We start from the raw sequence: 288,358 nt of genomic DNA, 5'->3' as shown, positions 1-288,358 counted from the left end.
AGTTATCATAGAAAACTCTGATCGCTAAAATGCAGAATGAAAAATACACTAGTTTTTGATGTAATCAGTTGGTTTGTTAGAGATCATAATATGATATAAGACATCAACATCCTTCAATATGGCCGAATAATATCTTTTCAAACTTAACTTCTCGGCTTAAAATTCACGAAGCCTGAAAACGCCAACATAAATAACACTTCTATTTCTACGTATTAGAAAACAATTGTCGTCAACAGAACAGTTTTTTTGCTGATTTTTTTGTTTGTTCTTCTTCTCATAACGTATAATGAAGAGACTTTAGGCTTAATGAATTCGACTGCGTTAACTGGAGATTGTTGGAGTTTTATTGATTTAACTAGTAAACGAACGATCACCTGGGTGAATCGTGGCTCTAAATACAATTTTTTACAGTGGTGCTGTTCTGTATAACAGAACATCTTATCCAAGTCACGCCTATCTAAAGACAGGCGTAGCTTAGTGATTATCTTATTGATTGTTTGTAGGTTTAAGTTGCGATGTGTCACTGAATCACACCCCATACTTTTAGCTATGGTTGCTTTTAATTCTTACAGTCATACCTCCTTATCTGGTTAAGAATGGTTTCGTTGCTGCAAGCAGTGTTGCCCTTCCCATAGTCAGTAATTTTAAAATAGAATCATAGAATCTTTTGTGGGTTACTCTGTCCCTAAAACACTACAACTACAACATAGTAGTAGCTGAAATGAAAGTTAGGGATGGAGGAAAAGGTCTTTTTGCACCTGACCCTCCAGGTTATCTAAAATCCAACATACCCAAATACCCACAAAGAAGAAATTTCGCTTAACCCTTCTGAAAGTTGTCGTTTAAGTTTAAAATTCTTCTATTAAAGTTAATGAATATTCAAGTAAATAGGGTAACAAGTACATAAATTACGATCAAAGAAACTTGAGAAAGCTTGGAATTTTCGGAAACGTGGGCCTTCCTTTTCAACAATGAATTTAGGAATCTCATTCCCAGCTGAACCCTCACCTAAAGAAAAAAAATACAAAAACATCTTATTTCTTCTCGAAATCGATTGGATTTTAGGTTCTGTTAGGAAATCAAGATGTATATAATATAATTTTAACTTTTTGTTTCAGTTTTCATTCATGACTACAATCCACATGCGCAAATCATTAGGCAAATACATTACTTAGGCTAGTAGCCTCAATAATGTAGGGGATTTGAAAATTTATCTAAGTTGCGACTTTTTTTATTTTTATGCCATCCAGAACCACTGTAATGTATCTACGAACTTATGCTTCTAAAAACCGGGTTTCGATATTCCCAGTGAAAGAATATAGATATCCCATTATGTAAGTTTGTGCTTAATTTCAAAGAAATAAAGACAGGTGTTATTTGTTGGTCTTCGGATTAAGTTGGAAATAATAGAAAAATCAGGTAAAAAAGTGAGTTGGGTTTAACACCACTTCGATCCGTAAATAACTTTTAAAATTAAATAAACGGTTATTTAACATCGGTTTCCAAATGAATAATTTGTTCCAACAACAACCATTATGGTGTGAACGCTTTTGACAAGCTGTCGAAGCATGATTATAATAAATTATATTTGTCATGAGACATAAGTATTAGACCTACTATATTTTTAAACACTACATTCTTTATCTATTCAGTTAGGAATTTTCTAGAATCAGTAAAGTGTATGATAATAGTTTCTAATCAGACTACATTCGCCATATCCATTGCCGACAACATTGTTTCACGTAATCCAGAGTTCTTCAGGTCAACTGGGATAGAATCACGTTATCAAAATGAATAATTGAATAATAAAGGAAATATATGTTTTATCATTGGCTAATATCACAAATGTATTCATTTTTTTCTTATGAGCTGTGACGTACATACACTGAATACTTTTGTTATTTGAAATCACCCTAGGGAAAGGTTATTTTATATTTAAATCTTCGTACCAGTTCGAACATTTGACGTCACCATCTAGTTGACCTCTGGTAAAATTACTTTTTCTGTTGACTTTATTTTCTATCTTTTGTTCATTCTTTTTCTTCCAAATTATTTGTAAAATTCGTATTTTAATGTGTTAAAAGATCTTTGGGCTTGCAAAAATGCAACAACAATAACAAACAAAAAAAAAACCAAAACAAAGAAGTAACGATTACCATTTTCTATGACACTTACAGGTTGTTGTTAACAATTTGCCTCCCTGTTTTAATGGACCGTTCTTCTTGTGTGTATATAATTAGGAGTTAAAACGTACGCTATGAAGCGTAGAGATACTCTTAATCAAATTAAACCGTTGAGGAATTTTTATTTTTATTACGAAATTTATATATGTATGTATGTATGTGTGTGTATTAAACCCAAAGTAATTAAAACATTTATAAGTCGCAGCTGTCACTAAATGGGCAAGTCGTATCGCTTGTCAGGTCGTGAATAATTTGCACTCGCTATGCTTTCTGTTTAGCGGTTACGACACACTACTTTCAAAAGCGTTCAGTCAAGTTATTGATTGAACGTAGAATGCATCAGCACATTCCTAGTGAAAGCAATTAGTAGTTTGAATTCAGAAACAATGGCCCTCTTCGATGTCATCATCATCAGAAATGAGAAGGTTTCTTTATATCTATTAGGCGTTTGTGCTTGAGAAGCCAACTTACCACGATTAGGGCTCTGGGCTTTCTTAATCGCCCATTAAATTACTTCAGTTTCCAGTTAGTGCCCATGTACCTTGGAGTTCTCTCCACTGCATTGTTATTACAGATTAAAATACCTTATTTTCTCTTTCATAAGCTTACAATGCCACCTCTTGTCAACAGTCTATAAAGCTGAAACATTCAATTTAATCAGCTACAGTTCAGCAAGTGAATTACGTCAACAAGATACGTTAATTTAATATTTCACAATACTGTCAATTCGAATAAATGGATAATTTCCATATTATTCGAATTGACAGTATTGTAAAATATTAAATTGACGTATCTTGTTGACGTAATCTGTAATAACCTTTGTTCGCCTCATGGTGTTCTGCAATTCTCTAATATTTTACGTTAATCTACATTTAACATCCAGAAACGTAAACGATTTTTTAAAACAAATCTTACAAAGATCAATTTATATGGAATGAAAAGAGAAGACCATACTTTAAAAAACAAAACAGAAAAAAGAAATATTTTTTAAAAGATTAGCTATCCAGATTGTTTGTTACTTTCGAAATAAACTAAATCGTCCTTTCATAAATTGCGAACCGTTAAAAAACAACAACGTATAAATAACTTATCTTTCTATACTTATCAGAGTCTCAGTACGTACTAATACACAATTTTTATATGATATTAACTCTCACTTCTTAGAAGTTCCAAAGAAAATTAACAATTAATTCAAAACTAAGGAAGGTTATAACAAAGTTACTAGTTGGTAAAATAAATCTAGAAGATTAAAATTACAACTTCATCAATAGTGTTGAAGATTCATGAAAGGCAAAACTAAAATACAATAGTTTAGAACGTTAGTTATCAATCTGTGGTCCAAATAGTACCCAGATTTCCTTTAAGAGACTCATGGAAAGGTTATACAATCATAAAAAGGAAGTTGCTTCAGAGATTTAATTATAAAACCGATGGCTGAAACTTTACCGTTTCTGATATAGAAATTGGTAAAGAAGGAATATGTAGTTCGTGTACACAGAGAATATCTCAAGTAGAAGCCCTCTATAGCTAAAACATTACTTAACAGAACATTCATTACGATATTCCCCGGAAATTGTCAAGTGATCAGCAGATGAAAAAATTTCAGAACCATTGGTTTATAAGTTTTAAAAAGGTTGGCTTTTCGCACCAAATTTTTAAAGGTTAATTTATTACAAACTATTATTGTTTAGCGGAGAAAAATAAATATTTCTTTAATGATTATCGGTAAAAGTATTTTTGTAACGTATATATATATGTGTGTATTTGATTATTAACTTTATTATTATTGTCTTAAAGATTAGTAGGCTTAACACTTTTTGAAAGAACCACTTTTGAATAACAGGTTTATGAGGCGTTTTCGAACTCGAAGTGTCTAAAGTACGAAACTATACTAAAATCCAAAATTTCAAAAGAATTTCTGAGGTTTGAGTTAAGCCTACAGAAGACCGCACTCAGCTTGCTATTAGGGTTAGGAATGTAATAAAACAATTAAATTAAATGTAACTCTATAGGACTAACTTGATTTATGTTTTTACTTTGAAGAGTGTCAGGATACGTATGACTGTATTTGTGTATTTATCTTTTTGCAATAAATCATATCATTTATATGATAATAAATCCATATGTGCGTATGTATAGTGTAGTCCTCTGGCGAGAAAAATTCTGAGTAGCATTAAACGCCATGACTATCATTCTTATGTCTCCGAACTAAACAAAATTTTATATCGAAGATGGGATCTGGTATTTGTTAGCATTATTGTTTTAAGAATAAGTCCACAGTAGATTTTTTTTGCAGCATCTGTGGGGACTGATATTAGCTACTCTTAGAGTTTTAGAGACAGAATTGTCCATATCATGTGTTTTTAATATGGAAACAATCAGACGTATGAACTTCTTCCATACTGAGATATAGAACTTCGATTATTACCTGGAAAGATTAGAACGCAATGACAGTAAAAATTAGGGCTATTAACCGTATTTCGTCCGAATACATTAAAACATTTACAAACACATTATTTTATCAGCTTCCAGTTGAGAAAAACATATCGATTTGAAAACAGTGCTGGTATCTAATTACAAATTACAGACCAGCCTGAAATATAATGAAAGGTATTGTAAGGCTCACTAAAAGGATGAATATGTTCAGGGAATGGAAACTGCGAAATATAACTAAGATAAGTGGAGCAGTATCCCAGATTCTTATCTCTTCCGTCGAATATGTTACACCTTTAAACCAGCTTCTGGAAGGTAAAAAGGTGTTCCTTGAAACGTGAATGAAAACAAAAATTAGGATATGCAATGTAGCCCTAATGAGTCACACTAGCCCTATTACGGTTAAAAAGCAACGATGCCTAATGGTGAAGCGAGTCCAATTAGTTTTTCATCACGAACCATTCTACACAGAAGAGGAACTAATCCCCTTCAAAGATAAAAGCTTTCAAATTAGTGCTTGATATCCAAACGTTTTGTATTAACCTTGTATGAATGATTTTTTTTTCTAAGAAACTAGTCATAACTCGTTTAAACTACTTTAGAGCTAACTTAGCTCCAAAGTAGGGAGTACCAGCCAAGGAACTGCATTCATGGAAAGACAGGTCTTAGTTTTTGTTATTGGATATCTTAGACCAGAGGACCGTGGAAATCGTAGTGGTTTGTCTTCACCACGACTTAATTTGCCCACAGAAAAACATTATTCGACACATCTGACCTCTTTTAATGAGAAATTACCTGTTACACCTATTGCTGTAGTAGATGTTGCTACTGCCACACCCAGTCAGTGGCGAACCAAGACAATCGTAGAGTCTAAGCATCTTTTGTTCGTAGGCCCTACCAGTCGTATACATTAATCCAAAGATTAACTTTAAAGAAAATTTTCATGGACCCATAGTTTTCATAGGTCCTAGGCATTGTGTCTAATAAATAATCCGGCCCTGCACCCACTAGCGCAGTAAACACTAATCTTGCTACACCTATTACTGCCGTAGATATTGCTACTTACAGATCTATTACCACTGGAGACATTGCTACTGCCACACCTGTCACTGCTATCGACATTACTTCTGCAAAACCAGTTTAATACCGTAGACATTACTGTCATCATAATAAAAAAAAAACATTCCACTAGCCCAAGCTTTGGATGGTAATGTACGGTGCCCGACTCGTTAGTAATTTATTAGCACAGTAAGAGTAAACTACTGGTGGATCATAGTGCTTTATTATTAGGATTGACAGTTATGAAAGATGACTAGTGGTGGATCATGGTGATATATTAAGGATTAGCAGTTGTGAAGAATGAACTAATGGTGGTGGATCATGATGCTTTATTAGGGAATTACTGTTGAGAAGGATGAACTAATGGTGGATCATGGTGGCATATTATGGGTATTGATAATTCTGAAGAATTAACTACTGATAAATCATTGTGGTTCATTTAGGATTGATGGTTGTGAAGGATGAACTGTTGGTAGATCATGATGGTTAATTATGGATTGACCGTTGTGAAGGAAAAATATTGGTGGATCGTTGTGGTATATTAGGAGATGACAGTTGTGAAGGATGAACTAATAGTGGATCATGGTGGTTTATTATGAAGAATAACAGTTTTGAGGGATGAACTGCTGGTGGATCATGGTGGTTTGTTAGGGATTGACAGTTGTTAATGATAAACTGATGGATTTCCATCCATGGTGGTTTATTATTGGGACTGATAATTGTAAAGGATGAACTACTGATGGATCATGGCGGTTTACTACGGAAAATAGTATTGATTAATACTGTAAGAAAATTGTTTACGATTAGAAATGAGAGTATAACTCTTAAATTTGAGAAATACGACGAACTGTTAAATTAAGTGAGAATAAGTTTTGAAAGAACTGAGTGATTATAAAAAAAAGATTGAAAAGTGAAGATGTCTTATTTACAACGTATTTTTTAATCTTGAAAGAAGGCTTAACGAAATAAAACAATGAACCTGTAATCAAAATTTAAGTTTAACGAAATAGAAGAACGAAGCTGTAATCAAAATCTAGGCTTAACGAAATAGAAAAATAAAGCTGTAATCAAAATCTAGGCTTAACGAAATAGAACAATAAAGCTCTAATCAAAATCTAGGCTTAACGAAATAGAAAAACGAAGCTCTAATCAAAATCTAGTAGTCATGGAAGATCCCAAGATGACTCAAGAAATCACAGAGATAACAGTTAAGAAAGTAAATGTTTTTTTTTTCAAAAAGGTGGAATGAGTAAATCGTATACACATCAGAAGTTAAAATAATATCAAAATAACATAATCTATGTTCGAATTTTGATGATGGCCAATGATTTACATAGTTTCACGCGTTTAGGTTTTGATTATATGCTTGATTACGTTGAAACTGATGAAACTGAATAAATATGTATATGAAAGGGTATTCCTTAGCAATGTATTGGGGTATCACAGATGATGCTGAAAGAAACTGGTCTGACCGAGCCAGTAAGAAGTGGTGAGAAAACAATTGTAAGATATGTATGTGTAATAAACAAAGTAAAATGATTATTAATTTATTTGTTTAGTGACTTTATATCACAGATTTATTTATCTGCGTTTAATATATGCATAAACTTGTTGGTGACGTTCATCTGAATATAATCTCTTTTTTTGCTTCTTTTAAAAAGATTTGTGAGAGTCTCTTTGCCTTGGAACAATAGAAATTTTCTGTATCGTTTATTTTGAATACTCAATACGAAATGAATAATTATTTTGTTTGTTATTTTATGTTTGTGATCAAATATAAATTAACTGATATATCCAGTCTTAAACTTTCCTTTTTTAATAAAGGGCAGCATCTATTGTCGTGATACAAGAATTAATAATGGTTTACCAATTTCTCAAAAAACTCAATAGGTTTGTGCTTACTTAGAGCAAAGCCACATCAGGCTATCTGCTGAGCCCACCGAGGGTAATCGAACCGCTGATTTTAGCATTGTAAATCCGGAGACATACCGCTGTACTAGCGGGGGCAAATCAAGAGGTCAAAGTTCAATAACGTATGCAGAAGTAAAAATCTGGAATGCAACACCGTATAATAAAAATTTGTTTATTTGTTGTTAAACACAAAGCTACACGATGGGCTATCCGTGCTATGCCTACCACGGATATCGAAATCCGGTTTTTCAATGTTATAAGCCTTCAACCGTACAGTTATGGGGTAATAATATAAAATAAATTAACTATCTGAAAAGGTTTAAAGTTTGTTTCAGAAAGTATGTTTATCAAATTATGATTTACTGGGTTATTTCTACAATTAATTAAAAGATAAAAAATGTACGATAGAATTGTTAGTTAGGGTTATATATATTAGATTATGTAAGTTTTCTATATATTTATAACTGTATTTATTTTTATTATTATTAATTATTCTTTCCTGCTGGAGGGATGAGTCATATATAAACATCCTTGTTTTTGTTTTTTATGTTTCTTTTTCGTATAATAAATTAACTGTAGTTTAAATATGTTATTTATTGCGAACGTATTATATTATCTAGGACGTGAATAACAGTGAACTAAATTGATTGTAGCACGAGTGGAAGTCCGTTATCTTTTTCTACTCTCTGGTGTTAATAATAAATTATTCCATCGTCTTCAGTGAATACCCACTTTGTATCTCGCAATAAAGTAATGACGTCACTCCCTAAACCCCCCTCATGAAGGTGGTGGCCATTTTACTTCTGATATATTACCATTGATAGTTACTTCTTTAAAAGTCCGTTGCGACAAATAATTTCCAAGCCAACACGTAAATCTAGAGACGTTCAGAGCAAAGCTACATTAGCCGATCCGTCGTGTCTACCGCTGGGATCAAAGACGGGATTCTAGCATTGTACGTCTGTTGACCTACCTATGTCTCACCGGTGTACCACAAATCTCAGTTCTTCGGTACTCATATCAATTTTAAAAGCACATGGTTAGGCTTAATGCAAGAAGCAAAGAATTGGGAAGAAATCCCACTTATCAAATTATGATGTTTTTTAATATAATGAAGTTTCTGTAATATCCTATGTGCATGACTGCTTCATTTGTATATTTAAATAAAGCACCCTTCTTGCTTAGCGGTAAGTCTGAGGGCTTATCCTGCTAAATGTCGATTTTCAATGTTTACTGTGAGAACAATACTGATCTTGTAGTGATTTGCTTCTCAATAAATAATATTTTAATATTATACATATAACATTCATTGATAGTACTGCCTGGGGCCCGGCATGTTAAGGCGTGCGACACGTAATCTGAGGGTCGCGGGTTCGCATCCCCGTCGCGCCAAACATGCTCGCCCTATCAGCCGTGGGGGCGTTATAATGTGACGGTCAATCCCACTATTCGTTGGTAAAAGAGTAGCCCAAGAGTTGGCGGTGGGTGGTGATGACTAGCTGCCTTCCCTCTAGTCTTACAGTGCTAAATTAGGGACGGCTAGCACAGATAGGCCTCGCGTAGCTTTGTGCGAAATTCAAAAACAAACAAACAAACAAGTACTGCCTGGTTGCAGTGAGATTATGTTAACTCGTCTTATAGGAGGAGCGATGAAATAAACATTACGATAGATGTATATGGTGTAGCCCTCTAGTGAGAAAAATATACAAAATATATTGTCAGTAACTATCACTTCGAGGACTGTACTAAACGCAGTAATTTTAAACAAATGTTTAGTGAGACGGAGAGAAGAAAAACATTATAGTTGAATCAAATATATTACTTGGGTAGCTATACCATGAAAAAATACAATCATAAAATGTAATTCGAAGTAACGTATTTTGTTTCTCAAATTACTGACATCAATAGACTTTCAGTGGGTAACTAAGAAACTATTATTAAAGTGAATTGTTATGTTCACGGTTTAACTGCTTTGTAGTGAAAATACTTTCATAATAAGTTATTTTGCTATATATAAGTGAGCGACGTTTTTACGAAAAGCGAAATGACTCGAAGGACGAGTTCCAAACAAAATACGCTATTTCACATTTAGCTGTCGTTTTAAAACTCTAAAAATGTGTAGTTTTTTGTCATTTTTTGAAACGGTTTAGTACTTTGGTTTTCAATATACTTCTCGAAAAGTAAAACAAAAATATCAGTTTATTGTTCACAGTTTTATTTCCAATTTTACTTCTCTGCAACTCATAGTTGCTATGACATGAGACACTATGTTGTTGGGCTCGGCATGGCCAGGTGGTTAAGGCGCTCGTCTCGTAATCTGAAAATCGTGGGTTCGAATCCCCGTCGCACCAAACATGCTCGCTTTTTAAGCCGTGAGAGCCTTGTAATATTCTGCTCAATCCCATAATTCGTTGGTAAAAGAGTAGCCCAAGCGTTGGTGGTGCGTGGTGATGGTTAGCTGCCTTCTCTCTAGTCTTACACTGCTAAATTAGGGACGGTTAGTGCAGATAGCCTTCGTGTAGCATTGCGCAAAATGCTAAACGTCTTTCTAAACAAATGATTATTTTTTCTTCCTAAATTTACCTCTGAAAGTAACCTATTTCTACTTTAACCAGAATGAAAGTGATTTAAAATTCGACAGGAGAAAAGTTAAGAGTACTTTTCTCCTACGCTTGTTCAGGTTTATCTTATCGGAATTTACAGATATTCAGAATAGAGAGAAGTATTGATAAAGTGTTACTGCCGAGAGTGATAGGCCTTTTTATGTTTCTCTTCACTGGAATACAAAATGAACACTTTCATTATTTTAGTTAGTTAGTGGAATTGTTCCATAAGTCAGTTGATAGTGGAAAGAGCATCACTTACGTTAAGGAATACAGTAATACCCTCTGTAAGTCAACTGGGTAAGACGTATCTATATAAAAACTCTAGAGAATAGATAGCGTGTTTATATTAGATGCAGTATAATTGTCATACAGTTCAAAGCCTACTGCTACGATCATAGAACTTTTATGAGATGACATATACCTTCCTAGTTATATTAAGGCTTTTATTTACTAGATTAATTCTTATTTATGTTTTCTCTCTCTCACACTATATATGTACGACTTACTTTTGTCAGAAATAATATTGTAAAATAAAACTAGATTCTTCCAGGTTCAAGTAGTGAAATATTTTTGAAGTGCTTGTGTTTACCTTTAGTTAACTGAAGTGTATTTATAGTTGTCATCATTGGGTTTATGACGTGTAATAAATCAAAATACAGAAACGATTGCAATGAAAACAGTCGAACTTAACACCAGGAAAAGTCGACATAATCATTGGCCAAAAGAAGGACTTGACATTTGAAATAAATGCGAAATTAGGCCCAAAATTGGCAATCGCCAAAGGTAGTCGCACGTGAAATAAAAAGACCCAGTGCGTGAATAATACGAAAAGAAAACAACAATATTTTGTACGTAGGACACGTGAAATGTAACGAGTAGTTATAGACAAAAGGTAAAAAGATTGGATGCCAGTCTTATCAAGGACAATGTCCGGACATGAGAATGATATTGCAAAAAGGTTTAAATTGATTATATCTCAGTAAATTACTAAATTACGTGAATTCTAAAGATATTTGATGAGGACAGGTAAGTTTTGAGGTAGCTAATGGTTTACTCAGAACCAAGAACGAAAACACAGTTCATTGTTACGAAAGTTTTAAAGTAGCTAATGGTTTACTTAGAACCAAATAGGAAAACACTGTTCATTGTTACGAAAGTTTTGAAGTAGCTAATGGTTTACTCAGAACCAAAAAGGAAAACACTGTTCATTGTTACGTAAGTTTTAAAGTAGCTAACAGTTTACTTAGAACCAAGAAGGAAAACACTGTTCATTGTTACCAAGAAGGAAAACACTATTCATTGTTACCAAGAAGAAAACATTGAAAAATTAATTATTACTAGGAAGGAATCGTTGACAAAAGTTCTGAGTTTATAACAAAAAAAACGTTACAAACTGTGCTAAGCCTACAACTAAAGAAACGTTACAAACTGTGCTGAGTCTACAACTAAAGAAACCTTACAAACTGTGCTGAGTCTACAACTAAAGGAACCTTGCAAACTGTGATGAGTCTATAACTAAAGAAACGTTACAAACTGTGTTGAGTCTATCAATAAAGAAACGTCACAAACTTTGCTGAATCCACAACTAAAGAAACGTTAAAAACTGTGCTGAGTCTACAACTAAAAAAACGTTACAACTGTACTGAGTCTACAACTAAAAAAATGTTACAAACTGTGTTGAGTCTACCACTAAAAAAACGTTACAAACTGTGTTGGGTCTACAACTAAAGAAACGTCACAAACTCTGTTGAGCCTACTACTAAAAAACGTTACAAACAGTTCTGGGTCTACTACTAAAGAAACGTTACAAACTCTGTTGAGCCTACTACTAAAAAAACGTTACAAACTGTTTTGAGTCTACTACTAATGAAACGTTACAAACTGTGCTGAGTCTACTACTAAAAAACCGTTACAAACTGTGCTGAATCCACAACTAAAGAAACGTTAAAAACTGTGCTGAGTCTACAACTAAAGAAACGTTACAATCTGTCCCGAGCCTATAACAAAAAACGTTACAAACTGTGTTGAGTGTATAACCAAAGAAACGTTACATACTGCGCTGAGTCCACAAGTATAGAAATGTTACAAACTATCCTGAGTCTACTACTAAAAAAACGTCACAAACTGTGTTGAGTCTAGAACTAAAGAAACGTTAAAAACTGTATTGAGTCTAGAACTAAAGAAACGTTAAAAACTGTGTTGAATCTATAACTAATGAAACCTTACAAACTGTTTCGAATCTATAACTAAAGAAACGTTACAAACTGTGTTGCTTTTACAACTAAAGAAAGTTACAAACTGTGCTAAGTCTGCTACTAAAAAAAACGTTAGAAACTGTGTTGAGTCTTCTACCAAAGAAACGTTACAAACTGTGCTGAGTCTTAAACTAAATAAACGTTACAAACTGTGCTGAATCCACAACTAAAGAAACGTTACAAACTGTGTTATTTCTACTACTAAAGAAACGTTACAATCTGTGCTGAGTCTATAACAAAAAAACGTTACAAACTGTGTTGAGTGTATAACCAAAGAAACGTAACAAACTGTGCTGAGTCTATTACAAAAGAAACGTTACAAATTGCGTTGAGTCTAATACAAAACAAACGTTACAATGTGTAATGAGTTTACAACTAAAGAAACGTTACAAAATTTGTTGAGTCTACAACTAAAGAAACGTTAAAAACTGTGTTGAGTCTACTACTAACGAAACGTTAGAAACTGTGTTGAGACTATTACCAAAGAAACGTTACAAACTGTGCTGAGCCTAAAACTAAATAAACGTCACAAACTGTGCTGAGTCTTGAACAAAAGAAACGTTAGAAACGGTGTTGAGTCTATAACTAAAGAAACTTTACAAACTGTGTTGAGTCTACAACTAAAGAAATGTTACAAACTGTGCTCAGTCTACAAGTAAAGAAACGTTTCAAACTGTGCTGAGTCTACAACTAAAGAAACGTTACAAACTGTGTTGAGTCTACAACTAAAGAAACGTTACAAACTGTGCTGAATCCACAACTAAAGAAACGTTACAATCTGTCCCGAGTCTATAACAAAAAACGTTACAAACTGTGTTGAGTGTATAACCAAAGAAACGTTACATACTGCAAACTGTGCTGAGTCTACAGAAAGAAACGTAAACTAGAAAGTATAGAAATGTTACAAACTATCCTGAGTCTACTACTAAAAAAACGTCACAAACTGTGTTGAGTCTAGAACTAAAGAAACGTTAAAAACTGTATTGAGTCTAGAACTAAAGAAACGTTAACAACTGTGTTGAGTCTATAACTAATGAAACTTTACAAACTGTTTCGAATCTATAACTAAAGAAACGTTACAAACTGTGTTGCTTTTACAACTAAAGAAAGTTACAAACTGTGCTAAGTCTGCTACTAAAAAAACGTTAGAAACTGTGTTGAGTCTTCTACCATAGAAACGTTACAAACTGTGATGAGCCTAAAACTAAATAAACGTTACAAACTGTGCTGAATCCACAACTAAAGAAACGTTACAAAATTTGTTGAGTCTACAACTAAAGAAACGTTAAAAACTGTGCTGAGTCTACTACTAAAGAAACGTTACAAACTGTGTTGAGTCTACAACTATATAAACGTCATAAACTGTGTTGAGTCTACAACTAAAAAAAACGTTACATACTGTGCTGAGTCCACAAGTATAGAAATGTTACAAACTGTGCTGAGTCTGCTACTAACGAAATGTTAGAAACTGTGTTGAGACTATTACCAAAGAAACGTTACAAACTGTGCTGAGCCTAAAACTAAATAAACGTCACAAGCTGTGCTGAGTCTTGAACAAAATAAACGTTAGAAACGGTGTTGAGTCTATAACTAAAGAAACTTTACAAACTGTGTTGAGTCTACAACTAAAGAAATGTTACAAACTGTGCTCAGTCTACAAGTAAAGAAACTTTACAAACTGTGTTGAGTCTACAACTAAAGAAACGTTACAAACTGTGCTGAGTGTATAACCAAAGAAACGTTACAAAACTGTTTTGAGTCTACTACTAAAGAAACGTTACAAACTGTGCTGAGTCCACAGCTGAAGAAACGTTACAAACTGTGTTGTGTGTACTACCAAAAAAGTTACAAACTGTGCAAAGTCTATAAGCAAATAAACGTTATAAACTGTGCTGAGTCTACTACTAAAGAAACGTTACAAACTGTGTTGAGTCTATAACTAAAGAAACGTCACCAACTGTGCTGAGTGTACAACTAAAGAAACGTTTCAAACTGTGCTGAGTCTACAACTAAGGAAACGTTACAATCTGTGTTGAGTCTACTACTAAAGAAAAATTACAAACTGCGTTGAGTCTACTACTAAAGAATCGTTACAATGTGTACTGAGTTTTACAAGTAAAGAAACGTTACAAAGTTTGTTGAGTCTACTACTAAAGAAACCTTACAAACTGTGCTGAGATTATAACTAAAGAAACGTTACAAACTTTGTTGAGTGTATAACCAAAGAAACGTTACAAACTGTGCTGCGTCTACTACAAAAGAAACGTTCCAAAGTGCGATGAGTCTATTACTAAAGAAACGTTACAATGTGTACTGAGTTTACTACTAATGAAACGTTACAAAATTTGTTGAGTCTTCTAGTAAAGAAACGTTACAAACTGTGCTGAGTTTACAACTAAACAAACGTTAGAAAATGTGTCTACAAATAAAGAAACGTTACAAAGTGTGTTGAGTCTACAACTAATGAAACGTTAGAAACTGTGCTGAGTCTACAACTAATAAAAGGTTACAGTGTGCTGAGTCAACAAGTAAAGAAACGTTACAAACTGTTTTAAGTCTACTACTAAAGAAACGTTACAAACTGTGCTGAGTCTATAACTAAAGAAACGTTACAAACTGTGCTGAGTCTACTACTAAAGAAACCTTACAAACTGTGTTGAATCTATAACTAAAGAACTGTTACAAATTGTGTTGAGTCTACAACTAAAGACACGTTACCAACTGTGCTGAGTCTAGAACTATAGAAACATTATAAACTGTGTTGTGTCTACTACTAAAAAAACATTAAAAACTGTGCTGAGTCTATAACTAAAAATACGTTACAAACTTTGTTGAGTGTATTACCAAAGAAACGTTACAAACGCTTTTGAGTCTACTACTGAAGAGACGTTACAAACTGTGCTGCGTCTACTGCAAAAGAAACGTTACAAACTGCGTTGAGACTTCTACTTAAAAAATGTTACAAACTGTGATGAGTCTGCAAGTAAAAAAACGTTACAAACTGTGTTGAGTCTACTACTAAAGAAACGTTACAAATTATGCCGAGTGTATCATCAAAGAAACGTTACAAACTGTTTTGAGTCTACTACTCAAGAAACGTTACAAACTGTTCTGAGTCCACAACTGAAGAAACGTTACTAACTGTGTTGTATCTACTACTAATGAAACGTTACAAACTGTTTTAAGTCTATAACTAAAGAAACGTTAGAAACTGTGTTCAGCCTATAACTAAAGAAACGTTACAAACTGTGTTGAGTCTACAACTAATGAAACGTTACAAACTGTGTTGAGTCTACTATTAAAGATACGTCACAAACTGTGTTGAGTCTACAACAAAAGAAACGTTGCAAACTGTTTTGAGTCTACTATTAAATAAACGTTACAAACAGTGCTGAGTCTACAGCTAAAGAAACGTTACAAATTATGCTGAGTGTATCATCAAAGAAACGTTACAAACTGTTTTGAGTCTACTACTCAAGAAACGTTACAAACTGTGCTGAGTCCACAACTGAAGAAACGTTACTAACTGTGTTGTATCTACTACTAATGAAACGTTACAAACTGTTTTAAGTCTATAACTAAAGAAACGTTAGAAACTGTGTTCAGCCTATAACTAAAGAAACGTTACAAACTGTGTTGAGTCTACAACTAATGAAACGTTACAAACTGTGTTTAGTCTACTATTAAAGATAACAAACGTTAGTCTAAACAAAAGAAACGTTGCAAACTGTTTTGAGTCTACTATTAAATAAACGTTACAAACAGTGCTGAGTCTACAGCTAAAGAAACGTTAAAAATGTGTCTACAAATAAAGAAACGTTACAAACTGTGTTGAGTCTACAACTAATGAATCGTTACAAACTGTGTTGAGTCTACTACTAAAGATACGTTACAAACTGTGTTGAGTGTATAACCAAAGAAACGTTACAAACTGTTTTGAGTCTACTACTAAATAAACGTTACAAACAGTGCTGTGTCTACTACTAAAGAAACCTTACAAACTGCGTTGAATCAACTACTAAAGAAATGTTACAAACTGTGATGACTCTACAAGTAAAGAAACGTTACAAACTTTGTTGTGTGTATAACTAAAGAAACGTTACAAACTGTGCTGAGTCTACTACTAAAGAAACCTTACAAACTGTGTTGAATCTATAACTAAAGCAATGTTACAAACGTTGTGTCTACAACTAAAGAAACGTTAAAAACTGTGCTGAGTCTATAACTAAAGAAACGTTACAAACTGTGTTGAGTGTATAACCAAAGAAACGTTACAAACTGTGCTGAGTCTATAACTAAAGAAACGTTACCAACTATGCTGAGTGTACAACTAAAGAAACGTTTCAAACTGTGCTGAGTCTACAACTAAGGAAACGTTACAATCTGTGTTGAGTCTACTACTAAAGAAACGTTACAATGTGTACTGAGTTTTACAAGTAAAGAAACGTTACAAACTGTGCTGCGTCTACTACAAAAGAAACGTTCCAAAGTGCGTTGAGTCTATTACTAAAGAAACGTTACAATGTGTACTGAGTTTGCTACTAATGAAACGTTACAAAATTTGTTGAGTCTTCTAGTAAAGAAAGGTTACAAACTGTGCTGAGTCTACAACTAAAGAAACGTTAGAAAATGTGTTTACAAATAAAGAAACGTTACAAAGTGTGTTGAGTCTACTACTAAAGATACGTTACAAACTGTGCTGAGTGTACAACTAATGAAACGTTAGAAACTGTGCTGAGTCTACAACTAATAAAACGTTACAGTGTGCTGAGTCCACAAGTAAAGAAACGTTACAAACTGTGTTGAGTCTATTACTAAAGAAACGTTACAAACTGTGTTGAGTCTACTACTGAAGAATCGTTTCAAACTGTGCTGAGTCTACAACTAATGAAACGTTACAGTGTGCTGAGTTCACAACTAAAGAAACGTTACAAACTGTGCTTAGTGTACAACTAAAAAGACGTTACAAACTGTGATGAGTCTAGAACTGTAGAAACGTTACAAACTGTGTTGTGTCTGCTACTAAAGAAACGTTACAAACTGTGCTGAGTCTATAACTAAAGAAAGGTTACAAACTTTGTTGAGTGTATAACCAAAGAATCGTTAGAAACGGTTTTGAGTCTACTACTGAAGGGACGGTACAAACTGTGCTGAGTCTACTGCAAAAGAAACGAAACAAACTGCGTAGAGTCTACTACTATAGAAATGTTACAGACTGTGATTAGTCTACAAGAAAAGAAACGTTAGAAACTGTGTTGAGTCTACTACTAAAGAAACGTTACCAACTGTGCTGAGTGTACAACTAAAGAATCGTTACAAACTATCTTGAGTCTACTACTAAAGAAACGTTACACACTGTGTTGTGTGTACTACTAAAAAAGTTACAAACTGTGCTAAGTCTATAAGCAAATAAACGTTATAAACTGTGCTGAGTCTACTACTAAAGAAACGTTACAAACTGTGCTGAGTCTATAATTAAAGAAACGTTACCAACTGTGCTGAGTGTACAACTAAAGAAACGTTTCAAACTGTGCTGAGTCTACAACTAAGGAAACGTTACAATCTGTGTTGAGTCTACTACTAAAGAAACGTTACAATGTGTACTGAGTTTTACAAGTAAAGAAACGTTACAAAGTTTGCTGAGTCTACTACTAAAGAAACCTTACAAACTGAGCTGAGTCTATAACTAAAGAATCGTTACAAACTTTGTTGAGTGTATAACCAAAGAAACGTTACAAACTGTGCTGCGTCTACTACAAAAGAAACGTTCCAAAGTGCGATGAGTCTATTACTAAAGAAACGTTACAATGTGTACTGTGTTTACTACTAATGAAACGTTACAAAATTTGTTGAGTCTTCTAGTAAAGAAACGTTACAAACTCTGCTGAGTTTACAACTAAACAAACGTTAGAAAATGTGTCTACAAATAAAGAAACGTTACAAAGTGTGTTGAGTCTACAACTAATGAAACGTTAGAAACTGTGCTGAGTCTACAACTAATAAAACGTTACAGTGTGCTGAGTCCACAAGTAAAGAAACGTTACAAACTGTTTTAAATCTACTACTAAAGAAACGTTACAAACTGTGTTGAGTCTACTACAAAAGAAACGTTTCAAACTGTGCTGAATCTACAACTAATGAAACGTTACAGTGTGCTGAGTTCACAACTAAAGAAACGTTACAAACTGTGATGAGTCTATAACTAAAGAAACGTTACAAACTTTGTTGAGTGTATAAGCAAAGAATCGTTAGAAATGGTTTTGAATCTACTACTGGAGGGACGGTACAAACTGTGCTGAGTCTACTGCAAAAGAAACGAAACAAACTGCGTTGAGTCTACTACTAAAGAAATGTTACAGACTGTGATCAGTCTACAAGAAAAGAAACGTTAGAAACTGTGTTGAGTCTACTACTAAAGAAACGTTACCAACTGTGCTGAGTGTACAACTAAAGAAACGTTACAAACTGCATTGAGTCTACCACTAAAGAAAGGTTACAATGTGTACTGAGTTTACAAGTAAAGAAACGTACATAGTTTGTTGAGTCTACTACTAAAGAAACGTTACAAACTGTGCTGAGTCTATAACTAAAGAAACGTTACAAACTGTGCTGAGTCTATAACTAAAGAAACGTTACAAACTGTGCTGAGTCTACTACTAAAGAAACGTTACAAACTGTTTTAAGTCTACTACTAAAGAAACGTTACAAACTGTGCTGAGTCTATAACTAAAGAAACGTTACAAACTCTGCTGAGTCTACTACTAAAGAAACGTTACAAACTGTTTTAAGTCTACTACTAAAGAAACGTTACAAACTGTGCTGAGTCTATAACTAAAGAAACGTTACAAACTGTGCTGAGTCTATAACTAAAGAAACGTTACAAACTGTGCTGAGTCTATAACTAAAGAACTGTTACAAACTGCGTTGAGTCTACTACTACAGCAATATTACAAACTGTGCTGAGTCTACAAGTAAAGAAACGTTACAAACTGTTTTGAGTCTACCACTAAAGAAACGTTACAAACAGTGCTGAGTCTACAAGTAAAGAAACGTTTGAAACTGTGTTGTGTCTACTATTAAAAAACGTTACAAACTGTGCTAAGCCTATAACTAAAGAAACGTTATAAACTGTGTTGAGTGTATAACAAAAGAAACGTTAGAACCTGTTTTGAGTCTACTACTAAATAAACGATACCAACTGTGCTGAGTCTACAACTAAAGAAACGTTACAAACTGTGTTGTGTCTACTACTGAAAAAACGTTACAAACTGTGTTGAGTGTATAAGCAAGGAAACGTTACAAACTGTTTTGAGTCTACTACTAAATAAACGTTAGAATCTGTGCTGAGTCTACAACTAAAGAATCGTTACAAACTGCGTTGAGTCTACTACTAAAGAAATGTTACAAACTGTGCTGAGTCTACAAGTAAAGAAACGTTACAAACTTTGTTGAGTCTACTACTAAAAAAACGTTACAAACTGCTTTGAGTCTACGACTAAAGAAACGTTACAAACTGTGTTGAGTGTATAAGCAAGGAAACGTTACAAACTGTTTTGAGTCTACTACTAAATAAACGTTAGAATCTGTGCTGAGTCTACAACTAAAGAATCGTTACAAACTGCGTTGAGTCTACTACTAAAGAAATGTTACAAACTGTGCTGAGTCTACAAGTAAAGAAACGTTACAAACTTTGTTGAGTCTACTACTAAAAAAACGTTACAAACTGCTTTGAGTCTACGACTAAAGAAACGTTAGAAACTGTGCTTAGTGTACAACTAAAGAAACGTTACAATCTGTGATGAGTTTAGAACTATAGAAACGTTACAAACTGTGTTGTGTCTACTACTAAAGAAACGTTACAAACTCTGCTGAGTCTATAACTAAAGAAACTTTACAAACTGTGTTGAGTGTATAACCAAAGAAACGTTACAAACGGTTTTGACTCTGCTACTGAAGTGACGTTACAAACTGTGCTGAGTCTACTGCAAAAGAAACGTTACAAATTGCGTTGAGTCTACTACTAAAGAAATGTTACGAACTGTGCTGCATCCACAACTAAAGAAACCTTACAGACTGTGTTGTGTCCTCTACTAAAGAAACGTTACAAACTGTGCTGCGTCTACTAGAAAAGAAACGTTACAAATTGCGTTGAGTCTACTACTAAATAAACGTTACAATGTGTACTGAGTTTACAACTAAAGAAACGTTACAAAATTTGTTGAGTCTACTACTAAAGAAACGTTACAAACTCTCCTGAGTCTATAACTAAAGAAACGTTACAAACTTTGTTGAGTGTATAACTAAAGAAACGTTACAAATTGTGTTGAATCTATTACTAAAGAAACGTTACAAACTTATGATTTAAAATAACTATAGGAAACTTACTATCACTCTTTGAAACATCTCTGTTTGCATGAAATTTCACAGTTTTATAATTAAAGTTCTTCCATTGTTATTTTTTCTTCTGTATAATTAAGAATTGATTAATGTATATAATTCTCGTTTTCTTCGTTTTTAGATATGGTGTAGCTCGTGCATCAGCCCACGCTTTTACGTTATCGCCCATACGATTATAGATAATCTATAAGTCGTACTTTAAGGTTTGGAGTTTGCCATTAGGAATACGAGTTTCGACCGACCAACTTTACATTCTGTTGAAATAAACGATATGGATTTATTTTTTCTCGAATCTCGCCAGTAGCAGGCTCTTTCGTTAGTGTGCTCTGTGTCTTTGTGGATGTTATTATGCGTGGCTACATCGACTGTATAAACAACGCAACAGAAAAGGAGTTTTCATCTCTTAACAAAATAAATCACTCGTTGTTGCATTTCTTAAATCACACTTGTTAAGGTTGAAGCATAATCCGTCCACAGAAACGTTTCGAATTGCAAGAAGCCAATTCTCGGGGCAAAACTCTTTCTTCGTAAGTGATTTGAAATCGGACTTCGATACCCGTGGTGGACACAATATGAATATGTGTAGCTTTTTGGCTGAAGTACAACAATGACAAAGAAGAAGAATCGAAGACGTAAAGACTATTGTTTGAAGTTTCAGACCCTTAAACCATATCTTTCTTCTAATTTATACATTTGACACCACCGATAAAATGTTTGCTGCTGTTAAAATTTATAGAAAGAATTATGCATCTATCTATGTATTGATAGATCTCTGTCAGTTTGTAAGAGAAAACTGTAATTTATACAGTACATCCATGAACGTTTCGTAGGCGGTTACGTTATGATTAGTAAAATACAGTAACTGTTTCAGACAATCTACGTGTTAGACATTTTCTAGTGGAATTTGGATCGCGTGTCTATTTCCTAATGGGTCTGTAGATGTACTGAACACCAGTGTAATATAATTTGTGTGCTAAGCTAGAAATTACATCAGTTTTCTACGATCCCACATAGTGGAAATGCTAGAGTTTTGGTGTTCATTATAAAGGTTAGAGAAAGTTCCATGTTCTCATTGAGTAAATTTACACAGAATCTTGTTGGCAGGAGAAAGTAGCACTCAGATTTAGTTCCAAATTCTTGTTGACAGAAGAAAGTAGCTCTCAGATTTGACTACAAATTGTTGGCAGGAGAAAGTAGTTCTCAGATTTAGTTTCAAATTCTTGTTGACAGGAGAAAATAGTTCTCAGATTTAGTTACAAATTCTTGTTGACAGGAGAAATTAGCTCTCAGATTTGACTACAAATTGTTAGCAGGAGAAAGTAGCTCTCAGGTTTGGTTAAAAATTCTTGTTGACAGGAGAAAGTAGCTCTCAGATTTGACTACAAATTGTTGGCAGGAGAAAGTAGCTCTCAGATTTGACTACAAAGTATTGTTGGCAGGAGAAAGTAGCTCTCAGATTTTGTTTCAAATTCTTGTTGACAGGAGAAAGTAGTTCTCAGATTTAGTTAAAAATTCTTGTTGATAGGAGAAAGTAGCTTTCAGATTTGACTACAAATTGTTGGCAGGTGAAAGTAGCTTTCAGATTTGACTACAAATTGTTGGCAGGTGAAAGTAGCTCTCAGGTTTGGTTAAAAATTCTTGTTGACAGGAGAAAGTAGCTCTCAGGTTTGGTTAAAAATTCTTGTTGACAGGAGAAAGTAGCTCTCAGATTTGACTACAAAGTATTGTTGGCAGGAGAAAGTAGCTCTCAGATTTGGTTACAAATTCTTGTTGGCAGATGGTATCTCTCAGAAGGATATGATACTTCATTTTTTTGGGACGAATGGTTATCTATACAGTGGCAATAATTTTATTATATAAACACGAGGAAGGTTAAATACTGCAAAGAAAAGGAGCGATGTTATGACAAACATTTATAACATAAAACCGTTCTACGAGACGTAGATAACATTGAACTACTAAGTTTGGGCGAAAGTAAGAATATAATTTTTATGGGGTTTTTTAACATCCAACGGATAAGTTATTTTTTTATAGTCCTATACGTATATATGTAATTTATTAAACACAGATGTAATTATGTTTTATATTTTAAACGAACCAAACTCAAGCGTACAGATTACGTCCAGTGTAATTCTGGTATATCGATACTGCAGAGCGTTGCTATAGCTGTTAAATACACACTAGAAAAGGGCAACAGTGAAGACGTATTGATTTGAAACCTCACGCATGCGTAAAGAGGTAAGACGTCCTGGCAGCAATGGTATAAGAGAGAAGTACCGGCCTCGTTTTCACAACTTTCGGCGCTGACCTCTACTGGCTATCCAGATTGTCCAGCTCTCCACATCCTTTAAAGAGAAACGGAAAGGAGTAAGTAGCTTTACTTTTTATCAAATTCTCTAAGTTAAAAGCTTGCAACAAAACAACTATGAGTACGCTTTCTTTAACTGTTTTACCTTTGTGTTCATACACCATCACCAACAGTACTATTTCTTCTCACTTTATCCTGTTGCGGTTAAAACTGCGGGCGACATTTCAGGTATGGTGATGGGGACAAAAAGTTCAAATTATATGCTTACGAGTTACATGACAGTATCACCCAAACTGTATTCAGTTTACTGTTCAAAATGACAAAGAAAGTTAAAGGAACATTGAAAGGTAGGCTGACAAAACCGTGAACGAAAAACATAGTCGAGTTCTAAAGGTTACATTTAGATAATTTAAGTCGAATAATAGCCTAAGTCAAAAGCATAAAAGTTGACTAGTTGGAAAAGATAACAAAACAGAACGTGAATAGTGTTAAATTAAACACACTCTATGGAGGAAAAATATGTTATAGTTAAACTTACTGAAATATAACTGATATCTCGAGAGTTCGTAAAGTGTAACATGTCGAAAAAGTGGTTAAAAAACAAACAAACCTGCTACTTAAATGATTCCAAAATAAGTTAAACTTTAAGAAACGTTCCTCTAAAATAAATTTCTCATCAAACATCTATATATACATCAATGTTAAGAGAACAAAGCAGCGGGAAATTTCTTATGTTGACGTTTGCTATGGACGAAAAGGGCAAAATCCATGTCGTGGCGTATTACTATAATGTCATTCACACACACCTATATTAACCTAGATTACGGTAAATGAAAAAGGTCTTAAAACCGCATAAATATTACATACGCTTCCACACTACACGAGGTCTAACTGTATTTCTTTGGTTTGTGACCCAAGCTGGGCTGGTTAGCCTCGAGTAGGCAAAACTGTTTTAGGCAGAAGAGGTGCGGCGATTCAAGAAACGTGTTAGGCCTTACGTTCGTAATTATATTGTCGATTTTACCTTGATCATAGCTCTCTAACGGAGTTCATCTGTGCTTCATTTAATTGTTCGATTTATAGATTAGTAAAAACGACAAAATATCTTACGTGTGTTAAGCTGATAAACAGTCAGAGTTTATAGAAATTAAAAACTGTTTGTTCAGATGTGAAACATATAGTGACCGTTACATACAATTTGAAAGTTTGAGATAATACTTCAAAATGATCTATCTTTAATGCTCTGTTTGATGAACACAATTTAATCCTTTTATATTACTAGTATAGATAAACATGTTGTTATATTTTGAAAGTAATTTTCATAAGAGATGCCAAATAAAGAAAGTGTATTTGATGTGTCTAAAGACTCTGTGTTCTTGAGATTCTGATAAATTCACACAATCTTTTCACACATTATACAGATCAATAAACACAAAAGCTTTTCACATACTATACGAAAAATTCACATGAAAACTTATCACTCTCTATACAGATTTTCACACACTTTTCAAAGCAATATACACACACAATACAAAGCAGTACACTCAAAAACATTTCACCCATTATACAATTCAAATCACCTAAAGGCTTTCACATATTCTATTCATAGCTATTCCTATCAAACTATCACTTATTCAGTACAAAGCAATACAATCAAAAGCTTTTCACACCTTACAAAAACTGCCACATGGTGCATATAGTTGTAGCTTCTAGAATATGTTTGTTATATTTACGATAATATGTACTCACGTTAAGGTGAACATCAAGATTAACACTACAGAAGTAATGCAATATCTTGCTGTAATGGTCGAACTGTGATGATCTGTATGTTAAATTGAAGCAGCTTGAACGTAAGAGAACGAGAATAGTCCAAGGTTGCCACTAATGAAAAATTTGACGAGAAAACCTGCGAAATAAAATATTCAGTCACTCATTTAACCAACTTCTTCAACACGTTTTCACGTTATTTATGTAAATGTAAGATATTTGATATTTTCCCTCAACATTTGCCACACTACTAAATGTGTCCCATTGATGCATATAATTACGACTTAATTCGTCTTGCATATTTAGTGTTGTTGTAAAAACTTTCGAAAGTAACCTGTGATAATTTCTCTCAGAGACATTATGTTTCCGTCATAAAACCAACAATGCTAGTAATTGTTATGTTTCACGCCAATATGTTAATACTGTACGGGTAGACATATGATTGTACTACAGTGATAGATTCAACATAACGTTATTAAACATAGCTGCTTCATAGGTTAAAACTCAACGTGCGCTGCTAAACATAGTTGCTACATGATACACTATGATGTTATGATAGTTACAATTTCTTAGAAGGATGTACAATGTTAAATAACATTGAAAAAAACACTATTCTTCAGGTTTAACATTCTTTTCATGATACATCATATCGTAATAATTGTGCATTTCAAGAAACGAAATAGTAAGTAACTCTGGAAACTCATAGCCAGCCTTCTTTTCTTGGTGATTAAACATTTGTATTAAATAGTTCTGTAAAAAACAAAGTTTGATGTTTAGAATTTCTTTTTCCTTCATAAGTTCGATTGCTTAAAGTTGTATATTTTTTTAAAAACAATACTTTGCATTAGATACCTTCAGAAAGTCATTGTAACTATTTCTTTGGTGCTGTGGTTACTATTGAGACATCTTTACGATATCGGTATAATGGAAGAAACAGCTTATTGTGTATTTCACGTGTTTTCTACTGTCACCTTGACATTTTTCTCCTCCCCTTCCCCGAAGACTTCTCGTCTTCAGATTGGGAAGTCCTCGTCTAAGGAACCAATAAGCTTGTATCATTTCAGAATATAACAAAATTGGGACTATCTTATGTTTAGCGTGTCAATTCTTGTAACTGAAAGTACTAATACCCCAGCACTAACTGTATATATATATATAATTATTCCTGCTTGTTCAGGAAACAAAGTGTCACGTTTTCCTGAGATTTATTTATAATTAATAAATAAATAATAATGATAATAAATTAATTATTTGTAATTAATTTCAATATTCTGTGATTATTTACTTTTTCAATAACATTATTCTTTTCCTTAAGATACTCTAAATAAATTCTTTATAATCGGTTCTAATTAGCCATACCAAATATAAAAATATTTAAGCATATGAATAGCGCCACCTATTAGCTTTTTTATCATTTTCCATACATGGTCATATTTGATAACAATATTAAAATCCCATGAAACTTATACTTTAAACCTCAGCACGACATATTCATCCCCCGGTGAGGCAGTGGTAACTCAGATATAGAAATCTCAAATCCAAAATTCGATTCTCCACAGTGGACATAGCAGATAGGCCAATGTAATTTTTTTCAAAAAGCCAACAACAAGCAAACATATTTACATTATTCATGTAATTATGTTTGAAAATTAATTGTTTATAAATATAATTATTATTTTTAGTGAGATTGCAGAATACTTTGTTGTATTCATTTTGCATGATATTCATGTTCTGTCTTTTTTACATTCTACTCTTTCACAGAACTTAATTGAAAACAAGTATGCTTCAATCATACACAACCGAAACCAAAACCCTGAACTTATTAAACTAAAAGCCCTCGCTTTGACTTTATTATATAATAATTCCTGGTAGTTTTCAGTGTTAAGGCTAAACATATGTGACGTGAGTCGTTTGAGAGATCACAGAAACCTATTCTCTATTTCTACAAGACTTTAATAGCATGTAACTTTTGTTTTGGCCTCTACACTAACAGCTTGTTTAAAAAGAAGTTTCACGCGTGAAATACGAAACTTTTTTTCATTTTAGAACATAAATTGCAGCTACAAATCTCTCTTTTGTGTTTCTTCATACCACTTTGTCTTATTCAATCATATTTTATTTATCTTCTCTGTTTATTCTTACCACTTTGACTTATCCAATCATATTTGATTTAAAATTCTTCCTTAACCATTTCGGTGTTATGTACTCGTGTTTTTTTTTTTTTTTAAAGAAAAGCCAATCACTGGATCTCAACCGAAGGGTACATGCTTTATAACTAGAAATTATAGGATTACTTATTTTTGTTGGAATGACGTAAATCCAATCGTATCTCTTAATCATATTTTGTGTCAAAGAATAAACAAAAACACACCGAACTTTTCCAAATTCAAGTGTGTAGCAATGGTTTAGATAAATGCGGGATCCATAAAATAGCTGCTGGTCTCGTGAGGCACGTCGACATGAAATAACACAAGCATTTCTGTTGATTTGATGAAAGAGTTTGGCAAAGTGCGTAAAACGAACGACAAATACTGTGTAACAATTTTGTGAAGCTACTAAAGCCGAAACACGACTGTATCAACCTATCAACAACGCCCACGTCATGCTAATCTCTTTTATTTATTCTTTTCTACACCTGCTTCTCAGTGGCGGGTGGTATAATTAGTAAAACGCAGAGTGAGACAATATAAATGCTGCCTGAATCCTATGAAACCGAACTGGCGTTCATATTAAGCCTTCAGTATATCACGCCACTTGCTTCAACTTCAAATTGTCTTATATATAACAGTTAGATTGAGTTTCTAGTTTTGAAACAATATGGTTTACCTATTTTAAAGTGGCCCGGCATGGCCAGGTGGTTAAAGCACTTGACTTGTAATCTGAGAGTCGCGGTTTCAACTCCCCGTAACACCAAACATGCTCATTCAGCCGGAGGGGGTTTAATGTGACGGCCAATCCCACTATTTGTTGGTAAAAGAATAGCCCAAGAGTTGGCGGTGGTTGATGATGACTAGCTGCCTTCCCTCTAGTCTTACACAGCTAAATTAAGGACGGCAGAGCGCAGATAGCTCTCGTGTAGGTTTGCGCGAAATTCAAAACAAAACCAAAAACCTGTTTTAATACCTCGCTAGTACAGCGGTAAGCCTACGGATTTACAGCGCTAAAATCAGATGTTAGATTCCCCTCGGTGTACTCACCAGATAGCCCAATGTGTCTTTGCTATAAGAAAACACCCACCCTATTTTTAATTGTTAAATTATTAGAAGAATATATCAACAAATAAAAATCTGTACTTTATTATATATCGTACTAGAAAAATCATATTTTTGCTCTTTTATTGTTAAAAAAAAGAGACTTCTACGTATTTTCACTCATTAAATAATAAATACATATTTGGAAAATAAAACTAATTTAGTGAATGTTTGTACCAGCACTTGGCGCTTCAACAATATGGTTCCCAAAGAGATTTCGAGTGTTAAGAATTAAAAACGAGTTCATTACGAAATGCAGCGAAACACCTAATTACAGAAGTTACGCCTCTCAATATTGTTTTCATTATATACTAAGGAATGTTTATACATATAAGTTGCATTATTATAATCAGAAGAACATCACCGTTTTGATGTTGTGAAATATTTTTCGTTTCTTCGAACATTGTTTTTTACATACCTTAAATATTTTTTATTCTAATATTTCAAAATATTTAAAATGTTTTCAACAGCCTGGAATCGATTTGTGGAAACCCAAATATCACTGCCAATTTAGTGTCTATCATTATTATTTTATTATGGTTTGTGAATAGGTATATTTATATGCCATTTGCCGAATAAATGATAAATAAATGAATAATATGTATACAAATACTGCAAATTTGGTATTCACTTTGTTACGACATTGTATTTTCATTTAAATACACTAATTTATTTATTACTTTAATGTGTTAGATTTTATTGCCAGCAAAAATCTTAGTGAATAATCTGTCAGTGTTTAGATAGTAGCAAAACATGAAATAACTATCCGTGTTAGTGTTTAATGTCTAAATGATAATGAAACGCGGAGTACGTCCAGTGTTGGTGTTTGGGTTATAACAAAGCGCGGAAAACGTCCAGTGTTGGTGTCTGGGTTATAACAAAGCGCGGAATACGTCCAGTGTTGGTGTCTGGGTTTTAATGAAGCGCGGAATACGTTTAGTGTTGATATCTGAGTTTTAATGAAGCGCAGAAAACGTCCAATGTTGGTGTCTGGGTTATAACGAAGCGCGGAATACGTCCAGTGTTGGTGTCTAGGTTTTAATGAAGCGCGGAATACGTTCAGTGTTGGTGTCTGGGTTTTAATGAAGTGCATAAAACGTCCAATGTTGGTGTCTGGGTTATAACGAAGTGCGGAATACGTTCAGTGTTGGTGTCTGGGTTATAACGAAGCGCGGAAAACGTCCAGTGTTGGTGTCTGGGTTATAACGAAGCGCGAAATACGTCCAGTGTTGGTGTCTGGGCTATAACGAGGCGCGGAATAAAACTGAGCTGGGCGTAACCTAGTTATTGGCTTGTTGGACCATAAAGCTACGGTATACGCGTTCGAGTCAAGTTTCCTTGAAATTGTGTTCTACTTTCTGTATGTCTTGATAGGCTATAAGAATTATAGTCAAATCTCACTTTTCAGTTATGCTAACTGAAAAGATAGATGGTGGTTGGTTCTGTTGACCAACTGAATACCATTTTATATACCAGTTCAATAAATTACATACAGATGGTTCAGATAACCATAGTGTGGCGCCATCTTCTAACAGCACTATTTAAAAAAAAAAAGTTTTCGGAACTTAAGCAGTGACAGAAACAATGTCACTTCTTACGTTAATCTTTTAGTCTGAACTAGTAGTAAAGTTTTTGTTTTTCTGTGATAATATCTTTCATCAAAACTCGTTACAACACAATCGATCAAAGTTAATCCACCAAAGGATTACCAGTGCTATCAATATTACTTCTTCCTGAAGACTGAGATATTTAATAACACGTAACAAGATAAAACTAGTTTTTGCCGAGCAAATAAACAAAACAAGATTGGTTTAATTCAAAAGAAAAAGAAAGAACGATGAGAATATTTATTATGTTTTTTCACTGTTAAGCCGTTTTTAATGCTCATCTCTTGAAACATAAAAAAACAACAAGGTATTAAAAACCAACAAGGTATTAAAAACCAACGACTTTCTAAAGTTTCAAAAAATAAATTGTAATTATTATTCCGCACATATCGCCCTCTTCTCATTGTGAAAGGAAAAATAATTTAATATATGTCATATTTAATCTTTACTGCGCATACGATTTGTGATGTAATGATGATAGTTATATGTAGCTAAGCCTAAAGCTACACAATAGGCTATCTGTGCTGTGCCAAGAAAGAGTATCGAAACTCCATTTTTAGCGTTACAAGCCCTCAAACACGTCGCTGAGCATTAGGGTGTTGCAATAATACCCAAACTAATTTGTAACTAAGACCCACAAAATATTTCGATTAGAGCAGCAATAAAATGAAAGAAAACACAAAGTTTCATTATCGTTAGAACATGGAGATAACAGTTTCAGTTTTATATTTAAATTAATAAATAATTCAACACAATAAACAATGGTTTATGAATGACTAAAAGTAAGGACCAGGAGCTAGGCTTTATCACAGTATTATTTGACAAAATATTTCGTTTGATAAAGACTAAAACGAGATGAAATTCGCGAGCATGCTCTGTGCAAGCATTACTTTCAAGTACTGTTTCTTTGATGACTTAGTATTCATGAACTATTCTAAGAATCCAACCAAATCGATCGTTAAGCGTGCTTTCTACTCTGTTTACATTCACAGTTTCCAATTGCAAAGCAACATGCTACATACACTTTTAAATAGTCGATATTAAACACGGACTTTCTTGGGATGTTTTCTTCGCTATAAAATCTTACAATGAATAGATTACTCCTGAAACGGAGCGGCCTGGATGTTTGTTATAAATGAACACTTTAGAAATAATTTAGGTAACAAATAGTTTACCTTCGTAGAAATTTTGCAATGGCACCTCGAAGGACTTCTTTATTGTGTCAAGTTTCAATTACGTGTTCCGAGTGTAAACTAATATTTATGGATAGTAGATAAAAACGAGGTTAAATGTTTCAACTATCTATTTGTCTAGATGACTCCTATTTTATTTATTTATTGTCAAAGGATATTAAGCAGGTTTAAATAACTTCACATGGACTTATCTCTTACGTATAATACTGCTAGTTTAACATGATCTATTAATAAACTCTTAAGTTAACTGCATCCAGTCTGTGCAAAGATGGCGCCTCCTCGTGGTATAGTGGTGTCATCACGTTAGCCTTATGCTGTATAAAACTCATTTGTTCAGAAGCATTTTTCAAATGTCTTATCACAGGTATACCAATCGCAAATTCTCGGATTGCTGCGTAGTTTAGCAGACATATGCTCCGCCTAAAACGATCGTATGCTGTTTTTGCATCTGTCAGATATACACTCCAATGGTTGTTCCATTTGGGTTTGTTATTTGAAAACAATCTTTTGAACACACGTCTTGAATCAGTAAGTTCGTGTGAATTATCTCTTTGACAGTTCCAGGAAAGGGCCAACTTTGACTGCAAAGGGCCACTTTTTTCTCTTTGTGGTTTAATTTCTTTCGAGTGATAACACTAAATGCGGGCGTAATACTTTGGCTGCAAAAGGCCACAATAAATTCGAGGTTCGATTCTTTGCAGAACCCGGTATTTTACAAACCGAAGGATACGCTAGTAAAGGATTGGTTTGATTTGTTTTGAGTTTCGCGCATTGCTACTAATTTAGCAATGTAAGACTAGAGGGAAGGCAACTAGTCATCACCACCCACCGCCAACTCTTGGGCTACTATTTTACCAACAAATAGTGGGATTGACCGTCACATCATAATGCCCTCACGGCTGAAAGGGCGAACATGTTTGGTGTGAAGGTAATTCGAACCCGCGACCCTCGGATTACGAGTCGAGTGCCTTAACCACCTGGCCATGCTGTATCTGCTAGTAAAAGAACCTTAAAGTATTTCATGAAATATAATGGTAGTTCGAAACTAACCTGATGAGAATGGAAAAAATCAGAAAAAAATAATATTTTAACAAAAATAGGTTCCGAAAACCTTTTATAAGACTTGCAGTCAGATATATGGATGTGAAACGAGAATGTAATAACATAGTTCGTCTCTCAAGGAAAGTTTAGCACAAGCCATTACTGAATCGATTAATCATAGTTTATATGGGAATATCTAACCTTCTGTGTGTTAATGAGGATATTTAACCTTCAATGTGTTATATGGAGATATCTAACCTTCTATGTGTTGAGAGAAACCTCTTCGTGTTCAGCTGTGTCAACATTACCACAAGAATGATAGCCTGGCACGACTACAAACTCCCCAAGTCTCTCAGATATGAAAATTTCTGCTACGTTGCCAAAGTAACTCAGCGGAAACACGTTTGAAGGAGTGGTTCAGTGGATGAAAAGGAAATCATCCTCATATACATGTTGATGCTTTCTTTATTCAACACTTTAAATTTAAGGAAGAAATGAAAGAGTAGCGAAGGAAATGTATGTCATATATTTTTCAAACTTTTAGTAATCTCTGAACCATTAATAAACTTCAAAGAATAAAATCTAAAAAGAAAAAAATTATTTAAACTCGTGTTGATCGGTTTGGTTCGTTGCTAGGCCTTATGAAACGTTATCTAAATTTTATGTTCTATAAACATATATGTATATGTATATTGAACACTAAGTAAATATACAATTACTATTACAGATTTATAGAATAATTATTAAAATTTGAGTAAATATTTACCTCTTTGTCTTTCACGCTTTGTATCTCCTGAATCTCCTGAACGATTGATCGTACAATATGCATATGTATTTATGAATAAAGCTGCTTTTTTTTAAGAATATGTTACAGGAAACCTATTCATGATTATTTTTAGATTCCTAAAATTACATATTGATGTCAACATTGATATGCCGCCTTCGTATTTGCTAAACGATTAATCTGAGAGAAAGGATTTCGAGTATATATTTATTGTTGTTTGATTTAGATATATATTTCATGTCGGTAGTACATATGTGCGTGATTTCATTGTACCGTGTCGAATAAACTGATTTTAGTTTGAATATTTCTCATTTGAAGCTCCATGTAGAAGTGAGAACTGTCATAAAGCAATCACTTTGTTAGTGTTCTTTTCTTGCGCTCAGTAAAATGACAAGTAACAGTGACATCCAGCGGAAAAACACCCACAGTTATTTAACAAACCTGACCGCTCCATTGCGCTGGATGCACCCATTTATTAACGAACAATCTATTTAAAATAATTCTATAGTGGAAAATAACATTCTAATGTATGAATCCTCCAGCCTTGTTGGTAATGAGTTATTTTCAGCGGATTTTGACATTCATCAACATATTTAACGTTACAAATTGTAAATAAGGTTACGATATATTGACTTACAGGATATTGCTATTGTTAACTACAGCCGCAACAATACAAATTAACGTTTAACACACAGAGGTAAGCTAAGCACCATATGAGAGCTTTTGATGAACACGACACAACGCCGTTAAGTGAAGGTGCTCTGACAGGTCAGAAATTCAGACGAATATCTGAGAGATGGCGCTGTTTCAATTCCATTTCGTTGCACTTTACTTGATTAATCGAGACAGTTAATTTTTCTCATACACACATACGTTATTTGGTAAAAATAAATGTTTCCTTTAATTTCCAGTGTGCTTTAAAACGCCCCCCAGTGGCTCAGTGGTATGTCTATGGACTTACATCTCTAAAAACTGGGTTTCGATACCTGTGGTGGGCAGAGCACAGATAGCCCATTGTGTACCTTTGTGCTTAATTCAAACAACAACAACTGCTTTAAAACAATATGGATTTCATATTTTAATACTGTGTTTAGGTTTCTTATAAGTGAATAATAAAACAGAACACTGAAGCTACATCTTAGTGAAACCTGCTGAGCAATAGTTTTATAAATTAATGTGTTAACGTTGTTGACTACAGTCGTCACTTCAAAACTAGGGACAGCACTAACATAGGTGGCTCTGACAATGACGTCATCTTTGGAACTTCCTCATTCCACTCAACATGTCGAAATTTTTATTTCTTGAAACAAAGAATAGTGTAAAAGCTGTTAGTTTTATTTGTTTTCAAGCCATACCATTTATGATAAATACCTATATATATATATATATATGTGTGTGTGTGTGTCTTTTCTTTCTTATAGATATTTCAATCATGAACTGCGTTCTCCTGTCTCTCATTTTTGGAGTGTTTCTATTGGCTGACTCGATCGTTGTTACACCTTACACCATCGATGGTAATATTACTACATACCTATGTATTCTAAATAGAAAAACAATTATTTTTCTTAGTGATAAATAGGAACAAAAAATTAAAATTTGAATGAAAAGTATCGATCGTTAGTTATTCATAAAGCTTCTACAAAAATATCTAAATGTACACAAACAAGCAAACTGGATAGGTTTTAGAACGATTTTCAAACCCTTGTTTGTTAACATTGTGATCTGTAGAGCTAAACAAAGAAATTCGATTGGGCGGTTTCTCTGTGCGTGAATTATTTGAAATTCTTGTCTATTCCTACTGTTATGTAATATCGTATTTAATAACATGTCCCCGGTGGGACAGCGATAAGTCTTCGGATTTACAACGTCTAAAATGAGGGGTTATATTATCCTCGGTGGATATAGCAGATAGATCGATGTGGCTTTTCTATAATAAAATATATAACAACAATTCATTTTATATGGTGTAAATATATAAAAGTTTTTTAAAAAAAATAATACGGTTAAAATGTGTTATAGTGAAAAAATTATATGTTTTCTTTTAGAGAACAGTTGAAGTATTGAAAATGTTTTTTGTCAATCATGGCCCGATATGTACTAAAAACGGCCTGGCATGGTCAAGCGCGTAAGGCGTGCGACTCGTAATCCGAGGGTCGCGGGTTCGCGCCCGCGTCGCGCTAAACATGCTCGCCCTTCCAGCCGTGGGGGTGTATAATGTTAGGTCAATCCCACTATTCGTTGGTAAAAGAGTAGCCCAAGAGTTGGCGGTGGGTGGTGATGACTAGCTGCCTTCCCTCTAGTCTTACACTGCTAAATTAGGGACGGCTAGCACAGATAGCCCTCGAGTAGCTTTGTGCGAAATTCCAAAACAAACAAACAAACAAATGTACTAAAAACACGTAACCAAACTGCCAATTGAAGGTAATGACGTCAGTTTTTTTCATAGCTTTGACGTCAATGAAAATGTTGCTCTTATGTGCTCGTGAATTGTTTGGAATTCAAGCAATGATCTCGAATTCTTTGTGAACAAAACTTCGGTTTTGATTCTACGTCATAGCCACAAGTGGTTAAAGCTGTGTAAAATAAAAATAGAACCAAATATGTTTTTTTTTATTTTTACTAAGTTATTTGAAGACTAAGTCTTCGCATTTATGAATGTTTTAAACTTAAAAACACAATTCTAAAAATCAAAATAATAATTAACATATGATATTTTGGTATGTTATGAATTAAAATTGTTGAATTAAAAAGTGTTATTTAAATAACTTAATTTCTTTAAATATCTCACATATTTTTAACTTGTAATTTTTAATACTTGACCAATTAAACTTAAAATCATATATTATTATTATTTTTTGTTTATTGTGGCAGAAGATGGAAAACTGGATGAATACAGAGAACGTTTGCAAGAGGTGTTGCCCTACGCGGACAAGTAAGATACTATATCACTTTCCATTAGGGTTAAGTGATTAATCAAACTGTTCTCCATACTTATGGTGTGAACATCATTCAGAAGTTGGGCAAGCATATTATAATTTAATATATTTATTATAATGCATTACGTAGGCCTTCCAATTCTTGAAATTCTTTAAGGGGCTAGGTTAGAAATATAACATTAAAAAATATAATAGGCCTAGCATAATGTCTTGTGACAAATATAATTAATTATAATATGCTTCGCTAGCATAAAAACTAGAATACAAATACATTTTCATGGCTCTAATTAATGTCATAAAAGCAATAAAAGTGTAGAAAAGCTCCTTAAACTGCTGTCACATAACAGATACACGATATAATTATAAATCCTTATTCTCTTCTTTTCCAATTGCAGTAAGTTTGTATTTATAATTTCCTTTTTCTGTCTAAAGTTACTTTATATTATAGTTATAATTCCATTTTTTTTCCAACAGAAGTTACTTCGTATTTATAATTTTTTTCCAACTGAAGTTAGCTTTTAAATAAGTTAGGGAAGGCTTAGATGGATAACAAAGTTTTCTTCCTTAGCCATTGAAGTCATCTCCAAATTTTATTTTCTTAAAAGTAGGTTCTTTGTCATCAGGTTTAGCTGGTATTCATCTTCTATTTAAAGTTAATTTTATTTATAATTATCTGTCTTCTGTTTGAAGGTAGTTTTGCATTTATAATTATCTGTTTCTGTTTGAAGGTAGTTTTGTATTTATAATTATCCGTCTCCTGTTTGAATGTAGTTTTGTATTTATAATTATCCGTCTTCTGTTTGAAGGTAGTTTTGTATTTATAATTATCTGTCTTCTGTTTGAAGGTAGTTTTGTATTTATAATTATCCGTCTTCTGTTTGAAGGTAGTTTTGTATTTATACTTATCCGTCTTCTGTTTGAAGGTAGTTTTGTATTTATAATTATCTGTCTTCTGTTTGAAGGTAGTTTTGTATTTATAATTATCTGTCTTCTGTTTGAAGGTAGTTTTGTATTTATAATTATCTGTCTTCTGTTTGAAGGTAGTTTTGTATTTATAACTATCTGTCTTCTGTTTGAAGGTAGTTTTGTATTTATAATTATCTGTCTTCTGTTTGAAGATAGTTTTGTGTTTATAATTATCTGTCTTCTGTTTGAAGGTAGTTTGTACATAGTTTGTCTTCCAAATAAAGTCAGGTTGAATATAGAGAACGTTTCTTCTGCCATTAATTTTTCCTTAGTATGTAAAGTGGAAGCTAGAATCGATGTTCATGTTAGACAGAAAAACTTCCCAAACGTTTTGCTCAAATATTTGTAAGCTGAAAAATAATAATAAGTTACGTATTGCTAATTATTTTACACGCATTTTAAATATATACTCCAGCGATATCATACGCTAACTGGTTCTTTTCCGCGAAAATAGTAGGTTAAATGGATCATCTCCGAAGGTTAACATATACGTAGATACACACACACGCCCATATTACTTTTAATTTATGAATTTTCTCATGAACTATTCATAAAATATTTAAATATCACTTTTTCCAGTTCTGATTAACCTGTATTAATAATTCATAAAATTTTTGAAGAAAAGAAAAAAATATTGATTTCTCTCCACAGGCGGAGCTGTATTCCTCGAAGCGGAAGTTGTGATAACCGCCCCAATTCTTGCTGTGGCGGCTCATCTTGCCGATGTAACCTGTGGGGTACCAACTGTCGCTGCCAGAGACAAGGCCTATTTCAGGGATGGGGCAAATAATTGTTTTTGCTTCTTAACTTTTTTGAAGTTTCTCACCTCTACCTGTTGCTTGGTCTAGCAGTTATGTTTAGTTGTTCCTATGAAATATTTGCAGTAACAGAATATATTAGTGTTTTTCTGTTAGCTCATTGGCGCCTTAGAGTATTGCTGTTTCGAAATAATAGCATACATTTGTTTAATTTACCTTCAGATTAACACATTTCTTTAAGATTTCTTAATACCATAACCCGAGGTCAAAATTTGTATCAGATCACATGGACTGCCATTTTGTTTCGAACTGAAAGTTACGAAAATGAATATTAACGTAAAAATTTTCGCATTGCTAATTTTATCCTAAAATATTTACAAGTAACTTTGAATTCTGGTGAAAACTGAACATATTTCAATGACCTAGGCATATTCATTTCTAGAATTTTGAAAATACTGAAATTGAAAAAAAAAAAGTGTCAAGGCAAAAGGTCATGGAAGTATTCACGACTGTCATTAACTTGTCGAGATTTTAAACCATCAAGTGAATATGACAGATGAACAATCGTTGAATATCAAGTGGAAATAAGATGGGTGGTTTTTCAGATTTATTTCATATCTTGCAAAGTTGTCGAGACTAAACAGCCCACAGTTTTTCTTATGATTTGCGTTTATTTCTAAATTTAATACCAAAATAAGCTTCTCATTTATTCCTTATGTAACAAAAATCAGATTATGTTAACACTGATTTCCATACAAATGCTGTAGGATCCCAGAATCGCAAAATTCCAACGTGACGAAATATTGTTTAAACTGAAATTCAAATATTAGCAAGACAACGACAAATTAAATATATTTTATTATTTTTCGATAATATATATTTAAAATACGAATTGAGTAAAGTAATTCTAAGAAAATATTGTGGAGTAAGTAAAATAATCCTATGGTGTATTGTTGAGTAAGTATTGTTAGGACACATGCTTATCACAATTCTAGAGCACATAGTTTATTAAATAAAATGATTTTAGGAGATATTGTTGAAAAGTAAAACAATTCTAGGTCACTGCCGGCAAGTGAAATGAGATCAGCAAAGATGAAAATATTATTGAAAAATTCCAAGTTAAGTTTGTAATGTTGCAAAACTAAATGTTTTATTTTAGGGACTTCAAACATTTGAACAAAAAATTAAGATAAAATTTAATTCAACACGATCGAATTCTGTTAGGGTTTCTAGGAACTTGAATTTTGCTGACGTTTAACACTAGAATTATCTTTAACATTAATATTGATGAAATAAACGTTGACTCGTGAACAATACCTTCTTATGCTGATTATAAGTCCCCCGCTAGTACAGCGGTATGTCTCCGGATTTATAACGCTAAAATCAGGGGTTCGATTCCCATCGGTGGGCTGAGCAGATAGCCTTTGTGGCTTTGCTAAAAGAAAAAAACACAAAACGGTGATTATAAATCTTTGTAAATCAATTATTATAAGGTCTAGACACCCGTCGACAAATGATATTCTGCGAACGATACGGGTAATGTTAATTTATAAATTAGCTTCAGGCATGTTTATTATTTTTCCCACACCTCTAAAAATCGACCTTAAACAACAGTGTGCATTTTTATTCCAATATAGAGCAAATATTCACAAGTCTTCCTGAAATTATCACTATATTTTTATAACCACACACTTACGGCCTCATATTTGAATAGTCAGAAAAACGCGCACTTCCAGTAATTCGAAGTCACCAGTTTAATAATTCTATTTCATTATTTTATTGTTCTCGAGTATTATTCAGTTTGAATTGTATATTTTTTTTCCGTTTTTCGTAACACTGTTGCTGTATACGTGGATTGCTCGTTGTTCCAATAAATAATAATTGATGTATCATGAATAGAAACACTGAGTGTGAGTTTAATCAAATCTCTGAGAAACGTGGCATCAAAAAAAAAATTCTAACAACTTTACGTCTTGCTGCCAAAACAACCTGCAACACTATTTGTTATTAACAGCCGTCATAGTTTAGCCATGTTTCACCTTCTGTAATCTCGAACTTAGATAATCCAAACTATTACATATTTTCAGTGGATATCTTCTACTGTTTGTTAGTTTTTTTAATTTCGCGCAAAGCTTCACGAGAACTATCTGCGCTAGTTGTCCCCACTTTAACAGTGTAAGACTAGAGGGAAAGCAGCTAGTCATCACCATCCACTGCCAACTCTTGGGCTGCTAGTTTACCAATGAATAATTGGATTGACCGCCATATTATAACTCCTCCACGGTTGAAAGGACGAGCATGTTTGGTGCGATGGGAATCCGAACCCGCGACCCTCAGATAACAAGTCGAACGCAGATAGCACTCGTGTAGCTTTGTGCGGAATTCAAAAACAAAACAAACTTTAACTTTACTTCCCATCTTTCTGAAATACCACTTTCTTCTCTAACTTTAGTCTATCACGACAATTTATGCCAGACGTGACATGCAAATAAATCTCAAAGAGCGTCTTGTAACTTTGACAGCCACAAGGGACGTTTTTGAATTCTATAACGTTCATTTATGTTTGCACTGATGTGTAAGAGAACGAGCTGACTAATATGCCAAGTTATTTTAAATTAGAAGCAAAGTTAATTCGAAATAAGAGAAATAATAGTTAAAACAAAGCATTCGGTGTTAATGTAAACAAATAAATTGATGTTCATAAAAAACTTAAACCTTATTTTGATGTTTCATGACTTAATTAAAATTTATAAAAGCTACAGTGAACCAACTTAATTAAGCTCACACCAAAACGGTTTCTTTAAATAATTGAAGATATTAATAAAGTTTCGGGCAATATATTCTCCACCGTAGCCCTGATGAATCCTAGTGTTTGGCAAAAGATCTCGTTTGAATTGAATAGAGCAGATATTGTGTCGTTACCATTTCATTTTTTTTTTTTTACTTTCATAAATTTTTCTAATTTATAAATGTTTTATGTGTTATCCATCAAAGAAAGCTGAATTGTCATCTCAAGAATATTTAATTCAGCTTTAGGAGTTCAATGTGTAGAGTCGTAGCCTCTTTTAAATTAACGATGGTAGAAGCGCTATAGCAGTCGATCTGGTAGATCTGTAAAAAATTCAAATGTTTTCTTTTTTCAACGGGCATAGCCTCGTCCACAGGGAGAAGAAAAAAATACAGATATTAAAATAATGTTCAAAGTAGGGATTTTATTTTTAAAATAAAAGAAAGTTTAAAAAACGAAGCTAAATGTAACACATAAAGATTTAAAGTTTGAATAATTTATTATGAGTGAAGTCAGAAATGTTTTTAAGACAAAATTTTATCAAATTTCTCCAATAAATAAAGCTTCCTAGTTGCTGAAATGAAAATACAGTCATGTGAAGGCAACTTTATGGTACGAAAGTATGAAAAAAACATGTGTTTAATAATTTGATAAAAACTAAAGTTTATGTTTCTCAGGGCATTAACTAAATTTTATCAAATCTGTTCACAACAGCAAAGAAAGAGACAAGTTTGGAACAGTTATAACAAGATTCATATATTTATATGTTTACATAAAACTAGCTGGGGTTATCCGTACCCTAGACAGAAAATATGTAAATTTATGATTAATGAAAGATTATCTTAAGATACGAAAAGTAGTTTCTTTGATGTATATAATTTTTAAAAACAAACAAACAAACAAACCAAGACACCGATAAAAAAAAAAAAAACACAAAACGTGAAACCGTAAATTTGAATGTATCTCCTCATGGTCCCAACAAGCCTTCACACCAAATTTGGCGAAGATTCAACAAGGAAGTAGTGGTTAAAAAAAGAAGAAAAAATCACAAAATACCAGATTGGAAATTTCTGTGTATTTCTCCATGAAGCTAATGAACCTCTTTACCAATTTTGGTGAAGATCCATCCACAATGTGCGAAGTATTTACATGAATATACAACAGCCAGTACTATTATATTTAAATAGATGGCGCCAGTGCATTTGATCTGCATGTGATGTATTCATGACGTCATATCTGCACTCTGAGAATGGAGAAAAATAAAGTTTTTCGTGACAGGAAACAGAGGCGAAACGACAAAATCGTGATCCCTATTGCATGTCCTACATGCACACAGGATAAAATTTTCGCGAAGTTGGAAGTTGCACATCGCGTATTAAAACTTTTTTCCAGCATCATTCAAGCAAGAGGTCCATTATAGTGTGGTAAGGAAGGGTGTGTTTGTTCCTTTGAATTTCGCGCAAAGTGTGAAATTGCGTGAAATTCGAAACTAACAAATAAACACTTTTAGAAACACCTATTGTAGCAAGGAAGAAGCGTGTTCATTACGAAAAATAATTATTGTATGTTTCTTATAATAATTAAGGGTTGAGAATGTCCTAGTGATTAGTGTGTTCGCTCTGTAAAAACAAGGTTTCATGATTTGCCGCATTTTTGGGATCATGAGTGTGATATAGGAGTAACAGTTAATCCCTCATCTATATGAGAACAGTGTTGTAGCCATGTATGAAAGATTGGGTGGGTCTGGAATGATGAATATTTGTTTGTTGCTACCTACAAACCTACAGAGTAGGCTATCTGTGTACGTCCACCAAGAGAATCAAATCTCGGTTTTTAAAATGTGTGAACCCTCAGACTGAGGTACGTTGGAAGAATATGATGTGTACAAACCATTATAGACAACATACAAGGAGCTCATATCCTTCCACGCTGGGTGCTGAGTGGGCGAGCCATGGCCTATCCAGGTCTATCCATGACTACACCACTAGATGAGGCAAGAGTAACCTTTAGTCCATTAGTTCCAAAATCGCACCTTCTCCAGAGATGGCTTAATAGTAAGTCTGAGAGCTGATAACGTTAATATTCAGATTTTGATACCAGCGATTGGCAGAGAACAGGTTTATTTTATATTGTGTAGTTTTGATCTTGACAACAAATAAACTAGCCATTTGAAAACTAGGACGGCTCTGTTCAGGTAATCTCTGGGGGACTTTGCACAAAATTCTGAAACAAATAATATAATAATTAAGGCTTGATTAGCCAATCAATGCGAAGCTGTAGATCAAACAGTCCTTTAACAATACTCGTACACATGTTGGAAGCATTTGACCACGGCCATGTTGTAAAATGCTTACATCTTATGAGAAAGAAATACTCTTTAACTAAACATGAAATATGTTCCAGTTAGCTTTGAAATATATTTCGAAACATGAGGGTTAGGAGGTGATTTTTATGCCACTGTAACGTTTTTATTACGTGTGCATCAGTATACTTACTCTCTAAAGAGATATTGTAAACAGGACGCCATGTTTAATTCGCATTCAAAGAATTCCTCGATACCGTAATTTTATATTAGCTCCATCTATTGAGATATTATAAACATTATCCCCTAGAAGAAAATGAAATTATTAAAACTGAAGCTACAAATGTACCTTATGTTTAAAGCTTTTGACTTTTAGGCTTAACTTACATACTGTTATGTTTAATACCAATAAAAGTGAACAAAGAAACAACTAGAGGCCGAAACCTGAAACTGCACACATGATGTTATGCTTGTTGAACAATTATTGTGTAATTCAATAAGCGATAACCCTGTCACCTATTGAAATATTGCGGGTATAAAAACGACTTTACAATTTAGCCAGTTATCATCATGTGTTGAAATGTTAAAAACTGTACCACGAACGCATATTCTTTTTTACTTTCATCTTAAAGGAAGCCAAAGTTACTTTTCTTATTTTAGGTTTTTTTCATTTAATATAATGTAAGGTTCAAAAACACAAGTTACTTTTCTTTATATTATTTAAGCACAAGGCTGCATACTGGCTATCGGTGCTTTTCCCACCACTTGTATCAACTTTAGGTTTTTAACATCTTACGTCCGCAGACATAACACTTTAAGCCCGGCATGGCCAGGTGGTTAAAGCACTCGACTCGTAATCCGACGGTCTCGAGTTCAAATCCCGGTGGCATTAAACATGCTCGCCCTTATAGCCGTGGGGGCATTATAATATGACGGTGAATCCCACTATTCGTTAGTAAAAGAGTAGCCCAAAAGTTGGTGGTGGATGGTGATGACTAGCTGTCTTCCTTCTAGTCTCAAACAAACCAAACCATAACACTTAGACATTAAGGGACATAAATTAATTAATATGTCTCAAGGGATTTAGTGTGAGATTAAACAAAAGGAAATCCTCAATAACCACAGTGGTTGAAATTGTTTAAGGCAGGATTAGAGTAAATTAATCTATGAGACCTTTTCTATATTTTTTAGCTATACTTTTGTGTGTAAGCAACACAGAGCGTAGAGTGTGCATATATCCGCTTTGATTTTATTACTCATCAACCTACCCTCAAACGGGAATTCTTTTTGGTAGGATTAGATCATTAGAGTAAATTAATCTATGAGACTTTGGCGTGGTCAAACACATCAATCTAAAGATTTGACCTTCTGAGTCCAAAATCGTAATTAGGCTTCCAATCGGTCAAGAGATCATGGAGTTATGAGGTAAAAGTTAGTACTTGAAAAAAAGAAAACAAAAAATCAGAACCATTCTTTAAGCTGCTATGCCGCGGCTAAAAGTCAAGCTCATCGATTGACAAAAGAAGATAAGAGTTACACATATCCAAGATTGAAAACTTAAAAGTTATACTTATTGAAGTGTTGAAAATGTTGCTTTCATCCTTGTACTTGCATTATTCAATTGTCTGTAGTTCACCAAGCCACAGAGTTGGTTTAAATTATAAAAAGTGTTGCAAAATTTCGTCACCATGAACATCTCTAACAAGACCGCTTTATGATTGCTTCTCATTCGTCAGTTTCCTTTGAATCATACAAGCGATCTGTATTACAAATACTCAAGTAACAAAAAGTAGATCATATAAATGTTAAACCTATGGACTGTAAGACATTTTACCGTTAATATGTATATGCATATTATTAAAAATATGTATTGTATATTGTGAGTGTTTTGAAAATATTTACATAAAGTAACTTTTGGAGTGTTTCTCGCCTGATCATTTTATTTTATGAGCGCCATCTGTAGTACATAATTAAAACTTTATATCATTAAAAAAAAGAGTGGGTTATGTCCGTAGTACAGATTTGAAAGAGTGATACCAGAATTCAAAGTAAGTGTCTAGCGTTTGTTAGACAGACTTTACAGAGCTTAACTCATTTTATGTGAAACGTTTTATTTATCTAAATATTTCACTCTAGTTATTACCTATTATAACGGAAGATTATCTATCCAATAGCGTAACTGTGGCTTTCCAGGTGAGAGGGACATTTTCTGTAGCTGTGGAGGTAAGCTGTCAAAATATTTATTCTAGTCTTCAAGAAATGTGAGGATCTCGTTTTCCGAATGCCCGTGATAATTAATCCTATCCATCTACCGACAGGCCGAGTATGACCAGTACTAGGATGGTGGTCTGTGCAGGCCGAGTATACTAGGATGGTGGTCTGTGCAGGCCGAGTATGACTAGTACTAGCATGGTGGTCTGTGGACCTTAAAGTTTTCAGTTGCGTCCTACTGCTGCAAAAATACAATAAAGAATCGCACACTGCACATGAACTCATTGGTGTTTTATAAAAGTGACGGTCAAATACCACTGTTCAGTGAGATAAACCTAAACTAAGAGATGGCGTAGGATGTTGTTGAATAGCTAACTGCTTTCACTCTAATATATCAATTCAAAATTAGGAGTGGCTATTACAGATAGCCCTTGCGTAGGACACAAATAAACAATCATCTAGGAACTAGTCATACTGTTGTTAGTTATCTTTCGAACAGATGGCAGCACTTATGTGAATGGATCACTTGAAATAATGAATAAACGAAAAAAGGTTGTGATGACAATAAACTGCTGCTTCTGTCTATCATAGAGGCGTCTGATAAAAACAAAACGAAAAGACATCGTGTAAGACTTCATATGATGAACAAGTAGTGGCAACAAATACATGACACAAAAAAGGTTTTAGAAAAAGATGCCACACAAACTCATTAAAATGTGTCCAAAGAAGTTGTCTGTTCTAAAGCACAAACCTATACAATGTGCTGTCTGTGCTATAACCACTACGGGAATCGAAACACGAAATTTAGTGTATTCTTTGTTTACCCCTTTACTTTTGAGCCACATGGGCGTCTTTATCAGAAAAATAACGTTCATCAAAAATTTGTTAATAATATTTTGTTTAAAATCACACGTTCTGAATTGATCAAATAAAATGACTTGTTCCTGATGATGCAAGTACATTGTACTAAAATATATTCTCATCAAACTTTAATTAAAATAAAGTATAGAACAACGTTTCGACCTTCTTCGGTCATCTTCAGGTTAACAATGAGAGTTTGCAACTGACCGTTGCCGGACACATATCTTAGGGATGAGAGTGTAAATGGTACTGGACTGTAGGGGGCGTTGTAGTTAGATGTTAGGTTGTTAAATAGTATAGGTATAAAGATATTCCTTTATATTGGTTTAATTTTGGTTTTTGTTGCTGTATAAGTAGGGCTTCTTCGATTTTGCATTTGTTTGTATTTGTTTCCCTACTTAGTATCTCTGTGTTTTTTATGGTTATGTTGCGTTTATTTGATTTGCAGTGTTTAAAAACGTGTGAATGTGTTTTTGTGTTCTTTGAATCTTGGTTCCATTTCTCTGCTTGTTTTTGTTTTTTTAATACAGAATCCGTGGCAGCTGTTGTATTGTATTTTATAAAGAATGTTGGTGTTATGTTTGTCAGTGTAGGTTTTACATAGTATGGACTTTATTTTTGTACCTGGTTTTTGTGTTTTGTTATAAGTTTTTCCGATAGTTAATTATGTTTTCGCTGATATCGGTAATATATGTTATACAGTAGTGTGTGGTTTTGTAGTTTGTTATTGTTTGTTTATTGTTGTTCTAGGTGTGTATGTATAATTTTTCCAATAAGGTTTGGAGGAAATTTGTTGATGTTGATGAAGTGTTATTTTATTTTGTTCATTTCATTGTTAATTTTATCAGGTAAACATAGTTTTGTGACTGTGTTCATTTAGTTTCTTCATATGTTGAGTTGTTGTTTTGTTTCATGTGCTCAGTCCCAGAGAATGTATGAGTGACTTTTCTGTGGATTTCTGCTTCGAATTGTCTATCAGTTCTAGTGATCTTGAAGTTAAGAAATGATAATTGGTTATTTTTTTACGGTTCACATGTGAACTTAATGTTGAGTTAATGTGGTTGAAAACAGTGTATGTTCTGTCATACTACTCACACTGAGAATACATTTTTACTTCTCGTCATCACGAATTATATTAAAACCTCAATTCAAACATTTATTCACTGAAGTCTGTTTTTATAACTCTGTCAAATTACTGACGCTTCAATAATAACTTTTTGCAATAATTGTTTGTTTTTGTTCCTTAATTCCGCGCAAAGCTACACAAGGTGTAGTTCAGCAGTGTAAGACTAGAGGGAAGGCAACTAGTCGTCATCACACACCGCCAACTCTTAGGCTACTCTTTTACCAACAAATAGTTGGATTGACAGTCACAATATAACGCTCCCGCGGCTGAAAAGGACGAGCATGTTTGGTGCGACGGGGATCAAACCCGCGACCACGACTCGAACGCCTTATTTACCCACCTGGCCATGCTGCCGGGTCTTTTTGCAATAATAAGCACATGTAATAAAATGGTATTTAAAACACATAATTATATTTAAAGAATTAAAAAAAACACTCTATCAACTTTCAACCCCTTTCTCAGAAAACAGATTTAGAAGATTAGATGATTAAAGCAGCACGACAACCACGCGAGAAATGTTAGGTTGCCATCACTACTGTTTTATGAATAATACATTAATTATTAATCCAAATAAATTATATTATGATTTATAGGATACGCTTGTCAATAACCCAAATTAAATTGTTTATGTGTAATTTCTGCTTCTCTCCCAGTTTCACCTTCAACGAAAAAAATACATTTTTGTTTGGTAAAACTTAAAAACAAGAGAAGTGAGACTAAAAAATTTCGATGAAAAGCAGTGGATATGAATAATATAAAATAGGACAAACTGGCATTTTGTAGGGTGCCAGGCTTCTTTTAATACAACAACTATGTGTAGATCAGTTTTGCTAATTTACTGTCTTCTTGCTGAGATGGATCCTGTCCATACGAGACAACTTTATATTTGTCTTCTTGCTGAGATAGAGTCTGTTCATACGAGACAGCTTGACATGTCTTCTTGCTGAGACAGATTCTGTCCATACGAGACAGCTTGACATGTCTTCTTGCTGAGACAGATTCTGTCCATACGAGACAGCTTGATATGTCGTCTTGCTGAGACAGATTCTGTCCATACGAGACAGCTTTATATTTGTCGTCTTGCTGAGATAAATTCTGTCCATACGAGACAGCCTGACATGTCTTATTGCAAAGATAGATCCTGTCCACAAGAGAGAGCTTTATATTTGTCTTCTTGCTAAGATAGATCCTGTCCATACGAGACAGCTATATATTTGTCTTCTTGCTGAGATAGATCCTGTCCATACGACACAGCTTGACATGTCTTCTTGCTGTAGCCCAATAACTTGTTCGTCTGTCGTGATATTTTTACAAATTAAATTTATCATTTCTCGCTACTCAGAGAAATCTCTTCACGGATCCAAGTTCGGTCTCTTGTATTCTTATCCCAATATTTTCTTCTCCTCACTTCTTTTCAAGCGACTGGAAGAAGATTTACGTTCACTTGTTATTCGTTGATTCTGCCAATTTATCGTTTTCTTGTTTTTCTTTCTTCTGTTTGAAAAAAAAAATCGATCTATGTTTCTGTTCAGTACGAGAAAAGCATTCAATGTACGTTTTATATAAAACTGTAATTTGTGACATTAAAATAAACTACCAAGTGGTTACGCTGCTCGACTCGTAATCTGAGAGTCGTGGGTTCGAATCCCCATCACACCAAACATGCTCGCCTATCAGCTGTGGGGGCGTTATAAAGTGGCGGTCAATCCCACTATTCGCTGGTAAAAGAGTATTTAAAGCGTTGATGGTGGGCGGTGATGGCTAGCTGCCTTACCCCTAGTCTTACACTGCTAAATTAGGGACGGCTAGCGAAGATAGCCTTCGTGTAGCTTTGAGAAAAATTCAAATAAAAATAAAGTGTAACAGGAATTTTAAAATAGTAAATTGTGACACTAAACTAAACTATACACAGGAATTTTAAAATCGTATGTTGCAACAGTAAAGTGAACTTTGTTTTGTAAATTAGTTTTCTGTGACTTTGGATCGTTTTGATTGTGAGTTTTAAGATGGTGTTAATTATATAAGTAATATTTCTACTCAGTATCGATAACATCAGAAAATGATTAAATCTTAACTTTATTTCTTTCATAAACCATTGTTGAAAAATTACCTTTTTAATAACTGAAATTGTTTCTGTTTTGTAAGTCAAAAAATGAAGTTTCGATCTATGGTTATTTTCAGAAAAAACTGACGATTATGTGTCACGCGACACAAAAACGTAACTTTTAATTTTTTTAATCCGCCATAGTTCATTAAATCGCTCAACCATTCCGAATTTCAGCCAACCAATAGCAATCAAAGTTTTATTAATTTAGTTAACGTAATCAACCAGTATTAGATAGCGCACGTTGATTGGACGTTTCTCAAGAAAAACTAAATGTTATATTCTGTTTTCTTTATGCATTGTTAAACCATCTGATCGTGAGCAGCATCTTTAGCTCGGTTTCCGATATTTTAATTTCGTTAGGGCTAATGAGTTTTACTTTAAGTTAAACTTTGAACCAACTACATATATATACTTTATTAACGTATTTGATGCAAGTAACATATATATATCAATAAAAAATATTCCCCTCAAGAAACAGATGTGTGTTTTGTGAAGCATATAATTCTTCTTGATAAATATTTTTCTAAAAATTGTTCTTTAAAAAGATTATTAATAATGATTTTTGATGTTTATCGTTGCTATTGAGAGTATTTCGTTATTTTCTTTAATTTTAAATTTATTTCCAATAGCCCAGAGGGTAAGTGGCCGCGTATAACAAAAAACGTAAGAAATATTATGCATTATATAAACAAAACTGCTAATCCTTTACGGGGATAAAAATTGGTCTTATAATTTAGACAAAAGAGGGCCTCTTTTTTGCTTGTTTTCTGACACGTCTAGAAAAGGTATTCTGTAATATTAACACCAAATGCGTATTATTTTTTATTTTAAATAATATATTAATTTTGTTTAAAATAAAACATAATTTATTTATTTTATGTATGTACACACACACACAAACATACACGTAAATTCTCACAATAATTCAGGATCCGTTAAAAATATTTTCGGTTTACCATTAACTTTGTACCAATATAAGCATATATAATATCTATAAGATTTTAAATAACCCATGGCGTCAGTCACTCCAAGGGCCCAGTATTACCAAGTGGGTTAAGGTGTTCGACTCGTAATCTGTGGGTTTCAGGTTCGAATCCCCGTCGCACCAAACATACTCGTCCTTTCAACCGTGGGGGCATTATAACGTGACGGCCAATCCCTATATTCATTGGTAACAGAGTAGCACAAGAGTTGGCGGTGGGTGGTGATGACAAGCTACCTTCCTTCTAGTCTTATACTGTTAAATTAGGGACGGCTAGCGCAGATAGACCTCGTTTAGTTTTGCGAAAAATTCATAAAACGAGCAAATAGTCCAACGACTTTTTTTATCATTTTCTATCTGTGACCAGAAGTGTTTAAAGATGCTGAGAGATACTTGGATGGTGATTTCTACCTATGGTAATACTAAATACATTTTTATTTGGACCGGTTTCTTCCACATACAATCTCAAAAGTTTGGCAAATCGATTTGGAAAAAAAACGTTCAGAACGTTAATAGTAAGAAGAAATGAATTACGTTTTTTCATTTATTTTTCCTAACTTCAATGTGTAAACTAACTGAACCCACCCAAATCTTCGTGAAATTTCAGAATGATTTTTTGAGATAAAGTTTATACGGTCGTTAAAGAGAAGCTAGAAGACTCAATGAAAAAAAAGACAAAAATACAAGAGTTGGTACAATTAACTAACGCTATCGTAGGCACACAAGAAAAGTCCCGTGCTGCGCGTGGAATTACGTTATCGTCGACCTTATTTCATCTGGTGGCCATCTTTCTGCAATATTATTGGACATTGCAACTCCTATTTTAATAAGATTTCAGAGAATAATGGCATGATAAGTCTTATACTACACATACTGAAAAACTTTGGCCTGTTACTGACGTGGATATAAGTTTTAAGTATCAAATAAGAGGCATAATAATCAAATGATGTTGTGTCGGGGTCTTAATAGAAAAGTAGTCGAATGGGAATGCTAAGATTCCAGTTTCTGTATGGAAACAAGCACTGATTTCGAATTGTGGTTCAAAGCTTGGGACCGTTTGACATAAGTCTTTCCCAAACTGAAAATAACTGTTTGTTATCTTCCTAGATAATGCCATTTTCGTTGCAAGTGCTTTAAGGATTAGAAGGTTCTCTTTCGTTATATTAATATGGTGTCGTAAAATCCTTTTCTGCTACCTCGAAGAGCTTTGAAAACTTCCGTCTCAGAACGTTGTTTCTACATTAGTTGATATTCTTGCCGTTTCATTAGAAAGTTTTATGAGAAACATCCAGGCGTAACTTTACCCGTGACTCACATGTTCAGGAACATGTGCAAATCTTTCTTATAAAGTGCGATTACTACCCTTTACCACAAATACATAATTTTATTTTTATTAAGAGGAACCAAGGTCACTTTTTATTTTAGGTTTCTTCATAATTTAAATATATCTTCATAAATCCCGGCACTAAGTGTAAGATTAAATAATCACAAGTTACACGTTTTAATTGGTTTGTTTTGAATTTTTGCCGAAAGCTACACAAGGGCTGTCTGTGTTAGCTGTCCCTAATTTAGCAGTGTACATGTAAGATTAGAGGGAGGACGGCTAGTCATCACCGCCCAACAACGACCCTTGGGCTACTCTTTTACCAGCGAATAGTGGGATTGACCGTACCATTACAACGTATCCACGGCTGAGAGGGCGAGCAAGTTTGTTGTGACGACGATTCGAACTCACGACCCTCATATTGCGAATCGAATGACTTAACTACCCGGCCATGTCGGGCCGACACATTTTGAAAACGTAGGAGTATTGTTTCAATCTATTATACTGTGCATTACGCATGCGTTACTTTTAGCGTTTTCAGCCTCAGTGTATAACCAAACCATGTACAAGATCAAGGTTGCTCTAAAGTCTTCCCATTGCAACATATTCTCTTTAGTCGACACTTTTATAATTATTGAATTATGTCTAACCCAGAACTTTTGACTAAGCTAATAGGAACTTAAAGACGCTGTTGGGATTAGAGCCAAAAACACCGCTACCAGCGAAGCTGTTTAAGTAATGCATGTTACATACTATAAATGTTATACCTACTTCTCTTACGGATCAATTAGTGACTTAAACTAAACTTCAGCATCCTATTAAAACGTACCTTTTGTTTATTATTGATGTGGATTAATTAATATTTAATTTCAAGCTCTTTAATTTTCGATTTTACGTTACATGAGTTTATCGGTATATGAATGTTTTGTTTTGTTTTTTATTTCGCGCAAAGATACACGAGGGTTATCTGCGCTAGCCGTCACTAATTTAACAGTGTAAGACTAGAGGGAAGGCAGCTATCCATCACCACCCACCGCCAACTCTTGGGCTACTCTTTTACCAACGAATAGGGGGATTGACCGTCACATTTTAACGACCCTACGGCTGATTAAGCGGGCATATTTGGTGTGACGGTGATTCGAACCCGCGACCCTCGGATTACGAGTCGAGTGCCTTAGCCATCTGGACATGCCGGACCTACCTGCTCTAGCCTTCACTAATTTCGAAGTGATGAATCAAAAAGAAAGCAGCTATTCAACACCACTCGCCGCAGCTGTTAGGCTATTCTTTTACCAACGAATAATGCGATTGACCGTCACATTATAACGCTCCTACGGTTGAAAGGTTAAGGATGTCCAGTGACGGAATTCGAACTCGGGATTTAATTTAGTAATTGTAGAAATTAACCCTTTGTGTTTCAGACAGTAACTTGAGACGTCGTCTAGTATTTCTCAAGATCTATTTTCAACACTCGTTTCGTAATCCGAGGGTCACGGACTCGAATCCCTGTCACACCGAACATGCTCGTCCTTTCAGCCATAGGGACGTTATAAATTATGATAAATCCCACTATTCGTTGGTAAAAGAGTAGCCCTAGAGTTGGCGGTGGGTGGTGATGACTAGCTGCCTTCCCTCTAGTCTTACACTGCTAAATTAAGAACGGCTAATGCAGATAGCCCTCGTGCAGCTTTGCGCGAAATTCAAACCAAACCAATTTATTTTCAATATATAAAATATTGTTTTTTATTGTTAAGCTCACAGATACACAATGAATTATGTTTGCTTTACTCATCGCGAGTATCGAAACCCAAGTTTTATCGTTAAATGCCTTTAGTCTCATCGCCGAATCACCCGGGAGCTGTTCATTTCTACTTTGAATACTGTTTAGAAATTGCGTCACCTTTTATTAGATGACAGCCCCCAATATACCTCATAACTTCTTACAAGTACTAAAATCATTTTTTGACGTTTCTATCGTCTATAAGGTCTCAATACCTTTTCCATTATTAAATGTTTTAAAACGTTATAGAATCACTCTTGTGGTTGTTGTAAGAATTAAAACAAACTACTTACCCCTAAACGACGATCTACTAATTAACCATCTATTCACCCGAAAGAACAAACTTTACAGTAACTATTTCATAAGTTTCTAATAGCTGCTAAAACCGATTCTCAAAATAGTTAGACTCGATATTTTTTCACTTTTCAATTCTTAAAAAGTTACGTCACAAAAATCGGGATAAAAAAATTCGAGAAATACATATATTTAAAATAACGTTTACAACGTTATCTGAATAAGCAGTAATTACAAACATTTTGTAATTGCATGTTATTAAAATAGAAATAAATGTCTGTATATCAAACATATAAATATAAGCATTTAATTGTTTTCTTGAATTTTGCGTAACGCGACACGAGGGCTATCAGCGATAGTTGTCCCTAATGTAAGAGTGTGAGATTCGAGGGAAGGTAGCTAGTCACCATTACCCACTGCCAACTTTTTAACTACTCTCTTACCAACGAATAATGGGGATTGACCATCACATTATAACACCCCCACGGCTGAAAAAACGATGATGTTTAGTGTGATGGGGATTCGAACCCACAACCCTCAGATTACAAGTCGAGTGCCTTAACCACCTGACCATACCAGGCGCTATAAACACTTCATAGGCACAAATAATGAGCACTGGTACTTAAAAAAAATGATTATTTTTTAGTTTCAGAATTTTATTGCAAAGCAACACCAGAACAATCTGTACATAGCCGTCTCTAATGTTGAAATGACTGACTAGAAGGAAGGCAGATAGTCAATAAAACACTCCGCCAAATCTCGGACTACTTTTTTGTGACTGAGATAGCATTTATATGATCCTATGCATTCTTACTTCTCGCAGCCCAACATACCAGATGGTTAGGACACTCTGAGGGTCGCGGGTTCGAATTGAACTTTATTATTATTTAATTACTTGTTCAGTACTAGAGTTTAAAATTCTCTTTGAAACTTATCATAGACAGTTCTCGTGACCTGACGTAATTAAACTCATTAATAGTTATAATAAATTTGAAAGCGACTATTCGAATCTAATTTATTTTAAAATGTATCTGTTTGGAGAGACCTAAATATTTCTCTTAACAGGTATCATTGTATTCGATTATATTAAATAATTTCAAAAATGTATTTTTTCCTTTCTTTTCGTTTTATTAGTGAGAAAACCTAATGTTATAGTGTTTAAACAAAATGACATGTTACAACTTTGGTCCCTTAATATAAGTTTAAACCTGCAATATGTGTCATTTTGGAATGCAACTGAAAGATCTCATATTTCGTGAGTTACTTCTATTTACGACTGTCTAATTAATTATAGAGGAAGTTATTGTTTCCACGTTATTTGACTTAATAATTCCTGAATTTTTAAGTTGTTTATCTGCGACGTTATGTTATCTAAGTTTCATCCCATATTTAACAGCTTCCGTTAAAAATACACCTTTACTTTGTTTGGTTCTACTTCCGATACCCCCACTTGTAACCATGGCAGCTATAAACTGGTCACATGACAACGTGGACCATGTGGATAAGTTGTCTTGTTTTTCCTCTTCGCTATGTTACTAGAAATTTACTTTTAACATAACACTTTAAATCTATTGGATAAGACGGCCTACTATACCTAATATTTCGTGACGTTGAGAAAACATGTATGTTTATTAATCAGTTAAAAACAGATACAAACAGAGTTTTCAAAGTGTGGGCTTTTCTTTTCAAATGAGGTTTTCTATTTTAGAAAGTTTCTTGAAGTTGTTAACGATGGCTCATCTAGTAACCTTGGAAACTATTTTAAACTACGTTTGATACGCCTCCCACGGAAATTTTAACAACGTCACTGTTGATTTTCTGACTAGAAAAGCTGGCTAATTAAGTTCTGCAACTTGTTGAGGTGCCTGTATGGTTGGGGTACTTCAGGAAGGTAATGGGGTCACACGTGGCATAACAATATTGTTAAGAAGTGTCGAACAAATTGATTCTTTTATTGCATATTGTACAACCTTTAGTGTTTGAGGATGAAATTCTTGAATGGATGTTGAGAGATATGTGACTGGTTTGTTCTTTCATCCTGGTACTAATGGCCTTCTGTACATGTCCTCTGGCATCTTTGACCTTTTGTAACCCTTCTGTACTTCAGTGATGTCTTTTTTTAACAGTTTGATTTTGTTGTTATAATCCTGATGTCTGTTTCCTTGATCTTGACTTTGAGTACATCTTTCTTCCAAATCGTATTTTAACTTCCTGTTAATTTCTTCCATTTTTTGTTTCAAGCTTTCTTACCTTATTTCCACTGCTTTATAATTTTCATAAATTTGAGTCTGGATTTTAATGTACCTTTATCAAAATAATACCACTCCTGTCACCAGTGTCAGGAAAGGTTTCTATTACTGAGAGAGTTTTTGTTTTCAGATTACTCTACAAGAAATAAAAGGCGCTGTCCACTTAACACTAATAACAAAATTGTTTCATTGCTACAAGTTTCACAGTTAGCGTAACCAACGTTCACCGATAAGCCTACATTCGCAAATAAACTACATCAGACAAACTGACAAAATCATGCACTGATTATTGATTATCTGACTAACAAACACACTAACACACACTTTAGCCGAACACACTTTTTGTACATGCGGTTCAAACTGCTTAATTAACTTTAGATAACGTTTCAAACGTTAAGCTATATCCATCACGGTACATTAAACTTCCTTCTGGTTAAAGAGAAATTCATATTTCTATCAACGTCTCAATTAGGATTATAGATTACAGGAATAAATTCTAAAGTAAATAAAAACAAACTGAGATTTAAAAATATTTCGAACTCCTTTACAGCTAGTTTAATATTGTGTGTTTATTTGTTTAAATCCTTTGTTCTTTCGTTAGCTTGCTTGTCGTTTTATTTATTTCTATTTCTAATAACTGTTATAGGTTTACCTCTGTAAAACTGAAATAAACATCCTGAGTTAATCATATTGTAAATATATCTCACCGTATATCATATAATAGTTTCTGTTACATGGTAAGTTACTTTTTCCGAAAAAGAAAAAGAAAAGCAACAACTATCATTTTAGTATTTCTAGCTCTTATAACAAAGTAATATTTAAATAGCCCCTGGTCTTGTTATAAGAAGTTTATTATGGAATTACGGTTCTCAGTTGTTACGGTTGCTAAACCATGTAGGTTTGATAAATTGTTCTATCAGGATTTTAACCAGCTGTTAAAACCCCAAAGAGTAGATTTCGGTTTCATTGTTATTAAGCACGAAGCTTCACAATGGACTATCTCTGATCTATCCACTACTAGTATCGAAACCCGAATTTTAGCGTAAACCTTCAGAATCACCATGGAACCAATGAGGGAGAGGTCTAAAGAGTAGATTAAATATATTATACACCATATAATAGCCCAATATTTCCCATTACGTCAAAAAGCCTGTTTAATACTTCAATACCATTCATTTTATCAATTGTAAAATGAAGAAAACGATTACAGGATATATAAGTAATTATGTGGAAAGCTTTGAAATTAGAGCTTGGTCATATTGATACTGTGTTGTGATTCATACAGTTAAAAATAACCACAAATATTCTCTGACACGTCGTGTACGCATTCTCCTGAATAAAATGGTGTGATAAGACAAGTCACAGTTTACAGTACCAACGGGTATTCCAGATAGAATAACTTCGTGTGATGCTGTGGTTTACTACGCATTCGATGAGATCATTGTCACAGTTTGTTTGCAATATGAAAAAGCACTACACGTGTAATGCTGTAGTTTATTATGTGTGTTAAACGTATTTTGCCATTAAATAAATTTGTAGCAGTGCTATCACATACCGGCCATTTTAAAATACAAAATAATTACTAAAACGAGAAAGATAACAGAAACTTATTTTATTTTTGGTGACAAGCTGCTAAAGCTTCCAACGTTTGATAACATTTACTAGTGCACTTGAACATTTAGAATGACATACACACATATATAATTACACACACACGTTTATATATATATGTATACATATAAATCTGTTGTATCACAGGTTAACTTGTTCTAACAGTGACACCAACTATTGTGTGCTACCACCATGCACACCATTATTCAAATTTTGGGTTATATTTTAGCACTAAATTATCATAAAATCCTAAGCTTTCTTTCTGTTTTTTTCAAGTTAAAGTTTAATTTTGCTAAACCTAATTTCCAATCTACTCTACATTACTAAAACACGTTTTAACAGTCTGATCTACGTGTTTCAATTACCATTTTACTGAATTTGTTTTTATTTCTATCAGTAGCAACACGTTTTGGCAAACAGAGCATTACGTTAAACAAATACTGTTGGTATAAATGAACATAAACAATACGACTTCTACGGCTTTAGTGTTAAAATACGTTTTGGTAAACAGAGCACTCTGACAGATAGATACTGTTCGCTTATATGTACATAAGCAAATTATCCCTTCTAAAGAGTTAATGTTTAAATATGGTTTGATAAACAGCGCATTCTGTTAAACAAATACTGTTGGTTTATACAAGATAAAACAATACCACTTCTACAGATTATTTGGGCAAACAGAGAATTCTGTGAAACAAATACTGTTGGATTATGCATAAGAAAATAACTCAACGTCTATGACGTTATGGCTAAAAATACTTGTTGATAAACAGAAGAAGGTCAAATAGGCAATAGTCATTTGTACGAACATAAAGAAACGATATCTAGTTTAGTTTTTTATGTATTGTTTGTATAGAAACATGTTTACGTCACTCACTCAACATTTGTTCTTAAGGATTACGTCATATGTGACAATGAGACCAATGACAAACTCTGGATAAGCATGCACAAAGTGGTACAATTTGAACTTTCGTGCTCAGCAACATGATGACCTAACACGGACCAAGCGCATCTTAAACTTTAAACGTAAAGAACATTAGTATCACTATAATTGGGCAGAGCAAACATTTGTAATAAGCAGAGAATATATTTCTAAGAATAGGTTTACGCATATTTAACATTTAATGTTTCCAAAAACAATCAAAAATCACGATAATCAGCGACTGGAAGGAAAAAAAAATCCCTTGACAACTTCGAAAATCATTTTCAATGTGGTTAACAATTTCTTACGGTCAATTGGATCAACAACTAAATATCTCATAATCCATTACAGTCTTATACTAAAAGACCTTTTGTCTAATCCGTGACGTCACGTCGTCTGCCGGAATGGCTAAAAAGTTTTCAGCCTATGCCACTGAGAAATAGGTGTCCTTGGCTTGCTCAGCATGTCTCCCCAGTGCTTGGCTTCTGTTGGTCCACTGCGAGACGACAACACCACCTTCCCAATTGCCTCGTTTCTTCCTACGGTGTCAAAGTCCATTACGATTATTGCCAGGGACGTTTCTCGAATATGTTCCCAGGGAACAACGAACTGGAATGTTTCATTGAAAATAGGATCCAGTGTTTTCTTATGGACCTCGGTCTTCTTTTTTTCGATCCGTTTTTCTCCTCGGTGCAGCCATACTTTAACATAAGGATCTAAGGATTACGAGAAAAAAATACGAATCCACTTAATGACTGGATCATAGCACTTCAACGTGATGCCACATTTGCTGCCTGATGTAACAAAAATACATATAGTATCGTAATTTTGAAGACAGTGCATACAGTTTCTTTGTATTAAATATGGCTGACGATAAAAATAAATTTCCACTAGGATATTTTACAGCTTGCATACCCTAGCGGTATAGTGATATATCTGAGGACGTACAAAGCTATAAATCAGGTTTCGATACCCGTGGTGGGCAGAGCACAGATAGCCCATTAAATTTCAGTCTGATTAAGAAGCTATATGTTATGTTTGAAGTTAAGCACAAAGCTGCACAATGGGCTACCTGTGTTGTAGCTACCACGGGTATCGAAACCCGGTTCCCAGTATTGTAAGATTTACCACTCTACCGATGAGAGGATGAGACTGATATTATGTCAATAAATGTCTGAAACAAAAGGTTTAATGTTCTTAAGACAGAAAATCGATATGAAAGAGATAACTGTTCAATTTCCCATGAGTGAAACGGAAAATAAATAATAATTAACAACGGCGTTTATAATAAAGTTATAAGTTTATTTTGTACGAAAGTCGTATTGCATTGTGAAACAAGAGGTAGACTAGAAGCTGCTAGTGAGTGGTTCTAAAACAACAAAACAAATCAATAATAACGTCAATCTGAAATTTTAAATAAATAAAAAATCAAGAGCATATGGTTTCGCTGCATAATTTAAATAAAACCTTTTGTTTCAACTTAAACACTATCTAAAGGATTTTTGTTGAATTACTTCACTACAGTATTGCGTGCAAAGAATTTTGCTGTTGATAACTTTTCTGGTTATTTCCACGTTTCTGTATTTATTTTTTTAAAGTAGAAGCATGACGACCTTCAATAAAAATGGCCATGCTATGATGACAACGCGGGGCCATCTTATCCCTCACCAATGATGTACATTTCTACCAGAGGATTTAGGCTTCAATTTACATACTTAATCAACGCAAGTACTATGTTCTTTTGCATTGTTGTCTAGCATAATGTTCAACGTACGTGTACTCTTTCCGGTGTTCGTGATTCCTGCTGATTACAATATTTAAATTTAGTTATCAAAGGAAATATTTATTCTAAGGAGTTAGATGGAACCATTTTAAACCCATCTTTTTATCCAACCTTATAAGTTTTTGTATAGTCTAAAAAAAGTCTAAGTGTAATATATGTTTTAAAATTTGTGATAATATGGAGCTAATTTTAAAACCTTTTATGACATTCATCTCAATGAACAAGAAAGGGTCAAAATGTTCATATAACGATTCTTTTCTCTTTTTTTTGTGGCGAATTTCAAATTTAAACTATTTTATTATTAATATATGTTGATAGAACTGACATCTTTATTTAGCTTACAATCCACTTTTTATATCACCTGACTTGTAATTTCTTAATTTCAAAATTAAATATACTAAATTCTCAATATATATGATGAAGTGGAATTCTGACTTCACGTTAACTTTTTTTTTCTTTATAAGGGATTTAAATTACTTAGCTAATGAAAAACACATTATATTTATCGGCTTGAGTATAAAATATCAACCTGTTACTTTATCAACATATTTTTATATTTGTCGAGCCTAAAATAAACATTTTTTCCATACTTTTCGTATTTTAAAAATGTCTAAGATTCTCAGTAATATTTTTACTGGACATGTTTATAACCAATATGAAAAATATCTTCTAAATCACATAAATCATACGAATGCCTGTTTTGCTTTAGCGGTCAGAACTTGATGTGATTAAACTAATGACATTACTCTAGACAATAATAAACTTTTTAAAGACATTTACAGATTAGCTAGACATTCAGACAAATTAAAGTAGTTTTGGGACATTGTATTCTAGTGGCTGAGATATTTTTGTGTTATAAATTGCTTATTTGAAACCTAATTTCTCGAGGTTGTGACAATCAACACAGTAAGGAAAAAGGTTTAGCAAACCATGCACCCCGAGTCTGGAAGGTTGCAAAGATTAAAATAATTGCCCAACATCTTGACTTTTAACTGTACTTTATATAATTATTGTTGTAACAAATGTAAATAAAATATAACAATTAGAGATATATTATGTGTACATAAAAATTAAACAAAAACATTTCTTCTTGAGGAATGTAAGCAGATTGTCTTAGCGTGATGTCATTCCTAGTTTGTTTACCTTCAGCTCTCGATGGATGATTTATATCTTTGTTACATTACTCGAACTTGTTCAAGGAGTAACAAAGCAATAGAACTAAATGAAAGCTGATATAAACGAACCAGGAACATAAAATCGTTGAGGAAAAACAATTGTATTTGTGTATTACAATCTACAATTATTATAGAAAAAAAATTATATATTTTTCAGTTTTCGCTGCAGATGATTTTACTGAAAATAGGGTTAGTTTACAGTAAATAACAGATGCATTATAAGTTTTCCGATAAAGAGCTCATGATATTCATTTAGAAGAGTATACAGGTTAAATAAATGAAAATATATATCTTCATTCTTATTATGAAAACCATCTTTGATCCATCAGAAACTCAGTAAATTCACTAATAAATCTATAATTAAAGATACTTTATTGAAAAAATTGAGTTGATTTACGAAATGCTCACAATTTTTGCTTAAAACTCTCCAAATCGGTCAAATTAATCGAGCCGTCTCTCCCCACCTCCCATTACAAGTATTTAAACCTAAAATCGAGAACAAGTCTTACTGCATTTAGTGACAGTTCAGTTTCGGTTTTTGCAGTCTTGGGCAAAGGAGAAAATGTACTAAACATCCTTTCAATTTTAAGTTACTATCAGAGTTTTCGAACATAAAACTCTTGTACTCATTGATTCATTTCGTGCTGAACCATCTGCATTTAAAAACAAGTTTTTCTCTTGTTTGTGTCAATATTCAGTTGAAAGTTCCATTGGTTTCTGCGATATTATTTATTTACAGAAGACCTGTTTCCAGTACTAAAGTAGTCAATATATATGTGTAAAATTTGAGAAAGTCATGTTTACCCTAATCTCAGTTACAAGAGGAAGGCTTTAATGTAGGATGTTTGGAACAAATACAAACATTGTGGATGAAGAAACAGTGAGGTTAAAGCCATCAGAATGAGAAGTCGTCCAAAACTTTAGGATCCAATCAAAAGAGGAGAGAGAAACATCTAAAGCAGAAGAAATAGAAAGAATAATATACCTTGTTCCTTTCATTTCAACCATTTGCAATGTCTTATGTCGTTCAGTAAATGACAGACATGGATATGCTTGATAAAACCAGAACAAAAGAATGCCATAAGAAATAGTTATACGAGGTCTGTTCAAAAAATACGCGGACTGACGTCATAAAACAAAATGTACTTTATTTAGAAGTTACAGGTCTGGGACCCCTTCAAAGTACTCTCCTCCCCAACGCACACACTTATCCCAACGGTGTTTCCACTTGTTGAAACAGTCCTGGTACGCTTCTTTTGTAATGTCCTCCAGCTCCTTCGTCGCATTTGCCTTAATCTCGGGAATCGTCTCAAATTTTCTTCCTTTCAAGAGTCTTTTGAGTTTGGGGAACAAGAAAAAATCGCAAGGAGCAAGGTCAGGTAAGTAGGGGGTGGGAAAGAACAGTGATCGAGTGTTTGGCCAAAAACTCACGAGTTCTGAGAGCTGAATTTCACAGCAACGCGGTGCATCTTCACTTCTTCGGTCAAAATCTCGTAACAAAATCCAACTGATATCCCACACTTTTCAGCAAGCTCCCTGACAGTCAGACGTCGATTTGCCCGCACCAGGGTGTTGATTTTGTCGACGTGTGGGTCGTCAGTTGACGTGGAAGGACGTCCAGGACGCTCATCATCTACAATGGACTGTCGACCATCCTTACAACGTTCATGCCACTTGAAATATGCCGTACGATTCATAGCAACATCACTGTAAGCCGTGTTAAGCATAGCAGAAGTTTCAGTCGCAGATTTTCCAAGTTAACACACAATTTCACAGCAAGTTGTTGCTCCTTCAGGTCATTCATTCTGAAATCCGCCAAACGAAAAAAATCGCACTTCACTTAAAACCGCGTAGCTAATACACAAATGAAGATATCTGCAATCGGGAAATGGCGTCGTAATCAGCTGATCTGTGCAAACCTAGCGACACCAAGTGGATTCCCCTGGAACCAACTGGAGCTGCGCAATTCAAACAGTCCGCGTATTTTTTGAACAGCCCTCGTAGAACAATTATTTTGTTTTTAGTAAGTGGTCACAATGTCTTAAGTGCCATGAACGTGTTGAGTACTATTTTAACTGTGTAAATCTAGGCCTTGCTTTTGAAAAAAATTATGAAGAACAAAACAACATATTGGGAGTTTCAGTATATTTTTAGAAACTAGAGATCAAACTCTGACCTCATGGTTAGTTTAAATGAGAAGTTGGGCTAAATTTTCTCTCGTTCGAAAAAAAAAAAAGTGTAAATTATCTACAATCGGCTCAGGATTTTATCCTTAATATGCATTAGTTCCACATATGTATATTTTCGTACTTATTTAATGTTTAGCTTAGGGTATATAACATGTAGATTTCGCCATTATTAATTCTGATTTCAGGGTTAAATAAAGCTGCAATATTTTATAATTACGTTTAAATAATTACCTGTTTAAACGGATATACAAGCAAGAAAATTTCAAAAGAATATATTAAGCGTACGAATAAAATTAACATCTTAAATTTTCTTATACATAAAAATGATTCAGCCAATAGAACTGATTTCTCCTTTCTCTTTACGCCACCTCAGTTTATATACTGTTTACTAAATTACCGGTAGCAACAAGGTTTTATATTTTATATCAAATTAACATTAACTTAAAGTTATCTAATGGTTTTAAAATTAACTTCATTTTTTCTAATAACTTTAAAATTAACTTGAAGTTGAGTAATAGTTTTAAAATTAACTCCAAGTTACCTTTTAATTATCCAGGCTACATATTTTCTGCAGTATTCAGTGATGTTGCTTTACCTTTCAATTTAAGGGCAGTACGTATTTAGGCCTATTTTATATATTACGATAAAAAGTTTCAATTTAAGGGAAATACGTATTTAGGCCTATTTTATGTATTACGATAGAAAGGTTAATACATGTTTTAGGCTGTCTGAATATTAGGGTAACGAAGCCAATATACTTTTTTAGGCCTTAGTTATCCATTAAGGCAAATAAGCCAAAACATCCTCTAGGCCTATCGTGTATAAGGATAATGGTTTGGTTTTTGGTTTGTTTGGGAATTTCGCACAAAGCTACTCGAGGGCTATCTGTGCTAGCCGTCCCTAATTTAGCAGTGTAAGACTAGAGGGAAGGCAGCTAGTCATCACCACCCACCGCCAACTCTTGGGCTACTCTTTTACCAACGAATAGTGGGATTGACCGTCACATTATACACCCCCACGGCTGGGAGGGCGAGCATGTTTAGCGCGACTCGGGCGCGAACCCGCGACCCTCGGATTACGAGTCGCACGCCTTACGCGCTAGGCCATGCCGGGCCATAAGGATAATGAGACCAATACATGTTTTCAGGCTATTTTGTACTTTTCTTTACTTCCAAGTGTAAAGAGCGAGCCGATATTACAGTAATTATTTTATTATCTGTGAAAAACAGTGTGGTTAAATAATTTTATCTTGAACCATAATAAGATTAATGCCCACAAACATTGTGTTCACAAACCTGAAAATCCCGTAATGTCTTTTGCTTTCAGGTTCCTTGCCTTCACGAGTGTAATGGACAATTCGCTGGTGCGGGGTATGTACAACAGCGTGATCAATATTTCTCCAAGCTGAAAGAAGAAAGAAACTAAAGTCATGCACGCCATTTTACTTTTAGATGAAGCCATTTACCTCTGATCCTTTTATGTAACTTAATCTTGGTCAAAGCAACAGCTCAACTAGCGGGTAAAGGAACTACCAGCTAAGCTGCCTTTAGACTAAAAAACTCTTTTACAATTGATTGTTATTGAACGAGCTTTCCTCTTGCATGACAATGTAATAACTTCAAAGTTATCGTGTTTAATTTATCTTTCTGTCTTTACTGACGACATATGCACGTTTTAAATTGAACTTAATTTCGGATTCATATGGGAGCCTTCCAGAGACTAAACTTTCGATTGATAATCATAAGCTAAAACCTTGTTCAGAATTATTTATTTTTGTTTTATTGTCACGTACATAACATTTTAGTATCGTGTATGCACTCCTATATGCAAATAATGTTGTTTTTGGTAAAACACCCGCATTATACCTTACGCCTGTCACCTAGACTGGAAAACATTTTTGGATTTTAATGTAAATTCGAATAACATTGTCTCGAGATAGCTACCAAAACTAAACAGTTACGAATGCCTGCTTTGAAAACTATTACTTTAAACATTTAATTTGAAAAGACGAGGAACCATAATTCCCCGCGTACTTTACACTTGAATCACTTTAATAAATTCCTTGTTGTCTTGGAGAAATTTTGGTGATTTTCATATAGGTCAGACTAAAGGCGATTTCTAGAGTATAATCTGAGGATGACCTAAGTAGGTCGAAACATTGTTCTCTGCTTTGTTTGTAAAAGTGTTAACACCCATACCAGCAGTCATGAGATACATTTTTTTTATTTCAAATGGGTTTCTCCTCATCAAGAATTACTTCACCGCGACGATTGTACGAGAAGTGTAAGTCTTTCGTGTTTCTTTGTGTACTGTGTTATCTGTTTAACCTCCATCATGCCTAAACTTACCTACATTACGGCATTGTTAACCGCGCACGTTCGTGCGATCCTAACGAAACTAAAAAACTTAAACCCAAAAATTATCAATAGAAGAAATTACATTTATTTTATTCAACATTGCTGAAAGGAAAACTAATCCCCAATTCTATGAAGATAAAACTGTCGTTGAAGTTTAACCAGTGTACAAACATTATCCATAATTTACAGAAAAAAAAACAACTGTTGGTGTGTATAACAAACTATACAGATATAACACAGACTGTTGGTATGTATAAAACTAATTATACAGGTATATGAAAGAATTAGCTATTTATATGAATCCCATGAAAGAGTCTGATGCTACATGGGAATAGCAATTTTCGAGTCAATTTGTGGGGAGAAATGATAAAATATACGTGCTAAAGCGACCTCTTTACCTTCGAGTCTTCAGCTGGTCTAATACATTTCCAGAAGGTGGGCTTTTTCGAGAGGTCCACTTGGGCAAGTGGAAGGTACACATCACCTATTGGATCATCTCGACTAAAACGGTCATAGTCAAAAACGTGCAGATAAAGAATAGACTTCTGTAGCTTAGCGAGAGGATAACCTGGAATATATAATGAGAGTAGAAAAAAAAGTTTTAGTTCCAATTTCTTCCGTCAGAACAACAGTCTAAATTGTTTACTTATTAAAGGGCTCTGTGTTCAGAACGGGTATCGAAGTCCAGTTTTTAGCTTTGTAAGCCTTCAAATTTACCGCTGTGCCACTGGATGAGGGGGGAGATTTTGAATTGTGTTGACTTGTTAAGACAAACTATGTTAATCTAGTAAATGTGAGTTCGTCGTAGGGTGTACTGAGGAAATTTTTTAAGACACCATAACCAATAGCAAAATCCTCATGGCCAGGTGGTTAGGGCGTTCGATTCGTAACCTGAGGGTCGCGGGTTCGAATCCCCGTCACATCAAATATGCTCGCCTTTTCAGCCGTGGGTGCATTATAATGTGCGGTAAATCTCTTTATTTGCTGATAAAAGAGTAGCCCAAGAGTTGGCGGTGGGTGTTGATGACTAACTGCCTTCTCTCTAGTCTTACACTGGTAAATTAAGGATGACTGGCACAGATAGCCCTCGAAAATTCAAAAAACAAACAATCTATATCCTACTGAATTTTAAAAGTAATATAAAACGAAACAAAAATTACGTCAAATAACGTTTTTACTAATCTATTATAGTATTATTTTTGCAGTTACCCAATAAAGGCCCAATGTTGTTTTTCTTATGTATTTACTTGTATACAAATTATTATTTAAACGTATCTTCGAATTGAAATCTGTAATAGATGATTTTAGGTGAATGAAATAAAAGCATTTATAATGAAACGATATTTTATCAAAACATTTCATGGTTGGAAGAAAAACCGAAACTAAGCGTTAATACAGAAGCTGTCGCTAATCGTACGTCTGTTGGTTCTTTAAATTGAAGCTAGTGTTTCCAGTCAATAGAATCTGGAGCATCCATTCTTCTTTATTCTGTTAGAAACTGTTGCTAATCGTACGTTCATATGTAAAAACGGTTGGCTTGGGTTGAGAAACTTTTCATGTAGAGGATCGAACAACGTTGGCCCGGCATAGCCAGGTGGGTTAAAGCGTTTAACTCATAATCTGAGGGTCGCGGGTTCGAATCCACGTCTCACCAAACATGCTCGCCACTTCAGCCGTGGGAACGTTATAATGTGACCGTCAATCCCACTATTCGTTGATAAAAGAGTAGCCCAAGAGTTGGTGGTGGGTGGTGATGACTAGCTGCCTTCCTTCTAGCCTTGCACTGCCAAATTAGGGACGGCTAGTGCAGTAGCTTTGCGCGAAATTCAAAAAACAAAAAAAAGACTATTAGAAGCTGTTGCTAATCGTACGCCTATTAGTCATTTAAACTGGAGCTATTGTTTCCAATCAACAAAATCGAGAGAGTATCCATTCCTCGTTATTCTGTTGTTTGTTCTGTTTTTTAAATACGTTCATAAAGTTCGTATCCACTTTTAATTCCTTCACAGCAAAAGTTTAAAAAAAGTTGACGAATTTTAAGCGTTTTTCTTATTTACTAACTTAGACAGTTAACTATATGCGCTTTGTCCACATATACAGTCATGGGAAAAAGTTAGGACACCCTATGAAAGCCTGTGTATTTGTGTAACATTTTTGGATATATAGATATTTAATCTCAATTTTAACAATACTGAGAGATTATAGGAATATAACTAAACAATTAAAACTGAAGAAAAGACTTTTCAAGATCTTCTGTAAATGTAATTCTACACAAATGCATATTCTAACTGAGGAAAATGTTAGGACACCCTACCCCCCTAATAGCTTGTGTTACTCCCTTTGGCTGAAATAACTGCAGTGAGACGCTTCTTGTAGCCATCTACCAGTCTCTGACATCGGTCTGAAGAAATTTTGCTCCTCTTCTCAATGCATAATTCTTTCAGCTGTGAGATGTTTGAGGGGTTTCTTGCATGTACAGCCCGTTTCAAGTCACCCCACAGAATCTCAATGGAATTAAGATCTGGGCTTTGACTCGGCCATTCCAGGACTCTCCATTTCTTAGTTTTCAGTTAGTCCTTGGTGGATTTACTGGTATGTTTTGGGTCATTGTCGTGTTGCAGGGTCCAGTTCCACTTCAGCTTTAATTTTCGTACAGATGGTCTCACAAGCACCCTCTGATACACACTAGAATTCATGATAGATTCTAGGATTGTGAGCTGTCCAGGTCCTGCTGCAGCAAAGCAGTCCCAAACCATGACACTTCCACCTCCATGCTTTACAGTTGGTATGAGGTTCTTTTCCTGGAATGTTTTATTTGGTTTACGCCACACATGTCCTCTGTTCTGGTGTTGAAATAATTCAATTTTGGACTCATCTGTTCAAAGAACATTATTCCAGAAGTCCTGGTCTTTGTTTACATTCTCTCTGGCAAACTTCAGTCTGGCCTTGATGTTTCTCTTAGAGAGCAAAGGTTTCCTCCTTGCACACCTCCCATGCATGTTAAACTTGTGGAGTCTCTTTCTGATTGTAGAGGCATGCACTTTTACATCAACAGTAGCCAGAGCCTGCTGTAGGGTGTTTGGAGACCTCTTGTAGCATCTTGCGGCCTGCTCTCGGGGTGAACTTGCTTGGACGACCAGACCTGGGCATGTTGGCAGTTGTTTCGAAAGCCCTCCACTTGTTGACTATTTTCCGGACAGTGGAATAGCTGATTTCAAAATATTTTGGGATCTTTTTAAACCCCTTACCAGACTCTTAAGCTGCTACAGTTTACTTTCTGAAGGCCTCAGACAGCTCTTTTGCTCTCACCATGGTGCTCACTCTCACTTCAACAGTCAGGAGCACACCAAACTAAATGTCTGAGGTTTAAATAGGGCAAGCATCATTCAAAATCCTGAGTAACGATCTTCTAATCATGTGCATCTGGTGTGATGCACCTGTGTGTGAGTTGAGCCATTTTAAGTGGGATTAAATGTGGGAGTGTTCTAACTTTTTCCTCAGTTAGAATATGCATTTTTGTATAATTACATTTACAGAATACCTTGAAAAGTCTTTCTTCAGTTTTAATTGTTTAGTTATATTCCTATAATCTTTCGGTATTGTTAAAATTGAGATTAAATATCTATATGTCCAAAAAGGTTACAAAAATACACAGGCTTTCATAGGGTGTCCTAACTTTTTTACATGACTGTAGGGTTCAAAAAATGAATTTTAGCATTGTAAGTCCCATAAACTTACAGCTAACCCATGGAACGATATAAGAGTAGTTGGAGTAAAAGTAAAAACCGACAATATGTTGGTTAATTCGGTTTTAGTCTCTTTTTTTTAATTTTGAAAAATGTAGCTATGTTAGATTTCCATTGTAGCTTTACTTCAGCTGAAACAACTTATTTTTCCAAATTTTAAATAAGAAATTTGAACGTTGGAACTTTACCACGTGTCCAGTTTCTATGAAAATTGTCTGTTGTCGTCAGTTCTAAAAGTAGGATTTGTTTTTGAATTTCGCGCAAAGCTACACGAGGGCTATCTGCGCTAACCGTCTTTAAGCAGTGTAAGACTAGAGGAGAAGCATCTAGTCATCACCACCCACCACCAATTCTTGGACTACTCTTTTACCAACGAATAGTAGAATTGACCGTCACATTATAATGCCCCCACGATTGAAAGTGCGCTAAAAGTAGGAACTTCTCATTTCTTTTCTAAAAGGTTTACATTGGATTGTGGAACATATACAGAGAGTTTGAAACAGCTTTGATTGGGATAATATATTTATATAATACATGTATGTAGGTACAACATTTCATTTAAATGTTGACAAAGGTATATATAACTTTCCAAAGTTAGAGGAATTTTGTCATATTAAATGCCCGGAAACTTTTTTGTGATAAAGACGATACATTTTTAGAAGACACTTTTCTCTAACACTGTTTAAGTAACCTCGACCTCATACCCGGTCAATCGATTGGACCATACCTTATGACTGTTTAAGTCACTGATGTAATACCCGCTCAATCGAGAGAATCATATGTTATACTGTTTAAGTCAGTAATAAAATATCCACTAGTTCGATTGTATCATACCTTATACTGTTTAAGTTTAATGTTATATCTACTAATTCGATTGCGTGACACATTGTTCTGTTTAAGTCACTGATGTCATATCCGCTAATTAGATTGGTTCATACCTTTATTTAGTTTATACCTCGCCCATTAGTAGCTCAGCAGTGAGTCTGACGGTTTATAACACCAAATCTGGGTTTCTTTACCCGTAATAAGCACAGCACAAGTAAGCCATTGTGAAGCTTTGTGCTTAACAATGGGTGAATAAGTTTTCATTTTACACTGCAAAGCAAGTTGATGACTTATTTATTTGTATGAAACCTCTCTATTTGTAGCTAACAATATGCATATATAAATATACCATGCATTGAAAAGAAAACTTAATTTGAAATATCGAGTAAAATGATTAGGTAATTTAACGTTCTAAATTTAACAATTGTTTAATGTATTTAAATACGTTAAGCTGTTATATAAACACACGTTGACTTACCCTCAAAGTAAAATGTTTCGTTCCAACGAGGGCTAAGAGTTCGATGTTTAACTTTGGTCTCAAGTTTGTGTTTTTTGTCTGGAAGCAGACAAATCCTCACGTAGGGATCGCTGGTGCCTGCACGGAATATAAACCCAAATAAGTTCCCAATAACCCAAACTTTACAAGTTTATCGAAGTATTTTATAAGCTGAATACGTTTGACATGTAGACATTTCACAGCCAAACCATACTTCGAGTTTCACCATTTCAATAACATCACTTCTGGCAAGAGAGGCATTTATCAGACATATGGCGTTCTTTCAACTTCCGATGTAATCGGTACACTGTATATTTGTTTGTTTACCTTTATATTACAAAAGCTAGAAATCACAAGTGTATAATTTCTATAATACCGTAAATAAGAGAAAATTTAAAATATTTCTCTTAATAGTGCGGTTAAACTCAAAAGTTCTAGAAGTAATTTTAAACACTACAATTGTACAAAGTTTTAAACTCGAGTAGTTCTGATGTTTAAGTTATATTATTCTTAATCTACAGAATCTTTGGTCCCAACTGACTGGTCTGTTTTCATTAAGTTATTAGTCTTATCTGATTAGTGTGATTTCATTAAGTTATCCCTTATTAGTCTTAACTGACTGGTCTGTTTCTATTAAATTATTCCTCATTAGTCCTACATGACGGTCTGTTTTCATTAATTTATCCCTCATTAGTCATAACTATTTGTTTCCTTTGAACTATTCCCGAAAATTGTTACCTGTTACCTGTAAAATACACGGTTAAAGTTTGTCATTTTTAAAGTGAACGTTTATTAGAGTATTACATAATAGATAAGGCAAAGTCATTATTGTATAAATCTGCTATCATGTCTAAGCAGATTAATACAAACCAACACACGTTAGAGGTTATGAATTAGGAGGTTAGTGCTAACCAACAGTTTAGTCATGAGTTAAATAGTAATAAACAACGCACTGGTAGTGAGTTAGAAGATTAGTGTTAAAAGATTTTGGTATTTTTGCTATAATATAAAGAAATGTCAGCTTGATATTCATTAACAATATGTAACAGTCTGGAATATGGGTTCCCAAACATTTTCAGACCAGTGTCTCCCAGAACAACTGAGGCCCACACTCAATAATTCTAAAGATACTGAGTACCTTTAGACTATTGTGTATTTGTTTATTTGCCGTGATACTTTCATTAGTCTCCCAGTTTGAGAAGTCCTAACGTACAATACAGAGTGGCTCAAATTTCATCATTACTTTTTCATTGACTTACCATCTGGAAATACAGTCCAATATTTTGTTTGGACAACCACTGAAATAATCCTGAATCTGTCATTGATAAGTTAGGCTCATATTATCAGAATGTTGCCTGTGGCGCTGTTGTCCGTTTAAATATTGATTTCAGTGACGTATCATTAAACTCTGTCCTCGCTGGGCCTAATTACGCCTGCCATTAACACTCGTATAAAGAAAATTTATGGAAGAAGCGTCAGAAACATTAAACACTTGAAACATTAAAAACACTTCTTCATTAGGTTTGTGTCTCCAATTAAATTTAATCTCAAGAAACAAGTGATTATAAACGTTGGTCAGAAGTGATGAGCTAGTTGAGGGCTAGGTAACAAGTGAAATAAATTCCTACATTTAAGTTATTTAAGTTTGCAAATAAGATTTCCCTGTGGTGTCGACTTCTCAATCAAATTATAATTGGTTAAGCAACAGAATCATAAAACACCTAATCTGTGGTACAGAAGGATTTGAATTAATATTCATGATATGAATCTAGTGACTTCAAATGTTGCCCTTAAATGTAACGTGTAGACCAGCAGTGACGTAAATCACAAATATGTATTTTGTTTTGACTGGAACCGTTGATTTTTTTTGTGTCTTTAAAAATAGAATAGTGTTAAAACAACACTTAATAATGTCTGTATACAAAGTATTCTATGACTGATCCTACTTAACTGTTGACAGTTATAAATTCCGACATCATTCCAGGAATTTAAGATAAGAACTTGTTTGTAAGTATGTAAAATAGGTGATAAGTATGCCAAAGATCATCCTGGCGTTGAATCCTGACGTAATTCCAAGATTTGGCGGTCAAACGCTTATTAACATTAAGCATAAAAAAACTAAATATGTCCAAAAACTTTTATTGTTCCAATAGAGCTTCTATGTCTTCCATCTTGTAATTGTTATCATAAATGGAAAATTAAATTATTCCCCTAAGTGATGTTTACTTTATTACTAAGGAACTGACTAAAGATAAACCCTTCTTAATTAAAGAATCTGTTGAAATGGATAAGATCAACCATTATTTATTTAAAGAAAGGTTCCAACCTGTGATATCTTTAGCCGGCAGCCCTTTGGCTTGGATAATCTTCAAGGTAAGAAGAGAAGAATAGATGTCGTACTCTAAACTGAACTGAATCTGTCCAGCAGGCTCATCTGGTTCACTCATCTCTCGGGCCAAGTCTGCAGCCGCCTCTTGTTGCTTTGATATATAATATACATTGAGGTTTAATTTTACAAGCTTCAACAAGATGTTTTAGTTTACGTTGATGCTTCAATTTCGATGTAACTCCTACTAGTACGAAGAGGTAAGTTCATGAATGTAACGGACTGTTCCATTCACTTCTGATTTGTTTTGTCGTATTAGCTTTGCAAGAGAAAAGTACACGTCAAGCCAACTCGACGAACTTCGAAACTTCAATGATTTTCAGAGTTCAGATAATCTTCATGTATTTAGCAATTAAAAACTAACGCTTATCACCATATAAACCTATCTTTCACAGCCATATAAACTTAGTCCTTAACACCATATAAATTCAACCCTTACTACGATATAAACACAACCTTTAACATTATGTACACCTAATCTTCAACACCATATAAACCGCCACTTAATATCATATAAACCCAACTCTTAAAACCATGTAAATCTCAGTCTTAAAACAATAAGAACTAAGCTTGTAATACCATATAACTAAATCATCAGCACTGTATAAACCCAACTCTTATACCATGTAAACAGGATTCTTAACGTACAAACCCAGCCCTTACCTCCATACAAACCAGCTCTTAACACAATATAAACTTAACTCTTACCACAATACAATCTTAACCCTTATTACGATATAAAAACCTTAAAACTATATACATTCATCCAATAACATCACACAAACCCACCTATTAACAGTGTATAAAACAGACTCATCATATAAACCCAACGCTTAACACAACATAAAACCAACCAATAGTATCACATAAATCGAGGACAGTTTAGTTTTCAAAAGTGAGATTAAATATTTGTGGTCGAGCAAGAACGATAAACCATGATTTTTATTTTAAATCATACAAGAAAGCATCAGCATATATATTGTAACTTGAGTGCTTCAGGAAAAACAGACTTTACTTCACTTACCCCTGATAAAGGAAAATCTATTTCCATAAAAACCTGTTGTTTTCTTTTATGATGCCGCCAATAATACCTTTGACACGATTAAAGGCATTACCCTTATAGATTACCAGTTTTATCATGTAAAATATTAAAGAAAGCCAGTTTTTCAAAATTCAAATGCAACATTGGTAAAACACGAAATAAAAATGCAGACACGTAAATGAAAAAGAAAAACAGTTTTAAAACAAAACATGAGACCAAACACGTGATTTGTTCTGTTTTATTTTTATCTCAACATTCTTAAGAATAAATTAAGTAATATAATCCTATAAAAAGACTTACTTCAGCAGAAGGTAAGAGAGAATGAAGAAACGATATGGCTCCAACATTGTTCCCACTCGTCCCTTCCTTACCAGATATGTCTGATAACCTGAAATAAAGAGTGAGTAACAAAGTTAGGAATTAAAAACCACTCGTCTCTTTCTGGCCAAATATTTTTCATAGCCAGAAAGAAAGAGTGAGAAACAAAGTTAGGGATTAAAACCCACACTTCCCTTCCTGGCCAAATGCTTCATAACCTGAAAGAAAGAGTGAGTAACAAAGTTAGGAATTAATACCAACACGTCCCTTTCTGGCCAAATATATTTGATAGCCTGAAATAAAGAGTGAGTAACAAAGTTAGGAATTAAAAACCACTCGTCTCTTTCTGGCCAAATACGTTTCATAGTCTGAAAGAAAGAGTGAGAAACAAAGTTAGGGGTTAAAACCCACACTTCCCTATCTGGCCAAATATGTCTGATAACCTGAAATAAAGAGTGAGTAACAAAGTTAGGAATTAAAACCCACACTTCCCTTCCTGGCCAAATGTGTTTGATAATCTGAAATAAAGAGTGAGTAACAAAGTTAGGAATTAAAACCCACACTTCCCTTCTTGACCAAATATGTTTGATAGTCGAAAGAAAGAGTGAGTTAAAAGGGATTAAAATTCACACCTTCTGGCGAAATATGTCTAATAGCCTGAAATAAAGAGTGAGAAACAAAGTTAGGGATTAAACCCACACTTCCCTTCCTGGCAAAATGCTTGATAACCTGAAAGAAAGAGTGAGTACAAAGTTAGGGATTAAAACCCACACTTCCCTTTCTGGCCAAATATGTTTGATAGCCTGAAATAAAGAGTGAGTAACAAAGTTAGGGATTAATACCCACACGACCCTTCCTGGCTAAAAATATTTGATAGCCAGAAAGAATGAGTGAGTAATAAATTCAGGGATTAAAACCTTGTAACGAATGAAATTAGCATTTTCAGTACATGTGAGCTATTTCAAATTAGCTTTTTATTATAACTGTCGTTTAAACAATCGTATGTGACGAAGAAGTGACCAGACATAATATAGAAATAACGATATTCCACAAATAAATAACCATATATCATGTAGAAATAGCCATATGTCATACAGAATTAACCGTATGTCATGTAGAAGTGATCATACGTCGTAAGGAAATAACCACTTATCGTATAGGCATAACCACGTCATAGAGAAACATCCATACGTACACTGCTGGCCAAAATCTTAAGGCCAATGAACATAAAGAAAAAATATGCATTTTGCGTTGTTAGATTCGACCACTTATTTGAATAGAGCTTCGAAAGATGAAAACAAGAAAAGGGAAAATAAAAATAAAAAACTTTTTTAGCAATTAATAGGGAAAATGTGAACACTATAAAATTAGCCTAAATACTAGCTGGTCAAAAGTTTAAGACCATACCAAAAGGAAGTTCTAAACAGAGTAGGAAATGCCCAACAAGAGATCTCAGTAATGAGTTGCATGGCCGTCATTGTGAATAACTTCAAACATTCGCTTTGGCATGGTCGATATAAGCATTTGTAGAAGGCTGGCTGGAATGTTATTCTAACTGGTGAAGATGGCTTCACGAAGATCATGCACTGTTTGGAACTAACGTCCATTTCTATAGATTCCCCTTGCCATCCATCCCCAAACATTTTCGATGGGGTTTAGTTCAGGCGAACACACTGGATGGTCTAAAAGATTCACGTTATTTGCCATGAAAAAGTCCTTTGTCCTGCGGGCATTGTGGATTGCAGCGTTGTACTGCTGAAAGATTCAGACATTTCCACACAATCGAGGGCGTTCAGTCAATAAGGATGCTCTCTCCAACATGCCAATGTAGCCAACTGGTGTTTGACGCCCCTGTATAACCTGAAATTCCATTGTTCCATGGAAAGAGAAAGCACCCCAGATCATGATGGAACATCTTCCACTGTGTCGTGTAGAAAATGTTTCAGATGAGATATCTTTATCGTGCCAGTAACGTTGGAAGCCATCTGGAATATCCAGGTTAAATTTTTTCTTATCAGAGAACAAAACCTTCGTCCACTTTTCTACGTCCCATGTTTGGTGCTTCTCAGCTGTTTCGTGGTGTGGAAGGAGGCGTGGCCTCTGAAAATGTTTACGTTTTTAAAGCTTTTCTCTTGTAGATGCCGTCTTATTGTTCTTGAGCTGCATTCTGCGTCCGCAAGGGCTTTATTCTGGTTCGACGATCGGTTGGAGTCTTGCCGGACAATCCGTCGAATCCTCCTGCTCAACGCCGGCGAAATTTTCTTGGGTTGACCACTTGAAATTCTCTTTCCGTATCTTTCAGGGTCTTTTAAGAAATTTGCAACAGCAGTTTTACTACGCCCAGTCTCATAAGCGATGGCACGTTGAGAGAAACCTTGCTTTTGCAGCTTTTTAGCCTTTGTCCTGTTCTTACCCAATGTAACACAGGAGATATCAGTGGGAAGTGTTGACAACGCTAATGCTTCAGCACAAATAACTAAATTTTGTTACGTGTTTACCGATTAACGTTTCATTTCAGTATGGTCTTAAACCTTTGAACAGCTGGTATTTAGGCTAATTTCATAGTGTTCACATTTTCCCTATTAAATGCTAAAAGAGTTTTTTTTCCCCTTTTCTTATTTTCATCTTTCGAAGCTCTATTCAAATAAGTGGTTGAGTCTAACAACGCAAAATGTATATTTTTCTTTATGTTCATTGGCCTTTGGATTGTGGCCAGCAGTGTATATATATATGGAAATAATCATTTATCATATAAATATAATCGTATACGACTGAACTAATATACAAATAACAGCTTTAACTACTAGGGCGCGGTGTTGTATTTTGAAATTACACAGATTTTTTTTTCTATTTTCATACGTTAGTCGATTTGTTTGTTTGTTTTGAATTTCGTGGAAAACTACACGAGGGATATCTGCGATAGCCGTCCCTAATTTTGCAGTGTAAGACTAGAGGAAAAGCACCTACTCATCACCACTCACCGCCAACTTTTGGGCTACTCTTCTACCAACGGATAGTGGGATTGACCATGATATTATAAAGCACCCACGGCTGAAAGGGTGAGCATGTTTGGTGTGACAGGGATTCGAACCCACGACCCTCAGATTACGAGGCAAATTCCTTAACCACCTGGCCATGCGAAATCCTGTAGTGTTAAATGTAATAAAATTATTGTTACAAAATACCAGTAGGGACTTCACTAGCAGTTATGGGTTAAGGCATTTCATTAATTACTTTCAATAATGGCTCTTCCATGAGAAAACAACAAGTGCATGGTCTTTCGATTCCTTATGATGAACTTAACAGATATTTTAATATAGGAATGTTCTCAAATAAATAAATGAATCTTTCAATATAAGAAAACGTTGTTAAACTCCAAAAGGATAAGACATTAACAAGTAGTTGTTATTTAACATCTCGAGGTCACGAGGTAAATTCGAAATCCCAGATGTTTGTTTCTTAAGACTTCAGACCAGCATGTGGTAATCTTAATTTGGTTTCAAACATCATCATAAATGACTCATTCAGAGTTTGATAGCATGTGTTAAATATAATTCACATACCTAAACAGGCATCTTGTATCGCGATATTTTTTCACGTTCTGTTGTAGGATGGTTGAATGAAGGAAACAATGTTACTAGCTTACTCGTTTCAAGCAATTATTATTCAAAACATTTTTTATATGTGAGCTATTTACAAGTGTTTGATAAACCTTTTAATTATTGGAATTGTGTTTAATGTTTGTTTGATTTTGAATTTCGCGTAAAGCTACTTGAGGGCTATCTGAGTTTATGGTCCCTAATTTAGCAGTGTAAGACTAAAGAGAAGGCAGCTAGTCATTACCACCTACCGCCAACTCTTGGGCTACTCTTTTACCAAGGAATAGTGGGATTGACCGTAACATTATAACGCCCCCACGGCTGAAAAGACGAGAGTGTTTGGTGCAACGGGGATGCGAACCCGCGACCCTCAGATTACGAGTCGCACGCCTCAACCCACCTGGACATGCCGGGCAAAATTGTGTTTATGCTGAACAACAGAATGCTCTCAAAGTAGACGACATACAGTTTTTGTTTTAAACAGCTAACTCATGTTTCAAAAGTAGCCTACAAAGAGAATGTGTCATAAAACAACAAGTAGAATCTTCCAAATGTAACTGATGAAAAACATTACAAACCACAACAAAATAATGTTCCGTAAATATATTTTTGATACATAATTTCAGTTTCTGCAAAGCTATACGAGGGCTATCTCTGCTAGCCGTCTCTAATTTAGCAGCGTAAGACTAGAGGGAAGGCAGCTAGTCATCACCACCCACAGCGAACTATTAGTCTGTTGTTGTTTTTTTTACAAACGAATAGCGAGATTGATTGCATCATTATAATATTCATATGGCTGAAAATGCGACCATGTCTAGTGGGATGCGGAATCGAACCCGCGACCCTCACACTGCAAGTCAGGTGCCCCAGCCACCCGGTCATGGCGAGACCACTTTTCAAATACTCGCGACAAGCTACACAAGGGATTCCTGCACAAGTCATTCCTAATTTTTAACTGGTAGACTAGAGTATATGCAGCTGAATAACCAACACCCATTCACTCTTTGGCTGTTCCTGTCTGACCGAAAGGTGGGATCTGCTTGTCATCTTTATAATGCGCTCACTGTCCCTAAATAATATATTTCTGTTGTTGCGGCAAAGGGACGCAAACATTAGGCCCATAGATCTAGCCATTAATGTTTCGAGTCGTTTCCGATAAGTAGCAACAACAATAGTGTTGAGTTTTTCTGTCACATGTTGGATTTAAAACTCAAATTATAAGTATAGTATTGCTGTTTATTGAGATAGAAGCTCCTTGTTAAGATTATGGGTTGAGTTGGAATATGACAAGCCGTGATAATATTCATAGGGTGGTTTTAATAAGGTGAAGGTTAAGCGGTTTCTTGTTATTCGAAAGAGAGGGTTAAGGGTCAAGTTTTTAGATATGATTAGATTCTTCCTGTTCCCTCCCCTGGTGGGTCAGCGGTAAATTTACGGACTTAGAACGCTAAAATTAGAAATTCGATTCCCCGTGATGGTTGTTGCTGTTGTTTTGAATTAAGCACTAAGCTACAGAATGGGCTATCAGTGATCTGCCCACCACGGGTATCGAAACCAGGTTTTTAGCGTTGTAAGTCCGCAGACATACTGCTGAGCCACTGGGGGGCTCCTCGTGGTGGACAGAGTGCAGTTAGTCCATTTTGTACACAACGAAACACAGAAATGAGTCCTTAAGTAGCTCCTAGTAACAAAGTGAACTTCCAACGCTAGAATCCGGGTTTTGACACCCATGGTGGGCAGAGCACAGACAACGTTCTTCTTAAATATATGATATGCCCACACTAGATTACAAATAGTTTTACAACACCAAAGTTCGTAAATGAAAGTCCCAGTGGCTTAACGCTAAGACTGTAGGCTTACATATCCATGGTGGTGGTGGAGGTATGGCACAGATAGTCTACAATGTAGCTTTGTGCTTAACCAAAACCATATAGAGCTATAAATAAAAACATAACAATAACAACCATTTAATTATAAAAGGCAGCGAGATCCTGGGAATCAACAGTTTTGTGGATTTTCTTCCAGTTGATCGCTAAGAATAATTTGAAACTAACCATTACAACTAAGAAATATCATGACCTCATAGTTCACAAGTTTATCAATAACGTGTAAGTAAGTTTGAACTTGAAGAGAAAAGAAAGGAAAAGTAAAATTAGATACTCACTCGACTTGTTGTCTGTGGTGTTTCAGGTTCAGAGGACCACAAAAAGAAATAAACAATTCTTATCATAATGGGGACAACAATCAGAGTTGTTAATCAGTTTTGTTTGTCAATTCTATTATATTTTTAAACATTACGTTCTGTATTCGGTCCTGCAGGATTTTTCGAGAAGAAGCCTGTGTAATAATATTTCAACCACACTTTGTCCACACATCCATGTCTGCTAATTCCTTTGACTTGGTACTAAAGTTCATTAGGCTCATTATATTTTTCAATACCTTGTCCTTTATTTGGTTCCTTATGATTTTATATCAGCCAGTCTGATGAGTTCTGGCATTAAGGGAAACGTGTTGTTGCTAACTGATAAAACGGATATAGTGTGGTTGAAACATTATAACAACTTTCTTCGCGGAAAATTCTATGGGACTGAATAAATAATCCAATGTTTAAAATTACACCAAGCCTAACAGTATATATTATGTCAAATATATAATTTCTTTTAATCACGTTTCCTCAGCAAAAAGCATTTGCACCATAGAAATCGTTTTTTTTTTATATCAAATGGTTTATATAAAAAGCGCTCCTGTTACGACACAGCTTATCTTAGCTGGTCAGATGAGTTCTGGTATAAGGCGAAACGTATCGTCGACAATGAATATGGCTGACATAATGTGGTTGAAACATTATTGCACACACTTTTTCTCGGAAAAACACAAATAAAACACAGGACAGTTATTAATAATTATAATAACTTTTAGCTAGCAAAAAGCGCTTACATAATAAATATAACCAAACAGCGATAGCAATATTTCAATAAACAATATTTTAATAACCTTACCTGATTATTAACCGTTGTTTCACTGAAGAATATTTTATTAAATTGTATTCATAATAATTTTGATTAGATATGTTGAAAAATTTGAGAAAATTGGACCCTAGCGCAATGAATCAAAAACAATATTGTTATTTATTTCCTAAAAAACCGTTTTTCTTACCAAATTAACAAGAATTTTCTAAAACATAAATGCTCATATCTTTAAATTTAAAATTCATTTCTAAGGATATGCTTAACCTATAGTGTGATTTTTCAGAAACGTTAATTGTTTTAGGTTTCATAGTTTCATACGCTTTAAGTCAAATATAATATTGCATTTACTAAGTTTAAAAAGGCCTAGCCTGGCCAGATCATCTTCAGGTTAACCTGAAGATAACCCAAGAAGGTCTAAACGTCTTGAGAATACATAAAAGTTTCTTTGTTTGAATTTCGAACAAAGCTACACGAGGGCTATCTGCGCTAGCCGTCCCTAACTTAACAGTGTAATATTAGAAGAAAGGCAGCTAGTCATCACCACCCACCGCCAACTCTTGGACTACTCTTTTACCATAAAATAGTGGGATTGGTCGTAAAATTATAACGCCACCACGGCTGAAAGGGCGAGAATATTTTGTGTGACGGGGATTCGAACCCGTGACCATCGTATTATAAATCGAGTGCCTTGACCACCTGGCCATGCCGGGCCCTTAAAATTTGTAGAATGTTTTTAATTGGGTCTTATTTATTAGTACCATTAGCATAAAGCCACAAATGAGCTTTCTGTGCTCATTATCTCGAGGATCAAGCCCAGAATTTTAGTGTTTCGAATCTTCAAACTTACTGTTGATTTATCAAGGCATTCCATAAGGTCTGAAGTAATGGCATAAACAAGTCAATGATTTATTTGTTTGTAATTAAGCACAAAGCTGCACATGACGCGTATCGAAACCCGGTTTCTAGCGTAGTAAGTCCGAAAATGTACCACGATATTGCGAACCCACACATGAAGAATGAGCCAACCTCGACGTTTTTTTTTTTATTGCATCATAAAATTATTATCCTACACAGTTCTCTCATTAACTTATCAGTAATATTAGGGGTAACGCTAAAAGTTTATGTTCGAGAGTGCAATTAGTCTATTGTGTAACTTTGCACTAAAGCAAACAAACTCCCTAATACACTTTATTTTTTATATGAATAAACTGTGATTACAACAAAAAACAAATAAAAACACATAATTACCCGAATGTTTTAATTTTTGGAACTTTTATGATTAAAAGAAAATATCTCACCAACTTTTAATATTGTCCAAAAAAAATGTGCCAACAAAAATACTTTTGGCAGCCCTACAAACTACCTGAAGCTGAATACATACTTAATGAAAATAGAATAAGCAGTTTGCAATAAATAGTAATTTATTGCTTAGTTCGTAAGTTGAGGGTCGCGGGCTCAAACCCTTTCGGTCATGGGGGCATTATGATCCTACTATTCATTGGTAAAAGAGTAGCCTAAGATTTGGTTGTGGGTGGTGATGACTAGCTGCTATCCTCCTAGTTTTTGTCTTCTAAATTAGGGACGACTAGCGCTGTTAGCCCTAGTGTAGCTTTGCACGAAATTCGAAACAAACTAAACAAACAGTAACTGATTGCACAAGTTGTTTATTCCTAACTGACATTTATTGATCATATTTGTTACTAGATGTCTTAAATAAATACGCTTGTACGAACGTCTTTGCCATTTATCTTTTTTTCGTTGCAAGGTGATTCATCAGATAAAACTACTAAGCAAATAAATGGTTTTACGAGAAAGCTGATGCATTGATAAAACGAAATGGAATCCTCAATTGCCGCGACACTTGAAATTTTTTTTAGGCATGATTACAGTCAATTAATCTATGAGACCTTGGGCATGGTGAAATAGACCAATTGAAAGGGTTTGATCTCCTGAGTCCAAAACCGTAATTAGATCTTAGATTGGTCAAGAGATGACGGAACTGTGAGCTAAAGGTTTGTATTAGTCAAGAGTATTAAAAAGGAAGACTTAATTTCGTATGGTGCCCCCTCGCTAGTACAGCAGTAAGTCTACGGATTTACAATGCTGAAATCAGGGGTTTGATTCTCCTTGGTGGGCTCATCAGATAGTCCGATGTGGCTCTCTTTTCACCATGGGGTGCTAAATGTTGCAGCTACTTACGGAACAGCTTGCGTGGTCACTGATCCTGGTAATGGCGGTAACAAACGCAAAGCCGTTTGTTGAGGTCGATCTTCAACGTTGTGTCTGGTCAGATCTTTCACAGTTTCGTTACCAGTTCCCTGTTTACTCCCAGATGGCGCTTTCCCCACTTGCAGAGGTTCCATCTCATCGGGACCAGATTTTTTGTTTCGTCGTTTTTTCCAATAGAAACAACAGAAAAATATACCGATTCCCATGGTAATCAGAACAGCCAATGATCCAAGTACTGATGCCACTATAACTGTGATTAGGTCCATACTTTAATTCCTGTAACCATAGAAATAATTATGTTTATTAGTTTTTTGAGTTGTACGAAAAAATATTAAACATTTTACATAAAGCGAAAATAAGAAAGAAGCAATAATGAAATATTAATGTTTGTAAAACTTTCAAATGAATTCTTTACATATCTCTCTTCAGATATTTGTGTGATAAGAGTCGGTTTAAGGAGTAATTGATGCTCAGCTTGGAAGAAAACATAACTGTCTTGTTTGAGCTTTCTGAGATAAATTTCACCATGTTGTAGGATTTCAGGAAAAGGATTATTTCAATATGATAATGCAGGTGTTCCTTAGGACTGAGGTTATTTCAAACCATTAGCGTAGGTATTCATTAGGACTAAGGTTATTTCGATCTATTAGTGCGAATATTAATTAGAACTGGAGTTATTTCGATCTGTTAATGGAGGTATTCATTAGGACTGGGGATATTTCAACCAATTAATGCAAATGTTTTTCATGAATGAGGTGGTTCTTTGACTACTTAATTTATTTCGAATCTGTATAAACCTGTTGGTGTCAGAAAGCTCTGAAAATCTGGAAAAAAAAGTAGTTTACAAATTTTTAACGCCCGTGAGAGCAATCATAACGCCCCCTTCATTTATGTCCAAACAAAAAAATTGAGCTGGATGATAAGCAGTAAAGATAAGAATAGTTGGAGGTTGAGCTATCGAAGATAAGGATAGTTGGAGGTTGAGTTCTTCAATATAAGAATAATTGAAGGTTGAGCTGTCGAAGATAAGGATAGTTGGATGTTGAGCCTTTCAATATAAGAATAATTGGAGGTTGAGCTCTTCAATATAAGAATAATTGGAGGTTGAGCTGTCCAAGATAAGGATAGTTGGAGGTTGAGCTCTTCAATATAAGAATAATTGGAAGTTGAGCAGTCGAAGATAAAGATAGTTGGAGGTTGAGGTGTCCAATATAAGAATAATTGGAGGTTGAGCTGTCGAAGATAAGAACAGTTGGAGGTTGAGCTGTCCAATATAAGAATAATTGGAGGTTGAGCTGTCAAAGATAAGGATAGTTGGAGGTTGAGCTGTCGATGATAGTATGTTTACACATTTAAAACTTGATGTGTAAAGTAAAATTTATAAAATTAAACACATCTGCATTAATTTCTTTTTCACATAATTATCTGAGTTAAAATACATGTGTAATATCTGGATACGGTTCTACTCCTGATGAAGAATTCATCATACCAAGAAGAATACCCTACCTTAACTCACTGTAATAGATTGCCGGATTAGATATACCCTACCTTAACTCACTGCAATAGATTGCCGGATTAGATATACCCTACCTTAACTTACTGTAATGGATTGCGGATTAGATGTAAAGTTCATATTGAACTAATTAAAAATATTTTATTTTCATCTTTATTAATATTTTAAAGATTGGTATTTTCTCGGTTTCAGCACTGGTGTTTTTGGATACAAGTTAGTGATCGCTTTTTGAAATATTCAAGGATAAGTTGAGTAAAAGATTGAGTGCAGCGCCAGACATCTTCAGGATAAAAATTAGTAGTGACATCCAATGGAAAATAATGAGTAAATATAAAAAGACATTGGGTTAACATAAAGCTAGACGAAAGTATAATGGTCAACTCAATATATATACCTAATACGTGTTTAGAAGATCAGTCGTCCATGGTGTAGTGGTTTTGATATTGTCTAGACAATGGTTGTACTAAGAAGTACGTCTAACAATAAGATTCATGGTTTTTCTTTACACGTTTTTAAACTGAGTGGACAAGCTTTTATTATTACTGAGTAAAGGGAAAATAGACACCACGTGACATCAAGGGAAATGTAACTTTAATAACTGAAGTTAGCGTGTAATTCATTCCAGTTGGAGGAGTGGGTGGGCGTTTTTTTCTTATAACAAAGCCACATCGGGCTACCAACTGAGTTCACCGAGGGGAATCGAACCCCCTGATTTTAGCGTTGTAAATCCGTAGACTTACCGCTGTACTACGATGCACCCAATTGGAGGAATTGAAATAACAAGCTATAGATGATGAAATATTTATGTAAAAACGGCTCGTTTGGGTTGAGAAAATTTTTTGCGTAGAGGAGAGTAGATGATGAAATGTGACATCTCGGTTTGAAAATAAAAATAAAAATGTGTAATATCAACAAGACAGTAGCAGAAAAATTAGAGATTTTATAATTCATATTGAATGTAAACCATTTGTTTGAATGTCTTGTCTGCAGCCATGGTCTCTGTGATAAACAAAACTAACCTTAATATTCTAAGTACCTATTTGTTTTGTTACAGACTCATGACTTACGGCATTCTTTGCTTCAGTAGTAAGGTAATAATCTTTAAATTTTTAATAAACTTTTAGTGAAATCATTCAGGTTAAAGCAAGGAAAAACTATAGACGTGTATATAGTCATAGTCGAACAAATCTTAATGTTTCTTATTGCATTTATTATTTGCTTCTGCTATGTCATCTGGTGGTACGTATTTGTTTCCATAGTGATCTCCAAGTTAATGTGGAAACATTTGTTGAATCATCACCGAACCATCAATGATAACTTGGATGAAACGAATACTCTGGTTTCTAATGGCAAGTATTAACATTTCACACAAATTACAGTTAAGATGTGATTAAAGAAGATAACTTAAGACAAAAAACACGTGCGAAACTTTTTTTTTTTGTTTTTACAAACTAACTTCGGATATTTGTCTTGCATCCATTTTATGTGTAATTCAAAACACATTAGGATCTTATGTACAAATAAAACGTTTTTAGAAATTCTGTTTACAAATGAAATGATGCAAGTTCCAATGAATTAAATAAAAAAAATGTTAGTGAACGGGTATCAACAACATATAATATTTACCTTTATTCATTAAGCAACGAATGACGTGTTTACATTCACGACAATCCGTTTTCATATCAAATAAAATCTTCAGTTCAAATAATATTCGTTCGTCTAATTGACAGTATCGAAGAGAGGAATTAATCAGTATTCTTCAACATGAAGAGTCAAACAGCTTCCACGTCCTTGTCTCACAGATCAGGGTCTTCTGTTGTCACGTGTTTAGTTCTGTGGTAAACCTTACACTGTCTGCTCAACACTCGTAGTTACCTGTTTTAGAAAACAGAAACTGTTACTATCACTTTATGAAAATAAATCGATTTAAAAGTTATTAACTTTAAAATTACTACACATTTCTGCTACTTTTAATTCGTAAATATTAGTAATATCTGACAATCGTTACGATGGGCTGTTTCTTGATAACACTTGCCAATGTTGTGTAAAGAAGCTAAAATTAGGAGCTAGAGTTATTAGAAACATAAAATACTGAAGGTTTACATTTAATGTTTGTAATTATAAATACATGAATGTAGTTTTATTGATTATTTTAGTTACAAAAATATGGAGCAATAAAAGTTTGAAATCACAAAAGGTAAATTAGTAAAATAGTCTGTTCAATGTTTGGAATTATCAAAAAGACTGAGTAATGGAGGCTCTTACTTAACGTTTGGAATAACAAAACTAAGGATTAGTATTAAAAGATGTAATGTAACTTCAGATGTGTGACTTTTTTAATCGTACATGTTAATGTTTGCTACGACAATGGATATTTTATCACTCTTAACTGTCCATTAAGCTTCATGAACCAAGGAGGAGTGAACACCAACCAACATTAATAGCAATGGTTCTTCTTTGACACATCTGGAAAAAAATATTCCATTTTCTGTTTTTCAGGAAGCAAAAACAAACAAACAAAAACATAATAGTCGAACCTTACTTTCGCTACAAACAAATATTCCATTTTCTGTTTTTCAGGAAGCAAAAACAAACAAACAAAAACATAATAGTTGAACCTTACTTTCGCTACAAACAAATATGTATTTGAGTACTGGAGGTGTCGCATATACTTTCAAAATATAGTTAACGGACCGATAAGAACGGTTTGAAAAGTCCATTACTTCAAGTAATGATGCAAAACGTTTGAAAGATAAGGTTTAATATTGGTTGTAGGTTGGCGAATCCGTGACAGAAGTATCAAGTGGTAATGGCTACACATTACTATTGGTTGTAGGTTGGCGAATCCGTGACAGAAGTATCAAGTGGTAATGGCTACACATTACTATTGGTTGTAGGTTGGCGAATCCGTGACAGAAGTATCAAGTGGTAATAACTACACATTACTCAGTATTAAGGTGTGAGAACATAGTTCTAAATCACTACATAAAGAACTTCCTAAGCCTGACATATTACCGAGGTGGAAAATGGAAGCCTGTTTTAGTTATGGCCAATAACTTCAGCATTGGCGAGCTACGTGTTTTAGGACAGAATATTTCATCCAAATGTTATAGTAGATCAAAACAAAGTTTGGAGCTAACATTCGGATACTAACGTACTGCATGTTGAGTGACGGTTGTAGATTTTGAAAAACAACGAATAAAATGCACTTACATCAAAGTCTACGATTTGTCAATCGTTTAAATGTTTTAATAGGTAGTATTGGTACTACAAGATATACTATTAGAGCTTTGATTGTAGTGGAATGTTATAGACCGTTTACAGACAGGGAGACGACTTTTATACTGAAACCTTCTTTAGGTAAATTTAGTGATAATTCTATACTGAGGCCTTGCTTAATTGTATTGACTGATAACTTTATACAGTGGCCGTTTTTAGGTACAATGACTGAAAATTCTATATTGAGACCTTCTTTAGGTATATTAACTGTATACTGAGGCCTATTCTTTAGGTATATTATGTGATAGTTGTGTACTGAGGCTTTCCTCAGGTACTTTGACTGATAATCCTATTTTTATCTTCTTCAAGTATAATGACTTATAATGAGGTATATCTATGTATCATATGTTTTTGCAATTTCTAATAATTTTACCTTCCATTAACGAGTTTTGCTGTTGTTAATTAAAGATTTGTGGGTATAATGTATCCATTTATAACAAACAGTACTTTTGTTTATCCATACTAACAACAGAAGAGATCAATCTTAGAGAAACGACAACAGAACGACATGAGATCGATATCCTGATGTGTTTAGATGATGAGAACCGAACTGGTTCAGAAATGTGAAAGTCAAGATCTTCAAACGTTTTCTTCGTTTCGAGGGAATTGTTGGAAGATGACTGATTGTTCGTGACATCTGTGAGGACTGCTAAGAGGATAAGACATCAGTGACGGTCCAACAAAGAACTCGAAACTTTGTGGTTTTCTTATTTGATAAAAACAACAACAACATTGATACGAATGTAAGATGTGATGAATCCAGAACGCAGTTCTTTTTACTTTTTCATTTGTATTACTCACTGGAGTTTGTTGTAGCCCGTTTTTTACAGCTTTCTTTTACTAGTTAGCTTGTATCTGTTAGTTTTCTGGATATCTTGTCTGAGTTGATTATTTATATATATTTAGTTGTATTAGTTAGTTGGCACCTGCTGGTTTTCTGGATATTTCATCTGAGTTGTTAGTTTTGTATATTAAGTTCGTTTTATATTATTTGTATTATTTAGATTGTATGTTTTAGTTTTATGGATATTTCGCTTGGGATGATTAGTTTTATATATATATTTAGTTCGTATTATCTAGTTTGCGCTTGTTAGTTTGTACATGCTATTTTCTTTGTATTTAGTTCGATTTAAGTTAATATGTTACTTCAAACAGGCTAGTTTGTTACTTCGTACAACATAGTTTGCTAATAAATACAAGTTAGTTAGTTTTAAACTACTTTAGTTTGTTTAAGTTAGTTTACTATTTTTAACGTGTTTTGTCCTAATAATTATAACGGATAAGACATGGTTTAAAATAAAATGTAAAATCTAATAGAAACTGCATTTTCTTTTCAAAGCCCACAGCAGCTCAGCGGTAAGATTTATTAAACCTTGTAAAGCTAAAACTAGGGTTCGATATCCTTAGCAGGCACAGCATAGATAAACCATTGTGTAGCCTTGTGCATAACAAACAAACTTTTATGAAAAAATACTCCGATTTTCATATTCATTTTCAACTCGAGCTTCTGGTTGAATATATTAGCCTAGATTCAAAGCTCGTTCGTTTCCATGACAATAGGAACACTTCCACATCTAAGTAAGTTCCAAAAATTATTCACCGTCTTTCATCTATAGGTATTTCATCTTTTCTTTCAAATAACGCTTTCCTACACTTTTTGCCTCATATTTAATGGTTCCGAATGACTCCTTTTGAAAGAAAACAAACATGTATAATTTTGACATTCTTGCTGCATTACATCATTAGGTGGCGCTGATTACATATGTTCTAATATTATTGCACTTCTGTGGTAATCTTAATTACATCAGTAGGTGGCGCTGATTACATATGTTCTAATATCATTGCACTTCTGTGGTAATCTTAATTGCTCTTGTTTTTTTTACTAATATTTCTTCAGTTCCATATCAAATTCGAGGTTTCTTCCTCTCCAAGAAAGTGCTCTACCAAAAAAAAAAAAAATAGCCCTAAACCGCTAGCGGATGTCATTAAGGCACAACTTAACCAAATACTTCCACCGTCTTATAAACGATGTCCGTATTTGGTCCTTTTCTCAGAACTATGAGGTGATCATCATTTGGAAGTAATTGTTTCTGTTCTATTCAACTCTGTCATAGTTCGGAGTCAAACTCAAGGCATCTCACATCGTAAACTAGGCTAGAGGGCTAACTCCACAGCTACAAGGGCTTCCTATCGAAGTATACTCAGTTTTACTACTAGCCTTATACTACATGTTTTGGAAAGGAAGACACATCTAATTATAGGACTTTCAGCCTTGTTATGTTAATTTAACATTGGCAAATTTAGTTCCGGATTATTAACAATTGGGGCAAAATTATTTGTGGGGCACCAAGTGACAGTTTTTCGTTATTAAAAGAGCTGAAAATGTTGCACCGATTGGTCCATCAGTTAGTAATGTTGCACATATCTTGTATTCAGATATTTATACAAAGGGGTTTCGACACCACCTTTACAGTTTCTGATATAATCCGAGAATGTAAGACTTCAACTTTTTACTGTCACGAACGTAATTTTGTAAAATGTTATGGGTAAAGTGAAAACACATGAACTGATATAAAGAGAACTCTTCTTAAGTAACAAATGTTAATATATGAAGTAAGAAGTCGACATAGAAATTGTTGGTGTAAGATCCAGTGAACAAAAAAATGAATAACTGGAGAAAAATAAAAGGTAATAAAGTGAAGAACGTAAAATTGGAAGGTGACGTGAAGTGTTGTTGTTTTGTATTTAGCACAAAGCCACACAAAAATCTATCTGTGCTACTGTCCCCAACATGGGTATTGAAGCCTGGTTTCTAGCGTTGTAAATTAGCAAAAATACCGCTCTGCCACCAGGGGGGATTTGTTTGTTTTTGAATTTCGCGCAAAGCTACTCGAGGGCTATCTGTGCTAGCCGTCCCTATTCTAGTAGTGTAAGACTAGAGGGAAGGCAGCTAGTCATAACCATCCACCACCAACTGCTGGGCTACTCTTTTATCAACGAATAGTGAGATTGACCGTAATATAATAACGCCTTCCACTGCTGAAAGGAAAAACATGTTTGGTGTAACGGGGACTCGAACATGCGACCCTCGGATTATGAGTGCCTCAACGACCTGGCCATGTCGGGCCGCGATGTACTTACTTGTAATTCCTGTCTTCCATACTTGCAACGTGAATTTCTCTACATCTGTAATCTTATATCATCGGTAGAGCTTCTATATCAAAGTTATAATGTATATACATTTTATTTTCAATGTAACTTTAAATACCTTTATTTTCAATACCACTATAAACGCTTAATTTACTTATAATATCGGGATATACAGTTTGTACTAACACTGCTATATAATTATATTTTTCTTCAATCTTAATTTCTTTACTTTATTTGTCAAAGTTTATTATTATGGTATAAAATTTCACACGTTTATTTGAAATAACTTCTTTTATTTGTTTTAAACAAAAATTTGCTCATGATACTACAACTATGATACATTTTTTGAATTCATCGCGAGGATAAAAGCCCAGGCCTATTTCCATAAAACCTTTCGATCGCTGGTTTCACAATTATTCAAATAAGAACCATTATATTTGAGATGAACGTCATACGATATAACGATTTCACTGAATCTCAACCATAGGTTGCAATCAGAAAGGAACTTGTCAAACATCTAAAACGGTTTCATGTTGCATATTTCTGAACTTCTTTTTGTTTTTGACAAAATATATGCGGTTTTAAAGTATTTTCCAATAAAAACTGAGTCGCTCAGTAACAAATGGTGATTGTTACTGGAATTGCGCAAACTTTTGAAATAAGTCTTGTTGAATGTTGTAATTTAAAGCCGCGACGTTTCATAATAAGCCTAAAACAAGGTTCTATTAAAAACTCCGTTGAAAATACAAAAGAAAAAAAAAAGGCAGGAAAACTCATCAAAACGAATATTATTGTACAACTGGACTAGCAACGTGTTTTGTTGAGCTGTGAGAAATTAAAAACATATATTTAATATTTCATACTGTTAAAAGATTATCTAATTGAATATACAAAAATGTAGACTCAAATAAATGTTACAACTTTATTTTTTTTACCCCAGAGGTTTGGATATTTAAAATATAAATGATATCACATAATAATTAAAATGTATGAATACTTGTTTCCCAGGAAAACATTGGAGTTAATTTTTAAAAACTCCCAGTATTAAATATGTCTTACTAGAGTATGTACCTCACGATATGTAGTTTGATATATATGTTATTACTTTTTTAGTAGCTGTAGTACCCGACCCTTGAACAGAAGTTATGGAAGTACATGATTAATGAAAGGTTATGCTATAATGTGAAAAGTTGCTTCACTTATATGTAATTTTTTAAAAAACGCTTATAAAAGCTGCAAGACAGAAAACTGAAAGTTTGTATGTATTTCCCCCATGGACCCGAAATGAGCCTCCATATCACATTTGATAATGATATATCTATAGGGCGCGAAGTAGTGATAAAAAAAGCAACCCAAACAGCCATAAAAACTGAAAAACTTTAAGTGAAAACCGACTTGCTGAAGGACCATCCACATCTTACAAAGTAGTTACACGGACAGACAACAGATAAAACAATAGTACTATCATGTTTATATAGAGATAGAGGGCGCTACCAACAAAATGCATTCTTCTTCTGACACATTTATAAATGGATAACTCACTTTCTCTCGATATCACATTTATGTTGAGATGTATAACAGAAAACGACAAATGTTTTAACATTACTTAGTTAAAACTGGTGAACTCTGGGAATACATTTTATTAATAGTTGTACAAAATTTCAAAATTATTTGTGATTAATATGATACTCTTTAAGGCTAAAATAAAGGCTATATAGCCTACATCATATATGTGTCCATAGAAAACTCTAGAAGGGGACATATACATGTCCACATCAATCTGTAGAGCGAAACATATGTGACTATAGTAGTATCTAAAAGGGGATATGGGACATGTATATGTCCGTATCAATCTCTAGAATAAAACATATATGACAATACTGGTATCTAGAAAGGGATATGGGACATGTATATGTCCATATCAGGCTCTCGAATAAAACATATGTGACTATACTAGTATTTAAAAAGGGACATTGGACATATGTGTGTCCATATTAGTCACTTGAACAAAACGTATGTGACTATGCTGGCGTCTAGAAAGGGATGTGGGACGTCTGTGTGTCTATTGTAATCACCAGAATAGGACAATATATGTGTAGTTACTAAAAAAAATAGTTAATGCGTGTATAAGAATTACTTCAGATCATTTCATTTTTAAGTCATCTTCAGTGTTATCACAAATATTATCTATCAGTATCAATAAATTACCAAAACTTTTACTGAAAGTCACAGAACTCAGTGTTTCAACGCATTCCCTTCCCTATAATGTATCCTTGTGAAATATTCCAAATTCTTAGTTTTTATGCTGGAGTGAGTTATTAAACCACGTGGTTTGTTTTTATCGTTGATGCTAAAAATCACTTTTCCCAGTTTCCGAATCTACTAATACGACTTGTGGATATACGTTTCACAATGACGGTGGTTGTGATATCTCTATAAAAAGATATAGTCTTCAAATGAAACCTGTTATGAAAAGGCTGCGCAACCTAATGTATGCTTAGGTGATCTTACTCAGTTTATACCATGTTTAAATTCAATTTTTAAATAACTCATTTTTTATTTAACCTCACCCAAACTTCCTGTTGTTGGCTGCTACTTGTCCTTCAGCGGGTATCGAAACCTACTTTTCAACGTTGTAAACCTGCATTTTAACCTCCAATAACACGTTAAGAAAAACCATAAAAAAGTCTTTAAGTTTCTACACAACGTATCGCTTTGTATTATTTTCGTAAAGCCTTACGTAGACACCTGGATATCAAGCTACCTTGGGGGTAGGGCCCGGCATGGCCAAGCGTGTTAAGGCGTGCGACTTGTAATCTGAGGGTCGCGGGTTCGCATCCCCGTCGCGCCAAACATGCTCGCCCTTTCAGCCGTGGGAGCGTTATAATGTGACGGTCAATCCCACTATTCGTTGGTAAAAGAATAGCCCAAGAGTTGGCGGTGGGTGATGATGACTAGCTGCCTTCCCTTTAGTCTTACACTGCTAAATTAGGGACGGCTAGTACAGATAGCCTTCGAGTAGCTTTGTGCGAAATTCAAAAACAAACAAACAAACAATCTTGGGGGAGTCTTCAGGTTTACTGTGTAAATGGAATGGAGCTAAGAGTTTTATGAAATACAAACTTGTAAAAATACTGGACCAAAATAAGTAACATTCTTCTGCCATATGCTACTTTTATTAGAAAAGTAATTTATCATTTCATTAGACACAGTATCTGTTTTATTTGTACGTTTCCTACACACCCGGATGGCTAAACGGAGATGGGGATAAGGGAAGGTACTGCTACACGTCTCCTTCCTCGACCCTCCCTCGTTTGTAATGTTTCAAAATAAATGAATAGTTTTGATCTGAACTATTATAACGCAACATGTCTTCGTGTACAAACATCTAAGTCATGTAGAGGAATTTTCTTTTATTTTGTGGTTGTTCGTCTCGGTCAGCTGAATGCTAACTACTTTCTATCTTTCCCATTAGAGCCAGATGTAGGATAGTGACTAGCGTGCTGGACTGTGAATCCATGGCTTACAGCTCGTTGCTGCAAAATCGTGTTCTGTATCTTGGGCCTTGGATGCGTTATAAGAGTGATGGTCAAATCCCACTACGCAACTAAAGAAGCTGCAGAGATTGCGGTGGGTGCTGTTGTACAACATCAAAATTAGGGACGGCTAGAGACCCTTTGTATGAAATACAACAAAGAAATATCCTCTGATACTTCCATCTTGTCAAACACAGGAATAAACCAACAAAAATTATAAACAATGTTTGAGACTACTAACATGATACTAGAAATACAGGATAAAAACTTTATGATTTAAGATACAGTGTATTTTGTTTGACAATATGTTTAGTTGAGAAACGGGAATCTGTGTTGTTGTGTTCAGTAAAGAAAACAAAGAAACGAAAATGACTTACAGAATTTATTAGTCGGTGTAGCTTATAGTGTTTGTTTTTAAGCGCAAAGCTATGCAGTGGATTATTTGTGGTTTCTTCACCGCGGGGAAAAATCGAACCCTGGATTTTAGCGTTTTAAATCCTTAAACTTACCTTTTCTCAATCGAGCGACTGTAGTTTATATGCTCTTTAAATAGTTAGTTTGCCAAAAAAAGTAAATCAAAACTTTTAATTAAATAGCAATTTTACTTTGTTCAAGTTAAAAAGCTTTTAAACTGGTAGAGCTCACTCTATTGGAATGAAACATAATAAGGGACCGTTGATAATTTAAGTTAAAAAAATCGTTGCATGACAAATATTTTAATTCGCTGTTTAGTTTTCTTTTATCGATTTTACCTGATTTATAAACCTGTCAAACAAAACAAACGTCTAAGCTCTATAGATACCATGTTCCCCTCAATACAGTCTATTTTATGTGACGTAGCAACTATCCGAACAAATAACGTTCTATTTTTTTCCTAAATCACTCACACATTCTAACAGTGAGTGCTTTATTTCTGTGCCATAGATTTTATTTGTAGTTTTATTTAAGATCTCCCTAATTTGGCCCTTAATGGAAAATTGTTAACGTCAAATCACTGCGTTGCTCCGCCCACTTTTCTGAGTTTTAGAAAGTCAGTTTACAGTTGACTAAGTGCTCGAATTATTCGTTAGTTGATTGTGATGGGATCGTCCACTACAGGAACATTAGTTGATGAATCAATTAATTATTTTATTTATTTCTCTTTTTATCAGTGGTTTTAATTATGAATGAAAAATAATGGAAAATAGACAAACACGCCTCAATCAAAAATAATAATAGACAATTGACAATCATGCCTCAATAAAAATAACAACTATAGAGAATTGGCAATCACGTCTCAATAAAAAATAATAATAGAGAATTGACGAGCACACCTCAATAAACAATAATGATAGAGAATTGACAGTCACGCCTCAATAAAAAACAGTAATAGAAAATTAACGAACATACCTCAATTAAAAAACAATAATAGAAAATGGACAGTTAAGTTCATCAGTATGATGGAAACGAAGTTTCTAACTTAGTTAAAATAAAAAAAACAAACTAAAAACTCACGTAAAATAACCCTTTCAAACTTTTACACAAAATAGAAAAAAAAATTAGATGACATATTGCCTTAATTTGAAGACCTGTTTGCGTAGAATATAACAACGAAAGAAGCCAGAGTTATGACAAAGAAACAAAATTTGAAAGATCTTCGAGTTTAATCCTATAAAACCATCAAGTCCTTGGCTAAAGCTAATTCATGAGTGTAGACTTGATATTTTCTAGCTATGGGCAATCCTAAATCAAATTTACTCTGCGAATTTCACAGGAATATAAATGCAGTAGCTTGCTTATAGATGCTTTAACAACTTGAGTCTTTGTAATTTTTCGAAGAGTCAGTGAAATAAAACATTAAATATTTAAGGGCCAACAAAAGGGAAGACAGCAAATGTATTATTGATTGAGTCTATGGAAATGTTTATATCCTATTAATTTCGGAAGTTTATATGTAACATATACAAACAACTCGTTTTCTTGGATAATAGTCTCAAGGTAATGAAACTGTTTTCTTAATAGAAGTACTTATTCATCCAAGTGTCACGATCATTTCTATACAATGTTTAATTTGTTATTGCTTACTAAAACTGGCCATACTTTAATCAGCAAGGCATTTGTAAAACATGCAATATTAAATTATGGGTGTATTTAAAACTATAAAATATAAAAAACATAAGTTGCACATTGTAGTTTAGTTTTGTAACGAAAGCTATATTTTTTATAAACATAGTTTATCAGTAATTGACTATAACCCAAGCATTTAAAGAAATATATAGACGAAACCCTGTTTCTTAGCTTGAGGTCAACAGATGCCTCAATGTAATTTTGCTCTAAATTAAACAGACTTAACTTAAGAAAATATAAAAACTTACTCCTGTTTGTAACGGGCCCGGCATGACCAGGTGGGTTAAGGCGTTCGACTCGTAATCTGAGGGTCGCGGGTTTGAATACACGTCGCCACCAAACATGCTCGCCCTTTCAGCCTTGGGGGCGTTATAATGTGACGGTTAATCCCACTATTCGTTAGTAAAAGAGTAGCCCAAGAGTTGGCGGTGGGTGGTGATGACTAGCTGCCTTCCCTCTAGTCTTACACTACTAAATTAGGGACGGCTAGCACAGATAGCCCTCGAGTAGCTTTGTGCGAAATTCAAAAACAAACAAACAAAATGTTTGTAACTTACTTAAATGGAGAAATATAACCATGTTTCTGTCCATAAGAGAATAAAGATGTAACCCTGTCTATAGCCATTCAAATGGAAAAATGTACTCGTGTTTGTAAACATAAAAATGGAAAGATGTAACCCTATCTGTAACCACAGAAATAGAATAATATAACATTGTCTGTCATCATACAAAAAGAAAGATGTAACCCTGTTAGTAAACACAAATGAAAAGATGTAACCCCGTGAGTAACGAAAAAACAAATAGAAAAATGTAACCTTCTCTACAAACACATAAATGGAAAGAAGTAACCCTGTCTGTAAACACACAAGTCAAAGTATGTAGCCCCGTGAGTAACGAAACAAATAGAAAATTGTAACCTTCTCTATAAACATATAAATGGAAAGATGTAACCCTGTTGTAACCACACAAATGGAATGATGCAACATTGTTTGTAACCACAAAATGGAAAGATGTAACCCTATCTGTCTGTACACACAGAAACAGAAAGATGTGTCTCAAGACAGCTGGTATGGGTATTAAAACTTTTATTAAAATAAAGTAGAGAACAACGTTCTTATATCACCTCAAGTTTAACAAGGTTCTTTGTTAACCAGCCATCTTAACATACATTTTTACTTCAAGTGGATTTTTCGTCATAACAAACGGAAAGTCGTATTCCTGTTTGTTAACATATAGAAATAAAAAAAAATCTTTACATCCATAAGAGTAGAACGGTGTCAGCCTTTTTTTAACCATAGTAGTAGATAGCTCTATTTCTGCTACTTACGATGTTCTTTTATCTATAGCTATATTAGTAACTACATAAGTTAGAAGATAACTGTTCCTTACATTATTCGTGAAATACTTAGGAGAGAAATGTATTCTTTTGATAAGAAATTTGGTGTGAGGTTTCAATAAACAATAGTGCAACATTAAGAAACTGTCACTATTACATAGCAACGATTGGCTGTCAGTAAGGTCTGTTTGAAGTCAAAGAAGCTATCAAATAACATTTTATCTTTTTAACTTTCCTCTAGGTAACATCAACATGAGTATCGGCTTGATTGGTAGCTTTGTGGTAAACATCATAAAGAGATTGGAAAAACACTTATCTGAAGCTATTTATTTACAAGCCCTGTACTACGGGTTTACAATGAGAAGAAACTTAATAGTATCTCGCTACTGTCGACGAAGCCTTTCGTTTTATACCAGAACTCATCTGGTGAGCTAGGAGAGTAATTCGTAAAGTCTCTGTCGAAATTATGTATATTACTAATTTTAACATTTCAGTTGTCATAGAGTACAACATCTTATTCTTCATTCTCAGTGGAAACCTCATGTATAGGTTCAGTAAAACCACTGGTGGAGGGGTAGTAACGAACATCTTATTGGGATGTAACGTCACAGAAACTATCAATCAATAAACAGATTAACAGATGAATCAATAAACAGATCAACAGACCCGTCATCAAACAGATAAATAGACAATTCAATAAACCATTCTTCTACAACACAAAACGTCACATGCCATAATGAACAGCCGTTTCCACAGATTACTACCCACCTCCTTGTATGTGATGCCACCTTTCGAGAATTTCAAAAATGAGTTTGTTTTCAAATGTCCTATCATACAAGATTATCCAATTTCTTTAGACTATCTTTTTCTCTGTCTGTGAAAGTTTATCAGAGCATTAAAGAAATTTCTTAAAATACAGAATCTATAAACAATAACAACACAAGCTAGCCTTTCATTGACTAGATTTATGGTCTGTAAATCATAAAACTAGATAACTGAAATGTAAATAGTTTTCGAATGTTACGTGTGAAAATTCAAACCTGTTCAGCTAGTGACAGATGCCCCACCAAGTGAAACTAAAAATTCTACCATACCCTCAGTTCGATTTATCCTGTTTGTTCCAGAAGTTTTGTGTACGTAAATAATAACGTTATTATAATATATAAGCGATCCCTTAAAACACAGATTCCAAAAATTTAACAACATCAACGTTTGGATTCTCCTAGTCTGTGATATTGAGTAAAACGAACATTATTAATAACAACGTTTTATTAATAACGAAAATGAAAAAAATAATAATAATAAAAACGTCGATATTGGTTCTTACATTATCTAAATTATTTTCTTTGATACTGCTGGAAACATACGTAAGCCTAATATGTTTGGCATTAAGCACAGAACTCATTTCCTCTAACAAAAAATCAAGTAGTATCGTATTATAAATGATATGTTAAGGTTATATTAAAGGGCACAACAGTATGATTTATTTACTTGAATTCTCAAAACAACTGGTGTGCGTATTAAAAATTTAATTAAAATGAAGTAGAGAACAACTTTAGACCATCTCAGGTCACCTTCAGGACAAAACGTTGTTATGTAATTCATGTTAATTAAAGTTTTAATACCCACACCAGCCGTCTTGAGAACACATTTTTACTTCAAGCGGGTTTCTCATCATCACGGGTTTATTATTTGTTTAGACTTTCCACTGCGCCATCAGGGGGCGCCAGCTGACGGATTAATAGAAAAACAAATTGTATTGTTGTTCAGCTCAAAGTTACACGATGGACTATTCGTACTCTGCCTACTCCAGGCATGAAAATTCGATTTTTAGTGTTATAAGTCCTCAGGCGTACCGCTAAGCCTAGTGGGGGCGCTACAGTTCAGAATCTAAAAGATGTCAGTGAGTTAAAAATAATAATTGGAAATGTTTTGGAGCTTTTCTGTCGAAGGCTATGAAATGAAAGTGAAGAGGAAATCATATTTTCAAGACTTTTTAAAAAAGATAAAACGAAACAAACAGGCAGTCTGTGTTAGCTAAAATCATACATGAGCATAACATAACAATACCTAGTTGGCAGCAGTATGTGTTAATTAAAATCAAACATAAAAATGAGGGTCCGTCATGGCCAGGTGGTTAAGGCACTCTACTCGTAATACGAGGGTCGCTGATTTGAATCTCCCTCACACCAAACATGCTCGCTCTTTCAGCCGTGGGGGCGTTATAATGTTACAGTCAATCCTACTATTCGTTGGTAAAAGAGTAGCCCAAGAGTTGGCGGTGGATGGTGATTACTAGCTGCCTTCCCTCTAGTCTTACACTGCAAAATTATGGACGGCTAGCGCAGACAGTCCTCGTGTAGCTTTGCAGGAAAATTCGAAACAAACCACAACAATCAGAGACCCTAGTGGCCTTGTCTGAAGCCTCAGTCCGTTCCGGTATAAACATTTTTGAAGCTGTGTTTTAAACGAACCACCAGCGTCGTCTATATAAGTGTATATCTTGTTCCTTGGTGGGAACCAGACATGAGGTTCTGTTACAATTTGATATTAGTTTATAAAGATATAACCTTTGTTCGTTAATAATCTTTTTCACGTCTTATGGTTCGATATCAAGAACTCATTTTGTACAACTGTAGTCTCATCAAATATATTTCTCTGAACACCGGAGGACAAGAAAAATATTTTCAAAACGAAACGACATCACTTTAATCATAAAACTATGTTGCAGAAGTTATTTGTTTTAGTTCTTACTAAATTATTTGTACGAATGCCCCACAGTCACAGGTAAGTCTAAGGAGTTACAATACTAAAATCCGGGATTCGATTCTTCATACTGTACAAAGCTCAGATAGCCTATGAAGAAGTTTTGGTTTAGAATAAATTTCCTGCAAACATCTTACCCATTCCCCTGTGTCTGTGTGGGGGGAGTTAACGTTAAACATCGCATGGGATCAACAGTGGCACATTTAGAGATTGTGGCCACAAGAAGTACAACCGTTCAGTAGCACTTGCCGCCTAAATGGTAACTCTTGAATGAGCAAAAGGATTAATTTTGAAAAAAGAAAACAAACCAAGAACTGAAGCTACATATTGTGCGTAATAGCACACGGTAGATCGAACCTTGAACCTTGTATTACGCAGCCGGATATGTTAACTGATACTTTCTGCCCATGTGAGCCTAAAAATTATTTGTTTCTGAAATTCACCGAAAGACATAAAAAGCCAGACGTGCCTAATTTTGAACTAAAGGACTGGTGATAAGTCATCTATTTCATGGCACCCACCGCCAAGTCCTGGGTTATTTTAATTGAATAATGTGATTTGACCTTTACTTTTACAACGCACTACGGCCTCAGTGTGCGGATCATGGTTTTATAACAACAGAACGCCAACCACGAATCTACGCTGACCAGTGAATCATGTTTGTCCCCATGTGGAATTGGAGAAAAGAAAACATTGATTTATAGACTATTTAATGTGTTTCAAAGTTTTGTATATGTTTGGTCCATGGTTAATTTCAAATTCAATTGTTTTCTCGTTTATCTATACACACCCACGCACTCAAACACACATATATAATATGAGTATTATCAGTCAATGTCAACATGATATCACAGTGACTTATGTAATCGGTGTTCTTTTCGGCTTTGTTCAATTTCATTACAGTTTTGTTAAATTTTTTTTGTCCTCTTCGTCTTATGTTCAAAACCTTCTCTTTTACGTTCAGTTCACAGTGTTGTTCAATATACAATATTGAAATAGCGACTAGCAGGAAAACGCAAAATCTGTTTCTAATCATATTTAAGAGAAAGACCAGAATATGCTAGAAACATCAACATTATAAATTTAATAAAATCATAAGACTACTAACATGTCTTTGAAAATTTAAACAAAATTTGAAAGTTTAAATATCTGTAACTGTTCGTAAGGAAACGACAAAGATAATATCGATGAATTCCAATACCTTTTGGTTCGTCTAACACGAAATACACCTTTATATTTTTCCAACAGTTTCGTCCAACGAAATAAAAAGGTGGGTATCGTTAAAAAAACTAATAGGGTAAGTTACTTTACATAATACAACTATACATCGAAAATATGGTTTCTGGATTATATATTTTTATTTTTATTGTTTTATAAGCCAAAGTGGGCTGCCTGGTGTGTTCACCACGGGAAATGGTAAACTTACCAATGTACCACCGGGAGACGAAATTATAGTTAACCTTTAACATGTAATCTGTTTGAAACAATGTATTATTGCAAAGCTAATGTCTGTAACGTATATAAAATCTGAGAAAATTCACTCCGAGTGAAAAAATATAACCAATTAACCCTACTCCACATAGCTTCTTCAAGGTTTGCAAAGGAGAGTGTGATGCTAACAATGGAAATATGTGAAGATAGGAAGAAACTATGATGAAACTTGGCATACTTATAGACTTTGATCATTTCTTTTTGAGAATCTAGATCTGGTTGGTTAATGGGAGTTCACTATTGTATTATATTATCCTGCACATTTGTTTTTCAACATAAGAGGAAGAGGACGAGCAGAATGGTCATATTTAAGGTAATAATTTGTGAAGTGCAGAAGTTATACTTGCAATGAATGTTGGGCACAGATACATTGGCGACGTTTTATTAACTCTGTACTGTAAGGTTATCGGAGGGCCCTGGCATGGCCAAGCGCGTAAGGCGTGCGACTCGTAATCCGAGGGTCGCGGGTTCGCGCCCGCGTCGCACTAAACATGCTCGCCCTCCCAGCCGTGGGGGTGTATAATGTGACGGTCAATCCCACTATTCGTTGGTAAAAGAGTAGCCCAAGAGTTGGCGGTGGGTGGTGATGACTAGCTGCCTTCCCTCTAGTCTTACACTGCTAAATTAGGGACGGCTAGCACAGATAGCCCTCGAGTAGCTTTGTGCGAAATTCCAAAAAAACAAACAAACAAACAAAACAAGGTTATCGTATTACCATACGTAATCGAAACTAGGATCGAGTTATCCTCAAAGCATGCTGTGTTGTTGCACAAAATGTCTGAAGGACCATCTTTAGGGTTAAATACTGCCTTAAGAAGATTATCTTTAATTAGTTATGCTCCTCACTGGGTTGAATTTTTAGGTGTTTTTTTTCTAAGTAGTTGGCTTTTTCTGAATGGAGGTTAATACGAATTGATATCTATCGATTCAAGCGTACGAACTTGTTTACTCGAAAAGACTTCTCAGACAGTAGTGGTTAGATTATGTCCTTTCAGACAATAGTTGTTACAGCGTGTTATCTGAGACATTAGTGGTTAGATTATGTCCTTTCAGACAATAGTTGTTACAGCGTGTTATCTGAGACATTAGTGGTTAGATTATGTCCTTTCTGACAATAGTTGTTACAGCATGTTATCTGAGACATTAGTGGTTAGATTATGTCCTTACAGACGATAATGGTTACATTATATTCTCTCAGACACTAGTGGTTATCTTCTATTCTCTTAGGCACTAACGGTTATTCTCTGATTTTTCCAACACTAGAGGTTATTTTCTTTTCTCTCAGACACTAGTGATTACTTCCTTTTCTCAGACACTGCTGAATACTTCCTATTTTCAGATACTACTTGTTACTTCCTACTCTTAGATACTACTTGTTACTTCCTACTCTCAGATACTACTTGTTACTTCCTACTCTTAGATACTACTTGTTACTTCCTACTCTCAGATACTATTTGTTACTTCCTACTCTCAGATACTACTGGTTACTTCCTACTCTTAGATACTACTTGTTACTTCCTACTCTCAGATACTATTTGTTACTTCCTACTCTCAGATACTACTGGTTACTTCCCGTTCTATTATAAACATGACAGTAATATCCTACAAAACAACCTTCATAAACGACATGATACATCAAAAGTTAACTCTGCATGAATTCCTCAAAGCACAGCATCAGTTGACCATCCAATATCTAGCCAGAGTTGCTAGTTTCACTCACATTCAAGACTGAAGGGATGCTGTACTCATGTTGCATTTGTTTCAGGATAGACTTCCACTGTCATTATGATATGTGCATGCTCCTTTCAACACTACAAAGTAAGAATGCGCAAAATATAACTGACGAGAGCGACACCTGTGGTGTTGATTACTAAACGACAAATTCTGTATATTAATTCGAGTTCCAGAGAAGTTAACATTACATAAAGACTAGATTCAAACGGGTAGTGTGGAATGTCTGCCACTTCTTCTTATATAACCTGTTGTAATGAAATATGACAACATAAGAATATATAAAAAATTGGAAATGATTATTGAATTACACAAGTGCTACTCATGTATGAGTCACAAACAATGAGCAATCACAACATAATGCTCGATCTATTATTAGCACAGCACATTATTACAATAAACATAATATAGAATAAGATGTAGATTGGGCTGTTATCTTGAATGTTCTATAAACGCAGCAGTACACTTTTCTTTATTGTTACCAAAAGCTTATCAATACAAGATAGTGGAACAATCTTCCAAACAGCTTTTATTACCCTCATCAACAATTTAACCAAGTTACTTGGTCATCATTTTATCTTCTCAGGTTTCACCTAAGCCCATTTAACAATAACAATATTTATTTAAGGTCGTAAGTGATCCGTAAACCTCTCTCTCTCCTCCATGCTTAATATTTCTGTTTAGGTGGAAGATGAGTCTCTGCCCAACGGGTCTTGTTTATGAAGTGATTTGATGATTAAAAATATATTTAGAGGAAAGTCAACGTGGCTTCGCACTTTCGTCTTCTTGTCAGATAGTTGCAAGATCGAGTCTTGCTGTTGTATCCTTCCACAATACCTTTTATCCGACTTGATCTAACCTACAATAGGTTTTATCCGACTTGTTCCAACCTACAATACTTTTTATCCGACTTGTTCCAACCTACAATAGTTTTTATCCGACTTGTTCCAACCTACCAAGGTTTAAAATGGGGATCAGAGGGCTCACCACTTTCATCCACTTATATCACTTGAAACAGGAGTTCAAAAACACTGCAACAAGTGCCTTACAAAGACATGACAAGATTTAAATTTTACTTTCTTTGTTACATCACATTAATAATGGTGTTAAAAATAGAAAAATAACATAATTAACATATCAAATTATCGAAATATATGAACACGGTGAGATTATATCCGTTAGGAGGCAACACTGATACAGATATTAAATTGTAGTATTATAGATCAGTTAATTTGGCCAGGCATGGCCAAGTGTGTAAAGGCGTTCGACTCGTAATCCGGGGGTCTCGGGTTCGAATCACGCTCGAACCAAAAATGCTCGCCTTTTCAGCCGTGGGGGCGTTATAATGTGACGGTCAATCCCACTATGCGTTGTTAAAAGAGTAGCCTAAGAATTGGCGGTGAGTGGTGATGACTAGCTGCCTTCCCTCTAGTCTTACACTGCTAAATTAGGGACGGCTAGTGCAAATAGTCACCAAATAGCTTTGCGCGAAATTAAAAAAAAAGTTAATTTAAACCAAATTTTTAATATCGATTTGTATATGTCACACGTTATGTGAAATATAGCTTTTGTTCAAATTAGATGTTTATGGTATCAAAACAGAAACTTTATAGTTCCTTACTAATGATAAACTGAAATTAACGATATTGGCCAGTTAGTATATAAAATATATATTAATATCTTCTGAGATATTAATATATTTATTGAATCAGATAAGGTGACTTCGCTCACCTTTTCTACTTTTGGAAATGCTTATTTACGTGCAAGTACTTCGCTCTATGACGTGTTTATAACCAATCGAAAGCTCGTAATTTCCTGCACGTAGTTTTCCTAGTCTATGCAAAGCATTTCCGAGTGAAAAAATGTATTTTGGTTGCAGGCGCGGAGAAGAAAGATAAGACGAAATAGTGATTTAAAATGATACTTTTATATCAAATACAATTTAGTTGAAAGCCTGATAAATTATGGTTGAATTCGGTGGTGTTATGATTTTTGTTATTTCAAAATGTTGATCTGGAAACTAAAATGAAATGGTTTTACATTTTATATGTGTGAAATTTGATAAGGCTTAGCAACTAATGTCAAGCAGCAGAGAGGTACAAAATTTGTAACTAGAAGAGATAATTATTTTTTATATTTCCTTTTTTACTCGTAAATAGTTTAAGAAAAATAACTTCAATTTAACAACGTATTTTAAATAAAAATAACGCACACACACACATACATATATATATAAATATGTAATATATTATAACCGAAATGTAATTTTATTCTACAAAATGATGGTCCACTAGAACAAAGCAAAGGCAGATCATTTTGTGAATGCCAGTTTTATACTACTGGATGCAGTAAAATAAAGTTCCACTTGCGTTGCAAGATTCCAGCTTCTCTAATGTTAGACACATCTGAAAAGTTAATAAACTAGAAATAACAAATACATATAGATGTATAAGGTTACAAGATTTAAGCTGTTTAGAGTAAACATATGATACTTTTGTGTCATAATTTGTAGTCTCTCAAGAACAAATATGTCGTAATTTAGATCTATTTCTTATCGTGGTTACGAGGTCGTTCAAATCGACCAAACCCGTCTAGAGATAAAATATAAGGTATTTTTATTAAGAAGCATTTAATAATTATCTGAAGGTTATAAGGATTTCGCATATGAAATTTGCAAATCTTCTGATGCATAAAAATAGTTTTAATCTTAAAAAAAATAAATAAAATTAAACAAGAGTTGGCGGTGGGTGGTGATGACTAGCTGCCTTCCCTCTAGTCTTGCACTGCTAAATTAGGGACGGCTAGCACAGATATCCCTCGAGTAGCTTTGTGCGAAATTCAAAAACAAACAAACGTAAAATTAAAATTACTTTGCATGTTGGACAGTCAACATTCGAAAATAAAACATGAATGAACAAATCTTTAATTAAAAATATGATTTTTTGTGTAGGAAAGTATTGCACTGTTTACTAATAATCTGTAAAATGTCGTGACATTATTAAAAAGTTACAATATAACTAACTGCTTAATGGTTACTTTGGTGGATACAGTCTAGATGAAATTCACACAGAATGTGGTCAAAGAGTTTTTAATTAGCTAATTAACGCAAGTACTGGCGACTCAATTACCGCATGTCTCTTAACACAAGAATCTGTATTTGTCGTGATCTTAATTTGTGTTTTCAATAAAATAAATGATTCTTTTATTTTAGCCAAATAAAAAACATTTCATCACTAACCAAATATGTTGGAACGTTAATTGTATATATGAATAAAATGTTGTGAATGATGCATTTTTTTATTCGATAAACGTTTAGAACAATGTTTTTAAAATTATTTGTACTCTTTCTCCAAAGATCACAGAATAGAAGCATGATTTCTTATCTCTCGGTTAAACTTTTATATTCTTTCGTGACTATACCACAACGATTATTTGCCAGTAGGGGTTATGAGACCCGGGAGTGTATTTTAGTAAATTTAGGAAAACTAAGCTTTCTGTCCTATAGAGGACGCAAGGGAGTTATTAAACATTAGGATTCTTTTTAATGTAGACGACGAAATTAGATACTGTCAAAATTGTAAAGAAAATTATTACAAGAACAAAATTAACTGCGTGCGCTAAGAAGGAAGAGATATAAGAGTAAATGACCAAAGTTACAAACAAATTTCCAAACAATAGTCCAGAAGAACTACTAGAAGTTTCTGTAGACATTAGTACAAGAACACTTTAATTTCCTGTAGACAATAGTACAAAAACGCTTTAATTTCCTGTAGACGACAGTACAGAAACAACAATATAAATTTCTAGAGACCGCAAAACTACAATTTTCTGTAAACAACATTAACGAATTTATGTGGGCAATAGTAAAATTAAAGCACTATAATATACGGTGATCAAAAATACAAAAACAATATTATAATCTTGTACGGATCGCACTACGAAAACAACACTCTATAAACAATACAAACATTCGAAAAATAGTTGTTTGTAATTTAAGCACACAGTTGTACATTGAGCTATCTATGCTTTACTCATCACGAGTTTTGAAACCTGGTTTTCTGCGTTTTAAGTAAGCAGACATACCGCTGTACCAGTGGGAAGCGTTGCTGAACCCAACAGTACAGAAACACATCATGTTCTATTGTATACAACAATACAGAATAAAAACATAATCATACCACTATGGACAACAGTATAAAAACAACTGTATATGGCATGAGTGTTTAACCTTCTATGGATGACAATACAAACGCATCAATACAAAAAAAGAACACTGTCATCTATGTGGACAACGAACTGCACACTACCATTCCTGTGAATAACTTAGAAGACGAGCACACTATCATCTCGGTGGACAACAATATAGGAAATTGACGCTACCATTTCTGTGGACAACAATGTAGGTACTTCACATTACCATCTACGTGAACAACAATACAGGTACCGCACACTACTATCTCTGTGGACAACAATATAAGTACTAAAAACTATCATCTCAATGGACAACAGTATAGAAATTGGACACTACCATTTCTGTTGACAACAATATAGGTACTTCACATTACCATCTACATAAACAACAATATAAATACTATATCGTACGGAAGTTCCATTATGAATGCACTTCGAGAGGATATTTCATATAGATACTGCTATTAACAATAAAACTATTAGGTATTATCTCATGTTGAAAATCGATTAAAATAGAAATTTCAGCCTAATAAAAATGACGTAAGCGAGACTGATGAACATGTTATATTAAATGGTATTTATGAACTACTGAAATTCTATATTATTTAGTTGCACCAATGGTAGATACGTTAAACAAACGTAGATGTTCGATGGTTTATTTACGATAGCGAAATATTTTTGAAATAATATTTTAAATTTCTTTTTTTGCTACTGTTATAAACAAATTAAATTTGAAAAAAAAACCCTAAAGTTCAGTTTATGAAGGCTGGTTTTCAGATGAAAATATACTTTGGAAGGGAAATATTACGATAAGAAGATTATAAGATACGTTATTAACCTAACTCGTATATCCTGACCAGCTTATATTATGTTGTTACATAAATCTTTTCATCTCCTAAGCTACCATTTCATTATTGCTAACAAAAATTTAAAGAAATTCGACCATAACAAAGGCGTATCCAACTTTTGCTTCTACAATCTAAATATGTCAATAACGTTAACATAAATTGTTTTTATCTAAAATTAATGTCGGTTGAACATGTGAAAACCATTGTAAACACTTGCCTGATAATATATATTTGTTCCGTTTTTCAGCGCTAGATGGCAAGGGTAGTCTATAATATTCGTTACACAATTTTCGATACAATTGTTCGCAAGACTAAATATGATCTGAGTAATCGAATACATCTTTAATGTGTCCTTTGTTTCCGTCCTTTATTTTCCAGAGGAACAATGTACATATATATACTAATAACTAGCTTTTAACTAATATTGGGCTTTATAAAATAAGGAATTCAAAAACGTATATCGACTTCTTCAGATTTCCCACTAGATGCTGCTATTGATCTGCCTTCGGGTGATAGCTAAGGTTTTAGCTAATAACAAAAGAACATTTCTATTACTACAGTACTTTCGAACCAAACGTGGACTGGAAAGTCATTTCTAACCTGATTTGTTTATTTTTTTCCTTTAATATAATATAAAACCCAACGAACACATTTACAAACCGAAACACATTTTAAGCTCTCGAGTTCTGGATGAGTAAATATTCTAAATTTCTTTTCAGAGAGACAGCGAAGTTTCTCTCGGAAGAAATACATTGATTTTGTTTTCTAGCATTCATAAAAGTGCAGCACTATGTAAGAGAAAGAAAAAAGACCTTAAATGATTTCGTCTAGCTTTTCTAACTAACGAAGATAAATGACTTTGCTTGCTAAGAGAGAAATATATTGTAAAATACTCGATGTAACATTGCATCTATACTTTTGAGACCCTAAGAGCTATTTAATGGTCGTTATGAGGTCCCATGAAAGTAAAATATCCTACATTAAAACTTTTATAAAAGAGCAAATCGTCATACCACGAACAGGAAAGTTTACTTGCTAACAATAACTACAATAAAAACTCATCCAAAACGTTCTTATAATTCTTACTTTACGAAATCTAAAATTAGTTGCATTTTGAGTATCAACCTTTAAGTAATAACGCAAATATGTACATTAGTTTTAATAAAAGTCGATGGGGTTTCTTTGTTTTAGAGTTAAGCTACCTTTCGCCATCTGCTGCGTCCACTGGAGAGAATCTAATCTCGGATTTTAGTGTTATAAGTACGTAAACTTACCTTTTATTCTAGCAGGAAATGCTGATATTGTTGTAAAAAAAGATTTTGTAACTGTTATCGTTTTTAATAAAAAATTAATGAATAATCGATTCTTCGTTATAATAACAGAAATTTTAGGCTTAGTACGAAATGCGTAATTAAGAAAACAAATCTCTTTTAATTTCCTCGTTCATAAACAGAAATAATTGGTGTCATCTGATTACGTTGTTGTAAGAAATGAAAACATTACAAGATATTCTTATATGGGAATCTATGTAAATTACTCAAAGCTAGTAGTAAAATAGGAAGAAATATATATTGATTTTTAATCTTAAGATGACCTAACATATTTTTGTTTATAGAAACACTTATGGCATAAAAATGTCCTTTAATTATAGTCAGATGCTTAAATCACTCGTAAGATCACTTGGCTTATCTATAACGTGTGTCCCATGAGATAAACTCGTGGTCATGGCATACAGTTTTTCCAAACTAGTATTACTGGTTGAACAAAAATAACGAAAGATTCAGGCTTAAGTGTAAGAAAGTAACTCTTTCTTTCGTGCGTCGTATATATTTTTGAATGGTGCTTGCAAATATTAGTTAAAACAAATTTTCGGCAAGAAAAAAACTCGAAAAAACAACAACAAAAAGGACATTTCATCGAGAGTTTGAAATAAAACAGTACTGGGAAGTATTTGTTTGGAAATTACAGTTTCCATGTAAATTGACGAAAGTATCTATTTGAAGACGAAGAACCTCCATTTCTTTGTTTGTTTTGTTGTTTTGTTTTTGAATTTCGCGCAAAGCTAAACGAGGGCTATGGCTGCTAGCCGTCTCTAATTTAGCAGCGTAAGACTAGAGGGAAGGCAGCTAGTTATCACCACCCACTGCCAACTTTTGGGCTACTCTTTTACCAACGAATAGTGGGATTGACCGTCACATAATAACACACCCATGGCTGAAAGGCTAAGCATATTTGGTGTGACAGGAATTCGAACCCTCGAGTCTTAGATTACGAGTCGAGCGCCTTAACCAACTGACCATATGTAGCCCATTTCTTTGTCAAAAGTGATAAAAGCAATTTACATTTAAATTAATTTATATAAAATCAACTGTCATTACTCTGTTATGGTAAACCGTCTACACGTTGAGGAGGTAACCACTGTCTTTGTATTAAGCTATCAGGACACAGAGATAGTAACCATTATTCTCATATGAAACAATGAACTGTGGTGGTAACCATTACCTCTGTAGCAAACTGACTATGGAATAGGTCATACATATTTTCCCTGTAGCAAAGCGACAAGGAACTGTTGCGAAGTGACAAGGAACTGAGGTGGAAATAATTTTTTTCTGTTGTGAAATGGCAAGGAAATGAGGTTGACACCATTGTTCGTGTATCAAACTGACCAAAAACTGATGAGGTGATTATTATGCAAACATCAAAATGACAATAAACTCAGACTGAAACAAAGAAACATGGAACTGACGTTGAAACGAAACGACAAGGAACTGATTCGAAACAAAGGGGCAAGGAACTGACATTGAAATAAAATGATAAGGAACTGACGTTGAAACAAAGGGACAAGGTCGTTGGACTGAAACAAAGGGACAAGGAACTGAGGTTGAAATAAAATGACAAGGAACTGTGGTTGAAACAAAGGGACAAGGAAGTTAGACTGAAACAAACGGACAAGGAACTGAGGTTGAAATAAAATGACAAGAAACTGAGATTGAAACAAAGGGATAAGGGACTGAGGTTGAAATAAAATGACAAGGAACTGAGGTTGAAACAAAGGGACAAGGAAGTTAGACTGAAACAAAGGGATAAGGAACTGAGGTTGAAATAAAATGACAAGGAACTGAGGTTGAAACAAAGGGACAAGGAACTGAGGTTGAAACAAAGAAACAAAGAATTATGGTGTTAGCTAACCTCTATAAAGACTGAAAATATCGCTAGAAACGAGAACTGAGAACTCATAAATCAATATATTCTTATCATTATAGTGTTTTGTTTTATGTACATAGTACTAGCTTGTATGATATGCTAAATCAGCCGTATTCCTTAATTGTTTCTGATATGATTAGTTAGATCGTTTTGGTCACATGTTAATGTCAGTCATATATTTCTTCTTCAGCTGACGAAATACTGTACTAATATGCGTTAATGATCTAACATTTGACCCCACATATGTCATTTCTAAAGCGTTCTGCGTACAACCTATGACTCCATCATGATTACACTCCGTATATTCTGATAATAACCTGAACTTGAAAACAATAACATTAAACAGGAATGGCTGTGACTTTAAATTTTTACTTTTAACCTGAAACAAGGCCACTTGACTATAGTCCATAAATATAACAGCATAGGTTATAATATTTAATACATTTATTTTCATTATGTTTAGGGCCGGCATGACCAGGTGGTTAAGACAATCGGCTCGTAATCTGAGGGTCGCAGGTTTGAATCCCCGTCGTACCAAACATGCTCACCCTTTCAGCCATGGGGACATTATAATGCTGCGGGTCAATATCACTATTCATTAGTAAAAGAGTAGCTTAAGATTTGTCGGTGGGTGGTGATAACTAGCTGCTTTCCATCTAGTCTTACACTGCTAAATTAGGGACAGCTAGCGCAGATCGCCCTCGTGTAGCTTTGCGAGAAATTCAAAAACAAACAAACAAAACATTATGTTTAATTTCTTTACGCCTAATTTATAAAGCAATTATAATGTGATTGAGGCGTGAAAATAGATGTGGGCTTGGGCTGGCTTTATATGTAAAAAAAAACAAAAAACATTTGTTTAATAGCTAAACTGTTACAGGTGGGCATGTGAAATATAAATGTCTCACTTATCAGGTTACATTCTTCATCATTTAAATATAAAATGTAAAATAAAAAAAATAATTATTTAATACGTTTAATTAAATATTTCAAACCGATTAAGGGTTAACTACATATTGTTACAGTAATTGTCTCCTTTGTATGAATCAAACAGTAAAATCACTCGCGAGTTTATTATGTTGCACTATGTTTGTGTGTTTCTTTTACAATATTTGTGTATTCTCTCCTCGAATGTGAACCTGAGCTCTGTCACGTGCTAAATAAGTGCTTCTACTAACTGAACTAAAGCACTTAGTAAAAGGTGACTTTTTAACAACTCCAAATACTGAAGTCAAGAAAACTGTTTTCGTTTTTCAACACTACAGAAAATTATCACCATTGGTTAGTGTTTCTCATCTACTTCATACAGTGTGCCCTTAGGAGGAGTGGCACCTCAACAATCAGCTAGATAAATATAAACCTAACAACACAGGCTGAGTGCGTTCGATTTTCTGAACTAAACGAGTGGAATTAACTAGATCAGTATCACAAAAGCACCAGGTGCTTCTGACTTAGACAGACGTGTACTTGGGCCTTATTTCCACAGACTTGCGGGTCTTATTATCTGACATATCTCTTGTAAGTAGAGTAAGTTATGGACACTAAACCAAGAGCATGAGCCAATATTGGTCACTATGTTGTTCATCCACTCCTATATATACTCATAAATATCTCAACACGTGGTTTATACTGCTTAAGTTTACGCCAATACACTGTAATTAAAATAATAAGATTAGGTGAGTGTATAACAGATGTAGTACATGGCCTGGCCTGGTGGTTTCGGTTGAGGGTTTGAATCCGATCCTCTAATATACTTACCTTTTCAGATGTGAGGGCGTTATAAAGTGTTGGTCAATAAAACTATTCGCTAGTAAAATGTATCCCAAGAGTTGGCGGTGAGTGACGATGATTAGCTGCTTTCTGTCTAGACCTCTAGTAATTTTATGCGAAATTCAAAGCAAACAAATAAACCACAAACATATCAACTTGCGCTGTGACTCCAAAAGGTTACAGATTTGTGCAAGGAAAAATACGTACTTAGACTAACAAGTCAATATGTTAGTACTTAGACTAACAAGTCAATATGTTAGGTTTTTCATTAACTAGATACTTGTTAAACTAAATCAGAAATAAAGAAGAGGTTTTCATCCACGGTATTAACAATGAGTCCGACCAAAAGTACATCTAACACCTGACGATGACCGAAGAAGGTCGAAACGTTGTTCGCTCTTCTATGTAAAGTGTTTTCTCAGCCCAAACGAGCCGTTTTTGCATATAAATTTCTCAACAAGTGGGTTTCTCGTCATCACTGACATCTAATGGAAGTTATGTTGTCCCCTGTAAAACGTCCTGCCTACCTGGACAGCACTGTAATGTAGATATGCTTAACTCCGTAAAACATGCTATTTAGATAGACAGCACTATAATATAGGTAGAATTAACTCTGTAAATAGTTTTATCTAGCTAACAGCCCTATAATATAACTAGGTAAATCTAACCCAGTAAAACGTGTTATCTCGTTAAACAGTTCTGTGATGTAAGTATACCTAACCATGTAAAGTGTGTTATCTAGCAAGACACCTCTGTAAAGTAAATATGTCTAACCATGTACAACGTTTTAATTAGTTAGACACCCCTGTAACGTAGGTATGTCTCACCCTCTAATACGTGTTATCTAGCTAGACAGCCCTGTAATGTAGGTATGCTTAACCCTGTAAAACCTGTTATCTAGCAAGACACACCTATAGTGTAAGCATGTCTAACCCTGTAAAACGAGATATCTAGCTAGACAGCCCTGTTATGCAAATACATCTAACCCTGTAAAGCGTGATATCTAGCTAGATAGCCCTGTTATGTTAATATGTCTAACCCTGTACAACGTGTTATCTAACTAGACAGTTTTGTAATGTAAATTTCTCCAATCCTGTAAAATGTGTTATCTGGCTAGATTGTGTCACTGTCTAGGTGCTAGTGGTAAAAGTCTATTGAAGTTCTTGGTACAAAAACAGGATATTCTTCTCCTTAAGGAGGGAGTCGATATTTTGTATAACATTTCTCACTCTCCTTGTCACTCGTCTACTGAAAGCAAAGTTGGTATCTTTATATTCCACATTAGGTTTACTTCTTCAAACCAAACCCCATATAATTATTAAGTATCACTTTAGACTACTAAATGGCGATAAGAAATCAGTATAACTCATTCAATCTTTGTAAAACAACTCTTACAATTCTTGTTAAAAGCGGACAAGGACGGCTTATAAATTATTATTTAACATTTAAAAAATATTAAAACTTATATCTTGACTAGATAGAATAAACGGATGTTATGAAATACCGAAATTAAATTACACGAGTTGAAAACTAAATAGATATTAGAACAGAACTGTAAGAATGTTCGCCAATTAATTATTATTATTAAATATTTTTAAATGGTTAACAAAGTAGTAACGTTTCTTTAAATTTTATAAAATTTCAGATAAATGAAATAATAATTTCGTATATATCAAACACCAGCTCCGTTATGGTGTATGCAGCAAATCAATTAGCTAGGCCTTGTGATATGTTCTTAAGAAATGCCTTCTTTATCTCTTGTGTTGTTTTCAATCAAAAATCCTAAAATTGCCTCAATTAGCACTATTCTTAGATGCGACGTTCGTAGATATAGTTTTTAGATTTTAAGTTCAAAGATAAAAATAACATGTTTTAGCAAATTTACATGTAGATTGTGTTTGATAAAATGAAAACATAAAAACATAAAAGTAAAACTAGTGTATGAGCTAGAATTTATTTTATAACTTGTAAGCTAACCAACTATAGCAGATTTAGATTAACAATATTTACAACCAGTTTCTTTCACTGGAAATTTGCATGAGGCGAATAAAAGCATTACATTTGAAATCCCAAATAACCAGCCTTAATGGCTTCACTATTCTTTTGATTTTATCTATAGAGTAGTATTCTAAGATGTTCGAAAATCAATACAAGAGTTCAATTTCACGATGACAGCACCTGCGACCATTGTAATAAAAGTACCATTGGTTGTTTGGAAAAGCGCAAAGAGAACTTCTGACAATTATGTCAACACACACACACGCACGTGCACATAATTACCATGAAATAGTTTGTGAAAGGACTTGAACACGGTGGTACTAAAACAACCTTTTCTGATTTCAGCTTCTGGCCATGAAGCAGGCACCATTGAAACAGCATACTGATCATTAATAGTGAAAAGAAGGCCCATTTCTGTTACTACTAAGGCCTGATAAAATAAAATAAATTTAGAGGACCTAACTTTACTAGTGCGAGAGTTACCATCGAATTATATTTTTATTACAAAATGCCGGCAGGTGTTGATACTTTGTTATGGGTATAAGAATTTGTTTAATAATATGAATATATATTTAGAAAAATAGACAGCCAAAATAAATTATTTTTCATCTTTGGTCTTCGGCAAAAAGTACATAAAATAATATAGAAGGAAATCTGAACGAGCTACTCTCGTCTCATGTGAAATTGTTTTTTGAAACACAAGCCATGCCAGAACCGTACATCTAGATTGTTTTCCTATAGGTTGTTCTGTTTGTTTCGTAGTTAAGTACAAAGCTGCAGAAAGTACTATCCATGCTTTGCCCACCACAGGTATCGAAACTCGGTTTCTAGCGTTACAAGTCCTCAGATGTGCCACTGGAGAGGCGTTTCTATGAGATATTATTGTTTATCTATTTTATCCAGAACAAAACACCTTATATTTGTTTGATAGTCAAGCTTAATTAGTTTTAATTAGTTGTAGACCTTGAACACCTTACAAAGTATACATACTAACCATTGACTTTCTATATGCTCGGTGGAGAGGATAGTTAGCAATCTTATTTAAAATTATATAGACTATTATTATCATTTTCTTTAGCAAATACGTACAGTGGAACAGGAGGATCTTGGATTTTTTGTGTCGTAAGTTCATACGCTTACAGCTGGCTCCCGGGAGACACGTATTTATACGAAACGGGCCATATTTTTGAGAGAGATTAACGCTCACTGACTACTGACTGTAACAATATCAGTTAACGAAACAATATTTACATCATAGAAATTTTAAATCCAACTATAGGATGTGAGAACTAACACACATTGTTTAAAGTAGACAACTATTAGATTAAAAAAAATCAAACGTTTTTTACATTTTTATAACTATACAACTTTCTCTGGACAGACGAGGACATCTTTAACATCAGGATATCTGTATTTAATACTTAACAACAACAATAGAAATCCTTTGTTTTATTCTACAATATAAACACCTCGATATAAAATGAAAACAACAAAATGGAGTAGTTAGTTGTTCAAAGATTTGCTGACGACATCAAGTAAAATTTACATCCACGACAACCTTTACTCCAAACAATTCAAGGGAAAGAAATTTTTCCCATTTAAAATAACTTCATTTTATTTAACAAGCAGCCTCCAAGTGGCTCATCTGTAAGTCTAACCCAAAAGCTCGGGTTTTTACACTTTCGTTGGGCAAAATACAGAAAGCCCATTATGTAGTTTTGTGTATAACAAACAAACTTAATAACCAAGTAGATGAGTAGAAAGACATACCAGAAGGTTTTGTTTCTCACTATTTCTACATGTTTTCTAGGTTTAATCGAATAAAAATATTTTTTATTTAAAAAATGAAGAAACAAACACACCGCAACAAACTAAGCATTACAAAGGGTTTCAATTTCAAACTGTTAACGGTATAAACGCGGATCCAATACCAGTGTTAACACAGATCCAAAATTAGTATTAACACAGATACAAGATTAGTATTGACACAGATCCCAGACCAGTATCAAATACATGGAAGACCAGTATTAACACATATCCAAGATTTGCTCGTTTTAAGTAACATATGTTAAGAGTTTCTTATCGAGCAATACTTTATTAGTTCAAGAATAGAGTGATATATTCTTAGTTTCACCAGGTTTCTGTAATCAAACCCAACACAAGATATTACAGATTTTTCTTTTCCTTTTGAGGAAAAAATCAATATTTAACGTTATTAAACCACATGGCTAAACAAGGATCATTCAGTTAAGTACATAACAATATTATAACATGGCTAAACAAGGATCATTCTAGTTAAGTACATAACGATATTATAACATATGGCTAAACAAGGATCATGTCTGGTTAAGTACATAACGATATTATAACATATGGCTAAACAAGGATCATGTCTGGTTAAGTACATAACGATATTATAACATATGGCTAAACAAGGATCATGTCTGGTTAAGTACATAACGATATTATAACATATGGCTAAACAAGGTTCATGTTTGGTTAAGTACATAACGATATTATAACATATGGCTGAACCAAAGTATCATATCTAACTAAGTAACAACCTCATTGAAACCACGTGACTGGACATGTAGATTCACAGCAATATTAATTGAGAACTAAATAGATGAGAGAAATGTACAGTAATACTTTATTAATGCATGGTTTGAATAAGTACATACACCTATATGTGTAAGTCTCCAAAACACGCATTTAGAGGTTTTTGGGACTTGCAGAATATTAGGTAATTTAAAAAGATCACAGAAACAAACGTAATTATAAAATCACTTACTTGTTAAATATTTAACAAAAACATATAATAGTTTACGGAACTACGAGGTTAAACGTTGGTATCCTTTTGTTTTCAAACTTAACCACTTAACGCGATAAAACGTTTCAATTCTCAGCAAAAAGTAAAATTCTGGAACAATTGTTCATAACTGTGGAAATTAAATCTAGAAAGTTTGTCTTATAAATCGTTATGACTTATTTAACACGAGCCAACATGAGAACGAAACATGGGTGACAGAGAAGAACAAAACAGGTTTTAGAAGTGTAATTAGTTCATTAATTATTTGTTTTACTAAGTGAGGGAAAATGTGAACTTAGAGCATTCATCAGTCTTAACAGTTCGCATGTTGTAAGTCTGTAATATTTCAGATATGATATATTTCCAAGAATTTTTGCCCGGCATGGCCAGGTGGCTTAAGGCGTTCGACTCGTAATCGGGTTCGGATCACCGTCGCATCAAACATGCTCGCCCTTTCAGCCATGGGTGCGTTATAATGTGAGGGTCAATCCCACTATTCGTTGGTAAAATAGTAGCCCAAGAGTTGTTGGTGGGTGGTGATGACTAGCTGCCTTCCCTCTAGTCATTAGGGACGACTAGAGCAGATAGCCCTCGTGTAGCTTTACGCGAAATTCAAAACAAACAAACAAACCAAGAATTTTTAAGAGCGTTAAAAACATTTTAATCAGTTGATGCAAAAGACGTGACTTTATCCAACGCGAACTTAACTCTCGTAGCTGAGCAGCTAGGCCTGGCATGGCCAAGCGCGTAAGGCGTGCGATTCGTAATCCGAGGGTCGCGTGTTCGTGCCCGCGTCGCGCCAAACATGCTCGCCCTCCCAGCCGTGGGGGCGTTATAATGTGACGGTCAATCCCACTATTCGTTGGTAAAAGAGTAGCCCAAGAGTTGGCGGTGGGTGGTGATGACTAGCTGCCTTCCCTCTGGTCTTACACTGCTAAATTAGGGACGGCTAGCACAGATAGCCCTCGAGTAGCTTTGTGCGAAATTCAAAAACAAACAAACAAACAAACTGAGCAGCTCGATGGTAATCATTCAGTCTTATATTTAGATTAAAATGTATTTTTACCCATTAGACAAACAAATTCTATAATCAGACTTGTTGAGTTATACTTTTATGGATTGTGTTAAACTAATCTGTAAATCCTTTCTATTTCTTACTAGGCTGAAAAAAACAATCTTCGCCTCTTGCTGACCTTCGGCGAGGCTTTTCTTCTGGTGTTAAGTCGTGTTATATCTAAACCTCAGATGTCTCCCATTTTCAGAGTACACTTAGAGTGTACGTATTAGAAACGTGCTCAAGTGCCTCGCCACGAGCTTTAATATGATCAAAGAACCCGCAAACAATTTTAACGAGGTCAAATCTTGCCTTGAAATAGACTTTACGCGGTTAAAATGACGTAATGTCTTAATAAAAAAGAAGAGATTGGCGAAAAGCCCTAATTAAATCTTCTTACGTCACTGTCACCAAGTTAGGGTTTATTACATTATTTATTACCTTGCTGTGGCATCGTTGACCGTTTGATTAAGATTAAAATTTCGTAGATTAGGTTGTCTGCTATATTTCGAAAATTAAAATGTTTCTTTGTGTGATTGGAATATGCTATCAAACTTAGCTTCTTGAGATCATCATTCATGTATTTGATTTTTTATAAACTGGCCGAGATGACTTTAACTGATAGTATTAAAAAAATCAACTTTTCTTTCGAAATAGGCTGAAACATATAATTTATTTTAAGCCTAATTCGGTATTTTAATCGTACTTATAGTATATAATTATTATAATAAAGTAATCGAGCCATTTATTGCCCCATCTAAATAAAATAATTTATTTGTATATAATCAATCAATATGAGTCCCCCGCTAGTACAGCGGTAAGACTACTGATTTACAACGTTAGAATCAGGGGTTCGATTCCTCTCGGTGGGTTCAGCAGATAGACCGATGTGGCTTTGCTATAAGAAAAAAAAACACACTCAAATAAATATGATTGTCTTGGCTCCTTTCTCTTCTTCGGGCCCGGCATGGCCAGGTGGGTTAAGGCATTCGACTCGTAATCCGAAGGTCGCGAGTTCGAATCTCCGTCGCACCAAACATGCTCGCCCTTTCAGCCGTGGGTGTGTTATAACGTGACGGTCAATCCCACTATTCGTTGGTAAAAGAGTAGCCCAAGAGTTAGCGGTGGGTGCTGATGACTAGTTGTCTTCCCTCTAGTCTTACATTGCTAAATTAGGGACGGCTAACGCAGATAGCACTCGTGTTGCTTTGCGTGAAATTAAAAAACAAACAAACGGAATCTATCTCTCTCTAGTGTTAAACAACACTACTAATGTGATTATTCTTGGTTACTGAAAATTTACAAATTTCGTTAAAACCACCAAAACATGCGAGTGGATTATGAACTAGTTGGGCATTATTTTCGACTAATTTTATACCGAAACAGTTTGTTAAATGTGTCTGAGAAATGTTCTGGATCGATTTGAACATGAATAACGGTTCGCACGTTACTAATCTATAATGTTGATTTTGAATCGTGTTGTAACAAGAGCTGAATTACGATTCATACAGTCCATAATACGGTTAGGAAGCCAGTACTTCATTCATGAATAATAAATTAGTTACCATAAGTTTGATTTAAAACACAAAATGTAAAGTTACTGTTCTTGTGAACGATTGTAAGCCAGTATTTTCAATCTTTTGTTGCAATTACAGCCACACTGCTGCGTATAACTCGTTTTGTAGATATTTATATTCAAAGTTTCTAACCTGCTCGCCTATTCAGCCGTGTAGGCGTATAATGTGACGGTCAATATCACTATGCGTTGGTAAGAGAGTAGCTCAAGAGTTGGCGGTGGGTGGTGATAACTAGCTGCCTTCCCTCTAGTCTTACACTGCTAAATTAGGGACGGCTAGTGTAGATAGTCCTCGAGTAGCTTTGCGCGAAATTCAAAACGAACCAAACCAATCAATCAGAATTTATTTTCTAATTACGTACTCGCTAAAAAATCAATTTTTTGAAGTGACTAGTGTTCAAATTAACTTGATGGATATTTTCATACTACAATATCAGTATCAGGAAATAAGTAACCCGATAACCCAAGCGCTTCGAAAAGGGGTTTAACCGTTGCTTTTATTTGGACTGAGCAGGAAGTGTTAATTGAGAAGACTAATAGGAAGTGATTTTTAATGACGTCACGAGTACGTACGACAATCCAACACAGCAATAGAGATATGATGATGTTGAATATGTTTGCGCCAAACAGCCTATCTAGACACGTGTATCCATCCGCTGATGACTGTTCTTAAAATAATTATCTGTTGGGTTGAACAGTAAGCGGTGTTGCACTGTCGTTGGATGTACTGAAAAAATTGGGTCTTATATCAACAAACTAAAAGCTAAACATGTCTTAAATATGCTTAAACATTCACAAGTGCTTTCCTGATTGGCTGTCTTCCCTCTGGTCAGTGGCTTAATATTACGGACGGTAACAGATAAACAGCTTTAGTAGCTTTACGATAAATACAAAGTAGAATTATCAGGAATTTACTTCAAACTCCTGCTGATCGCGCAGGAATTTAGGCCTCATAACACACGTTAAATAACCTATTGGCGAGTTATCGCGGTTAAATACTTTTATCGTTTTACGGTAACGAGGTCGTGTAACTAGACAGATGTTCGTATATTTAGTTACACGAAAGCTAAGACTATAATTTGCGACTCATGATAGTGTGAAACGTTTTACATTTCTTCCATTCTTTAAGTAAATAATCTTACTACCAGGTGGCGTATAGAACTACACATTTTTCTCCTTTTATACCTTGTAAGTGATTCCCTTAAATGTGGCCACGCAGCAGTCAATACTGAACAGATACTTAGAACTACTATCCTTAATTAAATTAAATATTAACTCATGGCTCAGATAAAGCTACATAAAGCGAAAGCCATTTTTTCTAGTTAAGAGTATATACGTAAGCTTAAATGATCTATTATAAGATGTTTCAATTTGTGTTTCCTGTCCCATTGAGCTCAAATCTCGTGTGATCTCGCTTTTCACATATTAGTCTGAAATATTCTTCGAATATGATGCTCTAGTATTCTTTAACGACTACAAACGGTTGTTCAAATGTTCATCTTTGATTAACACGTAGTCACCAAACAACTAATCAGATAACCTCAAATTTTAAAACACTAGAATTCAAGATTCGATCCCGGAGATAGACACAGAGTAAATAACCCGTTGTTTAAATTTGTGTCAAGACAAACGGTTTAAATAGACTAACACGTGAAAGCGTAATTCTTTGAGCTTTCTAATGCATCAAGAAACCGTATCTCTTCCTGTAAGTTTGTTTTTATTATTCTAGGTCAACTAATATGTTTTATAGACGAGGTAAACAAAACAGAAACTATATTCTAATCTATAAGCTTGTCTCAATTAAATAAAATCTAGTAAAATTATAAAATTTCTATTCGCTTCCTCGTGGTAAAAGATATAATTAGCGATTTAAGAATAAAACGAAAAACGAACAAGCACACACACATAAAATAGACAAAATAAAGTACTTTGTCTGGTCGGGTCAAAGATGGGCGCGTGTTGTAACAATTTGTATAGCTTTTACAAATACGGTTGTAACCTTTTGGTCTTACAGGGAGGGGGCGTTTCGAGGAAAGAACAGCATGGTAGACCTCCAGCCAGTTAAATTGTTTACTGGGGAGGGTGTGGGGGACCGTCAACAGCTGTAATTAGTGTCTGCGATCTGGTGAAAGACGGCTGGCTGTTATCAGCGCCACACATGAATCTATTTTTTCTTTCTTCCACGTGCATCACTACAGATCTGATGACACAGACTGTAGCGTGAAGTTCCATGAGAATCTTAAACATAGTCGGAATAAATTAGTTATTACAAGATTTGCGTTCAAGTAAATTATACAAGTGTAGACACATACAGAGAGACAGATCAACGAATGGACTGAGAGAAAGACAGATAGATATAAATAAATTGATAAATACATATATCACTGGATAGAAAACACGTTCATAAATACATTACATAGAATTATATAGTAGACAAGCAGATAATAAATAAACTGAAAGAAGGCAGATAAATAGATAATAGAAAGATTGATAGAAGGCAGATAGGTAATAAATAGATCGATAGAAGATATATGTTGATAGATTGACATAAAATAGGAAGTCAATGCCTGAACAGATAGACAGATTAACGTGTAGAGTTGATGGTACACAAACGTCAGCATTTTGTACAGCTAGGACTAATTATCGACGTCGTGCCTTAAAAATCAGTTATTCACTCCTTAAAGTTTAGAGTTCCTTTCCAGAATCAACTATCGGGGTTTTCCAAACACATTTTTGTGACTCCTTCCTCCGGAAGTGCGATTCATCGCGTAACTAGTACTACGGTTGTTTAACTAGCACACACACACACAGTAAAGTGTCCACTCCCCCTCTCCAAAGAATAAAAGAAACCCAGAAGTTCTGGCTTTCTGTCAGTCTCCGAATCCTGAAAGAACTAGAGTGCGTGGTTTCTGTACATATATCTTGACGTAAGGGTAATCAACTGCGAAAGGAAACCTGAGTAAATATTTCAGTATCTCTGAGAAGAACATATCAGTTTTACATTGAATAACCTGATATTGTGAGCTGTCGTTTCTTCTCGTCGTTGCTTTTGCGGATGTTCGTTTTATGCTCGAAAGGGGAGATAAAACCTAAAGGGGTCGACTGACGTCGAATCTTTTGTGACGATAACAAACAGTTTTGATTCTCCGTAATAGCCAGTTGTGTTTGTTCTTTTAAACGAATTATTAAAGGTACCGTAATTACTTAGTTCTTATAAACATTGTCGTTAAGGAAACGGAACAAAACGGAAGATGGCATACATCTGTTCAAAGCCGCAATACCCCCCCCCCATTGGCACAGCGTCATATCTGTGGACTTACAACGCAAGAATCCGGGTTTCGATACCCGTGGTAGGCAGAGCACAGATAGCCCATTGTCTTTCTTTGAGCCAAGCTTCAAACAACCTCAAAAGACGAATTAACAAAAAGAATCCAACAGGCGTGGTGTGACTGAACCTAAAAATACTGCAAACTGAGTTTTGCCCGAGATAAACGGGTTAAGCAGCCTGGCAAGAGTCAGCATCACTCTCCGTCAAAAGAACTATAAGCTCAGAGGAATCACGACTCAAACCTTGAATCCTATTACTCATATCCGAGCACGGTAAATATTAATCCATGCCCGGCTGAGTTAATTAATACATAAAGACGTCGTTAGACTAAATTCGATTGAGAAATACTCTCATGTTTCACCCGATAACTTATACACAGGGTTCGGTGTAACATTACAAAGAAAATAACTTATACACAGGGTTCGGTGTTACATTACAAAGAAAATAGCTTATACACAGGGTTCGATGTAACATAACAAGGAAAATAATTTATGCACAGGGATCGGTGTAACATTACAAAGAAAATAGCTTATACACAGGGTTCGATGTAACATTACAAGGAAAATAATTTATACACACGGTTCGGTGTAACATAAGAAGGAAAATAACTTATACACAGGGTTCGGTGTAACATTACAAAGAAAATAACTTATACACAGGGTTCGGTGTTACATTACAAAGAAAATAGCTTATACACAGGGTTCGATGTAACATAACAAGGAAAATAATTTATACACAGGGATCGGTGTAACATTACAAAGAAAATAGCTTATACACAGGGTTCGATGTAACATAACAAGGAAAATAATTTATACACAGGGATCGGTGTACCATAACAAGGAAAATAACTTATACACAGGGATCGGTGTACCATAACAAGGAAAATAACTTATACACAGGGTTCGATGTAACATAACAAGGAAAATAATTTATACACAGGGATCGGTGTAACATAACAAGGAAAATAATTTATACACACGGTTCGGTGTAATATAAGAAGGAAAATAATTTATACACACGGTTCGGTGTAACATAAGAAGGAAAATAATTTATACACACGGTTCGGTGTAACATAACAAGGAAAATAATTTATACACACGGTTCGGTGTAACATAACAAGGAAATCAAGTTAGTGAAATCTATGTCGTAAGGTACTTTGTAATACTTACAGGTTATATTAAGGTCATAGTGCGGTAAGCCGCTGTTTTTAAAGAAAATTAAAGTAAAAAAACGCGAATGAACTAAAATCAATTTGGAAAATATATAGTTAATTAACCAACTAGTTTCCGCGTGTCAGCTACGTCATTTATAAGGGTATGCCAGGTTAAAAGTTAGGTTGTACTTGTTACTTTATTTGTTTATCTTAATATCACTCCTAACAGTTGTACAAACACACACATATATATAGATACATATTTATTAGGTATATAGCTTGACACTCGAATGTGGTTAAGTGTGATTTCCTACAGTTCGAGTTTATACGTAATACACGTAGTGAGACATGGATTACTTGAAAGACAAGTTTATCAAATATTTGTACGAAATCAATCGACAAGAGTAACGAAAAATATAAGGTTTTATTTACTACTGTTATAACATAGTAAACATGAATGTAGTTTTTACTGTAACGTGGTAGAAAAAAGAATGTAATATTGGCAGTAGTATAGCCAACAAGGTCTTAACTTTTACTTTAAGATAATAGACAGGAATGCATCTTTTAGTTTAACGTAGTAAACAAAAATATAATTCTTGATGTGACTTTAGCTCAAACGTAGTAAATAGGAGCAACTATGATGTCAGCTGTTTACATGTTGTTTAACAGAGTAATTATGGTGTTAGCTGTTTACATATTGTTTAACGAAATAACTAGGTGTTAGCTGTTTACAAATTGTTTAACGGAGTAATTAGGATGTTAGCTGTTTACATGTTGTTTAACAGAGTAATTATGATGTTAGCTGTTTACATATTTTTATCTACATGATACGAGATAACTAACTCCAGTTCAGTAGTTAAAATTAGTATATTTATCTATTTTTGTTGAATTAGTTTTCGATACAAATCTAATAACGGAAGTTTGTAATCATGAAGTTTAAAAGATATCTTTGGATATTTTAAAAGGGTCTTAACTGTATTTTTACACTTAAAACTGTTGTACCATTAATTTGAAAATATACCCGGACCTTAAACAGTAAAGAGCCCTTAATCTTTACAGTATAGGTAAGGCAAAAGGAAAAACAAAATAAAAAAAACTGAACAGGTACCATGTCAAATCATATATTTCCTAAATAACTAGCCCTTAAAAAGTCTTATAAAAATTTGATACAGGTCATCGATTGGAATCTTAAGGTACGCCGGTCTCAGAAGTGTACTAATGTATTTCAGTATCAACTCTTTACTGATATATAACTGTATACCATTCTCAAGGTTACATCTGTCACAAGTGTGTACGCAAACGTCTCTTGATTTCACATTACACTAGCCTTACACAGTTATTAGTATCAAATGGTACAGCGTATTTTACAGAGAGAGAGAGAAAGTCGGCCTCTGTGTTCGTGTTCGTAGTAAGAAACAGGCGAAATCCGCACCCTGCACTTCCTTCTTAGTTTTACGATGATCAACTTGAAGTCTGCAAAGTTCCCCAGTCTGATCTAGATCCTTCTTAGTTTTACGATGATCAACTTGAAGTCTGCAAAGTTCCCCAGTCTGATCTAGATCCTTCTTAGTTTTACGATGATCAACTTGAAGTCTGCAAAGTTCCCCAGTCTGATCTAGATCCTTCTTAGTTTTACAATGATCAACTTGAAGTCTGCAAACTTCCCCAGTCTGATCTAGATCCTTCTTAGTTTTACAATGATCAACTTGAAGTCTGCAAACTTCCCCAGTCTGATCTAGATCCTTCTTAGTTTTACGATGATCAACTTGAAGTCTGCAAACTTCCCCAGTCTGATCTAGATCCTTCTTAGTTTTACGATGATCAACTTGAAGTCTGCAAAGTTCCCCAGTCTGATCTAGATCCTTCTTAGTTTTACGATGATCAACTTGAAGTCTGCAAAGTTCCCCAGTCTGATCTAGATCCTTCTTAGTTTTACAATGATCAACTTGAAGTCTGCAAACTTCCCCAGTCTGATCTAGATCCTTCTTAGTTTTACAATGATCAACTTGAAGTCTGCAAACTTCCCCAGTCTGATCTAGATCCTTCTTAGTTTTACGATGATCAACTTGAAGTCTGCAAACTTCCCCAGTCTGATCTAGATCCTTCTTAGTTTTACGATGATCAACTTGAAGTCTGCAAAGTTCCCCAGTCTGATCTAGATCCTTCTTAGTTTTACAATGATCAACTTGAAGTCTGCAAACTTCCCCAGTCTGATCTAGATCCTTCTTAGTTTTACGATGATCAACTTGAAGTCTGCAAAGTTCCCCAGTCTGATCTAGATCCTTCTTAGTTTTACGATGATCAACTTGAAGTCTGCAAACTTCCCCAGTCTGATCTAGATGGTAGTATGAGGATCATCTTTCTATCTCAAATATTCTCGACTTTTGTCCGTCTAACCCCCGTTGACTTTCACTATAAGGAAGTAGCAGGCTTTAAGTAAATGTCACCATGACATTTGACCCACCTTTAACAAAAGTGTTAATCATTGCGTTCTTGAGGGCCAATCAATCAATGTATAAATTTTGGTTAACATCAGTTGAAAACTGTTTGAGTATTTCTGTGAACAGAGACACGGAAATGAAAACAGTGCTCTCGTGGGGCGGGTGTAATAAGATTAGCATTACTCTTTGTTAGCTGAATAGTTAGGTATATATATATATTGTTACATAAGAAGCTTTGTAACTCTGGCAAACAGAGCTTGAAAATAGGAATAGAACATGATACAGATGTAAGTTGGCGTATCACATAAGGATCACATAACAGACTAAGCTGTCTCAACTTTATAAGGGAAATAAAGTCTGTACGGTTTTGGTTTCCTCACTTTTTCAAATAAAAACTTCGTGTTTTACTAGAATCTCTGTTGTAATTATTATATTTTACCTTTAGCTAACTTCACAGCTTTACACTTATGAGCCTTTTGCAATAGAGTAACATTTTGTATTTCAGAACGGCTGAGATATACCCATTATGTTTATGGGTATTAACACTTTTACTAATAAAGCAGAGAGCAACGTTTCAGCCTTCCTGAAGGTTGACCTGAAGATGACCTAGGAAGGTCGAAACGTTGCTCTCTGCTTATCAATAAAAGTGTTAATACCCATACCAGTCATTCTGAGATACATTTTTTTATTTCAAGGGGGTTTCTCGTTATCAAGAATAACATATTACGGTTGGAAATTCTAGTTTTATTTGCTTCGTCAAAGAAGTCGAGACAGCATACTTTACTATGGAATCATTAGCCGGATCGAGTGATATGTTTATTCATATGTTCAGAAGACAGCCCTGCATAGATTTTTTTTTAGTTACCTATACTTTTTCCCTTATACTAGTTTATTTAATTTTTTATATGATGACGCACGTGGGTAACTAGATTATAAATTTTGCATAGAATAATAATAAAATGATGATGAAGTTATAGTTACTTCCAGAACTAGGTAGGTGTTAGGCCTGATGAAGAAAGACGATGATGAACGAAAATAAGAAATCTCGGTTTTGGCTATTTGCCAGTTTTCGACTTTCAGATGCTCTGAATACCTGAAAAGCGGCATATTTACCGGAAATAGAGCAACTACATCAGAGAGCACTCCATATGTAGATTCCTGATTACCTGTAAAAAAGAAAATCCAGATGGATTGATTTAATACGAACGTTCGTGCCATTCCTACGTAGAGAGTGACAGCACACTCATCGATGTATAGCACACTGTTACTGCTCTAAATAATGCACTTATGTCTGTCATAAAATTACCGACTCTTCGATAACGAACTTTTTATGCGGTGATAAAGGTTAGCGACACAACTTGTTGGCAACACTACAATTTATGGTAATAATAATTACTTTTTGTCTGTTCTGAAAATGCGAGCGCACATTACTATCGAAATACGCATGCGTATGCATTTCACTTCGATAAATGTACTTCTTTAGTACAACAATTAAAAATTAACATATTAACAGTTTATCAAAGTTTTTAGACAAGTTTAACGTTATGTAATAGAATATTATTGAGATACTGAAAAATGGGGAGATGGGTTTTTAGAAGATAGATTTGTTTAGAATTTCGCGCAAAACTATACGAGGGCTATCTGCGCTAAGAGATTGTGACGTAAATAAGCATGTTAATACAGAACAACGAAAGGCTACGATAATTTTTTATAAAATACAAGGTAACAATTCTTATTGTTAATACAATAACATCTTTAATATTATATAAAGAAATATTAATATAATTGTTGTTTTGAATTAAGCACAAAGCTACACAATGGGCTATCTGTGCTCTGCCCATCACGGGTATCGAAACCCGGATTTTAGTGTTGTAAGTCTGCAGACATACCGCTGAGCCACTGGTGGGCAAATATATTAGAGAAGTAGTGTGTGTGTGTTTTCATTTAGCACCTCGGGCTATCTGCTAAGTCCACCGAGGGGAATCGTTGCTGTACTAGCGGGGGACTATTAATATAAACATTAAAACAATGCATTCATATATTCAGTATTAAATCTTCATGACGTAATGAAAACAAAATTGACTTTTCTCACATATGCAGTCTGTAGGAATTACATATAAATTTAGAAACGAGTATATAATAGCAGTGTGTCAAATTATGTACCCAGTTGTCTGCACATTATTAAAGTATATTCAAGCAATAAAAAAACAAACAATGAATTAATGCTCACGCATCTCCATTACGACAGTATGTGAAAAATGGTGTTAAAACACTTGAATAAAAGAAACCTTAAAATGTGAAACATATTATTACTGTTATTAGCAAAAACTGTGTGGAAGGTAAGCCTAATCGTGGTCGGGTACGTATATAAAATCATGTAGGAGTACGTTAAGTCCATGTAAGTGTATTTAGCATTCAAGCCTAAATTCCTTTGCACGAACTCTAAGCCAGTAAGTAATTTTCTCGAGTCATCGTATTGTCATGCGCAAGTCCAAAGCGTCTGCGCACGTGAATTAATTTTTAGAGCTCTTGGAAGGACTAAGAGACCAAAGAAAACTTTACTTGCCCATGAATTACCTTTGAAATTGTCCTGGAAAAAAAATGATATCTCTTTAAAGAATGCTTGAACTTTACTCGAAAATTATTGGAAGCTCCCGAATGAATTATCTGTAAAACACAACTTTAGTCAGTCGTGTAAGATATTTTTAAGGTACTGAAAAAAAGATATCTTAGTATGTAGTTATTAATTTATACCACATCATATTATGTATCTGTAATCTAGAAAAATGAAAATACACATGTTACCGAATAACTAGAAACAAGAAAATACTCTTTTCAAGTCACTTTATGTTATTTGTTATTCTGAAACATGAAAGTAATGCTGTACTTTCGAATCTGTTCTTCATTAGAAAACGTAAAAAACAAACAAACTTTTTACACATCATATTTTAACACCGAGTAATAGTAGATATGAAAATACCCTTTAAGTAATAATGTATTTGTGGGAGGAGTTAGTAACAAAGTAAACAATCAGATTGTAAACGTTAGAGGTGCCTATTTATTGTTACTTTGTAACTCGTCTGAGAACCTGATAAAGTAACCAGTAAGTCTATTAGCGTAACAAAACCTTTTCCCATCATTCTGTCGTAAATAGTCTGAGGACTTGATAAAGTAATCAGTAATGTTATTCGCGTTTCAAAACCTTCTCTCAATGTTACGTCGTGAGTGGTCTGAAGACCTGATAAAATAATCAGTAATGTTATCAGCATTACAAAACCTTCTTTCAATGTTACGTCGTGAGTGGCCTGAAGACGTGATAAAATAATCAGTAATGTTATTCGCGTTTCAAAACCTTCTCTCAATGTCACGTCGTGAGTGGTCTGAAGACCTGATAAAGTAATCAGTAATGTTATTAGCATTACAAAACCTCTCACTATTACGTTTGGAGCGGTTTCAGTCTCAAGCGACTACTGAAGAACCTATAAGAATTTTGATTAAAGCAAGGGTGTGATTCTGATTAAAAATATCCTTAGCTTTTATTCTCACCAAAACAACATCGCTTTTGTTGATATCAGATAATGAAATATTTAGGGGTAACTAGGGCCCTGTTTGTCAGTTTCAGCTCTTCCATCTTCTTCGTCAAACTAAAAGTATTTAAAAAATGAAAACCAGTCCTTATTATTTATATACGTATCAAGTGTTTTTTAAACTCACTCAAATTTACTGCCTCCAAAACATCCAAAGGTAACCTATTTCCATAGGCCAACCATCCTACCTGGAATATAAAGTTGTCATCTTTTATATTTCCTAAATCTATATTTGTGTCACCAAGTTCTATAATTCTCACTATTAAGTATGAAAAATGTTGATGCATCAACATTATAAATCCTTTTACAATCTTAAACACTTGAATCAGATCGCCTCTAACTCTTGAGAGAGAAACTTTTAAGGATCTTAATCTCTCCTCAAATGACAACCCCTCCATCCCAGGCACCATTTTAGTTACCCTCTTCCGAATCATTTCCAACAATTCCATGGTTTTTCTAGGGTAAGAAACCCAAGACTGAACACAATACTCCAAATGCAGTCTGACCTACACAATGAAATTATAACATATTTATACTTGTATTCAATATTTCTGTAGATACAAATTAAAATACTATTTGCCCTACCAATATTAGCAACAGCACACTGCTTGGATTGCTTAACAGACTGATCAGCCATTACAACAAGATCATTTTCTTTCATGACATTGTTAAAATTATTTCCATCCAAATTATTCCTATAATTCAAATTATTATCACCCACATACAATATTTTGAATTTATCATAATTAAAACCCACCTGTCATTTATTCACCCAACTCATTATGTGAGCTAAATATTTTTATAAAGTAGCAGCATCCTCTTCACAGCCAGTAACACCCAAGACCTTGGTGTCACCTGCAAACATAAGTAATTTATTGACTTTCTTCCTCAATGTTATAAACGTAAGTCAAAAAGAGTAAAGGTCCTAAGACTGATCCCCGAGGTACATCTCTTGCAACATTAATCTAGTTTAACTGAACTTCATTTATATCAACCCTCTGCTTTCTTCCATCAAGCCACTCTTCTATCTCGTTAACTCATTCCCACACCTATAGAGATGAGTTCCTTTGAACGACTTTTATGTGGCACTTTGTCAAAGGCTTTCCGTAAATCCAGATACATCAAATCTTTATCCTTATCCTTAACGACATTTACAAAGAATGCCAAAAAATTTGTAAAGCAAATTAGTAAAACAATGTTAATTATCCAATAAAATTCTAAACTTTGTTAAATGACTTTCCAAAGTATCTTTTTATCAGACTTTCCGTAAGGATACATGTCTTGATAAAGATAAAAAAAACCCAGGTGAATTAAACCTTTCACGATCAACTACCTGATACATCATAAACATTATTGAAATATTGTTATGAAGTCATTTCCGTCTTGTAATACAGGAAGTCAAGTCTGTTGTGCTTTGTGTAAGATGAAAATATAAATGCTGAGCTCAAAACACGCATGCGTATTAAGATTCTGATTTAATCACTAAGTGTGGATAATGGGAAACAAAAGACAAAACATGAGTGTTCCAGTTATGGGAACTTGAACATGAAACTAATTTATTAACTTAATTAAGAATTTTTCGATAAGCTCGTCCTTATATTTATGGTAACTATTTTTTGTTCTTTTTTTACTATTTTATATATTTTGTAAGAAGCAACACATAAAAGAAATAAAATAAAAACAACAACAACATGGAATTATAAGAGACAAAGAGCTATCGGTAATTCTATTTAAAGAAACAAAGGATTTGGTTGACACGTTGAAAAACAACAAATTCGTGTTATCAATTACGATAATCAATAGCGTTAGGAAAAGACAGTGGGAAAAAACAAAACCAACAATTTCCCACTTTTCCATTTATTAATGAACCTTTCTTTACTTCTATTTTTCTTTTCAATATATTTCCAATTTGATTTAATGAAATATATTGCCAGTTTTTTTGCTTTTTAGTCTACTGCTATACGTGTTTAAAATAAAGTATTCAACATACAACAAACATAATAACTTGGTAATTTAGTAATGCATATTGCTTTAATCCAATAACATTTTTTGATGTTTTAAGTTATTTAAAAAAAAAACTTCTGTTGCTTTGCGATCCAGCAAGATGTTCTAGAGTTTGTCTTTCTTAAAAAAATAACAAGTGTAAATAATTTGAGTACTTTATATAAAAATCGTTTTCAGGCCTCACCAAGTAGTTACAGTCTAAGTCGCCTAAGTCCATGATATTTTTATAACCTTGCATCTCGGCAGTAGTCCTGTAGTGTACTTTTTATTGCTCTATCATAAGTCTATCATGTACAAATCACACTACTCTTCTCTTTGTGCGCTTTCCATAATCACCCGATGTACGAGAATGATGATTTTCCCGCGCGATTTACGTCAGTCCAACCTCACAAAATTCGAAAAGTGCTGCATCCGAAGACTTGACGTATACATTCGTATAAAATAGTATGAAACAATCGTATATTGGAAGGATTATGGAAAGTACATATGGAAGAAAAATTTGCTTTGGACAATATGCCTGCCTTTTGTAAAAGCCTTTTCGATCGTCATGAATCAACTATGGTCGCCAAATCTATAAAATATTTTTGACTGAGTCTTTTCTAGGCGTCATTTAGTGTTTTTAACCAATGATTTAAATCCTGTCAAAATAATTTCTCAGGTGTAAATCCATTAGTTCTTATTGATTTGTTATCTTTCATATTTTTCAATCCTTTGAGAAGAAGGGATTCTTCTTCTGACTATTCTCTGTTTTCTGCAGATGATGATGACTTCTGGTGAACAAAGATGAGATCGAAGTGTCACCATTTCCATCTAAGCTACTTGTGTAGATTAGTCCTTTAAAAGTTTGTTCACAAGTGTCACTCTGAACTAGTCAGTTGCTGTACATATTTAACACTGATTGTTTATCATGTATGTTCTGCCTAAATCACCTACACAAGAATAGTTGCTTTGTTTGAATTTCGCGCAAAGTTACACAAGGACTATCTATCTGCGTTATCCGTCCCTAATTTAGCAGTGTAAGACTAGAGGGTTTGTTTGTTTGTTTTTGAATTTAGCTCAAAGCTACACAAGGGCTATCTGCGCTATCCGTCCCTAATTTAGTAGTGTTAGACGAGAGGAAAGGTAACTAGTCATCACCACCCACAGCCAACTTTGGGGCTACTCTTTTACCAACAAATAGTGGGATGGAACGTCACAATATAACGCCCTCACGGCTAAATGGGCAAGCATGTTTGGTGTGACGGGAATTCGAACCCTTGACCCTCAAATGACGAGTGCCTTAACCACCTGGCCATGCTGGGCCTACAAGAACGACCACAGTACTTCTTAATACTGTATTTAAAGAATTTTGTTAATTTTCGTCTCTCGTTTTAAATAAATTACTAAAACGCTTCTGACAGTATTGTGAAATTTCATGTTATTATTTTTTCATTCTTAAGTGTTAATATTTTAACTTGATTTTCACTATTCTTTTCAGAATTCGGTAAACTATATAAACTATATAATATGTTTTCTATCTTCAACCCGTTTTTTATCTAACCATAAACTGGTACAGCGGTAAGTCTACGGATTTACAAGGTTAAAATCAGGAGTTTGATTCCTCTTGGTGGACTCAGCAGATAGCCCAATGTGGCTTTGCTGTTAAAACATACACACACACACGAATCGAACGCCCTAACCTACAGGTTAATAAAAATTAAAATTCAAAATCGTGTTTTCTTATTATTTAATTACATATAGATATTAATAATTCAATTATAATAGACGAACCCATAAATTCTTTTTTTCTAATATTTTCTAAATAAAATATTAATATTGATATAATTAACATAATCTATTGTAATTGTTTTATTTAAAAATTACCATTCTAATTCTTGCTCTCTTATACTTTACTTTTCATGTGTAACATTTAATTAACATAACTTCTAAGTTTATTAATAACAAACCAGGTATCATTAATTTGAAATAGGTCACTAACTACTGTGGGATAACTTTTTTTCTCCTACACTCAACCAAACTACAAAATGAAAGAAGATATTTGGAAACTGTCAAAATAATCAAAGTTAGTAAGTTCTCACTAAACAGTAATAAGAACCCTAGCGACATAAACTATATACAGTAAGATCTATTCATGCACTTGACCAGACTTGACATTTACCTATATCCTGTCACCTGCTAACACCATTTTCGTGACCTTTAATCCCTCTATCGTTTGTTTTTGTAACGATATATATATATATATAAAGTTTTCATTACGTGGCACCGAACACAACAGTCTAACGTTCTGTCGGAACATGTTGTATATTCTACATCAACAACACTTTTTCTTATGTTTACAAATCGTTGTCTGCCTGCCTATTTTAATATACCAAGCAATAAATGAGAACTAAGTATTGATTGGTAAATACCCACACACAGGTCACATTGTTACATGATCTAGTTAAAAAGATATATATAATATTTATGACTTGCATGTGCATTTTCTATGTTGGCGTGGTAAACGTCAAAACATGTAGTTTCTTTTTTTATTTATCGTAACTCTATTTACAATGTACTCGTCTTCAAGCAAAAATTTTTTCATGAATAATCTCACAGAATTTAAATTCTAAAGTAACTGTTGAATATTCAACAAGGAAATATATACCAATAGATTTATTTTTCCACACAATTTATACACGTTTTAGACACCAGAAATATAAACGAAATTGTTTCAAAAACGTTTTATTTAGGCCTGAGGTTAAATGTTGGTATCCTTTTGTTTTCAAACTTAACCGCTTAACGCGATAAAACGTTTCAGTTCTCAGCAAAAAGTAAAATTCTGGAACAATTGTTCATAGCTGTGGAAATTAAATCTAGAAAGTTTGTCTTATAAATCGTTACGATTTATTTAACACGAGCCAACATGAGAACGAAACATGGGTGACAGAGAAGAACAAAACAGGTTTTAGAAGTGCAGTCAGTTTATTAATTATTTATTTTATTAAGTGAGGAAAAATGTGAACTTAGAGCATTCATCAGTCTTAACACTTCGCATGTTGTAAGTCTGTAATATTTCAGAAATGATATATTTCCAAGAATTTTTGCCCGGCATGGCCAGGTGGGTTAAGGCGTTCGACTCGTAATCGGGTTCGGATCACCGTCGCACCAAACATGCTCTCCCTTTCAGCTGTGAGTGCGTTATAATGTGACGGTCAAGCCCACTATTCGTTGGTAAAATAGTAGCCCAAGAGTTGTTGGTGGGTGGTGGTGACTAGCTGCCTTCCTTCTAGTCTTATACTGCTAAATTAGAGACAGTTGCGCGTTGCGCGAAATTCAAAACCAATAATTCAATTGTATAAAGTACTTCTGAAAATAAATATATTTATCTTATTTTGGATGTCTTTGTATAAATGAAAAACATATTTCATACATTCTATAACAAGACAAAAAGTTACTAACATGATGATTTATTTTCATTTGTATCTGTTTCAGTTCAATACAATGACTTTATTATCTCTTTGTTTTGTAATCTGAACGATTTACACAGATTTACTTAGATCTTGTTATTACCTTCACGGAACAACATCAATGTTAGATATACATGACTGTTTTCGTATAAGTATTTGCGAGTGTTATGATTTTGATAGTTTCTCGAGCTCGAGTGTTAAACGGATTTGTTTGAGAAGCGGGAGCTCAGCACACGTTTGTTTATCTAACTTTTTTACGAATTATAGGTTGTGTAGTTCAATTGTTATCAGTTGGTGATTGTTATATTATCGCGTCATGTTACTAGAATATCCTGTGTTTTTCTCTCTCTGTTTATATTTTTTAATTGAGAATTATTGCACCAATAGTATCTATTAGTCGGTGGAACATATTAGACCTCTGTCGAAAAAGTAGTTCGAGAGTTAGATGAAGACTGCGTAATTATGAATTTACCGTAAAGACTATATAGTGGCGATTTTTAAAATAGACGTGTCATAGATTGATATCTAATAACACAGTAGAAAAGAACAGTTCATCATGTCAGTTGTATTCTAAAATAAAACTAGTCTGTACGGACTTTTACAAAAAACAACAATAATTATTTAAAGCTAATTTACTACTGAATTTTATCGCCAGCAAATCACAGACACCCACTATAAATAATCTGTACATAAAACCTGACAAACAACAACCTGTAAGGCTACATTCTTACCTTCTGTTAATGTAGCGTTAACAGTTATGATTTGTTTTGTTTTTTTGGAATTTCGCACAAAGCTACTCGAGGGCTATCTGTGCTAGCCGTCCCTAATTTAGCAGTGTAAGACTAGAGGAAATGCAGCTAGTCATCACCACCCACCGCCAACTCTTGGGCTACTCTTTTACCAACGAAAAGTGGGATTGACCGTAACATTATAACGCCCCCACGGCTGGGAGGGCGAACATGTTTGGCGCGACTCGGGCGCGAACCCGCGACCCTCAGATTACGAAGCGAACGCCTTAACGCGCTAGGCCATGCCAGACCAACAGTTATGATGGAACAACCAATAGAATTACGTTTCAACCTTCTGTTAACACTTATGATGGAACAATAACTAAGGTTATTTATATTTATATCTTTTTTCTTCATTTCTTCTAACTTTAATCTATATCCTCTATTTATGTCTTAGATGGCTGTACAATTCTAGTACAGATTATATGGCCACAAACTAAAATGTTTACGAGGCTTAACAATGGACGCTCCTGTTAATCGTCATACTAACCATTGAATTTATAATTCAAGTAAATATTTTGATATATTAACACTTTTAGTGTTGCAAAGCACGTATTTATACATTTTTCATACAACGCATTCGTAAGCTACACAACTACAGCTTTACCTCGATGGGAAAACGGTTATGTATAGGACATACAATGCTAAAATCCAGGGCTCGATTCCCCCGCGGTGGACATGGCAGATAGTCCAACGTGGTTTTGCTCTAAAGTAAGCACACACTTATTACAGCCAGTCAACATCATACTACAACTTACGACACCACACATATTACCTAACACTGTGGCCATAATATCAAAAAAGTAATAACATTGGATCCCTGGAGGTAATGTTACGTTATTCCGTGTCATTCTTGTACTACCTATTATAGGCTTGGCATGACAAGGGAGTTAATGGTCTCGACTCGTAGTCTAAGGATCGGGGATTCGAATCACTGTCCCACTAAATGTGCTCACCCTTTCAGCCGTATGGGTGTTATAATGTTTTGGCCAATCATAGTAGTCGTTGGCAAAAGAGTAGCCCAAGTGTTGGCGGTGGGTGATGATGACTAGCTACCTTCCCTCTAGTCTCACAGTGTTATCCTTCTTGCAGGTTTGTGCAAAATTTAAAAAAAAAACAAATAAATTTACTTATTGTTATTGTTTAAAAGAATTAGGTGGCAAAAGTTTTCTTTCAGAAACGATATCAGCCTGTAATCTATCTAACCACGTACTGTCGTAAGTTTCAAGAAATGTCACTGCAAACGAAACTTTAGCAATCCGAATATTAGGCTGTTATCGAAAAATTAATAGCATTTGCCCCCAGTGTCTCAACTATAGGTCTGCAGGCTTAAGTACGTTAGAATACTGGGTTTTGTTACCCATACTAACCATTGAATTTACAATATCTTTCATATTATAATATTCTTTCATTTAGTATTACTCACAGGACTATTCGTGCTCTGTCAAATTCTGGGAATCGAAACTTGAATATTAACGTTATGTCCGTCAACTTACTTCTGATCTGGTTTGGAGCTTTATAAACATATTTCAGTTTTGGTAGACAGAATGAAATGAACTGTTGATCTCTAAGTTAGTATCTTAATAAAACGTGATGTATTTATCATTCATATATGGTGAAAAAATGCACCAATTATGAATGTTACTCATTTCAACCCTATTATTTCAAAAAGACAATTAATAATACATTTGAGGATTTATCTGTTATTTTCTGCATTCAAACGTTGCTTAGAAATATATACTTTCAAATGCTGTTATACTGGTGAGGTCTCTTAGCACGTTTCAACCATTAAACATATATAATTCTCAGCGAAATATTAGTTTTAATTGCCAATTATCCACGTTTCTCTCTTATAGCATTATCAAATATAAACAAGTCTTAAGATTAAGGAATGGCACCTGATTATAATAAACACGAAGAGCATAAATATTTAGTGTTTAAATCTCGTCTGAGTGACCAAAAAGGATTGTTAAAAGTTTGTGTTGGACGTAATTATCTTCTCATGACCGATTTTCTACTTCGAACTTAGAACATTTCGTGAGTAAACACTTGTCAAATAAGTACGTAAAGTAAGGTCCATGTCTTGCCTGTGTTATGTAAGCCTTTCTTTGAAACAATTTTCTTTCTTCTGGGCGTGTCTCCCGGCGGGGCAGAAGTAACTTTACGGACTTAAAACCTTAAAACCCGAAGTTCAATTCCCTGCGGTGGACAAAGTACAGCTTTGTGTAGCTCTACGCTAGAAGAAATAACAACAGCAAACTTCTGGCCGCCTGATTTTGAATGATGGCGTAACTCGCTCAGAACCAAATGCTCCATATTATCGTTCGAATAATACATTATACATGAGCTGTAGGAAATATTCTCATACACAATGTGACATGAAAGTTAAATGACTGTATACATAAGTTATATACCCGGATGAAACTGAATAGTTTATTTTCTCAAAAGGAACATAAAGAAGTTTGATTTTCTAACAAATCGATCCAGCAATCTGTCGAAAGATAAATTCAGAGATGAAAAATTACGTTATGCTGAAATGTTCATTTTTGAAAAGAAAATTATCTTTCTTAAGTTTTTACACTTAGTTTCATGAAGATTTTCCAACTGTTTCTCTTCTGGACTGAAACCTTAAATTTTATACCACCTTAAATTTAAATTCAATACTGAATCTTCAATTTATATATGACTTTTAGCCTTTGATTTTATACGATCATAACCTCATATTTATACCACTTTAACCCTAAATTGCATACTGAAACCTTAAATTGTATGTGCTCTTAACCTTTCCTTGGCTCTAAGACGTTATGTATACTTTATGAAGTTTAATTATTTTACAAGTTGAAAAAGCAAATGGAGGTTGACTTGGTGGTTAACAGTTATAAGATTTCTTTCAGCGGGTGACAAATAAGTCATATGATTATCAATGTCGCCTGACATTCGTGAAGTATATCCAATTACGGACACGATCTTATTAATAATGTATATCCTTAATTTTCTCGATTGGCTCATTGCCAAGAGATGTCGTTACAACTATTTTTTCACTGTATTTTTAATGACGTTTCAAAACAGTTATTTCCAACTGAAGTTCAAAATAACACTCAACTCACTTTTATTTCCAATAAACGTTGAGACATATTTTTGTATTCAATACTTTCTAGCGTGTAGATTTCATTCCCATCAACCCCTCCGAATAATTCATGGACAAGTCTGTAGGCTTAGCAACAATTTTTTTTTCATTGGAACGAAATATTATAAGTTTGAGAGATATGGAAAATTTATTCACCTGCGCGAAAAATATTACAAGTTCAGGGTTTCTGTCTGAACACGTGTTCAGCTAAAGGGAACTAGTTAAATAGAACAGTTTGCAAAAGAGTATTTCTGGCTTGCTCTAAGTGTCGTTTTTCATGCCCTAGTGTGTGTATTCCCACCAGCTCAAAATGTTCGTTACGTCTTTAGTTGTTGGTTTGGTGGCTAGAGTTTGAAACGCCTGTTTAGAAACTTCGCATAAGATTTCGCACGTGACATATAAAACTTTATTTATGGAATCCATAAGGAGATTCTCATAAAAATTATTTTAAGACGAGTATGATATAAATTATAAGTAACTGAGTAATAAATACCTGTAAAGAAATATAAAATGGCCCAGAAATAATGTTGAGTGGAACTTATGTAAAGATACGGGCTTTTGTTACGCACTCTAGCAAGCTGTTAAAATTAATTTAAGATGGAAAGTTTAGGATAAAAATACCATGTTAATACTTTAACACAACGTTTGAAAGGTTGCTTTCTGTATAGTTCTCTGCACTGCTCTATGAAGCAGATATAGTAATAAAATACAATTATCTCTGCAAATATTCTTTAGAAATACAATGATCCAGGTCACTTGCAAGCTTTGGAACTCTCAGTGTAATTGCTCATGCTAACGTGACGTCAATTTTGTATCTGTGGAAACATGTTCTTGTCTTTGAATATGCAAACCGATCTTATATGGTGGGGATACCCTCCATACACCTACCTTCTGTAGATTTTTCTTACGGTCATTTTCTCTTTAACTAACTGGTCAGTTGGGTTTCTTTCCAGAATTTCGGTCATACCAACTGCTCACTGCTTTTTATCCCTTACTAAACGCAACCAGATTGTCAACGGTTTTATCTGTTTCTGTTGACTAGTGTTGCTTATTTGAATATCGTGTAAAGCTACTCAAGTACTATTGGCGCTAGCCGTCCCTAGTTTAGCAGTGTAAGACTAGAAGGAAGGCAGCTAGTCATCGCCACCCACCGCCAACTCTTGGGATACTCTTTTACCAACGAATAGTGGGATTGACTGTCACATTATAATGCCCCCACGACTGAAAGGGCGAGCATGTTTGGACTTACGGGAACTCGAACCAACGACCCTCGAATTACAAGTCGAGCGCCCTAACCACTTGGCCATGCCGGGCCTCACTGGCATTATACGTGAAAGAAACAGTTTAATTCTAAAGCACGACAATATAGGGAGAGAGACAAATGATTTAAGGGTAAGTATCACGTGACTCTGGAACTCTTGAAGTGTCGTACAGTCGAATGTTCTTTCAGCTTATTTATTTGCTTTTAGACAAGGTAAACAACAGAATCTGAAGAGATTTGAAGATCTCGTCTGAAAGTAAATAAAATATTTTCAAAGCTGACACTAGAATCAAAATTCTGAAGCCCGAAAAAAGAATGAGTAATCATAAAATTAAATTTTGTTTAATTTCTGTCATTTTATTGTAACGACTTTACAAGTAGCTTATTATTATTTTGATATTCAACGTTTTACAGTAAATACGTATGAATTTTAAAGTGATTGTATTGCAGCTCAAAAAAAAAATCGAGATTCGAAATCATGCAGGAAATACTAGTAACAGATTACACAGCACAACAATTGTTTCGAAAAGATTTGCTTCCTGAAAAGTGTTTGCTGATTGTGACAGGTACCTGGTGGGTATGCACAAATATAGTTTTGGTTTTGCTTCATCACGTAGGAACTCTGAGAAATAGACAGTTAACTGTTTACCGGCAATAACGTATTTAATTGCGTTTGTGTTTCTAATATGCTATTAAGTTCAACATAATTAAAAGTGTTTTGCTCCTGATTTTCGTTTATATTCAATGTCCGGTGCATCACGTTGCAGTGTCCAACAGTAGTCAGCAAGCATTGACGGATTCCAGTTGCCCTGATATCGTTTTTCCATTGTAGCATTGATAAAACGGTACGTAATGGGCAAATTTGGATGTGATTTTCGTGATCAGCAGCCAAAAATGTATAAAGAACATCCAACAGTGTTCAAGAAGCAAAAACTTTGTTGTGTAGTGTTATCATAGTGGTCCTAGACAAAATGGATTATGATCGTCTTAACGACATTAGTGACATCTGCTGGATTAATAGAAATCCTTGTTTATCTGCTTTTGCTTGCAACGCTAACAGGGTCTATGTGCAATAGTTATAGCTGGCTTAGAACTGATATACTAGAGGGAAGGCGACTAGTCAATAGCGCCCACCGTCAACCCTTGAACTACGCTAATCGAACAGTAGGATTTGACTGTCACTCTTATCACATAACGATCACTTTAGTGTTCGATATATTTCCTTAAACAATACGTTTTTTATAACCCGTCTGTGACTCAGATGTTTCATTTACCTTTCTTTCTAGAAAATAAATTCAAATCACATCAACGTTACGTTTTGCTTGTTGTTGTTGTTGTTGAATTGTTTTATCAGATACATGCTTCAACTGAGATATTTAAACTTTGATTTGGTTTGAACTGTACTGAAACTATTGTTCTACTATTGTGTTATACTAATGTTAATGTTATAGCAAAGTCATTGTTGTACTACAGAGTTGTAGTAAGGATATTGTTGCACCAATGCGTTGTATTAAAGCTATTGTTATTTTACTGATATTATTCCACTTCTGGGCTCTACTAGTGCTTTTGTTGTACTACTGGGATTGTGATAATACTGAGTTGTACTTATAAGTTTGTTTAACTACTAAGTTGTAGCCCCCTAGTGGCATAGCGATATGTCTGCGGACTTACTCTGTTAGAAACCGGGTTTCGATACCAGTGGTAAATGGAGAAGAGATAGTTCTTTGTGTAGTGTTGTGATTAATAATAATAAACAACTTGTACTTATGATGTTATGGTAATAGTGGCTTGCACTGTTGTACGAATGAATTATGTTAGTTTTGTACTATCGGGTTATACTTATGACACTAGTGCTAAATTATACGTGCTATAATGTCTACAAACAATGATGTGCTTTAAGAAAATTATTATAAGAGGAATTGTATCAATTTCTGCTGATGGTGTGGTACACAGTTACGTTCAGAAAAACGCATAACCTGAGACATAACCTTTAATCAATGAAATGATTTTGGAGATTGAGCTACGCTTTGCGATGTCTCAAGGTTTCTCAACTCATACATGAAAGTAAAATATGCAGGGAACATATTGGAGATAAAACAATGTTAAAGTATGGTACATAAAATTTATCTGATATTTGTATAACTAAAGATACGAAACGACGAATTTCTATTACGCTTTGATTATAATTCAGCATTTTATTCATTTTGACTCTGTGATTGGTTAACCAAAATTTATACTTGTTGAATTCGCCGCTAGGTGTTCTAATATCAAGAATTTAAGGAATTAAATAGCTTTGCCGTAGTAGAAGTACCAGAAAATAAATAATGTTATGATATTCTATTTTCTTCTAGGCGTGGCTATTTATTTTCGTACTCATAGCTCGAGCAAAACTGATAGACGAAAATAAAATGTATTTCATCGCGTGCAGTAAGAGAATGACAAATGTTTATTATTTATTATTAACAGCTATACAAGTTACGTTCCTTTTTATTTGGAGTAATTCAAGGTCACGTGATCAATCACGCAATCTTGCTTTATTCTCTGTGTTTTTTAAGAAAGGCCTACGTCAAATGGAAACTCAAAATGCGAAATATCAACCTCTTTGCACGGACTTTATGTTGGATATATGAAGGTATCAAAACTCTCGTGTTTCTACTAAGCTCATAATTTTAATTCTTTTACCAAATCTCTTTCTCAAAATTACAGGTGTAATATTTTCAGACTATACGTGTTTTAGGCTTCGATAGCTCGTCTATTTCTTTGCGCTGCAAGTTCGTTATTTTGGCTGGGTGTGGCCTAAAGGTTAACATATCGGGATGCGTATGGAATAACAGTCTAAGGTTCGCGTTCTGCGCGTTCATTTCTGAGTGCGTTATAAGAGAAGCAGTTAATCGTGTTATTCGTTTCAAACCCGAACGAAGTTCTTATGGCGGCGAATCTTCACTGTATTCATTCTGGTCGATATTTCAAAACTATTGATTACTATGCTTGAATCTTAAGCGCTGTTTACTTGGTCGTTTAGTCTACACATGCATAACCCGCTGGTCATTACTGCCTGAGAAGTTTGAACTATTTTGTTAATTCCATGACCTTGGCTTGACACACATAGACATCACAGTTTTTATTTTATTTGTACATTACTTTCATTCACATATTACACGAATACAGAATAACTCAGAAACAGAACATTAAAAAATGCATAGTTTGGTTTGTTTCGTAATTTCGCGTGAAGCTACACGAGGGCTATATACGCTAGCCCTCCATAATTTAGTAGTGTAATTCTAGAGGGAAGGCAGCTAGTCATCACCATCACCCGTCTACTCTTGGGCTACTCTCTTACCAACGCCCCCACGGCTGAAAGGACGAGCAGGTTTCGTGTGACAGGGACTCGAACCTGCGATTCTCAGATTACCAGTCGAGCGCTCTCGCCATCTGGCCATGTTGGGCCAAAAAGAAATGCATAGAAGAAATGTATTTATTGATAGTAATCTATTTGCTTACGAAATAAATGATGATAGAAGAGGCTAAGTTAAGCTTGCCAAGGCGTAGTAGTCAATGTGAGGATCGCGGGGTTCGAACCTCCGTCTCCGAAAATGCTCGTCCTTTCATCTGAGAGGGGACGTTATAATGTTCGGTCAATCCCAATATGTACTGTTCAAGAGTAGCCCCAGAGCTGACGGTGGGGTGTATTGACTAGCTGCCTTCCCACTGCTAAATCAGGGATGGCCAGCGCAAATAGTCCTCGAGTAGTTTTGAGCAGTATTCAATACAAATCAAAACAGTTGAAAGTTTAAAATAAAGGTTCATTCATGTGCATTATAAAAACAGTTAACACTTGATACACCTGTATCGTAATGTTTACGGGCCCATTCAGTGGTCATAGTGCTCACATTGTATAACTTTCCATTAAGAAAATAATAACAACAGAGTTACTTATGTGGCGCCTTCTATTCATTCAGAGATAAAATAGAAATAAATAAAAAAATATATATAATTTTTGTGAATAACAAAGAACCGTCTGTTAGGTTAAACAAACTCGAGAAAAAAGCGTTCGATAAAAGAGAATCAAACAAGAAATGCGGGTATCACTTATTCTCTATTTGTTTTTTCTATTTCCACCATCAACACTCAGACGGTTATGTGGTCTCGCGGGAGATAATTACAGGATTCCCATAATGGATTTATTATGGATCCCGTTCTTAATAAGAAAGTAACAACAGCAGAAGGGGAACAGGAGAGATAAGATAAGACGGAATAAACATGTAGAGACGTAGAAAGAGAAACAAAAAGGCCTGAATATAGCTAGCCAGTTACTGTCAAATACACGTAATAGAACCCTGAGCTCTTGGATATATGAGGTGTTATGTTACTCACTGGAACGAGAGTATAAACCCAGAATTATAGATATCAAATAACTGAAATAGACTTGGTTTAATCTTGGGCGGGTAGTCAAGATTGTAGCGTGAATGTTAATATTCAAAGTTTGTAATTATATATATTCATAATCATTATTATCCTAGAATCCTAGGAAATACTCTGACTATTAAAATACAGAAAAGTTAACCTACTATCAGTGAAACTACCACACAGAAATAAGAAAACTAAAGTAATAATTATGAATCTGTCACAGATTTCTGCGAAAACGTACAGAAACTGCTCGAAAAACGAAGTTACTTTGTAACGTAGATGTATATGTATTTATATATATATATATATATGTGTGTTAAAATTAAATTACTAGCCTTGAAAAATTTAAATAACATCAGGTATTACTTGTATTAAAAACTGGATATAAACTGCGAACTATTATCCACAAGGAATGTATTATAATGGTAAAAATAAGATTAATAGATTATAATACGAACCTGGTGGATTTCCAAATCATAGGGATAGGCTTAGCAGCGGAAAGAAAATATTGTAAGATAGCAATTTACTCGGTTTTCTTCGAGACCAAAAAAGATATTACCAACATATTTCGCAAGAAGTTGTCCACTGACATTTACTTTAATTATGCGCTGATAGAACTGCGTGTTTGTGTAAGTAGTTTTGGTTTTTTCCACCAACTTTACGTGTCAAAACTTTCAATCGAAAGTCACAACGTCTGTGAAGGTTTCGGTTTTGTTTTCTGATGTGTTGAGCTAACATTGGTTATATCATTCCACGACATAAAAATACAAACAAAAAGAGACAAGAAATATAAACACCAGTACAAAACACCCATCTCTCGTAGTTCGTTTTCTCTGTAGGATAGTGGGAAGTCTCTAGTGTTATAATGTTAAAATTCGGGATTCGATTCCACTCCGTAGATACACAACAGATTGCTCGATGTGGCTTTGACCTATAAAACAAACCAAATTTTGTCTTTTTCTTGTTCGAAAGGACGCGTGCTCAGTGACAGTACTTATATCTCGTAGAAGAATTTGTTTTGGTTTTTTTTTAAATCAAAAAAAGTAACAAAAGTCCTGTTCTCACATTTCATGGGATTTTCCCACACACACAAAAAAAATTGTATTAAACAAAGATCTTTGCTTCTAGTGTGATGTTTTTCTGTTGTATTTTTGGCACTATTGTAGAAAGCCTCTTTGTTTCCATGTCCTGTCTAATTTGTTATTTTGTACTAGATACGCTGCTGTAGCAGTACGGTGGATGCGATCGTCTGATGGAAATGCCCTCTAGTGGCACAGTAGTATGTGAGCGGAACTGTAATACTAAAACCGAATTTCGATGCCCGTGGTGAGCAGATTTGTGCTCAATAACAAACAACAGACGGAAATACGTAGCTGTTGTTAAAAATCTGTAGTGTGTTTTGGAGGGGTTTAGACTTTTTAACAACAAAGTTAAAAGATTATTTCAGTTAACGTTTAGTTCACTTCTTGAAGTTTAGTAAAATAAGAACTCCTTGCCCAGTGTCTCTTCTCGATACCAGAAATCAACCATCTGTTGTTGTGTAAGAACTGGCTGTCTTCAGATGTGGAATATTGATTTGGTTTGTTTGTTTTGAATTTCGCGCAAAGCTACAAAGACAGCTAGTCATCACCACCCACCGCCAGCTCTTGGGTTACTCTTTTGCCAATGAACAGTGGGATTGACCATCATATTATAACGTCCCTACAGCTGAAAGAGCGAGCATGTTTGGTATGACCGGGATTTGAACCCGCAACCTTTAGATTACGAGTCGAGCGCTCTAACCACATGACCATGTCGTTCCAAACATACTGTTAAATGAACAACGTGTTTGTGATAACTTCCATTCCAAATGGCCCGGCATGGCCAGGTGGTTAAGGCACTCGACTCATAAACCACGGGTTCGAATCCCCGTCATACCAAACATGCTCGCCCTTTCAGCCATGGGGACGTTACAATGTAACGTTCAATCCCACTATTCGTTGGTAAGCGAGTAGGTCTAGAGTTAGCGGTGGGTGGTGATGACTAGCTGCCTTCCCTCTAGTCTTAGACTGCTAAATTAAGGACGGCTAGCGCAGATAGCCCTTGTGTAGCTTTGCGCGAAATTCAAAACAAACGAACAAACCATTCCACTCCAAAAGTCGCTTACTTTTTTAGGCTTTAAGGTGAAACTTGCTAAATTGTTTCATTTTAAAGAAGAAATAAGATTTTTTTAAATGAAGAAACGCTTTACTCAGAGACGAATTTAATTACACGCGAGAAGATACTACTAGTGCCATCTAGCGTTTCACATCTTCTTGTTAGGTTGCGATAGTGAAGTATTATCAATCTGATTTTCTGTTACAGTGTTCTTTAGAAAGATAGTTTTATTACGTCTCTATTTACAGTGATTCCAAAATAACGGATTTAAGCTTATATACTTTCAATATGACCAGCTTTGAGTTTCAGTTTTGTTTTTAAGCAAGCTTAGTAGGTGCAACTGACTTTAGCGCATGTTCAACGTAGACATACTGTTATACAATGAAGTACAGTGGGTAAAAAAGGGTTCTTGACCGTATACACACAATATATGATTAATATGTACCTACAGAGTATCAAATTAATATGAAAGATGCAAAAACGACAAAAGATGTTTATTGAAACTTATGATATTATTAACATTGAGAACGTAATCAAAAAACTTTCCTTAAAGAGAAGATAACAGTTCTGATAATAATCGTAGCCTGAAAACTTTGATTGTAAAATACGTCATAGGAATATTAATACACCCAAAACAAAGATAAAATAAATTAATATCATATTATTTTAAATGTAATTATCCTTTAAGGATCGGTTTTCATTTCTTTCCATTAGACTTCATCCAATCATAATGAACGTATTTAAACCCTTTAATCGACTTGGTTCGGATGATCGTCACCCGAACCATATACGAAATATTAATTTGTTGATATAACTGATTGGGTTGGGCCTTTGAGATTCTACGTCTAGCACACAGTTCCAAACTTGGAAGTCAGAAGGAAAACATAAATACCAATAGTTCAGGAGAGAGAAGTGTGAGGGTGAGTTTAGTGAGCAGATGTGGTCCACGGTAAAAACTACAATGAAGTGACCTCTAGACTTTAGACGCTGTCTTAAAGTTACTTACCATGCCCTCACACCACATAATGGTACCGAACTGATTGTCATATATCTTACAAAATACAGTGACATTTAATCTTCATTCATGTTTCTTATAGCCACTTTACCAAACTCTCACATAAACCAGTAACCATCTGAACGACATTCATATTTCTTAGGTGTGTGTTTGTGTTTTTCTTATAGCAAAGCCACATCAAGCTATCTGCTGAGCCTACCAAGGGGAATCAAACCCCTGATTTTAGCGTTGTAGATCCGTAGACTTACCGCTGTACTAGCGGAGGGCTCATATTTTTAATAGCCACTTTACAAAACTTTCACACAGGCCAGTGACATCTAACCGACATTCATATTTCTTGTAGCCATTGTACCACATCATGACATTACGATGTAAATATGACACAAATAGCTGGGTGTATTGAAACATATACAACATAAAAATTTTCCTACAATATCGTGTCACTAGGGCTGTGCAGTCTATCTAATCATAAAACGTTTGTAACCTGTACACCAGATTGTTAATAATGTCATCCGGAATCTTTTCAAGACTTAATCCGATAAAACACTTCTGGTTTACTAAAACATATTTTAACCTTCGGAAATGTTCAAAGCACAGCAGTTTATTCTTTACACACGAGACTAGTGAGGCTTTAAACCTCTTTAAATATAGAGATTAAATTCAAAACGATATACAAATAAAAATTTCCAATTTTTCTAAATTTAATGTACAATAATTCAGTTTATCTTACTTTAAGAACACACAGTTTCTATCTCGAGAAATGAAGTAAAAAGATATATATTTTAATCATTAGAATTAAAGACCCCGAAAACAGACTGTTGCAGAAAGAGACATTATGTCTTTCTTAGCACATGTTACGGAATTGAAATAAATATTGGATGTCATGGTTATTGAACACGAATTTAATTTCGTATTAATCTTTATTTATAAGAAACACTAAGTATGTTTGTTTATCTTTTAATCTGTTTTGCAGTTAGTTCGGGCTGGCATGGCCCAATGGTTGAGCCACTCCACTCCTAATCCAAGGGTCGCGGGTTCGAATCCCCATCACAGCAAGCATCCTCACTATTTCAGGCGTGGGGGGCGTTATGATTTTACGGTCAGTCCCGTTATTCATTGGTAAAGAATAGTCCAAAAGTTAGTGGTGATGACTACCTGCTTTCCCTCTAGTCTTACACTGCTAAATTAGGGACGGCTAATGCAGATAGCCCTCGTATATCTTTGCGCGAAATTAAAAGAAACAAACAAAAGATTAAAATACCGAAAGTCCGGAAGAGGAAACATACTACGAAACGTAAAGTCTTGGATCGAGAAAGGAATGAGGGCTTGAGAATATTGGGAGTTTCGCAGAAAACTATCTAGTGTAAAGTTACATTATGGGTTATCTGTACTCTGTCCACGACGTTGAACCCCTGATTTTGTTTTGCATTCTTTCTCTGTACAGCTGCTGTTCACCCATTAAACAATCTTAAAATTTGAGCTGCTAGACAAGGTGTTGGGGCAGCTATTCAACAATACCAGTCTCCAACGCTTGGATTAATCGAATAAGGGGATTTGCTCGTCACACTTATAACGCACTCACAGCCGTAAAGCTCAGAATGCGTTTTTTATTGCTGTAACGAGTGCGAAGTATGAATTTTCCGATTCAACACAGGAGCATGCTAACTGCTACGTCTTGCCCAGTACGTAAGTCTTTCGGTAATCTCGTGTTTGGTACCCGGTGTGGCCCCGTAGTTAATATAAAACTGAACATTCATGGTTCACGTGCTACAAAGCCATAATTCGCACTACAATACATTATAAGGCTAAGAGAGAAATCCTACTGTTTGTTTGTTTGTTTGTTTTTTGGAATTTCGCACAAAGCTACTCGAGAGCTATCTGTGCTAGCCGTCCCTAATTTAGCAGTGTAAGACTAGAGGGAAGGCAGCTAGTCATCACCACCCACCGCCAACTCTTGGGCTACTCTTTTACCAACGAATAGTGGGATTGACCGTCACATTGTAACGCCCCCACGGCTGGGAGGGCGAGCATGTTTGGGGCGACCGGGATGCAAACCCGCGACCCTCAGATTACGAGTCGCACGCCTTAACACGCTTGGCCATGCCGGGCCTAGAAATCCTGCTACTTAGTTAGGAAAACAGTAATCCAAGAGTAGGCGGTGGGTACCGTTGACTTATTGCCTTTCCTCTAGTCTATCAAATAAAATCTTGTGAGTGCTATTCATTCATTTTTCTTTAGTAAAAATCCTAAAACAGAGACACCTAGTGTCCAAAATTGGTCAATAATCTACATAATAAATTTCAAGTAATTGATCATGACCAAAGTTCTCCATAAGCTGGAAACAGGTCCACCTATACGTAACCTTGTAGGTCACATAAATATCTCAGAAAACCGCGTAATGGAAGTGAACATTTTTCGCAATTTTTAGAGAGCGAACAATAATTCACGGAAAGATAATGGATAAAGAAAATGTTAAAGATACTTTGTAATACCGTAATACTCAGACTTGACCACTGTTTACATAACATGATTCTCTTGTTATCAATCACTGTAATACATAAACTTTAGCGCTGTTTACATCACATGTTTCTCTTGTTATCAGCCACTGTAATATCCAAACTTTACCACTGTTTACATAACATGATTTTCTTGTTAACAGCACTATGTAACACAAACTTTGTTCCTGGATAGTATGTGTTATTTCTTAATTTTTCATGTAGTAAAAGTACAGAAAATGGCAATTATTCCTTTCAAACTTTCATTTTGTGACCTGGATAATGAAATTTAGAAATTAACCTATTTTCTATGTAAAAACGGGCACACTTGCACATTTTCATTTACATAAAGTCTGAATAAAACAACATATGAATCAAGATTTACATGTATTTATACTAAAATTACACAAAAATGTTTCGAAGTGAGCAGTTTTTCGAGATTTGCGACTGTAATGTAAATCATTTTCACGTATCAGCCCCCAAATATAGTCTCCCATCGTGTTTTCGTTTTACGCTCCTTGGAAGCGACGTTCAAAGTCCAGTATATCTTGGTGGAAGCACTCGCCTTGCTCCTTTGAGTACGTTCCCATGTTCTCCTTGAATTTATCAAGATGATCGTCAAAAATATGGACTTTCAGGGACATCCTGCAGCCCATTTTGCTGTAGTTCTTCACCAAAGCCTTAACCAGTTCCACATAATTTTCGGCCTTGTGATTGCCCAAGAAACCTCGAATCACTGCGACAAAGCTACCCCAAGCTTTTTCACCCCTTCCTACTGAGTTTCTTGGTGAATTCTGTACACTCCAGGATCTTCTTTATTTGTGGTCCAACAAAGACACCAGCTTTGACCTTTGCCTTAGACAGATTAGGAAAGTCTGGAAGGTACTTGAAGGCTGTATACTTCTTACCAAGAGCTGTGACATATTGTTCCATAAGACCCACTTTTATGTGCAATGATGGGAACAACACCTTCTGGAGGTCCACCAGTGGCTCACACTTGACATTGTAGCTCCTCACAGAGAACTCGGTCCGTTGTGGCCAGTACTTCCTGTTGTAGTGCGCTGCGGTGTCCCTGCTGTCCCAAAGGTAAAAATAACAGGAAAACTTGGTAAAGCCTCCTTGGAGACCCATCAGGAATGCCATCATTTTTAAGTCTCTGATAACCTCCCAGCCATACTCATCATACTTCAAGGATACTAGCAAGGTCTTGACACTGTTGTATTCCTCTTTAGGGTGCACAGAAAAATATTTAAATTTTAAAAGATCTAAAATTTGTATAATATAAAATCTTACTATTCAAGCAAGCAAAAATTTTCCGTCTTACCCTCTTAGAGTTTTATCTGCAGTGCTTACAGGTAAAATGAGGTGCCCAGGGTTTGTCTTGATCCCCGACAGGCATGCTGAAATATACCTTGTAGGCTTCACACATTTTAGCAGATGTTGTCACAGAGTACATTTTCGCTCTTATCTTGATAAATTGGCCACATACATAGCAGAATGCATCTGAAGAATGCTTGCAGCTTCATGATGCCATCTCTGATAAAATCAGATAGGTCTATGTCTTAAGTAATCTCGACTTATTTAAGTCTAAAATACACAAGCGCAGTTTGTTAAAAACCATATGCTTATCACTTTGGGAACACGCATTTTGACGTTTATGCATGGTCAACTATGTTTGTCTTCATTGAAAATTTGCATTTATGTGGCGTTGCAATAATTTAACTACAATTAGTTTTATAGGCAACAATAAACATCTTTTATCTACTTTTTTCTTTGTCCACTGAGTAGCTTTGCTCTATAACAACAACACACCCTCTACTTAGTTTAATATCAAACAACTCAACGGAACGAGCATGTGCTCCGAAATCAAATTTTGATTGAAGGAAAATCTTCACAACTTCAACATTAGCCTACTTGTCATTTTCTAAAGACCCGGCATGGTCAAGTGATAAAGGCACTCGACTCGTAATCTGACGCTCCTAGGATCGAATCCCCATCACACCAAACATGCTCGCCCTTTCAGCCGTGGGGGCGTTATAATGTGACGATCAATCCCCTTATTTGTTTGTGAAACAGGAGCCCAAGAGCTGGTGGTGATGGCTAATTGCTTTCCTTCGAGTCTTACACTGCCAAATTAGGGACAGCTAGCGCAGATAGCCCTTGAGTAGCTTAGTGCGATATTTAAACCAATCATTTTCTAGATATTTCATTCACAACAGTTGATTCTATGTCGTCCTAAAGTTAATTTTGTTATCCATTTCTTCGTAGATATATAAATGTGATATGTTTTTCAATCGATATTCGAGGCCACATTGTTCAGTAGGTTTTGAATTATTATATTTTTCCCTCATTACCTTTCTAGACTGCTGATTAAGATTGAAAAATAACAAGAGAGTCGAAGGCTTGATAATTTGAAAATGTTAAAGTGTGCTTTGAAAACTACGTCCATATTTGAAACACATTACGTTAATATAATTGTAATTAGGCAAACAATGTTGTTTGCCTATCTATTAACTACGTCTATATTGGAGTTCTAACTCATTCTTATAGTAACATCCGTACTCGAAAAGTTTTTTTTACTGTTGCACGTGTAGATACATTTAGTTTCTAAAATTTCCATTATAGAAAATTCCAAAGAAATGAATCTCCACCAAAATGACTAGAAATAGAATAGTCGTAATTCATAGAAGTAGATAATCGAATACAGTTGTTTAAACAAACGCTAAGAGATGGCGCTGCCGATAACGAAGAATTCGCTTCTTGTTTGTAGGTATTTGGGTATGTTGGATTTTAGATACCCAGGAAGGTCAGGTACAACCGACCTCTTCCTCCATCCCTAATTTTCATGTCAGCTACTGCTATGTTATAGTTGTAGTGTTTTAGGGCCAGAGTAACCCACAGTACTCCGGCCCATTTCAGGGCAATGTCCATATATTGTCTTGAGTTGCTTTTTATGGGTTTTTTATTTTCTTCTTTTATATTTTTTTCATTATTATTACTTTAATCTATTTATATATATATAATAAAAAAAGAAAAATGAAAAAAAACAAGAAAAATTTATGAATATTATACTAATTCTAAACGTCTAGTGCATGGTGTCCAGCTTGACTTCTGTTTCTTAACTATATATTCATTGGAGAAAGGTAGTTAGCAGTCTATTCATCACGTACATAGATCACACAATAAATCATTTTTATGCCAATTTTTATTAAAATAATTTAATACATTGTGCAAGAGTCTGTCGGATACTGTCTCTAAGTTTGAATACTTATACATAAATGTGGATGAAGTACTGCGTGGTACTTTATAAGCTGATGTTATGATTGAATTTTGTACTTTTTGTAGTTTATGTAGTTGTTTTTGTACTATGTTTAACCAGGCTGGACATGCGTATTCCATAATAGGTCTAATGTATTAACGAAGAATTAAATGTTTGTTTGTTTGTCTTTGAATTTCGCGCAAAGTTACACGAGGGCTACCTGCACTTTCGTCCCTAATTTATGTAAGGGAAGTAGTAACCATTGTACACTTTAGCTAACAGTTATGTAAGGAAAGTAGTGACCATTAAACCGATAGTTAACAGTTTTGTAAGACAAGTAGTAACCATTGAACACTTTAGCTAACAGTTATTTAAGGAAAGTAGTAACAGTTGAACACTTTAGTTAACAGTTATGTAAGGGAAGTAGCAACCAATGATGACCTTACCTAACAGTTATGTAAGGGAAGTAACGACCAATGATGACCTTATCTAACAGTTATGTAAGGGAAGTAGCAACCAATGATGACCTTACCTAACAGTTATGTAAGGGAAGTAACGACCAATGATGACCTTACCTAACAGTTATGTAAGGGAAGAAGTAACAGAAACAGCATCCACATCTCACTCTCCTAATTTTGATTTCTTTTTATTGTTTGATTAATATCAATATTTCCAATGTTTGTGAATATCATAATGTGAGAATGGCTATCTGAAATTAACACTGATAGACAGTGTATTGTTTTTTGTTTGTTTTTTAATCAAGCCCACAGCTTCACAATGAGCTATCTGTGCTCTTCCCACCAGAGGTATCAAAACCCAATTTTTAGCGTTGTAGGCGGTGTATCTCTACCATAATGTGGGTCCTATTTCTTCAGTCATCTCCATAACATACGGTACATTCTATATCCCACGTTATAACCTGTACTTTGGGGATCCTTTCAACTGGTGCAGCGTTTCTGGATTTTTGTTTATGCTTTTGTTTACTAGTCGTAGATTTGAATATTTTTAACCTAGTTCTTCCTTTTGATTTTCCTTTATTTTGTTTGTTTAGTACTAATATTCTATATATATTTGGATCTTAACAATTAGATATAATGGTATTATCATTACATCATACTTAACTATAAATGACGTCGTAAAACTTAAATGATCGTAATTTATATAAAACCAAGTATTGCATAGTTTTAAAGAACAAATTAAAATAAGATAATTATAAATGCAAAATGATTTTTAAAATTTAATTTGTTATTTTATCTATACAAAGTTGTCTCGACATCACAGTGAATGATTAGATATGATATTCATTAACAATGAACATATTAGTTTGAGTAGTTACTCTAAACAGTAATGCAGTTGCCCTTGCGTAATACAGTGGAATTAACAATCATATTATAACGCCCCTTCGCTTGAAAAGACAAACGTGTTCAGTGGCTGAGTTCAAATTCCCTTACAGTTGTGTAAAACAAATAGTGGTTTGTAAAGAGCTAAGCTGATAATTCTGTAAAAAATATAAAGTACAATTCTCAGTTAGAACAAACTAAAAAATAGAATTACAAATACTAGACTCACTTAAAAACTGAGTAAAATTTTAATGGTAAATTGCTCATTTAATATTATGTAAAAATAACAGTTAAAGATAATGTTGAGTAAAAAAAGCCAGTAGTGTAAGCATTGTTCATTTATCTGTATAAAAATTTATTATTTCAAATATTACTGGCAAGTTTAATACGAAACTAATTTTGCGAATCGTGTTTCATGCCATAGCTAATTTTTTGTTGTCCAAAAATGACGGTATATTTCATGGTGCGTATGAATTTTTTATTTTATAAATAAATGTTTATATATATATACTAAGCTTATAAGGTAAGCTTATATATAAATAATATTATATGTCAAAAATAGAATGACGTCAAATGTGATTCTACCCGATTGTTTTTACAAAAAAACTTCCATTTTGTTGCTGTTTTTTTTAACCCTGCTAAAAACACCAACCATATAAGAACTAAGTTTACTTTAGCACTTATTACTTATGACAAAAATCAAATAAAACCGATTTTTTTCAGTTAAACTAATAATACCAAGATCATGTACTTTGAAGTTCATTCATTATGTAACCTGACGTGATGGTTTTCCAGAAACTGTAAAACAAAAAATCTTCCTCAAAAGATACTTTGAAATTCCTTAGAACGTAGAAGCACGTGCTAAAGTGGCGTTTCAAACAAGACACTCTATACTCGTTTCTTCGTAATTAATATAAGTTTTACTCTACCACAAAAATGGTATCAGCTTTGAATCTGTCTATGCTTTCTTAGAATTCCTTACATGTGCAACTGTTGGTACTTTTTTGTTTATAATGTGAATCGCAGGTTTAATCTTTACGTTGGAATTTATGTAATAGTTGATATTTCAGGAAATAAGTATGGAGAAAAGAAAAATTCGGAGAAATAAACTGCAAAATTCCATAGACATAGCGAATAGATGTTTCTTAAATATTGAATGAAAAGAAAGGCACTAATTGAAGAGCTTAGAAGGATCAGTAAGATAGTAGATCAAGCTTAAAGTAGAAAACGAATGACAGAAGGAACGAAAGATGTCAGTAAGAACCTCTAGAGAGCAAAATATAAACAATGTAGTAAGCAGACATATTAATTATTTTATATATTTCACAACTTTCGTGAATTCAAATGTATGTATGTTTAAAGTAGATAACTGATTAAGGAATTAGCTAAGTTCCTTTTGCACAAGTTATCTAGTGTTCTGGGTCATTCTCCTATTGTATTATGTACTTTCTCGTGGGAAGCTGCTGTAAAGTAAAAGACACATAAAAAATACATAGTGATATATTCTCTTGTTAGGTAAGGTGACACTTTGAAGATCATGTCATCTCTAATATTTCAATAAAATTTGGTGACCTAAACAGTGCACACGGCATGAAAAGAATCACTTTGTAGAATTTTTTACATAATGTTATGTTTTCTCAGTCAAAAATAGGTTATCAGAATGCAGTCAACTGAGGTCCTTCGTTTATGCATTCACAACTTTGATTAAATTTAAATGTTGAATAAAAATGTATCTTCTATTCTACTTTGTTTTCAGTCTCATTTTTTATTCTAAGCTATTTCAAAACTCTGCGATAAATTTTCTACTAAACCTCTTGCTATTTTGTGCATCATAACTAGCTACTTAAAGGTAAATCAATGAACCTGAGAGTACCATAGGTAGGAAAAGGAAATTGTACTGCTTTGATCAGGCTCACCAAACTTCTCCATGATTCTTGTGTTATTAAGTTTTAAAAGGCTTAGGTTTGAAGAAATGGTATTTTCCTGAAGTTGGATGACCTATGATCATAAAGAGCTAGTCAATGATCACGGATGATCCTTAGAGAGAGAATGGCTTGGTATTGGAAAGGTCCTCTCCTGGATATCAATTTTCAAGATGTAAAAACTACATGACTGCAAATGACTTGGAAGTCAGTCTTAGTTGTACAGAAAATACTGGTAATTGACAGTCATAACAGTGATGTTTGATTTGGTTAGTCTGCGAATGAATGGTGTGGTTTCTATAGAACCCCAAACTATAGTGCAATTTGATAGGGTGAAATGTACACCTCACATTTTCAAGGATCATTTCACTCTCTCGAGTGATTGTGGAGTGTCTGTGGAGCAGACCGTGTAATACTCCTTCCTTATTCAGCTCCAGTACATGCACAATTGGAAAGTTTTATTTTTCAAAGTATACAATAATTATATTGTAATTAGATAATTATAAATCTTCGTGAAAAAATTTTGTTTACTGGATTTTGCTTGTATTTATGTTTCAGTTGTGTCAATTATTGTGAGTGGATAACTTTGTAATGGATGATACAACATTAATATTATCATAGTTTGGATACTGGAGCTTGTGACTGTCTAGGATAGTAAATACATCAGCTACAGAATATTGTATTTAGCTTATGTCCTTCTGACATTAATGTCAACAGAAATATTGATCCTGACTAGAAGATGTTTAATCAAGAATATTGGTTCAGCTGAATTTTGCTGGGAATTAATTATTTTGTGATGCTGAGAGAATGAGTTGAGTTTAATGGTTCATAGATGGCAGTGTGTTAAAGTGTCATAACTACCATGACATAGCTACTGGAAGTGGCCCATGAAGGTTACTAATTTTAAAAAATCACTCTATTTAATGCTACTTGTTTATATGTTAAAATACATATATATATGACAATATACTTGTATATGGTTTTGCATGCATATACTGAGGTTACATAAAGTTATTCAGGAATAGTATCATACACCATTCACTCAATTAAACAATGAAACAAAATATACAAGCAATATCTACATGAAGGTTTTTGATTTGAATATAAATGCTCCAAGACACGATTTAAACTATAAATATTTTCATTAATTCTGGTAACTAACATTTCTTTTAGTTTTTGACACTGAAATATTCGACAGGGAGAGAGTGTTTGTTGAAGACATAAGTTTAATGGGTGCGCCCACACTGTGTTTGATATCAAACATAGTTTGGCCTGATGTTTTGATGGATATTGGTAAAATACGTTTTCAACGGGATTAAAAAGAAACTTTCTGACTGTGTAAAATTATCCGTATAAGGTAAAATTCACAAAATGTAATTCTCGTGTCATACGACTGAAAATTTCGTATATACAGTCTTTTGTTTAATAGTTTCTATCATACAGATTCAATTATTTTGTAAGCACAGATTTACTGATTATTTTTACATATGTTCCGTTTTTAAGTTTACTTACCGATTAAATAAACCTTATTACAAGTTACGACTTCTACAGTAAGCAAGATTCATTTGCAGAACATATACGATCAAAACTTGTGTTCTTGAGAATTATCACACTAGTGATTGAAACACATTACCTTTCTTACTTACTGTAAAACACCTTACCTTTCTTGCTCACTGTAAAACATCCCATCTTTCTTACTTACTGTAAAACATTGTTTCAATAGAATGATGCAGATAAAATGCATTAGAATGCAGAAAGTAACATTCATGAGGTGCTATCCTTAAGCCATCTGCCTCTGGCCTATTTTAAACGCGTACCTGATAGAAGTCTAGTGAAAAAAGAATTTCGCTACTGAGAGATTCCCATGGTCAGAAGTTGAAGATTGATGCTTGTACCATGACTAGTAAGTTTCATTAATGTAGGTAGGAGGAACCAGTATCTGAAGTTTAACCCCTTTCCTTCCTACTAGACTGTGTTTCTGTTTCTATAGTAACTAAAGAATATTGAAGACAATGTGGAGGGGTAACAATGTAGATGTTTCAGGTTTTGTTAATCATACTTCACCGCATGACCCAAGTAAACCTGGTGTATTAAAACGTCAGTAGAAGCAAGGGATGCACTGTTTACTGGTGGTATATACATGCAATCCTGTAGAAATGTCACTTCCTCAGAGCAATATTTAGTAGTTGTGACCAGGCTGTCACAATGTTCAAATATATAGTGTTAATTATACTTCTGATCAATCAGAATCCATGTGATCACACAGCTTTCCATCCCGAATTTTAATTCTATGACCAAATCCATGGCCAAAGAACAAGCAGTGTAAAGATATTTCCTTCCAGTGAAAACTTATGGTATTCAAACCTTGTCCAAAAATGGTTGGGAAAATCATCGTCTGGTCATAAGATAAAATTCAAAGAAACAGAGTTAAAGTTCAAATTGGTGATTGAAACTGGTAATAGTGAAAGCTCCATTAGAACATCAGTCAGGGGTAAAATACATTTTATCTTACAATAATTATGTATTCTTTAGATAATTCATGAGTAAATGATATTATGTTTCAATTTCAATATGTATATATTTATAGGTTATCAGAATACCGTATATATATATACCTACTTACATGATGGTGATCATACCAAAGTGTCTCTCTTTTACGTATTATAATTGTGAGTGATTCTAGCTAGCTCACCAGTACCATATCGGGGAGATGTTGATGTTTTATACTGACATCTGTTGTGTGGTAGGGATGAGATTACCTTTACTAGCACAAGGGGGTTGCTTACTGAATAAAGCAGAGTGGCTTATTTTTTTATTTTAGGAAGTTTATATGTAACTTAATTGGTCTGAAAAACAAAGAAAAAACAAAAACAGAAGGTATTAATATTCAAAAATAACTTTAAATCATTATTTTCTTTTTATTGGATAAAATCAACCATTTTAAAAATAAAACGCAATCTTGTAATAATTTTTATAATTATAAGATCTTTTACGTATGTTTTCTAAAAGCTGTTTTTTTATTCGATCCATTTATATGTTTTTCTATTATTAATGACTTCTGGTTGCTTTTCGTTCACTTTGTTTCTCTGTATATAAATTGAGATCACATTACCAGATCTTCGTCTGGTAAGGATTCTTTGAACAACGTACAGAAATTGTGTTACCTGGTGGTTATTATTGGTTGTAATTGAGACTAAATGGGCTGGTGCACCAACAGTTTGTAATACGTTTCTTCAATTTTCGTCAAATAGCTATGTAAGGGTATGTAAGATGTTTTCTCGCGTTGGTTTTCAAATGATTTTAACTGAAAAGACGTTTGAAAATCGAACGTTTGCCATAAACAGATGAATGACATTGATGGAGAGGAAGATGCTTATGATAAGGGCTGATATATAATTATATATACTTACATTTGATAAAGCACTGCATAAATACAAATGTTTATATATGAGTCAGATACAGTTTATTTGAATTGTTTGTACGATGCAAACATCGCTTTTTCTAGATGGAATAACAAAGCAACGAAGATAGCTTTAGTCACGTAGAAAGTTAAAAACTTCAAAAATAAATTATTGAAATTCTATTTCTACTGTGTAAACATTATCTATGAATCCCCTTGACATACCGTTAATTTGTAAATCTCCCCTGAGTTTGTATTGTCTTAGTTTTGAAAATAGCATATACGAGTTTCATTAAATTTCAATCATATCAGGTTTTAAAATGTTACATTTCTGTAACTTAAGCCGGTAAAGACGTTATTCAGTGATGTAGGACGTTTTGAAAAATTATATTATTATTTGCTCTGTCCTAATTTTTAGGGCTAAGCTCATGGATTATATTACACATCGTGCAATTACAAGTACTTTTTTATGTGAAATTAAATTTATATTATTTTCCATCTTACTAGTTAACATTGTTTTTGTACGTTCCTATGTTTTTACTGTTGAAGAAATAACTTGGTATCGATCTGCTGCTGATAGGGTAAGTCTATACTGCCAGTTTCATTTAATATTAAATGTTTTATTTTAGTATCTTTTGCTATCATAAAAGGTACCTGTTGTATTTTTTTACTCCAATATTTTCTGCTTTTAATTGTCTGTTTCTCTGTCAAAGTTCCCACAAAGCTGCTCGAATACTATCTGCACTAGTCAACCTAAATTTGGCAGTGAGTGGCGATGACCAGCTGCCTTCCCTCTTGTGTATCACTGCTAAATTTGGGTTGACTAGTTACATAAAAGGTAATGTTATATCGTTGTATTATTTTGTATTCAATTTGGTTTAGTTGTGAATTATAATCTTTGTTGTGAAATTATGCTTCGTATTCAAGTTGTCTGTCGTATTCTATAAAAGCTATACAGGGGTGAAAGTAAGTTGCAACAGTTTCTTGAGCAATGCATGAGTTCATTTCAGTTGGTTTCAAGCTGTTAAACTTGAGACAGTTGAAAATGGTCTGGAGGTAAAAAACAGAGGAAAAAATGTATTATGTAACAATACCAGTTAACTTCGACCCCTTTATTTAACTTATAAATATGCCTAAAATATTTTAAGCTGTTCATGCATACATTTGTGTGTATGTGCTTAAAGTAGAACATTGATCAAAGTAATGGCTAGGTTCCTTTTGCCCTAGTTACCTATTGATATGAGTCATTCTCCTATGACAGCACTTACATTATTTTTCCGTGCAAAATACTCACGTAAAGTTAGAAAACAAATGTCCATCGGTAATATATGTTGCGCATTCGCCCTGTGAAAAAATAGCATTTTCGTACTTATAACATAAGGCTATATTTTCTCAGTTTACACCAGATTTTTCACTCAGATCTGCACATGTTTATGTGATTTCACTAAATATGCTGTGTGTCTGTTCTCTGTTTACACACTTTTGATATTCTGATAATTGTTGAACAAAGATTGTTTTCACTCTATTTGACATCGTTTTCAATCTCTTTCCTTGCTATGAACTAATTCAGAATTAAAAAAACCGAAATGAACTTTGCGACACATTTCTCATCAAATCTCCTGTTATTTTGAAGATCCTATCTGATTACTCAAGTACATCTGAAAACTTACAACAAATCAGTAGAAATTCCTGGTAAAATGAAGGAGGTAACAGAATAAAGTTCCTGCTAATTCCAATGTCTTAGTCAGAGAGCGAATTATCCAAACGTAACACGGAAACAGCCTCACATTAGGAGAGAACTGAGTGTTATTACTGGAATCGCCAAATGGATAATAGGGACAAATTACACTATTACAGAGAGTGTTATTTCCCAATTGCTTAAACCTAAAGTGAATGAAAAAAAACCTATTTTTCTCTTCAAACTTTGCTTTTGTAACCTGGGTAAAGAAATTTTCAAATTTTTCCATTTTCCAGAACATTCCAGGTTGATTCAGTGCTGAGTAGCTGATAGAGAATTTTCTGAAACTTACAAGAATTTTCTAGAATGCTGTATAACTTACGATAATTTTCAAAAACCTTTTAGAATTTTCTAGCACTTTCTCTAGTAATATATATACAGAGACTCACCACTCACCACTTTATTTTAGTTATAGCTGCCTAAATGAACACATAGACCTATCAAAGGAGGCTTTACCAAGTTTCCCTGTTATCTTTGCCTTCGGGACAGCAGGGACACCGCAGCGCACTACAACAGGAAGTACTGGCCACAACGGACGGAGTTCTCTGTGAGGAGCTACAATGTCAAGTGTGAGCCACTGGTGGACCTCCAGAAGGTGTTGTTCCCATCATTACACATAAAATAGGGTTTTATGGAACAATTTGTCACAGCTCTTGATAAGGAGTATACAGCCTTCAAGTACCCTCCAGACTTCCCTAATCTGTCTGAGGCAAAGGTCAAAGCTGGTGTCTTCGTTGGACTACAAATAAAGAAGATCCTGGAGTGTACAGAATTCCCCAAGAAAGTCAGTAGGAAGGGGTAAAAAAGCTTGAGGTAGCTTTGTCGCAGTGGTTCGGGGCTTCTTGGGCAATCACAAGGCCGAAAATTATATGTAACTGGTTGAAACTCAGGTGAAGAACTATAGCAAAATGGGCTGCAGGATGTCCCTGAAAGTCCATATCCTTGACGCTCATCTTGATAAGTTCTAGAAGAACATGGGAGCATACTCAGAGGAGCAAAGTGAGTGCTTCCACCAAGATATAGTGGACTTTGAACACCACTACCAAGGAACATATAATGAAAACATGATGGGAGACTATATTTAGTGGCTGATACGTGAAAGTTATTTACATTACAGTCGCAGATTTCGAAAAACTACCCACTTCTAAATATTTTTGTTCATTTTTGTATAACTTTAGCATAAATACATGTAAATCTTGATTCATATGTTGTTTTATTCAGAACTTATGTAAACGAAAATGTGCAATTTTGCCCGTTTTTACAAAGAAAATAGGTTAATTTCTAAATTTCATTATCCAGGTCACAAAAGGAAAGTTTGAAGGGAATAATGACCATTTTCTGTACTTTTACAACATAAGCAATTAAGAAATAACACATACTATCCAAGAACAAAATTTGTGTTACATTTATCAGATTACTATAATTTGATAAATCGGGAACATCTGCAAAGTAACAAAAATCGAGGAGAATTTCTTGAAACATTATGAGAATAGGTAGAATATTAATGCGAGCTGACAAAACGGTAAAATTAGTAAGATGTGAGAGAGGCCTGAGTAGGGTTAACTGGAAATTTCATCAGATGAAAGGTTTAGGAAGTGGATGAAATCGAATGGATGAAAATGACACGCTGATACCAGAATCAGGAAAAAATATTATTTCATATAAAATAAAACACAAATATATTATTGAACAAGTCTTTTTACAAAATAACTTAATTTTATGAGTTGTAGTTTAAAAGCTTCGTGTTTTAAATGTGTATTTCTTTTGCTGTGAAAATCGTAAATTTTCCATGGAACTTTCTAACATGATACGAAAAACCTCAAGGTTTTGTGCTCAGTAATTTGCTTTTACTGACTGTATGAAACGAGGTGAGAAAAGGTTTTTCGAACGTTAGCAAAGAAAAAAACGGAACAGATCTTACAGCGTGACCGTCTTCTTAAGTCTTGAAATAAATCAATGTTTATGGAGGACGTCACGAGACCTCGATCTTCGCCTGCCTTCGAGACTTTCAAAAACCCTGCAGTCGAGAGTAAATCTCGTGCAGGGAAAAATCAATGTAAACAAACAAAATATAACGACCGTGCAAAGTGCGCATGCGCATGGCTAGTTATGGGACCGACATTCTTTCTCATAATTCGGTTTAGCGAACCTGTTGTTAAAAATAAAGACGCGCATGATAAAATAAAATAAAAAAATTGTAAACATAATAGAAATGAAATCATCTTACAATGAAAAAAATATGAAGAAAAAAACAATGTTATCAGAATGGGAATAGTTTAATAATTTAACGATTTCTTAGAGTGATTAATATTAATTTCTGATAAGAACGACTTACCTGCTTAAATCAAACCAAACCATACTTCATGTTTAACGGTATAAACCTTGTTATTTGCTAATAGATTTCTCCTTTGAAAACCAAATGTTAGTTATTATACAAATAATTTGTTTAATGTTTCCAAAGTTACTAAAGTTAATCCACACTAATCTGTCTAGACAATTAAGTTTAATCTAGACTAACTTGGCTGCTACAAAGATATATCCACACTAATCTGGCTAAGTACTAAGGTTAATCCACACTAATATAGTTAAGTTTCTAAGGTTAATCCGCAGTAATCTAGTTAAGCTTCTAAGGTTAATCCAGACCACTCTGGCTGCTGTAAAGACATATGCACACTAATCTGGCTAAGTACTAAGGTTAATCCGCACTAATCTAGTTAAGTTTATAAAGTTAATCCAGACCACTTTCACTGTTGCTGAGATAAATCCACACTGATTTAGCTAAGTTATTAAGGTTAATTCACGCTAATCTGACTAAGTTACTAAGTTACCAATCCCTTATAAACACAAATCTCTGTTACACAAGTTGATTAAATAAATATTTAATAAGTGGTTGAGAGTTCTATGATGCAGAATTTTTGAATGGTTTTGTTTCTAGTTCTAAAACGTAATTAACTTAAAGGGTAACTGCTTTCCTACATCTGACTGCAGACAGCGAGAGGCAGTAAGAGATGAATAGTTATGGGTTTCAGCACCCACCTACACCCACTTCTTTTAATTTTCCATGACAATCAATCTGTTTAACTTATGCATTTTGGATGTTGCTTAATAGATAGGATATCCTCAACGTTTATCGAGTATTACTACTACAAGCTTTAAACCATTATGTCTAAAGATACCTAACCAGGAACTGAAATATATACATTAAATGATTAAAAATTATTTATTGTTTAATGGTGCTGAGATAAAAAGGCTTATTAGCAATAATTATAATTGATAATTATTAAGATATATAAATATATTTATAGGTAGAGGGAGTGAGCGAGCACATTAATAAATATTTCCAAACAGTTTCTCAAATTACTACTGTAAAAAACCAACAACATAGAACTTTACCAAATAGTGACATTTCCTTTGTTTGATGGATCAAATCTTGTTCCTTTTAAACCTAGAAATTAATCGTTGATGTAACCACCTATTGAGAAACAGGAAAACTACATTATCATTGTCAATATAGTTATATTAATACAATTAGCAGCAGCTGACTAAACTTCCTATCTATCACACAATAGGTTTAGTGTTTCTTGATGACGGGAAACACACTTGAAATAACAATGTATCTCACAATGGCTGGTATTAACCTGAAGATGACCTAGGAAGATCGAAACGTTGTTCTCTCCTTATCAATAAAAGTGTTAATACCCATACCAGTCGTTCTGAGATACAGGTTTAGTCTTTCTCCTCCATACGATACAGTGCACGATAAAAAAATATGTAAAGCTTGAAGAATATAACATGATTTATTTCTTGAGAGTCAAGACAATTCCTCGGGGTTTTCATTTTATTTCACAAAAAAGAGAAGCTAAGAGCACGTGCTTAATGAACGCCTTTTATTATTCTACACTTAAAAGGAAAACCTTGGACCCAGTGTGTTTAACTATTTCAGATTGCTTTTATACATGTCGTACACGTATTGAGAACGTAATAAACCATTTTTTTAAACCATCTTCATCAAATTCTGGCGTTTCTTGTGTAACGCTCAATCATTTTATTTTGATATAAGGTCATATGAAACTAATTAACATAATTAGTAGTGTAAATTAAGTTCATTTTATAAAATGGAAAAGGAACAAAGTCAGTTTAAGACTAATATCTAGTTACAGATATCATTATAACCACTACAGTAACTAATATCCACTTACACTTATCATCATGATCACTACAGTAACTAATATCCAGTTACAGTTATCATCATAACCACTACAGCAACTAATATCCAGTTACAGATATCATCATAACCACTACAGCAACTAATATCTAGTTACAGATATCAACATAATCAATACAGTAACTAATATCCAGTTACAGATATCATCATAACCACTACAGCAACTAATATCTAGTTACAGATATCAACATAATCAATACAGTAACTAATATCCAGTTACAGATATCATTATAACCACTACAGTAACTAATGTCGAGTTACAGTTATAATCATGACCACTACAGTAACTAATATCCACTTACAGTTATCATCATAACCACTACAGTAACTAATATCCAGTTACAGATATCATTAAAACCACTACAATAACTAATATCCAGTTACAGTTATCATCATAACCACAACAGCAACTAATATCTAGTTAGAGATATCAACATAACCACTACAGTAGCTAATATCCAGTTACAGATATCATTTTAACCACTACAGTAACTAATATCCAGTCACAGATATCATCATAACCACTACAGTAGCTAATATCCAGTTACAGTTATAAATACGGATATCATCATAACCACTACAGTAACTAACATCTAGATACAGATATCAACATAATCACTACGGTAACTAATATCCAGTTATAAATATCATCATAACCACTACAGTAACTAATATCCAGTTACAGTTATAAATATGGATATCATCATAACCACTACAGTAACTAATATCTAGATACAGATATCAACATAACCACTACAATAACTAATATCCAGTTATAAATATCATCATAACCACTACAGTAACTAATATCTAGATACAGATATCAACATAATCATTACAGTAACTAATGTCCAGTTACAGATATCATTAAAACCACTACAGTAACTAATATCCAGTTACATTATCATCATAACCACTACAGTAACTAATATCTAGCTACAGATATCAACATAATCAATACAGTAACTAATATCCAGTTACATATATCATTATAACCACTACAGTAACTAATATCTAGTTACAGGTATCATTATAACCACTACAGTAACTAATGTCGAGTTACAGTTATAATCATGACCACTACAGTAACTAATATCCACTTACAGTTATCATCATAACCACTATAGTAACTAATATCCAGTTACAGATATCATTAAAACCACTACAGTAACTAATATCCAGTTACATATATCATTTTAACCACTACAGTAACTAAAATCCAGTTACACTTATCATCATGATCACTACAGTAACTAATATCCAGTTACAGTTATCATCATAACCACTAGAGTAACTAATATCTAGTTACAGATATCAACATAATCACTACAGTAACTAATATCCAGTTACAGATATCATTATAACCACTACAGTAACTAATATCTAGTTACAGATATCATTTTAACCACTACAGTAACTAATATCCAATTACACTTATCATCATAACCACTACAGTAACTAATATCCAGTTACAGTTATCATCATAACCACTACAGTAACTAATATCTAGTTACAGATATCAACATAATCACTACAGTAGCTAATATCCAGTTACAGATATCATTATAACCATTACAGTAACTAATATCTAGTTACAGATATCATTATAACCACTACAGTAACTAATATCTAGTTACAGATATCATTTTAACCACTACAGTAACTAATATCCAATTACACTTATCATCATAACCACTACAGTAACTAATATCCGGTTATGAATATAATCTTAAACACTACAGTAACTAATATCCAGTTACAGTTATCATCATAATCACTACAGTAACTAATATCCAGTTATAGATATCATCTTAAACACTGCAGTAACTTATATCTAGTTAGAGATATCAACATAACCGCTGCAGTAACTAATATCTAGTTACAGATATCAACATATCCACTACAGTAACTAATATCCAGTTACAGATATCATTTTAACCACTGCAGTAATTAATATACAGTTACACTTATCATCATGATCACTATAGTAACTAATATCTAGTTACATGTATGTTTTTCTATTCTTGTATACAAAGACACCAGACAGTGTTACCACATTAATTCTACAATAGTGATTTGTTTATTTGTTGTTAAGGTCAGTGAGGTGTTCAACTAAAAATTTCAAAAATTGTAAAACACATGTATTTCAATTAACATTTTTATTTTCAAATACTTTAGATATGTCCTTAGTATCTGTATATTTCAGTGATTGTTGGGTTTTGGGTTTCGTGCGAATCTGCACGAGGGTTATCTGTGCTAGCAGTCCCTTATTTAACACTGTAAGACGAAAGTTCATCATCACCACCACCACCCCCAACTTTTAGGCTACTCTTTTATCAACAAATAGTGAGATTGATCATAAAATTATAAGCCCCTACAGCTGAAAGGACGAATATGTTTGGTGTGACAGTGATTAGAACCTGCGCCCCTCAGTGTACGAGTCGAACACCCTAACCACCTGGCCATGCCAGGCGTCACCTAAGACTCCCATCACTGTTAACATTTAAACGGTACACACTAAATAAGAATGAAAACTTCGTTAATATTTAACTTATTAACGGCTTTTTACGGATTTCCATCACGAACATGACATTTTAATATGTTCCTCAACTTCCTAGAAATACTTTACTGGATACAAACGTTTAAAAATGTAAATGATTTACGTTAGTGTGGTAAAATACTGAAAAAATAAACACGCCATTATTAAGTAATAGGTTCTCATTTTTTTTTCCTGTAACATAGTTTGATATTCTTTTTACAGTTTTACACTTTCAAGATCGTTTTTGTATGGAATCAACTCAAATACTAACTTCTTAAGGCTTATAATGATAAAAACTGCGCTCTCATACCAGTAGGGAGCACAGCTCAGAGTCCATGGTGTAACATTTTGCTCAATGATGAACAAACGGATTTCTTGTATCAAACGATAAGTGTGTACAAAAAATGAGCAAACTTTGTTAAGAGGAAAGAAACATCATTTCATTAAAGTTAAATAAGAAAAACCGAGCCAGGAAACATTGATCAGCCAACAAAAATAAGAAACTGTGGCTAGTATCAATGACGTAGTTAGAGAGACAGAATGCCAAGCAAATGTCCAACTATCTTGATAGGTCCTTAGAGAAATCTGAGTTGAGTAAGATAAGTGAGCAGGAACAAAGAGAGAAAAGGCTTAAAAGATGCCTTCACTAGTTCTTGAAATAATTATTGCATGATCGAATAAAGGCAAACACCTTTTTAGCACGTGAATATAAACGGTATATTAGGCCTAATTATAGTGTACTCCACATGGCATTCCTAGTACTTAATGCGACAGCGCAAGTTTGAACTTCATGCTTTCTAAACTGATGTCAAGATAAAAGTAAAATATACCCTATGCTCACGACTTCGATTATCATTTGTGCTAATATTCTAAGTCTGTTAATTTACGTAAATATTAAGCCTGATACCAATGCTGTGACATTATATAGATGGTTAACATTTTAGTACCTCACTAGGTCATTGTATAGTACAGATATAATTAGCTCTAAACTAATGTGCCCCACTAAGCTGTTGTTTAGTACAGATATAACTAGTTGTAAGCTAATGTGCCCAAGTAGGCCACTGTATAGTACCAATATAATTAGTTCCAAATCCGGAAACCTGTTTGTTTGTAATTGACTTTATAGATTTTTACGAAAAGTTTGGATATCACTTGTTTCTAATTAATTATTTCTAAATTTATGAACTTTAAACACGTCTGGAATGTTCTCTTTACGACAGGTTTAACTCCACAAAGGATAAAGCAAGACTGGATGCTTCCGCCATCGACGATATATATTTCAGATTCATGATTTGAAAGTTCCTGATCTTAACCTAAGTGATTTACTTTATCACGTACAATTATTGCAATAACACCGTATGAGAGTTTCTACGTAAAACTAAGTTTAAAAACACACAGAAGAGTCAGTACCATAAAACCTTATTTAAAATGATACACGAACAATTGCAATTAAAAATACGCAGACAAGTTGGTGAAACTATCGACAGGTGTAATATTATGCATGATGAATGATCAAGTTAAGTAATATTTTTTCTATTTACAAATTTTTCAAAGATTAAGCGCTTTATTAGCACAAATTAAGTAACAAAGAACAAACACGAATTGATGAAAAATATCTAGCTTATTACCCCACTTTTTTCGGCTTACCGCATCAGTTTGCCCTCGGAAATTCCCCTAGTTACTCAATTTGTGTTGAGAAGCACTTAATACTAACCACATGGTAACTGAAACTGTCAACCTGAACTTTATGTGACAAACAAACCTCCGTAATTTATACCTGCTGACGGGTGAAGATAAACACGTCAACAAAACCTCACTGTTGAAAGAGAAAAGCGAGCTTAGTTATATACAAAGCTTCGAGCTTTGGATTTTGGATACGCAGCCCGACAAGTTAATGCACTACGCTGTACGCCGGTATATGGCCAAGTAATTAGGACGCTCGACTCATAATTTGAGGATCGCGGGTTCGAATTCCCACCAAACCAAACATGCTTGCTCTCTCATCCGTAGGGCCATTATAATGTACAATCAATCCTACTGTTCTTTGGTAAAATAGTAACCCAAGAGTTGGCGGCGGTTAGTGATGACTAGCTGCCTTCCCTTCCAGCCTTACTCTGGTAAACTAGGAACTGCTAGCACAGAAAGTCCTCGTGTAACTTTGCGCGACAAAGAAATGAAATTAACTTTATATTATTCTATTATATTATATTATTCTACAGATGGCGCCAATGAACCCGAAATATCTTTTTATATACTTATTATTACTTGAATTTTAGCGGTTAGCACTCAAGACTGTCACTACGAAGAATTCCAGTTCGAGTACCCTTATCGCACGTGCATTCTAGGACAGTGGATAAGATATACAGAAAAAAGAGTAAATTCACAATTTGGTCAAGAAAGGTTTGTTTCGAATTTCGCGCAAAGCTACACATGGGCTATCTGCGCTAGCAGTGTAAGAACTAGCGGAAAGGCAGCTAGCTATCACCACCCACTGTCAACTTCTTGGGCTACTCTTTTACCAACGAATAATGGGGTTGACCGTAACATTATAACGCTGAAAGGGCGAGCATGTTTAGTGTGACAGGGATTCGAACCCGGATTACGAGTCGAGTGGCTTAATCGCTGGTCATGCCAGGCCGGTCAGAAAGGAGTAGCTTAGAAACGTTGGAGGCGGGTACTGTTGAGTGTGTGTGTGTTTTCTTATAGCAAAGCCACATCGGGTTATCTGCTGAACCCATTAAGAGGAATCGATCCCCTGATTTTAGCGTTGTAAATCTGTAGACTTACCGCTGTAATACCGGGGGGGACAGTATTGTTGACTACCCGCCTTTTCTTTAGGCTCTCAGCTTAGAATTAGAGACGGTTACGCGTAACTTTTCATAAGATTTTGAGCGAAAAGCAATTTTTATTTTTCTTCGTCAGTTATATAATGATCTTTTTCAACCACGTTTTGATGTGTCTGGCTTTATCCTTTATTCTTGTGTACATTCAGTCGATCGAAACGTTTATTCGAGAAATAAAATTAATGTTATGACGCTACAGTTAGATTATAGCTATTGTAATCTGCTGGGTAGAAAGACTAAAAATCCTTTACCGGTACGAAATAGTCCTGATGACGAACTCAGGAGTTTCATGGCTTTCATTTCGAGATTTAGTGATACTAGGACACAGAATGCCATTAGAATTCTCTATGTCAGCAATCAAGAACGTTCTATTGAGAGGTTGTTTTATTTAATTTCATCATCAGTTTTACTTTGGAGTATATTCTTCGGATTCGTTTGAAACGGAAGATAAACATGAGAGTGAAGTTTGGACTCAAACTGGAATTTCTAAACTTTCTTTTTTCTATCACCGTGTTATTCACGATGTTTGATTGTTGTCACGAGAACACCTAAGTGGAGAAAGATTATTTTACGTGAAACGTAAAAGTCGAACTTAATAAGTATCTTAAACGTTTACCTGATAAAAATGTGTTAAATCAAGTAAAAACTAATAATTCGAATTCCCGTCGCACCAAACATGCTCGCCCTTTTAGCCGTTGGGTGATTATAACGCAACGGTCAATCCCACTATTCGTTGGTAAAAGAGTAGCTCAAGAGTTGACGGTGTGTGACGATGACTAGCTGCTTTCCCTCTAGTTTTACACTGCTAAATTCGGGACGGCTAGCGCAGATAGCGCTCTTGTAGCTTTGCGTGAAATTTAAAACAAACAAACCAAGTAACTAATAATTGTGTAAAAATTACGTTCGTTAAAGTATTACCAAATAAATATCTTGAAAATTTGTTCGTTAAAATATTACCAAATACATATCTTAATAATTATGTTCTTTAAAGTTTTACGTGATAAATATCTTGAAAGCTATGTTTGATAAAATAGTGTCTATCAAATATTTTGAAAAGTATGTACTGTAAAGTATTACCTAATAAATATCTTGAAAATTATGTCCGTTGGAGCAATGCTTAATAAAAAAGTCATTTTCTTGGATAAAAGTTTTGACTGAAATAAGTCAAATGGTAAAAATTGAAGGACAAAAGCAGATAAATGATTGAATATATTATTAGGAAAAGTCTTTTTACTCGGATTATTGTTGTTTGTGTATTTTAATAAAACAACACAGCAAATTACACGTGATGTTTTTTTGTTGGTATGACCGCCAAACATATATAAAAGAAATAGAAATATAATTATGTTGCTACGTTTTGGTTATACTCATTACAATTTATAGAGAAAAAAACACACATTAAAAATCCATTTACCCACCAGGGGGCATGTGGCTTAGACACCCAGCTTTACAATGATTATGACTAAACCACTGAACAGACTGGTAAATAGAAATTAGTTAAATAAAAACTTATTATATCTTCATGTTTTATGTTCACCTATGGGTTGCTAGGTTTCATCAGTATAAATCTAATACAATACAGATGTCCGTGTTTCATCTAAAAAATATGTTACCTACCGGAAGCATTTTCCATCCAGTGACTACCAGTGAATATAAATCAACCGGACTCCGTCACTTATACACGTAGGAACTTTTATCGTAGTTACATCCATACGGTTTATTATATTATCGTATTCTGTGGATATCCTGCGCTTATTTAATTATTACAAACATCGGTCCCTACGCACAGCACTCAAGGGCTATGTCGTCAACAAGAAAGTGGTGTCGACCTTAACGTATAATTACACACCAACCGAAATTACTTCCTGCAAAAATATAACTAGCTTATGACTTTAGTCTTTATCATGATGAGACTGACGTAGAAGATAAAGTTTATCTTTTTATATCAGATGGGAATTGTTATATCTATCTGACAGTGCTGAGGGGCCTGTAACTTTCATGATAACGATGTACTTATTCAAATCAGTGTTAAATCAATGTTTTTAATCAAAACTATTAACATGAATGCTAAACTAATGTTTCTAAACAAAACTATCAAGCATATGTGTTAAAAAAATGTTTCTGATCAAACTATCAAATATATATGTTAAAATATTTCTAAACAAAACTATCAACATTGCTGTTAACCCACTGTTTATAAACAAAACTATGAACATTAGTGTTAACCCATTGTTTCTAAACAAAACTATGAACATTAGTGTTAACCTACTGTTTCTAAACAAAACTATGAACATTAGTGTTAACCCACTGTTTCTAAACAAAACTATCAACATTAGTACTAACTGAATGCTTCTAAACAAAGATTAATTTACGAACTTAAAAAAAACGACAAACCATGACAGTCAATAGAAATAAAAAGTAGAAATTTTAAATTAGTACAAAACACGTGTGTTTAAATAAATTGTTAAGCCTTAGCAATATGTTTCTCAGGTTGACATTAAAATCGACTAAACGTTAGATGTTACAGTTTATAAATTACGGACAGTGACATGTTGGTACATGTTACCATGGACATAGCGTACTTTATATTCCTTTCAGTGAGTTTGGTTTGAGCCTCGTTCCTTCTCCACGTGCTCTGAAGGAAAAGAATATTAATTCATTTATTTCTTCATACAACTTGAACTGACTTAGTATTAATATCAATCAAAAAAGTGATTCTGGATGAGGGAAAGAAACGGCTCTTAGATAGTTCAATGTTTCTGATACTGTATCAGCTTGTAGGACCACTACCCAAACCCCCGACACAGCAGTATGTTTGTGGACTTACAACGGGTCTCGGATAGCCCATTTTACATCTTTGTACTTAAACCACAGATAGTTCCCTGTACCAAACAATATTAATTTACGTAATGTATAGAGCGTAGCCTTGTATTTATCTAAAAAGTTCGATAATTTATTGCTCCACGAGTAAGTTCACTCGTTCAGCTTGTTTACACTTAGTACAGTAAATTAATGTTGTTGTTTTTATCTTACAGTGTAAACATCTTACCAGAATCTCTGCGGCATTTATTACACTTAATCTCGAGAAGTCTCACGAGATTGTACTTAATCCATCTGGTTCAGTTTTCTATGTATAACACATGAGGAAACGCGGACGAACTCTCTCTTGCCAATTTCCTGATGAAGCCATTTCACTGTATCATTATTCTGTACACAACTCAAACACAAGCTTAAAGTTGGTGTTATTAGAACCTGTACCAAGGTATAGAAGGTATGGTATGGTATGGTAAACATATTTAAAGAAATCTCGGTATTTTATTAGCAACAAATAACCTAGTGTGTCGCTGCGGTACTAAAGGATAGATATATTCAGTTAATTAAGTAATTATTATTCGTCTTCAAACAAGGCACGCGCTAAACATCTCGTCGAACACGACTTAGATCAATTCTAAACAACTCGTCTCAATTAGTTTCTAAGAACGCTCTAAACTTTATTATTAGCCTACACGCACATCGGAAATAACATTCCCTGAATCCTCAAATGTGTTTGGTCATACTGCAATAACGTAATGTAAATCTATGTGACTTGGTGTGTATGATCAAACAGCAATAAAGTAATATGGAATCAAATGTATAAGATCATACTGTAATAACGTAGTGTGAACCCAAGTGACAAAGTGTGCATGATCATACTCTAGTAACGTAATGTGAACCAAAGTGTACACGATCATACTGTAATAACGCAATGTGATTCTATGTGACAAAGTGTGCATGATCATACTGTAGTAACGTAATGTGAACCAAAGTGTACACGATCATACTGTAATAACGCAATGTGATTCTATGTGACCAACTGTGCATGATCACACTGTAATAACGTAATGTGAATCTAAGTATGCATAGTCAAACTGTAATAACGTAATGTGAATCTAAGTATGCATAGTCAAACTGTAATAACGTATGTGAACCCAAGTAACTAAGTGTTCATGGTCACACTGTAATAACGTATGTGAATCCAAGTAACCAAGTGTGCATGGTCGCACTGTAATAACGTATGTGAACCCAAGTAACCAAGTGTGCATGGTCACACTGTAATAACGTATGTGAAACCAAGTAACTAAGTATGCATAGTCAAACTGTAATAACGTATGTGAACCCAAGTAACTAAGTATGCATAGTCAAACTGTAATAACGTATGTGAACCCAAGTAACTAAGTGTGCATGGTCACACTGTAATAACGTATGCGAAACCAAGCAACTAAGTATGCATTGTCAAACTGTAATGACGTATTTGATGGGGCCCGGCATGTCCTAGCGCGCTAAGGCGTGCGCTTCGTAATTTGAGGGTCGCGGGTTCGCGCCCGAGTGGCGCCAAACATGCTCGCCCTCCCACCGTGGGGGCGTTATTATGTGACAGTCAATCCCACTATTCGTTGGTAAAAGAGTAGCCCAAGAGTTGGCGGTGGGTGGTGATGATTAGCTGCCTTCCCTCTAGTCTTACACTGCTAAATCAGGGACGACTAGCACAGATAGCTCTCGAGTAGCTTTGTGCGAAATTCCAAAAAACAAACAAACAATAACGTATGTGAACCCAAGTAACTAAGTGTGCATGGTCACACTGTAATAACGTATCTGAATCCAAGTAACCAAGTGTGCATAGTTGCACTTTAATAACGTATATGAAACCAAGTAACTAAGTGTGCATGGCCGCACTATAATAATATAATGTGAGTCCAAGTAACCAAGAGTGCATGGTCACACTATAATAATATAATGCGTTTAATATTTCACTCTTTCTTTGATTAGCGGATATTTGAAGTGGTCATCGCAATATATATGTGTGTGTGTGTGTGCATGAATCTTTGTTCGTTTGTTCTTTTAAGTGCATTGAACTGGAAGCTATAGATATAGGTCAACATCCAAGTATAGGAGAATTTCTTGATTTTAGTTTTTTACAATTCAATACTATTTTCTTAAAGCACAGAAACTATTCTATAATTGTGTTTAACTAATTACACGATGCTTTAAAGCAGCGCAGGTTGAAATAGCCATCAATGTAATTAGAATCGATAAATGTTTTTCTGATTTTACGTTTTTAACAGTTGAGAGGTATCTTGTTTTTGTTCTGGACCCCGAGTTGTTTGTTCTGGGCCCCGAAGTAGATCTACTGAGAGGATGGGTTCGAATCCATACTATGCCACAAAACATTTCTTATACACTAGGCTGTGAGTGTGTTATAAAAGTGGCAAATAATATCTTACTGTGAATGGTTGGTGGAAGGACAATACTGACCGGCTGCTGTACCTCGGGTCAATAGTTCAAAGTTAAGGACACTAGCACATAACCTCAGTAGCTTTATCATAAATACAAACATAAAAAATTAACTGGCCTGACATGGCCTGGTAGTTAGGGGGCTCGTATCCTAATCTGAGAGTCGAGGATTTGAATCCCCGACACACCAAATTGTTCGCCCCTTCAATCCGACTATTCGTTGGTAAACGAGTAGCCCAAGAGTTGGCGGTAGGTGATGATGACCAGCTGCCTTCTCTCTAGTCTTACGCTGCTAAATTAGGGACGGCTAGCAGAGATTGCCCTCATGTAGCTTTGCGCGAAATTCAAAAACTAACAAGATTAACTTTTCTAATAGCTACTAATGTCTATGGGCGTCTTAAAAATTGAAAAGAAAAATGTTTTTCGTTAATATTTAACGCTATCCTTCAGAAATTTCAGTGCCAGTAACAGGAAAAAACAATTAACATGCTCTGTAATGTAAATTCGAAAATCTTTTGGCGTGTGATCAGAATGAATAAACGTTTTACAGTCCAGATTTTTCATACCAGTTTCCGGTAATCAGCTTACAAACACCAATTGTTCTGTTTAGTTTCGTATCTTTAAAAAAAGATAATTAAAACACAAAGTAAATTAACTATAATTCCAGATCCTGATAAACAGTCTTAACGTTTTGAAGATAGCTCGAAGTTTCTTCTCGCAATGAAACTTATCATTGAGTTTCCAGTTACAGAAAAACCACGTTTATCGCCAGCTCTCTAGCAATAAATCAAATTATCTCGAAGCTCTCTAGCAACGAAACAACCACCCAATATCCTTTAAGTAATCGATAAAGTCTTTCAATAGGTCTTTAACGATAAACTAAATCACCGATTTTTACAACTTCTCTGCAAGAATCACAAATGAGGAGAATTCTTGCTAAAAATTTCGTTATTAGCAGAAAATCATTCGAAACCTGTGTCTTTGCTTTTAATATATCAGAAATGTATGATTGAAGTAACAAATTGTTTATACTTCGTCTTTTATGGATCATTCCTTAGTTATATAACTGATCGGTTTATTTACAATAACTATAATGTTATTCTTAGTTGAGCATGTTATTCGCTGGTTACTTCTCTTATGTTTAAAAACACTCTAGTAATAAACAATATTATTCAACCAACGTGAAATACAAGGGCCAAGGTTCGAATCCGGATGCTGCTCTGTAATTTTAGCCGAAGGTGGGTGCGCTATAAAAGTGAAATGGTAAAACTAATTATAACCTCTTCAAATGGTTAAAGTGGTGCTGCTACCCCTGAAGTGTACAGTACTTCAAACCTAAGGTAATCTGTGCCTGAATCGTAGGAGAACCTATCATAAACTGTTCAGTGCATCTGCGGAAAATGTTTAATTTAGGCCTAAGTATCAATAATACTAAATAAGAACCGAGGTTTTGTACTGTCGATAAGTCAATTATAAAGAATAACTAGTTACATGTGTTTAGTGTAATGTATGTTACACAAACGTCCTTGTATGTTCTCACTGGAGAGATACGCTTTGGAATATTTGATATTCAAGGCGGATCTGCGACCCAGGGTTTTGAGGCTTTGTAGTTTAATAAACGAAACTTGATAGTGACTTATGAATAACAATAGTTTTGTCCTAAGTCACATATCCTTTAAGAAGGATTCCTAAATCACGCAGTACAGGTTATTTATTTCAATATTCTTGCAATAATTTAACAGCAAAATTAATCATTGTTTATAATTTGCGAAAATTAAATTTCATTCAAAACACTTCCCGCCGATTTGAGGAACATAAACGAATACAGTATTATAAACCCCCCATGTGATCTCTCAGTAATAAACGAATGGGAATTTGGATTGTTAAGTTTCTGAATAGATAAGTTTATGAATGGTGGCATGCTCTAAGTTTTCTGTATATTAAATTGACCCCAACTGTTAAATATACAGATGAGCCAGCACTTCGAATGCAAACCAGGACAATCGCGTATACCTGCATCTTTTGTTCTTTGATAACTGTATACAGTTATAACTGTATAATAACTGTATAACTATATAATTTTTTTTTAGTCCTCAGTTCTACACTTTTATATCATAACCGTGGAACGCCAACACACAACAGGAAACCGATATCTCTTTATATAGTTATCAATATGTTGCCCCAAATCCATTTTTTTTCTATGCGAAACCAGCTGAAATGGACGAAAATCAGAGATTACTGCTTAACTGATGTTTTTCAATATTTCTTTATGAGAGCTAAATATTATTTCTTTGTTTGTTTTCTATCTCCAGGCGGAGCTATTTCTAATTTTGATCTATGAACCAGAGAGTAAGAAATTTACCAGTCGATAGCATTCGCCGTCTAAAGTGGATACTCTTAGCAGAATAGCGGCATAAATTGGTAGTATTATAATGTTTCTTTGGCATCTTTAAATCTCTCAGGTACCCCAGTCCCGTACGGCCCGGCATGGCCAGGTGGGCTAAGGCGTTCGACTCGTAATTTGAGGGTCATAGGTTCGAATCCCCGTCGCACCAAACATGCTCGCCCTTTCAGCCTTGAGGACGTTACAATGCGACTGTCAGTCCCACTATTCGTTGATAAAAGAGTAGCCCAAGAAATGGCGGTGGGTGGTTATGACTAGCTGCCTTCCCTCTAGTCTTACACTGCTAAATTATGAATGGGTAGCGCAGATAGCCCTCGTGTAGCTTTGCCCGAAATTCAAAAACAAACAAACCAATCCCGTACTCTAACCAGTTCAGGCAATTATTAAGTAATATAATTGATAGTAATACTAAAAATATATTTTGATTAATTCATAAGCATAATGTATATTAGTGTTTACTAAAGCGCTCATTATAATGCGACAAAAGAATAGACTAAACACATTCATAAAATTAAGAAATATAAATCGATTTTGTTTCATCACGTGGGTACAAAGTATACATACATAGAAATAACATATTTGTATTTTATATTACAAAAACCGTTGTTTATTTTTGAATTTATTGTAAAACTACCGAGGACTATCTGCACCATCCGTCCCTAATTTAACAGTATAAAACTAGAGAAAAGACAGCTAGTTATCACCACCTACTGCCAATTCTTGGGCTCCTTTTTTTACCAATGAATATCAGGATTGACCGTCACATTATAACGTCCTCTCCTACGACTGAAAGGGCGAACATGTATGACGTGACGGAGATCCGAACCCGCGACCCTTGGATTACGAATCGAGCGTCCTAACCAGCTGGCCATGCTAGGTCTTTTCTGAAAATATTTCATTCCATAAGGAAAATAATCTGTGTAGACGAAAGTAAAGAAAAAAAAAACTGTCGACAGGAACTTATGATTACTTTACTGATTTATGTTAAATAAATACTGATGAATAATTACAAATTTAAACAGAAATTAAACTTGTATTAATCTTAGTACTAGTCCGTTACAATACCTCGTCCTGGAACACATAAACAGAAATTCTATATGCCCACCTGAGCATGCGTAATAGGACATGTCATTCCATATCACTTGTTTTTATTGTACAAATCATCGTAACAGTCAGAGACATCTGCCGGTCAACTTCTCAACGATGTCATGGGAACTTAAAAAGTAATTTATACTCTGTTAAAAATAACTGCCAATAACTATGTTTACTGCTAATGTAGGTAGACTACAGATGAGGACAGTTGAGTAGAAATTAAGTACTGAAGCCTCCGGGAAAGGAATTGATTATTTGTAAGTTGTAAATTGGCGTCCGTGAAGAAAAACATTGTTAAGCATATAATCTTTCAGGTTCACTGCAGTGTTTATCAAGCAAGAAGATGTCTAGTTAGTTGAAAGTCATTCAATTCGGTAAAGTCTTTACACTGAAAGAAATTCCTTGTGTTCCTTTCATAAAGGCATAAATTCTTCGTCTAACTGGGGACGTCATATCTTGTACGTTTTCTATTCGTTTCCGTAATATTTAGCTCGATTATTACGCTCTACTTCCTTGCATAATTTAAAGTAAGTTACTATAAGATAAGTGGAATTATCTTTATTTTGCATGTTTATAATATCTCCAAAAACGGTTCCAAAACAACGTAGTTCTGGTCTGTCTGAGATCTCGACGATTCTTATCATTGGTGGTTTAATATAGTGAACTCATTATGATCTGGGTGAAGATTACAGTAGGTAAATAACAAAACCTCCGAAGTTTTCTTATGCAGACTGTTGAATGATAGTTGTCTGGAAATGAATCTTTATGCGTTAGTTATACTTCTATTTTTTAATCCAATGTTTCCAGATAACCAAGTCGGCTAATACTTTTATAAATGTCCACCCCATGGCGTAGCGGTAAACTTAGGATGTAAAACGCTAAAGTCCGGGGATCGATTCCCCGTAATAAACACAATAGATAGTCTAAGGTGGCTTTGCTCTAAAACAAGCATGCTCTTAAAACTAAACTGTGGAACAGAAACCACTTATACCACTATATCCAAATGAAAAACCTCAAAATAGATAGTTTTTTTTTTAATTTGCTACTATATCTGAGACGACATGGAACTCCAGTGAAGTTGTTGTTTAGAATTGAGCACAAAGCTGCACAATGGGCTATCTGTGCTCTGCCCACCACGGGTGTCACAACCCGTATTCTAGCGGTATCAGTCCACAGACATACCGTTGTGCCGCTGGGGGTCGCAGTAAAGTTGAATTACTCTTGTTATATGTTCATAATTATGCAAGTGAAATAAATCCTTTTAAAATGGAGGAAAGACAACTGGACGAACGCACTCACAACCAGTTCTCAACCCCTTGTTTAACTCAGGAGATAGCCCGATGTTGCTTTGCTATAAAAACACACACACATACATACATACCAATTCTCAGACTATCCTTATTTGTTGGAATCTATCAGATTTACATCACACCTGCGGTCGTCCCAAATTGCGGGACACGTGTTTTTGAGGCAACGAGTCCCGAACCATAAATATTCGATATGTAAGGACGCCGAAGACACGAATGAAGAAGTAGGTGTTGTGTTGTGTGCATGATATAAACACCTGTGTTAGTGGAACAGTGTATTCTTTACGTATACCTGTTCTCTTCTCTCTATTTCGTCTCTATTATGTACCATTATACAAAATAACTAAACAAGTTTTAATAGTTTAATTGATGCAACGCACTGTCTACAAAAATGACATTGAAAATACGGCAGCTGGTCCACATTTCTTATGAAGATATTAAAACATGTCATATTTAATTTCAATAGAATATTTGTCAGATCAATTGTCTCATTAATAGAAACTAATTCAAACCAGCCAAAGATTTTTTTGAAGCGAAAAGCAGAAATTATTTTCGTTCGTGTTTAAAAGGCAGTAATTACAGTTCGGAGTCTGATCCAAATGAACGTTTCGGTTCAAGTTTAAGCTCGTGTGCATAATTCCTGGCATCTAATTAACATTAGGCTATTTTTATTTTACACTGGTTTCAGTTCGAGTTTTCCTTCCTGTATATTTTAATGTCTTTACGTCTTGTGTCAAATGGTTAGATATTCACCCACTTAGAACGAACGTTTAATCTTCTTCTATAATTTATTTCAATTAGTTGATCTTACGGGATTCTTTTCGCTGCCTATCATAGCGACACTTATTATCACTTGCCATCTCCAGTCATCAGGAATGTTTACTGCTTCTTCACGAGTCTTTATGAACACTTATTGGCTCTTCCAAAGTCATCAGGAGTAGGTATTGACTCTATTAAAGTCTCCAGGAATATTTATTTAGCCTCCTAAAGTAATCAGAGACACTTGATGCGTCTTTTTAAGTCATCAAAATACTTATTTAGCCTCCCAAAGTAATCAGAGATGCTTAATGTGTCTCCTTAAGTCTCCAGAAATACATATTTAGTCTCATTAAGTAATCAGAGAAACTTGATGTGTCGCCTTAAGTCTCAAGGAATACTTATTTAGTCTCCTTAAGTAATCGGAGACATTTGATGCGTCTTCTTAAGTCATCAAAATACTTATTTAGTCTCCCAAAGTAATCAGAGACACGTGATGTATCTCCTTAAGCCGCCAGGAATACTTATTTAGTCTTCTTAAGTAATCAGAGACACTTGACACTTGCAGGAAGCAGTATCAAAAGTCGTATTCATTCCTAACATAGATTCTTGTAATTTATTAGAGTCTCTCTACAGTTGCTTCTGATAGTCTAACGACTTGTGTGGAAATCAATAACTGAAGTTAAGTTACAGAGTTGGCTAGAGAACTGAAGGAAAACGTCAGCACGTTGTATCGACTTCATGAGCTGCAAGTGAATGGTGCGGGATGTTCTAGTGCAAGCAATACGTAACTCTATAAGAATGTATATGAATTATACACAGCGAAATGTTCTAGTGTTAGCAATACGTAACTCTATAGGAATATAGATTAATTATACACCAACATCCATCACTTTAAATGTAAAGTTCTCACACAACGTATTTTTCAAACTAGTAACAAAGATTAGTCTTGTTCTAAATATAAATGTACTAAACAATGAACGCTACCTTGTGTAGTGTTTATTCCAATATTAGGCTTGCTAGCATTTACCGTCTTTATTTCTTTACCCTATATGTTAGTGACATGGTAATTATGTGAGTCCCTCAGTGGCACAGCAGTATGTGTGCGGACTTACCTGCTGGAAACCAGGTTTCATTAGATGTGGTGTGCAGAGCACAGATAGCCCATTGTGAAAAGTTGTGCTCAATTGCAACCAATAGGGTTTATTTTAATGCCAGATGTGTCAGTTTTACCTTATGCTATTAATATCAGATGTGTTTGTGCTATCTTATTATATTAAAAACAGATACGTTAGTGTTGCCGTATTTATTTTGGAACTAGATTTGTTAATGTAACGGTGTTTACTTTAATAACACTTAATTAATGTTAGCGTGTTTACTTCGATACCAGTTAGTGTTGGCGTGTTTGTTGCAGTACCAGTTAGTGTGATAATCAATCATTTCTGTATTGTAACTTGCTAACAATACTCTGTTAGGCTTAACCACAAGCGTGAAAAACCTTCGAGTACACAATAAGCTAATTGCCGTGGAATGACCAAATATGTAATACTTCACACGTAATGAAAAGCAAAAAAAAAAAAATGAATTGAATGTATACGACAATTCATCGCATATATTTCGTGAAAGAAGTTATGTGTCGCTTTTCCAAAGATATTTCTTGATTATGTTGCGTACTGGTGCTTGAGGCACGTTATCAGCCTTTACCACTGACCCTCGTGTTCATGAATTCTCACTTATTACAAGACACCAAAATTTTCTTACTACGGCTAGGGTATGACTCGTTGCAAGATTTGAATACGACTTGTTGAAAGGCTCTTTCAGAATGATATTGATACCCCAAATTGATCCACATTCTTTTTTCCAGTTTCGTTTGGAACAAGAAATCTGCAAATCCCTGAACTGCGTACCTTGATGGGATTTGAGTGTAGAAATATTATGGATCACAAAAAGCTGTTATATACTCTTCATTACATTAGCTACGCAACAAAAAATAATGTAAAAAAATTAGTTCTAATACACACCGTTCCACCACGACTTTATTTCGAATGGGGTTATTATGTCTCTTGCTGACCTAGATATCCAAATTTGTTTAACCCATTGACTGCCGATTAGCCGTATAGGGTACGGCCCGCCTCTGGGAGATGGATGAGCGTGTGCCGTATACGGTGTACAGCTGGTACACTTAATATTTAGGGCACCCGTACTCAATAGGTTAAGATAAGGTGCCCAATCCTATATATTCGATGTAAAATCCAAACGTAATTATTGAAATAAACTTAAATTTTAATTTCAAGAAAGATAGCGTATATAACAATAAAAATGATTAATTAAGTCAGCGGTCACCGAAATATCTGTAATTATTAACCGAAGACAAAGTTTTAAAATAAAAAGATAATTCAGTACTTACAAGCTGCATCCGTGAGAAGCGTCATCTATCAGTCTGTGAATTCTGTTTAAAAAAAAGTAACAGAATAATTACATTACTAGAGCTGTACATCAGAATACAAGAAACAAAAATATATGCAAAGAAATAAGTTTTTTTGTCATTAGCTAATGTTTAGAAACAATAATATTACACTATGTAACAAATTTTTTACTTTTCTTGTTCCTAGGCAGAAAGTGTTTTTTTCCCAATTGATTATGCCTAAAGTAGATGAAAAAAGACCTATATTTCTCTTCAAACTTTGCTTTTCTGACCTGGGAGCATATAATGAAAACATGATGGGAGACTATATTTGGAAGCTGATACGTGAAAGTTATTTACATTACAGTCGCAAATCTCGAAAAACTACTCACTTCTAAACATTTTTGTATAACTTTGGTATAAATACATGTAAATCTTGATTCATATGTTGTTTTATTTAGATCTTATGTAAATTAAAATGTGCAAATTTGCCCGTTTTTACATAGAAAATAGATTAATTTCTAAATTTCATTATCCAGTCACAAAAGCAAAGTTTGAAGGGAATAATGGCCATTTTCTGTACTTTTACAACATAAGCAATTAAGATATAGCACATACTATCCAGGAACAAAATTTGTGTTACATAGTGTTATCAACAATACGTACAACCAAGAAACAATTAATTTTAAATTAGTTAAGAAATAACACGTCAACTGTTTAAGTTGAGTTATTATAGATAACCATATTTGTTTCTTAAAACTAGATTAATTCACAAAACTTTACTACTCTTTAGCTAGAAGGCATACAACTGAATATTCTGTTTAGATATTAATATTTTTAATAAAATGAGTTTAAGCTACTCACCGGATTCTGAGAAAAAAAAACATTTATAAGTAGAGAACTATGAACTGGACTATAAATTTCCAAAGTTCAAGATTCTCGTGTTCAGCGGCACCTAATTAGCAAAATAATGTTTAAGAAACTGATGAACTATATTCATTAAATAAATTACAGAGATTCCATATTAAATGTGTCACATAAAAACCGTACAGATAACTCAGTTACTTCCAGTCACATGAAAACCGCAAAAATATTTTACAGATACTTCCAGTCACATGAGAACCGTACAGATAACTTGTAGATACTTTCAGTCACCTGAAAATCGTACAGATAACTTGTAGATACTTTCACACACATAAAAACCGTATAAGATAACTTACACGTACTTCTAATCACTCAGTAGAATGTGTAATTTGATAAATCTAGTAATGAAATAATTAAATTATGACAAACTATCAATCCGTTGGGTAGATAGATGTCTATTAAAGTTTCGTAATTGTTACTTATAAATATCGAACGTCACGGAAGCTTTAATTGACACCTAATGTAATAATTACTTTCAACATTTGTAGATTAATATAACTACTGGGACATCGAATGATCTAGAGATATAAACAAAAGGAATACTTTAATACACGCAACTTATATTAAAAACTCTAAATAAAATTATTCGAACCAACAGAATAAAGGAATAGCATGAACGACAGCGTGACACGACCTTAATTTCGATAGATACTGTAACCAGTACGTTTTATCCATGATAAACGAAGCGCAACGTTTCAGTGTTCTTCTACGACATTCAAGAAGTAACCTTTCGTTCTTTTTCTATAACAATACGCAAGAAGCAACGTTTCATTGTTTTTCTACAATATTCGAAAAGCAACGTTTCACTGTTTTTCTATGACAACACGCGAGAAGCAACGTTTCGTTGTTCTTCTACCATATTCGAAAAGCAACGTTTCACTGTTTTTCTACGACACATGAGGGACAACAAATTCAGTGACTTTTGAAACGCCGTAGCTACACTGCACGACATTAAAACAAATTCGGTGACTTTTGAAACGCCGTAGCTACACTGCACGATGTTCAAACCAATTCAATGACTTTTAAAACGCTGTAGCTACACTGCATGATGTTCAAACAAATTCGGTGACTTTTGAAATGCCGTAGCTACACTACACGACGTTCAAACAAATTCGGTGACTTTTGAAACGCCGTAACTACACTACACGACGTTCAAACAAATTCGGTGACTTTTGAAACGCCGTAACTACACTGCACGACGTTTAAACTATTTCGGCAATTCACTTGTTCAATATGAAAATAGACTAAAAAATGTGTACATTCTGTAACATTTGTGTCACCTTCGTGAAACTATTTCTTCATACATAAAAAAGTAACATTAGCTCGTAAATATAAAATGAAAATAATGAATGGATACAAAACTGTGTTCTAGGGCAGTGTCGAAATTGTGGTGTTCTGTTTTGTTTTTGTTTGGAACTAAGCAGAAAACTACAAAATGGACTATCTGTGCTCTACCACCACGGGTATCGAAACCCGGTTTCTAGAGGAGTGAGTCTACACATATGCCGCTGTGACACTAGAGGCCGTGGTGTTCGGCATGTTACACTGTGACTTTAATCACAAAGACACACTTTAGGTTGCATAAAACAACACTTGTTTCTAATGTTGTACCCCACAATCTGCAGGACATGGTTTTAATAGTAGAAATAATAGCCTCAAAATGTTAATTAATTAAACCTTCAATGTTCCCATTTACAGCTTCTTCAGGAGTGCTCACTAAAACCCAAACCTAAGAGTAAAAAATGTGCGGAACCATCTGTTTAATATGTCTTTTTATACACCTATATGCACTAGAGCCATTAAATAATGGCTTATCTTTGTTTGTAGAAATGGCAGAATTTTTGGTCCTTCCGAAACTGTGGGCAGCACGGAATACGTTCGAGAGATGTAGACAGGTTGGATAATCTAGGGTTTGACAGAAAACAGTCCAAACCAATAACACTGAACACACTGTTCTGGGAGCACTGTACAATGAAAGAAGTGATAACCATAACAGAAGTAAGATTATTGTAATTATTAGACACACAAGTCTAGTTAGGCAAATCAACGGAAGGAACCTTGGCCCACAAAAACGAAACAGGAGTAATAGTAGAATCCTATGTGAGCTAACGACCCCCCAAACTTTTCGTTTGTATTGCGTGTTTGATTCCATGAGGTGGTGTAGTTGTATTTTGGGGCTTCAAGGTTCTCTCAGTTCATTCTCTTTTCTAACCTAGTTTGTATATTATAAATAACGCTATTAGTTTTATAACTTAGTGTTATGAGAGTGTTTATATCTTTATACACAGCACACGAAGTTATTAGAATTAAATTCCTATCAAAGCAAGTATACCTATTTAGATGAACACTAAAAATCAGCACATGTTCGTGCATAATGTACAACAAACGAGAAGAGATAACTCACCATTATCAGGGTAATACACAACACACGAAACAACAAAGTTAACGAAATGAACCATTAAGTACCGGTTTTATTTTTATTAAAGCTCATGTTATATAACGTGTTATTTCTAGTAATAAAACTAAATTCCCATTATAAGAAAATAGACAATTCTAATTTAAATTCTCTGTAAGGAAAACAAAAGAAATGTACTCTAATACATAGAGTTGAAAATATTGAAGTTAATTCTAAATATTTTTGGTTTTCAGGGCTGGTAGTGAGAACGATATTGTCAATGCAACACCTATAGTTTTCTCTTTATTGTTTATTCTTTCTAATCATGTTTTATAATTTGTTAACTGTACATATTTCGTATATATTAACTAAATATTTTACAATGAAAACACAACAACAAAGTTCTTATAATATTGATTTATTTATAAACTTTTAATTCAGAGCACGTTACAAACTAAGTAAACGTTACTTACTAAAAGTGACACCTAGTGATGAAGTAATAAATAATACTTCACCAATAACAACGGCGCTACTCTAATACTTTCTTCTGATTAACTTAAACATTTTAAAATCCTAAACTTCGCAAGCTTTTCATAAGAACATTCTCATGCGATTAGATAAAGAAAAGAGAGTCGTGTGGAACAAGTTTGTTTGTTTTGAATTTCGTGCAAAGTTACATGAGAACTATCTGCACTAGCCTTCTCTCTAGTCTTACACTGCTATATTAGGGATGGTTACGACTAGCTGCCAACTCTTGGGCTACTCTTTTACCAACAAATAGTAGGATCCACCGTCACATCATAAACATTATAACACCCAAAAAACTGAAAGAGCGAACATGTTTGATGGGACGGGGATTCCAACCCCCGATCCTCAGATTACGAGTCGAGCACCCTAATGACCTGACTATGTCATTTTCAAGTGAACAGGCAAAACAAAACCAGGTAGAAAGTTAATGTGAGTTTGCACAGTCCTTTCATAATTCTTATAATATGTTCCTCCTAACTAATTAACACAATAAAGCTACTGCTCTTACTCAATAACAGACATCTAAATAAGACCAGTTTAGGTGTTGTTCCACTTTATTTAGCCTGAATAGTAGCGTACTTAGATTACTGTGTTTCGAACGTTTGGGGATACTCCCGGGTTCTCGTAAAAACATTCTCTGTTGTAGTTTTTCTATGTTAAGCTCGTTCTATGTTCTTTTGTATACCACAAGCAAAAAAAAACAACAACAAACATTTTGATTTCAAGATAGTCCTATGACTGATTTGTAATACACTATACAAATTATTTAAGATAAAAATCAGAAATTGTAATATTATAATTATAAGAACGAAAATTATTTTTCTCAGTTCTTTTCTACCAATCATTCCTCTGATGTTCCGTCATGTGATTTGTAAAGAAAATGGTTATATTGTGAGAGCCATTAGACATATGGAAGCTCACTTTAAGTGTTCCACAGTATCGTTAGCAGAATGTGGAGACCTATAGATATTTTAAAACGTACAGAACAGTTGTTGGTTTATTGAACGAAGCAAATAATCGTCTACAACACATGTGCTATGCTATCTGTGGAATACTTGCTATAAGACTGAAACAGTAGTTCGCAGCTGCAACTGGACGCCTTGCCAGTGTGCAGACGACTACAAACAAATTCCATAAAGTATTTTGCTCACAAAAGAAACAAAAAGCAACTTTAGTGTCAAGAACACGACCATTGAAAGACTGATTTGAAAAACAATTCGTAAAAGATAAAATAATGTGTTCTTACCGCTCACCAAATTTCAGTCCCACCCAGCACGCATAAAACGTTTTGTGATACACTAATCCTGTAAAACGTTTCCAGGCATTAAAGGTGCCCTGCATTCAGCACTTTCAAAAGAACCCTCGTGAATATCTCAGGGCAGTATTCTCAACTAAATCGTGCAGGTTGACCTGGGTCTTTGTGAAAGGCCACGAAATGAAAGATTTAATTTTAAATGTCCTGTTATGAGCAGAGACTAAAACACCAACCACTTGTTCTTCCCATGCTCTTTATAAAGTGATCTGCATAAAACATTAACTCTTAATTGATAATAGTCGTTTCTAATTACACAGGTCAACAAATTTTTTCGAAATCTCAGTTGCATAAGATTTTTTTACTTATTCTTACCCTTTGTGACCTGCTAAATTCAAATATGAAAACGGTTCAGCTCTACATGCTCTAGTTTTAATGCAATTTTAAGTTTTTCATTCTAGCCGTTTGTGGTCAAATTAACACGTTTCCTGCGATGCCTATATTGGCAAACCGGCAACTGCTGCGATGCTCTTGTACATCTGTCAGCTTCAGTGCTGCATGAGCTATGATAACGTGAGGTTGTCGTTACACTTGTCTCTTGCCTGCAACTTAGTTAAAGGTAAGACAATAGTGGGACACCGGTGGGTCCCATCGCAGGAAACGTGTTAATTACTTACACGTTTATGTTATCAACAGAGATATTAAAATTGTTTAGATTTTGTTTCAGATCTGATCATGGCTACAAGGAGACGTCAATGTGAGAACAAGCCGGACGCTTTCTGTTATATTTGTGGATGCTTCACGCTTATTCGTCAAAGGCGTAATATAACATCATTTCTGAGGCGTGCTTATAAAGCGTACTTTGGACTTGCTCTTGGTGACCAAGACAAGAAATGGGCCCCACATATTGTGTGTCATAACTGCGAGGAAATGCTGCGTGACTGGACAAAAGGGAAACGTAAGGGTTTACCTTTCGGAATTCCCATGACCTGGCGAGAACCGATGGACCACACAACTGACTGCTATTTTTGTCTGGTCAATACAAAGGGCATTGGCAAGAAAAACAGACACAAAATCTCATATCCTAGTATCCCCTCAGCAATCCGACCTACTCTGCACTCTGATGAGCTCCCAATCCCAGTTTTAAAGGATTTCTTCCATCTGAAGATGTGGGTAGTGACCAAGAGCAAGAGACTGCTGATGAAACTCAAGAAATACTTTCAGAATCTGGCGATCCTTCTTATGAGACCCCACAGTCATTAACTCCTCAACAGTTTAGCCAGCCAGAGTTGAATGACCTTGTGCGTGATTTGGGTCTCTCCAAAAATGCAGCTGAAGTGTTAGCTTCCAGGATGCAAGAAAAGAATCAGCTGAGCCATACAACTAAAGTGTCATACTTCCGAAATCGGGAGCAGGCTTTTGTGCCATATTTTACAGAGGAGAATATGTTTGTTTATTGTCATAATATCTCAGGTCTTCTCCAGGAATTAGGGATGCCAGTATACCATCCAAATGACTGGCGATTATTTCTAGATTGTTCTAAGCAAAGTTTGAAGTGCGTTCTACTTCATAATGACAATGTCTATGCAGCTGTTCCAATTGGACACTCTGTGTATTTACGAGAGGAATATAATGTCATTAAGACTGTGACTGACCTACTAAAATACCACGAGCACAACTGGACAATTTGTGTGGACCTCAAAATGGTTACTTTCCTCCTAGGTCAACAAAGAGGATTTACAAAGTACCCTGCTATCTTTGCATGTGGGACAGCCGAGCTCGAGAAAAGCACTGGAACCAGAAGGAGTGGCCCATACGTGAGACTCTGAAGGCAGGTATGCCAAATATTGTCAACGATCAATTGTCTGTCATTTGAGGAAAAGATCATATTTCCTCCTCTCCATATCATGCTGGGCTTGATGAAACAGTTTGTGTAAAATATTTTCTCAACCCAAACGAGCCGTTTTGCATATAAAGTTTATGAAGGCGTTGAATACTGACGGTGAATGCTTCCAACACATATTTTCTGTGCTCCCTGGTTTGTCCTTCGAGAAGATCAAGACAGGTGTTTTTGATGGACCACAGATTCGTGCACTTGTGCGTGATCAAGAATTTGCCAGAAAGATGAACGACAAGGAAAGGACTGCATGGCTTTCATTTGTGGCGGTGATGGCAAACTTTCTCGGTAATAAAAAAAGCTGACAACTATGAAACCCTTGTAACGAATATGTTGTCAGCTTTTCGCGACCTTGGATGTAACATGAGTGTCAAACTCCATTACCTGTACAGTCATCTTGATAGATTCCCTGAGAACCCAGGAGCTATAAGTGACGAGCAAGGCAAGCGGTTCCATCAGGACCTCAAGACCATGGAAGAGCGTTACCAAGGGAGATGGGACAAACATATGATGGCAGATTACTGCTGGAGCATTAAACGAGAATGCCCTGAGACAGTCCACAAACGCAAGAGCTACAAGCGGAAATTCATGCCTGAGTAGACTGCAATTGAGCTTTCCCTCCTCATAGTAGCAAATGTCTTATCTACTAATCAGTTTTATATAAATAAATTGAATTAATATAAATAACTTGAATACATTTATACTATCTTGCATTTTCTTTTTTAATTGCCCAGCTATATTAAAGAGTTTTATAACATATTTTATCACATATTTTTCATGATAGACTACGACGTCAATGTGATGATGACGAAATTTTGAGATTTTCAAATACCTTGATTGCAAAAAAAGTAGAGCACTGAGGAAAAAACTAACTTCAGATCTGAAATCAGGGCAAGAAATTATGTAATACCAATTGTTTGATATAAATGCAACAAAAATTTTGTTGACCAGTGTTATCTTTCAAATACGACCACGAGAACTTATAACGCTTAAAATTAGGTTTCAATACCCTATCTTAATAGAACACAAATAGTTCATTGTATGGCTTTATACGGCATAAAACCAACGAGCATAGATAGAATTAAATGTACAAAGATAAAAACAAGTTACAAAAATATAGAATTCCTATTTTATCATTAACTATAAATAATATCGTTCTTGTAAAATTAAACTTTTGCGTATATTTCATTTTACTCTGTTCGAAGCAACATCTGCATACTTCATACCAATCTCATAGTTTATTTCTTGTGTTTAATCAATCAAAAGTTAGCGCCGCCTACTGGTGAGTATAACGGGTTGCAGATCACAAGACCCAAGGCTCGAGCCGTAATACGGTACTGAACACGTTTAGCACATTCAGTTGTCGTCGTTAAAAGTCAACCTTTGCTATCTGCTTAAGATTAAACATGTAGGCGATGGGTGATTTAGGTTTGTTTCCTTCAACCTGGTCGACTGTCCTAGTTATGTCAAACCTCGGAATGGGGTTTCTGACGTGACTGTTAGGCCAATATATGGCAAAGGATGCGGTTAATTTTGAATCTACTAAATACAAATCAACTACATTACAAGCCCGGCATGGGCAAGTGGTTAAGTCAGTTGACTCCTAAGCCGAGGGTCGCGAGTTCGAATCCCTGTCATACCAAACATGCTCGTCCTTTCAGCCTTAGATACGTTATAAAGTGACAGTCAATCCCACTATTCGTTGGGATTAGTGTAAACAGTAGTCCAAAGTTAGTGGGTGGTGATGACTAGCTGCCTTCCCTCTAGTCTTACACTGCTAAATTAGGGAGGGCCAGCGCAGATAGCCCTCGTGTAGCTTTGCGCGAAATTCAGAACAAACCAACTAAATTATTACAAATATGACATTATGTATACCGGTATTTCAGTCACTCTAGTCATAGCTGAACGCTTTCTTTATGTGTTTAACCACAGACATGAGTTTCTTGTGTTTTTTTACATACGTAATTCGTCCAGTAAGTGGACGTACACGTTTATACAGGTACAGAGAGCTAAAGCCCAACCGAATTTAACGTAGTAGTGGAACTAGGAAATTTTGGAAAAGTTTTGGACATGTATAAATCGCTCCATTTGGTGAATTATATCACTGGGCTATAGGAATGTAAACTGATGAAATTCATTTCACATGCTGAGACCGAATCGTTTCAATCATAAAAGTTGTAAACTTAACTGACGCCGAGATACAAGAGAAACGAGGAAACCATTTAATAAATATTGCTGTAAACGTTGTGACGTCTTTTATCAAAATCTGATGTTCACTGGGTCTCATGGGTTAGAATATCTTATATTTATGTTTAATGTGCGTCTTAACGTACAGATACCTGAACTGTAAAGACCTTGTGTGTTTGAACACATGAACTGTAAGGAACGCATGTGTTTGGACACATGAACTATGAGGATCTCGTGTTTGGACATATAAACTGCAAGGAACGCATGTGTTTGGACACAAGAACTGTAAGGAACTTGTGTATTTGGACTCTTTGAACTTCCACGGTGTTATTCGTTCGGACTTCTGAACTGTAAGATACCACTGTTCGTTTGAATACCTGAAACTTATGTTATTATGAGCACGAATATTTTAAAGTCTGAGAGACGTTAGCTCTGAGCACGTGCTCAGTACGCAGAAGCCTGTCTGTCTGGAGCCATTGAAATTTAGGGGGCGACGTTCGAAAGACACTTATAGCAAAATTACTTGAGCTTTATAAAATATGATAATTACACCTCATTAACTAATAATTACGCAGGATTAATCTAACACGTAAGGAAATTTTAATAAGAAAATTAAAATTAACGTAGTTAGATGATTTTAAACTAATTAATCACCTCGTTTATAGCAAACTCAACAGTTAATATTTTGTTACGTTGGGGTTTCTTACAAACTTATGCTGTATAACGTTGGTGAATGGTACACGGCTTATACATGTTCAAGAATATAAATGTCTTGTGATATCTAGGAAACCTATATAACCCTCTGATAATCTAACTCGAATATTTTTATTACCAGCTGCAAAAGACACTGTACATGAGTATCTCTCTACTGAAACCTCACATAATCTGACAAGCTGTCTGGGATGTACTAGAATTAAAACAACCAACAAACTGCTGCATATATTTAATACTGTGGATTTTTACTTTATAAGCCTTATGCGATGAGATTGCTACTTTGTTACCCTTGTGCTACCACCTATTGACGTCACTATGTCGTTGTAAAATGGTTTATTAGTTTATAAACCCTGTGGCATCACCTAAAGACTATAGTAATTAATCAGAGATACTGTATGTACGGTTCATGTTTTTCCTATCAGAGAGGCCTAATTCAGACCTTTTGTCTAGCAGTGTATGACTATAACACAGGTAGATAAGGAGCAGAGCCAGAGAACTCGATCCTAGTTATCGTACTCGCAACAACATGAGTTTGTACAGGGTTATTCACAGAGTGAACCTACTACAGAACGACCCGACGTAAATAATAAAAAAACACATGGTATCTGTGATTCTCTGTGTCTTGACATTAAAACTCTCATAGATAAAACAGAAAAAATAAACTACTGGGAAAGATATTTCATAACTATTTAAATATGTTCTCTTCTCTAAGGTTAGTAGGGTATCTAGTATCTAAACAAAAAAAAACAAAATCATTACGCTATACTGAAAACTTCCTTTAGTTATCGGTTCTGTGTAAAGTAGGCCTCATTAGTCTAGAGAGATTCCGTGAAAAGTAGGCCTCATTAGTCTAGAAAGGTTCTGTGTAAAGTAGGCCTCATTAGTCTAGAAAGGTTCTGTGTAAAGTAGGCCTCATTAGTCTAGAGAGGTTCTGTGTAAAGTAGGCCTCATTAGTCTAGAAAGGTTCTGTGTAAAGTAGGCCTCATTAGTCTAGAAAGGTTCTGTGTAAAGTAGGCCTCATTAGTCTAGAGAGGTTCTGTGTAAAGTAGGCCTCATTAGTCTAGAAAGGTTCTGTGTAAAGTAGAATTCATTGGTCTACACTAGTTCTGTATAGAAATTAATTTTTGTTAAATTTTAATATCTGGAACTTTAATGTTCTTCAAAGACACAATTTGTTATATTATTTTTTGGCATTTAATTCTTTGTATCATTTTTCCCTACTTTTATTTGGGTACGTGTACCTAATTTTTTCAATTAGGTAGATTACTTTATAACTAACACTATAAAGATTTATTATACAAAATCCCTAGAAAAAAAAAGCTTATTAAATTATATATAAGGAACTGCAGCATAGACACTTGTAGTCTGTAAGTGATATAGTAATGTTTTAAGTTTCAAAGAAATGTAACACACACATAAATATACATATATATATATTTCTGTATAAGTCTTTTAAGTGAATTCAAAAAGCCTTAGCAAGCAACAAAAACTGACACTGGTAGCTTCCAATGTGAATTTAAACAGTCTCAAACATGAAGTACTAGATATGATAGTTTTCAGTGTGAAGTTAAACAGTCTCAGTAATATGAAATACTAGATCTGATAGTTTCCAGTATGAATTTAAATAGTTTTAGTAAACATGAAGTACTAGGTCTGATAGTTTCCAGTATGAATTTAAACAGTCTTAGTAAACATGAAGTATTAGGATCTGACAGATTATTACTACGTAAGGAGACAAAATGAAACATGAAACTAATTATTGAAGTTGTGACGTATGTGTGAGATGTATAACATTAATCTTCTAAACTGCCTGCGTTGTTACTTTTAATCGATTCAGGTTTTCTTTGTTTCTATTTATTTTTGTAAAAAACAAACAAACTACACTTTTACAAATCAAATAACACAAAAGTTTTCACAGGTTCATCTTAACATACCTTAAAAATTAAGATTCACTTAAATAATTCGGTTATTTCGTTTCTGTCTCACGATTATCATCTTTGATTTCAGCGTGAACTAAGTGTTTCTTTTTAGATGATCGATATAAGAGAACAGACTGTGAAAATTTCGTTTCTTGTGCCTTTTGCTTTTCGATTCGCTGCCAAGTCGTTTTTTAAGACGCGTCCTCCTTGTTATATATCTCTTTATTTTGACGTGTTTCATGCTTTGAATGCCAATATACGACGGATTATTTTTTCGTTTTTGGACTGTATGTTTTTAGGCCTCAAAGCCTCAGTGAGGCTATTTACAGTGTGTTCGCCATAGTGATCGAACCCGAAATTTTAGTTTAATAAAACTTGAAGATTACAGCGAAAACCACTGGAGGGCACATAAAAGCTTACATAAAGTAAAGAATTTTTAGATTATTGGAAGGAAAATAAGTGTAATATATTATAAAATATTCCAAGAGTAGGGTTAGTTGCAGAAATAACAAATTACTGACAAATGTTCTCATACTAAAACTGTTTCTAACATCAGGATCAGTCTAAAAAAAACAAATAATATATTTGTACAGTTGTTATGAACATATTTCTGCATTTATAGATTAGGTTAATATTTGTACAGTTGTCCCTAATTTAGCACTGTAAGTGCTAGTTATTACCACCCACCCTAACTCTTGGGCTACTCTTTTACCAACGAAAAGTGAAATTAACCGTCGTATTATAAAGACCCCAAAGCTGAAAGGGCGAGCAAGTGTGATGTGACAGGGATTCGAACCCGCGATCCTTGGATTACGAATCGAATGACTTAACCACCTGGCCACGCCGGGCCCGATCTAAGATATATTTTCGGTTAATTCAAAATCTGTCCCGTTGGTTTAGCGCAATTTTTACAGACTCTAGCCCTAAACATTGAAGTATATTCTTCTTGGCGGCAGAGCGCGCACTGTATTAGAGAATCTTTTTCGGAACGTCAGAGGAATGTTTACGGACTTGTAACCCTCACATCCGCAGTTCGGTTCCCCTTAATGATTAGAGCGCAAAAAGAATATTCAGCAATCTTATGCTAAAACAACAATTTAAAAAAAAATACGTACAAAATTTAATATTAAAAAGTGGCCCTAAAATTAAACACAAAAAACATCATTCAGTTAAGTTCGTCTTAAAACAAGTTTTAGACTTTGTTATTTCGTGAAAGATAATTATTCATTTATCAAAGCAACACAAACTTATATTTAAACGGTTTTTGGTAAATTTTACTTCTTATTTCGACAAAATTCGATTATTTCACAAGACAAACAAATGAAAAATTAAGATTTCAATTTTGGCTTAATATATGCTTGACCTTATATAAGTGTTTGTCTTTTTTGTTACGTATAGTATATTTTAACGTAAATCCTTTTTCAAAAATCATCTAAAACTATAGGAATTGAGCCCGGCCTGGCCAGGTGATTAGGGCACTCGCGTCGTAATCCGAAAATCGCGGGTTCGAATCCCCGTCGCATGAAATATGCTCGCTCTTTCAGCCGTAAAGGCGTTATAATGTAACGGTCAATCCTTCTATTCGTTGGTAAAAGAGTAGCTGCCTTCCCTCTGATCTTACACTGCTAAATTAGGGACGGCTAGCGAAGATAGCCCTCGTGTAGCTTTGCGCGAAAACTAAAAAAGAAACAAACAACCTAATATATTTACAGAGTGATTTCATAAAACATCTCTCGTTTGAGAGTACGTCATGTGACACCAGTTCAAAGCCGAACAGTTAAGCTCTAGCACGTAACAACTACGTCTGATTTAAGCGTCATGCTTATAATTACAAAAAGGCTTAAAACTGTCTTGAAATTTAATTTATTCGTACCAAGTGAACTGTATTTTGTATGCTTCAGTTGTAATAAATCTATACACGTGTTACCTTTGAATACTAAGCATTCAGGACCAAACGGCCTGGCATGGCCGAGCGCGTAAGGCGTGCGACTCGTAATCCGAGGGTCGCGGGTTCGCGCCCGCGTCGCGCTTAACATGCTCGCCCTCCCAGCCGTGGGGGTGTATAATGTGACGGTCAATCCCACTATTCGTTGGTAAAAGAGTAGCCCAAGAGTTGGCGGTGGGTGGTGATGACTAGCTGCCTTCCCTCTAGTCTTACACTGCTAAATTAGGGACGGCTAGCACAGATAGCCCTCAAGTAGCTTTGTGCGAAATTCAAAAACAAACAAACAAACAAAACAATCAGGACCAAACACAAATTCGTGGTGTTTTTGTAGTTCAAGCCAAATCTCACTAGATGGAGCTTAAAACGGTACTCCATACACTGAAAAGAAATATATATAACATATAGTTTTCATTCAACGATTTTAGTAACCAGTTAACTATAAGCTTTTAACCGACAGGCTTTGTTAGCATATAATTAAAACCAGCTTTTGCTAAGTGTTACATAACGATTTATAACATGTGTTTGGAAACCCACACGAATGAGTGGACGACAAGCGCGTTCGTTTGAAACATTCCTTGATGGGATTCAACAACAAAACCAAACCGTTGTTCCGTTATTGGTTTTCATCCAGTGTTGAACAGTGTGAAAGCGATCATAGAATAAATCAAAATTGTTTATAATAATTGTGCACAGAGATCAATCGACTTCAAAGTGACGCCCTCCATGCCTGTCAAGCTCAGAAGTTCCTGAATGTGAGCGCCTGTCTGATGACAGATAGAGGATGTGACAGAGATCACTTGCATTTCCTGCTCTCAACTTACATTTGACCGTATCGTCCAGCGAGGATACACCACGGAAACATCACTAGTGGTTTACAGGCTGTACGACGAAGACTGGGCCTAAATTTTGGTTTGTGAGGAAATAATACGGAAGTTACTCGAGATGTGTAAAAATAGTAGACGTTGTACAAGCTGTGCCAACAAAAACGATGCGTAGGCATTGTGGGATACGTGTAAAAACATGTAATAACAAATGTTACGCACTGTACTAACAGAGAACGAAATGTAGACAGTGTGATCTACATGTAATAACAAATGTACTAACAGAGAATGACATGTTGACATTGTTTCCTACTTGTAAAAACAAATGTTACGCACTGTACTAACAGAGAACGACATGTAAACAGTGTAATTTACTTGTAACAACAAACGTTACACACTGTACTAACAGAACGACATCCAGATAGCTTGAATAACAAAATCTGTCTCAATAATAAACAAATATAAACACATGCATTTATTTTACCAACTCAACAAAGGTAACAACATTCTTATGACATCTGTCATCGTTTTAGTTTGGTTTATTTTGAGTTTCGCGCAAAGCTACACGAGGGCTATCTGCGCTAACTGTTCCTTATTTAGCAGTGTAAGACTAGAGGGAAGACAGCTGGCTATCACAACCCACCGCCAATTTTAGGCTACTCTTTTACCAACGAATAGTGAGATTGACCGTCACATTATAAAGCCCTCAGGGCTGAAAGGGCGAGCATGTTCGGTGAGACAGGAATTCGAACCCTTGACCCTCAGATTACGAGTCGAATGCCTTAACCATCTGGCCATACTGGGCCCATCGTTTCGGTCTTAAGCCCATAATATTTGTGCCTATCGTTTCGTTTTTCAACCAATAATGGTAATATATATATATATATACGTGTGTGTGTGTGTGTGTCTAAAATAAAATTCCCCAATGACCTTATTCCACACAATGTATGGTCTTTATAAAATCTACAACTTCAATATTGTTTCTTTGCTTTCTTTGCAAATCTACTCAAAAACTATCTAGATTCGCCTTCCCTAGTTTTTGAATCGATAAAAAAGAATGAAGGAAACTAGTCAAAGCACCCACCTTCAACTCTATTGTTAGACCAAAAAATACAGTTTAACTGTCACTCGTGGCCCAAAAGTGCCGGTTACATCTACAGTCACGTTACTCATTTAGTCACACTCAATTTTTATTTACAAAAAAAAACAATACATTATCTAAGGTGGTTAATCAATAAAGTATTTGTTTGTTTTAATTTCATAACCTACCGGTGATTCACCAGGGGCAATAAAGGTTTTAAAAAATATGTAAACATTAAGCAATAAAACGATAATAAAATTATGTACATAAAATACGATTTTCCATAAAAAAATATCAATTATTGGGTTTTAAACATCTCTCGATACAGTGATACGTCAAACATGTACAAAACTGCACCTACAAACACACACACACACATCTAACAGATGTAAGGAATGTGTTTGTAAATGTAGAATTCCAAATTTTTAAAGTCCTTTGTGTGATTCCAAATTTTTAAAGTCCTTCGTGTGATTCCAAATTTTCGACACAAACAAAAACCAAAACGGTGAAATTTTATGCCTATACTGTCTAGTCTATAAAAAAAATCCAATCAACAGATTAAGACCTACGTCTACCTGACATTAAGAGTAAATTAAAGAGAATCAATACTAAAGTTTCTCTTCCATCTTGTTAACTAAGTGGTATGAGTGTTGCCTTTAAACGCTAAAAAATCGAGTTTTGATACTCGCGGTAGGCACAGCACAGAGGGCATTATGCATAGTTTTATTCTTAACTAACAGACAAATACTTAAATTTACAATTGTCCATATTAGGAATATTATTGATTTCTAACCATGAGTTTGTGAAAATAACATTCTATATTTGTCATTCGTCTGGCGCAGATCGTTTCGCTTAATCCCAGAACGACCAAGTGTTTGTTAGGCCTAAAAGTCCTTAACGTTTCACTAGCTTAAGCCTAGAAGTTTTACTCCAATGTGTGAAACACGTCGTTTTACTTCAGAACATAATCGTATCTTTATCTTAAGGCTTAAGAAGACAAAGAATATGCGAAACAATGGTCTAAGTTATCATACTTTTCATTCTATTTAAAACATTCAAGACATGATAAAATACACATCGTGTCGGTCTGCAACTTCCACGTGGTTCAACACATCGATTAAAACGACTTAATATTCTAAACGCTTCGATAGTTTATCACAGGAAATAGATTTGGTCTTAAATGTTTGACATTATAGCATTCACGAAGACGTCCGTAAACTGTCAGCTAGTTTGTGGGCAATGGGCTATCTGTGTTGTGTCCATCACTGGTATCGAAATCCAATTGTTAGCATCGTAAGCCTACCGACTTACGTGATTTTGTCACTTAAATTTTGTCACTAAATAACGTGATTTTGTCACTTAAACCACGCACCTATATGATCAGTCAGGCTGAACAAGTTAAAAATAACGAATAGTGATAAACTCCAACATACTTAACATTAGATGGAAATTCATACGTAACGCCTACTTTCATTCCGAGTACAGAAGTTTAAAAACATTTATATTTACTGGTAAATGTGTGAAACGTAAACACACACACACATACACATGTGACATTGTTTCTGTTTTAACAGTCTCCTGACATTCAATGTGCAGCTCTTATTAACAATGAGGAAATGCTTATATTTTTACAATGATGAGAGATGTAGAACAAACAAAAGACAAAGAAAGATGAGCCACTGGAAGTGATATATCCTGAAAACGATAACAACGTTGTGTGATTTTCGCTTCAGAATATCTGAATTTCTAAATGTTTTTATGACGTAAAACTTCAAGACAGCGACCTCTGGACGTTCGGACCTGCTTTATAGTTTACTTGATTTAGGTTTTGTTTGTTGTTGAATTTAAAGCGACACAGTAAACAGTTTGTGCTCTGTCCACTGTGGATGTTGAGACCCAGTTTTTAGTGTCGTAAGCCTACTGAGTTACTGCCGAGCCACTAGGGGGCGTAGCTTGCTTAACGTGATATATTTATAAATCTATATAGAAAAAGTGGTTTGTTTTGTTTTTTTACCAAATGCTCGGCGAGCTCCGTGAATTTCTTTCATTGTCTCAACCCCCAATCTTATTGTCATATAAGAAGTTAACTTTTATTCAACAGGTTGACTGTTTCTGGTTTTTCTTTCTATGTATGTGGGGCAAGGGGTATATTTTACAGAGCTGTATCCTATTTTCATGAAACGGTCGCATTAAACCCCATTTCTAACTTTTAAAGTTAGTGTGGGGTGGCCCACTTCATCACAAAACTAAAAAAGAAAGATATCATAGGCGTAGGAACGGGGGGTACATGCCTCACAATTTTTACCCTGGGAGAACAGTGTTTAGAGTTCTGTACAACTAATTTGTTGTTTCAGTTTTATGGTAAGGTTGACATAGTTTTTTGGGAAAAAACAATGTTCCGCTGTCTGTGAAAGCTACTTAATAGCACAAACAATAAAATAAACAGTTTATAGATTAATTTAGTACAGTAAAACTATATAAGTTCTACAATTCGTCGAAGGGTTTATAACACACGTACAGGTGTAAACAAATTGTTAATTTAGACCATTTTGGTTTTTAACAAACAAACTGTTAAAATATAGACCAGTAGAAAAAAGACAGATAGATATATGGAACTACAGACTGAAAGATAGGTGAGAGAAAGATAAACAGATAGGTACGTACCTAGTTAGGTAGATATATAGGTAGGTATATGGGAAGATAAACAGATAGGTTGGCATACAGGAATATGAGTAGACAAAAAGTAGTCAGGTAGAAAGAAACAGACGTAGATAGACAGAAAAGTAGTTAGGTAGAAAGAAACAGATGTGGATAGACAGAGAAGTAGTTAGGTAAAAAGAAACAGATGTAGATAGACAGAGAAGTAGTTAGGTAAAAAGAAACAGATGTAGATAGACAGAGAAGTAGTTTGGTAGAAAGAAACATGTGCAGATAGACAGATAGATTTCCAACAACTAACCGGTTCCACAACGACACGTTGATGAATAAAATATTGGTTTATCATTCTAAGGTACGGTCGCCACAGCGGATCCCCGTGGAACTGTCTTCACGTTCCGTATCATTACCACAACAATATTGCACCGAAACATCAAACGGTTGTATCGTAATTGAATTAGCCATTTGATATACAGCCTACAAACTGAGTTTATATTCTATACTGTAACCTGTACCGTACATTGGAGGTAATTAGTTGTCTGATACTTTGTTAACTATATTCGGTTTGTGACAAATGCATGCTTGGCTCTTACAAAATTAGGGATCCTTTGATTACGTTAAAATTGATCAAAAGCACGAACATTTTGACGTTTACAAAGTCATATTTCTTTGCAAACAAATATTATAAGATGGCGGTCGCATGAGTCATTCAGCAAACGCGTGTAATTCGACTTATTTGGCAAGGAAATTCTCTATAGTAAAGTACGGAGTTCTGCGAACATCCAGCTGTCATAGAATAAAAACAGTTTTACGAAAGCTTAGCAGGTGCTTTTATATACATATATATATTTTTATTGATCAAGTCATCAAAGAACCTTTCTTTCCAGAAACGCCTTCCAGTGGCTCAACCGTTAGTCAGAAAACTTCTAACGCCCAAAACCGGGTTTTCGATACCTGTGATGGGCAGAGCACAGATAGCCCATTGTGTAGATTTGAGCTTAATAGTAAACAACAACAAATCTACCTTCCCCCATTAGCACAAAAAAGGAAATGTGGCACACAATGAAACGATAAGTGTGCATGTGTTACTTCAAAACGTTCAGGGTGTGTTTTAGTTTCTTTTGTACTCATTGCAAGGAAAACTTAAACGATTGGGTACTTGCAATGCACCCACTGCTGGGATCGAGCTCCAGATCTAATATGCTTCTGTGGACTCCACTCATTAACATGGCACTTAAATACAAAAGTAAAGACCAAAAATTACTTAATGATAAATAAGAAATTAAGGTACTGATTTCTAACTGTTATCATAAGGTGAAACTGGGTGCAACATAAAAAGTACCAATGTAAGTTGGAAGCTCAAACAACAAACAATATTTCCTCTGATTCGTGTGTCATATTTCAGTTTTTTGTTTGTTTGTGATAATTAATCTAGCTGGAGAGCAGACTGATTAAGAAAAGAGCAGTTAGCTTCTACTATGTGGCCCAGCATGACCAGGTGGTTAGAGTCGCGGTTGCGAATCCCCGTCACACTAAACATGCTCGCCCTTTCAGCCTTCGAGGCGTTATAACGTGCGATCAATCCAACTATTCGTTGAGTAGTTCAGAGTTGGCGACGGGTGGTGATGACTAGCTATCTTTCCTCTAGCCTTACAATGCTAAATTAGGGACGGATAGCGCAGATAGCCGTCGTGTAGTTTTGCGCAAAATAAAAAAAAAAACAACAACAAACAAACACCTAATATAATCATCAACAGATTTATATTATTTGTTATAAGTTTAAAAAGTAGAAAACAAGAGCAAAGAAATAATGTTGCTGTGAATTTGATGAAACTAGTCTGCTGCAGCAGGAGTGACGAATCAGAAAACAGCATAAGCTCCTAGGTCAACATTGAAAACACGTTTCAACAGCGGTGACGAATCAGAAACGCTTAGGTCTCTATGTCATCACTGAAATCCACGTTTTCGCAAAGAAAATAAATTAACAACTAAATAAATAAACAATCAGTCCGCTAATTAATAAAGGATGATTAGTTGTGAAGATATGTCACGTGTTATCCAAACATGCAAAATATACTGAGTATACATCTAAACCAAATAATTTATACATAGTCCTTGGCAAATGCTTTATATTTATACAATTATGAAAATTACGAAACTACTTTTTTCATCCAGTGTACTGAATGAGATTTGAAAACGAAATGAAATGTAATTTAATAATCGTTTAAGCTTCAACTGAGTAAAAGTTTTTTGTTTAGCCAGCTGAAAAAAATTACCAAGAATTTAAGGTTTCAAAAAATTAATCAGAAACTGTGTATTACTTGAAGATTTCTTCTAAATTTCAATAACAATAATAAAATCATTGATATCTTTAGGTTTAAAATATATTGTTTTAGGTTAACAGTTTAACAATAATATCGATAAATATTAGGGTATCAACTATAATAACAATATTATTAAATTTTAGGTTTCAACGGCGTTGAGAATATTCATAATTTTTTAAGCTTCAACTGTAATAAAAATAATCAGTTTTATTTAGGTTTCATCTTTATTGAAAGCACAGATTTGTTGTTAAGTTTCAACTGTAACTCTAAATTATTAGTAATTCTTTTAGGGTTCACATGTATTTAGAGTATCAATAACATGGTTTCCCGCAAAGCTCATCCGATTTCATTTATAATGGTAAATAGAAAACAAACACAATAAAACCCAAAGGCATTCAACAAACACGCCTGCCTTCTTTATCAGCAAGAAACGACTGGATAAACAGTTTTCAACAAGCAGACTTATCGTCTTTACCAGTAATGGAAGATTGGTTTAAGACCTTTCAACAAACATACTTTTCTTCTTTACCAGTAGTGGAAATTGGTTTAAGAGCTTTCAGCAAACACGTCTATCTTGTTTACTAGGAATGGAAGATTGGTTAAAGAGTTTTCAACAAACACGTATATTTTCTTTACCAGTAAGGGAAGACCAGATAAACAGCTTTCAGCAAGTAGACTTATCTTCTTTACCAGTAATGCAGATTTATTAAAGAGCTTTCAACAAATACGTTTATCTTCTTTACCAGTAAGAGAAGAATGAATAAACAGCTTTCAACAGCAGACTTATCGTCTTTTCCAGTAACAGAAAATTGGTTACAGATCTTTCAACAAACACATCTATCTTCTTTACAAGTAATGGAAGATTGGTTGCAGATCTTTTAACAAACATACCTGTGTTCTTTACCAGTAAGGGAAGAATGTATAAATAGAACCTAAAATGTTGGAAATAGGAAACGTGTGATGGCCAGGTGAGACTCAAGATCACATGCTAAATATGTGACAGTGATCCCGGTAACGTAACACATCGATGAAGCACTAATAATAATTTCATAGTCGAAGACAAAACTAGAAAATAAATAAGAATTGAAAATAGTGTCGTTTATGTGCGACCTCGAATTTATAAGGACACAGAATAAGAAAGAATTGACAAAAAAGACTACTGTAGGAAATACATAGTTTGTTCGTAGTTAAACACAAAGCTACAAAATGGGCTATTTGCATGTTGCTAACACACGTATCGAAACCCATTTTTGAGCATCATAAATTCCCAGACTTATCGTTATGCTACTGGAGATGAATAAGTAGCCAGCAATCTAAGAGTAGCCAATCACAGGACACCGAACTACACGTGCGCCCTCTAGAGAAGTTAACACTTTCTGTAGCCTAAACGAATAAATATTGATTGTTTTATCTCTTGCATACGCTGTTAAAATTCATGGCGTGTTCCTAGGGACAAAAACCTAAGCAAATTGTAGGCTCAAACAATTACGCACTCATACAATAAAACTTAAACAATCAATTGCTAATGAATTATGTACGATCTCTTTTGTTTATTCGTCTTATAAACAGATTCGTCGAGGGCCGTGCGATGTCACAACAAGGACATAAGGTACTTAGCTAACGCCTACCATCAGCTCGTGTTTTGTGTCGAAAAAGGTTACTGAATATGTAATATAAAGTATTACAATCACAATTTTTCCCATGAGTGGTTCTTTGAACTACATGTTCCGCAACATTCAAAAACCTTTTATTTTTCTTCAAACGCACCTAAACGAAACACAAACCATTCAGGCAAATGTTTATTTAATTTGAATAGATATTTATACAAGAGGCCACAGAGATTGTTTATCGCAGTGACAAACAGTTAAATTTTCTAGAAATTTCTTTAATATTACCTGTGTAATAAATAGATCCGATAAAAAGGTGAAACCCGAAAAATGTGCCTAAACACATGTTAAAAGTTAGATATCTGAGTTTTTACCTAACCTTTATAAACTAGAGATATACTGTTACGTGTTGAATACCTATTTACTCTCGAATCCCCATCACACCAAACATGTTCGCCCTTTCAGCCGTGGGAGCATTATAATGTGACCGTCAATCCCACTATTCGTTGGTAAAATAGTAGCCCAAGAGTTGGCGGTGGGTAGTGATGACTAGCTGCCTTCCGTCTAGTCTTAAACTGCTAAATTAGAAACTACTGCTGTATGTGATAGTACTTCTTTACTTCTAAACACGTAACTGTATGTCATAGTACTTGTCTATCTCTAAACATGTAACTGTATATAATATTACTTGGCTGTCTCTTAACACGTAACTGTATGTAATAGTAGTTGTATACCTCTAAATAGATACTGTAGTAAATATTGTTTGTAATTAGAATAGAGAAATAATTCTCACTTTGAAATATTTACCATTAGTTTATTCGATAATGACTTTAAGACGTCACAGCTTGATAAGAAATAACATTATTTTACCAAATAAGCCACTAGAATATTAGTGTAGGAATATTAACAGAAAGACTAAACGAAGAGTTTCTAGTTATCACTACACTCCATCAGTTCTTGTTATTTTCTGGTCGTGTAGTGGAATAAGACAGTCATTTTTGGAGTAAACTTATAGTTTCAAAGTACTGAGTGCATTTTGCTATCAACGGAACACAAGCCACGAATTCTCGAATTCACAGTCTGATCATGGTGATCCTGAAAGAAATCACTGCGCAGCTATACTTTGTGTGGTTGCCACAGTTACTTTGTATCCATGAGAACCGGGTGCGTTATTTGTTGCGTAATACAGCGTTTCCCAAAATAGTGGGCCAGGCATGACCAGGTATTTAGTGTGTTTGACTTGCTATCTGAGGGTCGAACGTTCGAATCCCGTTCCCACCAAACATGCTCGCCCTTTCAGCCGTGGAATCGTTATAATGTGATGATCAATCCCACCTATATGAGTACTCCAAATGGGGGAAGGGGGAGTGTCATAATTATAACGCCTTTACAACTGAAAGTGTGGAGTGATATATTATGGGTCGAACTCTGGTCCTTTATTTGGTACGTTAACTACTAAGCCGCGCTTGACACCACTAGTAAAGTAAGATCATGAAGGTCAAGATAAATTGATGTGTGAAAGACGATTTACGACGACTACACGAATTTCATTGAACAATAGAATTTTTACCAGATTCAAGATCGTTTTTAAGTATCTATTTAAATTACACCATAACTTCGTAAAACACCGTCAGGCTTTGACGACGAAAACGAAACCAAGAAGAATTCTCGTTTAAAAGCTCGTTATTTTACTGCATTATACAAACGGATTGGTTGAAAAATTGGTCCTCTTTATAGATATTTTGCAGTTCTTAAGTTTCTAGTCCTATAAAACAGGAAGAGTTAATTTAGGTTTTAAATTTTTAAAGGATTGGTCCTGCCTTCTTTTTTGAACGGGACAATGTTTCGATCTCTTCGCCTAAGTCTTCTTCCGGCATTTTTCTCAAAACAGAAACATAGCGGTATTATGTGATGCTCAAGCCCACTATTCGTCAGTGGAGGGAAGCACAAGAGTTGGCGGTGGATGGTTTCGATAAGTTGCCTTTCTTTTCGTTTATCACTTCAGAATTGGAAAAGGCCAACGCGGGTTAGCCCTCAAATACGTCTGCGCGAAACTTGACAAAGTATACAAACAAGAATACACATATTAACAACAAGTGTTTGAGAGAAGATATTTATTTCCTTGCTAGTCACAACCAGATAAAATTTATGAGAGTTTGTGTGACGCGAAGTTTGCTAGTTTTACAGGATTTCCTATTACTGCAATATTACGTAATTAATTCATTCGCGGGTCTGAGGGTCGCGGGTTTGAATCCCCGTCGCACCAAACATGCTCGCCCTTTCAGCCGGGAGGAGCGTTATAATGTGACAGCCAGTCCAACTATTCGTTGGTAAAAAGAGTAGCCCAAGGGTTGGGGGTGAGAGGTAATGACCAGTTGCTTTGTTCCTTGTCTTACACTGCTAAATTAGGGACGGCTAGCGCAGATAGCCCTCGTGTAGCTTTGCGCGAAATTCAAAAACAAATCAATGCATTACATGATTGATTTAAACGATTTATTTAATGAAATTTTAACATGATTTTTTTATTGGGCGTTGAACAATGATTATTTAGTGAATTCTTTCTTACAATAAGTGAACAAAGGGTCCAGTTGAGTGTTACCAATGTGTATAATATAGTGTGAAAAGTTGTATTAGAAAATCTAGAGTAACATGATTTCCTGTTTCACATTTTTAAAATAATTTAAACTGAAATACAAAATACACTGTTACTTAGTTTTTTTTACAATAGTATAAATAGCCTGCAGTTAACTTACATGTTCCAGTATAAATACGTTACTAATTAGAAGATCAAATACAGCCTTTCTCTACTTACTGCAGGAGGTCGTAATTGAATAAGTAAACAGTAAGAGATCGACATACACGCTCCGCCAGGTGTTGCACAGTGTTAAATAAGTTAACAAAGTAATGAACTAAGAATACACTTGCTTTCAGGCTATTTATTGAAGTTGATAGAATACTAAATACGGTATTATCTTTGTTTTTTTTTTCGTCGTTAAATACTCTAACAATTACGTAACCAAACAAGCTTCGTTTGAGGCGTTTGTTTGTAAAGAACGCCATCACGGACATTAAAACACAAAGAAAGAAATAAGAATGGCTCGTTCTGTGTCGCTCAAATGTAGTTTTTTGTTAATTATTTTACACATTCGAAATGAAAATGCTTCTAAGTTTTATCTGTATTTATTAGGCTTATTCATTAGGTAGAACGCTTATAACATCCCTAATATTAATCAACAGAAGATAACCTTAGTTTCATAAAATAAACATAAACAGAAGTTATTGTATTTGAAGCCGGAAGAAAAGTCCATGCGAACATAGGTAAACATACAGAAAATTTCCAAAACAGTAATAATGTAAGTATTCCTTACGTGATATACAGTTCAAACGTCTGATCTTATGATGAAATTGACGAGTTCTTGGCTCACTTGCCTTAGTCAATTTCATGTTTCTACAGCTTCTAGTTAGTTTCATGTTTTTAGAGCTCCCTAGTCTAATCAATAAGTGAATATGAGTCAACTTGAATGGAGAAACCCAACTAATGGACGAGTATTTTCTAAACAATAATCATGCTGGAACGTAAATTATTAGTCTTTGTGCATAGAGGGCGTGTTTCCGTATACCATCGTCACTTCCCACGTGCATAGTTACAATTCTACATGGATGCAAGTGAGTTCTATTTTATAGATCTGAAAATAACAACCATTCTGTATCATCTAATACACTCAAGGCTCTAATGACGTTCTTTTGGCGCCAAGAAAATTTCTCTCTAAAGCAGAACTAGTTGACATCGAAAAAAAAAAAAAAAAAGTGCTGTTTCCTTGGTGATCCTAGTCAACATTAAGTGGAATTCAGTTTTCCTAAATTATTTACCACCTGAGCAAGATATGGACGGAAAATATTAGGCGCCTGTAAAGAAATTTAAACTTTAAAGCATTATCGTTCATAAATATTGACATTCTGAGCTTGAAAGTGTAAATGAACCCACAAAAAGTAAAAATATAATTGCAGAGTAAATATGTGCACCGATCGTGTTTACCAAATTAGACTCGAATTGAAAGGATGGTGAATTCTATGGCAACTCCTTTTCTTACGTAGTGATAACACATGAATCGTATTCAAAACTTCATATTCATTTGAGACAAATGTTTTCTATCTCTAAGACTCGTAATGACTCACCAAACGGTTATATAGAGTTTGTTTTTATAAACCATTATAGGGTAGTTTTCTTTAATAGTTGAATAAACAAGACATTTAATGTTATATTATATCCTATTTTCGATTTATTACGCAATAAATGGGCGCTAGAAATCAAATATGTTTGTGTGGGGAGGAAGGGGAACAAAGTTAGAAGTGAATCAAGCTTAATGAAAATGCAGGCGGAAAATTAGGACCTTAGGGGGGGGGGCATGCTTCACCGGAAAAAATATTTACAATTAGAGTGATATTCTAAATATATTGTAATGTATTAGTGGCCAATATATATGATGTAAGTTTAAAATAAAATAAATAAAAATAATTTGTTTACTAATTAGCTTATTTGATTTCTGTTTCCTATCATAATCTCCTTATTTGGTTATATTGTTTAAAAACTAAAAATTGAGTTCAAGTTAGGGATACCATAAAACTATCCAGACTGATATGGGGGGAGAAAGAGGCGCTGACTTCCTTGTATTAGAGACTGAGGACACGTCACTTGACTTCCTATATTTGAATATCTTTGGATTTATAATTAAATAATCTGGGTACTTTCATATTGCTGTGGTTTTCATATATGAATGAACCCAAATATTGCAATATCACTTCACTCTCTGACCTGCTACTATTTACTTTAATACATAACATCTATTTATCCTCTGACCTTAGGGAAGTGGTTTAACATAAAACATCTCTTCAACCTCTGACCTTCTGCGAGCTTTTATAATATACATTACAACGCCAACTTGCCCTCTGCGATCTGAACTGTTTTAATATGTGTTATAATATCCATCTACCCTCTGACCTTCTGAGAATAATTTTAATACTATAGCGCGAAAACGGGACTGAAGTCATAAACCTTTGGGTTCAAAGTACGAGCATATTAACTACTAGACCAAACCGCGTCTGAAATTTTAAGAGTTTGCTACAAACTAATATTAATACGTTACTGAATTGTGAAATAATAAAAAACACATCGTTAACATTGAAACCAACAAATTTAGAGTGAACAAGTTCTAATAAACACCTTTTTTTTTTTCGTTTTAGTTCAAAGGATAACTCATCTTATTACGTTTGTATTAAAGTTTTCCTATTAATTTACCTTTTTATAAAACAAGTATTTCCTCTTCGAACATTTCGTTGTTCTTTCCATTTGTTATCTTTTCTTCCTTTTTAAATTTGTCATCATATAAATGTATATGAAACGTTTCGTTTCTCTTCTTTTTATTTTATCGGCTTATTTAATAAGAACTCAGAATGCTTAGCATTTTTTGCATCTTCAACTTATGAGCCCGGCCTGTCATGGCCAGGTGGGTTAAGGCGTTCGATTCGTAATCTGAGGGTCGCGGGTTCGGATCCCCGTTGCACCAAACATGCTCGCCCTTTCAACCGTGAGGGCGTTATAATGTGATGGTCAATCCCACTAGTCGTTGGTAAAATGGTAGCCTAAAAGTTAGAGATGGGTGGTGATGACCAGCTACCTTCCTTCTAGTCTTACACTGCTATATTAGAGACGGCTAGAGCAGAGAGCCTTCATGTAGCTTTGCGCGAAATTCAAAACAAACAAACAACTTATAAGCCCCCTAGTGGCACATCGGATTTGCAATGCTAGAAATCAGATTTCGATACAAGTGGCAGGCAAAGCAAAGATAGTTCATTGTGTGGCTCTTTGTTTAAACTACGAAGTAAAACAAGTTATATAAATATTTGAAAGATTAGAGTTCTAATATTTTCACGTGTCATTTATTTTATCTCGTGGTCTGGTGAAACTAGCAACTCAACCATGAAGTAAACCGTATGTTAATTTTGCCAACAATCGTTACGTGGTCTTCCCAGTATATTATGTAGAATTATCAAGAAATACCTGTTGGTGATAAACATCCGTTTTAAAATGTAAATGAGCTTCTTTTAGAACAAGGTAACAACAGGCTATCTGCTCTGTCCACCGCGAGGAATTGAACCCCGGATTTCAGCCTTTTAAGTTCGTAAAATTATCGATGACCCATAACGGTCAGCGGTCATTAACAAAGTTATTTTAACTTTTAATCAGTAGCTTCGTAGTGTCTTAAGAATTTATCATGTTAAATTCAAGTTTTAATTCATGGGAATGGAGGTGTGTTTTAACTCTTGGTATCCTAGAGGAAAGGCCGCTAATCGTCATCACCCACATTCAGCTATTGGGGTACTCCTTTACCAACGAATACTGGGATTGAACGTCACATTATAACGCCCCCCACGCTGAAAGGATGAGCGTGTTTGGTGTGACGGAGATTCGAATCCGCGACCCTCAGGTTACGAGTCGAGCGCCCTAACCACGATAAAAAGAAAGTTATATTACGCAATAATTCTTATACGTACAATTGACTCTTTCCAATTTCAGAAACCTCTTCTGCTGTTCGAACATCAGCATGTCTAACTTAACCAGTGTCGTCAAAGAGTTGATAAGTTGTACTCAACTGGAAAGAGTAATTTATAGAATATCCAGAATCAATTTTAACAAAATGTTTTTGTTGTACAACTCTATGTTCGTAACTGAGTTATTATTTATACAAAGTGCAAAACTTTAATAAAAATTGATTTTTTTTCTCCACTTACGGCATCGTTTACACTGTAAAGGTATAGATACAGTAAAGGTATTGATAAGTCGAAATTCCGTTAGATGTCTAAAGGAGCAATATTGATTTAACATTAGACGGTCTACGAGTAACAAACTGGGTATTTGGAAGTGTTCGATATAGTTACTGGCCCTGGGTATGAATAAACCCAATACTTGTTATCAAGAGCACAGAACAATAGGGACATTACCTGCTTTATTTCCAGATTATTAATCGCGTCGCGTGTTTGTGAAAGAGATATTTGTTTATTGTTCATTTGTTTTAAATTTCACACAAAGCTGCACGAGAGCTATCTTTACTATCCGTTCCTAAGTTAGCAGCGATAGACGAGGGTGAAGGCAACTAGTCAAATATAACTCGCCGCCAACTCTTGGGTCACTCATTTACCAACAAAGAGCGGGATTGCTGTTATATATAAACTCCCTGTGGCTGGCAGAGCGAGGATGTTCGATGGCGAGCATTTGTAAAGCGTGTTGAAATACTGACATCACCAAATTCAATGAGATTAGTTCAATAAGGCGTGTTTGATCAGTCCATTAAAACTATTATCACGCGTATACCTCTCAAAGTACATTAGAAACATCGCTGACAAGCCTAACTTGTGTGTGAAACGTGTTATTCTCAGTAACTTTACATATATGGGCTGCCGACCTAATGTGAAACACAGGGAGAATCATGTACTATGAAGTACATGTCAACCTTTAATAGAAGCAACACTCCATATCTTCGTGTTATAGATAAAGGAAGATAGGATATTCTCATATAGCCTTCATTTCATTAGTTAGTGTTAATAGACTTTTAGAGAAAACTTCCTAAATCTGTAGAGCCATGTTCTGCTCTTTCAATATCGCTGTGATATAAAACGGTTTCTATGGTTACGTGGCAACTAAGATTAATCTTCGATTATTTCACCAAATCGTGACTTAAATTTCTCAATTGATTGAATCCTTTAACCGAGTTAACTTTGTAATCAAAGGACAAATCATTTAACTAAAGATTGGATTGGATTCAAAAATCCCTTGCTGTTAAAATTATTTATTATACTTTAACCATTAGCGTAGCGTAAATAATTCTGAGTATGTTTCATCTAATGTTACTGGTAGTAAATAATTCTGAGTATGTTTAATTCAGTGTTATTGATAGTATGAAAAGAAATATTTTTCATAAAAGAAATTAATAAATTTCAGTCCTGGTGTTAATATTTGTGTAATTATGTTGAACGTGTAAGCTAAAGCACCTAATATTGAATTGAAATCTGAATCAAACAGCAGGTACTGAATATCAGATTATATTGTTGTCGTTACGATGTCTACGCAGAGTACTTGTTGAGAAATACAGTCTAGAGATCAAGCAATACGTAATTGGAATGAAGTCCATTAAGGACAGCATCGTCAAGGTCGTTAACGATGTAGATATTTAAATGGCATCGTGTGACATGATCGAAGACAGTTTCAAAATAATTACGTCTAGTTCACACTATGTTCTTATCAAACTCTTCAGTGAAGTATGAATCAAGTGAATTTTTCTAAGTGTTTAACATACTGACATTTTAGAAACATCTATAGAGGACAATGTAGTATCCATTTGCTTGTCTTAGAAATAAAAAATAAGATAGAAAGTACTATTAAAAATATATATATTCTGTTATGTCAAGCAGTTTTAAAAGCTTCCTATAAAAACAAAATTAATTTTTGTGCTTCAACGAAGACTATGACAGTAAGCCACCTGGCGGTAGCATTCTTTTCAAACGTGTTATATAATTGCAATATATTAAAGGAAAACGAAACCAGTTCTTCATTGGTTGAAACAAGTTATTTTTCTTAATGTAATTAAGATGACTAATAGTAATTTCAATCTTGATATAGCTTCAATATAATAACAAGTTACAACCAGCTTCAATAAAATTATTTTTAACAAGTGCAGTTTAGGGCTAACATGGTCATTAAGAAGTGTATGTTTCAGGAATCTGTTTGGAAATTTGAAATTTAAATGAAATACAATTAAAGCTAATTTACAAAGAAAAGCAAAAATAAAGTTGTAAATTTATATTTTCGACGTTGTTGGTCGAAATACTAACAAAAACATATACACTACTGGCCAAAATCTTAAGACCAATGAACACAAAGAAAAAATATGCATTTTGTTAGACTCAACCACTTATTTGAGTAGAACTTCGAAAGATCAAAATAAGAAAAGAGAAAATAAAAATAAAAAAACATTTTTAGCATTTAATAGTGGAAATGTGAACACTATGAAATTAGCCTAAATACTAGGTGGTCAAAAGTTTAAGACCACACTGAAACGAAGCGTTAATCAGTAAACACGTAACAAAATATAGTCCTTTGTGTTCAAGCATTAGCGTTGTCAACATCTCCCACCGACACCTGTGTTACATTGGGTAAAAACATGGCAAAGGATAAAAAGTTGACAGAGTTTGAACGTAGCACATTTGTCGGTCTGCAAAATCAAGGTCTCTCTCAACGTGCCATCGCTGGTGAGATTGGGCGTAATAAAACTGCTGTTGCAAATTTCTTAAGACCCTGAAAGATACGGAACGAAAATTTCAAGTGGTCAGCACGAGAAAATTTCGCCGGCTTTGAGCAGGAGGATTCGACGGATTGTTCGGCAAGACACCAACCGATCGTCGAACCAGATTAAGGCCCTTACGGATGCAGAATGCAGCTCAAGAACAATAAGACGGCATCTACGAGAGAAAGGCTTTAAAAACCGTAAATGTCTTCAAAGGCCACCCCTCCTTCCACATCATGAAACAGCTCGGTTATACTTTGCTGAGAAGCACCAAACATGGGACGTAGAAAAGTGGAAGAAGATTTTGTTCTATGATGAGAAAAAATCTAACCTGGATGGCCCAGATGACTTCTAACGTTACTGGCACGATAAGGATATTTCACCGGAGACATTTTCTACACGACACAGTGAAGGAGGTTCCGTCATGATCTGGGGTGCTTTCTCCTTCCATGGAACAATAGAGCTTCAGATTATATAGGGGCGTCAAACAGCTGGCATGTTGGAGAGAGCATCCTTATTGACTGAAGGCCCTCGCTTGTGTGGAAATGACTGGATCTTTCAGCAAGACAACGCTACAATCCACAATGCTCGCAGGACAAAGGACTTTTTCATGGCGAATAACGTGATTTTTTTGGACCATCCATCGTGTTCACCCGAACTGAACCCCATTGAAAATGTTTCGGAGTAGATGCCAAGGAAAGTCTATAGAAATGATGGACGTCAATTCCAAGCAGTGCATGATCTTTGTAAAGCCATCTTCACCACTTGGAATAACATTCCAGCCAACCTTCTGCAAACACTTATATCGATTATATGTCAATGACAGCCGTGCAACTCACGACTGAGACCTCTTTTTAGGCATTTCCTACTCTGTTTAGGACTTCTATTTGCTATGGTCTTAAACTTTTGACCAGCTAGAATTTAGGCTAATTTCATAGTGTTCACGTTTTCCCTATTAAATGCTAAAAGGTTTTTTATTTTTATTTTCTCTTTTCTTATTTTCATCTTTTGAAGCTCTACTCAAGTAAGTGGTTGAGTCTAACAATCCAAAATGCATATTTTTTCTTTATGTTCATTGGCCTTAAGATTTTGGCCAGCAGTGTATATTCAGTTAACGTAAGAGGTTAGGCCTAAATCAAAATACTGAAAATTGCCAAATATTAGTCAAACCAATACTACTTTTAAATCAGTGGGTTGTTCAGGTTGTTCCAAGACAAAGGGTTAACAGATTTTTAATTATGTGGAACTAACTGGACAATAATAAAATCAGAAGTTCTGTTTGTACATAAAGACTCTAAGAGAATAGTTTATCTTTAAGATAAACACTGCAGGAGAATAGTTTATCTTTAAGATAAATACTATAAAAAATAGTTTATCTTTAAGATAAACACTGCAGGAGAATAGTTTATCTTTAAGATAAATACTATAAAAAATAGTTTATCTTCGACATAAAGACTGTAAAAGAATAGTTTATTTTCAACGCGAGAATAACATCAAACGTTCCAATAACAAAAGAGACCAACTTTCTATCCTTTACTTAGCAGGTGGTGCTTTCATATCAGTTTCTGGAGGTTTATAACGTTTGTTTCTATTTAATATATATATGTATAAAACGGCAACTAATGTTCTTGCAATTCAGGTTAAAGACGAAATATAAATTTAACTTTTCCATCATGCTAATTAAAGACAATGGATTATTATTTAATATAACGTTTCATAGTACTTACATTTTCTGGGTTGGCTGATAGAAAATGTTTAACTACATAGTAAGTGTATCTCACTAAATTAAACTTTTTCCGTTAATGTGTATGTCTGACGGATAAACGGATGACAATCAATTCGTATCACAAAAACTACTTTTAAATTAAAAAAACTATAATAAAGTTTGTAGAGATTTTTGTATAAGCTAATTACAATAGAGTTAGCTCACGGAACCTAATTGTTATCCTAATAAATTTCAACAATATAAAAGAAATGGTCACAATGAACGTAATAAGTGTTTGATAATTATACCATTAATACAATAATTAGGTTACATATTTCAGTTTTGCTTTTTTTTGTAGTAACGTAATTAAAATCAACAACGACAAACGTACTATAAAGTTTGTTTTTCTTACTGTAATCACGACGAATATTCACATACTGCTTGGATTTGTGGGAATAATCGTTTTGTTTCTTTCCTCTAAGCTACTAGACAGTTAACACTTGTTTATTTTACTTCAACGAAGTTCCATCAGGTGCTCAGTACACAGTGATTAACACTTTTCACCATTTGCTTCCTTGCATTGTTAACAACTACCGAAAAGACTTAACGCTGTTATCACTGTCTACATACGACGACCTCCAGTTCTTACGTTGATATAATTAGATATTTTTATTGTGCGGTCTTTGTTGTTTATTATATTAGTTAAGACTCGTATTCTCAACACAGGTTAATACTCATACAGTGACCTTTTAAACTTTGTTTTTTTTAAACCTACTTATCAATAAAGTCTCTTCACTAAGAAGTTTTTGTCACAGTTACCTAGAGCACGTGATTATTTAATGGAAGATTTTGAGATCTCAGATAAGACTGTTATTCAATTGGACCTTTTGAAAATAAAAATTAAATCCAAATGGATGCTTTAAGGATACGACTATCAAACTCCAACTGGACCTGTGGCGAATAAGACACCCAAACCTAACTGGACCTGTGGCGAATAAGACACCCAAACCTAACTGGATCTTTGGAGAATAGAAATTTCAAACTCAACTGGATCTTTAGAGGATATGAATATTAAACCTAAACGGATCTTTTAAAGATAAGACTCTCAAACCCAACTGTAGTTTTTATTATAAGACTCTCTCTCCTTTCACATTTGACAAAACCAGTTTCTTATTCAAGTATCCTTTAGTCTTTAGAGGATAGGAATATCAAAGCTAAATAGATCTTTTAAAGATAAGACTCTCGAACCCAACTGGAGTTTTTATGACAAGACTCTCTCTTCTTTCACATTTGACAAAACCAGTTTTTTATTCAAGTATCCTTTAGTCTTTAGAGGATAGGAATATCAAAGCTAAATAGATCTTTTAAAGATAAGACTCTCGAACCCAACTGGAGTTTTTATGATAAGACTCTCTCTTCTTTCACATTTGACAAAACCAGTTTTTTATTCAAGTATTCTTTAATGTTTTATCAGTAATTTTAAGTAAGAACTCAATTTTATCAGATATACTTTAATAGCTCCAGTTACTTGGTTAGACCACTCAAGTTGTAATCTGCGGGTTACGGGTTCGAATCCTATCATCAAATACGCTCGTCCTTTCAGCCTTTAGAGCGTTATAATGTGATAGTTAATCCCACTTTTCGTTGGTAACGAATAACTTAATAGTTGGCGGGGTGTGGTGTTTTAAGTTAGAGATTACTAGCGCAGTTAGCCGTCGTAAAAAATTGAATAAAAAATCAGTATAAAATGTAATTTAATATGTTAATTAAATTTTCTTTACGCACATTTAGAATGAAATTATTGTAATGGAAATATAAGTTAGTAAACACTTTTTATGTGAAAAACTTCACACTGAAAAATTACCTTTATCATTATGCATGAAAATACGCAATCTTCTACTGTAACCGGACGCTATTTGGCTCACTATTGAAATAAGTTATAAATCCTGTCACTTAACTTTTGTGTCTTAGAATGATGAACTCATCATCAGCCTTTCTTCTTCAGTAAATTGATTTCAATTATTTAAACTTTCCTTCAACCATAATGACACAAAAAAAAATTAGCCAACACTGAAGATAGCCAGAAACCCATAGCCATCCCATCTATTGACTCATATATTTCCATTAAACATGAAAACGTTATTTTTTTATGGCCAAATGAAGCAGTTACCTGAAAACATCCTCGAGTAACTTACTAGATTTTTTTTCTGTAAAGAATGCCAATCCAGTAATTCGAGTTTCTTTTAAGGTTACATTGTATTACTTTATTCGAGCTTCTTTTTAGGGTTACATTGTTGTATTAGTTTTTATTAGCTAACTTTTGTGTCTAAATCATTTCAGTAACTCAGTTTCCATTATTTTAGTAGTATTATCCTTCAAGTTTGTTTTGTTTGTTTGTTTTTGAATTTCGCACAAAGCTACTCGTGGGCTATCTGTGCTAGCCGTCCCTAATTTAGCAGTGTAAGACTAGAGGGAAGGCAGCTAGTCATCACCACCCACCGCCAACTCTTGGGCTACTCTTTTACCAACGAATAGTGGGATTAACCGTAACATTATAACGCACCCACGGCTGAAAGGGCGAGCATGTTTGGCGCGACGGGGATTCGAACCCGCGACCCTCAGATTACGAGTCGCACGCCTTAACACGCTTGGCCATGTCGGGCCCATCATCCTTTAACCTTCAAGCATTGACTTATTTCTTAAAATACATTTAATTTATTTATATACTACTTTTTATTTAGAAGGACCATGCCATTTTCCTTATTCAGTTAAATTATTGTTCTATGATTTTCCTTTTTTATTTTATTAAGCGGTTTTGGTTCATTTCAATCAATTAACATTTAAATGTTTATCATTTCCATTTCGCTCATTAAGATATATTAATATTATCTTTAATCTCCGTTCTACTTCTGTGAAATGATTATTTGTTGTTTTGATGAATACTCCTTTAAATCATTGTATTAGCTGTTTAAGATTCACTAACTAGTCTGTATAATAAAGTTTTTCCGTCGATAACTTAACAAATCTTAGCCCATTTGGTAATATTATTTCTTCATCTTAATGTAATAAATAATCAAATAAATTAAAAACAATCGTATTAAACTATAATGTAAAACTATTTCCTTTGAATTTAATTAAAATCAAGTTTTTGTTTTAACATTGCTTTAACTTGTTCTTATTACAATACCATAAGAATATCCTATTTATTATATGTGTATTTGATTCATTTAACACGAGTTTTTAAGAATATATTTAGTATCCTCATAAGATCTTTCAAGTGATTGCGAAACATTTTTGGGGTTAATTCAAAGTTAATAAATTATTCTGATATCAGGATATTGTCTTTTTAACTACGTTAATCTTGAAAGAAACATTTTGAACTCTAAGAATTTTTAACTTATGTTTTCTTTTTGACACCTGTTTAAAATATCAAAGTAATAAAGAATTATAAAGTATTAACAATGCAAAATTTTCCTTTTCTAAAAATCACAATTGCATATTTGTCATTTTTGTTTAATAGATGAAGTTTGCTTATCTTTTCGAAATCGAAGTAAAAGTTCAGATTTTAAAACCTTGATTATCTTTAACTTCTTAATAAGTTAAGATGAAACAGATCATAATTTTATATACTAACTTTAAATACTTTTTACATTTTTGTCAATTTCTCTTTATTTTCTCCATACGCTTGTTGCTTTTATGTTAATAAATTGTAGTTACAGTCTTAGAGCAAAAAGCAATTTCCTAATTGGTATGAAATAGTCTGTAATAAAAGAAAACAGACAATCAGAAAGACTCAAAATTTGTTAAAAGGTCAATTAGAAAGAAAAAATTAAATAAGACAGCTTACGAGTTTGTTTGTTTGAATTTCGCACAAAGCTACTCGAGGGTTATTTGCGCTAGCTGTCCCTAATTTAGCAGTGTAAGACTAGAGGGAAGGCAGCTAGTCATCACCACCCACCGCCAACTCTTGGGCTACTTTTTTACCAACGAATAATGGGATTGACCGTCACATTATAACGTCCCCACGGTTGAAAGGCGAGCATGTTTGGCGCGACGGGGATGTGAACCCGCGACACTCAGATTACGAGTCGCACGCCTTAACACGCTTGGCCATGCCGGGCCTCAGCCTATGAGAAAGAACCAAAATTAACCAAAACGACCAATTAAAAAGAATGAAAATTAACCAAAACAACCAACTAAAAAGAATGAAAATTAACCAAACAACCAATTAGAAAGAATGAAAATTAACCAAAATAACTAGTTAGAAATAATGAAAATTAACCAAAGTAGCCAGTTAAAAATTAAATTAAAAAAGAGCTTTATAGTAAATTGGTCCTGGAAAATTTAATATAAAGTGAACAACAATTGGTTCTTGAAAATTTAATACAAAATGAACAACAATTGGTCCTGTAATATTTAATACAAAATGGACAACAATTGATTCTGGAAAACTTAGTACAAAGTGAACAACAATTGGTTCTGGAAAATTTAATGCAAAATGAACAACATTTCTTGTATGTTTGTTTCGTCTTAAATTTTACGGCCTAAATGTTTATTCATAGATTCTCATAGTGATCATAATATATTTGATTGGTTGAGTAACTAGACTTTTCTCATTATACTGATCATTGTCTTTGATTGGTTTAATAATTAGGCTTACTGGATAGACGGTAAATCTTTTGGAGTCAAAATTAAATACAGTAAGAATAAACCAATTCGAATAATGAGTGAATTGGACAACTAGAAGTTCGAATTTAATAAAACCATCATCAAGTAATTCAACTATGAATCCAACTGTTTAAAACTGTATATCACTCTTAACTAGTTTGCCTATTCCTTCTGACGTAATTTTTCTATCTCTCCAAGTGAAATATTTTTGTTTGATATTCCTTAGAAAGCTTGCAATCAAATATTTTTTCTTAAATAATCTACTTATCAAATTCATAAAATGGAGGTGCCAGATGTAATCTTTAGCCGGTTAAAATTATAGTTCTAGGATTTAAAAGTTTTATCCTCTAAAAATCCAATCGGATTTGAAAGTCTTATTCTCAAAATATTCAGTTGGGTTTGAGGGTCTTATCTTTAAAAGATCCAGTTAGGTCTGAGATTCGTATCCTAAAAAATCCAATTGGGTTTGAGAGTCTTATTCTCTAAAGATCCAGTCGGTTTTAGAGTCTTATCCTCAAACGATCCACTGAGGTTTGCAAATCTTGTCTTTAAAAAATCCAGTTGAGTTTGAGAATCTTATATTTAAAAGATTCAGGTCGGTTTCAGACTCTCATTCTCAAAAGTTCCAGCCAGGCTTGAGAGCCTTATATTCAAAAGAACAAGCTGGGTGTGAGAGTTTTATCAATTTTTTTCCAACTGGCACGGCAGTAAGTTTGAAGGCCTATAACGCTAGAAGCCAGGTTTGAAAATTCATGGCGGCATATCACAGATATCACATTGTATATCTTGGTGTGTAACAACAAACAAAACTATCATTTTTATATTTACAGAAATATTCGTCAACGAGCACTGGTATACTAGTCTCATTAATATCAAATGATTACACTTTTTATTGTCTATGTTTTAAAATTGTTAAATAAAGGGTGTTGTTTAAAATGATTTGTGTTCTTAAGCAAAAATAGTGAACTTTAACCTTCGAGTTAATGTGGGACTTATAACCTTACCGACTGTAGCATAGTAAACCTGAGTAAGGTTCTTATACGCAAGAGTATATATATATTTCTACGCTAACACACGTGTTTGTTAGTTTTTTTAATTTCACACTAAGCTACACGAAGGCTATCTGCGCCAGCCGTCCCTAATTTAGCAGTGTAAAGCTAGATGGAAGGCAGCTACTCACCACCACCCACCACAATCTCTTGGGCTACTTTTTCATTAACTAATATTGGGATTGATTGTAACATTTATAACGCCCTCGCAGCTGAAAAGGCTAACATGTGTGGTAGGAATACCACCTGGCCATGCTAGGTCCACACGTATTTGAAGAGCGAGAGAGACAAGCAAGAACAACATTGTTGAGAGAAACAAAAGCTGATACGTGACGTTTAAACTTAATACTTGGATAGAGATGTATCAACAAAGCCAGTGTGTAAGTGGTTCGTGATAAATATAATAGTATTTATAAAACCAGTGTGTAAATGGTTCGTGATAAAAACAAAAGTATCAATAAAACCAGCGTGTAAGCAGTTCGTGGTCAAGGGAGATTATTTATAAAACTAATGTGTAAACAGTTCGTGATAAAGACAATAGTATTTATAAAATCAATGTGTAAGCGGTTCGTGATAAAAACAAAAGTATCAATAAAGCCAGTGTGTAAGCAGTTCGTGGTCAAGGGAGATTATTTGTAAAACCAGTGTGTAAACAGTTCGTGATAAAGACAATGGTATTTATAAAAACAGTGTGTAAGGGGTTCGTAATAAAGACAATAGTATTTACAAAACCTGTATGTAAGTGGTTCATGGTCAAGACAATAGTATTTATAAAACCAGTGTGTAAGCATTTCGTGGTCAAGAGAACAGCATCACATGTTTATACAGGGGAAGCTGTTTTCCACTACAAGAAGAACGGTAAATAATGTACTATATACTATATACTGTCTACTATATACTATATACTATCGGAAATGCCTTTCCGTGACTTTATGTGAACAATGTCAGGTTAAGAAGTTCAAGTATCACTATTGTAATTACTGTCATCGTTAGGTTATACAGGATGTTCGGAAAGTCACTGTGCAGTTTTGTAATCATATTTTATTATATTTCAGATTTTGATCCCAATATGGTTTTAACAACTGAAGAACGTGTATGGCTCGTCGAACACGTATTCCGAGAAGGTGGTAGATACACAGATGTGGTGCGACAGCGATTTGCTGAAAAATTCCCAGATACACCTGTTCCACATCGCAATGCAATTCGTAACCTTGTTGATATGTTTCGGGAAACAGGATCAGTGGATGATGCCAAACGCTACGGAAGCCCAGCAAAGCTATCGGAGGAGAAACTGTTGGATATTTCTGACAGTGTGATGCAGAGTCCATCAAAATCATTACAAAAGTTAGCTCAGCAGCATGATATTGGTCTTGGAGCTGCTCATAAGGCCATCAAAAAGAAATTAAAGCTCTTCCCATACAAAATAATGGCGGTACAAGAAATGGAAGCAACTGAAACTGATAATGAAAAACAAATACGCTATTGCAGATGGTTTAACCGATTTATCGAAGAGATTACAGCTAATGTGTTGGATGTGACTTTTTTCACCAACGAAGCATGATTCCATCTCTCGGGTTACGTTAATTCACAAAATTCAAGATTGTGGTCATCCGATAATCCTCACAGTTTGCACGAAACACCCCTACATGATTTCAAGGTTGGTATGTGGGTTGTGATTTCCAGACGTCGAATTGTTGGCCCTATTTTCTTTATGAACACAATAAACAGCGAGCGCTATTGTTCGGAGATTCTTTACACCTTCATCGGTCAACAAGTGATGAAATCAATTACTCATGGTTTCAACAGGATGTTGCTACTGCCCACACATCTCACAGATCTATGCGATTATTAAAGGAATGTTTTGAAGACCATATTATTTCCAAAGATGTGTGACCCTCACGCTCACCAGATCTTAATCCACGAGACTTTTATCTATGGGGAGCAGCAAAATCTGCAGTGTATCGAGATCGTCCACGTACGCTGGATGACTTCAAAGCAGCGATAACAGAATTCATTCAGTCTATTTCAAGCCAGCAACTGATAGTGGTATTTAGAAACAAAATAAGAAGGATCCAAGCCTGTCACTTTGAACATTGTTTATAATTGTCATTCATATTTACCTCCTGTATTCTATATTGAAACATGTCTGTTAATAAATATATAAGTGCACAGTGACTTTCCAAACACCCTGTAGTTATGGTAACAACATTTAATCTTTCTGAAATAACCATATATGTCAAACGTAAAACCATTAGTATCATTGGCGAACAAACATAACCACGAGAACACGACGTAACGATTCTTAAATACGAGCTGAAGATTTAAAATCGCTTCACTGTTTAAACTCCCGCCTTTTACCAAGTTTTCCAACTATTCATTATTTTATAAATATAGTTTTAAAAATATCTACGTCGTAATATTTCAATCGCTAATTATTCATATTAATGCACTAATGAGTTGTTAAACAACTAAAAAATTCTCAAATCTCCCCTTTTCAAACGCGTGTTACTGATTCTGTAGAGTACGTTTAAATAAATATTTGTTCTAAGAGGATTGCAGTTATCATTTAATAATTTTATCTTTATCTTTCTCCGGAATAAAATCCTGGAGCATTAGGTATCTTTCACGTCATCGCTAAGTTACGTATGCTAATAAACTTTGGCGAACGTGCCATCCATCTGCAAACGTAAACACAGTTAATGACATTTCGTGTAGACTGATGATTTATTGCATTTGTTCTCAGTGGCCTACAGAACGAATGTAAAAACATTTCAACACAGGGTTTTTCAACAGTCACTCCAAACTGGATGAGTTAATCAACTCGAATTCCGTTATCTCAGTAACATTAAGTTAGTTAAGGATACAATCTGATTACTGAGTGTGTGTTTACTCACGCTCTACTCTCCTAGTGGCACAGCAGCATGTTCGCTGTCTTATAATAAGAGAAATCGAGTTTCGATACCTATAATGGGCAGAGCATAGATAGCCAGCACATTTTGCTTAATAACAAATAAACAAAATAAAAAACAAACTCTCTAACGGGCGACACCTACAACATCCGTAAAGGTATTTCATGCTTGCCATGTATCAAGTATTAATTAGAATAAGTAAAGACTAACAGACAGCACGGACATTAGAAAGAAAGTAGATAAACGTCAATTACCATTGGAGGCTTACAAAGCTTATTGTTATTGTAAAATCATTTCGCAAATTAACACGCTCTGCATTTATAATAAATGCAATTAAACTTGAAGCGTGGTACGGTTAGGGTACTTGACACGGATTCGGAGGGTTGAAGGTTCGAATCTCGGCTCTGAGTATGCCCACGCTTTCAAACGTGGAAGAGTTACAATGTTAAGATTAGTCTCACTATTCGTTGGTAAAAGAACAGTCCAGGAGTTGATGGCGGGTATTGATGACTGGTGGTCACTAACTGTTAGTTAGCTTTGGATGAAGTTCAAAGTAAAAAAAGTAAATAACAAAATAGGTTGTTTATTGCTTTGGCTTTAAAATATCTTAAACAAGATGTTTCATAAATTGTAATTGACTTATATGACCCCCCTCCCCGCTGGCTTAGCGATAAGCCTAAAGTCTTATGACGCTAAAAACTGGGCTTCGATATCTGTGACAAACAGAAGACTTATGAACAGGAAAAAAGAAAGCGTGCCAAAAATAAGCAACATATTCTTTCAATGTACAAGAAATATCCTATTCTAGAGGGTAAACAGTATGTAACTGACACCAAATTCAAAGTAAGAAAAGTTTGGGATAAAATGCTCCAATAAACCATGCTCACGTGCAGGTCCACCACCAATGTTTTTAATATATTAGAAGCAACTCTACTGAGACAATTAATCAAGAACTCTGATTAACGTAAAAATTATAATTTAGTTGTTTTTTCTGCTGTCAGAAAGAGCTGAACGTACTTATGCAATGTAAACCATAGAAAAGTTGATATAGAACCGTGCTGTATCGGTATTAGTTTTAAGCCTTAATTAAGATGGCGGCTGAAACTGATGATCGGAAAGTGGCTCATTTATCACACTAAGAACTGTGCTTTTTTATAAAGAACCAATCAGCATAAACCACGCGTTACGCACGTGTTTACACTACATATGTAATCAAGAAAACACACAGATAATTAGATTAAGATTTTATTCGTTATTCTATTGATGTGTGGGTTTAACAGCTTTGGATTTCTGGTTCTGTTTTTTTTTTAAACTAAACTCTAAAACCCTTGGAATGTTTTGGGTAAAGTGGACTATTAATCCTTTTTTTATCTAATCACAAGTCCACCTATTAAAATAGGTTATCCTTAATAATAACCTGTCGAATTGTTCAAGTAGATGAAAGTTTTGTGTTTATCATTCTTAATTAGACGAAATTAATAATAAACACCCGTGCATACATATATGTATATATTAGTAGTTATAACACTTCTTTCTCGTATCTACATAAACATAATACACAGGTAACATACAAGTAAGATACGTGTAATACACAAGTAACAAAGAAGTAATATACTAGTAATATAAAAGTAATATACAAGTAACATGCATGTAATTCACAAGTAACATACAAGTAATACTCGAGTAATATACAAGTAATACTGGAGTAATATACAAATAATACTCGAGTAATATACAAGTAATACACAGGTAATATAAAAGTAACATTTCTCCGCTACATCACCACATACCTCTGTCGCTCACATCACGTCTCTAACGCTACATCACACATTTCCGCCGCTCACACAACGAGTTTCTGTCATTATATTAATAGTGAGCTAATGTTATTTGTTTCTCTGGATTTTCCTGTCAAACCGAACTGAAGAATGGTTTATTTTTAAGGAAAAATAAACAGTAAAATTGTCTCTAATTGGGAGCGTATATCAGAGGAAACGAACCTAGTAAACAACACTTAGTTGTGTTTGTTGAGCCGCTAACTGGATAGATGAATTTTATTGTCACTCGTATAACTCACCCAAGACATCAACGCCACCTATCACCATATTGTTACTAATTTTTAATATCGATATTTGTTTAAGTTAAATTTATATTTAGAAATGTACATAACCTTTACTGTTAAATTTGTATTGCGACATTCTCGCCTATTCACTAAAATTGTAGAAGATTCTCGATTGTAAAAATCAACAATATATTTTGGTATGTAAACGCTGGTGTATCGTCAATATTGTTGTGCAGGCAGAGATTTCTAGAAACTTTCCTCACGCCTGTAAATGTAACTAACGCGACGCGCCAAGGCAATATATATTTTGGTTTGCTATAATTAGTATATCATAAATATCGGAAGCTATAACCATGATAAACGCTCAGTAATCGGGAACTTCAGATATTTGACCAGGAACATTTATAGAATTCGAACATTACAAACCATTTAACCTCAGCGGATTCACAACGGACATTAGTAGTTTTATGAAAACATTATATAACTTCAGCGGTGAAAAACTCGACGTATGATCAGCGAAAAACACACAGCTAGCTAGTTCTCTGTTAAGTGAATTGTACCTAAATCAACTCGAAATTAATTCGCTCATCCTGAACCATTGATAAGACATCAAGAAAGTTCCAGACCAGAAAGAAGACTCGATAATGTTTGTAACTTTGTAAAAGTTTTGTACATAGATCATAATTTTTAATAACCATTATTGCAAATAGTATTATTGTTTGTATATCAGAATATATTTGTAATAAAAAGGATAGAAACTTGTGTATACAAATCTTGTTGGCAAGTATCATAAATGTGATACGTATCAATAGTTATTTAACTTCTAAATCTAAGATACAATTTCACTCAGTGTTATGCTATGCGAAATTGTAATACGTAACAATCTCTTGAGTAGCTAATCGAATGTTGGAATCTGACTGTCACTTGAATAACCCACTCCTAGCCTTAAAGTGCAGGATGCGAACTGTGAACCTTCAGGTAAGCAGTGCTCCAGCCCTAGATGCTTATTATTACTGCAACGTCAACATTTCCATACTTTACAAAAACATTTCGTAAATAAAGAAATGAATTATTTTTTAAAGGTAATCGAAGTGTTATAAAGACATAGGGATCTTTATAATTTTAAAAGTTCACCCTTAGGTCTCTAACTATTTAAACTTTTGTTTCTTTGACTTTACTAACACTACTCTAAAGAATTCTGGCGTAACACGACAAACACACCTGTGCTATGTCCATACATGTGTATAATTTTCACCTGGCACCAAACGAAACTTATCGATGAATCATTTGGTGTCAGATGAAAATTTATAACACTGAAAATTTGGTTCCGACAACCCTAGTGTGCAGCTTTGTGTTTAATAACAAACAAACAAAATTTATTTGTAACGACAGCAAACGTACATTTCTACCTCGGGAAGGTATACAGTTCACAAACTTTTATGTAAACTGAGTCTGTTTGAATTAATTATCCAGTTATGTAGGTTCCTTACTAAACATGATAAAATCATTTCGTTTAACCCGTGCCTATTTAAGAAATAAATCGCACTTAGATTCTTAAAGAGTTCGAATCTTAAATTAAAAACCGAGAATGTAAAATACCATCAGGACATGTCATGGAAACCGAGAAGTCAGATATTATCCAATCTCAGATTTTTTTAAAGGTAGTCTTATAATTCTGTTAGTTAAAATTTTTTAAAGAAATAATAGAGTAAAAGCGAAAAAATATGATGTTGATTTACTTAGCAGACCAGCTGTTATCCATTCATACAGAGCAGTTTTGAAAAAAGTACAAAAACTTCCATTCTTTGAAATAATCCTTTCGCGGCTTCAGTTTTTTGTTTGTTTTTTTCTGTAAGGGTTCACTTCCCATTTATCTACTGTAATATAGTCTTCCATTGTTTAGGTCTATTAATACTGAGTTCTTTTAAAGAACCTCATCATTATATACTAGAGATAAAATTGTAAGCTTTAATCACAAAACACACAGATGAATAAATGGATTTCAAGGAAACAAATAAAGTAACGAAAAATGATCGCGTGCGTGCTGTTAACTGGTTAAAAACTGATTTTTAGTCCTTGATACATATACGTTTTTAATAACTTTTATTATCTCGCTAAATTCAGATGTCGCACTGATGTCTTTTCGTGCTGGACTCCAGTAGTGGGAGTAACATAATACAAAGTTTTACAGAAAGTTCTAGTAATGGAATCTTGCTTGTTTTTAAATTTCGTGCAAAGCTATGCAAGGGCTATCTGCGTTAGCTGTCCCTAATTTAGCAATGTAAGACTAGAGGGAAGGCAGCTAGTCATCACCATCCACCGCCAACTCCTGGGCTGCTCTTTAACCAACAAATAGTGGGATTGATTGTCACGTTATAAAGCTCCCATGGCTGAAAAAACGAGAATGTTTGGTGTGACAGAGATTCGAACCCGTGATCCTCAGATTGTAAGTCGAGCGCCCTAATTACCTGGCCATGCCGGGCTCAGTATGGAAGTAATATAACATAAAGTTTTACAGAAAGTTCTAGTAATATGTTAATATAACGTAAGGTTTATAGTAAGTTTCAGAAACAGTAATAAAATAGAGTAATATGTACAGAATACTTAATAAACAAGATGAGATAACATTTTACAGTTTTTTCTGACCTAAAAATCCAAGCCTCTCCTAATGTAACACTCTCGTCTATCCCGATAAGAAAATCAAATCTAAACAAAAAAAACAGGTTGTTTTGATGTAAAGCTTAAGACAGTTCTGAACTCTCACCCTAAAATTAAATCTGTTTTACATTAAAACTCAAGTCTCTTTAAATTAAACATAAATTTATTTTATATTAAAACCCAAGACTGTTTTGAATTAAACCTGCATCTGTCTTAGATTAAAACACAAGTCGTCTTTGAAGAATAGTAAACCAAATTATTTTTAAACGTTTCAACAAAAAATCTCATAAAGTGATATTTCAAGTTGAGATATTTTTCATAAGAAGGAATGAATACGTAAACTCCAGTCTTCCAATACATTGTTATAACATTAATCACCTTTGAAAACATTAGAGTCGTACAATACATAAATATATGTACTTTCTTACAAAATCAACTAGCAATTTTACTCATGAAAAAAAAAAAAATTTTCTGCATATATGTTACAGAAAAACACCGTAGTTTCTAAATTCGATAGAGTATTTTGTAATTTATGCAAATATGTTACAAAAAACCACCGTAGTTTCTAAGTTTGATAGAGTCTTTTATAATCTATGCAAATATATTACAGAAAAACATCGTAGTTTCTAAGTTCGAGGAAACCTCGTGAAATTTAATGCTACAAATACAAAGAGATGAGAACATGTAATATTCGTGCACAAAACATAAAGGTTTATCTAGAAAGGAATAGAATTATTATTAATAATTATTAATCCTTCTGGACCGTGTTTCAAACTTAGGGACGACAATATCTGGCCAGAGGTCTTTGATAGATCGTCTAGTCCATTGCGTGCAAACGTTTTCATTTAGTTCGGTAAATAAAGGAACAGTTGTGTGTTGTTTAGTCTTCATATAAATGGTTATTACGAGCACCTGAACAGAATTAATCTAATTAGATATTTATGAAATTTAAATATATTTTATAAAATAATAAACTGACTAAATACGGTTGATGTCTTAATTAATAAGCAATACACAATAAAACTGTTAGAGCATACTGAATTATCAATTGCGTAATTCCGCTAATAAAGACGTTTTTAGTCGAAATCCCAATAGTATCTCACGAGGTTGGACCAACTTTGGAGACTTAATTTAGGCTAAAATTCACATGGTAAGCCAATAGTGCAGAATAATATTAATCGGTGAAATAATAATATAAAAACTATGTTTCCAAAATTATAATAAATAGGCTTTAATGAAAGTTAATTCAGAGGGAAAAAAATAATACGCTTTTACTGAAGACATATGTAACTAAATATAAGTAACTAAATCAACTGTTTTATGGTTTTGAGAGGAGATATGAAGAGTTGATTTTATTGGGTGATGACCGACTTTCAACAAAAATCTGAGTTGTTTCCTATTTCCCACTTTTTAAGTTAACAAAATCTGCTGATGTATTGAACACGTTCTTCTTGAATATATCATAAGCAAGTCCTGATAAGGGCTGAGTGGTAATAAGCCACCAAATCAGAATTTGATTGATTGGCATTTCACAAAGATGTTTTACTTTTTTTTCGTTATCAGAAAGGGCTAGGCTTGGCTTAATGGTTAATATGTTGGGATATTGATCTAAGAGTCCATAGCTCGCGTCAACTTACTATATAATCGCTCTTCGCACTTTGAGAAAGTGAGTGAGTTATAAGAGTCACAGTCAAATCCCACTATTTGATTAAATTAAACCAAGAGTTAGCAGTGGTCGTTTTTTAGTATCTGCCTTTCCGCTAGTTTCAGTTCAAATTTGTTTTGTTTATTTATTTCTGAATTTCGCGCAAAGCTACACGAGGGCTATCCGCGCTAGCCGTCCCTAATTTAGCAGTGTAAGACTATAGAGAAAGCAGCTAGTCTTCACCACCCACTAACTCTTGGGCTACTCTAATACCAACTAATAGTGGGATTGACTGTCACTTTATAAAGTATCTAAGGCTGAAAGGGCAAGCATATTTGGTGTGATGGGGATTCGAACCCATCATCCTCAGATTGCTAGTCGAGCGCCATAGCTACCTGGCCATGCAAAGTCACTAATTCAAAATTAGGGAGGGCTAGTCATAGATAGTCCTTGTGCATATTTGCGCGAATGTTTGGTGGGACATTCATAAGGCTTACAACGCTAAAATCCGGGGTTGGAATCCCCGCTGTGAACATAACAGATAGCCCAATGCGGCTTCGTTCTAAAACAAACGAATAAGGAAATGAAACTGTTGAAATATTTCAAAGTCAGCAACACTTGTGTTATGTTTTTAACGAATCATTATTATTCAATAAATTAATATGCTTTTAAAATACAAGGCAAGGTTACTTCTTGAACAATAATGAGAAATGTATACCAAAAAGCTAACATATATTACCAGCATGGGCAGGTTTTGTGTGACCTGTTAGATAATTATATAATCAATGCCACCAGTGACTCAGGGGTAAATCTAAAGGCTTATAGCGATAAAAACCGAATTTCGATACCTGTGGAAGACATAACTCAAGTAGCTCATTATGGTGTTTTGTGCCTATCAACAAACAAAACTGATAAATAATAAAGTTATTTTTTATGTGAAATATCCCTTTTTGAAAGAACTACACGCCGTTGACGTACGTGAAGTTTTAAAATTAATTCTGATGGTGTGTTTTATATATATATATAAGTGACAGATGGTGATATAATGGAAAACTTTTTACATTGTAAGGATTAATACCAACGATAGGGAGATTATGTTGACTTATTTTAGTTATTATTCGCAATATTTAATTGTTTAGTCTCACTCATATAAACAAATAATTTAAACAGAAAACCTGCTTCAATTTCATAACAAATGATGATTTGTTTAATGAAGCAACCTAATGATTTCTCTTACACCTTCTGACTTCTGTCTTGAAGTTTCAATGTTACTTGTTAATCATTTTAAATGATGCGTAAAAAGACAAAACAATAAGCAAAGATCGATATGTGAGATTTTAATTAAAGCTAGAATCCGATCTCAGGCAGTTTTCCGAACGTTCCTCTCTATGTAACGACGAATCAAAGAGTCCAGGATTCGAGACGTGTGTTGACATTGAACACGCTTCTAGTTTTAGCTGTGAGTATCTAATAAAAGTGACCTTTCCGTTATCGGTTCAAAGATCCAAACAACATTCGGTCACTGGTGGGTGGTGCTGGTCGCCTGTTTGCCCTCTAGTGAGTAGTTTACAATTAGAGACAACTATACCTAAATCATAAAGGTATTAGATCTGGCCGTTCAGATAACATTCAGGTTGAAAATATGACTTCTTTAATGTCAACTTTAAAACTAATTGGTGTTTTTTTTTCTCGAAACATTGTAACAACTAATGGTTTTGTATAAACAAACTTCCAACTTTTAACTCCAAAGTACTGTCATCTCAGACAAATGGTTATTAAAATATGGTCAGTAGTACATCATCAGTAACTTATGGTCAGTAATATATGATCAACACTTGAGTAACGAAGCGAGTCTTGCTAATATAATAATAATAAAGCACGCAACAACTTAAAAGCATTGAAAGACAGATCAATATTAGGTCAAAACGTGTAGTATTTTCCACCATCAATAAAATTGTTTCCAATGCATATAAATTGTTGTTTTCCTATCTATTATAATACGGTCAGTAGTGGTGGTCAACAGCACGTGGAAGGTAATATATGGTCTGCAGCATGTGATAGTTAATATACAATAACTGACATGTGTTCGGTAATACATCTAACTAATACGTTTTATTAAAACATAAATTTCTCGTCACACTTAGATTAGGCTTAAGTAAGGTAGCAACTCTACAATTAATTTACCATCAAAAAAATATAACTGCTAATACATACTTTATCATAGTTTCTTTGTTTCAGCGTTATTAGTTAATTATAGCTTCTAACTGAGAGAACTTCGCAAGGCTTATCACTTGGAAATAATGTGATTACAATTATATCATAAAAAACAATATAGAAATAAAACTAGCTAACCATCAAAACATACATTCTAAAACTGAATCGCAAATCACCTGTATTAAATGGTCTAATCGAAATGTAAGATTAATGAAAAACGTGAGTATGAACTAATCGACCAAATGATGACGGTTTTTTTTTATATAATCACTTTTATTTTCGAATAAGCTCAAATCCAGTTTACTTTATCCTAATACCTATTTTTAATGTGCCTCCTAGCAGCACCAAGTTTTAAATGTTACGTAACCCTGCCGTAAGTCGAGAAAAGTGTGTTTATTTATTTTTTAACCTATTCCCAGCATGGCCAGATAGTTGTGGCGCTCCACTCGTGATTTGAGGGTCGCGGGTTCGAATCCCTGTTACATCAAACGCGCTTGCCCTTTCAGCCGTGGGAGCGTTATATGTGCGGACAATCCTACTATTCGTTGGTAAAAGAGTAGCCCAAGAGCTGGCGATGAGTGGTAATGACTAGCTGTTTTCTCTCTAGTCTTTCACTGCTAGATTAGGGACGGCTGGTGAAGATAGCTTTTTGTTCACACACTTGTTTATCGAAGTTCAGCGCTAGTCGTTAATTATATCTTTTTAAATGATACGCAAAATCAAATTAATAAATAAAGATAGATATGTGTGAGATTTTTACACAAATCGTGAATCGGATTTCAGTCAATTTTCTGAATGTTCCTCCACATATATAACTAGGAATCAAAACCAAAACTTAAATTAAAACAACCCGCTTCTTAGAGGTTATTTTTCTTTTGAAATGCACGCATTTTGTGATCCATAAATCAGTCAGCGGGATTAGCCACTAGGAGTAATTATGGCATTTTTTCAGTTCCCTCTTTCATTACATGAGATATACATAAAGTCTGTGGGCTTTCGATCATCACTGGCATACTTAGAACGATAACAAACACGCTATTTATAATACATAACTCGTAAAACGTTAATTCTAGAATTGCGATTATTTTCATTGTCCTGTTAATCATCTGAGAGATTTCCTTTTGACACATTGTACGTCAAGTATATTAAATAAGACGTTTTTAAGTCACGTGTTACATATTGCTGTTCGTTATAAGAAATACGTAAATAGAATATAAAATGTTACTTAGGTTATCAAGGCAAGCTTCTGCATCCATGGCAACAAACCCAAGTTAAAACGAAACGATAACCCTTCTGCGTAAAATCATTAAATGGATTTGATAACTTTATTAAATCCAACAATCCTTCTTTCGCTGAAACATGAATGTAAGCGTTAGTTTAAATTACGACAGTTCATTCTATACGGTTTGCTAGCATTAAAAAATAAAAGCGATTAGAATGTCCAGAAAAAAATAATCGTTTTCACTAAGCCTGTATAGGTGTCGCTTTATTCAATTCAACAAAACAACTCTTGAAAATTGCTCTTCGTGGTTGTTACTTTTCCCAGGTGATGCTGTCCCAGAATTTCTTTTTTTTTTAATGCGATGTTATTCAGACAATAACCATTTTTGTTACAACGTATATGATCCTGTTCATAAGTTAGTTTTGGTGTATTTGTTACGTGATATTACTAGAAAACATCCATGTTATTGTTATCGACCAACATACATTGTTTCTTACCAACGTTAGGCGATATTGTTCAAAAATGTCTTTTATTCATATTTTGTTATGAAATATTACTCAACTCGTTGTTTTTATAGACAATTGAAAATATGTTACAATTTTATCAGCTGTTTCTTTTATATGTTATGTACACCATTAAATCACATTTTTTTTTAAAACACTAACAGTTCTGATAATGTTTAAACAGAGATTTCCTTGAGTGAAAAGAACCTTCCAGGATAGATCATTTTTATGTAGCAGTCGATTTGTTTAATAACAAATTCATAATAGGAAGGAACCTGCTTAACCGTGACTACTGACCAAACTGACGTCTGATTTAGCAGCAACTAAAGAAATCTGTTAGGCCGTGACTAATAACCAATCTAATGTCTGATTTAAGAGTTAAAGGAATCTGTTAAGCTGTGATGACTGACCAACCTTTTGTCTGAATAAGAAGTTAAAGGAACCTCTTAGGTCGTGACTACTGGCCAACCTAATGTCTGAGTTAGCAGTTAAAGGAACATGTTAGATCGTGACGACTGATCCATCTGCTATCTACCGTACCACTAAAATCAGATAGCTTAATTAATGTTAAGACAGCAATTCATTTTGTTTATGACTTTAAATTGTACTGACCAGAAATTCTTGTCCAAGTGTACAAAATACCTTTAACCTAATACCGAAAAAATCCACTAGGGTCTTTGAGACAACCTTCCAAACCTAAGGTCTCTTCAAAAAAACAAAAACAAAATAAATTGTTACATGTGTAGTTTTTATGTTACTTCATGTTTAATGACACTAACAAAGGTAAAACCACGCTTTTTCTAGTATGAAAACAATGTATTATATCTCAGTTAGATACATATATATCATAGCTATTCTCATTCTATAGATGTACATCATAAATTATCCTATCGTTAATATTTCACATAGTAACATCTTACAGGATGTGTTTCACTCGCATACAGATCGTTGTTCTGTATCAGTTTAAAGCTTGCAAAGTTCCACAAAAGTTTCTTTGGATTGCTTCGTGCTGTCAGTATAAAACCATCGACCGTGTTTCTGTCACTACAAAACGACAAACTTTTTCCCTGTCAGTATAATGCACTAAACGTTGGTTGCTTCAGTAAAAAAAGAACAAACTTTTGTTATATCTGTATAGAACAATAAACTTCAGTTCTATCAGTATAAAACCCTAAATCTAGGTTCTATCAATATAAAACAGAAAACTTCAGTTCTATCAGTATAAAACATTAAATCTTAGTTCTATCAGTATAAACCAATAAAACTCGGTTTTATCAGTAGGAAACAATAAACCTATGTTCTATCAGTGTGAAACAATAAACCTAGGTTCTATCAGTGTGAAACAATAAACCTAGGTTCTATCAGTGTAATACAATAAACCATGGTTCTATCAGTTTAAAATAATAAACTGTGTTTCTATCAGTGTGAAACAATATACCTTGGTTCTATCATTATAATACAATAATCCTTGGTTCTGTCAGTAAAAAATAAACCTTGGTTCTGTCAGTGTAATGCAATAAACTTTGGTTTTATCAGTGTAATACAAAAAAACCTTGGTTCTATCATTTTAAAATAATAGACCTTGGTACTGTCAGTGTAAAACAATAAACATTGGTTCGGTAGTTATAAAACAATAAACCTTGGTTCTATCAGTGTAATACAATAACCCTTTGTTCTATAAGAATAAACCAATAAACTTCAGTTCTATCAGTATAAAACCCAAAATTTTGGTTCTATCAGTATAAAACACTAAATATTGATTATGTTAGTATAAAACAATAAATCTTGGTTCTGTTAGTATAAAACAATAAACTTTGATTCTATCACTGTAAAACAATAAACCTTGGTCCTGCCTTTGTAATACAATAAACTTTGAATCTGTCATTATAAAACAATGAACTTTGATTCTATGAGAGTAATACAGTAACCTTAGTTCTCTCAGTGTAATACAATAAACCTTAGTTCTATCAGTTTAAAATAATAAACTGAGGTTCTATCAGTGTTAAACAATAAACCTTGGTTCTGTCAGTGTTATACAATAATTCTTGATTCTGTCAGTATAAAACAATAAACCTAGGTTTTATCACTATAAAACAATAAACCTTGGTTCTATCTTTGTAATACAATAAACTTTGGTTCGGTCATTATAAAACAATAAACCTACGTTCTATCACTATAAAACAATAAACCTTCGTTTTATCTTTGTAATACAATAAACTTTGGTTCTGTCATTATCAAACAATAAACTTTGATTCCATCAATATAAACCCTAAATCTTAGTACTATCAGAATAAAACCATAAATCTTGGAACTATCAGTATAAAACAATGAACTTAAGTTCTGTTAGCAATGAAACCAAAAATTTTGGTTCTATTAGTATAAAACACTGAATCATGGTTCTGTTAGTATAAAACAATAAACGTTAATTCTATCAGCATAAAACCAAAAATTTTGGTTATTTTAGTATAAAACAATAAACTTTGGTTCTATCAGTAGAAAACAATAAACTTCAGTCCTATCAGTATAAAACCCTAAATCTTCGTTCTGTCAGTATTAAACACTAAATCTTGGTTATGTTAGTATAAAACAATAAACCTTGGTTCTATCAGTGTAAAACAATAAACCTTGGTTTTATTACTATAAAACAATAAACTTAAGTTCCATCAGTATAAAACATTAAACTTCAGTTCTATCAGTATAAAACCCTAAATCTTGGTTCTGTCAGTATAAAACAATAAACCTCCGTTCTATCAGTATAAAACCCTAAATCTTGGTTCTGTCAGTATAAAACAATAAACCTTCGTTCTATCAGTATAAAACCAATAAACCTCGGTTTTATCAGTGTGAAACAATAAACCTTTGTTCCATCAGTGTGTAACAATAAACCTAAATTCTATCGGTGTAATACAATAAACCACGGTTCTATCAGTTCAAAATAATGAACTGTGGTTCAAACAGTGTGAAATAATAAACCTTGGTTCTTTCATTGTTATACAGTAATCCTTGGTTCGTTCAGTGTTAAAATAAACCTTTGTTCTGTTAGTGTAATACAATAAACTTTGGTTCGGTCATTATAAAACAATAAACCTACGTTCTATCACTATAAAACAATAAACCTTGATTCTATTAGTCTAAAACAATAAACCTTGGTTCTATTTTTGTAATACAATAAACCTTGCTTCTGTCATTATAAAAATATAAACTTTGAATCCATCAATATAAACCCTAAATCTTGGTACTGTCAGTATAAAACCCTAAATATTGGTACTATCAGTATAAAACAATGAACGTAAGTTCTATCAGCATGAAACCAAAAATTTTTGTTCTATCAGTATAAAACACTGAATATTGGTTCTGTTAGTATAAAACAATAAACCTTGATTCTATCGGTGTTATACAATAAACATTGGTTCTATCATTTTAAAATAATAAACTGTGGTTCTATAACTAGGAAACAATAAATTTTGGTTCTGTCAGTGTTATACAGTAATCCTTGGTTTTATCACTGTAATACAATAAACCTTGATTATATCATTGTAAAACAATAAACCTTTGTTCTATCATTATAAAACAATAAATATCAGTTCTATCAGTATAAGACCCTAAATCTTGATTCTATCAGTATAAAACACTAAATCTTGGTTATTTTAGTATAAAACAATAAACCTTGGTTCTCTCAGTATAAAACAATAAACCTATGTTCTATCAGCGTTACACAATAAACCTTGGTTTCATCAGTTAAAATAATAAACTGTGATTCTATCAGTATGAAACAATAAACCTTGGTTCTATCAGAGTAAAACAATAAACCTTGGTTCTATCATAATAAAACTATAAATTTCCGTTCTATCAGTATAAAACCCTAAATCTAGGTTCTATCAATATAAACCAGAAAAACTTCTGTTCTATCAGCATAAAACATTATATCTTGGTTCTATCAGTATAAACCAATAAACCTAGGTTTTATCAGTACAAACAATAAACCTTTGTTCTATCAGTGTGAAACAATAAACCTAGGTTCTTTCAGTGTAATATAATAAACCTTGGTTCTATCAGTTTAAAATAATAAACTGTGATTCTATCAGTGTGATACAATAAACCTCAGTTCTGTCTTTGTAATACAATAATCCTTGGTTCTGTCAGTAAAAAATTAACCTTTGTTCTGTCAGTAAAAAATTAACCTTTTTTCTATCAGTAAAAAATTAACCTTTGTTCTGTTAGTGTAATACAAAAACCTTGGATCTATCAGTTTAAAATAATATACCTTGGTACTCTCAGTGTAAAACAACAAACCTTGGTTTTATCAGTTTAAAATAATAAACTGTCGTTCTATCAGTGATAAACAATAAACCTTGGTTCTGTCAGTGTTACACAATAATTCTTGATTCTCTCAATATAAAACAAAAAACCTTGGTTCTATCACTGTAATATAATAAATCGTGGTTCTATCATTGTAATACAATAAACCTTGGTTCAATCAGTATAAAACAATAAACTTCAGTTCTATCAGTAAAAACCCTAAATTTTAGTTCTATCAGTATAAAACACTAAATATTGGTTCTGTTAGTATAAAACAATAAATGTTAGTTCTGTTAGTCTAAAACAATAAACCTTGATTCCATCAGTATAAAACAATAAATTTCAGTGCTATCAGTTTGAAACCCAAAATTTTGGTTTTATCAGAATAAAACAATAAACTTCAGTTCTATCACTATATTTTGGTTCTATCAGTATAAAACACTAAATATTGGTTCTGTTAATCTAAAACAATAAACCTTGATTCCATCAGTATAAAACAATAAATTTCAGTTCTATCAGTTTAAAACCCAAAATGTTGGTTCTATCAATGAACAACAAACCTTGGTTTTATCACTGATAAACAATAAACCTTGGTTGTGTCAATGTTATACAATAATTCTTGATTCTCTCAATATAAAACAATAAACCTTGGTTTTATCACTATCAAACAATAAACCTTGGTACTATCAATATAATACAATGAACTTCAGTTCTATCAGCATTAAACTCACAATTGTGGTTCTATCAGTATAAAACACTTAATCTTGGTTCTGTTAGTATAAAACAATAAATCTTGATTCTATCAGTATAAAACAATAAAACGTGGTTCTATCAGTGTTAAACAATAAATCTTTGTTCTATCAGTTTGAAACAGTAAACCTTTGTTCTATCAGTGTAACACAATAAACCTTGGTTTTATTAGTTTAAAATAATAAACTGTGGTTTTACCAGTGTGAAACAATAAACCTTGGTTCTATCAGTGTAATACAATAAACTTTGATTCTGTCAGTGTATTACAATAAACCTTGGTTCTATCAGTATAAAATAATAATACTTGGTTCTATCAGTGTAATACAATAAACCTTGGTTCTATCAGTATAAAACAATAAACTTCAGTTCTGTCAGTATAAAACCTTAAATCTTTGTTCTATCATTATAAAACACTAAATCTTGGTTCTGTGAGTATAAAACAATAAACCTTGGTTCTAATTGTGTAATACAATAAACCTTGGTTTTATCAGTTTAAAATAATAAACTGTGGTTCTATCAGTATAAAACAATAAAACGTGGTTCTATCAGTGTTAAACAATAAATCTTTGTTCTATCAGTTTGAAACAGTAAACCTTTGTTCTATCAGTGTAACACAATAAACCTTGGTTTTATTAGTTTAAAATAATAAACTGTGGTTTTACCAGTGTGAAACAATAAACCTTGGTTCTATCAGTGTAATACAATAAACTTTGATTCTGTCAGTGTATTACAATAAACCTTGGTTCTATCAGTATAAAATAATAATACTTGGTTCTATCAGTGTAATACAATAAACCTTGGTTCTATCAGTATAAAACAATAAACTTCAGTTCTGTCAGTATAAAACCTTAAATCTTTGTTCTATCATTATAAAACACTAAATCTTGGTTCTGTGAGTATAAAACAATAAACCTTGGTTCTAATTGTGTAATACAATAAACCTTGGTTTTATCAGTTTAAAATAATAAACTGTGGTTCTATCAGTGTAATGCAATAATCCTTGGTTCTATCAGTATAAAACAATAAACCTTGGTTCTATCAGTATGAAACAATAAACCTTTGGTCTATCACTGTAATACAATAAACATTGGTTCTTTCAGTATAAACAATAAACCTTGGTTGTATGATTATAAAACAATAAATCTTCGTTCTGTCAGTGTAAAACAATAAACCTTGGTTCAGTAAGTAAAAGACAAAGTATCTGGATACACTTGACGAGTACGTACATGTCAAACATGTAATAATGTCACTTCTAACATCATAACGAGAACAGTTCATTAGAAACAACTAACAGTGTATACAAACAATAAACGTTGTAGCTAACTCTACAATGAATTCACTAAGCTTAAACATGCGAAGAGTTCTTTAGTCTACAGGTTTTATCAGTATACACAAGGTGTTATCACTGGGCTACAAGTTGTGTGGTAAACCTACACAATCCAGTATTGTTCCACACACTGTATGATCAATGCAGCCAATTTGTCATTAATTAATCTACAGATTTTTCACTAAGTTACTCTGCAGTAAACACGCAAACGTCGGAAGAACAACTTGATTCCTGTTCTGTTTGTTCTGATTTCTAGGACTTAAAAATTTCAATGATTGATAACTAAAAAAAGCATACAGAATCAGTGTTATGAGTTGTACTTTTATTTTCAAAGTTTCCGAGCACATAAAGGAATGAAACAGAAACTCTAGATCAGATTACACCCGTATATTCTTTTCAAGTATTGCTTGTTAGGAAACAATGTTGTTTCACAAAAATAATAGTCTTAAGACAATCAATAAAACTTCAGAAAATGTGCTGAGAAAGTAAACTATATTTCAAGTTCCTGGTTTTCTTATGGACGAATTTAAAACACTTCCTTTGCAACACTGTTCACGTGACACGAGCAATGCTTCAGCCAGGCACTGATTGAGTGCTCCGTAAAGTCATAAAACTGGCTGCTAAAAGTAACTATAAAAAAATATTAGAAGATCGTTTCTAATTTTTCTTGACTGCTTCAATGTGATGTTTTTCTACCTCCACTTTTCATAACATTGACCAAATTTACTATTACCGATTTGAATGTACTGATCATGTAGAATACCTATGGTACTTTATATTCTGTGATCTGAAACCTGAAGGTACTGATCGTGTAGAATAACTGTGTTTCTTTCTGTTCTGTCTTCCAGAATGAAGTTTTTAGATAACCCTCACTTAATGCTATGTTCCAGTAGAATTGTTCTTTTAAAAAATCAATTTCTAATTAAGATCTTCAGAAATATCTTAAGCTTCGATTTCAAATGAAAAGAACCCCGTAGCTCAACAATAAATCATAAGGCTTATAACTCTGAAAATCTGTTTTCAATACTTACGATGGGCACAATATAAATAGCCCATGTGATCTTCTGTACTAAACAACAAATAAAGAAAAATCAAATGTTGGGTAATGAAAACACAACAACATAACATTACCTTATGTCTCACAGAAATATATTTATAACTGAAGTTAAAGTGACGCACCTAAATATACAATATGTACATATCAGTGATGACGAGAAAACCTACTTATATAGTATATATAAGTAATATATATGTAAATATGTAATATATATGTAAAAACGGCTGGTTTGGGTTGAGAAAATTTTTATGTAGAGCTACTCGAGAGCTATCTGCGCTAGCCGTCCCTAATTTAGCAGTGTAAGACTAGAGGGAAGGCAGCTAGCCATCACCACCCGCCGCCAACTCTTGGGCTACTCTTTTACCAACGAATAGTGGGATTGACAGTCACATTATAACGCCCCCACGGCTGAAAAGGCGAGCATGTTTGGTGTGACGGGGATTCGAGCCCGCGAACCTCAGATTACAAGTAGCATGCCTTAACCCACCTAGCTATGCAGGGCCGATTGCAGAGATACGAGCAACGTTGTTTTCCAACCCAAACTAGCTGTTTTTACATATGTACAGTATGTACATGTATTCGACATCGACCTCCGTGTAATCTTGGATCAGACTATTGACTAATAAACTTTATTTCACTGAGAAAGTAATTGTCACATTCGATTTGATAATATTCTGATTAGATTAGGTTCTGTTGTAGACCCATTAAAATCAGAAATCCGTGATAGTCGAAACCTTTACTAAAAAGGTATAACATTGGGCACTACGTAGTGATCTAATAATTAACTAGAGATGAAATAGAACCAATTGTATTTGACATTTGTAATGGACTAATAATTTACTGTAGATCATTTACATTAGAGTGTTATAATTATATTTAATAACTTACTACAGAACCACTTACATCAGACATCTGTAAGAATCTAGTAATTAGCTACAGATGAAAAAGAACCATTTAGATTAGACACTTGTTATGATAAAATAACTTACAAAAAAACAACAAAGAACCACTTACACTATATATTTGTAATGACTTAATAATTTACTACAGAATAGCAGAGAACCAAAATCGTCAAATATTCACTTTTTTTCTGAAAGTGACCCTTACTTTGACACTGACTTGGCAGGACATCTCTTACTCATTAAGACATTCATTAGCGTAAAACTTTAGTTTATAACTCAGAGTGCTAATTTTGTCCAGTCAATTAATTACTGGCTGTACTGAAAAACACATCTCCTGACTAGTATATGATCAAGTCTTAGAAACTCATTAGTTTTCGAACTGGAGTGTAACATTTGTTCAGGATACAGTTTGAGGTTTCTGAAGTCTCTTAAATCTGTCCATTGATTCAATTATAACTCAAGGGTTTCTTCACCCACAACTAAGAAAACGTCACATGTTTTACATGATCACAAATTCCGTTTCGTGTTTTATAGTGGTCCAGTTTCTATCGCACTACTAATATTGGCCTAAGTCCTGTCACGTGTCTTATATTGACTTAACTTCTTTTTCATGTGTTATACTTGCCCAAGTCCTGTCATGTGTCTTACATACTCCCAAATTCTTTTTCATGTCTTATAGCGATCCAACTTGTGTCTCACGTATAATATTGGTATAAGTCTCGTCAGGTTTCTTATACTCGCTCGACTTTTGCCTCGCGTCTTATAAATAGACCGAAGTTCTGTCTCGTGGTTATTTTTCGACCCGAGTCCCATTATTAGTATTATATTGGCCAATTTTCCCTCAAGTGTTTCACGTGTACTTGAATGTCTTTAAAATACCTCCCAAAGTTTCTCAGTGGCTCGTAAGAGAAATTGCTTAATGATTGAAAAATACATGCTCCTTCGAATCAGATTAAACTCTGTTAAAGATTGATGGCCAGTACGTATCTTGATCTGATTCAGCTCCCCCTTCGCCCCGAGGGGTTCTTCTTTACACGAGCAATACATTAGCGGTTCCAGCTTATCGTCCGGTCACAACAACCTGATTACAACACGTCATGAATAAGAACAGATAAAGCTGAGGTTATGAGTGGTTTACACACAAACATGGATCGATATAATGTTGAGAATTACATAGATAAGACCAGGCGGTGAACTAAGCCTACACAGTTTATTTTAGAGATAGCTCCGCTCAAAAACTAGCGTAATGATTTTTTCCATTCTTACGTATGTGTAAAATTTCAGTATACCACAGCTTTTCATATTTGACACTCTCTGATTGCTGTCAGTAAATTGAATGAATTCAGTTGTTGGTGTAGTATTGTTGTTTTCTCCTATTTTTTAAATACTTAAATATGCCTTTTTAATTATCAGCAGGTTTGATGCATAACGGAAAAATTTTAAGATAAAATGCTCCATATACTTTAACATGTTTTACCATAATTATCTCGGAAATTACTGTCCTAACCACATTACCTTATACAGTTTGATGATGTATAACGGATATATTGCTTTTAGCACTGTTTAAAACACCCCTAATTTCGATATTACTTTAGTATACGTATTAATGAGCGGCATAGTTTTGCTTTCTAACTATTCAAACCTTCTGACAAAGGCCAACGGTTACGGTGGAACGTGCTCTCAGAGAAAGAGAAACCGATAAACTAGCTAATAGCAGGTACAGGCTTCCGTTTCACCCACTACTTCCTTCCTAGCCACTTAATGTCGGCTATTCCAGTGTGGGAACTATACCAATACATATGTGTTTTCAAACCCACTCAACTTGTTGTAGTTGTGGAAAAACGTGGCTACAGAAACTCAAGTTGTAGTTGTGGAGGACATTTGTTAAAGAAAGTCATGTTACAGATGTGTAGGAAAGTAGTTAGAGAAACTCAAACTGTCATCAGTTAATCATCACTACCCACCAACAACTATTATGGTACTCTTTTACCAACGAATAATGTGATTGACCGTCACATTATAACGCCTCAATGGCTGAAAGTGCAAGCAAATTTGGTGTGACGAGGATTCGAACTCGCGACCCTCAGATTGCGAATCAAGTCTTAAGCACCCAGACATGCTAAGCTTTGTTCGTTAATCCAGGCGAGTATAATTTCCAATTTACTTGACAAGCAGCACTTAGAAGTGGTTAAATTCTTTTCTTTCTTGTGTGCTTTAGGATAACTTTCAAATACAGAAGTTAAAATCCAGCTCTGGTTTTATGATTACTAAAAGTGGGTTATTTTGAATTATGTGTAGAAATTTTTCAGGCATATGCGAGCGTTGTCTGTTCTGTGTCCAATTCGATGCACATAATTAAACACTGATAACCTAAACACAAAAACAAGATTATGCTATGCTCACGTGAGCTGGATGGTGAGGACAAAGACCCCTAAAATTTAGGTACATATAGTCCCCTTAATTTTTACCAACTGGTTAAAAGGAAGACAGGGAACATCATCCGGTATCTCATGGGCTTTGTCTTGCTCTGTGAAACGAATAACAAAATCAACTGTCTCACTTACAACGCACCAAAGCTGAATGTCTTTTTTTTAATTACCTTGACTTCTTTAACATTACGTTTGTCAATATTTTATTAATAGAACTGGTATCTAATAAACACGGTTAACATTTTGAAATAAAGTCAAATTATTTACTAATACTTTGACTTTTCCACCCATGTCTTTGTGCCATAAGCGAACTGGAAATAAAATGGCGTATAACAAAACGTACCAATAATGTCACACTGGTCTGGTCCAACCCATCACAGTAAGGGTAACTCTTTTTTTATAATTAAACTTTAAATATGAATTATGTCGTGTTTTTAGTCAAGCGCAAAGCTACAAAATGGGTTATATGTGCTGTCCCTACCACCGATATCGAAATCCGGTTTCTAGCGTTTCAAGCCTCAGACCTATCCGTGAGGGGCCTAAAATGGCCAAGGTGGCTAAGGCACTCGACTCGTAATCCGAGGATCGCGAGTTCGAATCCCCGTTACACCAAAACTTTTCTCCCTTTCAGCCGTTGGGGCGTGACTGTCAATCTCACTATTCGTTAGAAAAAAGATATCCCAACAGTTGATGCTAGGTGATAATGATTAGTTGCCTTACCTCTAGTCTTACACTGCTAAATTAGCTATGGCTAGCACAGATAGCCCTCGTGTAGCTTTGCACGAAATTCAAAAAAACAAAACAATAAACTACCGCTGCGCCACTGTGGAAGAGGCGAGGAAACGTTTAATACACTAGTTTGAAAATGATAAAGTGAAAATATAGACGTGTAACTCGGTTAAATTTAATTATAGCTATAGGAGCACAATGATGTATCTATAAATTAAGTGTTGTCAGCTCTTCGTTGTCTAAAACCACAAGATAAGAATGCAATTAAGACGGCTTTAACAATGGGCATGTGTTTAGCAACGATGATGTCTTAGGCATTAAAAGTTAAACCTCCACAAGTCACGTTAACTAATCCTGCAAAACTATTAGACTCTAAACTCCATTCGAGTAGGACTTCTCCAGTCAAAGTTTTCATCAGGGTATAAGCAGTGTATGATATTTCAATTTTAAAATTCAAAGCATGTTTTAGTAACGTTACAATTAAGTATTACATAAATAAATCTTATAGTTTATTACTTTGCTACTCATAGGTTTGTAAAATAGTTACTCTGTCTCCAATCACAATCTACCAGACATATAGTACATTGTTCACTTATTTCGGTTATTCAGAAACTCGTGACGTTTGCGAGAGATATGGTTTATTCAGACCATTCTAATGTGTGTGTTGTTGTTGTTTTTAACAGTCTCTTAGTTTGTGTAGGGGATCTGGTTTATTCAGAATCCGTTAAGGGTTGTCGGGGATCTGATTTGGTAATATGCTCTGAACGCAGACTATTATGATACATCAGAGCACGTATATTTATGAGTATAAAAATACATTTATACAAACGTCATGGAGGTTTGAGAAAGATAAAGCACGTGTTTTTGACAACCTCGATCAGCGAAAATTGAACTGAAATTTACAGTAAATATTGTCAGTTTAAATTCAAAAATCACACAAATATTATAATAGGAAGTTCATCAGAGAAATGTAGAGCGGGTTTTGATCGCCACGTGGCGTCTCAGAGGTTAGGCTTAGCCTGAATAATAAATATTACTCTCACGCCAGGTTTATATTATCACGTTCTATCGTGTAACACGCGTCCCTGAGCACGTTAAAATTCTGTATACAGCCTTTCTGGCTTTGACGTACCTTACATTAGCAGAATATTTCCAAATACTTGATAATACATTTCAATAGAGATTTTAGTCTTTCTAGGGCGTTATACAAAAAGTTTAGGAATATATAAAAACAAATCAAGCGACCGACGAATATAAGATTTTGTTAAATAAATGATAATATCAACTGACATGACAACTTAAGGTTTTCTCTCGTCAAGTGAGATCCATAACAACCTAAAATAATGTTTGTTATCGTCAATAAGTAACGACTATCTGAGTTAACTGCTCCTACGTTTAAACTGAAAAAGGCTCGGCATGACTAGGTGAGTTTTGGCGTTTGACTCGTGATCTGAGAGAAGCTAGTAAACAATACATACTACCAATACTAATCAAATAGTAGAATTTGACTTTCACACGTACGAGGGCTGTTCAAAAAATACGCGGACTGTTTGAATTGCGCGGCTCCAGTTGGTTTCAGGGGAATCCGCTTGGTGTCGCTAGGTTCGCACAGATCAGCTGATTACGACGCCATTTCCCAATTGCAGATATCTTCATTTGTGTATTAGCTACGCGGTTTTAAGTGAAGTGCGATTTTTTCGTTTGGCGGATTTCAGAATGAATGACCTGAAGGAGCAACGACTTGCTGTGAAATTTTGTGTTAAACTTGGAAAATCTGCGACTGAAACTTTTGCTATGCTTAATACGGCTTACGGTGATGTTGCTATGAATCGTACGGCATGTTTCAAGTGGCATGAACGTTTTAAAATGGTCGAAAGTCCATTGAAGATGATGAGCGTCCTGGACGTCCTTCCACGTCAACTGACGACCCACACGTCGACAAAATCAACACCCTGGTGCGAGCAAATCGACGTCTGACTGTCAGGGAGCTTCCTGAAGAGTGTGGGATATCAGTTGGATCTTGTTACGAGATTTTGACTTAAAAATTGAAGATGCACCGCGTTGCTGCGAAATTTGTCCCTCAGAACTCGTGAGTTTTTGGCCAAACACTCGATCACTGTTCTTCCCCACCCCCCTACTCACCTGACCTAGCTCCTTGCGATTTTGTCTTGTTCCCCAAACTCAAAAGACCCTTGAAAGGAAGAAGATTAGAGACGATTCCCGAGATTAAGGCAAATGCGACGAAGGAGCTGGAGAACATTACAAAAGAAGCGTACCAGGACTGTTTCAACAAGTAGAAACACCGTTGGGATACGTGTGTGCGTTGGGGAGGAGAGTACTTTGAAGGGGTCCCAGACCTGTAACTTCTAAATAAAGTACATTTTGTTTTATGACGTCAGTCCGCGTATTTTTTGAACAGACCTCGTATAACGCGCCCACGGCCCAGGTAAAGATCATCATTATGAGACACCATTCACAGTTCTGTACGACTGGACCCAGCATGGCCAGGGGGTTAAGAAACTCGACTTGTAATCCGAGAGTAGCAAGTTCGAATCCCCGTCACACCAAACATGCGCTCCCTTTCAGCTGTGGAGGCTTTACAATGTGAGGGTCAATCCCACTATTCATTGTTAAAAGAGTAGCCCAAGAGTTGGCGGTGAGTGGTGATGACTAGCTGCCTTTCATCTAGTCATTCTAGTGTTACACTGCTAAATTAGGGACGGCTAGCGCAGATAGCTCTCATGTAGCTTTGCGCGAAATTCAAAACAAACCAAATCAAATGTATACAACTGCTCCAAACTGACTACACACTTTGTAAAAAAATTCGGAGTTGCCATAATGTTTGCTTATCAAAAAATAAATTCATATTTTAATTTTCCCAGAATGTAAGGTAACATTTGTAGTAACTATTTGTAATATTTACCACCATTCCAATAACAAAGAAAAGTTTTCGTTCTTAAGTTTCCTAATTACACTACTTTTTTGTTTCACTTATGAACTAATAAAATCTTATGGCTTCCCTAACTTTTTACAGAAGACTAAAGTTTACAACTGTTACCATAAACCTGTTATACCGTGCTTCAAAGTTTACATTTGTTATCCTTAAGTGTATATAAGCTTAAAATGCATATCTATTTTGTAACACCTAAGCCTTATATTGTTTTTCTAAGACTAAATAAACTAAAGTTAATATTTTTTTCCTGATTCTATAACATCTCCAAATTAATATTTATTATAAATTTGCAGTGCTACCAAGTTTATAGGTCTTATCCAAAATTTATAAGACCCAAAGTCTGTGAGATTAGTATATTCTCTGAGGCTTTAATTATTGTATCGATTTCTCAGAATCTGTCTAAAATATTCTATCTAATAAATTTATCTATAAGATATTAATTATTATGTTTGGGTTGAATGTCGTACAAAGCTACACGAGGGCTATTTGGGCTAGCCATCCCTAATTTAGTAGTGTAAGACGAGAGGGAAGACAGCTAGTCATCACCTCCAACCGCTAACTCTTGGACTACTCTTTTACCAAAGAATAGTGGAATTGACAGTTCCATTACAATGCCCCCACGGCTGAAAGGGCGAGCATTTTATTGTAACGGGGATTCGAACCCGCGGATTACGAGTCGAGTGCCTTAACTACCTGACCAGGCCGGACCCTTAATATTGTATATTGTTTCTCTAAGTCTATCTAAAGTATTCTTTTGAGACATTGAATATTTTATTTGTTCATTTAAGCCTACCTAATGGATTGTTTAAGAGATTGAATATTACTTTTGTTTCTTTAAGCCTACCTGATGGATTGTTTGGGACATTTAAGTATTGTTTATAAATGAAGAACAAGTGAAATTTCTTTCCTGGATTAGTTAAATCGTGAAAACTAGCGAGATAACGCAAAACCATTACATAAAAATGTTTTATCTTAACACTTTTAAAATGTAACAAAACTTTTAGATTGTTTGAAAGCATTTGATTGAGTAAATAGGCTTAATCGACGATGAATGTTATTAGCTCACCACCCATCACATCTGTTTCACTGTGCAATTAACGAGTGTCCAAGGAACATTTCTGTGTGTAATGGGAATGCATTAGGACTAAAGAGAATTCCGCTTGATAAACTGAATTAACCTTTCAGTTATTATATACAGGAAGTTTAAATGTGTTTCTGTGAATCCGGTTGGTTTCTGGATGTGTTTTTGTAAATACAATTTGTTTGAACTATTTTTTTTCTGTCAGAACTGGTTTAAACCGTTACGACTCTGTACTTGATTCTAACAAGCTGGTTAACATCCATTTTGTTCAATAGACAGATGAAATTTAATTGAATTTTATCATCCTCGAAATAAATCATTTATTTCGCTGTATCTTCTCTATCGATGTATCTGTGAAATTAAACAGGATTGAGAAAAGTTTCAAATTGATCTGAGTCAAAACTAGTGTTTGATCAGCTAAGCCTCGTTGAAAGCGAGTAATACCACCATATAGAGCTAAATTACAATGTGATGGTACCATATGGAGCTAATGACCATATAAAACTACCATATATAGCTGAATAACTATGTGATACTACCATATGAAGCTATAGGGCCATGTGATATTACTATATGGAGATAAATGATCATGTAATACTACCATATGAAGGTAAATGATCATATAATACTACCATATGAACACATATAATCACGTGATACCACCATATGGACACATATAATCATGTCTTATAACCATATGAATATATATAATCATGTGATACTACCATATGAACACATATAATCATATGATATTACCATACTTTAGATGATGTAGTATTTATTGTACTGTCAAAATACGTTTGGAGGAACATTTCCAATTTAAAAGTTCTCGTTGTGTTGATATTGAGTAAACGGTTAAGGTCATTCCAATACGTACGTCTCTGATTTTGGACTAAAAGAGAAGAAGTAACCAGCCAACAGCACTGGCAGCCATAAGAACTTTCAACAGAACAATGAGATTGGCCTTCTCTGTTATAACTTACCCACAATCGAAAGTGTTCAGTGGCACTGCGACACAAACCTTGGACCTTCCAATTCATTCGCTAATCACTAGACCAATAACGAGAGAGTGAAAACTGTGTACCAACAGTGGTATTAATCTTCCAACCACTTACCTAATATCTATCTGTCTATTTCTTGTCGTCCGAAACATTTTCTGGGATACCAAAGGAAGTAGGTGGATGTATGAAGAAATAATGTAATGAGTTAGTTTTATAAACTTTACTTCTGTTGGATGACAACTCATTTAATCGGACCAATAAGATCTATTATTACTTGAAAGCGTAGTTCTACGCTTCCCTTAATACAAGTTGTATTAGCGATATCTGGAAATATTCAGTATGACTGAATTGTTACTGGAAATGTGAGCGCTGCTCACCATCTCGCCTAACCTCTTTAATATCTATATCTTTCTTGTCCAACGACAGTATCCTTCTTTCGGTAAGTACATGACCTATCTAGAAATATATTTCTCACACATCATTTACGTCTGTCCTATTCAGTAGTGACATCTACTCTATATAACAACTAAATCTGAATTTTTTCACGCAATTTCATTTGTACGAATTTATTAAAAAAAAAATGCCCTATATAGTAAATGGGTCAATCAGGTCATTTTAAGTGGACGTTTTAGAAAAAAAAAACGACCAGTGCAGAAAGATGTTTCCTTCAGACTTCACTTATTTACCTGCAGTTTATATCCAATAACAGCCTCAAATTTTGATACTAAATGTTCCGTGCAAGAAAAGGCGCCATTGAGTCTAGACAACTACCAACCAAAGATTGGTTACACATGCGTATACTACGTGATAGCTACCATGCTAGTATATGGATATTCTACTTTGGAGGCAAGACTTCAGAGCCACGCGGAATACTTAATTACTTCATATACAATTGGTGTCCTCCTGAAACCCCGAAAGTCATATTTCAAGATCTTTTTCTTTGTTTTTTACGCACAAAGCAAAACCGTGGGCAGTCTGTGTTCTTCCCACCACGGATATCGAAACCTGGTTTAAGCGTTGTAGGATTTTTGCTAAGTTATTGAGTGGTTTAATTCATAATCATTACAAAAGGTGTCGTATTTATTTTAATATTCTGAACATTATGACTAATTACAAAACTCCCACTTGTTCGGTATGTGTGTGTGTTTTCCTACAGCAAAGCCATATTGAGCTATATGCTATGTCCACCGAGAAAAATCGAACCCCTGATTTTAGCGGGGGACAGAAGGACCTGTATAACGGGTATTGACTTGAAACCATTTCTCTCTTGTTTCTTCCCTTGCACACGAAACCAATAAAAGTGCACATTTACCAAAATGTATTCGATTGTTGTGTTGTTCTTGCCAAGCACAAAGCTACACAAAGAGCTAAAGGTGCTCCCTCAGCAGCGGGTATCAAAATCCGATTTTGGGTGCTATAAACCGTCAGTCTTAACGCTGATCCATCTGGAAGGTGAAAAAAACAACAATAGTGATGCACCATCATTCAAATAGACATTGGAAACGTTTTGGACAACAGTGTACTAATTACAACGAAGGTGTACCAGTTACAGATATTAAACCTACTAAAGTTTCCATCTGATTCTTAGTTAAAACATCTATTAATTTGTTTCACAAGAAATAACTGACAATTTTTGTTTGTTTACTTACTTATTGTAAATACAAAATTACACAACGGGCTATCTGTGTTCTGTCCAAGACTGGCAACGAAACCCGGATTTTAGTGTCGTAAGTCCACAAACATACCGCTGCGCCATAGGGGGAGGGCTTTTAACACATTTTCTTCACCAGATGTCATCTAACACTTTCAAGCCCCCATTTTGTTTTATTGGATAAGCACAAACTTCGCCCCCCCCCTCGTGGTTTGAAATTTCAATCACCAGGACCGTATCTCAGAACGGCTGGTATGGGTATTAGCACTTTTATTGATAAGTAGAGAACAACGTTTCGACCTTCTGAGGTCATCTTCAGGTTAACAAAGAATCAAGAATTGCCAGGTCTCAATGTTATTTGATCAGTTGACCATATTTGGGATGGGATAGAACGCCACGTTTGCCACCGTCAGCTTTGAGCCAATTGCAGAACGTACTTCTCGACCAATAGGCTAACAATTGAACAAGACGTCTTCCAGACTCTCACTGAAAGTAAGAGTAAATAACTGTTCTTTGTTGTTGTCTCACATTTTGTATATAAGGTCACAATTGTCTTTCTTTGCAATTAATTTCATTAATGTTATTAGTTTTCATATTTGAAATTCATTTGGGCATAGCTATTATAATTTATTATTATTATGATTATTAAATCTTACACTTATGAAAGTTATTTTGTACTTTTAGCCTAGTGTATGAACATAGAACTAACCGAGATCTCTTAAGTTAAGATGGATGAGTCTTGTGAAACGATAATCGATCTACCTTTGAAAATTCCGTTAGAATAAATGTACTAATCTGATAAATTAGTGCATTTTAGCACTAAAACCTTTCGCTTCTGTTACGTAGTAACTTATTTTGAGCTTTGAATCAGTGTATTATGTATGTATTATGTATGTATTATGTATATATTATGTATATATTATGTATGTATTATGTATATATTATGTATATATTATGTATGTATTATATATGTATTATGTATATATTATGTATGTATTATGCATATATTATGTATGTATTATGTATACGTAGCTTTATTAATTTCCGACAGTGTTTGTTTAAGCCTATTAATAGGTTACTTTTAATGAGCAGTCAGTGACAGCTACTCTAAATCCAGCTTATTATATGTTAGTGTAGGAATGTAAAATGCGAAACTAGAACTAGAAAGATGTTTGTAATTATGGCTCGTGCGATTAACGAGCTCCAACTGTAAGAAAAAATATATAATTAATGTCTATTTTGGTAGTTAATATCTGAGAAGTTTATGCACTGATGTAGAGAGAATTATTGAAAGGTTTACACTAATAAATACTATCTAAGTATTAAAACTGAGAAAAGTTCTAATAGGTTTACACCTATAAATACTGTCTATGTATTAAAAGTGAGGTAATTTAGAAAGGTTTGTTTTGAATTTTGAGCAAAGTTACTCGAGGGCTATCTCTGCTAGCCGTCTCTAATTTAGCAGCGTAAGACTAGAGGGAAGGTAGCGGGTCATCACCACCCACCGCCAACTCTAGGGCTACTCTTTTACCAATGACTAGTGAGATTGACCGTCACATTATAATGCCCCCACGGCTGAAAGGGTATGTTTGATGCGACAGGGAGTCGAACCCGCGACCCTCGGATTACGAGTCGATTGCCTTTACCGCTTGGACATGCCAGGCCATAATTTATATAAAGGTTGACACTAATAAATAATGTCTGTGTAGTAAGGTCGGTGGGTTTCTTCATCAGATTCATGATAAGATTTATATTTTCGTGTGCCCTAAATCTAAATTGATTTAATTGTTTATAACGGATTTTCGCTTAAAGGCGCGCAATAACTATCTGCGCTAACTGTTCCTACTATTAAACTGATAGACTAGAGAGAAGATAGCAAGTAAATAGCACATAAAACCAACACTTGGGTTACCTTAATTGAATAGTATAGATCTGACCTTCACACCTATAATGCGCTCACTGCCCAGGTGCAGATCATCATTATGAGACACATTTATATGCAAAAACGGCTCGTTTGGGTTGAGAAAATATTTTACATAGAAGAGCGAACAACGTTTCGACCTTATATATTCAAACATCTAATACCACCGCCCTCTACATTTCGACACACAGTTACACAACCCCTTTCAAACATGTGGTCAGCTTCCGGTCAGTTACCTCTTTCTTTGTGAACCTGACGATGACCGAAGAAGGTGAAACGTTGTTCGCTCTTCTATGTAAAATATTTTCTCAACCCAAACGAGCCGTTTTTGCATATAAATTTCTCAACAAGTGGGTTTCTCGACATCACTGATTATTATGAGACACAATTCAGAGTTCGATACGCAGTCCTATAGGATACAACTGCTCCAAATTGACGATATACTTTGTAAAAAATTCGGAGTTGTCATATTGTTTACTTACCATGAAATAAATTCGTTTTTAATTTTCCCAAGATATAAGATATCATTCTGTAGTAACTATTTTTAATATTTTCCACCATTCTAATAAAAAAGGGTTTTCGTTTTCAGTGTCCTTATTACACTACTTTTTGTTTCATTAATGAAACCTGTTGTAACTGAGTTGTTTTAATTGTTTGAAAATATTCCTCTAATCAAAATTGTAGTTTTGAAACAAAAGACTAGCAACTTGTGTAACACAGGTCAGAAATGTAAGTTCAAGCGTTCAAACATAAGTCGTGCTAACTTCTTGACTATTGCAAACTTATTGGTCAGTGTTAAATTATGGGTTATTGCTTATTTATAGGCTATTTCTAACTTATACGTCATTACCAACTTAAAGGTCATTGGTAATTTATAGATTATTACTAACTTATAGGTCATTGCTAACATATAGGTCAATGTTAAGTATCGGTCATTTCTTACTTATAAAGACATCGTCTACGTTCTACTTTTAGCCGAAACTCATACAGGCCACTGTACCAAAACGTGGATAATTTGTTTGTGTCTTTGTTGTTAATTACAAAGTTACTCAACAGGCTAGTTATGATGTGCCTACCAAGAATATCAAAACCCGGTTTATAGAGCTATCAGCCTTTAGTCTTACCACTGGGCCACTGAGAGATTCGTGGTTCCCACTCTTTATATAACCATCTTCAAGAAGAGTTACGCCATCTCCCACATTTATGGGTAATATTCCTTTTCTTTTTATAAGTAATTTCCTTCCCGCGTCTGGCTGCAGAAGGTGAATACAGAATGAGAGGCTGTGGACTAGAGCACCCACATCAACTCCTTTTATATTTTCCTCCAAGCATATGAGACCGGCGAAGCTGAGGTTAAACCAGTGTTTGTGTCCTACTTCCAGAGTGATACCTCGAAAAGCCAGGACACATTACAGATGATCCATTATACGTATGACTTGTGATCCAGTATTAGACAACTGTTGGCGTTTTTATTTTTTCAAGTATGTTTTCCGTTTATGTATTCACTTCGTTTGTTGCTCATTTTATTTTATTTCACTTTAAAATTAAATTAAATTTTATATAAGTCAAACATTAGGTGGCGTTACTACTACTAATATACACATAATACGCAATTCAGTAAATTGTGCTGATTTTCATGACTTGAATATCTTGCTTACAAGTTTTCGGATGTGATCAGCACATTTCCAGATAACCATTCGCTAGAGATGATTATTAAGGAGAAGATGGTCAAAGATATTTCTTATCTAGAAGAAGAGGACATATTCCATGTAATTCTAAGGGTAAAAAAAAAACCATAGGGTCTGGTACAGTACCACTAACTATAATCCACATCTTCTGCTAAAGTACATCCAACATGAATCCATATCTTTTGGTACAGTAAATCCAACTAAGCGCAGTAACTTCCACTACAGTAACTCACTGGTCTCTTAAGTTTTGGTACATAAAATATTGCGGAAAAAAGAGTAAAACATGTAATGACCACGGTTTACTGAGTTCTAAAACTGTATGTAAATGTCCTATTAATATGTAAGTAAATGTAGCCTGAAATATGCTAGTCACATCCGTTTTTAATCTACCCTTAGCACACCAGTAAATCGTTATTTTACATAAAAAAAATGTTATTGAAGTTAGGCTTAGCTAAGTTAAACTATAGAAGAATGTTAAGGAGGCCTGAAAAAAATGCAATCGTTTCATTGATTAGAGAGCTAGAGAAGGGACCAGCTCTAAGTCTTGCTATAATGATACTTGCGTGCTCGTGGCTTTTGTTCTCCTTAACTGACAAGTATAATTGCGAGTATTTTATTAGTACGAGTCGATTGAAAGCAGAAAAAAATATATATTTTAAAATAGACAGAATTCCTCAAGTTATTTTTTCTGCTAAGTGTAAAACTTTGCATAAATGAGCAGTTTACATTTTCAGATGTATATATATTCAAAATCTTTATCATAAATTTATTTCATGCATCGTTCCAGTCGCGTTACTTACATGCACTTCATAACAACAGTAAACAAAACAACTTTTCAACAAGAAAGCTACAAGTGTTTCATAAGAAAGGCTTTGGTTTGATATTTCGTGCAAAGCGACGGGAGAGCTATCTGCGCTAGTTGTCCCTAATTTTGTAGTGTAAGAATAGAGGGAAAACAGTTAGTCATCACCACCCACCGCCAACTCTTTTATCAACGAATAGTGGAATTGACCGTCACATTATAACGTCCCCATGGCTGAAAGGACGAGCATGTTTGGTCTGACGAGGATTCGAACCCACGACCTTGGGATTACGAGTCAAGTGCCTTAACCACCTGGCTATCATAAGAAAGGCAACGCTACATCTTAATTTGGAATATTCTGTTTAAAAAAAAATAAAAAAGTATGTCAGTTGCAATTACTTAACTTTATATAAGGATAATTTTACGTCACAGACCGCCTGCCTGACTTCTACGCGCAAAAGCTCCACAGTCTGCAATAAAATAACTCTGATAACTATAAATCGCCCCAACCCTCCCCAGTTAAAGCGCCTCTAAATCTACTATATGTATCTAACACCTTATGACAAAAGCGACACCTTTCGTAATTCTATTGGACTATCAAAAAACAAATGCCAGATTAAATCGACTCAATAAGAGTGCTGGAAACTACAATCGGACATTACAGTTGTAGACTGAGAGTGCTGTTTTTATTGCATTCGAAATATTATAGCTTTATTTTTAAGAGGAGCACTCTACTACTTAAAAAAGAGAGTGCACGTGTCTCCAGTGCCTCCTGACTCCACCGCCTATACTCAATAAAGATGGTTATTTAAAGTCATTTGTGCTGGGGAGGGCATCTACTTTTGTTTGTGTTTACGATCGATAGCATACCCCTATCCTAAATTTTTCTTTTTTTCTATTTAGTCTAAAACAAATAATAATGCACACTTGAAATATGCAACAAAAACAATTTTAAAAAAAGTCGGGATGATAAGATGTATCTTAGTTACAGAGGTATCCGAAAGAGTAGACTCCCCAAAGAAGAGGGGATGCGCTATCTGTCAGATTTATATACTGTTAGTATTACATGTCAATATAACGTCAGCATTACATGCCAACGTAAAAATAATGGTGAAACATATAAGTGACCAAACCTACAATGCTCAGTTCTGAAACTACCAATTTTCATTTGTCGGGGGTTGCTCCTAATGGAAAATAAATTAAAACAAATTTTCCATAAACAAGCCACTGGGAAGAATAAGTAGAACTTGTCTTTTAAAGTTGGATTTAAGGCCTTCCAAAATGGATACTTAGTTAAATGAAATATACAACCAATCCTAAGATGCCACAGAAAAAAAAACAACAGAAAAAACCCACGTGGTAGTTTGAATGATAAACTAGGAAAGCAAATAAAATCGGTCATTTCTCTCTAGTTGTATGTATAGACAGGTGTAGACTTTAAAAAATAAATAGATGTTATATTTACGTTTATAGTAATTATTTCAAGCATATACCTAGTAATAAAATATCGTGTCACTATGGAATTTACGTCCAAAACACGTTTTGTACGTATATAAAGGTTGGATATAAATCATTTAAACATAACTGAAAGTCGTTCCATAATGAAGAGAACACCCTCGATTTGGCCTTACCTACCAGAAGGTTTACTAGTTTAAGAAAAAAAAATGAAAGAAAAATAAAATAGAATATTAGTTCATATAAGTTACTCTAACTTCACGTGCGCCATTAACGAGTCTCTTTTAAACTCTGGTCAGCTCTTGGTTCAAGGAAACAACTATCCGTAGTCAGTTGACCTTTTGTCACAACAACTCAACCTTTTAGTAACTTTGATATTATTGTCTCTAAAAGACAACAGGCTGAAAATGTGTTCTCTCCATAACATTATTTGTTTACAGTCTGAGAAAGAAAGAAACATGAAGAAATGTATTTCCAACTTAGCTCTCACATCCGGTAATAAATCTAGTTACAGAAACGTATCATCAACAGATGTTCGGTATTACAGTGCATGAGAAATTTGTCCTTAACAGTTTCTTCAGTGATTCTCCTAATGATCAAATTCCTACTTCTCTTACACAGTTCCTGAATAAACAAACTCGTAAACATTATTCTAGCTCGATGCCATGTTTTTAGTTCTATAATTTCGTTATGTGTATATTTGTATCAGCATGGGTACTTTAGACAAGAAATGTACGCCGTTCATTAAAGGCCAACTTGATAGAAGCTAAGTTGCTACTAATTATCTCGACAACAACATAATATATTAATAAAGAAGTATTATTTAGTTTACAGAAGTCATAAAACATGTCCTTAATAAAACAACAATATATATATATGTATGTGGAGAATACTAATACTAATAGAGTTAAATAAATTGAAACAAAAGCAAAAGGAAGAACTGCGTTAAGAACGTCAGATCCAAACCTTTTACTTATGGTAGTTTGTTGTAAAGATAAACAAGTCGAAACAAAAGTAAAACATGCTGCACGAATCGAAAGAATCTCCAGAGTACAGGCTATAATGTGCGATATAAAATGTATCATAGGTTTTGGAGGTGACTGTAAAGTAGACCCACATTGCGGTGGGGATACATCATCTATCAATCTTAACCTCCGTTTGCCACAGCGAGATATGAATGACGAAGCACACAACGTCGCACTGTAGAAAAACAAATAGACAATAAAAGTAAATAATAATAATGTGTATACATTTTGTTATTGGTAATATTTATTAACAGTATACTTTACAGAATTTATTCCAGTAAATTGGACTGCATGGTTAACATACATTCTAACATGCCTGACATTCATACCATATTTTTCATATACAACAATAACCAAGACTTTATTTCAAATTCATTATCTATGTTTCACATACAACAATAAAATGAATTGTTTCCACATCCATTTTCTATATTTCATTTACAACAATAAACACAACTGTTTCCACATCCATTGTCTATATTTCAAGCATAACAATAAACATAGTTGTTTCCACATCCATTGTCTATATTTCACGCACAACAATAAACAGAATTGTTTACACATCTATTGTCTATATTTTCCACACATAATAATAACTAGTATTGTTTCCATATCCATTGTCTATATTTCACATGCAATAATAAACAGGTTTACTTATTATACACATAGTTTATATTTGATACAGATTTTTTCAAATATTCAATTCTAGGACCTTTTAAGTACATATTTTAATTTTGTATGTAATTATCATGAACCTTTAACCCTAGTTTTTTCTGTGTACAGATATTTTTAAAGTCGAGTCTTAGACAAATGATGGACCGAAAACCTATTCTGATTATTGTTGTAAATACGTTTGATTTTATACATTTAAACTGGATTCTTTCCTATTGAAAACAATTTCGTATTAATGTTTTAAATTATTTAAGAAGTGTTCCAGTACAGATTTCAATATAAAACACTGGTATTTCTCTAACAACTACTGGAAGAAACAGTATTGATATTACACGTTGTTCACCAGCCAATTTGTGTGTAATAAACTTGGTGAGTCGAGGAAGTAGGCGTGGTAGGTTTCATTTATTTACATTTTTCACACTTATATTGAAACTTATTACCATACGTAAATGTTCAGTTTCATGGGCGTGGTGGCGTCTCATTCTGTCCCATATCATTTACCCAACAAGTACGTTTTTATTGATCAATATTATTGACAGAAACAACATGTGGACCGATCTTATCAGAAGAAGAAAAATGTGTTTGAATTTGTTTTGAATTTCGCGCAAAACTACACAGAGGCTATCTGATAGCCGTCCCTAATTTAGCAATGTAAGACTAGAGGGTTTGTTTGTTTGTTTTTGAATTTTGCGCAAATCTAAACGAGAGCTATCTGCGCTAGCCGTCTCTAATTTAGCAGTGTAAGGCTAGGGGGAAGGCAGCTAATCATCATCACCCACCGCCAACTCTTGGGCTACTCTTTTATCAACGAATAGTGGGATTGACCATCACATTTTATAACGCCCCCACGGGTGAAAGCGCGAGCATGTTTGGTGCGATGGAGATTCGAACCCGCGACCTTCAGATTACAAGTAGAGTGTCTTAACCACGTGAAGATGAAAGAAGTGCGGTGAGGTTTGACTTAAGGGGGAAATATTTAACTGAATTAGAAACTAAATAGGTGGCGCTGTTCTAGATGTACAATTCTATAGAAACCTTTAACAGGTTAACTTCTATAATTTTACCATTTAGTTATTTGTACCTGTAAAAAAAAAGTTTACCTTACTTCCATTATACGTTTTCATTCATTTTAAATTTATTAACGAGAAAAGTGAGCTACATATATTGTTCAGCTCGTTCCAAAGGTCCTTTCTTACATCAAATGTGGCATTATCTTCTTTTCTCTAGACTAAGGTTTCCAGGTTTTGAAGCATGGTTACGATGGTTTGATATAAATCAACTAAAAGTTGAACGAAATACGAGTAATGGATTCAGTTTTAGGTTTTTTGGTTTCTTTGTTTAGAATATTTTCACAAGCGCTCCAAATGCTGTCTGTAAACAGTCGTGCCTAATTTCGGACAGATTAGACCATAAACAGTTAGTGAGTTACTTTTATTCTGACCGAATAAATGGATATGATTGTTACTCCTATTGTTCACCTGCGGCCACAAAGTGTAGAACGCGTTTCAGCGATAACAGGTCATGAGTCTTGCGTGATCTTCAGTTCTGGCAAGCTAACCACTGAATCATGGACGAACGTTTCGAGATGTGCTTTTATGAAATAGTATATATGCTGATCAAATATAACGTTAACTTAACGTCATTACAATATTCATAAGTGTATTATTTCTCTTGTTGTTTATATTTTTGTGTCACTAATATCTCCTAAAATTCATTTGTAAACAACTATAGGAAAGAAATAGCAGGTTTCCACTTAATGACTGTTCCAACAATGTCAGTTCTTTCTTTTTAGATGCGACAGTGACAGGTTTCTTCTTCCAAGATGCAACAATGATTGTTCAAACAATGATAGGTTTCTTCTTCCAACATGCAACAACGATTGTTTCAACAATGACAGGTTTCTTCTCTAAGGTGCAACAGTGATTGTTCCAATAATAACAGGTTTCTTCTTCTAAGATGCAACAACGATTGTCCAAACAATGACAGGTTTCTTCTTCCAAGGTACAACAATAATTGTTCCAACAATGACAGGTTTCTTCTTCCAAAATACAACAATGATTGTTCAAACAAAGACAGGTTTCTTCTTCCAAGATGCAAAAATGATTGTTTTAACAATAACAAGTTTCTTCTTCCAAGATGCAACAATGACTGTTCAGACAATGACAGGTTTCAGTCACTTTCCAAGATGCATAAATGATTGTCCAAACAATGACAGGTTTCTTTTTCCAAGATACAAAAATGATTGTTCCAACAATGACACGTTTCTTCTCCTAAGATACAACAATGATTATTCAAACAATGACAGGTTTCTCCTTCTAAAATGCAACAGTGACTATTCAAACAATGACAGATTTCATCTTCCAAGATGCAACAATGTTTCAGTTCTACAGCTCATATTCAATTTAGATTCAGAGCGAATAAAGATATTAATAAGAGTGCATACACAGAAAGAACCATAAACGTTCATTTCATAAGTTCTGAGTACATACGCCACTCTTCTGACAATTCACGCTAATTATACTGTCTCATTTAGAGCGGCTGTTTTCTGTTTCTTGCATTATACGTAGATATTGGCGTAAGTGCTATTCTCTCTACTCATTCTTATTTAACTATCCGTTTGTGTGCTAAACAGATATGGATGAATGTTTGAACAAAAAAGATAAATAAATATCTAGACACTGAAGTATCGAGGTGATATGAGAATAATTTTAATGAAACAAAGCATGTTTTTCATCACTTCTAGTGATGATGTTAGTTCGCAAAACGTTTTCGAGTTTCATTGATGTTCCATGTTGCTTCTGGTCTTTGTTTGGAATAGTCGTGTATCTATGTTATATAGCTGTACATGTTTCTGTGTACAGAGACAGCTAACCTGTGACAATAATAATGAAATGATTTATAACAGAACTGAACCTATATTTGTGTGGAAGTAGCTTCCTAACTGGTATATATCCCTGCTTCTCTCCTTAAAATGCTTATTCGTTTATAGACAGAAATAAATACAAAATGAAATAGATTTAAAGTTAATTCTTCAAGACAACTTACTTTTAAATGTTACATTTTCACACAAGAATGGGTTTTTTTGGAATTTTAAGGACGTGGTTTAAATGCATTTTCCTTGAAACGTTAAGTGCTTGATTTAAAAAAACAAAAACTTTGTAATATTAATTTCCTCTTCTAAAAACAAAACACACTCTTTCTAATGTTAAGTTTGGTTCTAAAAATATCTTCCTTGAAATATTAAGTGGATGTTTGAAAAATATCTTCCTTGTAATGTTAAGTGCTTGTTCGAAAAATATATTTTCCTTGGAATGTTAAGCGTTTGTTCGAAAAATATCTTCCTTGGAATATTAAGTGCTTGTTTGAAAAATATCTTCCTTGGAATATTAAGTGTTTGTTTGAAAAATATCTTCCTTGGAATGTTAAATGTTTGTTTGAAAAATATCTTTCTTGGAATGTTAAGTGTTTGTTTGAAAAATATCTTCCTTGGAATGTTAAGTGTTTGTTTGAAAAATATCTTCCTGGGAATGTTAAGTGCTCGTCCTAAAGAAGTTTTCTTTGATACGTAAAGTTCTCACTCTAGAGAACCTTTGTAATATGATGTCATTAATATTTTTTTTGAAATGTGAACACTAAAATTTTTCATGACATAACTCTGTAAATTACCCAGACGTTATTTGAAATTTTAGTCATCATATTAAGACAAACAACTCAGTTGCAGAAGTGCACATTGGAAACCCGTATCACAGTTATACATGTGTGTTGCTACGAGACTGTAGAAAAATGTTAGGTTTCATCTATTCTTGGATTCTTTACTTGTCAACAATTTCGAGAAATATTATTCGCTTCGCCAGTATAACTTGTTAAAAGTCAAAACTTAACAAGACAAGCCATTGATGATCTGCATTGGGCAACCAAAACACAATATAGGAAAATGGTTTCAACATTGATTTTTATAAACAAAACATGACAAAAATGGTTGCAGAAAATATCCTAATTTGTAAGAAGTGCAATCGCAAATTCAGTTATCAGTATCATTACATTATTAAAATAGCTGCTCGAATTTTTCATTCCATTTCTAGTTTCTTTCCAGATGACACGATCTTATCAGTAAACAATTAAAACAATAATAATTTACAACAGTTAGGTTTCCTTATTATCTAATGAAATAATACCCAGTCTTACATAACGTATAGACATGCATGTACTAATGTCGAAATATTAGAAAGAATCAGAAAGAATAATTTCCCAATATATCAATATTTTACTCTCACGTAAAATCTGTATAATTTCGTTGTGAAAATTTTTATAAGCATAGAGCACAAACTTGTAGCAGTAAATAAATTAGTAATTAAATTATGAATAACATATCTGGTGAGTTCTTGTGCATATATATATTCTCACTTCTTATTTATTAAAGTCTAAGTTCGAGTCTTAATGTGGAATCTCATTTTTCATCAGCAAATGTTGAATCTTAATGTTGAAGACTCATTTATCATTGGAAGAAGTTTGATTCTTAAAGGTGGAGCCTCATTTGTCATTTGTTAAAATTCGAATATTGAAGGTGGAACCTTAATCGTCATTGGGAGAAGTTTGAACCTTGAAGATAGAGCCACAATTATAACAGTAAAGATCTCTCTGATCTCTTACATTATTTATTCATTATTCTTCAAAGCCACAATTAACAAGATAAACAGAACTGTTATTTACTTCTTATTTAAAGCCAAATATAATTATAAATTAAACTGAATAAAGACATTTAACATTAAAAACTTCACTGGTAACATAACCATTACTGAATTTCACTTTAAGTGGGTTTTGTTTTCTATTTTGCCACTTTAAAGGTTTTTTTCATAGCAATATAATCATGTAGCTAAAAAGTTATAGCTAAACAACGACAGAAGTGGTGAAACACCCATAATGTTGAGTTTTATAAGTTTATTAAAAGAAACAAATTACAATTACTTAAATATTAGCAGCCATAGCATTCAATACTCATTTTAGTAATAAAACAGAACTAAGAAAGTTTGAAATGTATATACATATATTAATAGAAACTCTGTTACAATTTATGGAATAATTCACCCGAGTTCATGATCTCTACTGGTAAATTAATTTCCTTGTTTGTATTAGCGTACTTACAAAGGAACAACAAATATTTGTGTTAATGCTGCTTGTATTTTGTGCACATTTGTACGTAATATTATTTTTAATTTATGTCAAAGAATTACAAAAATCCTGTAAGTAACAAAATGGCTTGATCTTGCCAGTCAGTTAGTTTTTCGATTTTTATTTGTTTTTATTTGATATGTATTGCTTAAAAGTAATGGTTGCTAATGAAATGGAGCTTTGTTCATTTTACCAAGTCCTGATACAGCTGTTTCACTGTTGCCAAGAGCTAAAAAAATCAAAATGAACTAAATATTACAAAATTAAAATAAGTTATTTATTACGAAAATTTATTTTAAGAGCAGTAACATTATACTTACGTGTAATAATAATAAAAGACCTAGAAATGAATAAAATATTTTGCAATCATAGTTAACTATATCTATGTATATATAGTGCACATAAACACCATAACTTTGATATATTGAATGTACAAAAACTTCATCTTATTTTTTCATTCACCACGTTCCTGTCTCTCAGCTTTTGTATTAATATAAGAAGCATAGCGTATGATTTTAAAATGTAAATATGTGCAATTTATTTGACTATTTTAATACTATTTCACTGAGGTTAACATTCATACGTTAAAACCTTTTACTTTTGTCTGTCAACAAAAAACGATTTATTATTTTCTGACACCAGAGCTCTCCTTCGTTGTAACTACACATCACACTTAAATAATTTAATCTACGAATTTCAAAACAATGAACCTTGACCTATTTCTGTACTACAATAACATTAATATATTGTAGGTTTTGTTTGTTTGTTTGTTTGGGAATTTCGCACAAAGCTACTCGAGGTCTATCTGTGCTAGCCGTCCCTAATTTAGCAGTGTAAGACTAGAGGGAAGGCAGCTAGTCATCACCACCCACCGCCAACTCTTGGGCTACTCTTTTACCAACGAATAGTGGGATTGACCATCACATTATACACCCCCACGGCATGTTTAGCGCGACGCGGGCGCGAACTCGCGACCCTCAGATTACGAGTCGCACGCCTTACGCGCTTGGCCATGCCAGGCCCCATATATTGTAGGAAATAAAGATCTATGGTTATTGTCTTGAATCGCTATAATAAAAACTCGAATCACTTATCCTTACGATTAACATCTCTATCAATATACTCTTTCTTAATTCTAAAGGCGTATAACATTTCTGTTAGTACTAGTAGTATATAAAGGAAATATTCCAAACAAAATAAATAAATACAAGTGCGTGTTAAGAGGAAACGGCTCTATTTTATCTCGATTATTTGTAACCCATACTAATAAATCTGCCAGTTTAATATAACCCTGAAAAATCCTAAATACGATTATTTATAACCCATACTGATAAATCTGCCAGTTTAATATAACCCTGAAGAATCCTAAATAGATTATTTATAACCCATAATGATAAATCTGCCAGTTTAATATAACCCTGAAGAATCCTAAATAGCTTTACTCTAATTATGGTTTTCTTTTAAAAGAAATTGTAATTCACTGTATTTTGCGTTAAAAATGTGAGATTTGATAACAGGAGAGAGTTTGGTTCGTTTTAACGATTGTTTTCGTGCTATTATTGTACCATGAAATAAGACACTGAAATGAGCTAACAATCATCTGGCAACTCATGTTAAGACCGTAAAAAAAGTGTCACCAACATGGTGTTTGTTGATACTTTAGTTGATGAATATTGACACCTTTCCACTTTAAAATGAATTTAACTACTATATTCCTTTGTTGTCAGCTTTGGGGGACATTTATAAATGTCTTGGTTGAAAGTAAACAACCACCATAAAAGCTGATTTTCTAGTAAGGAAGTTCATGATTACTGCTGGAAATATATAATCTTGCATAATAGGTTCAATTAGATAACGTATACGTTAAGCATTTTCCAAAACGTGGGGCGAGACCCTCAGGAGGGATGAAAATAACCCCTTGGGGGATCGAGCGATTATATTGGTGTCGTTAGCGCATGAATACAGAATTAAGCTTTTTAACATTTTTTGTTAACGAACTTAATAGGTAATTATTACAACACGTGTAGAATTCTAATGTGTACCCGCGTATCATATCTCATTACTGAACTCATCCTTTCATTCATTTAAAAGCAGATGGTGGACACAAGAATCCATATTTATTAATGTAGGGGCGTGATGAATTTTTGACATACTTTTTTTAACATTGCAATATTTGAGGATTGCTTTTAAAAACTTCCCAGACGTCTTATAACTTGATAAACAGATAAAGTCAGATGTAAGATTGTGTTTGTAATAAAATCAGAGGACGGATGATGCTACTCTCTTCATAATAATCTGGAATCTGTCTTTCATCACAGAATACAAGTTTCAAAATATCTCTGGTTGGGTTAGTTTGTTTTAAATGTTTGTACGAAGTTACACAAAGGGTCTCTACACTAACCGTTCCTAATGTTGAAATGATAGAATAGATGAAACAGCGCCTACCGCCAACTCATCGAAAATTTGGATTTTCTTCCATCACTCATAATAACGACCGTAAATTGCATGGGACACAAATCATGGACACTTGTAGTTTGACACTTTAACCATTATCAAGGATTTAATTGACAAACGATAAGTATATTTAGACAGATCTCAAAGCTTTAACCACAGCAAATTATCTGTGTCCAATACATTGTGAACCTCCATTTTAAAGTTAGTAGCATAAGAGACCTAACAGATTTAATGTGCTTCGAAAATATACAATATGCATTCCTGTAACAGTAAACACAATTATACATTGTGAATCACAACTGTACATCCAGAAATAAGCGTATAGAAAGCGTTGTTGTACACCTGTCTCAGAATCTTTAATAAAATTACCGATTTATCTTTGGATTGTTTGTTTGAATTTTCGCACAAAGCTACTCGAGGGCTATCTGTGCTAGCCGTCCCTAATTTTTCAGTGTAAGACTAGAGGGAAGGCAGCTAGTCATCACCACCCACCGCCAACTCTTGGGCTACTCTTTTACCAACGAAAAGTGGGATTGACCATCACATTATAACGCCCCCACGGCAGAGAGGGCGAGCATGTTTAGCGCGATTCGCATGCGAACCCGCGACCCTCAGATTACGAGCGCATGCCTTACGCGCTCGGTCATGCCGGGCTTTATCTTTGGATGGAGTTTCCTGAAATATATAGATCTCAGTAGAAACGTGAAGTTGTCGTAAGTCGTATGGATTGTACTGCTTTATAATACTTTATTACTGTTTTATAATACTATAATACTGTTTTATAATACTATAGTACTGTTTTATAATACTATAGTACTATTTTATAATACTTTAGTACTGTTTTATAATACTATAATACTGTTTTATAATACTTTAGTACTCTGTTGTAATACTATAATACTGTTTTATAATACTTTAGTACTCTTTTGTAATACTATAATACTGTTTTATAATACTATAATACTGTTTTATAATACTATTGTACTGTTTTATAATACTATTGTACTGTTTTATAATGTGACGCCTAATTTTTACAGTTCAACAACACAAGCTTTAACTCCTACTGTGTAAGCAGTAAAGTTTCTCTTAATTATGCATAACCAACAAAGAAGGTAGAACCATGGAGACTAACAAAACCCACAAAGAAGATAGAACCAGGGATATTAACGTAACTTACAAAGAAGGTAGAGCCATGGATACTAACATATCCCACGTAGGAGGAAGATCCCTGAATACTAACGTAACCCACAAGAAAGATAGAGCCGTGGATATTAACGTAACCCATAAAAAAGTATGTCTACAGATATTAACATAGCCCACACAGGAAGTAGATCTCTAAATACTAACATAACCCATAAAGAAGATAGAGCCATGGATACTCGTACAACCCACAAAAATGTAGATCTATGAATATTAACATAACTTACACAAAAGGTAGAGCCATGGGCATTAACATAACCCACAAAGAATATAGAGCTATTGATATGAACATAACCCACAAATAAGGTAGAGCCATGGATATTAACATAACCCACAAAGACTACAGAACCATTAATACTGACATAACACACATAGAAGATAGAGCCATGTATATGAATATAACCCAGAAAGAAGGTTGAGTCATTGTTACTATTTTAACCCACAATGAAGATAGATCCAAGAATAGTAAAATATTTGTCAAAAATGTTAACTCTGTTCTTCAATAAAGGATTTTTTTGAGTTCTCAGGACTTATTGGAAATCATAACAATCAAATACAAGGGTTAATCACCCACATATTTATGGGCAACTAAAACAATCCAGTGTGAAGTGGTTAATTACCTAGAGATTCTTTTGCAACTAAAACCATGATGTAAAGTGGTTAATTATCCATAGATTCTTGTGCAACTAAAACCATGATGTAAAGTGGTTAATTATCCAAAGATTCTTGTGCAACTAAAACCATGATGTAAAGTGGTTAATTATCCAAAGATTCTTGTGCAGCTAAAACCATGATGTAAAGTGGTTAATTATCCAAAGATTCTTGTGCAACTAAAACCATGATATAAAGTGGTTAATTATCCAAAGATTCTTGTGCAACTAAAACCATGATGTAGGAGAGATGATTCACTATTCAATTAGACTCTTTACATTTTTTTCGTTGCACATAAATCTCTGTGCATTAACCACACTACATTCTAATTTTAGTTGCACTCGAGTCCTTGGTTTGCAACTAAGATTAGAATGTAGTGTGATCAATTGCCCTAAGATTTATGTCCTACAAAAATATATGATGTAAAGTGGTCAGTTCCCAAGACATTCATGTGTAACTGAAGCTTGGACGTAAAAGGGTTCATTGCTCTGCGATTTGTGGCCAAATGAAGCTATGTTGCAGAACGGTTAATTTCCCAGAGTTTCGTGTGACTATACGAGCATATTGTTTAAGGGAGTGTTGAAATAATTACGGCCATGACTGCATTAATTAGAATTAACCCTTAAACAACGGGAATGTTGTAGGTAGCAGCATCAGCTGATAATAGCTGCCGTTTAAGGGTTAAAGACTAAATCACATCAAAATTAAAGACATTTTTAACTAGCTCCTATTTCCTTTTAAGGTGTTAATTTTCATCCAACAAGAAAGATTTTTACGTTACTTCATAAATATCAAATCATATCACACAGAAAATAATTTGATGGTATAATTCACAAAGCGAATGGCAAATTGCATTTCTGTGTGCTAAAAGCTCAGGTAATGTCTGGGTTGACAAATTAATGAAGAGAAAATTTATGAGAATGTAACTTAACTAGGTAATTGTATGTATTTAAGGCGCACGGGTCCGTCACCCTATTAACTTTTCTGCACAGTTCCAAGTTCATTCAATCGTACACAGAGTTCTCCATAAATGATATGAACTTGAAATATTTCATGTCAGTTATTGAATATGCTTTCATCACACAGAAATAATCTTTTAATAAATATTTCACTTTTCGAGTCGACCTCTATTCCCTCAATCTTTTGAACTGTTTTACTTCCGAATCACTACAGAATCGTCAAGAACCTTAAAAATTAGCCTGAGACATAATTTTCATCTAATGGCTTAATTCCAGTCAAGAATCTAAAATAAATGGTTTTTTGTTTTTTATTTTTTTACTGTTTTGTAAATATAAAAATATCGTTTTCTGATACTTACAACTAGCTGTCTTCTCCTTTAAGTTCACTGAGTGTATATAAAGTTCGCTCTTATAACTATTACGCTAACAATAAGTTCATATCCCTTACCAAACTCAGTTCGTACGATTACAAGCAAGAGTTGATTAAGTTTGAAGTTATACCTAACCAGCACTAAACCATCACGACGTTTTAGAGAAGTTTACCCTCTCTTTATTTCTTTGCTTTAGTAATATAAAATAATCAGAGCAAAAGGTACCTCTCAGTTCTCACAGTTCAGCCAGCTTCACACTTCAACCTATTTCTGGTCCCAAGGCTTCACATTCACATTTCAACCGATTTCTGGTCCCGAGACCCAACACTAAACGAATAAGTTAGAAATAACCACGACGTACTACTATAAAACACAAACTCAAAATCCCATACCGAGAGTGCGTGTGATAGTTCTACGCTGCTGCCATCTTGTAGTGTACTATGAAATCATTTGTGTGTAAAACTTTTATTTTTTATTATTAATTAATCGAAGTGTAAAGAGTTTGAAAGCAGTATCTTTATCAAAAATTATAAATAAAATACAGTCAGTTCAATTCACATTATTCTATCTGTTCTGTAATAGCGTTTATTAAAGATACTCGATACACCATTACATAAAATCTAACATTAATATAGCTTCTTATCTGTTAAGGTCCAGTGGTCTGATGTATATCTTTAATTTTACTTTGACGAATAAACTAAGACTTAAGAAAATATATAAACGGTCTTTTTTCTATAACAACCAGCTACGTATTTCCCTCTACTGTCTAAGAACTAGGTAAAGAGACAAAATTAAGCTTGTTTTTGTTGTCTATATGTATTCGAACTCCATTGGAAACAAGTACTCTAGTTAGATCTAAACATACTAGCTCGAAAATTATTCAAAGAACACAATTATTCGGTCATATTCGGAGAATAAAACATTATTCAAGTAATGCCTAATCCGGTAAGACCGAAGGTTCATAACGATATAATTGGGGGCTCAAACCCTGTTGGGATACAAAGTGGAGAACTGTGTAGCTTCGCTGTTAAAAGGGAACAAAATCTCGAAACAGTTCTTAGATAAGAACATGTTTTGACAAGTTTCAAGAACAATTTATATCGAGCCAATAAATGTTCCATTTTTAATCTGCAAAGCCTAAAGTAACAAATATTCGAGAAAGACACAAAATAAATCCAGAAGGGAGATTTATTACAAATTATTAAATAACAACTTCATAACGAAACGTGTATCACTAAGTTTTAAAAAGTATAAACAACAATTACATTTATACCCCTTTTCCCCATTTCTCTCAAAAACTAACTGTTCATCTAAAGAATTTATTGGTTATATTTTTTTCCCTCTTTTGTGTGTGTGTGTAATTTGAGAATAATGACTTATTTTAAAGTAGCAAGTTCGACCCCTATCGCAGACTCTGAACATTATCCAACAATGGAACCAGATAGAAGCGTCTTAAGCCGAGAGACTAAAATATCGTTTTGTGACGAATTCATAAAGCAAGATTTTTCACAGGAAGAAATGCATATAGAATTATTCTGCAATGAATACATTGGTTTGTTTAATGGTATTTCCAGTAAACACGGTGTGATAACACAACCTAATACTAACGTCCATATACCAAACTAAACATTGTGTAGAGATGGTATATCTGTTATATTTTTGAAGGATTGTTTGTTTGTTTTGAATTTCGCGTGAAGGTACACGAGGGCTACCTGCGTTAGCCGTCCCTAATTTAGAAGTGTGAGACAAGAGAGAAGGCTTCAGCAGCCACCGCCAACTCTTGAGCTATTCTTTTACTAATGAATAGTGTAATTAATCATCACATTATAACGCTCTCACGGCTGAAAGGGTGAGCAGTTTAGTGTGATGGGGGTTCGAATCCGTTACCCTCAGATTACTAGTCGAGCGCCTTAATTACCTGACCGTGCCGGACATTTTGAAGGGTCTTACAAGAATCTTTCGGATACTAATGCCTTATTGAGGGGGTGAGCAACAGAAATGTAGCAGTTTTGTACTTATGGTACTCCGACATTTTATTTAACACAACTAACAAATTTCGAGTTCAAACCTCAAACGTTTCGGTATCTTCGCTTTCAAATCTTATTAGGTATTTTTAACTCGTTGTATAAATATTTTATGTTAAACTCTCGAACCCAGAACCAAAATTTTATCCTCAACCTTTATGTACTGATAGGTTACTAGGGAAACGTGGTTTTCTGTGTTCAAAAATGAATGAAATATGTTGACCACAAAGTAAATAGACGAAAACAAGCTACATCATTCGAACATATACAAAGGCATTGCACATTCAAACCCATACGTGAAGTTTTTTTATCAAAGTAAAATATTTTTCGTTACGTTATTAAACACTGTGAACTTACTGGTCCTTAGAGTATTAGAATTTTCTTTTCAATTGCTTTTCTCACTGCGCATTGCACAAACACGGATCTATTAATTATAAGGAACTGTATTTGTAACTTCAAATGCTAGGTCAGAGACCCCTAAGAGCCGTCCCTAATTTGGAATTACTGATCAGAGAAGAGATAGATCACTCAATAACACCCACCACACTAGAAGAGCCTGTCCGTATCCTTAAACCAAATAATACGATTGAATGTCATACCAGAAGAAGCCAAGTTTTATGGAGTATTCAACGGTTTTAAACATTGAATATTAAACCCTGGGTTTCTTAGATTAGTAGGCCTATAGGCACTATAAGAAATTGAATTACTTGTAAGATATTGACTTCTGAAGATTTAAATTTTAAATCTTGTGTCATCTTTACCAACCACCCACTGATTTAGCGGAATTATAACGCTAAAAATCGGTTTTGGGGTTCCAGTCATAGACACAGCACAGAGAGCTTATTGTGTAGCTTTGCTCTTAACAACAAACAAAAAATTAAAACCTCTTTACTAAGATATTATATTTAGTGAAACGAAATAAATGCGTTCATAAGAAGAAGTAATGTAAAGGCTCAAAATCCTTTACTTTAAGAACGACTAGTATTAAAAAAGTTGGTAGTGTAATTCCACTAATGCACAAACAATTGCAGTTGATTTCTTTTAGTACGCTAATGGAAAACAAACCCTTATTCAAGATATAGTTATTTTTTAAAAAAAAGCTACTATTTGAGATTCAGTTATTGTAGCGAAAAGAAGCCCTTGTTTAAGTTACAGTTGTTTTAAAACAACAAAACCATTGTTTGAGTTATAGTTATCTTCGCGAAAATAATTCCCTGTTCAAGTTATAGTTATTGTAGTGAAAATAAATCCTTGTTCAAGTTATAGTTATTTTAGTGGAAATAAACCCTGTTCGAGTTATAGTTATTGTGGTTAAAACAAACCCTTGTTCATGTTATAGTTATTTTAGTGGAAACAAACCCCTGTTCGAGTTATAGTTATTGTGGTTAAAACAAACCCTTGTTCATGTTATAGTTATTTTTATTTAATTTAAAGTATGATGTTGGGTAAAAGAATATAATTTACCAAGATAATTGATGAATGAATATTTGCTGTAAACTTAACATTAATGCTATGAATATATCTACCAGTTTGACTGCTAAAGATGTTTTTTGTTAGATATCATGACCTTTTGTCAATACAAGAAACCACAGCAATAAAGTGGCATTCGAAAGTAAATAACATTAGTTTTAGGCTCGCAACCCTATTAGTCGGAGCAAAACTACACTTTATTACAGAACCAATCAAATACTTTAAAATTTTTAGTGACAGTTTTCCTCTCTAAAACAATGTTAATATTACCATTATAGCAACGCCATGGAATCTGAATTAATAGTTTCTTGTCATCACCCCATGCATTTGGTACGGTCGTATCAAGCATCATTATTTATGCTAATTGCTTAAGCTAATATTTCGTGACGTTAAACGCTGTTAATTAGGATAATTTCATAAGATTTAGTAAATTTATGCTGAAAAGTTGGCAATGAGTATAAAGTAATAACCCATCATCAGTATGATTGTTTTGAAAACTTGAACTAGAAACTAATAATCTAGTTTGCTTAGTCTAACCAATACTTATGTGTCTGCATATCATCCTTTCTCTTTATTGTTTTGTTGATCTAAATCAGTTGTCTAAATCCAAATGACAAAAACTAAAAAATGTTTATTTTTATTCTCAAGAGAAGCTGTAGTAAAAAGTTTCAGACCACGTGACGTTTTGTGTAAGCATGCGCAAAAATTTGGTTAAATTTCATACGTTTTTTTTCAATAACAGTTCACAAGATCAGATTTAACACCTCATTGTTTATTGTAAAGCTATTGTAAAGCTCTATCAGTGTACCGAATTTTTAAAAAAATCCATACAAGTCAAGTATGCTTTTCTATTAAATAAAGTTTCCGTACTTTTAGCGCAAAGAGAAAGAAAAAGTAAAATGGATTACTTTGAAATTTGATATGTGAGTAAGGTTCGAATAGAGCAATATGTGATAGCTTCGGTTACCATAACCCGGAAGGTGGAAAATCGCTAAACTATCACTTCTCTTTATAACACACACTGTGTCCTGTGGGTCGTTGTTTTGGCCGTATGAAATACTAGAGTGTGTCTTGATTTTAGTGGCAACAAAACTAGTTTTTAAAGTAATTATGCTAATGACAACGAAACCAGTTTTTAAAGTACTTATGTTAGTAGCAACGAAACCAGTTTTAAAATTAATTATGTTAGAGACAACGAAACCAGCTTTTAAAGCAGCTATGCCACTGACAACGAAACAAGTTTCAAAAATAAAGTTATTTATTTTGATAATAACAACCAAGTGTTTAAGAAATACATATTTATTAACTACGGAACTGACAATTAAGACATTTATTTTAGTACAACCAAACTCTTGTTTAACAAACAGTTAATGAAGTAACAATAAAATCAATGTTTAAGATATTGTTATTTTAGTAAAAATAAATTGTTGTTTAAGATATTGTTATTTTAGTAACAACAAATTATTGTTTAATATATTGTTATTTTAATAACAACAAACTGTTGTTTAAGATATTGTTATTTTAGTAACAATAAATTGTTATTTAAGATATTGTTATTTTAGTAACAATAAACTGTTGTTTAAGATATTGTTATTTTAGCAACAACAAATTATTGTTTAATATATTGTTATTTTAGTAGCAACAAACTGTTGTTTAAGCTAATGTTATTTTAATAACAACTATTGCTCAAGATATTATTAAGCACGGCATGATCTGGTGGTTAAGGCGCTCGACTTGTAATCTGAGTGGGCGCGAGTCCAAATCCCCGTCTCACCAAACATGCTTGCCCTTTCAACCGTGGGGACATTATTACGTGACGGCCAGTCCTACTTTTCGTTGGTAAAAAAGTAGCCCAAGAGTTGGCGGTAGGTGGTAATGACTAGCTACCTTCCCTCTAGTGTTACACTGCTGAATTAGGGACGACTGTCACAGGTGGCCCTTGTGCAGCTTTGCGCGAAATTTAAAAGCAAACAAGACATTATTTCTTAATAAGGTTATTTTTAATAATAAACTGTTGCTTAAGATATTGATGATTTAGAACTAACAAATGTTGGTTTAAGAACAATAAAGCTCTATTTTTACATGATTTTATTTAATTTCTGGCGCAGTTTATATTGTTCTGTTCACAATGGATGTCACTGTATTCTATAAACCTAGAATTATCTAGAACTGTCAGAAAGGTTTCCTTAAACCCTCGTTTCAGTGGTAAATATTTATTTATTTCTATTATAAAGAATAATGTTTTATTAATTCATTTCTTATACAAATTAATTCAAATATACTATCATCAAACATAATGTCCATATTTTATACCCACAGTAAACAATATGAAAACATATTAAACATAAAACCAGTATTTTCTGATCACAGTAGATAACATCGTATTCTGCTAAGTAAAAGGTCCCCGTTTTATCCCCACAGCACGCAACATAGTGATCTGTGAAACACACGGTTAACAATTTAAGTCAACAGTGTCCAACAGATATGGTGACTTATCGTACAAGATAAACATATAGCCTTTACGCCCTACTGGATTCGGTACCTAGTGAAACAACTAATTTAAATATACATTTGTTGATTAATTAAAAACCCGATTTTCTCATAATTTACAATCTTACAACTACGTTGTTATAAAGTAAATATAACCATTTTTTCGGTTTTGTAAAAAATACAGACTAGCGAGTCTTTATAACTACATAGTAATTAATCATATCTCTCAGAGTTTCAGACGTTGATTATATTTACGAGTAGCCGTTTCTCACAGAACATTTATATATGCTATAAGTTTGTGTACGATTATGTATTATTCACGAGTTAAAAAACATTCTTTTCGGTTAGTCGTGATGTCTCCAATATATATCAATACTTTTAACATATGCATAACTTTTCAATGGATGGCAGTAACCGAAAGTTCTGTAAAGATAGATGCACGTCAGCAATCGTCTGCTCAGTAATAACACACAAGTCTTTCGTCTACGATTGTGCCCGACATGGCAACGTGGTTAGGGTGCTTGAATCGCAATGGGTCGCGGGTTAGAATTCCCGTCACACCGAAAATTCTCCCCTTTCAGCCGTGGGGGCGTTATATTGAAGGTCAAGCCCACTAATCGTTGGTAAAGGAGTGGCGGTGGATGCTGATGACCAGCTGCCTTCTCTCTAGTCTTACAATAATAAATTAGGGATGGCTAGCGCAGATAACCCTCGTGTTGCTTTGTACGAAATTCAAAACAAACAAATGTAGGATTTTCTCAAAAGATCAAGAAACGTTCCAGACAAAACAATCACTTAATTTTCCTTTACAGAATTATTTAATTAATTAAAAAATGCGTTTGTCAAATCTCAGAGTCTATTGTGATCCCAACATTATATGATTTTATTTATAGATGAAATAAAGTTGTATACTGTATTTTAATCTTCTTTTTGTTTTATGGTCTGGTTTGGTTTGAATTTCGCGCAAAGCTACACGAGGGCTATCTGCGCTGGACGTCCCTAATTTAGCGGTGTAAGACTAGAGTGAAGGCAGCAAGTCATCACCACCCACCGTCAACTCTTGGGCTACTCTTTTATCAGCGAATAGTGGGATTGACTGTCACATTATAACGCCCCAAGGCTGAAAAGGCGAGTATGTTTGGTGTGACAGGGAGTCGAACCCACAACCCTTGGATTACGAGTCGAGTGCCTTAATCACCTGGCTATTCAGGGCCGTTTGTTTTATGTAACTCGATAGACTACTCTCCACAAAATGTCTCCTCTGACGTCCCATCCAGGGAACATCTACAGGGGAGGAAAATTGATGAATAGCTATGAAAAGCTTTTCAAAGACGAACTACACTAGTGTAATAAAATATCATAATCTAACTTCAGGAGATAGAATTTCCTAGTTTCCACTTAGTCTCGTGAAGCTCATAATATCTCACTACGCTTTGAGCAATGTGAAGATTATTTCATCTTAGCTTCATAAATAGTATGTTATACTCGTAATAATGTAAAACCGATCCAGAATATTCAACATGTAAGGTGTTAAAATATTTGTAAATAAAAGGAACTGTTAACAACAACATCTATACGTCAACATAGATAATCGTGTTTTGTAAAACAAGGGGTCAACAGAAAGACGACTGAGTACATGGGAGGCGAGGGTGAGTCAACACATCGTAGCACTAAATCTTCAGGGAGTGAAATTTTGATTATTCACTTAATGGAGAAATTAGTTAAAAACTCGGTGTCTGGAGAAGTGCTTCGAAAACTAGTTTGTGTTATCGTATAGCCTAATTTCTCATGAAAATATATCACTGCTTCGTGGAATCATTCCCTTCCAGACAAGACACACACTTTCTGGACACAAATATATATATATAATGCTGTGTCTAATCGCATTTCTACCTTGCCCAGTCGTTATTAAAACTATTTAAATCAACTACGGTCTTTCATTAAGAATTCACAGCAGTTTGATATTTAGTTGTTTTTAGGCCTACATTTTTCTTGATAAACGCTAAACCTATTTTCTCCCTACATCTGTTTTGTATACAACCATTCCTAGGCCTACTTGCTTGATAAACTATTTCGAAACAAACAAAAAAGAAGCTCAACCAGTATTTTTTTTGTTGAATCAATTTAATATTACGTTCATGAAATATAACAACCGTTCTTAGGCCTACTTTCTTCCTTAAAAGAAAAAAGCTTTAGCCGAGGTTTTATTTTGATTTATACTTGGTATTTGTAGATACAATTTTTGGCACTTTTACTAAAGCGATTTGCCACCGTCCACGTCAGTGAATTGACTACCACTCTTATAACACACCCATGACTATTAGTGCTGGGAATCGATTCCAACTCCGAAATCCAGCGCTCTACCTAGAGCGGGGTTCATATTAACTAGTGAGTAACATAATATAACAGATTCCTATTGTTTGATGCTTCAATTAATTAAAAAGTGTAAGAGATAAAAAGTAATTGCCAGTTCGGCTGAAAAAGATAATATCTGTAAGACATCAAAGAATTAACACAACTATGTGGTGTTGGTATTTGTTAAGGAGTCAAGAGAAGTAAAACTGTTTATTAAACAACATTTAAACAGTCGTCATAATTAAAAGTGTTACTTTCTATTTATAGAAGGTAACAATACACAAACCATATAGCTTCAACAGTATGAAAACCAACAATGTTTAAGTGAGATGTACATCTTTCACATTACTATAACGCTATTATTAGCACCAAATGTTGAGATAGAAACAATAGGCAAAAATCAGTAAAACTGTAAAAACAGTTGTCGGTGAGTTAAAAAATAAACAGATAGCATAGATGGTTTTTTTGTGTAAGGCTAAAGAAAGGGCTATGTGCATTCTGTTCACTGCGAGGGACAGAATTCCGGATTGTGTAAAATCGTAAATCCATTAGTTTACCGTCGTCCCACCAGAGGCCATGACGACGATTACTGCTCCACCTACAAGTAATGAGAATTCTTTATTGTTATTGTTTTTCTGCAGAAAGTGAAAGCAGATCTACAACTACATTTTATAAAAACATGAGCACCGTATCCAATTTCGACTAACTACCTGGGTTCCTACAACAAAGGTATTCGGGTTTTATTATTTCTGCGGCAGGTTACTCTGTATATTGTCGGTTAGATGGCTGCAGAAGGTTTTTTTCCATTCTTCCTTTCAGATGCGATAATTCTTATCTCGTTGTTTTCATATCATTAAATGACCTTCTTTTCTAACGTGGTGAATAATTGCACATGGATCAGTACTACATAATCTTATATTATTGATTTTCAGTTGTTTTAAAATTTAGACAACAGCTGTTTACAGACCAGATAATTTTAGAATTTAAGGGCTTTGAAATTTGAGGATACATATTCATGAAACTCAACTCTGTAACAACAGTGAATTCTTATTAGTAAATTATAAAAAAAATCATTACATATATTCTTAAGATTACTTTTAATATTGAAATGTGTTTTGTCATTCGTATAAACTACAGGTAGAAGCAAAAAAAGGTAAAGTCAATAGTTGGACATCAAACTATTACTAAATCTCTCGCTAATTTTTTATTACAAAAATAGGGTCCGGCATGACTAGGTGGCTAGGACGATCAACTCGTAATCTGAGGGTCACTGGTTTGAATTATCGTCATACCAAAAATGTTCACTCTTTCAGCCGTGGGATCGTTACAATGTGTCATTCAATCCTATTATTAATTGGTAAAAGAGTAGCCCAAGATTTTACACTGGGTGGTGATGACTAGCTCCTTTCTCTATAGTCCTACACTGCTAAATTAGGGACGGCTAGCGCAGATAGCCCTCGTGTATCTTTGCACTTCAATAGACATTTGAAGATTCGTTCTTCTTAAACATGGGTCTAGAAGCTGATACCGACCTATCCAATAAAGTATACGTTGAAAGATAATCAATATATATGGTCTAACTTTGGCAGCGATGTCTTCGTCCTTCCAAGAATCATGTTACAATAAAATAATAGAGGTCATGAAATTAACAAATATTTGTGGTCTAACTTTGGCAGCAATGTCTCCGTCCTTCCAAGAATCATGTTACAATAAAATAATAGAAATCATAAAATTAACAGACATATGTGGTCTAACTTTGGCAGCGATGTTTTCGTCCTCCCAAGAATCATGTTGCAATAAAATAATAGAAATCATAAAATTAACAGATATATGTGGTCTAACTTTGGCAGCGATGTTTTCGACCTTCCAAGAATCATGTTACAATAAAATAATAGAGGTCATGAAATTAACAAATATATGTGGTTTAACTTTGGCAGCGATGTTTTCGTCCTTCCAAGAATCATGTTACAATAAAATAATAGAGGTCATGAAATTGACAAATATATGTGGTTTAACTTTAGCAGCGATGTCTTTGTCCTTCCAAGAATCATGTTACAATAAAATAATAGAGATCATGAAATTAACAACGATCAACTGTAAATAAAACTGTTCTAAGGACATAAACGGATTAAAGACACACATGGTAATCACGTGAAACTGATAAAAACAGCTTAAAACCCAAGAACGACTATAATACTGCTTATGTTAGGTAAGATCAACCATCTCTCTTGTGGACGTACCACTAAGATCAACCATGTTCTTCGTTGGACTTACTATCAAGATCAACCATGTTCTTCATTGCACGTACCACCAAGATCAACCGTGTTGTTCATTGGACGTACTACCAAGATCAACCATGTTCTTCATTGGATGTACTACAAGGATCAACCATGTTCTACATTAGACGTACTGAATATCAAAATTCAAACTTTATCTGCTCTGTACATTATCTGCAAAATTCAAACTTGTTCTATTTTTTTCTCTATTATAGATACAAAACATGTTCTATTGTGTACATTACAATAAAGATACAAAACCTGTTCTATTATGTACATTGCAATAAATATACAAAACCTGTTCTTATATGTACATTACAATAAATAAACAAAACCTGTTATACTATGTACATTACAATAAAGAAACAAAACCTGTTCTACTATATGCATTACAATAAAGATAAAAAACCTGTTCTACTATGTACATTACAATAAAGATACAAAACCTGTTCTGCTATGTACATTACAATAAAGAAACAAAACCTGTTCTACTATATGCATTACAATAAAGATAAAAAACCTGTTCTACTATGTACATTACAATAAAGATACAAAACCTATTCTACTATGTACATTACAATAAAGATACAAAACCTGTTCTACTATGTACATTACAATAAAGATACAAAACCTATTCTACTATGTACATTACAATAAATAAACAAAACCTGTTATACTATGTACATTACAATAAAGAAACAAAACCTGTTCTACTATATGCATTACAATAAAGATAAAAAACCTGTTCTACTATGTACATTACAATAAAGATACAAAACCTGTTCTGCTATGTACATTACAATAAAGAAACAAAACCTGTTCTACTATATGCATTACAATAAAGATAAAAAACCTGTTCTACTATGTACATTACAATAAAGATACAAAACCTATTCTACTATGTACATTACAATAAAGATACAAAACCTATTCTACTATGTACATTACAATAAAAATACAAAACCTGTTCTACAATGTACAGGGGATATTATCCTCAGGATATGATTTCTATATAAATACACATATATTCCAGATTCCATACATTCAATCAACATAACATATATGAAATAAATCAATGAATATCCGTTGTGAAGCCACTACACTGATTGTGATATGAATCACAAATAATCTTCAAAATGACCAGAAACTATAACAAACATGAATGATGTCCATGTTCACAAGAAACAGTCCACTATAATACTAGAAATAATGATGACCATGTTTATAACAAACAGTCCATTATAAGACCAGAAACTATAATGTCCATGTTTACAAGAAACAGTCCACTATAATACCAGAAATTATGATGTTCATGTTTATAACAACAGCCCTCTTTTAGCCATAAAATATAATGTCACATTTCACATGTACTTACTTTGTTTTCTTCAGAATAAAAAACATGAACATTTTTGTCGACAAATACCACTTTTCGTTTAAAATATTGTCCGCGATGACTGATATTTTGAACTGGACAAATAATTACTGCTACAAAGAGAAGCTAACACGTATATCATGACATCTATGTTTTCAGGACAAGAAATATTTGATATAACTCCAATATCGCTCTGCACTTGCAAGACGTTTCTCTTTAGTGTATAAGTTTACTTGAATATGTTTTTTTTTTTCATTATCTCAAACTAGTAGACGACTTGATCGGAACAAACTTTAACAATTAGGAATGAGATTTATTTTCCTTTCAAACTTCGGTTATTCCAGTAACTAAAATTTCAACTATTCGAGTTTCCAACTCCCAGTACATCTACTACATATAACGACAAATTACAAGTTGTTTCTTAGTTCGATCTT

General features: G+C 34.2%; 2 protein-coding genes across 6 annotated transcripts; one reads left to right on the top strand and one right to left on the bottom strand.

Annotated features, from left to right (window-relative positions):
- The first annotated feature begins 23,062 nt into the window (after positions 1–23,062).
- LOC143253445 (xibalbin-1-like) lies at positions 23,063–39,357 on the top strand. Of its 2 annotated transcripts, none has more exons than XM_076507346.1 (4): positions 23,063–23,211; positions 34,217–34,309; positions 35,670–35,727; positions 37,349–39,357. In XM_076507346.1, exons 2-4 carry the CDS (start codon positions 34,228–34,230, stop codon positions 37,485–37,487), a joined length of 279 nt encoding a protein of 92 aa, XP_076363461.1. In that variant the 5' UTR covers positions 23,063–23,211; positions 34,217–34,227; the 3' UTR covers positions 37,488–39,357. The 2 variants fall into 2 exon arrangements, with proteins under 2 accessions (XP_076363461.1, XP_076363460.1); XM_076507345.1 differs by having other exon boundaries at positions 23,064–23,211; positions 35,667–35,727.
- Positions 39,358–57,076: 17,719 nt separating this feature from the next.
- Positions 57,077–276,302, bottom strand: LOC143253443 (synaptotagmin-7-like). Of its 4 annotated transcripts, none has more exons than XM_076507341.1 (11): positions 276,163–276,302; positions 187,176–187,217; positions 86,266–86,514; positions 83,097–83,402; positions 80,093–80,104; positions 74,312–74,399; positions 72,910–73,063; positions 70,566–70,682; positions 65,915–66,084; positions 64,455–64,563; positions 57,077–58,728 (listed from the first exon to the last, which is right to left on the bottom strand). In XM_076507341.1, exons 4-11 carry the CDS (start codon positions 83,390–83,392, stop codon positions 58,421–58,423), a joined length of 1,254 nt encoding a protein of 417 aa, XP_076363456.1. In that variant the 5' UTR covers positions 83,393–83,402; positions 86,266–86,514; positions 187,176–187,217; positions 276,163–276,302; the 3' UTR covers positions 57,077–58,420. The 4 variants fall into 4 exon arrangements, with proteins under 4 accessions (XP_076363456.1, XP_076363457.1, XP_076363459.1 ...); XM_076507342.1 differs by having other exon boundaries at positions 275,926–276,281; XM_076507344.1 differs by lacking the exon at positions 80,093–80,104.
- Positions 276,303–288,358: the final 12,056 nt, after the last annotated feature.

Source organism: Tachypleus tridentatus, chromosome 6, assembly GCF_004210375.1.
Source record: "Tachypleus tridentatus isolate NWPU-2018 chromosome 6, ASM421037v1, whole genome shotgun sequence".
Lineage (NCBI taxonomy): Eukaryota > Metazoa > Arthropoda > Merostomata > Xiphosura > Limulidae > Tachypleus > Tachypleus tridentatus.
Note: the sequence above shows the minus strand (reverse complement) of the source record. Positions and strands in the feature narration are given on the sequence as shown.

Bases quoted from the DNA above. Each gene is read 5' to 3' on its own strand.
- LOC143253445 (XM_076507345.1), top strand. From the start codon at position 34,228: ATGAACTGCGTTCTCCTGTCTCTCATTTTTGGAGTGTTTCTATTGGCT. The intron at 34,310-35,666 runs GTAATATTACTA...TTATTGTGGCAG, and splicing joins TACACCTTACACCATCGATG to AAGATGGAAAACTGGATGAA. The intron at 35,728-37,348 runs GTAAGATACTAT...TTCTCTCCACAG, and splicing joins GTGTTGCCCTACGCGGACAA to GCGGAGCTGTATTCCTCGAA.
- LOC143253443 (XM_076507341.1), bottom strand. From the start codon at position 83,392: ATGGACCTAATCACAGTTATAGTGGCATCAGTACTTGGATCATTGGCT. The intron at 73,064-74,311 runs GTAAGTCTTTTT...TATATATCAAAG, and splicing joins CTCTCTTACCTTCTGCTGAA to CAACAAGAGGCGGCTGCAGA. The intron at 70,683-72,909 runs GTTGGAACCTTT...TATTCCGTGCAG, and splicing joins GCCGGCTAAAGATATCACAG to GCACCAGCGATCCCTACGTG.